Source organism: Chionomys nivalis, chromosome 7, assembly GCF_950005125.1.
Source record: "Chionomys nivalis chromosome 7, mChiNiv1.1, whole genome shotgun sequence".
In the NCBI taxonomy this organism is placed as follows: domain Eukaryota; kingdom Metazoa; phylum Chordata; class Mammalia; order Rodentia; family Cricetidae; genus Chionomys; species Chionomys nivalis.
In genome coordinates this window covers 57,247,904-57,532,787 of record NC_080092.1, presented here as the reverse complement: position 1 = coordinate 57,532,787, position 284,884 = coordinate 57,247,904, and the positions used below count along the sequence as shown (strand labels likewise).

Below are 284,884 nucleotides of genomic sequence, written 5' to 3'. Positions count from 1 at the left end.
CATGGATGTCACCAGTATAGAGAGAGTATCCCCCCATGTCCCCAGGTTTGTCCTGCTGCCGTACTGTGCGATTAAACCCTCAGCACAGGGGGCCGTTCCTCTGTCACCCTGGCGTGTTTACCTCTTGCCTGTTTAACCATCCCAAGAACAACTCCCACAGGCCACCATCAAAACATGAGTTCATCCAGCGTGGTTCCCCCAGAGGACAGCCTGGCCTGCCTGGAACTGTGCGGTCCCCTCTCTAGGGAATGTCTTCATCTCCCAGCCAGGCCTAGGGCCTTCCAGCATCCCCAACCCCCAGCAGATGGGTGGGTACATTAGTTCCTGACAAAAGCAACCTCAGGAATAATGGGTTTGTTCTGGCTCAGTCTGATAGTACAGAGAAGGTCATGGCAGCAGGAGGGTCAGGTTGCTGGAGTCCCGGAAGTGGAGATGCCTGCTGGTGCTCAGCTCGCTTGCTCCCCTTTATTCAGCCAGGGACCCCTGCCCATGGGCTGATGCTGCCCGCGTTCTGGTTGGGTCTTCCCTCTCAGTTAACCTTCTCTGGAAACACACACAGAAAAGGGCCCAGAGGTGTTTCCATGGTGAATTCGAATCCAGTCATTGAAGGTGATGTGAATTTTTTTGTTTTTTGGTTTTTTTTTTTTTTTTTTTTTTTTTTTTGGTTTTTTCGAGACAGGGTTTCTCTGTAGCTTTGGTGCCTGTCCCGGAACTAGCTCTTGTAGACCAGGCTGGCCTCGAACTCCCAGAGATCCGCCTGTCTCTGCCTCCCGAGTGCTGAGATTAAAGGCGTGCGCCACCACCATCTGGCTAGGTGATGTGAATATTGAGGGGGTCTCTGAAGTTTGACTCGGGGGGAATGAAGCCTCCGCTGCCCTGACCCTGCCCTAGTGACTGCTTCTCAGCCAAGGGGAGGGGTTCCGACTTGGGCTTCTGTATCTGGGGTTGCAGTATTAAGACAAAGACAGAGTGGGGCTGAGGGGAAGCTGGAGACAGGAACCTAATAGCAACTTCCACGTCTGGGGCACTAACAGTCCCAGGCCATGAAATCCAAAGCAAGGGACAGGAGGATGACTCCTGCGGTGACCCTGGTGGGAGATGGGAGGCACTTCCCTGCAGTTTCTGCCCAGTGGGTAGAGCAGGCTGGCACTCAGCCTCTCTGACCTCTCCCAGGCTGTTTCACTTCCCAGGATTTCTCCTGCCTTTCGGTCTGGGAAGCGAACATCTAAAGGAGGCCAGCTGCAGGGACAGAAGAGGCCTGCGGCTTGAAAGCTCCTTGAAGTCCAGTGGCCAGAGAGCACTTAGCCAAGCCCTGTTGCAAAGTGACTCTCACTATATATGCAAAACAAAGCTCCTTTTAAAAGCCTGGAGACAAACGCTCAGATATCACATTGATTGTCTCAGCTAATGGATCACAGGGAATAAGTCTTCCTCCCTCAGACATTCCTATTTCTTAAATTAAATTATGAATTATAAAAGTAATGTAGAAATAAAGGCTTGCTGTAAGTTTCTGATGATATGATGTATTTGGACTACAAACCCCCAAAAGGATGTAATAAAAAATAAAAAGCGGGGCATGGTGGCACACACCTTAATCCCAGCAGAGGCAGAGGCAGGTGGATCTCTGAGCTACAAACCTGGTTTACAAAGTGAGTTTCAGGACAGCCAGGGCTACACTGAGAAACTGTGTCTTGAAAAACAAACAAACAAACAAAAACCCAAAGGCTGGTTTCCTCATCTCTCCAGTGCCAAGCCCACCCCACATGACCACAGCCGGTGGCTCTGTGCGTGAAACTTGCATTGGTTTTGTTTGGTTTTCATTATGAGGCGCTGGGATGGAGCCCTGAAACTCACACACGAGAGGCAAGCATCTGGGCTGCACCCCCAGCCCCACCTCTGTACAGAACTGGACAGCTTTCTTAGAGTCAGGGTGAGGGTTGCACCACTAGACAGGGACCTCTGGGACATTGGTTCCCTGCTGGCCACTTTCCCGGAAGTGTCCCAAGGTCTCCTCTTCCCCAGAAACTTCTGACAGTCAACTATGCAAAAGGGGATTCTGGTTACAAATTCCTGAAGAAACCCAGAATTTATACCAGATTGAACTATTTTTAGAAAAAAATCTCCTTACAGAAAAAAAAAATGCAAGGGGCGGGGCAGACCTTTAGGGACCAAGGGCACCCATGCCCTGAGTGGAGCGAAGGCTACTCAGCCCCAACCACTCAACCTCCCAGCCCGACCTTTGCCCCAGCAGGCATACTCAGGGAAAAACAAGGCTTCTAACTGAGACCCTGGTGGCCTGGCACTCTCCAGAGCCATGAGGAAAATAACAGCGATCATTCCCAGGGCATCCCCAACAGTCTGGTCTAGACAGTCTCAGCGCCAGGCTCCTGGCTGCCTGGCATGGGCTTCCAACCCCATCCAAGAGCATCTTCCCCCTTCCTGACTCCTAGGTTGCCCTGGTTACGGGATCAACTGCCCCTGTGGGAAACTGGGCTCTGGATGTCATCACTGGCCCAGAAGAGCATGGAACTCTGGTGTGAGCAGCAGGGCATGCCCTGAAGTGCCTGCAGGGGTTTTTGCCCTTGGTGTTTAAGCTATAGACAGAAAAACAATTGGGGAGAGCAAAGCCAGATGGGGGAAGACCTAGCAGTGTGAGGGAAGGCAGGTCGGGGAGCAGGTATGGCTCACATAGTAGCTCAGCCACTTTAAAGGATGTGATCCCAGCACTTAGCTGAAGCAGGAAGCTGTTAGGGTCAAAGCGAACCTGACCCATATAAGGGAGTCTCAAATATATAAATAAAGGATGTTTACAAAGAGTTTTTAAATAAAATAGAGAAATACTTGGGATAACAAATCCAAAATAGGTTGGGGCGGGGGGAATGCCTCTCAAAGAAAGCTCAGTTTCCCATGAACTGAGGAATGCTGACTATTCTCTCCATCTTGGAGAGTCTCTGGCCCCTCAGCCCACTAAAGCTCAGAGAAGTTTTCACCACTCAGACCACTCCCTCAACTTGGGGAGTTGTTCTGTTGGGTGACAAAGCCCTTTTGTATAGGCCAGGGCTGCTGGGGAGCTCACAGTCCCTTCTCTTCCAGTGATGTAGTCATTCAGCCCACCCCTGTCATGGAGCCACCTGCACCAGGCTGCGTCACTGGACAGGCATGAGCCAAGGCCCTGCCTCCACACTGGCTCAGCTGGACTCTGACCTTTGGCCTGGCTCTGGCTGAACACCTGCATCTTCCACACACCAGGATGGTCTAAGCATCTTCTTCGGGTCACTGATCAGCAGGTGGACCCCCAAAACACGTGTTCCTAGATGCCTCCTAATCCCTGCATACACACAGGTACTGTGAGGATGTGTCCACCTGTCTCTCTCCAAACACTGGAGTGTAAGTTTGGAAGTTCGGCACAGGCTGTCACGCAGGAGACACTCAGCAAGTCTTCTCTCGGTTACCAATCCACATCTTGGGTTAGTACCATGACATATCAGGTCAGAGAACATAAAGCTCTTCAAAGGCCACCCACTCAGCTGCCATAGCCCTTTGCCTTCCCCCTTTCTTCCTTCTTGGACCTGCCTGAGCTGCTGAACCTTTTCTTCTTTCCCTTTGCAGTGGCAGGGATCAAACCCTGAGGCTTGGTGGAAAGTTCTCTACCACCGGACCATACACTTGGGCATGGCCTTCTTGTTAAGTGAACACAGAATAATCCTATCCTGTGTGCACCAGTGTTTGGAGGGCCTGTGCTGTGTGTGCTCAGCCAAACATGTTTCCTAATGGATTCAACTAAATTGTCCCTGAGCAGGAGAGGGCAGAGCAACAGTGTGGGGGCTTTACCAGGCTTTCTTTTGGGCCACCAACCAGCTCCCAAATCATGACGCAGAGACTTACTATTAGTTATGGATGCTCTGCCTTAGCTTAGGCTTGTTTCTTGGCTCTTAGAACTTAACCTGTTTGTCTTCATCTATGCTTTTCTTCGAGGCTTTTACCTTTCTTTCCTTTTGTGCATCTTACTTTCACGTCTTCTCCACGGCTGGGTGCTGGCTGCCCGGCTTCTGGCCCTGGGCGTGTCCCTGACTTTCTCCCTCATTCTCTCCTCCTTCTCTTTTCTCTTGTTCTTCTTGAACCTAGATTTCTCTTCCTATTTATTCTGTCTGCCTGCCAGCCCTGACTATCCTTTCTCCTGTCTAGTTATTGGCTGTTCAGCTTTTTATTAGACCAATCAAGTGCTTTAGGCAGGCAAGGTGAAGCAGATGTAACACATCTTTACAACGTTAACAAAGGCAGCGGAAACAAGTGTCACACACCCTCACATAGTTAAAGTAATATTCCACGGCAAGAACACACGTCACACACCCTCACAGAGTTAAATATTTCACAGCAAGAACACATGTCACACACCCTCACAGAGTTAAAGTAATATCCCACGGCAAGAACACATGTCACACACCCTCACAGAGTTAAAGTAATATTCCACAGCAGGGGCTGAAGATCAACCCAGCACCATCCACAGGTATTAAGGACAATGGGATGTTGACATCTTAGTGACAAAAGTAAGGGCCAAATCATTCCCACCTTAGCCACTCTCAGAGGCACCCACTCTCCTGAAGCACTGAGCTGTCCTGCATGTCCCCCTTCCCATGCCCTTGGTGGCACAGGAACCAGCATTAATTATAAACACCACGGGCAGCAATGTGGGCTACAGGGCAGGGGATGCCCCACTCATCCACATTACAGCATAGTCTCCAATATGGCCCTGAGGCTCAGAGGCTCAGAGAGGTGAGGCTCCCTGTGTCGGGGTTGCTGGCAGCTCCGTCCTGGGTTAGAGCAATTTCCAGCATAGGAGGCCACTCCCATGCCTCCCCCATAGGTGGGAGGAAAAGCCCAAGGTTCTGATAGACCCATTAGGAAAAGGAAAGTAAACCCAAAGCCGTGGGTGGGTGGGAAGAGCCGGGATGCCTCCAGTTGGTGAGCCTCCCGTTTCCTCCTCCTGTGAATTATTCATCCCGGACGCCAGGCAGCACATCAATAATGCAAGAGGCAGCAGCCTGGGCAGGGCCCAGATTCCAGTTGACCCACTCAGCTGCTAAGGCTCTGGGGAAAGAGCTGTGCTCTGCTCCGGTTCTGGGGTGTTACCTGAGGCCTCTAAAACCCAACTGCCCTCGGTGGCCCCGGTAATGGCCCCGGAGTGTCAGGGCCTGCAGACAGGATGGGCGGCCTGTTCAGCGCAGCCAGTCTGTGGAAGACACAGCACGAAGCGCGTGTGCTTGGCTCCTGGGCATGCAGAGCTGGGGGTCAGAGGAGGAGGAAGGGTAAAAGACACCTGGTCGCCGGGCGGTGGTGGCACACGCCTTTAATTCCAGCACTCGGGAGGCAGAGGCAGGTGGATCTCTGTGAGTTCGAGACCAGCCTGGTCTACAAGAGCTCGTAGTTCCAGGACAGGCTCCAAAACCACAGAGAAACCCTGTCTCGAAAAACCAAAAAAAAAAAAAAAAAAAAAAGACACCTGGGTGCAGGCAGCAGGTTCTGGGATGTACGGGCCTTCAGACTGTATCTCGGGACATTGCTATCCCTGAGCCTCGTATGTATGCACCTCTTACCGTGTCGCCCAGCCTCCTGGGGTTGTGGGGATTCGTCGCCTCGTGCCCAGATGCTGCGTTAGTTACCTGTGTTGCTGTGATAAGCCACTGTGACCAAGGCAGCTTAGGGAAGGAAGGGTTTATTAGGACTTACAATTCCAGAGGGCTGAGAGTCCGTCATGGCAGGAATCATGACAGTGGGCAGGCATAGTGACAGAAACTGGAAGCTGAGGACTTACATCTTGAACTGCAGCAAGAAACAGAGGGGACTAGCAGTGGCGGGAGCCTTTGAACTCTCAAAGCCCACTTCCAGGGACACACTTTCTCATCGAGGTCACATCTCCTAAGCCTCCCCAAACACCAAGCACCACCAACTAGGGGATTCAAACACAGAGCCCATGGGAAGGCCCTTTGTCCTCAGCATGTCTGTCATTTGAAGGCTCCTGGGTTGTGAGGACTTTAGATATTTCCCCTTGCTGGTTCCAAAGTTCCTTCCGGTCGTCCACTCTTAAATTTCCTAAATTTGATTGTCTTAAGCAAACCTTACTAGAGGCACAAACCAGGCCGAAGGGTAGTGTGCTCACCATTGTCTGAAACAGCCTACAGAAGACACTACTTGGCCAGTGAATTTCCTGGAACACCAATGGACCAAAAGTTTATTGAAATACATTGCATGTGGCAGTGGCTGAGTTCCAAGAGAGGATCACTTTCCTGAGAGGGGACAGCACAATGAGAGGCGGTGTGGGTGCTTTCATAGCAGCTGAGGGGGAGATTCCCCATTCTCATCTGTGGATGATTGTGCACCCCAGAATGACAGCCCTCTGGCTGTCCTGTTGAGTGGTGAATTTCTCAGTGTGAGCCCTTCTTCTTGTGACTGGCCATTTGTGTAAGATGCCCTGGGTCCTCAGGGGTCAGACTCCAGATGTCTGTGTCAGACACCCCACTCGGGCTCCAGGTGGCCATGGCATGGTCATTACAGTATGGGCTCTTGCCTTATGTTTGCCTTTTGTCTCTGTAGCCCTAATAATGGTGCCCATGTAAGTGTCTGTCCACCCTAGTGAGGCTGGCGACATCGCCCTGGTGGCATTTCTTCTTACTGTGGCCCTTCAGGGATTATGTTAATGCTCTTTAGAAGATGGCTGCCATGCAGCCCTAAGGCAGCGGCTGCGAGCAGTGTGGCGGTCATAGACAGAGCTGTGCAGTGAAGCGCTTTAAAGTGACCAGTCCTCCTGGAAGAGAGTGCAGGCTCCCCTGTTCCCCAGCCAGCAAATGGCTCCCATTAAAGGAAAAGAAGCACACACATACAACAACAACACAGAGAGAAAGGTCTCCAAAGCAGAGGGCACACAGGAAGCCCAGCCTCCTCTTGAAGGCTGGTGTTTTCTTTGGTTTGGTTTCTGAAGTCTTTGAAGGATCTTCCTCCTCTACTCCAGGGCCGATCAGTTTGAAGGAAGTCTGGGTGGTGATTGACCCGCAACCGAAGTGTGAATGTGTCCTAATCAGGCTTTGAACATTTTTGGACCAGTCGCAGGGGCCCTGTTCTGGGAGGTCTTTGTTTTAAGATGCTTTTGTCACAGCTCAGGAGGGTGAGGAAGAAGCTGCCACCCCCCCCCTTAGATGGTGTCTTTTTTTCCTTTTTTTTTTTTTGTTGTTGTTGTTTTTTTGTTTGTTTGTTTGTTTTTCTAGATGGTTTCCCTGTGGAGCCCTGACTGTCCTGGAACTAGCTCTGTAGACCAGGCCAGCCTTGAACTCACAGAGATTCATCTGCCTCTGCCTCTGCCTCTGCCTTGCAAGTACTAGAATTAAAGGTATGCGCCTGGCTGAAGATGTCGATCTTTATGGAGGCTTCTTAAGGCCTAAAGAGGCCCCTGTTACCCACACTCCTTTCATTTCAATTAAGAAAGCAGCAGCAGCAGCAGCAGCCTGAGTGGTGGCACACACCTTCAAGCCTAGCACTCCCATCAAACCCTGTGCCTCTCTGAGTCCTGCTTCACCTCAGGAAGATAAACGAGCCCCCTCAGAAGCATTAGGCGGTTAAGATGATGCTGGTGCCCAGTGTGTAGGAAGTGCTCGCCTCAGCCCTACTTAACTGAGGGTCCACAGTAAGAAGAAATGCCACCAGGGCGATGTCGCCAGCCTCACTAGGGTGGACAGACACTTACATGGGCACCATTATTAGGGCTACAGAGACAAAAGGCAAACATAAGGCAAGAGCCCATACTGTAATGACCAGGCCATGGCCACCTGGAGCCCGAGTGGGGTGTCTGACACAGACATCTGGAGTCTGACCCCTGAGGACCCAGGGCATCTTACACAAATGGGCAATCTTAAGAAGAAGGGCTCACACTGAGAAATTCACCACTCAGCAGGACAGCCAGAGTGTTACCAGGGGAAGCTCCTAAGGAGGCCACTCTCCCGATGACTTCCCCTGACCTCCTGGGACAGGCCTCTAAACTGTTGCTGTCACCTATCCCACAGGTCCCCAAGCCACAACAAACCCACCCCTTCCCGCTAGAGCTTTCCTTAAGATCAAAAGTCACATAATCCAGGAAGCCTGTCCTTTTTATCTTTGTGTTTCCAGGGTCCAGTGCCAGGCCTGCCAGACAGCAGGTCTTTTTTTTTTTTTTTTTTTAGTATGTATACAATGTTCTGCCTGCATGTATGCCTATGAGATCTGAGGGCACCAGATCTCATAGATGGTTGTGAGCCACCATGTGGTTGCTGGGAATTGAACTCAGGACCTCTGAAAGAGCAGCCAGTGCTCTTAATCTCTGAGCCATATCTCCAGCCCCTGCAGGTCTTTAGTACACATTTGTGATGAGAGACGGGGAGGAGGAGCCCCTCAAGAAAGCCACCCCTGCCTTCACCTTCCAGGCAGACCCTGAGACTTCCTCCTGCTCTGTGCAACTCCCACACATGTCCTCACGAGTGTGCGCTGTGTGTCTTCCTCTTCCAGGGCCTGGCTACACTCATTCATGCCGCATATAGAAGTGTGCTTGTTACTCACATGGGGACTAGAGGTGAGATCAGGTGGAAAGAGAGCAAACTGCTAACCATGTGGTGTCCCACTGACCCCCTAAAAGGCAGGTACCAAGGAATGGGGTGTGTCAGGGCACTATAAAGGCAGTGTGTGTGTGTTGCTGGGGAATGAACCTAAGACATCACATGTGCTAGGTAAATGTGCTACCTCTGAACTGTATCCTCAGGCTTTTTATTTTGAGAGGGGACCTCACTAAATTGCCTAGGATGATGGCCTTGAACTCATTCAACAATTAAGGCTGGTCTTGAACTTTCAGTTCACCTTCCTCAACTTCCCAGGCAGCTGGATTACAGGTTCATGCTACCAGATCTGCCTTAGGGACAGTCGTTCATTAACTCTCCCCCACGTGTGTATAGAGTAGGTGGAATAGGTGCTCCTTTTCTCTGCATGAGAAGGAAGCAGGGCCTCCAAGCATGGGCACGGGCACTCCTCCTAAGGCATGGGAGAAAGCTGGACTTAGCCTCCGGTCTCATGGGTCCTGTCCCATGTGTACTCCGACTTCAGCTCTTGGGTAGATCTGAGTTGATTGTGAAGGTCGTGTTCTCATCTTGACGTGGATTATTTCACTGAATGTTCACACTTCAGATCTGATAAGGCTGGGAGAAGTTAGGAGCCTCTCCAGGGGGCCCCAAATAGTAAATAGCCCGCTGAGATTTGAACCCATCACCATCAGGTGACCTGACCCACTTGGTCCTGATCCTCCTGAGCCCTAGGACCCTCTCTCCTCCCCCCCCCCCCCCGCCATTTCTGTGCTCACAGCATTTCCTTCCATAACCATTGGTTGTCTAGCCTGGTGACCCTGCCAGTGCTCCCTCCCCGACCCAAGAAAACAGCCCCTGCCTGTGGCTCACTGCTGCTAGAAATCAGTTCTCCTTCCCCTCAAACCATCCCTGTCTGCCTTCCTTCCATTGGGCTTTTCCTTCTGAACCAGCAAAGTGTGCATTAAGAAGCTGAGGATGGAATTATCTCACCAAAATGTCTTTAAGATCTTCTGTGTCAAGCATGGTGTGACTTTAGATAAAACCTGGAATATTTCTGAGCCTCAGTTTACCCATGTGAGTGCAGGGATAGTGACGCTAGCTACCCCACAGGGTGGCCATGTGGTTTGCCATGCACAACAAAAGTTGGTTTCCTGCCTTCTTTCTCCAGCTCGAGATCTTGGACCATGAGCAGGAAGGACAGAAGGGGTCTTGGGAGATGGCTCAGTTGGTAAAGTGCTTGCCATGCAAGCACACAGACCTGAGTTCTATTCCCAACACTCAACGTAAAAATCCAGATGGGAAACCAGATGGTAGTGGTGCACACCTTTAATCCTGGTACTTGGGAGGCAGAGGCAGATGGATCTCTGAGTTCAAGTTCAGCTAGAGCTTTTACACAAAGAACCCCTATCTCAAAATAAATAGGTAAATGAATATTAAAATCCAGATGTGGTGACACACACTTGCAATCCCTCTTCTGAGAGGTAGAAACAGGGGGGTCCCTGGGGCGGGCTGGCCAGATATCCTAGCCTAATCAGCAAGCCCAGGTCCCAGTGAGAGACCCTTTCTCAAAACACAAGCTAGATGGCTCCCGAGGAACAACCCTGGAGATTGACCTTTGGCCTCCACAAGCATGCACACACATCTGCATGCACACACATCTGCGTGCACACACGAACAAGACAGAAGGCGGGACCAGCCATTGTCCTCCTGGTTTTTTTTTTTGTTTTTTTTTGTTTTTGTTTTTGTTTTTTGTTTTTTTTTTGTTTTTCGAGACAAGGTTTCTCTGTGGTTTTGGAGCCTGTCCTGGAACTAGCTCTTGTAGACCAGGCTGGTCTCGAACTCACAGAGATCCTCCTGCCTCTGCCTCCCGAGTGCTGGGATTAAAGGCGTGCGCCACCACCGCCCGGCTGCCTTCCTGTTTTATCATGTATAAAACCAAGGCCTGGAGAGAATGGTAACTTGCCCACAGGAATGCCACGTGGAGCCCCAGTGACCACAGGATCCCCAGGCCCACAGCCCAACCCAGTGATTGACAGCCTGGGTAGACTGCTTGGCCATTTGGAACCCCAATCTCAGCAGTACACACACAGGGAACACATATGTTCAGCAGTACACACACAGGGAACACACATAGAGAACACATATGTTCAGCTTTATTTCTTTCCATGCCAAGAAATACAGAGTCACTAGTGAGTGTGCTGGGGAGGGGCCGGTTCTTGCTGTTCACCAGGATGCCCAAGAGAGGCCAGGTCAATGCCCTCAGCCACTGTGTTCCTGCAGCTGGCCCCGAACCGAGACAGTGTTGGGACAGCAGCGCCGCTGTCCCTTCCAGCTTCGTGGGAACTGGGTTGTGAGAGAACCCTTTCTCAGTCTTCTTCCATCCCAGTGGCTCTCTCCTCCTGCCCTGTGCTCCCTTCTGCCCAGGGAACACCCAGGAACCTCTAGGCTGTGTTTCTGGAACCACGGGAAGGCTCTCGGGTTTCTCTTGCCTGAATGGAAGAATGCTCCAGCTAAGCCGTTCCCTGATGCAGAGACCCCAATTGTTCCAGGCTAAAGTGTGAATAAGTGTGTGTGTGTGTGAGGATGTGAATGACAGGCCTAGTGTGCACTTGTGACTAGGGGATGGGAAGGAATGGCTGGGTGTGGGCTGGACTCCAGCGACGCTGAGGCTAAAGATAAAGCTGCCTCTGCCTCTTCTCCCCTTGGGACAATTGCTAGACAGTGTCTTTCCTTTCCCAAAGCTCGACTCCTAGTGTGTGTGTGTCAAGGGGACTTTAGGAGACGCCCACTCAGGATCAGGAGCCTGTGACAGGCTGTTTCCATTGACAGTACATCTCCCCTGACCCACTTACTTCCCACAGCAAATGGGGACATTTCTAGTTTGGCTTCAAAAATCCCATAAAGTGTGCATAGCCGGTCCTTGTTTTAGGAACTAAGCCCAAGTTTATTCCCCAAATAGGGACCTGATTTAGGTGCACCAACCCTAGTGAGACGCTCCCAATCCCTCAATCCTCCCAGCAACCACCCTTGTTGGGAGCCCCAGAGCCTCTCCTAGCGGCCAGTGCTCTGTGCTAACCTGCTCTTCCCAGGGTCCTCTCAGAGATTGTAGGGAGCCACACAGGGAACCCTGGGAAGGAGGTATCAAGGTCCTAATTTTGCTCAGAGGAAATGAACTTCCAATCTCCATCCAGTGGCTTTGGACCTGTTCCCCAGTAGCCCTAGCTGCTGGGCAGGGGAATCTGGATCATTTCTCCCCTCCCAGATCTGAGCAGAAGATGATGGTGGGGGTATGGCATTGGTTAGTGGGGGCTCAGAGCAAGCAAGGCCAGCAGGTGAAGCCCCCATGGGCACAGCCTGTGTGGTGTGCCAGGCAGAAAACTGGAGACGCACAGAGGCAAAAGGCAGGCGGCTATTCGTCAGAGGGCTGTCTAGTTCCTTCCCCGTGTTCCACTAGGTCCTAAGACAGAGGCTGTAGCTGGGCCCTTACTCCCTGCCCCAGTCCCCACTCTCTAGACTGAACCTTCAGCTGGCCTTCCTTCTAGACTCCTGGAAGTCTGGATCATGTACTAACAAGCCTTCCTAAGATTCTCTAGCCCCCTCCCTTACAAACTGCAGCAAAGACTCCTGAGAAGCTATGAGTCAGAAAGTCCATTAGGAGTCTCAGAGTTATCTCTAGGGAAGGCCTTTGTTGCTGTGGATGGCCAGGGACACATGGTCAGACACAGAGCATGCCTTAGAGCTGGGCTAACAGCCTCAGTCAGGTCCACCTCAGCTCTTCTGTGTAGGACTCCCAATGCCCTATAGAGAGCCCCTGGGTCACTAGTGTGGGTCCCAAGATGAAATCCCAGACCCCAAAGAGAGAACTCAGGCTCTGTCCCTTCCTCATGGCTGACTGAGATCAGGTCAATTTCTAAGACTTCCGAGTTGGTGCCCCAAGCTATAGCATAGATGGAAAGCAAGAGGCAGACACCATAGTTCTGGAAGATGCTCTCGAACCTGAGTCCTTGGTGGAGAAGCATGGAGGCTGAAGTTCAGTAAGAGCGCCAGGCACGCCATGCTATCCCTATCCAGGCTTCAGTGGAAGGTTTCCATATGGCTCTTGCCTCTTTGCTGGGGGGGGGGGTATTATCCAGGGCCCATGCTGAGTGACAGCTCCACCTTTGGGCTCAGGCTAGGAGCACTGTGGATGCTCAGAACAAAGCGTGTGAAGAGTCTATTTGCTCCCCACCAAGAAAATAGAAAAGGCAGCGGCCCATATTGTGCTCGTGTCCAGACACCCAGGGTGTGCGGTGTTTCTTTCTTGGCTGTGGGGCTGGTTTTCTTCCCATTTTGGCAGTTTATGCTGCATGTAAGTCCCAGGAATTGTGGGGATGAGAAACAAGCCTGAGAACTGAGGTCCAAAGGCGAGTGATGTGTCTATGAGATTCAGCCTCGTTATTCATTGGGTTCCCGGCCAACTTCATTCCAGATTTTCCTTCCCATCTGCCACGGGCTGACAGTGGAGTGGTGTAGAGGTTTCCCTCTAAGTTTGTGCTTTTGGAGTTTGGGAACAGGTGGGGACTTGACAGCCACCATCCTGTCCTCTGTAATGTGTGGGGACGTGTGGGTTCGGAGCTCTCCAGCCGGCTGGCATCTGCCTCTGCTAGAATCAGCTCCGCGGTTACTTCTGAACTGTAAAGAAAAGAAGGGTCACGGTGAAACGGCGCTGGGAACACTGCGTCTTCAGAGCCTTGACTTAAAGTCATGATCCCATGATGCATTGTCTCTTGGTGGGAAATGGTAGCCAGGATGAGGTACAGGGTCAGAGACATCTTTGTTTGGGGGCTCTTATGCAGGAACTCCCACCAATAAGATTTTGTGGCTTTGGTGATTGGTTAGAGAATGGTCATGTGACACTAACTGGACCAATTAAAATCAACCCTGGGACCTTGGGTCTGTAGTTAGAGGCAATTTATTTATTTATTTTATTTATTTTATTTCTTTTTTTTTTTTTTTTTAAAGACAGGGTCTCTCCAAGTAGCCTTGGCTAGTCTGGAGCTTGCATCAGGCCACTCGCCTCTGCCTCCCAAGTCCTGAAATTAAAGGCACAGACTACCACACTGTCTTTAGGCAGTGTCTCACATAACCTAGGACTGCCCCTAACCCTCTGGCCTTAAACTCCTGATCCTCCAGCATCCGCCTCCCAAATGCTATGATTATAGACACCTGCCACAATGCCCCAGACATCACTTTTGTAAAAAAAAAAATCGCTGTGCCGATCAGTGGTGGCTCACACCTTTAATCCCAGTACTCAGGAGGCAAAGGCAGGTGGATCCTTGTGAGTTCAAGGCCAGCCTGGTCTACAAGAGCTAGTTCCAGGACAGGCTCCAAAACTAGAGAAATCTTGTCATGAAGAACAAAGCAAAACAAAAAAATTGCTGCCTAATTACTGGACTGCTTTGCATGTTTGCCTCTTCCAGAACACTGTTAACCCTGGTGGTTGTCACCTGCCATCATAAGGAGAGAGCCTGCCTAGAAATGAGGCCAACACACAGAAAGCTGCACAAGAACACGAGACAGACTCCTGTCGCTTCCCTCCGAGTGTCTAGATGCAGCTTTACACCACACTAGGGAAGCCCATCCTGAAATGTCTTTTCTGAAAGCTACAAACTTCCTGTGCCAAACTGAGTTCAAAACCTGTCCCAGCCACAATGACAAGCAGCAGAACAAGCAGACTGGGACATGGTAAGGGAAATGGAACCCAGTGCCCCAGGCTGCTGGTTCCTGCTACTCACATGCCTGACCCGTCAAACTCCACACTAGTGGAGAAAGCGGAGGGTCAGAGCTTAGGAAACAGGAAGCTTCATTGGCACAGGAAGTGAGTGGAGGGTCTGAACTCTGAGCGCAGTCAAGCTGATGGAAAACCTGCACACTTGCTTCTCCTGAGTAGACAAGACTGCCCATGACCCTACACTGGGCCCCAGGCTTTGAGCACTTCCCACTCTAGGTCAGCACCTCCCACACTGGTACCTGAGTTGGAAATCTTATTAGGATGTAGATTCTGGGCTGGTGGTTAGCTCATGAGTGGCGCCCTGAGCTCCATTCTCAGCACCACCATAGAGAGGAAGAAAGAGTCAAAAGTGCAGGTCTGCCATTCAGGGGGTGCAGGGTGGGGTCTGAGAGTCTAAAACAGCCCCAGGTGATGCCCCTGCAGCAGGACCGTGGAGCACATTTTGAACGGCAGGGTCTTTATGGGAGAGGCTTAGATTGATTTCTGGGACGGAAATGTCCCAGAGTGTCCCATGCTTGGGACAGCTCTGAGATGAATGGCCTCCACACTCCCAAAGCTATGGCTGACAGTGTCCACCTGGGACACGTGCCCTGGGCCACCTTCAGGTACTAACAGCACTGCCTTTTGCCTTCTTCCGAATGTGCCGCTTGTTTCCGGTCTGCCCGGTGCAGCGAGAAGGCCATTCATCAGTCTCCAAAGCCATCACATCCATTGTCCAGAGTAATGCTCACAAAATGATGATCACAGAATGATGCTCCTCCATGGTGGAGCCCTCCTCTCTGAACCTTATACTTGAAAATGCAAGGTTCGGTCAAATGTGACACTGGCCCAGGGCCCAGGCCGTCAAAGTTGAGACTGGAATTCGTGGCCTATGATTCCTAGGCCAGTGCCCATTCTACACTTTTTCCCATTGATCCGTAAGTCCAAGCAAAGGATGAGTCAGAAAACCCACTTCACCTAAATGGTCTTGACTGAAGTGGAAGGATATGGCTACACCCTCACCACTGCCCCGTCCCCGGGCTCTCTGTGCTCCATGCCCCTGTGCCTCACCTGTGAAGTTGACAGTGACAGCCACAATGATGATAACGATGCCCAGGATGATGAAGGTGATGCTGAGCAGCCGTGCCAGGCGCCCCAGCCTCCGTGCCCCATCCATGTCCCCCTGCTGCACGCTACTTCGAGACTGCAGAGAGAGGGCAGAGAAACCTCAGGAAGCTTGTCCCTCAGTCACGGGGAGACGGAAGCCATACAGTGGCCTTGTGAACTTCCAGATACACCCTACCCTTCCCGCCACCCACAGTGTAGGACGCTCCTCCAGGACATAAGACCTGGGCTTCTTGTGCAGACCCCCCCTCCCAGGGGACTGCGGACAAAGAACCAAGCAATACCAGGTGTTTTTTCTCAGGGTAGTGACAGGGTTTCTGGCTTATCTGTTCCTGCGGACCCCTCCTGAGCACAATTTCACAGCCTGATGATTGTCTCTACTCTCAGCATGCCTGATCCCCTTCTTCCATGACCCCTCCTTGCCACAAAAACAAGCAAAGACACTGGCCTCTCTCCTGGTTCCTTTCATGGTGGTGACCTGGCAAAACACAGCCCACCTTTGTGAGCCCACAAGAAAAGACAAGCTGGGTAACTCTGGGGCTCTCTTGGTAGTGAGCGTCAATTCTCTGGGACCCGGTGAATCTGGTGAAATTGGTGAATGTGGGTGGAGTGGGGACCGTAAGGACAGGAGGTCCCTGGATTAGCCCTGGCTGCCTTGGTAGGAGGTATATCCAAACATTCGCAAGAGCGATCCTGGGCCCCTTCTCTAATGGCCCAAGGCTATCGCCAGCCAGGGCTGGCTCCAGGTCTTCAGGGTCCTTACCCTAGAGTCTCTTTGTCTCTTCGTGTCCTTGCCCAAACCTCTAGGCTGCCCAGGCACAGATGGTTAACCAGGTTGTAACTGCTTTCAGGGCCACAGACAAACTGAAGACTTCTTCTCAGTACTTTATACTTGAAAGCACAGGGTTCATCCAGGCAGGACACTGGTCCAGGTCCCTGGCCATCAGAGTTGAGACTGAACGTGTGACCTCTGTCTCTCAGCCCCTTTCTATTTTTCTTTCTATTGATCCAGCAAGTCCAGGCATAAGATGAATTTGTTTGGAGTTTGTAATGCTAAGGCTTAAACCCAGGGCTTTGCCTGTGCTCAGCAAGTACTCTACTACTGAGCTGTGTCTTCAGCCCTTAAAAAAAACAGACACACACATAGACACACACATACACACACACACACACACACGCACAGGTGAACTTGCAAGCACAGAAAGTGTTAAAGAGGAGGCACACATGACATTTGAGAGCTTATAAAAGAGGAGAAGCAAGGACTTCTGGGAGGAAGGGCTTCAATGTTGATGTGAAAGATGGGTGAGAATTGCATAGACGCCTTCTATAAAAGAAGACAAGTGGCCCATAGGGCAGATGTGCACCAAGTCACTGCCTGAGCAAAGTAGAAGGTGCCATAAAAAGGCCAGGGTGCCTAGAGCTGACAGAGTAGGGGTATGAGACTAGAGGGTGGGAAGGGTGTCTTTGTTAGTTACTGGTGTCTTCCAGTAACTTCCAGAAGTCCCCCAAAATGTGTCTTGGTTCAAGAAGCAGCTGGAACTGGTAGAGGAAGGGCAGGGGATGGAATGACTGGAAACTCACATCCGAAAGTCCCCTCCGCTGTCAGTGAGGACTAGAATGGGGGTGGAGAGAGCAGGGGGTGGCAGTGTATGCCCATCATCCTAGCGCTCAGGAGGCTGAGGCAGGAGAATCACCAGTTAAAGCTTAGCCCGAGTGTCACAGTGACATCCTGTCTCAAGAATGATAATAATTTTTAAAAGGCTGGAGAGATGACTCAGTTCATAAAGCACTTGCTTTGCCAGGTCCACAGCAGCCATGCACAGAACCAGGCATGTTGGTATGCCTGAGCACAAGGGTCAGATTTTTTTAGTCTGTATGTGTATGTATCTGTATGGGAGTATGTCACATGTGTGAGTGCCTGTGGAAGCCAAAAGAGGGTATTAGATCCCCTGCAGCTGGAGTTACAGGCAGTTGTGAACTGCTGGGTGTGGGTGTTGTGCCCTCCGGAAGAGCAGTAGGTACTCTTAGCCACCAGGCTGTCCCTCTAGCCTCTGCACAAGGTTTAATATGGAAGCTGGAGTTTAAAACTTAAACATGTGTGTTTGTGTGTGTGTGTGTACACCAACACTTAGAAAATGGGACAATTAAAAAATAAAAAGTGATTCAAACTCCTACTAAAATGTGTCCATTTAGTCAGGCGGTGGTGGTGCATGCCATTAATCCCAGCTCCCCGAAGGCAGAGGCAGGTGAATCTCAGTGAGTCAAGGCCAGCCTGATCTGCAAAGGAAGTTCCAGGACAGCTAGGACTGTTGCACAGAGAAACCCTGTCTCAAAAAAACAGACAAACAAATGTGTTCATTTAGCTTTGTTGAGATAATGAAAAGTTGGTAAAACTTAGTTTAAAATTTAAATTGCTAACTCCAAAAAAGAACAGTAAGGTGGAAAGTAACTAAGGAAGACACCAGAAATTGACCTCTGGACTCCACATGTCCATGCACACACCACACACGCACACACACACACACACACACACACAGAGTTCAGAGGCTAGGGAGATGGCTCAGTGGGTAATAGCACTGGTTCCTTCTCCAGAGGATCCAGGTTTAATTCCCAACACCCACATGGCAGCTCGTAACTTTCTGTAACAGTTCCAGGGGGTCTGACGCTATCTTCTGGCCTCTGAGGGTTATGCATGAATGTTGCACACATATACACACAGGCAAAATACTATACATGTAAAATAATAATTTTTTTTTAAGACTGGATGGTGTCCATCATTTTTTTTTAAGATTTATTAATTTATTATGTTTACAACATTTTGCCTCCATGTATCCCTGCAGGCCAGAAGAGGGCACCAGATCTCAGTACAGATGGTTGTGAGCCACCATATGGTTGCTGGGAATTGAACTCAGGACCTCTGGAAGAGCAGTCAGTGCTCTTAACCACTGAGCCATCTCTCCAGCCCTAAAATAATAATTTTTAAAGTTATTAGTTGCATGCCTGTCAGCCCAGCATTGGGAGAGGAGATGAAGAGGCAGATCCCAAGCTCACGTGCCAGCCAGTGTAGACAGAAGAATGGGCTTCTGGTTCTGTGAGGGATTCTGTCGAAAGGCAGTAAGCGAACAATGGAGGAAGACATCACAAGTTCTCCTCTGGCTTCCACGTGCACATAGACCCGCACACAAATGTCCTGCACACATACACCACACACACACTCTGGCTTCCACATGTACATAGACCCGCACACAAATGTCCTGCACACATACACCACACACACACTCTGGCTTCCACGTGCACATAGACCCGCACACAAATGTCCTGCACACATACACCACACACACACTCTGGCTTCCACGTGTACATAGACCCGCACACAAATGTGCCTGCACACATACACCACACACACACTCTGGCTTCCACGTGTACATAGACCCGCACACAAATGTCCTGCACACATACACCACACACACACTCTGGCTTCCACATGTACATAGACCCGCACACAAATGTCCTGCACACATACATCACACACACCCTCTGGCTTCCACATGTACATAGACCCGCACACAAATGTGCCTGCACACATACACCACACACACACTCTGGCTTCCACATGTACATAGACCCACACACAAATGTGCCTGCACACATACACCACACACACTCTGGCTTCCACGTGCACATACACCTGCACACAAATGTGCCTGCACACATACACCACACACACACTCTGGCTTCCACGTGCACATACACCTGCACACGAATGCTCATGCTCACATACCCCCCCCACACACACACACTCTTGCTTCCACATGCACATACACCTGCACACAGTTGCAAATGCATACATACACCACACATACAGCCTGCCTCCCACATGTAAATACGCCTGCATATGGATATGCATGCACACATACACCACACACAATGGTGGCTGAGATAGTCCCTTCGACATGGATCTCATAGGCTTCACATTATCCATAGAAAAATTCCCAATTCCAGTCAACTTTAAGCCCTTACCACTCTCTTCCACAAGCTCTAGGAGGTCGCTCTATGCTCCCTGAGACACCTTTATTCCTTTCCAGTCTTCTGCTTCCTCTGATCCTGTGTAGCCAAATCCTCCCACCATGCCTCTTCCATGAAGCATGCCAAGATTCTTCCATGTCTGGAGTGTAAGAATAAACCCCTACTCTCTGGTGTTTACCTGTGTCACTCTCTATACTGAGTCTATGTCTCCCTTCAGGGTATTTCATTCTCTGAATCCACTTATGAGGTGGGGATGGAGCCAGGGTGTAGAGCGCTATGTGTACATGATGAGAGATGCTGTCACCAGAGAAAGGCCACATCAGGAAGAGCCGCATAGAGTTTGGTGACACCTACCTATAATCCCAGCACTCTGGGAGGCTGAGTCAGGAAGACTGTGAGCTTGAGGCTAACCTGGGTTACATAGCCAATTTGAGGGTAGCCTGAGCTAAATAATGAGATCCCGTGGAAGAGGAGGGCAAAGAAGAGGAGAGAGAGGAGAAGCAGGAGGCACTTTGACAGCTGTGTAACAGAGGCTGGATTTGGCCCTGGAGGCCAATAAATGGGTTTATTTTGTTGTTGTTTATTTGAGACAGGGTTTCTCTGTTAGCCCTGGCTGTCCTGGAGAGATCCACTTGCCTCTGCCTCCCAAATGCTGGGATTAAAGGTGTGTGCCACCACAGCTGGCCTTGTTCTAATGAAGGATTTTAAAGGGGACAAACCCAGACTTGCATCTGGGGAATATAAGTCTGATCACAGCGTGGCAGCTAGGCTAGGCAGATTGGGGCAGATTCAAAGACCTGAAGTGAGTAATGACCTGGCCCAGAGCCCAGCCTGGAGAAGTGAAAAAGCCAGAGGTCGCATACAGAGTGAGAAGAGACTGTCTGAGATGATGTGGGGGTCTCCAGCTCGACTGATGGAGAAGTGGAATTGAGATGCCTGGGCACCATGAGTTTGTCTAAGTTTGGGACATACTCCTGAATCCATGTCACCTCCAGCCACCTGGATGGCTAGCCCAGACCACGGAATCCATGACATCAATGATTAAGCAATATTAGAAGAGAGAGGGACTGACGTCGTGGGGGGATTTCCAGGAAGTTCAAGGCTAACAATTTCAGGACTGTCTGCCGAGCATGGTGGCACACACCTGTAATCCCAGCAACTCAAGAGTCAAAGCAAGGAAGGTGGAACATTCAAGGCCAGCCTGGACAACTCACAGACTGACCCTGTCTCAAAATAAAATGTTAAACGTGTTCAGTGGTGGATCACTAGCCTAGCATGCACAGGGCAGTAAATTCAGTCCCCAGTACTGCAGAGCAAGAGAGGAGAGGGAGGAACTCTGGCGTGGCCTTGGGGAAGCTCCCAGGGCTCCAAGCTGTAAACCTTATGTGCAGGGAGGGCATAGGAGTGACAACAGGCTTTGCCAGGGGTCAAGTCACAACCTCACAGAGAAACAGCTGTGCGTGCATGGTTCAGGACCATGGAGAGAGACTAGTGTGGCGGCCTGAATGGGAGAGGGGGAAGAGGAAAGGTTCCCACCCACCCCACCCCGCTTTGTCTTTCCCTTAGGCACAGAGACCCAAGTCCCCAAAGCCCAGCTATGCGTGTGCTTTTGGGCCTGGGAGACACCAGCACATATCCCTGGATGGGACTAGGCACATTTGCCCTCTAAGTAGTTGGATGCACAAATGAACAGACCTAAGCATGACAAAACGTGCTGCTCCCACAACACACTACTCAACTGGCTATGGAGCATGCCTACGAGAGCAGCGACGCATGAGTGCTTACCTAGCACGCATGGAGCCCCGGGCTCTGCTCCCAGCACCACATAAACCAGACAGAGTGCTACACACCTCTAATCCCAGAGTTTGTGAGGAGGGGGCAGGGGGGTCAAGAGTTTAGGGTCGAGCTGGCCATGTTGGCTCATGCCTTTCAATCTAAGCACCTGGGACTCCAGGAGGCAGTTATCTGTGAGTTCAAAGGCAGTTTGGTCTAGTAGCAAATTCTAGGTTACCCAAGACTGCATAGTGAACCTCTCTCTGTCTCTGTCTCTCTGTCTCTCTCTCACACACACACACATACACACACACACACACTCAAAGTTATCCTCAGGCTACATGGAGTGTACAAAACCGGACTGGGTTACATGGAGTGGACAAAGACAGGACATGAGATCCTGTCTCCGGCAGGGGAAGCCTGAGGAAGATGTCACCAACCCTAGGCTTCCCACTTCCTACCTTCTTGTCACTGGTGTTGACCTTGAACTCCTATCCTCCTGTCCCAAGAGCTGAGATAAACCAGCAAGTGCCCCGTGCCCAGCTATTTGCTTGTTTTATTAGTGTTGCTCATAGAAGGCCCTTTGCCTGGGGTCTTATTCTGCTGACAGGAAGCCTTGCTACAAGAATGTGGCCCTTTCTCAGTGTGTCCTCTGTTGGAGAGAGCAGGCCCTCAGACCCTGAATTTTCTGTGACCCCTTGCCTGCTGGAGTGAAACAACCTGTCTTCCTGTGCCTGCAGCTGCTTGGGGCACGAGCCCCTCGTGAGTTCCTGATGGCAGGGGAGTGGGTTCTGGTGGGCTTGCAGCTGAAGTATCCCGAGAGCTAGGGCGTGGCCAGAGCCCTATATAAGCTGCCCTGGAATACAGTAAAATGGGCATTCTTGGGCATTCTTGTTTCAAGAATGGCCCGTGTGTGTGTGTGTGTGTGTGTGTGTGTGTGTTTCAATCTCCAGCCCCTTGCCCAACTCGTGAACCGTCCCGCAGTGTATGGGCAGAACGATACAACCCTACTTGTCAAATCTGCGCCCTCAGGGGATCATGGAGATTGCGGAACATACTAGAGCTGGGGCTGGACATCTGTAACCACTGCTCTTCAGACAAAGTCCCTGCCCCCACCTCCCTGGCCGCAGTGGGCCCTGACAGAGCCATTTGTCTTCCTCTGATGGGCTTAATGGATGACTAGGAGGAAGAAGATGGGTGAGACGGGCATGGCCCTTCCCTACACATAGCAGAAGGGTTGGCTTTCCTGGAAGTGTCCTCATATCCAGATATGGGGTGGAACTACGAGAGAACAATAGATTCGGTTTCCAGCTGATGGGCCTCTACCCGCTACGTGACCATGGATCATCCATAGAATCCTTCTGCAGGCAGCAGCTGCTCTGAGAGGCTCCCAGTGCTGAGGCCAAGAGCTTGGACCTGCATCTACAGGGACTTCTAGTATCTTCTCCACCGCCTCCTGGGAATTGTTACCTGCTGCTGCCAGGATGGACATAGTATGGAACTCTGGGTGATTATCTGACCCTTTCATCACTGGGGCATGGAAGTGGCCCAGAATATAGACTGGTTTTGAAGACAGAAGTAGCTGCAGGTGCACCCAAGAAGGCAAGAGGTGTGGTTGGGAGGAACAGGTGCTCTCGTTCAAGACAGCCAGACTGGATTCCAACCCTAGGCTTCCCACTTCCTACCTTCTTGTCTCTGCATTTCAGTGTTGGGTTTTTCCCTTTTTCTTTCTTTCTTTCTTTCTTTCTTTCTTTCTTTCTCTCTTTCTCTCTTTCTCTCTCTCTCTCTCTCTCTCTCTCTCTCTTTCTCTCTTTCTCTCTTTCTTTCTTTCTTTCTTTCTTTGTTTTTCGTCTGTGCCATGAGCATAATATTAGCACCCAGGCCTCACAGGAGCACAGTCAGGGCTGAATGAGATAATACATCTAAACCATTTGGAGCTGTGCCTAACACTTAGTAAGCATCCATGGATTTTAGTAACTTCATCCTTCAATTTCCTCATCCCTGGTCCTGATGCTTCCCTTGGACATTCATCTTCACAACCACATCCTGCCCCTTGCCATCACACCTCTGAAATCTGGACCCCCAGCTTTTCCCTTAGCCTGTTACGCTGGTGGGACCTGCCCTTCTCTAAGTCCCAGCCTGTGATCTGTGTTTCTCATCCAGGGTCATCACCTGCTCCTTGTCCAGCCCAGCTCTTCTGCGTGACACTCCTGCCTACATCTGCTGTGCCACCTGGCCCTGGTCTAGTGGCTCTTCTGCCACTCAGAGCCCAGTGTCCACAAACCCACACCTCATGCTGGAGCAAGTCACACCACTGCGGAAGCCGATGGCAGTCCCCACCCACAGTCTCTAGCCTCAGCAGAGCCACTATCTCTTTGTCCCTGGTCACATCCCATCCCCTGTGCCACGAGGCCCTTTTTGCTCAGCAAATGGAGACACTGCCTTCCACTCCCTGGGAGCTCCCTTTCCTCTCAGTATTTCTCCTTCAAGGCCTTTCCTCTCCAGGGACCCTGCACACTCTTCCCTTCATCTATGCCTCTCCACCCAGACACCCAGAATCTAGGAATGGCCAGCCCAACAGACAAACCGCTCTCCTTGAACCTAACCTCTCCAGGGCCTTGGGCCTCTCCTGGCCTCTTCAGACTCTGCCCTTTATTCCTTTCTTTCCTCTAGCCTTGTTTGCGTCTTCTAGAGTCTCCTTCTCAAACCCCCTTTCCATCTACTCCTCTCAGTAAGTGCTTTTTGTTGTTCTTAATTTGCTTGGTTTGGGTTGGGTTTGATTTTTGAGACAGGGTCTTGTTTTGTAGCTCAGGCTAGTTAATAGAACTCACTCTGTAGCCAAGACTGACCTGGGACTCATGACAGTCCTCTGGCCTTGACCCCCGGTGCCAGAACCACAGGCCTGTGGGCCGCGCACAGCTTTACTCTGTGAATATGGACGGTCCCGGCTAGCTTTGAGGATACGCGCCAACATCCCTGAGTTGGAGGCTGAGCACATGCTACACACACACACACACACACACACACACACACACACACCTTTGTGCTCTTCCTTCTCAGTCCATCCAGAGCTCAAACATTCCCATCCCTTCCTGTACATGGGATCCCCTTCCAGTAACCCATTTCCCACAATGCAGTTTGGAGTTGGTTTTACAATATGAACTGACCACATTGTGCATCAATCTAAAACTCCCCAGGGGGCTCTTCAGAGCCTTAAATTCCAAGAGTGAGTCCCTGCCTTGCAACAGCACCCAGCATGCTCTAGTCCCCTCCTGCAGTGCCAAACAGCAACCACTTACCTTCGCCATCTACTCTGCTCCCTAAGACAGGCGCAGTCACACATGTGAAGGAGGTTTCCTGTACTAAGTTCCTTCAAAACAAGCCATAGCCTATTCAAGACGAATGAGTCAGTAACGAATCAAACAAGTGAAAGATCGATGAAGCCAAATCTTGTGAGCCTGGTGCAGAACTCAAACCTCTACCACTCTTTCTGCTGCTGTTGTTGCTGGGGATCAAACCCAGCACCTGGTGCATGCTGGGCAACTGTTCTATCACTGAACAATAGCCCAGCCCTTTAGAAAACTGGAAGTTTTGAGACAGGGTATTCACAAGTCATTCAAGCTCGCCTTGAACTTACTCTGTGACCCTACAGTCCTCCTTCCTCTACCTCCTTAGTAGTTTGGCTATAGGCCTGCAACATCAGGTCCACTGAATGCCATGCTCAGTTGGACCCTTCAGTCTCTCTTATCCCTTACCCCAGACATTGATGGAAATCTGGTCACACTGATGTTTATGCTGCCCCACAAATGACATATGAAGGCTGTGTGTGAAAGCAGTCAGTCACAAAGGGCCAAAGGGCCACATATTATGAAATTCCATTTGCTGTGTGTGTGTGTGTGTGTGTGTGTGTGTGTGCTGGGGATTGAATTGGGTTACTTCCCCAGCCATCTTGCTTTTTGAGACAAGGTCTCTCCCTGCTTGGAGTTCGCCAAGTAGCTTAGGCTGGCTGCAATTCCCAGGGATCCACCCATTTCCACTTCTCCAGCACTGGGACCACAGATGTGTAATGTCCTGCTTTTTCTTTTATGTGAATTACAGGTTTGAACTCAGGTCCTTACTTTGCAAGGAAAGCACTTTATGCATTGAGCTTGCTCCCCAGCCCAATGCACTACAAACTTTTTGTTTGGTTAGTTGTTTTTGTTTTCAAGACAGGATTTCTCTGTGTAGTCTTGACAATCCTGGAACTCACTTTGTAGACCAGGCTGGCCTCGAACTCAGAGACCCACCTGCTTCTGCCTCACAACTACTGGATTAAAGGTGTGTGACACCACTGCCTAGCTTATACTTTTTTTTAAACTAGAAGAAAGTATTTTGAAAGTTTCTACAGTAAGGAAATGATCAATGACTGAGGAGATATCTATGTTTAACCTAATTTAAATATTACACAGTGTATATATTGGAACAGGACACGGCATTCCATCCGTGTATGTATATGTGTTGTTTTGTTTTATTTTGTTTGTTTGTTGAGACAGGGTTTCACTACATAATCCTGGCTGGCCTTGAACTCACAGTGATCCTCCTGCCTCTGCTTCCTGAGTGCTGACTTTAGAGGTGTGCACCATCACACCTGGCTAGTTTTTGTTTTTCAGTTGAGAGGCAGAGGCAGGCATATCTCTGAGTTCATACAGCAAGTTCCAGGCTGTCCGGGGCTACACATGAGATAGAGGAGGGGGGAGGGGGAGGGAGCCCATTACACCGTGCACTTTAGGTGAGCGAGTTATGAGATATATGAATACATTAATAAAGCTATTTTGGAAACCCCATTAGCAAACAAAGGATGCAGTGACCCTCTCTTGTCACCTTATCACTTGGGAGGGTGAATTAGGAGAGCTGGCATGAGTTTGAGGCTAGCCTGGGCTATACTGCAAGACCATGACTCAAAAATCCAAAAAATAAATAAAGCCCAGAGTGGCTTCTCATCCGCAGAAGAGAGACTCCCTGCGACACTTAGTCCCTGTGACCGCAGAACACACTTACGTTGGGCGGGGCTCTTTTCCTAAGCACTTTGTGAGGATCCATCTCAGCTCTCCCTGCTCTTTAATGCATTATGCTTCTGCCCACCTTGCAGATGGATAAACTGATGGGAAGTTGAGCAACTTGCCCAAGATGACTTAATTCCCTTGTATTTGTGTCTAGCTAGCTGGGCACTTGTTACAGTATGTCATAAGGACCTGTTTAGAAGCTTCTCTGGCTTCTAAAAAGGGAAAGAAGTGCCAGAGATAGGTCCAGTGGTCTCACGGGTCTTCAACCTGGCTTCTTTTGGGTAAGGACAACTCACCCTGCCCCCAATTCTCAGAAGATACTTCTAGAATCTGTCCCTCCTGTCTCCCTTCCTGGGACCTTTCCCTATAACCAAGAAGTTGGCTCTACCCAGAGCCATTAGCTACATCCTGGAGCCTGGCGTGGTCCCCGAGTGCAGCAGGAAGTTTAGTGGGCCCTGCCCAGGACTCTGCCTAACCCTGTCTCTGCTGCCACTGCCCCCATGGCTTGTCAGGTGGCTCTGGATCCTAAGGGAACCTAATGGGGTGGACAGAGACATCTGAAGAAGTACGGTAGGAGTGACCACAGTTCCTAGTGGCTTGGTAACCAATGACTCAGCAATAGTGTCTCTCCAGAGGAGACAGTGTCACCCCACCCAGGTTTCTGGCTCTAACTGGCCTGCTTTCTCCCCCTGCCCCTAACGTCATTATGAAAGTCTCTGTGAGATCTGTAAGTAGCCGCCCTTCCCAGTGACTTGGCTTGAAGACAATCTAAGACAAAATATTCAGAATCTTGCAGAAGTGAAGGCTAGCTCACATGACCCTCCTTGGCAAGGCTGGCCATGCCCTTTTACTTGTGCCCAGACCTCCAGCAAAAGCCCGCTGGTGAAATCTGGGAAATCAGGAGATCCAGAACCTCAAGAACTCCATTATGCTCCAAACCCCAGCTCCCTGACAACCCACACCCTCCCCACGTGCCCCAAGGGAAGTCAGGCCCCAGGGCTCCCAGTGCAGCAAGGCCACTGTGGCTCTTGGAAACAGGCTGGAATAAGGCCCTTGTGGCCCAAGTGACTTGCCTCTCCTGGGGCAGTCAGAGCCCTTGGTCCTCTTCTGCCTGCATTCTCTTTTGATATAGACTTCTCGAACAGCCCTCCCTACGCCAGAAAAAAGAAAGGAAGGAAGGAAGGAAGGAAGGGAGGGAGGGAGGGAGGGAGGGAGGGAGGGAGGGAGGGAGGGAGGGAGGGAGGGAGGGAGGGAAAAGGAACAATCAAGACCCCCCCCAATTTGGCTGGCCCTCTCTTCTGCAGAATTTCATCCAGATGTACCCCTGGGTCTTCTGCCAGAAGGGTCAGAAAGCAGTCTACCAGTGATACCTGGAGGCAGACATGAAGAACGAGCAAACAGAACTGAGCCTAAGGTCCCTCTAGAAGGGAAGTTGGGAGATGAGGGTTTCCCACCAAGGTCCCAACATCCCATTCTTCTCTGCACTTTAAGTCCGTTCCCTGAAGACATGGCTGCCGCGCTGGGGCAAACCCAAACCCATGCCCTGAACAAAAGCACAGGACTTACCATGATAGAAAAGATGAGGGGAATGAGGTTGAGGGGCCAGACTGGGCAGAAGCAAGAGGCAATGGCAAGGATCAGGTAATCTTTGGGGGCTTCTTGATCCTGGGCATAGGAGGTGGTAGCCACAGAGGATGCGCGTCGAGAACTGGCCCGGGAAGGGGAGCCAGGGAGGGAGTGCTGGCGGTGCCCCTCAGAGATGACCTTGAAGGGCAGGCTGTGGCCATTCTGCTCCAGGTCCAGAGCCCCTGACAGGGACTTGGACAGATTCAGGGCTTTGTCATCCTTGTTCTCCACTTTGGTGAGAAGCTTCTCCATCTCAGGCAGCTCCAGGGGTGAGGTGGAGCCTGGGTCTTGAAAAGGAGGCTGCCCGGGGTTGGCCATGTTGGCTTGGGCCTTGGGTTTCTTCAGGTGCAGGTAGGGACTGGGTCAGCGTGCTTCAGGGGGTCCTCAGCACACCATTCCCCAGCTCTGATTTCAAACCTCCAGAAAAAGAGTGGATGTGTATTGTGGGGAGCTGGAGCCCAGCTGGGTACTGGAAGACTCGGATGAGTGTCTCAAGACTAGCAGGGTTCACAACTGGAGTCTGCTGCTGCTGCCGCTGCCGCCGCCGCTGCTGCTGCTGCTCCTGCTGCTGCTGCTGTGAGAAGCTCCCAGGAAGCTCGAGGCTTCAGCTCCGTTCAAGTTTGAGGCCAACTTTGCTGGAGCTGCTGACTGCACAGATGGGCGGGGAAGCAAGAGAAAGTCGGGAGGGCAGAGAGAGGAAGAATGCTCTTCTCGCCTCTCTAGTGAGAGAGGGAGGCTGAGGCTGGGAAGCTGTGTGTGTGTGTGTGTGTGTGTGTGTGTGTGTGTGTGTGTGTGTGTGTGTGTGTGAGACTGACAACCTCCCTCCCTCTGCACCCTCCTTGGAGATGTCTTTCTTTTTCAATTCCCTTCTCCCCAGAGAATCACCCCAGCAGCATCTTGCCTCTGGCCCGGCCCAGCCCGGCAGATCCACAGGGACTTGGACCAGCCTCTGGTTTCCTCTGCAGTCCCACACCTGCTCCTCTGGGCAATGGGCTTAGATAGAAAAAAAGACAGGGATCACCAAAGCAAGTGCCTCCTGCTTGTCCTCCACTAAGCAGGCTTGTACGTCCCATCATCTGTTGGCAAGTGCTGGGCCCTGGGCCCATCCTTTCCCACCTAGGCCTTCACCCGCCCTGGGCCCATCATCTCCCCAGGCCTCCACCCTCAACACTTATCTGGGGAAAGAGACCTGACGGCTGTGTGGTTGGATCCTGGAGGATGGTAGGACCTTAAGCCTAGGTTCCTAAACAGCTCACCAAGGGCCATGAAGGGGCCTGTGGGGTAAATGCCTCTCTGCCTCACGCCTTCCATGGCTTATGGTGCTAAGCTGTAGACAGAGCCCCCCTTGGGATTTCTCTAACAGACGCCAGCTCTGAGCATGCCCTAGGCTCTGCCTGACTTCCCTCTAGTTCTTTCTCCCCTGTTTCTGCTCCTCGATTCTCTTCATCTTGTTTCCTTTCCCTTCCCTGTCTCCTTGTTTTGTTTCACCAGAGTGACCTAAAGCCACCAAGGGTTCACAGAGAAAGTATAGCTTGAATGGGGCACACGAAATCATTTAAAATTCCAGAGTCATGCGTGATGTGGGAAACCAGAGTTGGGAGCACCGTAGAAATCATAAGTTCAAATCTGTTGCTTTCATAATTCAGAAATAGAGGCTCATAGAAGAAACACTCATCTCAATGTCATCTCAGTCAGATGGCTTTCCCTGGCCTATGTCCTGGGGCTGGGGAGGGGCAAAACCTGCCACAAGGTGGGGGCAAAACTAGCCTGCAAGGGGGGGGAGAAGGGAGGAGCAAAACCAATCACAGAGGGAGGGGACAGGGGAGATGACTTTGGTTGGTTTCAAGTTTATTTCAAAAATATTGCTCCTAGCAGAGGTAGAAAGGGAGTTAACTTCACCGAGATCTGGCTGGAGGAAAAGAGGAAGGGAGGGAGGAAGGGATGCCAGATCTGAGGAGGAGTCACGTGTGGGACCCGCCTGAAGGGGGCACCTGGGAGACTGAAAGCACACCTGGGAACTAGTTTAGAAATTCTTTGAGGAATTAAGGTGAATTTTCTTTTTCTTTTCTTTTTTTTTTTTTTTTTTTTTTTTTTTTGGTTTTTCGAGACAGGGTTTCTCTGTGGCTTTGGAGCCTGTCCTGGAACTAGCTCTTGTAGACCAGGCTGGTCTCGAACTCACAGAGATTCACCTGCCTCTGCCTCCCAAGTGCTGGGATTAAAGGCGTGCACCACCACCGCCCGGTGAATTTTCATGTTTGATAAATTAAGCTTTATTAAAGAATTTTTTATTCAAGGGTTAGGCATAGTGGTAAAATGCTTGCCAAGAAACGGTGAGGTAGAACCAGGGATCCCCCAGTTTGTGGATTAGTGAGGTCCTGGTTCAGACAGAGCTCTGACTTAATATAGAAGGGAAAGACACCCACTGCCAACCTCTGGCCTCCGCAACACGTGCACAAACTGATGTGCAGCAGCAGACGTGGCCATCCCCCACACATACACATGCTTTCCACCTCACACACATACATATAAAAAGGGGACTTTTATTCAGTAAGGCAAAGGCATTGTTATTTGCAAAGGCAGCCCTCTAGGGAGACACTGTCTATCTCAGACCTCGGAGTGACTCTCTCTATCTCAAGCCAGGAGGTAGGCGAGGGGAATGAACCGGGTGGGTGACCCTGCCTAGGAGTTTGGGAAACTAAGCTGATTAGTTTCAAATAGAAAAGGCCGTCCAAGGCAAGGAAATGAGGTCCCTGACAGTGATGGGGCTCCTCTCATAAGTACCCAGGTACAAAGGAGGCAGGTTACAATGTGGGAGCTGTTGCTTGGATAAAGGAACCCAGGCCCAGCCTAATCCAAGCAACTTGTGGCTCTGAACACTTGAAATGTGACTAATTTAAATAAAAATGTGCTGGTAAAAAGAATATTTCAAGTAAATAAATATTGGAGGGAATCAGACATAAAGAGACCTTTTTGACTTAATAAAAGATACAAGAAAAAAGGGAATCAAGATGCCCCCAGTGTGGTCTTGGGCAGGAGCAGGACAGGGGCCTGATGGGCTAGGATGGGGGGGGGACCACCAAGTCTGGTTGACCAGTGTCAAATACTGAATCTGCAGTGCCACCTAGTGGTTGACACTGATAGGTGACTGACCAGAGTTGGGGGTTAGCAGAGAAGTACATAGATGTTTTGGTATTCCCAGATGACTCCAACCTGGCCAGTGGCATAGTGTGTAGTAGTCCCAGATAGGGTCCCTTCCTGTTTCTGCCTCCCCAGAGCTGGGGTGACAGGGTGCTGGATGCTGGTTTACATGGGTGCTGGATGCTGAGCCCATATCCCCTGGTATTCACTAACTAAGGCATCTCCCAGGTCTCTAACGCATGGTGTTTTTTTCCTATCTCCCCCACCTATTTCCTTCTTTTCTTAAAAAATATTCTTAAAGCTGGGCAGTGGAGTTGCATGCCTTTAATCCCAGCACTTGGGAGGCAGAGGCAGGTGGAGCTCTGTGAGTTCAAGGCCAGCCTGGTCTACAGAGTGAGTTCCAGGACAGGCTCCAAAGTTATGCAGAGAAACCCTGTCTCGAAAAACCAAACAGAAAACTTCTTATTACATGTGTCTATTTTGTTGGGGGTGGGTGCATGTATTACATGTGTCTATTTTGTTGGGGGTGGGTGCATGTATTACATGTGTCTATTTTGTTGGGGGTGGGTGCATGTATTACATGTGTCTATTTTGTTGGGGGTGGGTGCATGTATTACATGTGTCTATTTTGTTGGGGGTGGGTGCATGTATTACATGTGTGTATTTTGTTGGGGGTGGGTGCATGTATGTACCACGGCAAACATGTGAAAGTCAGAGGACAACTGGCAGGAGTTGCTTCTCTTCTTCCACTACGGAGGCTCCAGAGGTCAAACTTAGGTTGTCAGGTTTGGCAGCACATGACTTTACCAACTGAGCCATCTCCCTAATCCTTAACAATTTTTTTTTGTTTTAAGTTACTCCATATAAGAATGGGGGTTTCGGTATTTTAATATAATGATATTGGGACCTAAAGAGCTTTGAACTCTGACCCACTCCTGTTCACGTGACCCAGCCTGCCTGAAGAGGAGAGTACTGAGCCCTGTCTCAGCTGGACAAGGAGATTGCTGAACCCTCCTGAGCTGTGAGGACGCTAAAAGTACTGAGACATTTGTATTCTCTGCCTTTGACAGGCTTAGTGGCACGGGCTTGTGAGCTCATCACTTCTGAGACTGAGGCAGAAGGATGGAGAGTTCCTGGCCACCCAGGCGATACAAGCAGGTACTCTCAAAAAAAAAAAACAAAACAAACGAAACACACACACAGTGAAAACTGGGCATGGTGTTGCACACTTTTTTAAAAATATTTATTTATTTGTTATGTATACAATATTCTGTCTGTATGTCTGAAGGCCAGAAGAGGGCACCAGACCTCATTACAGATGGTTGTGAGCCACCATGTGGTTGCTGGGAATTGAACTCAGGACCTTTGGAAGAACAGGCAATGCTCTTAACCTCCGAGCCATCTCTCCAGCCCCAGTGGTGCACACTTTTAATCCCAGCACTCAGGATTTAACAGGCTGGAGAAATGGCTCAACTGTTAAGAGCCCTTGTTGCTCTTGCAGGGGAGCTGGGCTCAACTCCCAGCATGCACATGGTGGTCCACAACCATTTGTAACTTTAGTTCTAGTGGATCTTCTGATCTCTTTAGGCACCAAGCATGTACACGGTGCACATACATACATGCAGGCAGAACACACACACAAAATGAATAAATTACACAAAAAATCAGTAAGGGGCTGGAGAGTGTGTGTGGCTCTTGCAGAGGACCCGGATGCAGAGGAGCAGAATTCAGCTCCCAGAACCCATATTAGGTCACTCACAACCACACTCAGCTCCAACTCCAGAGGATCTGGCACCTTGTCTGGATTCTAAGGACGCCTGCGCTCATGTGCTTGCTCCCCCCCCCCCGATTAAAAGTAATATGAATAAAACTTTTAAAAAGTTCAGTCAAACTTTTAAAAATACCAAAACTTCTACTACTACTACTACTACTACTAATAATAATAATAATAATAATAATAATAATAATAATGTAAAACTTATATTAAAAAAAATCCCCTTGAGAGACTCTTTGGGGGATGTTTACCTCAGTCTTGCATAGATAAGGAATTTCTTTGTCCATATCAGTTTTTATAACTTTTGGCCACAGCAGCACTATTGCAATGTGCGGTCCCTTTCTGGAATTTGCTTTTAATATGCATTTTTAAGTCATACCATTATATTCTTCTCTCTCTCTCTTTTTGCTATGTTTGGACAAACCCATCCGATCTTAGTTGATAAGCTTCATCTCTTTAATAAATCTCTAATTTATTGTTCTTTTATAGGAACACTCATCTAGGAGAATGGATATGGTCTTGGGAAGCAATTTTTTTTCAAAACTCATGCTAGAGTTATAGAAACTTTTTGTAGAAAATTTATGTAGACACATAATTGAGACTCTTCTGGCTTAGGCTCTCCCTAAAGCATTGGGGAGGGGAGGCAGCTCCTGTTAGGTTGGTACACACACGCACGCACACATATTCATGAAGTCATACATCTACATAAATACATATATAATACGTATGTGCCAAAAGATTTCATGAAAGGTGAATACATATCAACATACCGGCACTCGAACACAGAGTCCTAATGAAGCAACAAGAGGAACCATGTTGCAGACTCCACAGCTTCTAAACACCTTCCCAGAACACAGTGTCTTAAGACAACCTCGTGAACAGATTGATTAAATAGCCTCCAGTCAGGGCTTACGGCAGAGCTGAGCACTGCCAAGTGCTTTCAACGTGTCTCATTTGCTCTGCACAGCAGCTTGTGGTGTAGCTACTGACTGTGGAGCCATTATACAAAGAGGTTAAGTGGTTTGCTCAAGGCCCCTCAGCTGCTGAGCTAGGAGAAGGCAGGCTGAGTTCATTCAACTCTTGCATGTGATGCATATCCTAATCCCACCCACAGGAGGCGCCATCGATGTCCTTAGGTGAAGAATGTGATGGGGGGGAGAAAAACCTTATTATCTTAGAATTTAGGAAAATAGGATTTGCTATGTATTTATCTTATTTCCATTGTTAAAGTCCCTGAAGGTAAAACAAGGGTAAAGTGTTGTCTGGGTTGCCAGTAACAATTTGCAAATGACTGCTGGAAGCTACCTCAGCCTCCCAGAGGTGGCATCACTGTCCACATCAGAAGTGAAGTGACAGGGAGGCCGATCCCAGGCAGGCCCAGGTTCGTTCCTTTTCCTGCGTCCATCCGCTTAGGGACCTGACTGAAGCTAGAGTCTCACGCTTCGCTCCTATCTAGGCCCAGAGCAGAAGCCTTCACGTGGACTGTTTCACAACTTTGGCTGTGGAAACAGGAGCCTTAAGGCTATGGCTGGAGACAAGATGTCACAGAAAGCAGAGGGCTTCAGTTGTGACCTTGAATTTCATCTCGACTGTGCTGAGAAACCTTCATTCTCCGAGTCCATTCATGCCTGTGGCATCTGTCCAGCCTCCATTCAGAGGTGGCAACACCCCAGCAAAGAGTGCCTGCCGCAATGAGCGCCCCGCGCAGGAGCCCCTCCTATAGACAGCTGGCCAGCTCTCCATAATTCTCAGGGAAAGGTGTTCCTGTGTCTCCCTTGGCTTTGGCCTGAGACCACCACTCTTCCCCAACCCACTCCTCAGAATCCTTCCTGGATTCCAAGTCTATCTCTCTACGGAAGCCGGACGCTCTATTGGCTGTGAGCTCTGCCTATCACTCTGGGTCCCTAATGGACCCCTTGACCTTGCCCTCAACCTCCCCCTCCCTGCGACTTGCGCAGGCTCTCTTCTCGAGGCAGCCTAGACTGAGGCTCACTGCAGACAGCAGTCCGGCAGGGAGACTCACAGGTAAGGTCACAGTGACCTTAGCATCTGACGCCCCATTAACTTCCTCTAGCACAGGGAGGAATTTCTCTAATGCCTCTTTACCGGGGTCCCGATCTCATTGCGCCCAGCCATTCCCGGGTTTTGCTATAAACCAGTGCATGGATGCCTACTGGGGGCTGCAATCCCTACCCACCCTTCCAAAGTAACCCTCAGGTTCCCAGGCTTTCCTATCACACTAGGTAACTGAACTCAGTGGAGCCCTGGTGGTGGACGGACAAGACACTTTCCTTTTTATTTGGTCTTTTTCCCGGCCTCTCAGATCAACAGCAGCCCAGACATGGTAAGAGGGCCACAGCATGTGCCCTCAGATCAGAACAGCTGTCCACCACAAAATTCCACGAGTCCCACTGTCCAAATGCAGCAAGAGCAAAGGAGGCCACTTTCCAGGAAGAAAAGGTTGGTCAAGTCCAAACCTAAGATCTCACTCCTTCAGCACCCCAGGCTAGGGTGTGGGAAGGCTGCCCTGGCCCCCAGAGTTCCTTCCCGCTGTTTAGGCAGCCACTCAAGTCGCACCCCATCCAGTTTTGCTCTGTCCGGGAAGACTTTTTACAGTCTTCTCTTTTGCAGTCGTCATTCTGCCAGCTAACCCGATTTCCCTCTGGGGCGAGTCAGGAGTGCTGGTAGCCCATCCCGGAGCCCCACCGCCACGGAATCGATCCAACAGGGGGAGTCCCGGGACATCGGCGCCAGCTTCCCCCGGAGGCCTGGGCCAAACCGGGCCCTTCAGCCACCACCCTGGGCCGCCCCAAGTGCGCGTGCGGGGAGCACGAAGCGCAGCGCGGTGCAGGCGGCACTAAGGAGTTGGTGGCATCCCTGCGCACGAGACCAGGCGCTGGGGTCGGGGACGCGGACCGAGGAGTACTGAAGCCGGAGTCCCCTGCGCCTGAGCCTTGAGCAGCTTGGCCATGACACTCCAGGTGGTTGCAGGGCCAGCGGGGCGCCGGGTTGGCACGCAGGACCAGGGAGAGCGCAGTGATGCGGTGTATGGCCCTGCGCAGCGTGGCGATCTTGGAGAGCCGCTTGCCACCCAGGTCGTGTTGCAGCGCCCGGCGCAGTGCGTTGAACGCCTCGTTGTAATCCAAGATGCGCTTACGCTCCCGCACGTTGGCCGCCATGCGCCGCGCCTTGGACCGGGCGGGCCGCTCGCGCCTTCTGCCTGTCGCCTCCTCTGCTTCATCCAGGCTGCGATTCAGCGCTCCGAAATTCCTGCCAGCCTTGGGGCAAGAGCGCCCCAAGTCCTCCAGAGAACCCTCACTCCGCTTCAGTTCCCTGAGGCCTAGTCCTGGCGTGCCTCGGAGCATGGCCTATGCCCTGGCCCTGCAGCTTTTGCTTCGGGTCCAAAGGGCTGCTGGTCCACTCTGACTGTTGGCGCTCGCTGGCTGGACACTCTCTGGACAGGCCCTCTCTAGCCGGGCTTTATGACACCACGTGGCTCCCCGCCCTCCCAGTCCATCCATCTCCCTCCTCCTGCTTTATTACCTGCCCCCAGGTAAGATGGTGAGGGAGGAACTGAGAGGAAGGAAGGAAGCGTGGAAGGAAGCGTGCAGATTCTCGTACACAGGACCAGCTGGGTAGCCTGGCCACGCCCGAGGCGGTGCTCTAGTTGTCACAGGGAACATGCTTGTTCTGCTCACAGACCCTCTGGTGCGTCTGGGTTCTGTTTCCGTCTCCTGTCCCCAGATAGAATGCCACATTTGCTTCTGGGCAAGAGCGCAGGCAGGCTTTCGGGAGAATAGCAATGGTGGATTGTGTGAGTTTTAAGAACCCCGAGTAAGGGCACCTGCTGCCAATCTGTGGGCAACCAGAGTTGACACTAAGGTTTAGCATGACCATCCCAGAAGAATCCAGAAAGGAGGAGTAGATCGGATGCAGCAGGTAACCTTGAGCTACCACTGTGAGGCTGGTACGGATTCTGGGTTGGGGTTTGGATTGAGCCCAGCATTTCTCCTACCTCTCTCGTGCTCCCCCGTCTGCAGACAGAGCTGGGCTGAGTCAGAAGCAAAGACTGAGGAAGACTTTTATTTCTGGCTTGTCTTGCAGTACGGTCAGAGAGCAGCCCTTAAAGTCCAGGGCCTTGGAACACCGCTATTCCACGACACAGTATGGTTATGGATGCAGTGGACAATCCCATTGCCATCACCAGGACTGGGATTGTAAACAAGATCAAAAAAGAGAAAGAAGAAGAAGGAAGGAAGGATAATGCTTACTCCTAGAAAACATCCCATGAAATTTTAGGAATGCATTCATGGCTTATCAGGAGCAACATATTAAAATTAATCTCATTCCCAGACACATTCCAAATGTTGTGGCACCAGCCAGAATGGGCACACAGGTCGCATTCATGTTGCCAATAACTTCATTACTTCAAGCTGAGTTTCCCCACAGAGGAAAAGAACAGGGGCCACTGGGAAACAAACTTCATGGATTTACATATCTGTCTTGGTCACTTGACTGAAAATAACCTAAAAACTGTATTTTTCAGGGTCAGTTTCTCCAAAATGTCCAATATATGTGGAATAGAAAGCAGCTAAACCCAGTATGTTGCACACATCTATAATCCCAGCACTTGGTGGGTAGAGGCAAAATGGTCAGGAGCTGGATACCAGCTTCAGTTACATAGAAGTTTGATCCCAGCCTGGGCTATATGAGACCTTGCCTCAAAAACAAAACAAAATAAAAATTTAAAAAGTGGCTAGAAGCTAAGTGTAGTAGTGCATGCCTGTCATCTTGGTGCTCAGAAAGGCTGATCAAGATCACCAGTTTGAGGCCTGTTCATATTGCTTATAGGGCCCTTGATTTAGAAAGAGCTGGGGAGGAGGCCTGGGAGTTTAGTTCAGTGGTAGAGTGTCTATGCATAAAACTCTGCTTCAAAGCCTCGTATTACAAAACAAAAACAAACAAATAATAAAACAGCAAAAAAGGCTACAGCAGATATTCCCAGTGTCTGGGCACTACTTCCCACCATCACCACCATCACACTCAAACAATAGGATGCCGGTGAGGATGGACCTCAGAACAGAAGACAGGCTAGGCCAAAGCCCAGGCATCCAGCTCCGGAGTCCACATTCCATCGGTGCTCTACCGTGTCTTTTCACCTGTTGAAGGCCTGCTAGAGACTGCTGAGTTGTGGCCCTGTTCATCCTGGCTAACTCGGGGACTCAAGTCCTTGCCCAGCCTCTAAGAAAAGCCTGACTCTAGGGTGGAGAGCCTTGGACAGGGTGGTGCACTTCAACAGTTTGGTACTAAAGGAAGCTTGTTGGTGATGGGGCTCTTCCTCCATCTGCTCCAGCCAGTGACTCCTTGCTGGGCAAACCTGTGTCCGTCATCTCATCCGCTCACCTCAGTTCCTTTTGTTTTATGTGGAAGATACCTTCTCTGTGGGAGTTTAGCCAGGGGGCTGATGGGATGGCTCGGTCAGTAAAGTGTCCACTGCATAAACAGAGAGACCTCTTCAGATCCTCAGCACCCATATCAAAGCTGGACATAGCATCTATAATTCCAACGCTGACCAGACAGAGACAGGCGGACCCCAGGAGGTCACTGTCAAGCCAGCCTCACGTACTGATGAGCTCAGGTTCAGTGAGAGATCCCATCTCAAAGCTACGAGATGGAGAACAACTAAGGAAGACACTTGGTTAAACTGGGATTGATGGAGGGGGTGTGAAACTAAAGGAAAGCAAACAGATAGGCATCCCCAGCCACAGAATTATTCTACTCAGAACTAAAGGGCCACTCTCCGCTGGAGCAGGGACTGTTTGATGTGGGTTCCCCCTCTGTATGCCGTGAATACCATTGGTTAATAAAGAAACTGTCTTGGGTCTGTGCAGGGAATAGAGGTAGGCAGGGGAAAACTAAACTGAGTGCTGGGAGAAAGGAGGTGGAGTCAGAGAGAAGCCATGTAGCCCCACAGACAGATGCTGGAACTTTAGCCCATAAGCCACAGCCACACGGCGATACACAGATTAAAAAAAAATGGGTTAAATTAATATGTAAGAACTAGCCAATAAGAAGCTAGAGCTAATGGGCCAAGCAGTGATTTAGTTAATACAGTTTCTGTGTGGTTATTTCGGGGCTGAGCTGCTGAGCAGCCAGGAACCAACGAGCAGCTAACAACAACTGTTCCTTCACACAAAGGGACAGGGAGTTTGGGGGTCTTTACAGGGTAGAAAAGGGTTGGATGAGAGATTTCATCTGCAGGTCAGTTCCCCCGCAGTCTTAAAGCAGTGGACACCCAACAGGCACACGCCTTTAATCTCAGCACTTGAGAGGCAGAAGCAGGTGGATCTCTGTGAGTCTGAGGCCAGCCTGGTCTACATAGAGAATTCCTGGACAGCCAGGGCTACTTAGAGAAACCCTGTCTCAAACAAACGAAAAAGAGCAAACACTACTGAAAGTGGTGTGTGTTTCCTCCTCTTGTCCTAAAAGTCCACAGCTGTCGTCAGTCACATCCACTGGCCCTGTCCAGCTGGGCTGTTAGGTCACTAACCCTCCATACTCGATGTCAACTCCTAATCCCCACTTGTGTGCACAAACATGTGCACACACTCTTGCCTGCACGAATACATATACTACACACAGGCACACAAGAAAAAGAGAGAGACAGACAGGCAGACAAAAAGAGTGTAGACAGGCCAAGTGGGAAGCCAAATAAGAATGTGGAACCCTTTCTCAAAATTATTAGGAATTTGAAGATGGGGGCAGACAGCATTTCACCAAGCCCTGGTGTTCAGAAACGCTGCCTCGTTCCCAGACCCACGAGGGTAGGAAAGAGCTCCAGCATTGGGTAGACGCTCATCTGGATACCCAGCAAGACCTTCACTACAGCCAAAGACTGGCAAGCCCTGCACATTCCCGTCACCGTGGACAGATGGAAGGGACCAATCCAAACAAGCTGTCCTTCCTCCTCCATCTCCAGAGAGCTCCCTGGAAGCAAAGGGGAAGGTTCCAGTGGGTGATAAATAGGTTTAAATTGCTTCTGACGCCCTTCTTCCTCCAGTGACTCAGTATTCTAGAACTCACATTCCGCTACGGACACTATGCAGCTTAGTAATAATTAATTATAAAAATAATAATCTTAATAGTACTGATACCGACTTCTGCAAAGTGTTTACTGTAGCCAAGGCTTTGACTAAGTGCTTTTAAGCATACATTATCTTAGCCTCCCAGCAATCCTATATGGAAGGCCTATTATTATAATACCTATTTTACAGACTGCAAACAGAAACTCAGACAAGGAACTTAGGCCAAGCCAGGGAACTGACCCGGAGTTTAACTCCTTTCTGAACTAGGCCTGCACTCCCAGCTCATGAGCACATGTGGTACCCAGAGTCCCCACTGACCACCTGTAGCTGTTAGAAGCCTGGCATTTATTTGTCTTTTGAAGTAAAAGCTTTCAAAGAACTGGGGCTGGAACTCAGTGACAGAACACTCGCTTATCATGAGCAAGGGCCATGGATCGGTTCCCAGTGAGAATTCCCAGGAATCGCCTCGATGTCATTCCACACCAGCGCCACTTGTGTGGTGGCACATACTGCAAATGTCAGCATAGGAAGGCCAAGGCTGGAGGATTGAGAGCTCAAGGCCAGCCTGGGCTACAGAGTGAGACCCTGTCTCTTTGTCTATCTATCTATCTACTATCTAACAATCTATCTATCTATCTATCTATTTATCTATCTATCTATCAATCTATTTTTTTTTTTTTGAGACGGGGTTTCTCTGTAGCTTTGCAGCCTGTCCTGAAACTAGCTCTTGTACATCAGGCAGGCCTCACAGAGATCTGCCTGCCTCTGTGTCCCAAGTGCTGGGATTAAAGGTATGTGCCACCACCACCGCCCGGCCTATTTTATTATTTTCAAGTATATATGTGTGTACATGATGCAGGTGCCCTCAGAGGCCAAAGACAGCAGATGCTTCTGGAGCTGGAATTACAGGTGCTTGTGAGCTGTTTGTCCTGTTTTGATTTTTAAAAGTTCTTTTCAACCAAGCTCTTGTATTTAGGACTGTCTCCAGAGCAAAGCAGTTTGAATGGTTGGTAAAATACACATCAAAGTATAGGTGCTGGAGAGATGGTTCAGCAGTTATGGCACCTTCTGCTTTTGTAGATGGGAATTCAGCAAATGTAAGTACCCGTGTGTGTGTGTGTGTGTGTGTGTTGTGTGTGTGTAAGATGTGTGTTCCTTCATCACCAGTGACTCCAGTGCCAAAGGATCCCATGCCTTCTTCTGGTCTCTTGAGACAGAATTGTAACTTTTATAACCAGCTGTGGTGAAGCACACCTGTAATCCCAGCACTCGGGAGACAGAGGCAGGAGGTTTGCTAAAACCACTTTGGTCCACAAAGCAGGGGACAGTCAGGGTCAGTCAGGGTCTTAACCACAGCAATTTACCTTGCATAAAAACATTGTTCAGGGGAGGCAGAAGCAGGCAGGTCTCGGTGAGTTTGAGGTCAGTCTGGTCTACAAAGCAAGGTCCAGGACAGGCTCCAAAGCCCAGGGTGACTGCAAACACGAGATACTACCGTCTTTCTCTGTTCACTGAGCATTGTGACTTCAGTGAGCAGAGAAAGTATCTCGTGTTTGCAGCTAGCCTGGGCAATTTAGTGGGACCCTGTCTCAGGAGGGAAAAAAAAAATGAGGAGAAAGAGAAAAGAAAAAGAAGAGACCGCAGCTGTGCGTCACTAACTTTGGGACCGCACTTTCTTGATTTTTGGCTGCTGGGTGAGCACTTTGGGATCCCATCAGGGATCTTCAAAGCGCTTCCGCGGCACCTGCGGCGCTGGCCCTGGAGCCGCCCCTGCCGGCCGCTCCGCAGCTCCTGCTCGCCGGGAGGAGGAGCCCCTGCAGGTGATTTAGGGCGGGGAGGTTCCGCTGGCAGCCGCCAAGGTGCCCATTATCGCCCAGGCTGGCCTGGATTTCAGAAATTCTTCTCCGGCGTCGCTCCCTCGGGGGAGCACAGGATCCCACCTTGGAAGAAAACGGAGGAGCCACGCTTAAGAAGAGCACACTTAGGAGAAAGCCGCTGTGTGTCTACCCTACTAGACCCAAGCCCCCTCGCTTTGCCACTCTGACCATGGCTTAGAATGGGACATCATGCTGTTATTCAATAACAGAAGACAACAAAATCAGTATGAACCCGACGCTTTCTGCATGCCATACTAAGTACACTCTACCACTGACCCACGCTTCTGTCGCACAACTGCCAACGACAGAACTATTTTCAAAGGGTTCGATTCCCAGGACCCACACGGCAATCCAGTTCCAGGGGATCAGAAGCCCGCTTCTGAACTGCGCTGAATCACATAGTACATGCAGGCGAAAACAAAATAATAGTTTTAAAAACTTTAAAAATTATCAACTGGGGTTGTTACAGATGGTTTAGAGAAGAGACCAATATGGCCCCAAATCTACCCTGTTGGGGTCCTGGACAGCAAATAATAATTGAGTAATTTTAGTATTGAGGGCTGGAGAAGCCGCTCAATTCCTGGGTGCTTAACTAGCATGCAGGAGGCCCTGCTATCACAAAAATGAGGTAGGTATGGTTACACACGTTTGTAATCCCAGCACTCAGGAGGTGGAGGCAGGCAAATAAGTTTAAAGTCATCCTAGGCTTCAGAGGTTCAAGGCCAGTATGGGCCACATAAGATTATATATATATATATATATATATATATATATATATATATATATAATGTTTTAAAGTAGAAAAAAAATGTAAAGAGTAGCATACTAACACATTTCCACAATCAAATAATAAAGCTAATTTTAATCAACCTATGGGGTACATTGTTTTATCCCAGCACTCAAGAGGCAGAGGTAGATGGATCTCTGTGAGTTCAAGAGCAGCCTGGTCTACATATTGAGCTCCAGGCCAAGTGACTACCTACTGAGACCCCGCCTCAAACACAAACAAACCACCACCAACAACAAAGACACACACACTAAATCATGTATTAAATAAGTATTGTCAAAACTGTCATAGTGACACATGACTCTTATCCCAGCATCCAGAAGGCTGAGACCAGAGGATCTCACATTTAAGGACAGTCTGGGTTACATATTCACACCATAAAAAGAAAAGAAAGGAAGAAAGAGAGAGAGGGAGGGAGGGAGGGAAAAAGGGAGGAAGCGAGGGAGGGAGCGAGGGAGGGAGGGAGCGAGGGAGGGAGGGAGACGCAAATGGACGAATGATAAATTGCAAATAGAGGAGACGCTGGGAGCTGGAGAGATGGCTGAGCTGTCTGCTTTGCAGCACTCCTTACTTTTCGAGAGCTCCCTGGTTTGATCTCGAGCACCTACATGGCTGTCTGTAACTTCAGTTTCAGGGCATCTGACCCCTTCTTTTGGTCTCTGTGGGTATCGTGTGCAAGTGGTACTCAGATGTACACAGGCAAAACTTTTTAAAAAAAAAATTAAGACAGGGTCTTTCTTTACAGCCCTGGCTGTTCCAGGGAGATCCGATGTCCTCTTCTGGCTTCCAGGGGCAGCAGGCGCACGTGGTGCACAGACACACATCCAGGCAAAACACTCACACTCGTGAAAAATACGAAGAAATAAATCTTTGACAAAATGATTAGTTTTCACATCCCTCTTTCTGGCAAAGCCAACATTCCAGGAGCGCCAACTTCTGCCCCTCCCACCTCCCCAGCATCACCCCTCAGTGGACCACCTCCTTCAGAGCCTCTGCTGGCTGCTCTGGCTCACTGGTCCCCAACCACAGGGTGTGCTGGTCTTTCTCCTCCTTTTGCCTCCACTCTACCTACACTCCACAGCCAGGTGTTGATTTGGGCTGGAATCACTTTCTTTTTTTTTTAGCTCTACAGCCTTGGACAAGACGCTTATCTACTTCAGGCTCCGGTTTCCTTGTCTGTCAAATGGGCAAATGTAACAGTACTGCCTCTGGAGATTTCTTGTTAGAGTTAAATACAGTGGAGTGTGTGAGAGAAGCGCTCAGCCCCCTCCTGGAGGTGCTCAGGGACTGAGCACTTCCTCTGCCTTGATTGTCCCCTCCCTGTCAGGCAGTAAATCATCCACTTGACCAGGAGCAGCCCTGGCCTCCCAGCCCAGCACTCCTCACCCCTCCACTCGCTAATGACAGGGCCATTGGCTCCTCATTAAGAAAATGACAATGAGGCCTCTGTGCTTAGCTGGGGTCCAATTTCAAGACTTGTCCCAGTAAGTGGGGAGTAAAGCAGGAACCAGGTCTGGGGGTGGCAGGAGGAAGGAAGGTTCTGCCCCATGGGAGAAGCAGCTTCTGATCTGATCAGGGCAGATGAAGGTCAGGAGACCTATGGAAAGGACTCTGCTTCCATGGTGAGGAAAAGCAGGGTTCTTTTCTATGGAGGGGAGGGGGGCCTTGAGTGCCAGCCTCAGTACCCCCTCAGGGCTCAGAATTGGATGTCTATGGCAGGGGAGGATCTGAGGGTAAAAAAAAAAAATAACTCAAGTACATTACCTCTGCATGTTCTTTATTTTCCGTGTGAGGGGGAAAGTGAAGTGAAGGGGCACAGAGAAGAAGAAAAATAAGGGGGAGAAGGAGGAGATGAAGAGAAGGAGAAAGAAGGAGAGTAAGGGCAAGAAGCAGGAAGAAGAAGCAGGAAGAAGAAGAAGAAGAAGAAGAAGAAGAAGAAGAAGAAGAAGAAGAAGAAGAAGAAGAAGAAGAAGAAGAAGAAAGAGGAGGAGGAGGAGGTATGATCTCTACAAGGTTTCTAGTTTTCACAGACATAGTTGGAAAATTCCACAGGCAAGGACAATGATAATATGTGTATCAAAATCACAAAACAGCCAGATAGAACCTGACAAAACTATACTCTGGAACAGGTGACAGGACCCAGGAAAGAGCCAGCACTCAAGGGAAAATACCTGAGATCCCAAACCATTAGATAAAGTTACTAAACATCCCTGAATCCTGGATTCACCCATTCTTCTCATCTAATCTCTTTTGTGATAACCAGCTTTGGGGACACCCAGATTTGTTTGCTAGCAAAGATGGGGCCTGCTGCCTTCCTGTTCAGTGCCTGTCTTCCATAGAAAATTTTCTGTGGTCTGTTAGCAGGTAATTTTGTGGGACTGTCTCTATGTAAATTTGACTGTTAGAACAAAGAGAGAATGTTTTTGCTCTAAGGTCTCATGGTGTGAGGGCATGGAGCAAGGTCACACCATTGCCTGTGCAGAAGTTACATTGCTCAGGTGTTTTAGGAATGAACCCCTTTTTGAAAGGAAGAATCACAGCTTCACACGGTTTTTACAGATATGCCAGTGACTTTTCCAAAAGACAAGTGTTCCCACAGCTCTGTAAAATGGGTGCCCCATAAGTTGTACCCTTGCGGGTTTGCTTTTGTGAATCTGTCAGCAGTGCATTTACTGCATAGTCCTGTGGGCTTCAACACCTTTCCTGGGTTCAGAAGGCTGAACGACAGGGGTGGGCTCAGTGATGGAGATCCTCGCCCTCCCTCATCTAGGGTCTGATAAAGTAAGGCGGGGTAGACCAAAATAAGCTCCCAGTGCTTAGATGTCCTTAGATGAGCACAAGGGGAGTGTGACTGTTAGCTTCCTGGCTGCTACTGGAAACCCGGTATCCCGGTATCAACCTTTCACTTCTGGTGGGTCCTTCAGAGGACTCAGGTGGTGCCCCACAACCATGTGTAACTCTAGCTCCTGGCCTTTGACACCCTCTTCTGGCCTCTGAGGACATTACGTGCTCCGCAGATCCACATGCAGGCAAAGCACCCATACACATAAAAATACATTTATACTGAAACCTTTATTGTAAAGAAATTTCAAATAAAAAAAAAACAAGCAAACAAAAAATGCTAACCAGATCCAAAGTCTATGCATTTCAATGGACTTCTTTACAGTTAGACGAGCCACCCGGAAGTCGTGGGAATGCACTCTACAGTTTATACTTTCACTACCAATTATATTTTTATGTACTTAACCACCACACACACACGCAAACGCACACCACACTCCCACATACATACACACTTGCACGCATGCACACACACTTAAAAATCTGTGACGATTAAAAGTAAAAGAATAATTAGCCTTATGTCCTCTTTCATGACTCCAGAGTCCATTACCTGGACTCCAGCCTTCCTCCTTACCACCATTCACACCTTCACACATGCAAAGAAATTTAAGAATCCTTTCATGTGGTTCCGTGACTACGGTATAATTAGAAAATGTTTTTAAGTTGCTTGTTTAGTGTGCATATGCGTGTCAGGAGACTACCTTTCTCTTTATTTTCTTCTTTCCACTGTGTGGGGTTGAACTCGGGCCACCAGACTTGGCAGCAAACACTGTTGAGCCCTCTCCCTCTCCCTAGTCTGTGGGGATTTTTGGTTGTTTGTTTGTTTTATTTTGTTTTTTGTTTGTTTGTTTGTTTTTCTTTTTTTCAAGACAGAGTTTCTCTGTAGCTTTGGAGCCTGTCCTGGAACTCACTCTGTAGACCAGGCTGGCCTCGAATTTACAGAGATCCACCTGTCTCTGCCTCCCGAGTGCCGGATTAAAGACATGTGCCAAGTGGTTTCTTTTTAAATCCACTCCTATGCATCTTTCTTTCTCAAGATGACTTCCCTAGTGTTGAGAGAGAAAACAACGCCACGGTAATTTTATAGTTCCCATGCATACTCCATTGTGCACGAAAGAGAGAGAGAATGACCAGGCAGCTACCCTCCCCATAAAATCTTGACCTATAAAGACTGCGAGCTAATGTGATTTCTTTTAAAAACAAGATTTGCATATTTTTATATTATGTGTGCGGGTGTTTTTGCCTGCATGTGTGTCTGTGTACCGCATGCGTGCAATGCCCACAAGGCCAGAAGGCACGAGTTATAGACCATTGTGAGCCACAATGGATGCTGGGAATTAAGCCCAGGTCCTCACTCTAGAAGATGATCCAGTGCTCTTAACCACTGAGCCACCTCTCCAGTCTCTCGTTGTTTGTTAAGGCGGGGCCTCTGAGTAGGCCCTCTCCTACCTCAGCCTCGGGAGTGGGGAAGTTACAGGCTGCCCACCATGCTGGACTGGGTTTAAACCAGTAGGTATGGCAAGAGTTGAAGAAATGAGCGGTCATCCCCAAGCCTCGCCTGCAGTACTCTGGAGTGTGATGTGCGCAGACTCAGTGGGCTCCCCTCCCGCCTGCCTCCACACATACTCGCTTTCCTCTTGCCCCTTCCCTTTCAGAGTTGCCCAGCCATGCCAACCACAGGCTGGAAATGGCAGGGCTACCCGACACTGAAGTCCAGACCTCATGATGTCCAGAAGAAACATGACCCAGGAAGAGTGATTGGCTGGAAATACCCTCATCAAAGGTGCATGGACCTCAAATAACTTTTTATCAGTTCAAGTCACTGATACTGGGGACTTATCTATCACCACACCTAAAATTACCAGAATAGGGAAATGTTTAAATGTTTCCCCTAAATTTGATCCCAGCTCCTTGTGCAATAGGCAAGGCAGAGTCCCCTTCAACCAGTGAACAGTGCTGAGATTCAAGGAGACCGTGCATTTGCCCAAGGCACACAGCCATAACTGGAGCAGGACAGGGAAGGATGGCAGCAAAGGGGCAGGATAATCTGGCCCAAAACACTCAGAGTTCTGGGACAGGTGGCCAGGAGTTTGAGTCCTGCAGGAGCCACTGCTTACCAGTCAAGTGACCTTGTCATTTAATGGCTTCCTTCTGCGAGAACAAACTTTCAGGGCCGTTAGTGGATGTTCGGGGGTAATACGTGTAAGACTCCTAGCACCTAACAGGCATTCAACAAATATTTGATAAAGGAATTAAAACAGTGTTTAGTACAACTCCCGGAACGTTACCCATTGTTTCTGTTTAGATTTACTTCAAATATAAACATCTACAGCGCTTTACTCTCTGGGTTGTCATCTCTACAGGATCCTGGAATTTGGAAGCCCTCAAGCCCCCACCTCCCCAGGCTCCCCCAGACTTGTAGGCCTGTGCCTTTGCTTGCACCATAAATCAGGCCCCACAGGCCTGTAATTAAGGAACCACGAAGGCGGACTGAGCCCACCCTGTCCCAGGGGCTTCCTGCACCCCACCCCTCCATAGGGGGAGGGACAGGTTGGGAGCTGGGGGGTCCCTCCGCAGGCCCCTAATTTATGGCCATTCTGTGTGAAGGAGATTTACGAGCAAAGACCTGGAGCTGGACCAAGGTGGAAGCACGGGGAGCAAGTGGGCCCGTGAACAGGGTGACTGCTTGCAGAATACCGGCTCCTGGCTCCCGGGGCAGCCCCTTGCCCTTGATGATTCTGTAGGACATCCAACCATGTCCTTACATCTATCACCTTGATTTTCAGATGACAAAATAAACGTGAGATAAAAGCACAGAGGTCTCTGGACAGCCAGTCACAGTCACCCTCCCCCTTAGGCTTCCTCACATCCCTAGTGGCGGGACTTGGCTAGGACAGGGAACAAAAGAGGACATCTTCCAGGTCCCACAGGCTCACTTAGATTTCAGTCCCCAATGCTTGACATATCTGTTTGTTCTGTATTTGGAGACAGGGTTTCTTTTAACCCAGGCTGGCCTTGAACTCATCATAAGCCGAAGCTAATTTTGAAGCTCTGATCCTCCTGCCTCAACTTCCAAATGCTGGGACTCTAGGTATGCACCACAGTGTGCGGTCTTTGTGTACTTCACAGAAGTGGAAACAGCTTCCAGGTGAGCAGGTGTCTGAGTAACTTTGGGTGTGGCTGGAAGAGACCTGGGGTTACTGGTAAGACAGAATACACTGAGGGAGACAATTCATGAGAACTCCTGGAGCAAAGGGCCTTGGGGCCTGGGGTGTCCGCAGCAGGAAGAGGCCAAGAGGCAGTTTAGCAGGTATAACCAACCAGATCTCTCTCTTCTAGGAATATGCTCAACAGCCACACCTAGGGTGGGCTATGAAGTCTGTTCACTGCTGTAACATTAACCCTTGCCAAACTGAATTATACCAGCTTGTGCAAGGGGTTGGGTTTTTGTGCCCAGCAGAGGTTGAGAACCCCTACAGTCATGCTAGGAGGTGTTCAACAGGGGTTCAGACTCCCCCACATATGTTGGGAGGTACTCAACAGGGGTTCAGAACCCCCATAGGTACTCAACAGGGGTTCAGAACCCCCATAGGTGCTCAGCAGGGGTTCAGAACCCCCATAGGTGCTCAGCAGGGGTTCAGAACTTCCCCATAGGTGCTCAGCAGGGGTTCAGAACCCCCCATAGGTGCTTAGCAGGAGTTGAGACCCCCATAGTCATGCTAGGCACTCATGCTAGCAGGAATGGGCATGACCCTTGCTGACTAAGAAAGAAATACTTTCCAACAGATTTTGTAAATGTTTTCTTTTATGTCTGTGGGTGTTTTGCCAATGTGCATGTCTGTGCACCACATGCCTGCCTGGTGTCCCTGGAGTCCGACAAAGAGCACTGGATCCCCTGGAACTGAAGACACCACCTCTGTGCGTTGCCATGTGAGTGCTGGGAACTGCAGTCTGGAAGAGCGCCGAGTGCCCTTAACCACCCAGTTGTTACCACCCAGCCACAACGGTTACCTCTTTGTTCGTTTATTTTAGAAGGTAGCTCACGTGATAGCCCTGGTTGGCCTTGAACCTGTGGAGATCTGTCCTGCCTTTGCTGCAGTGAGCAACACACCTGGCCATCTGTGAGTGGATGTCTGACTTCATCTGAGGCAAGTGATTTACCCTCTCTGGCCCACATTCCTCATTTGAACAATTAGGACAATAAAAGCATGTGTGTGTGTGGGGGGGGATGGCTCAAAAGGTGAATGATTGCTCTCTAAGTGTAAGGACCAGAGTTCAAATCCCTAGCAGCCAAGGGGGTGGGGCGTTTTCATCAGGAAAGAGCGCTTGCTGCCAAGCCCAACCACCAGAGTTCAATTCCTGAGACCCATAAAGTAGAAAAGAGAGCCCACTCCGCCAGATTGTTCCCTGACTTCCACGTGTATACATAGCATGTATATGTGCACTCACACATACACAGTAAATAAATGTAACGAAAATAAATAAGACAATTTGTGTGTGGCTATCCATGCCTATGACCCCACAATCGGCAAGGCAGAGACAAATGGAGTTGGAGTGTCCACTGGCCAGCTAGCTTAGCCAAACGGTGAGCCTCCAGTTCAGTGAGGCCTCTGTCTCAAGATGGTGAGGCTGAGGAGAGCATTAGAGGAAGACACTCTACATTCTGCTCCAGTTTCCACACGTGTGTGTACAGCATGTACAGCTGCACACCCACATAGCATACACACAAAACATGCACACTCACAGAGAGATGTGTCACACACACACAGCCTTCACACCCACAGAGCATACACACAAAACACACACACAGCCTGCACACTCACATAGCATAAACACAAAACATGCACACACAGCCTGCACACTCACAGAGAGATGTGCCACACACACACAGCCTGCACACCCACATAGCATACACACAAAACATGCACACACAGCCTGCACACTCACAGAGAAATGTGCCACACACACACAGCCTGCACACACACAAAGCATGTGCCACAAAGACCACACAAAACACACACAGCCTGCACACTCACAGAGATGTGCCACACGCACCACACAAAACAAAACAAAAAGTCAGGCAGCACCACATCAGTAAAAAAAATAAAACTGAATCTTAAATAAACAAGGAGAGGGAATGGCTCAGTCATTAGCATGCTTGTGCTCTCAGCATGGCGGTGAGTGATGATGGTGCCACTTGACCCCTGATCTTTATGTACACACATACACACACATGAATATATGCACTTCCATCTCCTTAATATTCATATTTGCTTCTTTTTATTTTCTGATTTTTCAAGTCAGGGTTTTTCAGTATAACAGCCCTGGCTGCCCTGGAACTCACCCTGTAGATCAGGCTGGCCTCAAACTCAGAGATCCACCTGCCTCTGCCTCCTGAGTGCTGGGATTAAAGGTGTCTGCCACCAACACCCAGCTGCAAATTTGCTTATTAGTGTTTTAAAGTTTTTTCCTTTATTTTTTATTTTACATATATGGATGTTTTGCTTGTCTCTGACACATAGTTTATTAATTAAGGAAGAGCAGGGGCTGGAGAGATGGCTCAGTGGTTAAGCCCTGACTGCTCTTCCAGAGGACGTGGATTTTATTTCCAGCACCCACATAGTGGCTCACAACTGTCTGCAACTCCAGTTCCAGAGAATCTAATGCCCTCTTCTGACCTCCGTGGGTACTAGACATAAACATGGTGAATGAACACACATGTAGAAAGAACACTCAGACACACAAAATAGTAAATAAGTGTAATTTTTTAAGAAATAAATTTAAAAATAAATTACATACCAAAGAATTATTTTTAAATAATTTCTTTACAAAATTTTAATATGTATATCTTTTACATACTTATATACCCAAAACATACAGATAAAATTTTCCAACGTGAAAAGGGGTCATGAGTGGAAAAAATGAGGGGGCGAGTGTGTCAGGGTCTCACTATGCAACATTGGGTGACCCAGAATTTGCTAAACCAGACTGGCCTCAAACTCACAGAGATCTACCTGCTTCTGCCTCTCTAGGCTGAAGTTAAAAGCATACACCACCACACTCATCTGAGTGCAAAGATTTTAAGCAGCCCTGAATGGATGATGTGCCCAAACATACAGTCTCCAAATGAGCCCAGGAGCATCCTGCATCCCCTCATTGCCTACTCTGCCAAGCCTATGGCCCACCAAGGCAGCCAGCACCCATCCAGACTTGTTCTCCGGTTTGTCTGCTCCTCCACAAATGTTCCAACATACATACTTCCGTAGTAAACTAGTTACAGTCAAATTAGGAATACAACAGAATAGAGTGGCATTTGCCTTTAATGCCAGTTGTCAGGGTGGAGTGGGGGAGGGGGTTGTAAGCAGAAGGCAAATCTCTCTGAGTCCCAGGCCAGCCTATATAGTGAGACTCTGTCTTTAAAAAAGGGGGTTTGGGGGAAGTAGGGGAATCCAGCTTAGTCCCTGCGCCAAGCAGACAGATCCCATGCAGCAACATCCAGAAAGAATAAGAGTCTGTTGGCATGTCACCATTGGTGTGACACTGAAAGCTACTGAACAGAATCTGCAACCCACACACAATGGGTCCTCTCCTTTGTCAGGAATTCCCAGCACGAAAAGAGGCTTAAGAAGCATGCGTCAGGCTGGGCGATGGTGGCGCGCGCCTTTAATCCCAGCACTCGGGAGGCAGAGGCAGGCGGATCTCTGTGAGTTCGAGACCAGCCTGGTCTACAAGAGCTAGTTCCAGGACAGGCTCCAAAACCACAGAGAAACCTTGTCTCGAAAAACCAAAAAAAAAAAAAAAAAAAGCATGCATCAATTCTTTCTTCTGGGAGCTGTCACTTAGGCTGATTCACCGAGTCTCTCGTCCTTTAAGCATGGGTAACTCATAAAGCTCTGGAATTTAGATGGCTCGCTTGCCCTCTCTGCTGGTCAGGATGTGGAACTTTAAAGCAATGAACAGTTTTTGTGCAGACACAGGCTCAGTCTTGAGACTCTCTCTGGGGCGACAGCAACTGTAGCTTATTCTCGCATGCTGCCTAGCTCCTGCTGTTGGCTCCTTCAATTCCTTGCAGCTTTCCCTTCCCAATTTGTTTAAAAGGGATTGGGGGTGATGTAGTTTGGGGTTTTTATTACATACCTTTATTTACTGTGTGTGCATGCATGCACCTTTATTGTGTGTGCATTACTGCACCTTTATTTATTGTGTGTGCATTTCTGCACCTTTATTTATTGTGTGTGCATGCCTGCACCTTTATTTATTGTGTGTGCATGCCTGCACCTTTATTTACTGTGTGTGCATGCCTGCACCTTTATTTACTGTGTGTGCATGCCTGCACCTTTATTTATTGTGTGTGAACGTATACATGTGTGAGAGTCCCACACTGCAGAGAACAATTGGCAGGGACTGGTTCTCTCTATCATGACCTTATCGGGGATCAAACTAAGGTCTTCAGGCTTTCAAGACAAGTGCCTTTACCCACTGATCCATCTTGTTGCTTTTGTGGTACAGTTAATCAAATCCTGGTCCTTGCCCATTTTTAAGATTTTAAAGAAATTATGTGTATGTGAAACGGAGCAGTGGCTACACAAGCTTTTAATCCCAGCACTCAGGAGGTAGAGGCAGGTGGATCTCTGTGAGTTCAAGGCCAGCCTGGTCTACAGAGCGAGTTACAGGACAGTCAAGACTACACAAAAAACCCTATCTTGAAAAAACAAAAACTAAAATGCTGTGGGAGCACATTCCGCTCCTTCAGCCAATAGCCTTTAAGATACCAACCCACTTGCGCGTGGTCTCATACTGTAAAAGAGCGGTGTGTGCCCACTCTCTTGCTTCCGGCTCCCACTTCCGGCTGCTAGACTCTGTTCCTGTTCATGCAGAGGACTGTTGTCTAGGACAGTGATCTGTAAGTTTTCCCCTTAAATAAATAACCCTTTAATTATTCATAATTCTGAACTGGTGTGGGATTGTTTTGTGACTTACGTCATACTAAAATGTTCGTGGGGGGGGGGTGCATGTCAGTGCAGGTTCCCATGGAGGCCAGAAGGGGGCATTAGATCCCAGTAAAAAGTTATCAAGTGGGTGCTGGGAGTTGAACTCCGGTCCATCTGGAAGATAACCGGTGTTCTTAACCACCAAGCCATCACTCCAGCAACTATCTTTTTATTTTAATATGGTGCTAAAGATTGAACCCAGGGCTTTAAACATAATAGGAAAGCATTGTACCACTACAGTTCCAGCCTCAGCAGCATCGTCTTGCATATTAAAAATCAGACTGAGTGAAGTGGTTCATAACTGCAGGCCCAGTACTCCTGTATTCCAGAGGCTGAGGCAGGAGATTCTGAGCCAGTGACAAGAGACTGCCTCTCTTAAGAGCAAAAACAACCACGCAAAGAGAAAACACAGACATTGAGAGCCATGAATGGTGTGTGCACACATGGGAGGCTGAAGCAGGAGAATCACAAGTTCAAAGCCACCTTGGGCCACACACAGAGTTCAAGGCCAGAATAAGCTCTAGAACAAGACCATATCTCAGGGGCAGGGGCCAGGGCTCAGCAGTTTAAAGCACTTGCTGTTCTTGCAGAGGATCTGGATTCAATCCCAGCACCCACAAGGCAGCTCACCACATCTGCAACTCCAGTTCCAGGAGATCTGGTGTCCTCTTCTGGCTCCTTCAGGTACCAGGCACCAACATGGTGCACAGACACACATGCATGCCATACACAGATCAATAGAAATGGGTTAAATTAATATGTAAGAGTTAGACAATAAGAAGCTAGAGCTAATGGGCCAAGCAGTGATTTAAATAATATGGTTTCTGTGTGATTATTACAGGGCTGAACAGCCAGGAACCAACAAGCAACTTCCTACAACACTCCTAGAAAGAAAAGTTAGTATTTAAACTTCTTTCCCCAGGACATAATATGGAACAGGAATGATAATATAAGTAATATTTACTAAGCTCTCACTGTGATCCAATCCTGCGCTAAGTTCTTGGACAGATGCTACTCTTGCCCCACTTTACAGATGGGGAAAGTGAGGCCCAGAGAGGCTCGGAGTGCGCTAGAACATAGCTGAGATAGAGTCAAACCCAGACACTTAGTCTTCTCATATTCCCTTGCCCGGACTCAGAACTTTTAATAACGTTGTCCTATACGCATGACCTTGTCTTGTTCTTTGTAAATCTTTTTCTTGAACAATTTGAAGATGGCAGACATTCACCTCTCCTCCCAACACTTCGTTGGGAGTATCCTAAGAACAAAGGCGTCTTATTATACAACCCTAGTAAGGGCCGTCAAAGTGACAGTGTTCTTGGACACAGTCTATTTGAATAATCATGCCAGTAATGACCTCAATACCTCAACTTGCACCCTTCTGGGGCAGTGCCTGATCTGAGATCAGTGCTGTGTGCGGTCGTCATATGTGTTGCAGTGTGTGGTTGTCATATGTGTTGTGTGTTGTCTCCCTCAATTGGAGACCAACTTTATCATCTTTTTCTTTTTTTTGCCTTTGCCACACCCATCCCCATTCTGCCTCGCCATTCTGACACTGACTCAAGAAAAATAAGGGGCTGGAGAGATGGCTCAGAGGTTAAGAGCACTGGCTGTTCTTCCAGAGGTCCTGAGTTCAATTCCCATTTGGTGCCCTCTTCTGATGTTCAGACAGAACAGTGTATACATAATAAAGAAATATTTTCTATTTATAAATTATACATAATATAATGTGTTCATGCTGGCACACACTTTTAATCCCTGCACACAGAAGGCAGATGAAGGTGGATCATTGTGAGTTCAAAGCCAGCTGAACTATAGAGTGAGTTCCAAACTACATAGTGAGTCCCTGTCTCAAAGAAGAAAGGAGGAGGAATAAAAAGGAGGGGGGGGGTTGGGAAGACGGCTCAGTAGGACAGCACTGAATGCTCTTCCAGAGGACCAGGGTTTCATTCCCAGAACCCACATGCTAGTTCACAACCCTCCATAACTCCAGTTCTTGAGGACCCAGTGCCTTTTTCTGACCTCCAAGTGCACCAGTCATGCCTGCGGTGCACATACATCCACACAGGCAAAACACTCAGATACATAAAATTAAAAATAAATAAACTTTTAAAGCTCTTAAAGGAAATGTTATAGGGCCAGCAAAATGCTCCCAGGTAAGGGTGCTTGCCATCAAGTCCGATTATCTGGAACCCACGTGATGGAAGGAGAGGACTGACTCCTTCATGTTGTCCTCTGACCTCCACATGTGTCCCCTGGCGCATGTGCGGATCCAAAACACCAAGTACCTTACCCACACAGTCACCTCCCCCCCCTTTTTATTTCTCCTCCTTTCTTCTTTGAGAGAGGGACTCACTATGTAGTTTGGAACTCACTCTATAGTTCAGCTGGCTTTGAACTCACGATGATCCATCTTCATCTGCCTTCTGTGTGCAGGGATTAAAAGTGTGTGCCAGCATGAACACATTATATTATGTATAATTTATAAACATATGTACATGTTGGGGGGTACAGGAGTACGTGCCACACTGAAGATATGGAGGTCACAGGAAGACTTCTGGTGCTCAGTGTACAACTTCCACCTTGCAGGCTGGGGGCAGGGTCTGGGCTCTCTGGTCTCTGGGTTTGCTGTTTACTCCAGATCAGCTGATCCAAGAGCTTCCAGATGATTCTCTTGTCTCTCTCCCCTTTCTCCAGAGGGGTTCTGGGATTGCAGATGTGTGCCTCCACAGCCAGCTTTGTAAGTGAGTTCTGGGGATGGAACTCTGGTTGGCAGGTCTGCATAGTTACTGCTTGTACCTGCAGAGCCACCATCCTGGCCCTAGTCCCAGTTTCTTTGGAGGTTAAAGCAGGAGGACCCTTTGAGCCCAAAAGGCTTACAGCTTAATGGAGAAAAATTCTGACTCTACATAATCAGATGTTCCCAGGTCCTCAACATCCTGAAGGATGAAAAGATAAAACACAAAGCAAATGCTGTCAAACAGCCTCCTTCACGTGGGACACAGAACAATGGGAAACTGTCCCTAGGGCCCCAAGAGCTAGAAACATTTGCTTCTGCTCCTGTTTCCTGATGGTAAAAGACTACACTTTTTTCTTATTTTTATTTTGTTTGGTTTTGTTTGAGATAGGGTACCCTGTAGCCCACACTGGCTTCAAACTTACTGTGTAGCTGAAGATAACCTTGCACTTCTGATCCCTCTGCCTCCACCTCCAGAGTGCTGGCTAATTTTTTCTTGTTGTTTTTGTTTTTTGAGACAGACAGGGTTTCACTGTGTAACCTTGGCTGTCCTGGAACTCGCTCTGTAGACCAGGCTAGCCTCAGATTCACAGATCTGCTATGAGTCCTGCCAATTGCTAGTTATTTTCTACTTAAAAAAATGAACGTGTGTGTACGATGTATGTGTGGGGCACGCTCATGCCATGGCATACAAGCGGAGGCCAGAGGACAACTCTGTAAAGTTGATTCTCGCCTTCCACCTTTGTGTGGTTATGGGGATTAAACTCGGGTCACCAGTTCAAGGGACAAGCATTTCTTACCATCCAGCCATTTCACCAGCTCTATTTTTGATTTTCCAAGACAGAGTCTCATGCAGCCAGGCTGGCCTCCATCAGCTGATCCTGCTGCCCCCACCTCCCACGTGCTGGGATTAGGGAGGTATTAGTATTGCTAGACCTCTAAACTTCTTTTTCCTTTTTTAAAAATTAATTTTTATTTATCTGTATGTGCATGTATCTGTGTGGATGTATATGTCACATGTGAGCATACGCTCACGGAGGCCAGAAAGTGATGGGCTTTCAGGCAGGCGTGAGCCTCCTTGTGCACGTGCTGGGAACTGAGCTCTGGTCTTCTAGAAGATAAGCAAATGCTCATTTCTTTGCACGGAAGAGGACCCTGAGGGGGCCAGGCACTCAGATAAGATGGCTCTTAGTCACTAAGTCATCTCCCCAGTTCTAGAAACTTTTTTTCTTTATAAAGGAAGCCTGTCTCAATTACAATGATGAAAATCTAATGCAGGCCTGGATCTCAAGACCACCGTCTTTAGAGCAGCAGAATGAAATCTGGTCTATCTAATTATTCTTCATCAATAAAAAATCGAGAGTCAGATATCAGGGTAAGAACATGAATGATCAGAACAGTGGAGAAACCACCAATGACCTCCTCTCTCTCCAGTTCCTCAATGGAGAAGGGCTGAGATCCTCTCTCTGCCCTGCTTCCTGTCTTCTATCTGTCCTGTCCTCTAAAACCTCTATGGTTAATTTTGGTCAGCTAGTGGCTAGCTCTGCCCTCTGACTCAAAGCAAACTTTACTGTCAGAATGAAATCAAAATATCCCACCACAGCAGAACCCTGACCCAGAGAGTGAAGTCGGACTGTCCGCATCCCCCCCCCAAACTAACAGCTATGTACGGAAGCAGACCCTGAGGGGAGCAGGCGCTCAGAGCTGGTTGGTGCCTGCAGCATGGTTGTTGGGTTTTTTTTTTTTTTTTTTTCGAGACAGGGTTTCTCTGTGGTTTTGGAGCCTGTCCTGGAACTAGCTCTTGTAGACGAGGCTGGTCTCGAACTCACAGAGATCCACCTGCCTCTGCATGGTTGTTTAGGAAAGTAACAGATCCAGAAAAAGGCTGGGAGAAAGCAAAAGGGATAAAAAGGTATACTTTTTGTTTTATGGTTGTTGAGACACAGTATCTCAACTGCTGGGCACCTTGTAAACATTGTAACACTGGGAATGAGGAGGTCGAAGACCTGGCGACTGGCCAGAGCCAGACTCTTGCGCAGGCCAGGACTGCAGCCTCACAGATACAGCCAGGCTCCCTCTAAGATTGCTGTCTGTGGGTCTCCGGGGAAGACTGTCATGTGTTGGGATTTCCCTCTGAAGGGAAATTGCAGGCTCCTGGATATCAAGGACATCAAAAGGCTACTTCCTGAGGACCACACATTCTGTTCTCCATGCCCCCTCCCTGTTGCCTGGCTGCAGGCTTGCGCTGTGAAACACAACCCTTTCCTCAGAGACCTATAGGAAGGGACCCAGACTCCACCACACAGGCCTGATTCCACTTTACAGTCTCTGCTTTCGAGGGCTGGGATTAAAGGCGGGGCTCCCACTGCCAAGCTGGTGTCCTTCTGACACATCTGAATGGAGGTAACCACGCAAGCTGAGATCCTGGAGCTAGGAATACAGTTTTCCTAGTTAGCTCTCACTGTCGTCTTGACACAGCCCAGAGGTTTGTTTGGTTTTTTGTTTGTTTGTTTTTCTTTTTGGTTTTTTGAGACAGGGTTTCTCTGTAGTTTGGGGGCCTGGAACTAACCCTTACAGACCAGGCTGGCCTCGAACTCACAGAGACCCGCCTGCCTCTGCCTCTGGAGTGCTGGAATTAAAGGTGTGCGCCACTACCGCCCGGCAGCCCAGTCATTTAAGAGGAAAACCACAACTGAAGAACTGTCTAGATTCGATTGTGGGAGACTGCTTTGATGATTAATTGATGCAGGAGGGCCCAGCCCATTGTGGGCAGCACCATCCCTAGGCAGGAGGTCCTGGGCTATATAAGAAAGCTAACTAAAGCCGGGCGGTGGTGGCGCACGCCTTTAATCCTAGCACTTGGGAGGCAGAGGCAGGCGGATCTCTGTGAGTTCGAGACCAGCCTGGTCTACAAGAGCTAGTTCCAGGACAGGCTCCAAAACCACAGAGAAACCCTGTCTCGAAAAACCAAAAAAAAAAAAAAAAAAAAAAAAAAAAAAAAAAAAAAGAAAGCTAACTAAGCATGTGCCTGCAAGTGGGCTGCCTAGGAAGCAGCATCCTTCATTGCTCCTGCTGTACTTTCTTGAGTTGTGCGTGCATTTCCGTGTAAGAAGTAATACTTAATGAATTAGCAAACACTCCTCCCTTTAGGTTCCTACCTTGAATTCCTGTCTTGACTTCCCTCAATGAGGGACTTTGTGACCTGGATGTGTAAGATGAAATAAACCCTTTCCTCCCCAGGTTGCTTTTGACCAGAGAGTTTTATTTACCACAGCGACAGAAAGGGAACTGCCTTTTTGAGCCTGCATTCAGACTCACCCTGAAGCTCTGGGCCTTGTATTCTGCTAGGTCTCACCTAGGGCTCACTCTTCGTGCCTCAGCTCTACAGGGAACCTTTGCCCCTCCCTGCTGCCTTCAGAGTTCCCAGTCTCCCTCTTAGGACTCCAGGGAAGGGGCCAGTGTTGGGGGTCTTCCCGCCATATAGAATGAGCTCCTGCCGAGCTCTGGGTGGCACAGGAAGTTCTGGGGCAGCAGGGGAAGTTCTAGAGCAAGGCTATTTTTAACCTGGTGCAGATGGCTTCGTCATTGCTCAGGGAGGAGGTGTGGTAGGTGGGAAGCAGTCTTGCCTTCATGACTTACTATTTTATTAACTACTTAGGATGCTGATGCAGGGGCCGTGGCCTGGGTTCGCGGACAGTTTTCCTTGCCACAACTCCTTACTGCTGCTTCTCCAGCACCCTTCTCCCTGCAGAGGCCAGAGAAGGATGGGGAGAAAACAATATTGACCAAGTGATGATGAATAAGGGTAAGGAAGGGGCAAACATTCTGTCTTGTGCCGTCAGCAGTGGGAGTGGATCCAAAAAAACACTTAGCCCCTTGAATTGCTCACTTATCCTCTCTATAGTGAGTTTTCTCCAAATGGCTTGGAAACCCATTGCAGCTAATCAAAGGCAGCTGGAAGAAGGCCAGGCTGGACCCAGCAGGGGTCTGAATTGAGCCTGCATCCATTATCCTTATCTAGTCCGACGTTTTAGTAGTGGGTTTTTGCTTGATTTCAGAGTGAGATGATTAGGTCGTTATTTGTTAAATTATAGCTTTTAATTAGTAGATCTATTAAAATGAAAAGCCCGAGAGAGGCACACAAGCCTCCAGGTTTTTATTTGGAATTTATGATTATCACTGTTTAGAAAAGATTAGTTGGGGGTGTTAAAGTCTTTTAAGAAAATCCTGTTAACAGAGACGCCAATAAGCGGCATATAGACCCCGCTGCCGCAGCTGCCTGTATCATTATCCATGTCTCATTACTGCAGGAAACGGAGGATGAAAGGGCTGAGGTCGTGCTCGGGGCTAGAGCACTTCTCAGCATGCTGGAGGTCCCGAGTCCCCGAGCTCCATCCCCAGCACTGCAGAGTCTACGAACTATCATAGAGCATTCTTTTTTTGGTGTTGGGGATGGAGTCCAGAGTCTTGCGAATGTCCACAAACACTGCCGACAGATCCTCAAAGCCGTTCAGTACTTTTCCTAAGAATGGGCCCAACTGGTCACCCATTCCTTATTACTCTCGGGTTCTTGGACAGTAGGGAAGTTGGTGGCGTTTGGGAGAGCGACTGATTGGATCTGCCTGCGTAGATTTAGGCCTGGGGGATTTTGGCTTTGGAAATAGCAGAACTTAATCAATCCTACTTGGTTCTGAGCTTCTTTCCTGTCGCTGTCTAACCTAGCTCTGCAGACTCTGCCGGGTGCAGAACAGTCTTGTTCCAGCAGAGGGCGCGCCACCGCCTATTTTAGATGCTTTCGCCTCCAGGACAACACACTCCCACCGTCTGTGAGAGCATGGCTCTCTTTTGGACTGTGTAGTTTTTCCGTCTCTGCTAACAGCAAGGAAGCCGATCACAATCTCTGCGCACGTCTGGCTTCGGGCTATCAGAGGCTGCCAAAGCACACGCTCTGGCTTTCTTCATCTTTTTACATAAAAGCAGAACCTCGCTGCTCATTGCACCAGGGACTGAGACAACAAGGCTCTGGGCATCTAAGCCACTTCTTCCTAGATTTCCAGCTCCAAAAAACCCTCCTTCCAGATACTCTGTGTTCTGCAGGCCCCACTGACAGCAGGTGAAGCGCCTCTCCGCAGCCCGACACGAGCCCTTGTCCACTGTCCCTTCTCCAGCCTACTAGGCTTCACCACCTAGCGCCTGTCAGGGACCACAAACCCCACCAGCACAGCCACTAGGGGCATCTTCTGTCCTCTATCTCCAGCAATCAGCACAGTGTCTGATACAGACACTCCAAAACCACTTAAGGAACAAACGAGTAGTCGTGTAACTCACGTGAATCCAAATTCCAGTTCTTCCCCCCTCCCCCCCGACCCCATACCATGCAGTGGGGAATCAGACGTAAAAGGCACAATTCCTGTCCTCAAAGAGACTGTAACCAGAGGAAGGCGGACATGAATCCTGGCAGCTTGAATTTCCAGCTTCCTCTGGGTTGGCAGCTAATTTCACACCATCACCAAAGAAGGTTGCTGGCTGGCCAGACTAATGACAGCCCTCTGAAATTCGACCACCGTGAACTTGACTCCCAACCTCCGCCGGGGTTCTGTTACTCTGAAGCCCCAGCTTACACTCTGATCCTTCCTAGGAAACCAGACCACCTTGCCAAGGTCGTGTGACTGTGTTATCAGGGTTTGTTTGGGTCTAGCAGCCTCACCAGGAACAATGAGAAAATCACCCACTGATGGTATGTGCTCTGAAGGGGGTGGAGCTTTCACTGTTGGTGGTGTGTGTTGTGGTTTCTTTGGTTTGTTTTGGTTGAGACAGGGTCTCACTCTGTATCCCAGAATGTCCATGAATTCATAGTAATCCTCCTGCCTAAATGTCTCATATGAACCACCACACCCAGCCTGTTGGCTTGATGTTGCAGAATTTGCAGCTAGACCTGGTGTTCGCCTTTCCATGCGTTTGTTTCTATGCTTACTAACTGCTTATAGGAGCAGTCAAGAGAAACCTGCTCCCTGGGAGGGCCAGCAGCAAAGACAGAGCCCACAGACAGGCATTGCTTTCTGATGAGCCAATGCCACACTCTACAGATAAGCTTTGGGATAGGAGCAAGGGCTGTTGTTATGGCCTGAAGCAACTCAGACTCATTTGCAGAGAGCAGAGTAAATGTTTGGGAAATGGTTTTATGCAAAAAATCTGGCTTCTGAAAAAAGGCTGGAGCATGAAATGTGTCAAAGAAAAGATTTCAAAGTGGTTCCCTCTTTACTCAACAATTGGATCTTTTCAATATCACGGTATTGAAATTTTACCCCAAGTAAATGCTTTGCTTTTGTGGTTGGCATTGTTTTTCAACCACACAATTGTTCCAGCTACAGCTGTGTGCACTGGCGTGCATCAAATACTATCTGTTATTTGGATTATATGTCTCCCCTCCGTAGCCCCCAGCAAGGGTCCCAAGGAACACAATTAAACCACTCACTGGATGGTTCACAGAGCAATTCTATCAAACCTTCGAAACGAATATAATTCTAAGGATTGCTTAAAATGTTATAGACTAGAGAGGAAAGAATACATGAGCACAAGACAGATACCAAACTCAACAAAGACTTCCAAAACTATGACGGTGAATTAACTCACTAACGAATAGCAGTGCAAAAAGGTACAAATGAAACATTAATATATATTATAACACAGAGTATTATAATTAATTCATGATAATTATATAGTATTTACCCCAGGAATTCAGGAATGGTTTAGCACAGGAAACTCTACCACCATCACCTGAAACTCTTGGTCACAGCAGACTAAGTTATTTGGTGTTTTGTTTTGCTTTTGCTTGAATTTTTAGCTATCATTATTAATTTTTGCATTGCTGTAATTTGAACTTAGGACCTTGTGTATGCCAGGCAAGTGTCCTACCACTGAGTTATATCACAGCCCACATAGATAATTTATGAAAGTCTTTTTTATGTATGAGAAGTCAGGAATTCACTTTGGTGACTAGAGGACCTGACACCACTTTTCCCAGGAATGTTGGATAAGGTTCTAAGGTATGTCAGACACAGTGTGCACCTGGAATCTCAGCACTCAGAAGGCAGGGGCACGAGGGTTGTGAGTTTGAGGTCCTCCTCAACTATATAGAAAATTCACAGCCCTCTTTGCCCCCATGTCTAATGAACTGAGTGCAGTTCCCAGGACCAACATAGCAGAAGGAGAGGATGGACTGCCGATAATTATCTTCCGGCTGCCGCCACGTGTGAGCCATGGCAGGTGTGGGTGCGCACACACACCATAAATAAATAATAGATGTCATTTTAAAAGTTTAAATGAAGATGCCTGGTAAGAACAAACCCAAGTAACTGGATTAAAACAGAGGTGAGATAAAAAAGTTCTGTTGTTTGCAGGAAAACGGAACCAGAGATAATCGAGTTAGTGAACTAAGTCTGTTTCAGAAAGATAAAGTCTTCTCTCTTGTACTTTCTTGATTTTATATAGATACATCAAATCATGCTATACATGGCATAGAGGCCGAGATGAAGCTGTCTGGGGTAACGGGGACAAAGAGGAGGAAAGAAGAGGGGCACAAAAAGGGAGGATACTGGACATTGGGGGGGTATATTCGATGTATAATAAATACTTGCATAAAATTAAAAAAGAAAAGAGGAGAGAGGCTGGAGAGACGGCTCTGCGGTTAAAGCTCTGCTGCTCTTTCAGAGGACCAGAATTCAGGATTGGCACCCCCACCAGGCAGGTAACAGCTATCTGCAACTCCAGCTCCAGGGGATCTGGCACCCTCTTTTGGCCCCCACAGGCACCCACATACATATGCACATAACAGAAATAAACATACACCCATAAATCAATAAATAATAAATCTTAAAGAACCCCTGGGTATGGTGGCTCGCCCCTTTAATCCCAGCACCTAGGAGGTAGAGGCAGAAGATATTCTGTGAGTTTGAGGCCATCCTGGTCTATGTAGGGAGTTCTAGGCCAGCAGAGACTACATAGGGAGACCGTGGTGGTTTAGATGACAATGGTCCCCATAGGCTCATATATTTGAATGTTTGATTCCTAGTTGGTAAACTGTGTAGGAGGGATTAGGAGGTGTGGCCTTGTTGGAGGAGGTGTGTCCCCAGGGGTGGGCTTTGAGATCTCAGAAGTCCATAGCAAGCCCAGTCTTTATCTCTCTGCCTGTGGATCTCATCTTCTGTGCCAACACCATGCCTGCCTGCTGCCATGCTTCCCCCACCCCCGCCCCACCCCCGTTGTTAAATGCTTTATTCTATGAACTGCCTTGGTCATGGTGTCATGTCACAACAATAGAACAGTAACTAAGAAGGAGACCCTGCCTCAAAAAAGCAAACTAAACGTTTACTTTTAAAATAAACTAAAAAACATTTCAAAGAGGAGGGAGGAAACCAATATATTTTCATAGTAACTTATATGTGATGCACATTTAAAATTATCTAGCAGGGTAAATAAGAGACGGAGCAGGGTCACGGCACCCAGCTACGAGCGGAGTGCAGACAGTGGGGGAGCTTTTACGACAGCATGGAGTGCAGACAGTGGGGGAGCTTTTACAACAGCATGCTTTGTTGGAGGTTTGGGCCATGTGGGTGTCTTATCTTTCCCAGTGTGCTGTGACCTCCCGTGTCACCGTGCAGTATTCTCACCTGCTTTTAAAGCAGATGGACCGTATTTCCGAGCAACCAGGAGATGCTGCCCTGAAACAGGCTCTCTTCCAGCCAAAGGCATTGATTGTTCCTTTCATCGCTGGGCTTCCTGGCCCGGGGTTTCTGAGAGAGAATGGAACTTGTTGGCCTCTCTTAACTGTTGTTGTTGTCTCTTTGACTTAAACGTTTTTTTGACTTGGGGTCTCTCTACAGAACCTTCACTGGCCTAGAACCCACTCTGTAGACCAGCTTGGCCCGAAACTCACAGGGCTCCTCCTGCCTCTGCCTTCTGAGTGTGGGCTGCCTGCCATGCATGGTGACTTCAATTTTAAGTTGCAGTAAGGCACGCATAGAAGGTGAGGATGCCATCCTATTTAGAGAATGCTTGCCTAGCACACATAAAGCCAAGTTTAATCGTTAGCACCAAATAAAACCAGGTTCAATAATGCATATCTGCAATCCTGGCACTTAGGAACAGGAAACAGGAGGATTACGAGTTTGAGGCCAGCCTGGTCTACAGAGTGAGTTCTAGGACAGCCAGGGCTACACAGGGAAACCTGTCTCAGGGTGGTGGGTTGGCGTACAGTTTAGCAACATAAAGTACACTCACAATGATATCCAACTATTCCCGCTCTCTCTAGAAGAGTGGTTCTCAACCAGTGGGTCACGACTCCTTTGGGGGGGTCAAGTGACTCTTTCACAGGGGTCGCATATCAGATATCCTGCATATCAGGTGTTTACACTATGATTCATAAGAGTAGCAAAATTACGGTTATGTCCCAGCACTCGGGAGGCAGAGGCAGGTGGATCTCTGTGAGTTCAAGACCAGCCTGGTCTACAAGAGCTAGTTCCAGGGCAGGCTCCAAAACCACAGAGAAACCCTGTCTCGAAAAAAACCAAAAAAAAAAAAAAAAAATTACGGTTATGAAGTAACAGCAAAATAGTTTTATAGTTGATATTATCCACTACGTGATGTACTAAGTAAGGGTTGCGGCGTTTGGGAGGCTGAGAACCATGCTCTAGAGCTTTCTTAAGGGTTCCATACTGAAACTCCAGACTCTTTAAACAAACCCTCCACTTTCTCCTGCCCACCCCTTGGCCGCTTAGTTCCTGGTAACCACAGTGTCTGAAAAATGTGCCCGTGAAAGTGTGAGTCATGCAATGGCTGTTCTTTGTGTCTGACACTTTCATTGCGTGGCTCATCCACACCATAGCACACCTCAGGAACGTTTCCTTATTCATGGCTGAATACTGTTCCATTGTATAGGCGTATCCTGCCTTTTTTTTATCCATTCATCTGTTGATGGATTACTTGCACAAGTAACTGTTCCGAGTTCCAAATCTTTGGGATATGTGTACTTGAGAGTGCACGTACTCTAATTTTGATTAATTGGCTGAAATAACCCAGATTGATACATCTCTAAGATTAAAGAGGATGTTAAAAAGGGGGTATCATGCCGGGCGGTGGTGGCGCACGCCTTTAATCCCAGCACTTGGGAGGCAGAGGCAGGCAGATCTCTGTGAGTTCGAGACCAGCCTGGTCTACAAGAGCTAGTTCCAGGACAGGCTCCAAAACCACAGAGAAACCCTGTCTCGAAAAACCAAAAAAAAAAAAAAGGGGGGGGTATCAGCCGGGCGCACGCCTTTAATCCCAGCACTCAGGAGGCAGAGACAGGAGGATCTCTGTGAGTTCGAGGCCAGCCTGGTCTACAAGAGCTAGTTCCAGGACAGGCTCCAAAGCCACAGAGGAACCCTGTCTGAAAAAACAAAAAACAAACAAACAAAAAAGAACTTATCAGTTTTTCAAAAGGAACAGAAAATTGAGAAGGTGAAAATGCAGACAGCACAATATAAACAAGTTTCTTCTCAATATAATGTATTCTAGGGGCCTGGAGACATGGCTTGGTGTTTACAGCTGGGTATCTCTCCTTCAGAGAATCCAGGGTTCACTTTCCAGCACCCACAGACTAATCACAACCGCCTGCTAATTCCAGTTCCAGAGGATCTGATGCCCTCTTCTGGCCTCCATGGGCACTGCATGCATGTCGTACATATAGATACAATCATTCACTTAAATAAGTCTTTAAAAAGTTTTGTAAGTAAATAAATCCCTTTTTTAAAAAAATGCATTAAAAGCTAGGCTTGGTGACACACACCTTTAATACCAGAACGTGAGAGGCATGTGAGTTCAAGGCCAACCTGGTCTACATATAGAGACCCTGTCTCAAAAACAAACAAATAAAATAAAGCATTAACAGCTAATGGTCACAGGCTGTACTATTCCACCACTGTTCCTTTGTTCCTACAACCAAACCCGTGTGTTTGTATATCTCATGTCACCGTTCATCCCCGAGGCCCAAGGATTTCAGAAGCCACCTGACACCCACCCCTTCCTGGCTTGAACGGGAAGGACAGATGACCTGCTGTGGCCACCTGCCAGTAAGTAAACAGCAAGCAGAGCCATGTCCCTAATGTCGCAGGTGCTATTGCTTTGGCACTTGTGAACTTGGCCTGTGGGGACACCAATATAGCTGTGTGCTAACAAGAGCTCTGGACAGGGCTGCGAGCTCAGTCATTGGCTGTCACTCCTGACCGCTGAGATGGCTTTGGGGAAGGGCACTGACACTGGTGTTCTGAAAAGTGAGAGACTCCCTCTGCCCACGCCCTTCCCTGGCATTAGTTTCTCCTCACTCTGGGCGTTTAGCCTGCCTGTTCCAAGGCTGCTTGCTCTAAACCTCTGTACAGTGGGTCACTCTTACCCTCCACCTTCAGCTGCACACCAGGCTGTCAAAGACGAGCCTGTTAGGTATATACACAGCTGCTCACCGTCACCATGGGTGCAGCGTCCACATGGCAGGCAGATGGCAGAGCGAGGCTCACCATAACATCAAAAGCTAGCACACGGATGCTGTGTGCATAGACAGTCTCCTCTGCCTAGACCAGGGACAGACAGGAGAGCCATCTTAGTTCAAGCCATATGTTTTTTTTTAAATATATGCTTTACACTACATTTATTTATTTACACGTATATGTGTGGGGCACACACACATCACCACACATGCATGGAGGTCAGAGGACACCTTTCTGGAGTCAGTTCTCTCCTTCCAAGGTGAGTCCCACAGGAATGGAAATCGGGTCCTCAGGCCTTGTGGCAGGCACCTTTACCCACTGGTTCCTAACCTATCCATTTTTAAAAAATATATATTATTTATTTTCATTTTATGTGCATTGGTGTTTGCCTGCTAGTCAGTCTAGCAAAAGTAACCCGTGTTCTTAACCATTTAGCCATTTCTTCGGTCCTGGAACTCATTACATAGAGCATGAAGGCTGGCTTCGAACCTGCAGCAGCCCTCCTTCCTCTGCCCCTTGACGGCTGGGAATTCTAGGTGTATGACACTGTGCCCAGCTCTCCCCACTTACTGGTTTGTTTGTTTTTTTTGTTGTTGTTGTTGTTGTTGTTTTGGTTTTTTGAGACAGGGTTTCTCTGTGGCTTTGGAGCCTGTCCTGGAACTAGCTCTGTAGACCAGGCTGGTCTCGAACTCACAGAGATCCGCCTGCCTCTGCCTCCCAAGTGCTGGGATTAAAGGCGCGCGCCACCATTGCCCGGCTTGTTTGTTTGTTTAGCAGCATCTTATGCAGCTCAAGCTAGCTTCACCTTCTGATCTTCCTGCCTCCACTCTCTGAGAGCTGGGATTACAGACATGTGCTACCGTGCTTAGTTTCTGAGTGCTGAGGACTGAACCCATGCATGACCTTGTGCATGGTAGGCAAGGACTCTATCAAGCTATATACCTTTCTATTTATATGTGTGAAACTCCCTACAACAAAAATTATTTTTAGTTAAAAGTATCCAATATTGGCGAAGATTTAGAGAACTGGTCTCCCTCATAACTTTGTATATGTGAGTGTGTCACTGGGGTTGAACCTTGCCCATGCTAGGGAAGCGCTGTACCACTGAACTATAGCCTCGATCCTCATTTACTTTTTAGTTTGCAACAGGGTCTTGTATCCCTCCTGGCAGGATGCTGGTAAGAAACTTCAGGTCCTCTGTACGAGCAGTACACACTCTTAACTAGCTAGCTCTCTAGCTCCAGGAGACGGGTTATTTTAAAGAGAGAGACTTGCACTATCAGACCATAGAGACAGTGGACTCCAGAGGGTTACATTTCCCCAGGAAGCCCATGCTGGAGGAAGAGAGGCTGAATTCCTTGTGCTCACCAGAGGAAGAACTTGGCTCTCAGAAAGGGATTTTACTCAGTTCTGATGACAAGTCTGTCACCTTGCAGGATGCCTTGAACCCAAAGCAATGATGGGTCAATGGTGGGCAGGACCACCCCTTCACCAGGACATGCCTCTTGTCCTTTCTTTAAGTTTAAATCTTCTGTCAATGCCCTGAATTGACCTGGAGGGTCACTGGGTCCCTTGTTCCTTGTCTCTATGTGGTCACATTGAATAGATCTCCTTTCTTTGCTATTCACTACTACTCTTAATTGGCATTCTGGGGACAGACTGCGGAGCCTGGCCTATTAGAGCTGTCCAGGCTTTGACCCTAAAATCTCTAGTGTACTGACTGGTTTTGTGTGTCAACTTGACACAAGCTGGAGTCATCAGAGAGGAAGGAGCCTCAGTTGAGGAAATGACTCCTTGAAATCCAACTATAAGGCCTTTTCTCAATTAGTGATCAATGGAGGAAGGCCCAGCCCATTGACCAACCCCTGGGCTGGTTGTCTTGGGTTCTATAAGAAAGCAGGTTGAGCTGGGTGGTGGTGCACACCTTTAATCCTAGCACTCAGAGGCAGAGGCAGGTGGATCTCTGAGTTCAAGGCCAGCCTAGTCTATGGAGTGAGTTCCAGGATAGGACCCTTACACAGAGAAATCTTGCCTCAAGCAAAACAAAATAAAACAAAGAAAAGAAAGAGAGAGAGAGAGAGAGAGAGAGAGAGAGAGAGAGAGAGAGAGAGAGAGAGAAAGAGAAAGCAGGTTGAGCAAGCCAAAGGAAGCAAGTCAGTAAGCAATTCCAGGGTCGCTGCATCAGATCCTGCTTGAGCTCCTATCCTGGCTTCCTTCAGTGATGAACAATGCTGAAGTGTAAACCTAATAAACTCCTTCCTCCCCAACTTGCTTTTGGGTCATGGTGTTCCATCACAGCAATGGAAACCCTAACTAAAACATTCAGTAACTAGCTTACTAAGATGCCCTGGCAGATCTTGAACTCTCTGTACCCCAAGTAGAGCTTAAACATGGGTTCTTCCTGCTTCAGGTTCCAGTGTACCTGGACTACCGACCCATCTCTGGCAGATCTTGAACTCTCTGTACCCCAAGTAGAGCTTAAACATGGGTTCTTCCTGCTTCAGGTTCCAGTGTACCTGGACTACCGACCCATCTTCCTCATACACTGTTAATGAGAAGACAGATTGGCCTAGTTTGGGGGGGTGGTGAAATTTAGCAGTGTCTGTCCAAATGTCACAGTACACATTCTTTAACAGAGGAAGTCCTCTCTGGGGCGTGTAACTTACAGTCACACAGTGACAGTCTTGACAATGTTCTTTTTGTCCTGGGGAAACCACCAACTCCAATGTCTATCGATGGGGAGATTTAGTCAATCATCTTTGGTACTAGTAGGGATAGGCAAATAACTGTGGTGCCTGTCAATAATAGGAGATAGTAAATAAAGCAAGGTCCACCTATACGACAGAATTCCCTGTAGCTAAAAGAGGACTACCCCCACCTATGACACAGTGAAAAATAAATATGTTCTACCCTTTGTTGTGATATAGAATCCCTAGAAGTTTAGGAATTCACCGAACATTGTATTTTAATGAGGTGACTCACGGGGCTGGTTGGCTTCTGGGTGAGGTCTGATGGCCAGAAAAACTGAGCAGGTAGAAATTCCATGACTCTCAACCCCCAATCAATCATGAAATTTTCATGAAACTTCCCAAAGAAGTTCAGAGAGTTTCTGAGTTGTTGATCACACGTAGGAAGGAGACACATCCCAGTCCCCAGAAGGGATGGTGTCCTACAGCCCTTTCCTAGGGTCCTCTTCTAGAGTCTGTAGTCTTTAAAATGCCCTGTCATTGAGACTAGCCTGTTTCTGTGAGCCATTCTAGTGAATTATCAAATCAGAGGAGGGCGGCTGTGGGAACTCTTAATACGGCTGGGCAGAGCTGTGGGGGTAATGAGGACACACCATTGGCTGCTGGGCAGAGCTGTGGGGGTAATGAGGACACACCATTGGCTGCTGGGCAGAGCTGTGGGGGTAATGAGGACACACCATTGACCGCTGGTTCCTGAATAGATCAGGGCAAGGATCAAGGCTGGGGGTATCTGGAAGGGAGGGAATGAAGGAAGAGGGAGTGGGGGGGGGGAGTAAGGAGGGGAACAGAGAGACAGGGAGAGCAAAAATCTAGATGAACTAGAATTAATGCGATGTGCTGTTGGAACCGAGGTAAATCCTTCTGTAGAGGGTCATGCCTAACTGGACCCGGAGAAGGAGAGGTTCTAGAGAGAACGTCATGGCGGTGTCTGGGTGTCTTAGTTACTGTTCTATTGCTGTAAAGAGACACCATGACCAAGGCAACTCTTACAAAAGAAGCATTTATTAGGGGCTTGTGTACAGTTTTAGAAGGTTAGTCTGTTATGGTCAAGGAAGAGAGCACAGTGGCAGGAATGGGACTGAGAAGTAGGTGAGAGCTTTACATTTTGATTTGCAGGAAGAAAGAGAGAGAGAGAGAGGAGAGAGAGAGAGAGAGAGAGAGAGAGAGAGAGAGAGAGAGAGAGAGAGAGAGAGAGAGAGAGACTCAGTGTGTCTGGCTTTAGAATCTCAAAGCCCACTCCTAGCAACACGCCTCCTCCAATAAGGTGACACCTGCCCCAACAAGCCACACCTCCTAACCCTCCTAGTCCTTCTCAAAGAGTTGCATTCTGGGTGAGTAGGCATTCAAATGTATGCGCCTCTTGGGTCATTCTCATTCAAACCACCACAATGGGTTTTTCAAAGGGATCTCTTTAGAAATAGATGAGCCTGGTGAAGGAGGACAGGGGACACCGAGGAGCAGCTGGGCCAAGGACAGGGCTGTGCATTATTATGGATATAGCAGTGTGGGGGACACTGGGGATGTCTTAGTGAGGGGAGTAAAGCAGAGCTGGGATGAGGGTTTAGAGTAAGGGAGAGAGACAGAACAGAGCGAAAGGCAATGAGAGTTCCTTACTGATTGGGTCTCCCTGCTATAAGAAATAGGGCTCATTTCTGTTAGCAACTTCTTTATTTTATACAGGATCTCAGTATGCAGTTCTAGCTGGCCTGGATCTCACTATGTAGACCAGGCTGGCCTCAAAATCACAAATCTCCTGGAGTGCTGGGATTAAAGGTATGCCTCAGAAAGACCCTCAAAGATAGGAGCCTAGCAGTATGGTAGTGCATGTCCCTAATCCCAGCCCTTGGGAGGTAGAAGCAGGAGGACCAGGAGCTCAAGGCCAGTCTTTGCTACCTACAAAGTTCAAAGCCTGCCTGGAAGAAAGAAAGAGAGGGGGGAGACAGGAGCTGGGATCATTTACTAACCAATGCCTATTTTATGAGAACTTCCCCATCAAGTTTCTAGCTGGACCTTGTTAGGTTGGGAGCCTAGGCCCCAGTCCCTCGCATCTATCCCAGGCCTGGTCTGAACTTCAAATCCCAGCAGGTCAGGTCCTGACCCCTCCCTGGGGGTGGGGTCAGGACCACTCTCCAGGGTACTTAAGTGATCCCCCAAAAGAAAAACACGTGGTCCCCCTTTCTTCCTCCCGGGGGTCGCTTTTCTGCGGCTTCCCGTTTCCCCCTCGGGGCCACCCGAGAGCGCAGATCTCCCATTAAACCTAGATATTTCTTAATTCGGCTTGTTTTGATTTGGCCTGATTGGGAATTTTTGCGTCGTCAGAGAGCTCGCTTAGGAAATATTCCTAACAGACCTCTCTTGAGAACTTTATGATTTCAGAGAGAGAGAGAGAGAGAAAGAGAGAGAGAAATGGTGCATAGCCAGGGTGTTAGCACGTGCCTTCAATCCCAGCACTGGGTATGGGGAATGTTTTTGTTATATCAAAAGTAACAAGCCGGGCGGTGGTGGCGCACGCCTTTAATCCCAGCACTCGGGAGGCAGAGGCAGGTGGATCTCTGTGAGTTCGAGACCAGCCTGGTCTACAAGAGCTAGTTCCAGGACAGGCTCCAAAACCACAGAGAAACCCTGTCTCGAAAAACCATAAAAAAAAAAAAAAAAAAAAAAAAAAGTAACAGGCTACTTAAACTGCCCCCCAGAGAATGAACACATGGTCTCTGGGTTTTGCATGGTCTCCCCTTTCCTTTCTTCTCCTCTCCACACTATGCTGGGGCCACCCGGGAGCATTGCATTAAACATGGGCATATTTTAATTTGGTTAAATTTGGTCTGATTGGAATTATTTGCGTCGGTGGAGAGGTTCCTCTTAAGAAAAACCTAACAGACAATACCCCCTTTACTTCCCCCTCTTCCGTTCTACTCCCCTCTACTCCCCTCTACTCCCCTCTACTCCCCTCTACTCCCCTCTACTCCCCTCTACTCCCCTCTACTCCCCTCTACTCCACTCTACTCCCCTCTACTCCCCTCTATTCCCCTCTACTCCCCTCTACTCCACTCTATTCCCCTCTACTCCCCTCTACTCCCCTCTATTCCCCTCTACTCCCCTCTATTCCCCTCTACTCCCCTCTACTCCACTCTACTCCCCTCTACTCCACTCTATTCCCCTCTACTCCCCTCTACTCCCCTCTACTCCCCTCTACTCCCCTCTACTCCCCTCTACTCCCCTCTATTCCCCTCTACTCCCCTCTACTCCACTCTACTCCCCTCTACTCCCCTCTATTCCCCTCTACTCCCCTCTACTCCCCTCTATTCCCCTCTACTCCCCTCTACTCCCCTCTACTCCACTCTACTCCACTCTACTCCCCTCTACTCCCCTCTACTCCCCTCTACTCCACTCTACTCCCCTCTACTCCCCTCTACTCCCCTCTACTCCCCTCTACTCCCCTCTATTCCCCTCTACTCCCCTCTACTCCCCTCTACTCCCCTCTACTCCCCTCTACTCCACTCTATTCCCCTCTACTCCCCTCTACTCCCCTCTACTCCCCTCTACTCCACTCTACTCCCCTCTACTCCCCTCTACTCCCCTCTACTCCCCTCTACTCCCCTCTATTCCCCTCTACTCCCCTCTACTCCACTCTATTCCCCTCTACTCCCCTCTTCTCCCCTCTACTCCACTCTACTCCACTCTATTCCCCTCTACTCCCCTCTACTCCTCTCTACTCTCCTCTACTCCCCTCTACTCCCCTCTACTCCTCTCTACTCCACTCTATTCCCCTCTACTCCACTCTACTCCCCTCTACTCTACTCCACTCCCCTCTACTCCCCTCTACTCCTCTCTACTCCACTCTGTTCTCCTCTACTCCCCTCTACTCTCAGAAACTTGATGTCTTGGAGCTATGACCCCCTTCCTCTTCTTTCACTTGCTTTTTACCGATTCTTTCAAAACAAACTAGTCAATCTTGAAAGACTGTGAGGTTTGTCTCCAGCTAATGTTGAAAAGACAAAGTCACCACCCCTGTTAGAATAAAACCCAAGCCGGGCGGTGGTGGCGCACGCCTTTAATCCCAGCACTTGGGAGGCAGAGGCAGGCGGATCTCTGTGAGTTCGAGACCAACCTGGTCCACAAGAGCTAGTTCCAGGACAGGCTCCAAAACCACAGAGAAACCCTGTCTCGAAAAACCAAAAAAAAAAAAAAAAAAAAAAAAAAGAATAAAACCCAAGTGAACCTCCTACCCCAATGTGCTTGCTAGCCCCGCTTGGGTTCTGGCGAATGGTTTTTGCAAAAAGAAATGGTCTTGCCTAGCTGCTTTCATTTTGTTCATGTATTATTTTGAATAATACTGAGATTATTCATTGTTCGTTTCAAACATCAGAAAGCAGAGGCAGGCAGATCTCTCTGAGTTCAAAGCCAGTCTGGTCTACAGAGAGAGTTTCAGACGGACTGGGGCTACATAGTGGGATCTAGTCACAAACAAAACAAAGAATGTTGTAGGTATTTGCATTTGAGGTGAGTTAACCAGCAGTCTGTGGGGGCTGCCCACCACAGCTGAAGCAAAGACCCCCCCCCCCCCGCCAGATAGACCAAGGGGGGGTGACATGGGGCATAAAATCACCTGCTGCGGAGAGAGAGGCACTCCGGTTGAAGACTGAATGGGTGCAGCAAGCAGAGAGCATGCAGGAAATGACGTGGGAAAACAGGCAGGCTTTAGAGCGCACACAGGGGAGAAGCTAACATGCCAGGTTATAAAGTTTAAACCTTATTTGCCTGGCCCTAGCGCCTCCCGGGGGCTCAGCACATCTTCACTGGGAGAAGAAAAGCCAAATGCAAAGCTGCTGGGCTTCAGATCCGGGCAGCCAAGCCATGATCTCGAGCCTCTGTGACCTTCTCTCTCTGAAGGCAGCAGCAGTAACTCTTTCTTTATAAGGTTGTTGTGAGGAATTAGATGAGATCAAAGCTGTGTGCCAACTGGAATTGTGGAGTTAATAAATGTCAGCCACCCTACTCCTATCCTCCCCGTAACCAGAAGCCGGGTAACAAAGCTGCACCACTCACCACCTAGAGACAATGGAGCTGCTCCGGGACCTGTTTGTGGAAGATAAATGCTGCAGCTCCCAGCTATATAGGTCCTAGTGGGAAAAATGAGAGGTTTTGGTAACAACTTCCTTGACTCAAAAGGAAATCATAGCACTGCTTTAATTAAAGGGCAGAGTTGGAAGTGTCCTCTCTGGGAATCTAGGCATTCAGAAATTGATGTTTATGATGACTTGCAGGTTTTCCTCTTCCCTTGTTTGTTTCAGTATACACACCACAAGATCTTTGGATTAGTCTCTGGGGCCATCCCTCTCTACTGAAATCTTTGCAGAGGCCACGATGCCTATAGATTCTGATGGAATGTCCCCGAATTGGTCGCTTGCGGGGATGGGGAATGCCTCAGCCTTCCCAGGAGACAAAGGAGGTTGTGGTGGCCTCTCTGACTTCAGGGTATAGAGCGAAGAAGGTGAGCGAGAACGTAGCAGAGGGAATAACTAGGTGAAGGATTTCAAAGTCATTCCAACCCGGGATTATGAACTTCATGTATTTTAAAAGCTATTCAGCCCTGTAATAGTCTGATATGAAGACAAAGGCTATGGCAATCCATGCCAGTGTCACACCAGATCAGGAAAAAAAATAAAACAGAGAAGGAAGAGGAGACAGTAGTAAAATCAGTGAACACAGACTTTGACAAGAAAGAAAATTCCAGAGTGGTGAGCCTCTGGGGGAAGCACATTTAGCTCAGTTCTGAAGGCTGCAGAAAATGAGTTGAGCAGGAACAGAATGGTGTGTGTGTGTATACATGTGCGTGTGTGTGTGTGTGCTCAAGTGCGCGTATTCTGGCTGATAATTCCTTTATTCACCTTTTCCCGTCATCAATAATTGGCCATCTTTCTCACACTCTGCAAGAGGCAGCAGGGACACAAAGTGGAAAAGAAACAACCTGTGCCCTTGGGTACTTCTTCAGAGGAAACAAAAAGTGTCATTAAATGTAACACTTTTAGGAAGTCAAAGGCAGCCTTGTGCAGGATCCGGTGGGGATACAAGCACGCTGGGGAAGGCTGGAAAAAGCTTCACAGAGTTGGATGGACATCTTCAGCTGCAGGGAGGTATGTGTGTGTGTTGTGTTTCAAGAAGAAAAACCACACATAAAATAGCTTTTAGGGGTGGGATGGAGACTGGAGAGATGGTTCAGTGATAAAGTCCCTCTCTTTTCTGGTTGGACTTTAACTCACAGACATCCACCTGCCTCTGCTGTGCTGAGTACTAGAATTAGAAGTGTGTGCCACCATGCCCAGCCAAAAATAAATATTTTTTTTTATTAAGGAAACTTTGGGAACAGCTAAAGCACAGGAGGAAGGCAGAGACAAAACCTGGCAGGGCCCTCCATGCCAGCCAATGAGTCTGGACTCCACCCTGCTGGTGACAGGGACCCTACCACTGAAGGAGCTGGTTTGTGGCTAGAACATATCTAGCCATCCGGGAGATGGTTCAGTTTATAAAATATTTGCCTCCAAAGCATGAGGAACTTGAGTTCAGACTCCAGTACTCCTTTAAACCCTGGGGGGCTTACTGGCCAGCATGTGGAGCAAAAGAATTGGGGAGCCCCAGGTTCAGTGAGCTGCCTGGTCTCAAAAAGTATGGTGGAGGTGGAAAGTGATAGACACCAGCCTCTACAAGAGTAGGCCCTGAGCAGTATATATAGATATATCCAGGCCTGTGCATGCACACACATGTACACACACACACACACACACACACACACACACACACACTCCAGGCGAAGGATAGATCTCAGAACCTGGAAGCATGAATTGGATTGAAAAGAGGGAGCTGGGTGGCCTGTGTGGTTCACGGTTCAGGTGACAGTTGGAACAGCAGGAGGCTGGAAAGAAGCGCCCCTCCCCCCATGCTTTTGTTTAGCTCCAGGTCCCAAAGAGAGCCCCGAAAGGAAAACTCTCCAGCTCTGGAGTCCCTTTGCTTCTGTGTAGTGTCAATTTCCTCAGCCTTGAAGCGAAGGAACCATGAATCACTGATAAGGTCTCCTCTCTCCAGCAAGCACGAGACAAAATATCAGGGCCTCAACCGCAAGCTGTCAACCTCACCAGAGGGTTGAGTCCCTACGCGGCCACACTTGGGCCTTCCCCCAGCTCCCATTTTCGCTCCCCACCTTCAAAAGTGCTGTCTGAAACCACAAAGAGAAAGTGGAGTGAAGGGCTAGCTACTAGTCCTAGGCCTCCACAACCACGGTTTGCCTCAGGTCACTGAGGAATGTCCTCAGCTTTGCGGTCACAGGACCATCACAATTTCCCCTCCGGAAAATCTCTAGGGAGCAGTGACGAGAATATTTAAAGGGATCCAAATACCAAAGTTTGGATCGAGCTGCTGTATGATCTTGGACAAATTAATCCAAGGCGATGGATAAATCCTGGCTCTGGGCAGCCCAAAGGAACTTGCCACATCGCCTTTCCCGCTTCTTTCTCTCCTCAGTCCCAGGTGACCCTGACCCAAGGCAGGGTCTTGGAGAGCTAGGAGAGCAGGGCAGGGGTGTGTGTGTCGCTTAACTGGGACCCGTGGCGCTTCGCGCGCTCCCTCTCCCCAGCCCCCCCCCCGCCCGGCCGCGCGCTTGGGTGCAGGGAGCGGGGGCGCGGACCAGGCGCTGCGGCTGGAGCTGCGCAACTAGGTTGGTTCTCCAGGAGGGTGTGAGCCGGTCGAGCAGCGGGCAGCTCCCGCACCTCAGAGGTGGGCCGCCCCGCCAGCCCGCTCCGACGTAGCCCTCGCCAGGCTGCCTGCGCGGTTACGAGGCGCGCCCGCAGGCTCTGGCCCTGCGCCACCGAGGCTCCGCCTCCGCCGCGGCTCTCCGCGCGCCCGAGCCCACCGGGCCGAGCCGAGTGCCTGCGGACAGCGGTCTCCGCGCTAGCCGCCCCAGGCCCCCGCCCCCGCGGTCGGGTGGCTGCTTACGTCAGGGAGGCGAAACCCAGAAGAAGAGGAAAGGGGAAAAAAAAGGCACGAGGGCGGAAGGGGAAAAACTTTATTTCTTTTTCTCCTCCAGGCACTGAAGCGAGGGGCCGGGACTCCGCCAGCGCGCGCTTCTGAGAGAGCTCCAGGCGCCACCTCAGCCTGCTGAGGCGCACGGGAGCCGGGCCCCGGAGGCCCGACGGCGCGGCCGGGATGTGGGACCCGCAGGAGTTTGAACGCCACTGGCAGGCCGAGTTCCCCGGGGAGGAGGCTCCAGTCATGAGGCTGGAGTCGGTGCCGGACATGGAGCGTGAGCTCGAGCGTTGCAAACTCAACCTGAAGCGGCTGCAACAGGTGTTGGCGGAGGAGAAGTTCAAAGTCTGGTACCTGCAGGCGGCCCTGAATGGAGAGAAGGTGGATCTACGGGGCGGCCGGCCCGAGGGCGGGGACGCCGGAGGCCGCGGCGGCAGTGGCGGCGTCAGCGGTAGCGGGGGAGCCTCGGTGGAGGAGCAGGAGCCAGCTGGGCCCTTGCACGCGCCGCCACTGCGCGACGAGGAGGGTGCAGCGGGCCGCGACCCAGATCTCCCAGGTCCGGAGGTGGCTACACCGGCCGAGGCAGCTCCCTACGTGTGCCTGGACCTTCCTGCCTGGCCCGGGGCGATGGAGGGAGGGGGCGCCGTGCGCAGTCTAACGGCCGCCATCCACCAGCAGCTGGTGCAGCCTCGCCTGCTTTTCGGACTCCGCGAGGACTGTGTGCCCCCCGGCCGCGATGGCACGGGGTCATCCGCACCTGGAGAGGAGCGCTCCTCCGGGACCCATGCAGGGCGGGGCTCGGAGGAAGGCGAACCGGACGCTTCAGGTGGGGATGATGGAGGCGACGGCAGTGACCATGACTTCGAGATGGTGGATTTGAATGAGAAATTCGTCCTCGGCCACCTACTTGTGGCCCCCTACCGGTTTGGGACCCGCGATGAGGTCGAGAAGCCGGCGCGGCCGTGCAGCCCCCACCGGTGGATGCACTTGATCCCAGGAGGCTGGCGGCACCACCGGCGGAGTCGAGACCTGGAGCATCTGGAGGCGGAGGATGAGCCCCCAAGGCGCGGGGCGCGGGAGCATCTCGCCCAGTGGGGGCGCAAGAGGTTCCTGCGCGTGCCGGACCGAGACTCGCCCAGTCACAGCTCGCCCGAGAGAGGCAGTGACTGCAGCCACAACAGCTCAGACCACGAAGACGGCTTCTCCGCAGGTAGGCGTACCCCCTCTTAGGTACAAGAGCATGGGGAAGTGACTCTGGGGTTCGGGTGAGTTTATGAAAATAAGCATGAGCAGGGACTGATGGGACGGCGCACTTGACCAGACCTTGGTAGGACCCTTCACTTTGGTCTCCAGCCCTCCTCACAAGTCCTCCGGACTCCTTTGCATCACCCTGATGCAGAAACTCCAGAAGTCCCCCAATTCCCCTCGATTCCTTAGTGTGGAAGTCTTACTCTTTCCCTAAATGTTCTGAAGTTATCTTGTGTTTTCTCCAGCTTGCGTCTCATGCTGGAGGCCTAGTTCACTCCAGGAGGTGCCCAGGGCTCCTCTTTGCAGGACTGTTCTCTTTGAGAAGGCTGCTTTGGGTCTGCTGGCTTCCCAGGAGCCCCAGAGGAGGGACAGGCTTGGCATCCCAGCTTCGAGCCTGCCTGGTTCTTAGAGAGCGGCTTTAATCAATGCCTTCACCTTATAAAGAAGGAAACTGAATCTCAGATGTGTTCAAGTAGGTGACCTGAGACCTTTGCTGGTGTCCGCTGTCCTTTGCTTCCTCTCCTGTCTGCCTTCTTTCTTGAGAACAGGGTCTGGTCTTGTCTTTTAATCCTCTTGTGGTCTTCACAGTACTCAATAAATAATGTCTGAACTAATGAGTAGCTGCATTGAATTTGAAAGGCTGCCCAGCTCTTCATAGGTCAGGGAGTAGAAATAGGTAAGGAGAAATAGTTAACGGGGCTGTGGGGTGGTATGCAACCTTTTGCTGCATTTCAGCACTGTTAGGGGCTCCTCAGGCATGCAGAAAGCATGCATTGGTGTCTGGCTTGATTGAGTTGCAGCAAGGAACTTAAGATGCCTTCTTGCTCCGTGAATGGGGTGGTGTTGGGGGGGGGCATACCAATGATTCTGGGATTGTTCCAAAATCTCCATTATTAGGTCTTCTCTGGGTGAGTTTGCATTGAATGAAAAACTGTCCACTCTGCTAAAAGCACACTTGGAAGATCCATCAAGTCATCTGTTTTGATCAATTACACTTATTCATTAGCAGATATTGGCTACTGTTCCCATAGGCAATGCTTCTGCCACTCCTGCTAGCAATCATTTTTATGTTCCCCTTTCATTTAAAGCAAGAGGTGAAGATTTTCCTCTAGTGCCAAGTTTCAGATGCCCTCCTCCGAGGCTAAAGTCTCCTCAGCTGCTGTGTAGTTGGCACCTGTCCTGTCGCTCCCAAGGCCCACATCAGTCATTCTGTCAGGTATGCTCAGTGCTCTGGATTGTCCCCAGGAGTGGTTGTTAAATCCTCAAGCAGTCTGTTCTTCAGCACCTTGATGCAAATTAGGAATCAGCACAGGCTTGGGGCTAACGACACAGGTGGCTCCTCAGGATGGATCAGGGATGAAAACGATTCTCTTTGTTTTGGACCAAAGACTGCAGCCAGAGCACATAGTCTAGCACCAGTAGGCCTAGGTGTGTCAAGTCCAAATTCCTCTAGGCTCTCTTCAAGGCAAACTTGTATGGGAACCCTCCCCCACCCCGCCCCCTGCACACCCTTCTCTCTTCCCCGATGTCTTAGGGGTAGACTGCATGCTTAGCATGCTCAAGGCCCTGGGTTCAGCCCCTAGGACCAAAAGCAAGGAGGGAGGGAGGGAGGGAGGGAGGAAGGGAGGGACGGAGGGAGGGACGGAGGGAGGGAGGGACGGAGGAAGCATTACATGTGGTTAGTACCACTGTTTACAATTTTGTTTCAATGACATAAATATTTGGGTAATTTGTATGCCAGGGGTGATGGTACATACTTGTAATCCCAACACACCAGAAGGCTGAGGCAGGAGGATGAAGAGTTCTTGGCCAGCCTAGACTACAAAGTAAGACCCGATCTAGAAAACGTGTTGGTATCCAGAGGACTTAACTGTAGGTCAGATTTTATTGGATAATGTATCAGGCTTTGCCTTAGCCACAGGGTTCTAAGGAGAGAAACTCGTGAGGTAGCATTTAAAAAAACTAAGGGGCTCCCCTCCATGGAATAGGAATAGTCTTGAGGTTTAGAAAGCTTGAAGGATGTTCCACCAATCACCCAGCTTACAAAAGGAGTACATAGGGTTTGAACCCAGGAAGTCTGGTTCCCAAGTTCATACTTTCAAACGAATGCTAAGCTTCTTGCTACACATGTTAGAATGTACCTCCCAGAATAGTTGTGAAGATTGGATTCAGGAGACTGGGAAGCTATTTAGATGGGTTAATAGCACACTTGATGTATGACCATGAAGTCCACACATGTCTGTGTGTGTTGTTATAGCCTTCATTATCACTGACGTCCCTACAAGACCTGAGATCATTAGGAGCTCCTGTGAACTGGGCCTTGTGAGGTAGCAGGCCACATGTTAGATTTCAGACTTCCCCTCAGTGGCCAGCCAGTCCTGGGCACATATAGCTGGATGTTCTCAAATGGAGGCTGTATCCCCTCTTGTGCTAGCATGCTTCTGCACCAACCCTGCCTAGAGTCAGCGGATCTGTCCCCGGGATTCACAAGTTCCTTCTGGAGCCTGTGGTTTCCTCTGTGTGTCTGCACTCCTTATGGACCCAGATGCTGTCCCTTTAACAAAGCTCAGAGGTGGCCTTTCCATGTGCAGCATCCCTTTGACTGTTAGAAATTATTCATCTGATATTCTGGCTTCAGTTCAAATGCCAAAGTAAATATCATTAATATTGTAAATAGGTGGCATTTCCTTCTTGCATTAATTTTGCTCAGTGGAGAGAGTTTTCTCCACACACCCTTCCCTTGCTTCTGAGATGGGGAATTGAACCCAGGGCCTTGTATGTACTGAATAAGCCCTCTACCACAGCTATAGTCCAGTCTCACTCTATATTTCTCTGTTTTTGTTGGCGCTTGGCCGTCCACACATCCACCCATCCACCCATCCATCTGTCCTACTCAGCAAGCATTTATCAAGGTCATGCTTCATGCAAGCAGTGTTCAGGACTAAAACTGCTTGGGTTGGTGGCCCAGCCTCATTATTTTTACTGTCTTTTTGCTGGGTAGAAACTGATTTTTCGGTAAAGCAGCAGCTTTCTAATGGATGACTACTGTTAAATCCTGAGTTAAGGAACCAGACAGGGCACATGCCTGTAATCCCAACATTTTGGAGGCTAAAGCAGTCATGAGTTTGGGGCTACCATGGTTAGCCTGTTTCGGAAAAAGAAAACAATTCTAAAGAATTAGGAGCTAGAGAGAGAGCTTAGTGGGCAAGGTGCTTGCAGCCAACTGTGGAAGCCTGGAGATCTGCACTTGATCCTGGAACCCGAGTCAAGGTAGAAGGAGAGAATCAACCCCACAGAACTGTCCTCTGTCCTCCCCATGTGTTCCGCCTCCCATTAGTAACAAAGTAAAGTACATTTACAAAGTGTCTAGACCAGAAGAAAAACCCGAGCTGACCTGTGTTCCTGTCTGTCTCAGACAGGTGAGAATCCTGGACCGTAAGAACAAGTTAAGGTCACGCTCAGAATCCTGGGGAGGTCTTAGGAATCAGAGCTGGGCTGTCCTGTTGTGTCAATGGCCCTTGTCTAGGAATCTAATCAGAGGACACTGAAGCTGTAGTCTGTGGGAGGCCAGGTGACAGAGCAGCAGGACATCTGAGCCTCAGCAGATGGCAACGGTTAGTCCCAATTTACAGGCGGCCAGCTCAGGCTCTGAAGGAGCCAGCGAGAGCTGTGGAGCTGGCACTGGGACACCGGTTGGTCCAAGCTGGCACAGAGCATACTGCTTACACTGTCACACCGGGCCAGCTGTTCAGGGCCTGGTTTCTTTCTTTCTTTTTCTTTGATTTTAGAGACAGGGTTTCTCTTTGTAGCTCTGGCTGTTCTGGAATTTGTTCTGTAGACCAGACTGGCCTTGAACTCAGAGATCTGCCCACCTCTGCCTCTCAAGTGCTGGGGTTAAAGATGTGTGCCACAACTGCCCAGTTTAGGGTCTCATTTCTATACATGGAGGCCTGACTGTTGGATTTGCTGGCTTCTGATGGAGACCTTTTATTTTTAATCTTCATGGAAAATGCATTTCCTGCTGGATGCTCATGTTACCTCTCTCATTTGTAATCTGACGGTGTCCTTCCCCTCCTCCCCCCTTGCACTTTCTGGCAATGACTAATAAGATTGTTGCTCTGAGAAGAATTCCTTGCATTCAGGAATGTGACTGAATAACTTAATTCAAATTGAAATTTTAGCAGTAGCTGTAATAAAATAATTCTGTTATAGTCCCTGTCTTGGAGAGATATTAAAAAACCATTTCATGCCAAGTGTGGTGGTGCATGCCTGTAATCCTAGCATTTGTGAGGCTCAGTGGGAGGATTAGGAGCTCCAAGCCAGCCTGTGCTGTGTCATGAACCCTGCCTCCAAAACAAAACTACTTGAGACACATGCATTGGTGGTTTGTCATGGTTGATAGGTGACCAAAGTTGGCACTGAGTCACTGGCTTTTCCAGGCTTGCCTCGTTCCATCACTTACCCTTGTCATTAACAGGTTCTTCAATACAAGCAGGAAATGCCACCAGCCTGGAACCCGTGGTTCCTCTGGTCTCATTTCCTTCCGGTGGAGTGTTTTGTATTTGCCTCTGGATCCTTCTGTCACATATCAGGATTGTTAAGTGTGTGTGTACACGTATGTGTGTACACCATGTACATGCGTGGTGCTCATGGAGCCCGAAGAGGGCATAGAGTTCCCTGGAACTGTAGTTAAGGACTATTCTGAGCCATCACGTGGAAGTTGAGAACCGAATCCAGGTCCTGTGTAAGAGCAGTAAGCGCTCTTAACTGCTGAGCCCTCTCTTCGGACCCCACTTTCCTGTCTTTCCCTTAAACTCTTACCGACAAAACAAACCAACTCCACTTCTCTTGTCTGGACAGCAAATAGGGCTTGAGGGCTGTGATACTTCCCTGGGATGACTTTTCCGACTTTCTCAGAGCTTCAGGTTCTTTGTGTGTGGGATGGGGCGGCAATAGTAGGGGTACACCCCAGACTTGTTATGAAGCTGCAATGAGGTGACGTGAGGAAGTCCCACAGCACAGCACTGGACACAGTGTTGAGCAGCTCTTAGATGGTTACTGTAACTGCAAATCCAGAGATTGTCAGTTGACTGAGCTGGGCTCTTATTTACAGCTTTTCTTTTCTTCTTTTCTCCCTCTGTTTATCCCTTTGTCTCTCTTTCCTTCCCTCCCTGCCTCCCTTCCTCTCTCCCTTTCTTCCTTCCAGGTTGGATATGGAAGCCAGACCTTGGTGCATGCTGGGCAAGCACTCCATCATGAGCTACACCCCCATATTTGCCTCACTTCACATAAAGAAGCTCTCACTTCTCTCTGCTTGTTTGTTTTCCCTTCTCCATTTTTACTCAGTCCACATTTGTGTTGTTCCTTCAGAGGAGATCGACTTTCTTGGTTGTTTGTGGTCTCTGGCCCTTCTCTTTTCCCAAGCTTCCGCAAAGCCATCAGCTGGGCTTCCTGTGGCTCCTGCTCTCCCCTACCTGCTCCAGCTAACATTCTTGCTGATGATGCTTTTTCATGTGTTCTTCCTGGCATTTGAAATGCATGCCCACTATTTCCCAGATCAACCCTTTGAGCCATGCTTCTTCCTTAGAGCCTGTGTTGGTTAAGATAGAGGGTTAGTAGATGTGATAGAATCCTATATTAGTTGGTACTTAAGCAAGATGAGAGTTTTAGTCCTCTCCCATGTGATGCACTCCAGAAGTAAACTGTATAGGGACATTATGGTCACTGCGTAATCATCAGGGATTCAGACTGGTTTTGATCTGTCAGTGTCGTGATCCAGAATGGCGACTGGAGATCCACCCATCACATTATGCTTCAGGCAAGGAATTTTCAAAGCAGGAAAAAGAGTGAGCGGCGGTTGTTGGGTCTGCTATTTGCGGCACTTTCCTAGAAACCTCTCTTGACAGTTTCTGTTTTAAATCCCATCAGCCACCTCTAGCTACCAGGGAGCCCAGGAAATAGAGTACTTTATCTGGGCATGCAGCCCTCTAAATCAAATGGGGTCTCTGTTACGAGGACAAATGGAAGAATAGACAGTGAGCAAGCAGCTAGCAGCCTCTGGCACAAGCCCTTCCAACTACTCCATCCCGTCTGCGCTTCTTAGAGTGAGTCCACACTGCACAATCGTTTTTATTATTACACCATCTATTAATTCATTGACCCAGAGGACAAATGACAACAGAACCCCTTCTCTCTGCAAGGCACGATGCCTGTTATATTCTGAAGCATGGCTCTCAAGCCAAGGGGTTGGCTGATTGCTGGAGGGCAGGGAACGGGGTCTGTTTCTCTCGGCAGTGTCTTTCCCAAGACTGAGCATATGGCAGGCGCTCAAAAAGCCACAAGTGAGAAGCTCAGGGTGAAAACCCAACAAAAACCTCCTTGCCTTAGCTCTGTGGTAGACAAGTCTGGTGGTTTGCGTTCCTTCTAGTTTTGAGTTAGGCCGTGAATCATCTCCAAACATCAGAGCTGTGTGCTACAGTCCAGTTGTCGATTTTGGACACTGAGCTGCGTAGCAAACAAGAATTACGAGCAGAAGTCTCTGTCCCCACCTGCTTCCCTCACTACTGTGTTTTGCGGAGCTGTTTCTGCCTCGTGAATCTCCCTTGTGATCTCTGCGCCATGTAGCTGCAGAGAAAATCTGCAGTGTCTCCGAGAGAGTCTGCTTCGTTTCCCGTCCTGTCTTCCTGCTTGATTCTTGCTATCATCTGCCGGAGACTTAACTGTCTGGAGGAAGGTTGCCTGGAGCTTGAGACAGACACATTTTGTGATTGCTGAACAAAAGATAGCTTTAAAGGCTTATTGGCACCTCGGAGAGAGGAAACTAAAATATATTTAGCACCTACTGTCTTCGCTTTGTGAAGTGCGTTTCCCATTGTCATGGTTAATATTCAGAACAATATGAAGGGCACTCTCCTGTACAGGCCTGAAATCCCAGCTATTCGGAAAACTGAGGTGGGAGGGTCAGAAGCTCAAGGTCAGCCTGAATAATTTAATGAGATCCTGTCTCAAAAGGAAAAGAAAGCTGAGGGTATAAGCTCAGTGGCAGAGTACTTACCCAGCATGCAAATGGGCCTAGGTTCAATTCCCAGGATGGCAAAAAACAGAAAAAGAGAAGGATATACTACTTTTTATTCTACAGATAAGGAAACTGGCTCCAATGGGTTAATTAGCCAGACCAAAATTTCTCAGTGCTGTGATTATTTTTTTATTGAGAATTCATATATTATTAAATTGGCTTCTTTATTGCATTCAGTGATAGATTTTAGAATATTTACAAAGTCATGAAATTACTGCTATTCTCATAATTTCAGGTTTTCCTTTCACCGTAAAGGACTTGGGTACACTTTGAGCATAGTCTCAAACCTCAAATCCTACCATTGTATTTCTTAATTTGGCATGAGCTGTGATTTAAAATAAACTGCTCAGTTGGTAGAGTGCTTAAAACATTCACAAGACTCTAGGTTCAATTCCAGCATCTGATGAAAGTTTAATGGAGTCTCATGATTCAAGGCCAGTGACCCCAGCTCTAAGGAGGTGGACCAGTCTTTCAAGGTTATCCTTGGCTACATAGTATGTTTGAGGCCATTCTGGACTACAAGAGATTCTATCTCAAGAAAAAATATAATTAAAAAAAAAACCCCTGATAAGTGGGAAAGCATCAGGACTTTTTGCTCTTTTCTTGGGTGATATATACACAAAAGGGCTGTTAGGGACCTGGAAAGATGGATCAGCAGTTAAGAGCTTAAGAGTATAAGCCGGGCAGTGGTGGCGCACACCTTTAATCCCAGCACTTGGGAGGCAGAGGCAGGCGGATCTCTGTTAGTTCGAGGCCAGCCTGGTCTACAAGAGCTAGTTCCAGGACAGGAACCAAAAGCTAGGGAGAAACCCTGTCTCGAAAAATCCAAAAAAATAAAAAATAAAAAAGAGTATATACTTTTTTTTTCAGAGGACATGAGTTTGATTCTTAGCACCCATGTTAGGTGGCTACAAACACTTATAACCCCATTTCTGAGGGATCTGAAGCTGTCTTCTGGTCTCTGTGGGTCCCTAAACTCACATGTGCTCATACCCCTCTCCCCAAATACACACAATTAAAATTAAAAATTATTTTTAAAGGGGGAGGCTACTGTTACTGAAGACCCTGCCTGGGCCTCTTTCTATTGGGTGGGACTGCCTTAATTCTTCCAAGTCCCTTCCCTCTCTGTGTTTCAGGTCTGGGGGCAGGTGTAGTGACCCAAACATGAGGCTCTTCCCCTGAATATCATTTATGCCTTGGGTTGTGGTCATCATGCTGACAGGGAACCTTATTCTGACCTTACTTTCTGCCTGGCCACATGGGAGGTGCTCAGTAAATGTTTATGAGTAGCTGGAGGTCCATCATCCCCACTGACACTACCTCAAGGACGCATTGCATTGCCCCTACCCTTTCCTCTCCAACCTCAAATCACATTAAAGACAAACACCTGCTCTATGCTTAGATTTGTACCTTGATTCACAATCTGCAGTGGCTATCCGTACACAGAGTAAGATCTGAGGCTTTTTACCAGGCTCTCTGGGAAACCCCTTTCCTTCCATACATACACACTTTATGCCCCAGCAGCACTGAACTTTGTGTAGCTGCCTAATACTGAACACACCCTTCTCTCTCTACCTTCGTCTTGAATGCACCTTGTCTTCATCCGTCCTTCAAGCCTAAGCTAGGATGCTCCCTGCTCTGTGAAGTCTTCTTTGTCTCCCCTAGGTAGAACTAGGACTTGGCTCTCAGTTAAGAGTGCATTTGAGGGGCTGGAGAGATGGTTTGGCAAGTAAGGGCACCGACTGCTCTTGGAAAGGTCCTAGGTTCAAGTCCCAGCACTTGCATGATGGTTCACAGTTGTCTGTAACTCTACTTCCAAGGAATCCAATGTCCTCTTTTGGCCTTCACAGGTTCCAGGCATGTGTATGGTGCACAGAAGACATACTTGCACTCATACATGCACCCATACACATAGAATAAAATAAATATACATTTGGCTTCAAGTAACTGGAAACTCCCTTCTGCAGTGCTTATTCTGTGCTACCTCTCACTTCCACAGTGGTCATGACAGGCAAAATCGGGCTCCCCAAAGAAGACCCCTGTATATAACAAAGAGACTTTACATATAAAAGTAAGCTAGGGACTTTGGGGGGAGTGTGTGTGTGTGTGTGTGTGTGTATTATTTCGGAGGATCTGGGTAGGTCCAGTATATTCACAAGGATCTTTATGTGTATGGGTGCTTTGCCTGTGTATGTATGTATGTATATATAATATGTATGTATGTGTATATGTGTGTAGATAGATATATCAATAGATAGATAGATAGATAGATAGATAGATAGATAGATAGATAGATTACAGATATGCAGTGCTTGTGGAGGCTGAAAGAGGAAGCTGGATCCCTTGGAGTTCCAGAAGGTTCAGAGCTGTCGTAGGGGTGCTGGGAACTGAAGTCAAGAGATTCCATTGAGCCTTAACTCCTGAGCCATCTCTTCAAACCCGGTCACAAAGATCTTAAACATAACTTGGGAGAAGGGGCTGAAGAGGTCAGGGTGATGTAACTCCTTGCTGCTGATTTTGATTGTGAAGAAAGAGGTGATGAGCCAAGAAATGTGAGTGGCCTCCAGAAGCCACAGAATGCAAGGAAATGACGACTTTTCCATTCTCCAGAAAAGAACTTGTCCCTGCTGGCACCTCAGTGTTAGCCAGTAAATCCTAGGCTAGCCTGGGCTACAGAGTAAGACCCTCCTCAGGTTTCCAAGGTGCAGAACGCTAAGACAGTAAGTTGATGCTGTTGTAAGCCACTGTGTGCTGCAGTTGGTTAACAGCAACCATGGGGTTTGCACAGTGACTTCATGAACTAGGGATTTGTTGTTCTCCCATTCCAAGAACTGTTTGGTGGGTTATAGCATCCCAACAGGGCCTTTTGTTTCAGACCCTACCATTCATTGTCTTACAGTGGGAAGATGTCTGTCCTCTTGCTTGTGACATAGAGTTTGATATATGTATATGCTATATTACCTTGTGTGTACTTGGAATTTAGGGAGGAAAGGGGAATAAAGGACTCTGGGTGGTTGTTCCTGTAGGAATGGAGCCAAATATGGTGACTCATGCCCTTAATCCTAGCAGGCAGGATTGGTCTCAGTTAGTTCTAGACCTGCCTGGGCTACAGAGTAAAACCCCATCTCAAACCCAAGTTTAAAAAAATAGTGATAGGGGCTGGAGAGATGGCTCAGAGGTTAAGAGCATTGCCTGCTCTTCCAAAGGTCCTGAGTTCAATTCCCAGCAACCACATGGTGGCTCACAACCATCTGTAATGAGGTCTGGTGCCCTCTTCTGGCCTGCAGGCATATACACAGACAGACTATTGTATACATAATAAATAAATAAATATTTAAAAAAAAAAAAAAAAAAAAAAATAGTGATAGTGTCATGGAAGTCTTACCTAACAACTCCTGTTGTCCCACTTTTGGGCAAAACTGGGTCACATGGCCATCTTTAGCTGCAAGGGAGGCTGACCAGGAACTTAAGCTCTTCAGCCTCACCATGAAGGATGGGGGGGGGGGGAGCTGTGAATGACTTTAGGAAAACAGCCCAGTGTGGGCTCTGCCAGCCTTCCCTGGACTTTGTACACTGGTATGTTAGGGCAGCTATATAACTGTTTTTAAGTGATTCATCACCCTCCCCACCCTCTCTGCACAAGTCAGTTCTTTTAATTGTGGTATTCCTGCCTCTTAGACAATGCTGACATAATTTTTCTCATCGACCAAGCAGAAAAATGATTGTATTTGTTTTGTTGTGTGTATATATTTTGAAGTAGGATCTTATTATGTAGCCCAGGTTAGATTTGAACTCAAGATCCTCCTGTTTCTGCCTCCCTGGTGCTGGGATGACAGGCATGAGCTGTAGCACCTGACTGATCATGTATTTTCAAGTGAGGATTTATTTTTACTTAATTTATTTTATGTGTATGGGTATTATGTCTGCTTGTATGTCTGGTGAGGACCTGTGGCTTAAGGAGACCTGAAGGTGTTGTGAATTCCCTGGAGTTACAGATGGTTGTGGGGCTGCCATTTGGTCGCTGGGAATTGAACCCTGATCCTCTGTAAGAGAAAGAGTAGCAAGTCCTCTTAACTGCTGGGCCATCTACCCGGACTCTGTTTATTTTTATGTGTTATGGATGGTGTTGTGGTTGAAGGAGCTGTCTCGTATAGGTCTCAGGCATTTCAAAACTTGGTTTCCAGTTGGTGGCTGTTTGGGGAGTATCAGGAGGTACTGGATCCACTGAGACTGGTGTCACAAATGGTTGTGAGCTATCATGTGGGTGCCGGGAATTGAACCCCAGTCTTCTGGAAGAGCAACCAGTGCTCTTAATCACAGTGCCATCTCTCCAGCCCTTCAAGCAAGGATTTTGTGGGTCTGGAGTACCTCCGCAGGCTGTTGATCTCTAAGAACTGAAAGTCCTTTTCGTTCTTCTCATCCCCTTTTCCCTCCTCCTCCTCCTGCAGCCCAGGCTATACCCCAAACAGTACAGCTAGGCTCCAGGGTCACAGCAGTGTGACCCCTGGCTTCCCTCTCCTTATTGCTGTTCATTTTCTTCATCTATATCTTCTCTTCTTCCTTTTTTGTACTGCTTGAAAGCTGTGGTGGATTTTCCTGTTTCCCTTCCTCCCTTCTTCCTTTCCTTCCTTTAATTTATTCTCTCTTTTGATAAGGACTCACTGTGTAGCCTGGGCTGGGATGGAACATGCTGTGTAGTCCAATCTGGTCTTGAACACACAGAAGTCTACTTGCCTCTTGGATGTTATGACTAAAGGTGTACACTAACATGCCTGGTTTATGGTGGATTTTTCTTATTTTACCCTTTTCAGACTTTACTGCTCCCAAGTTTCTAATTTATTTATATAACTTGTTGACTTGATGATCAGAATACATTTACATCTGGAGGTTTCCTTGAACTGATTCTCTTGCCTGCAAGGGCTGTGATTGCAGGCATTTATCACACTCTTGCGTGTGTATAAGAGGTGAGCCTCACAAAAGTGAAAAACCAGTAGAAGTAAATTGTTTTATCTTTACCCTTCAGCTTCTCTACCCCACCCTAATTGATTCTCATTCTTTCTTCTCTTTTGAAACAAGGTTTCACTGAGTTGTCACTTTGTTGCGAAGATATTCTCAAACTCCCGGGCTAAAGACTTCCTCAACTTCCTAAGCACTGTGACTCAAGGCGGGTGCTGCTGGGGCAATCTTGATTTACTGCAGCTTCATTCAGTAATTTACTAGGATAATTACAATAATTCTGATAGCTGTGTGTGCATGTATAATATAATGTAACATTTTATTTATTTTGTTGTTGTTGGGTTAGTTTTTGTGTTTTTTTTTTTTTTTTTTTTTTTTTTTTTTTTTTTTGGTTTTTCGAGACAGGGTTTCTCTGTGGTTTTGGAGCCTGTCCTGGAACTAGCTCTTGTAGACCAGGCTGGTCTCGAACTCACAGAGATCCGCCTGCCTCTGTCTCCCAAGTGCTGGGATTAAAGGCGTGCGCCACCACCGCCCAGCTTGTTGTTTTTTTTTTTTTTTTTTTTTTTTTTTTTTTTTTTTTGAGATAGAGTTTCTCTGTGTAGCCTTGACTGTCCTGGAACTCCTGTAAACAAGGCTGGCCTTGAACTCAGAGATCCACACACCTCTATCTCCCAAGTACTGGAATTAAAGGTGTGCACTACTAACGCCTGGCAATAAATCTTATTTTTTTATGTTTATGGTTGTTTTGCATGCCTATGTCTGTGGGTTATATCCATGTGTAAATGGGAGGTCAGAAGAGGTTGTTGGAACTGGAACTGGAGGTGGTTTTGAGCTGCCATGTGGGTGCTGGGAATTGAATCCTGGTCTCCTGGAAGAAAAGCCAGTGCTCTTCTGAGCCATCTCTCCAGCCCTGATCTAAGTTTTAGTGTTGTTTAAAGGAGTGTGACAAGGGGCTGGAGAGATGGCTCAGTGGTTAAGAGCATTGCCTGCTCTTCCAAAGGTCCTGAGTTCAATTCCCGGCAGCCACATGGTGGCTCACAACCATCTGTAAAGAGGTCTGGTGCCCTCTTCTGGCCTGCAGACATACACACAGACAGAGTATTGTATATGTAATATATAAAGGAAGACAAGCCATTATGTCAAGGTTCATGGCCCCAAATACAAAATCACTAAATCACTAGCAGTGAAAAAGATCCTAGAATTTAAAACCACGCAAATCTGTTTTGTTTGGCTTGGCATGGGTCTGTTGGTATATTGCTTATTTGTGAGAGTGGAAGGCATGAGTGCCCATTGTCCAGCTTGATGAGAAATATGATTTCCTTGGGAATCTCACATATTTGTAAGTGGTGGAACTAGAGACATGCAGTGCAAATGTTGGGGTCCTTGTCTAATAATTAGATTTTTTTTTGATACAGGATCTTATTGTATATCCTTGACTGGCCTTGAATTCACTGATCTCTACCTGCTTCTGCCTCCAAAATGCTGGGATTAAAGGCTTGTATTACCATACCCACTGTAGATTTTTGGAGTCATCCTGGGCAATTTTTTTTTTTTTGAGACAGGGTTTCTCTGTGTATCCTTAGCTATCCTGAAACTTACTCTGTAGACCAAGCTGGCCTTGAACTCATAGAGATCTGCTTGCCTCTATACCTTGCCTCTACCCTGGGATTAAAGGTGTGGACAATCACTGCCTGACCCTTACATTATTATTTCTAATCATAAAGAACAGATTTGTAAACAAAAGTATGAAACTATCAATCTGTAAGTTAGGTACATTATCATTCAAAGTATATTTATACTCATACTTTCTTTTATTACTTTTTGTTTCTCACTTATGATAGCTATTAAACATCAATTACTCTCTTCGGTCTGTAGTTCTTTGAGATGGTGCTAGTGGCCTTGCCTGTTGGAGAGGAGTCAGGTGACTTATCCTTCAAATGACTACCCAGAGCTGTTTTGTTTTGTTAGTGTATGTGTGGTGGTATTGGGGGCGGGGGTGGGGTGGGGGTGGGGTTGTTAGTAGTTCCTCATGTAGCTTAGTTGGCCTCAAACTTGTTATGTAGCCAAGGATGGCCTCAAACTTCTGGTCCTTCTGCTTGTACCTCCTGAGTCCTGGTGTTACCATCATGATCCACCACGCCTGGTTTGCATTACTAAGGATCCTGCCAGGGCTTCATACGTGCTAGGCAAATGCTCTCCCAGCTGAGCTGCATCTTCAGCCCTTGCCACTAACTGTTAATTTCTCCAGACTGTAGGTCTGAAACAATGTGACTGCACTAGATAATTTTCCAACCATTTTATGAAATCCAGTAAGTTAAATGAGCTGGGACTCTGAACCTTGCAAGGTGGAGCCTGGCTTTGGATCAGAGGAACTTGAGTTATGGTGTAGACCTGAAATGTCCCCTACAAGTTCATGTTTTGAACTTTTGTTTCCCAGCTGGTGACACTATTTGTGAATGCTGTGGAACCTTTAATTTGTGGGCCCTGGCTGGGTTGTGGTGGCGAAACCTTTAATCCCAGCATTCAGAAAGTAGAGGCAAGCTGATCTCTGTGAATTCAAAGCTAGAGTGAGTTTCAGGACAACCAAGGCTACACAGAGAAACCCTGTCCTAAAACAAAAACAAAAACAGAGGTGGGTCCTGGCTGAAGGAAGCAGGTCACAAGGGGCTGGCCATTAAAGATTATGATGGGGTTCCTAGTTCCCCGTCACTTACTGCTTCTCAGTTCATTGCTCTGTGAACAGCTGTATAAGCCTGTGTTGTCTTGGACTAAGATGTTTGCAGTGCCTTCCTATGATGGGCTGCAACTCTCTGAGACTGTGAGCCAAAGCAAGTTATTCCTAGTGTAACTAATGGACAGCCTTGCCTCTGTAGCTATTTGGAAATTTGCTCCATGAACTAGATTACTTTTCCTCTCTGTAGAGATATTTTCTTTTCTGAACAATAGGGATGTTTTTACCTCCTTTTGTAAGTGAGGCCTGGGGATGTAACTCAGGTGATAGGGGACTTGCCTAGCAGGTGTGAGGCCATAAATTTGATTCCCAACATCACACACACACACACACACACACAGTTTAAAAAAATAGTGTACAAAAAGCAAGTGGCACAGGGTGTGACTTACAGTTAGAGTTGTGTAAATGCCAAGTCCTTAGTGCAGTAGTCAGGGTCTGGGGCTATATTACTTAGACGCAAGTCCTAGCTCTTTCAGATAATTGTTGCGTGACCTTGATAAGTTTCTGGGCCTTTTTGTGTCTTAGTGTCTGTATCTGTAGACCATGGCAACCATACTAATATAAAATCCATGTCTAATTAAGTTGGGTGAAGATTATACAAATCAGCATGTATTTATCAAGCGCTTTGAAAGTACCTGGTACATAGCAGGCTGGCTAACCTTGTCACTGTCATTACTAGTGTGGCCATGAGCATTGCTGAAATAAACTGCCAGGCTGAAAAATAGTATTATGCTCATCATGTTGCCTGGTCATATTCTTAATTGAAACCCGAGGCTTCTGGAAATCCTGCACTTTGAATAATCTAAGAGCTGGAGCAAGGAAGCATCCAATTACAGATGCCTCAGCTGCAGCCCGTCAGAGAGACCTCCACAAGGTCTAGCTGGGTTGTGATCCTATTATGGAGAAAGCCCTGCTTTGTATGCAGCTGCCTTGTCTTCGCTTGGCTGCATAATTGTGCCTTTTTGTCTTATTTTAAAGCATCTTGAGGAATCTGGAGCCCACTCGCACTGACAGCAGTGAAAGCCACAGCATGTCACAGCGCTAATGAGTCTTGCAGACACTCTTAGGCCCCACTGAGGCAACTAGACCAGAGGAGGTGCACGGGCTAGGCCAGTGTCCACCTCTTCCTTTGAACAGACGTAGCCTCACTAGATTTCAAGATGGGGCTCCCCCAAGGCCCCCTAGGATCTCCCACGTCTGTCTTCTTTATCTTAGAAGGGCATCAAGTTGCTTTCTGAATGTTGGGCTTGTTGGTAATCTTTGTGGGCAGCAATGCTAAAACTAATTATTCATATCAGTGGGCCTGAAAGAGCTATTGTTTGCGGAGGGAACTCCCTCTGGTCTCTAGACCCACAGTCCCCAACAGGGACCTTTGGTCAGGCAGGAGGCTGCTGTCCAGTGCTCCAAGTTCAGAAGTATGATGACCTGCTTTGTTTGACCTGCAGAGGGTTAAAATAAAATGGATTTTTTTTTAATTTGGAGAGTTTTCTGTGAATATATGTACTTCTGTCTTTTCTTGACAGATGGGGAGATTGACAGATAGACTAGATGGAATTTTGCCAGGGATTCTAACCTTTTCCCCCTGACCCCTTTATCTACAAGCACTGAGGGTATGGAGGGCAGTGGGCAGAGCCAAACTCAAGGCGGGGGGGGGGGGGGGGTTTCGCTTCCTGGCTTTGTGTCTGCCTCTGCTTGGTTTAGCTGCATGATCATAACCAAATTACAGAACTCTAGTGGCCTCGCTTTCCTTCCCTAAAAAATGGGGTTTATAATAGTTTGCTTCACAAGTATGGAAATGGGTTAGTGTGTGTTCAGCCTGGCACGTACTAAGTGTGACTTAGATATCTGTATTTACCAGTGTTACACTAGTCGCTCTAGGCATTTGAGGATACATTCCTTGTGTTAAGGGTTTTTTCACGGAAGACAAAAATGTCTTTTTTTCCTAGTGTACCTCTGAGCGGGCTAATACGCATTTTCTCCTTACCTTGACTAGGTCTCAGACCTTGGAATGTAACAATTATGTCCCCGGATTGTTGTAATTATGCTAGGGTAATGCCATCTCAGGTAGCCAGACTTCCTCAGTGTTCTGGTAGCTGAACCTCGTGTGTGTGTGTGTGTGTGTGTGTGTGTGTATTCTGTTGCTGAGATAAAGGCTGTGACCAAAACAAGGTGGGGTGGGAAAATATTACACTTCCATGTCATAGTCCATGATCGAGGGAAATCAGGACAGAAATTCAAGGCAAGAACCTGGAGTGAGGACAAAGTCCTTGGGAGAACGATGGTTATTGGCTTGTTCATGGCATGCTTGTCTTGCTTCCTTATAAGTCCTAGGGCCACCTACGCAGTGATACCACGCACAGTGAGCTGGGCCCTCCCACATCAATCACTACTACCTAGCTTGTCCTTGAACTCACTATAGAGCCAGGGCTTATCCTCTTGTCTTCACTTTCCAAGTCCTGGGATCTCAGGCATGTGCTACCATGCCTAAGTCCAGATGTCAACCTTTATTTGAAGTTGAAGACTCTCACCAACCGATCATTGGGTTTGAGGATGGCACTTCCCAGTTCCTGATGATTGGTAGGCACAGTGGTGTGCCTGACCACTGCCTGTCACTAAGGGCAAGACAGAAGTGTTGCTGCGGCTTACAGTAGCCTCTGAGAAGCACAGAGGACAAACTCAATAATATGTATATCCACTAAAATGGCAATGACTAAGCGTCCTCTTGCTCTGATGGTGACCCTGATCCTAGGTTTGCTGTTTGGGTCCCAGACCTACCGACAGCTTTCTCTGTCCTCTAAATCAACATCTAGGGGAGTCAGCTCCGGCACAGGTTATGGAAAAAATCAGCAGAATCTGCAGTTTCATGTCTCCCTGGTTCACAGACTGGCTTGACTTCTACCCTAGTACATGATGAAATCAAGAAGTTTTAGAAACTGAACTATAGAAACGATGGGCCTTCTTCCTCTCGGGGCTGAAGCTCACTGGAAGAAACCCTGTGCCGTGCTTAGATAGGATGAGCTCATTATTTGTAGCTCCAGTCAAGGAGTTTTATATTTCTTTAGTTGTTTGGCAAACAATTAAAAAAAAAAAATCCCAAGGTGGGCAGTGGTGGCACACACCTTTAATCCAGCACCTGGGAGGCAGAGGCAGGTGGATCTCTGTGAATTAGAGGCCAGCCTGGTCTACAGAGTGAGTTCCAGGATAGCCAGGGCTACACAGAGAAACCCTGTCTCAAAAAAAAAAAAATCTCTTGAGTCAAACCCCTATTCCGATTACCTATCTCTATATCTTGATTCTGCTTTACTGGATTTGCTGAAAGCAGATACTGGCCTCTGGTGGTAAAGGCTGCAGGCTCTGGAGACAGACTACGTACCTTCACAACCATTCTGCCACTTACTAGAGTTTACTTGTTTATCTGTAGGTTTGTTCTGAGACAGGGGCTCACTGTGTAGCTCAGGCTGCCCTCAAACTTGTACTGAGCCTCCTAACTCTGCCCCTCAAAAACTGGGCTTACCACTGTGTGCTACCGTGCCTTGTTTACATTGTGCTGGGGGGCTGAACTCAAGTCTTCCTCTGTTACAGGGAGAGAGGGCCTGTTTTTGGTCCCAGCTGCCCTGCTAGCTTACACCCGAAATAATTACACAGAAATTGTATTAATTAAATCACTGCCTGGCCCATTATCTCTGGCCTCTTATTGGCTAATTTTTACATCTTAATTTAACCTATTCCTGTTAATCTGTGTATTGCCACATGACTGTGCCTTACCGGCAAGATTCTAACCAGCGTCCATCCCAGGTAGGAGATCCATGGTGTTTTTCATCTGCCCTTTTCCCCCAGCCTTTAGTTTCTTTATTCAACCAATGAAAGCAACACATAGACAGAAGAACCTCCTACGCCATTTCCCCTTTTTCTGTTTAAACAAAAAGGAAGGCTTTAGCTTTAACATAGTAAAATTACATATAACAAAACAGCTATTAAGCAAGAATTAAAGTTACAATATTTATATCTACTTTATCTTTTATCATAACTAAGGAAAATTATATCTATAAATTCTTTAACTCCATCAAAGACTCCAGAAAGAGATAATATTACTTAAGTAAACAGGAAGTGCATTATAAGCAACTTCCAAAATTCTAGAAATGACAGAGACATCTCACTTTCTGGACCCAAAGTTTTTCTGTACCGTTAGGGCATCTATCTTTAGCCTACAGGCCCGTCGTATCCAGCAGACATTTCCATGAAGCAGGAAATTTTAAAGACAGTTCAGTCACTTTCTTCTGTATCCTGCAGAATGTCTCATAGACTCTTTCTTGAAACAGGAACCCTGAAGGATCATCTAACCTTCAGGCAAATTTAGCAGTCATCTCTCTGTGGGTACTGCATGTCCAGTGAAACAGTCCAGGCAAGAGCAGTTTCTTGCCCAAATGGCTAGCCAACTCCATAAGGAGCCTCTTCGATGCCCTATTCCTCTTGAAGTAGTTGGTGCTGCCAGGAGCAGATGTGTCTCATTGTCATGAAAAACCCTAAGTTATTAAAACATTTTAAATGTCATATTCTATAGTCTTTGAAAGATATGAATAATGCCTATCTAACTGAAATATGTCTCTATATATCTAGAAAATCTAACTAACATGACTACAAGCTTGACTATTATTGATGATTATCCATTAACAACCTATATTTTCTAATTATACATTACATTTGTAAATGAACTACACAATCACAATACCTTAATCAAGAGCAGAAATAGGGGCTGGAGAGATGGCTCAGAGGTTAAGAGCACTGTCTGCTCTTCCAAAGGTCCTGAGTTCAATTCCCAGCAACCACATGATGGCTCACAACCATCTGTAATGGGGTCTGGTGCCCTCTTCTGGCCTTCGGGCATACACACAGACAGAATATTGTATACATAATAAATAAATAAATATTTAAAAAAAAAAAAAAACAAAGCTCCAGAGAAACCCTGTCTCGAAAAACCAAAAAAAAGAGCAGAAATATACATATAAAAAGATTGACCTTAAATTTATATCAATAAAGCAAAATCCATACCAATGCAAATTATTAATTTCTATATCATATCTCCCTTTAAATGTAAAAGAATATTTATAAACAATATTTGGGAATATGGGTGCAGTTTTTTCTCTCCAAACTGCTTCTTGCTGTTTGGTGGCGCTGTTAATCAGGTCTTTCATGGTGTATCCTGTATGCTAGGTTCATCTCAGTCGGCAGTTGAGCAAAGTAAGTTTTTGAGGTGTTTACGGCAACCTTTCAGGAGGGCGTGGTCTGTCATACCATATTGGTCTAGAAGTAATCCACAGGGTCTCATCTTCTGTGAAAACAAAAGAAGAACCTAGAGTTTACTTGTTTATCTGTAGGTTTGTTCTGAGACAGGGGCTCACTGTGTAGCTCAGGCTGCCCTCAAACTTGTACTGAGCCTCCTAACTCTTAAGAACTGGGCTTACCACTGTGTGCTACCATGCCTGGTTTACATTGTACTGGGGGGCTGAACCCAGGTCTTCCTCGATGGTAGGCGTGTGCTCTGCTGACCGAGCTACATTCCCCATCTTCAGTTGTGAAGCTGAGCTAGAGAACCCTTATCAGTAAACACCTATCAGTCACCTTTGTTTCCCCAGTAGCTACCGGAGCATCATTTGTCACCTGTCTAGCTGGTAAGTGTTTGCTGATTAATCCTGAACAGAGACTGAGGAAATTACTAGACCATTAGTGTTCATCTGCTTTTGAAGTAGTCTAGATAAAGAACTGCCTAGAGGCTAGAGAGATGGCTCAGATGTTAAGAGTGCTTCCTCTGCCATTATGAGGGCCAGACTTCTGACCCAGCACCCATGTAACAAGCCGGGTGTCTGGTGCACACCTGTAACTCCAGCTCTAAGTAAGAGTGGAGACAGGAGGATCACTGGGGCTTTCTGGGCCTAGCCAAGAAAAGTACAAGCCCTCATTTCAGAGAGAGACCCTACCTCAAAACAATTGGCAGAGAATTGACACTCAATGCCATCTTCTGGCCACTGAGTTGTCTGTCTCTGTCTGTCTGTCTCTGTCTCCTGCCCCCATACACACACACATACACACACACACACACACATACACACACACACACACACAAATGAATACATTTTTTAAAAAGTTGACTGCTTGTTAAATCATCCGTAAGAGCATTCTAGGACAAGAGCTTCAGAGGCTGGTGAGGTGGCTCACTGGGTAAAGGCACTTGATGCTAAGCTTACCAACTTGAGTCAACTTGAGTTCAATTCCCAAGACCCTCATGTCCTGAATGATCACCTTTACTGTAATCCTTAGACCTTTCTAATCACTGTTGCTTTGGCAGTATCATCATCATCATCATTTTTTTTTTTTTTTTTTTTTTTTTAGACAGACCCAGGGGGACCAATCTAGGGGCCAGGGTGGATGTGGACTGGAATCATCTCCTGTGAACTTCAGGAGCACGACTTTGACCTCACTGGGGTCATATTTGGATGGCATGGTGGAGGCAGCTGATGTTGGGTGAACCAAGATTTGGGACTACTGAAGAAAACGTGTCTGTGTGTTGTGTGTGTGTGTATGTGTGTGTGTGTGTGTGGTGTGTAAAAACATTTAAGAAGGTATTCATTTTGGGAGCGCGCAGGTGCCACAGCCCATGAATAGAGGTCAGAGGACAACTGGTGGGGTTTGGTTCTCTCCGCCATGTGTGTCCTGGGGACCCAATTCAGGTAAACACCTTTGCTCACTGAGCTGTTGTACTGCCCTCCCTTCCCTTTTAAAAGGAGCCTTGCTTTGTCTTCCTTGCTGGCCCGGATCTTCCACCCTCAGGAAGCCATTTTTCTGCTTTAGCTTTTTGAAAGGCTGGGACTATAGGCGTATGCCGTAGCACCAAACTCTGAAATCTGTATTTTTATCCACCCCAGGAGATTCTAAATAGCCAAAGCCCAGACACTAGGGTTTGGCAGGCTTCCCTAAGGTTTCTGTCAGGTGGTAATGAATGTCTAGTGAGTTTAAATATAGGCCCCTTTCTGCCCTCACAACCCAAAGGTTGACATTGAAAAGGAGCCAAAAAGAAAAGAAAAAAGAAAAAGGCACCAATTTTCTTAAGAACTTAAAGCATTCCAAATAAAACAGGGTGGGAAAGTTCTTTTTGAATTGTGTGTGAGTAGATAAGGCATTGTGAGACAGCTGATAATAATCCACTTGTGTTTGGAGCCTGCAAACAGAGGGAGCCCACAGTGACCTTTAGCTCCAGAGAAAACACAGTGGCCAGCCTCGTGCTCAGCTTCTGTGACTATACCTACTCCCTCCCCCCAGCTGAGCCCCAGGGAAGGGGGATTCCCAGGTAGTGTCAGAGCTTTCTCTCCAGGTGACAAGTGACAGCCCCACAGTTCCAAGGTAACTGAGCTTCTGTGTCTATTTTTCCCCCTTGCCCTGAGAAAAGTGCCTTCATTAATTTTGATGTGGGTGGCATGGAAAATGTGTGTGTATCGTTCAGGAGTGGAGATCTCTGTAGTTATGACTGCTAGCTGTGGTTTCTAAGTTTGTTGAATGTATAAATAGTTGGGTGTACCTGCTGGACTTTGATAAATGGAACCTTTCCTGATGTTTTAAAAATCATTCTGTAGTGCTTATAGCCTCCAATCCAATCAATAACAAGGTCAACAAAAGACTTTTTGTAGAGTTCTCAGTGTTGGTGGAGTAACCAAGCGACCAGGAATCAGAAGGTTAAAAAAGAATGATGTAGACAATAAAACACACCCACTTCAGAGCAGGTCCAGAGAGTAAAGCATTGTATGACTTTATGGCCCATGGGAGGTCAATTCTGCGCTACCATAAACTACTCATATCTAGGAACAGAGACACAGGCACCGTTGACCCAAATATTACTGGTCTCTGGTTGTGCTTGGCAGCACCACAGGGGCTACATTCTGCTTCAAGGACTGGGGGTCCTCCTGTGAGACAAGGTTGATAAATGGCATTCACTACATAAATGCTGTCCACAACCTAAGAGCATGGATGCAGACAACATGATAAGGGCTTGCCATGTCTAACTGGCTTGATTGACTCAAGGATGCTCTTTATACACAGTTGGCAACCACTGCTGTTCAAAAGACAACAAATGGCACACCTTTGTTGGCTGACCAGAAGGCATAGGAGTGGCAGTATCTGGTCCACTATCTTTCACACATCCTTTGGGATTTTGCCATATTTCTTCAGCTTCTGTGTCCACAGAAAACTCAGTAGCCTCCCCCTGAAGCTCCTCTCCCAGTCAGAAAGGAAGCCACATCAATGCTGATGGTCTCCTAGGTTGGCAGAGAACCTGATCTTGCTAGGAGCCAGCCCCTCACTCTCATAGGGAGGTTCTAAGACTGCCTCTCACAGGTCAGCAAGTTTTGGTGGCACATGCTGGTGAGAAACCCAGCACAGCTGCCGCTGTTAGAGAAGATATGGATTCCTCAGTGCGTAGGCTGCTTGGATGCCCTGGTGGCTGCTCCTCACATCCCCTTTGTTCCAGATTACAGATGGAGCTGTCAAGTGACACCTTTCCCAGGAAAACCTCTCAAGGCAGCTTCTAGCATCCACCACATCCTGGGCACCTCAGGGACTCACTTGGTGCTTTGGATGCTTCTTTAAACCCTTAGAACTCAGTGGGTCTGCTCACACCTCTTTCTTAGACAGTAGCAGGGAGGTTAGTCTGATAGCAGTGGCCCCAAAGTGGCTTATCTTTAAGAGGTGCCACCTAAGAAATTATAAAATGACAAGGTTTATTCTTCCAAGATCTCCTCTAGTCCCCCGTGTTCTTGGGGGGGGGACATGAAGATAACACTAATTCCTGGCAAATTACCTCAGTTACTACTCTTCCAAACAATACTGCAATGAGAAACCATGTACTGTACAAAGGAAACAGTAGGTCACACAAAAGAAAAGTATGCAGATGCGGAACAGGAAGGGTGGCTCAGCAGGTAAGAGCTCTTGCTGTTATTCCAAAGGGCTTGGGCTTAGTTCCCAGCATCCCATTCTTACATTCTTTCATTATTTCTTCTTTGTCATAGTCTTTGCTCAGTTTTGGATTTAATATGAATATGCCTCATGCCTTAAGATTGAGTAGCATGATCATAACCATTTGACTTAAGGAAATTTCTTGATCTTTTTATTTCTAGTTTTCTAGAGCCATTTTCCTATCATTTTAAAGCAGAAATAGATGTTGATGTTTCAAAAATGTTTTGCTCAAGCATGTTGGGATGTTCATATGCTTTTTCATCCTTAGTCTATTAATGTAGTACATTGCACAGGTTTTCAAGGTTGACCAAGGCTTAAATTCCTGGGCTGAGGAGCTGGAGAAATGGTTCAGCAGTTAAGAACAGCTGCTGCTCTGCTCTTCCAGAGGGTCAAGTTCAGGTCCAGTACCCACATCAGGTAGCTTAAAACCAGCTCCAGATCTGGCTTCTTCAGGCACCTGCACTCACCTGCGCATATCCGCATGCAGACATGCACCTACACATAATTTAAAATAATAAAAAGGAGCCAGGCGTGGTCTTTAGCCCCAGTATGAGGGTTGGTTTGGTGAGTTAACTGTTTGCTGTACAAGCATCAGGACCTGAATTGGTGTCTTCAATATTGTGTAAAAGCCAGAAATGGCAGGGTGAGCCTGTTACCAAAGCGGGGAGAAGTTAGTATTAAGATCTCAGTTTCGTTGTTGGAGGGGTGGTTGTTTTTTGATAGGGTCATATTTAGCTCAGGCTAGACTTAAACTCTCAGAGATCTTCCCAAGTGTTCGAAGATCCGTTTCAAAACTCAACATCTCAGGACTGGAGAGATGGCTCAATGGCCAGGAGTGCTTGCTGCTCTTCTAGAGGGTCCACTTTTGGCTCCCAGCGTCCACTACAGCCCACTCACAAACGCTGTAACTCCGGCTCCAGAGGATCTGGGATCTGCTGGTATCTTTTCTGGCTTCTGGGAGCACCTGTACATATGTGTACTCTCTTGCATTCTGATTCATTCTCCCTCTCCCTCTCTTCCTCTCTCTTCCTTTCTCTCCCTTTCCCTCACTTAAATGAAGATAATAAAAGAAATGCACTAAGGGAGCAGGAGTGATTAAGAACACTGGCGGTGGTGGTGCATGCCGTTAATCCTAGCACTCTGGAGGCAGAGGCAAGGTGGATCTCTATGAGTTTGAGGCCAGCCTGGTCTACTTTGTGAGTTCCATGACAGCCAGGGCTACAGAGAAACTCTGTCTTGAAACAAACAAACAAACAACAACAACAAAAACCCCCACTGGTTGCTCTTCCAAAGGACCTGAACTCAACTTCCAACACCTACATCGTGCCCCACAACCACCAGTAACCACAGCACTAAGGGATCTGACACCCTCTTCTGGTCTTTATGGGCACCATACACACATGTGGTACATAGATATAGATACAGCACCCATACACTTAAAAGTAATTTAAATTTTATTTTTGTTTTTTTGAAGCAGGGTTTCTTGTGTAGCCCTGGCTGTCCTGAAATTTGGTCTGTAGACCAGGCTGGCCTTGAACTCAGATCCAAATGCCTGTCTCTGCAGTGCTGGGATTAAAGGCATGCACCACCACTGTCTAGCTATTGGGAAAAAAGGGTGTTTTAAATCAACATCTGACTACCATGGCAAAAGTCCTTTACTAAACACTCGAATTATTTTTTCCAGAATAAAAATAAATAAATTACTGAAATACTTGCAATAGAACATGCCAGTTACCCCAGAGAACTTGAAGTTAATGGTGTGTTGTGTGCTGTTTATCCTTCATTTTGTCCTTCTATGGCACACTTTAAAGGATTTGTATCTAATTTGTGCACTGTTTGATTCTTACAACAACCCTAAGGGGCGATAATTATTGCTATTTAGTTTTGTTTTCTGAGATAAGATGTCATTATAGAGTCCTGGCTAACCTGAACTCCCTATGCAGCACAGGCAGGTTCTTAAACTTCCAACCCTTCTGCCTTGGCCTCCAGGATGCTGGGTTAACATGTGTACTACACCCTGGTGAAAGTTTGTATTAAAAACCTGCTTTATAGTAGAGAAAACTGAACCCCGACGTAAGAAACTAATGGCCATCTTCTCATTTTAAAGAGCTGGTGCCTTTTTGAGAAGTAGTACACAGCTCTTGAAAACACACGAAGGAACCTAGGAGAATATTTTGTGTGTGGCTGCCTGTGTTCGATCTGCTTTTTTTTTTTTCTTTGCCTTAGGGTTTCCCAGCAGCTCAGAGCTGCCTGAGTCGGCTAGGCTGGCCAGCTCTCTGCTGGCACCGGGATTACAGACTCACCACCACACCCCAGAGCTTTTTTGTTTTGTTTTGTTGGTTTGTTTTTAACATGGATTATGGGGGTGGAACTGATTCCTTACTCTTGTAAGGCAAGCAGTAACAGCCCAGCTCGCTCCCCAACCCCAGGAGTATAGTTCTTAAATGCTAAGATTGATCTGAGGCAGAGATACTGGGTAGGGCTGAGGCCTTCAACCTTATTCCACTCTTTCCTCTCAGAGACCTGAGCTGGACAGGGCCTTACTTGATTTGATCCAGTCAACCTTGCTTGGACTTAACCTTTCTCTTTGGCTGGACCATTTTAAGCTGTATGCAAAGACATGTTTAACTTCTGCCAGGGAAGGTTGTACAAAATGGTTATTCCAACATGCCTCTAGGGGAAATCCGAGATTCAGATACCAGACCAGTGAGCTGTAAGGGGGCCCCGAGAGGATGTGGGCTGGCCCTGCCCCTGGCAGCTGGGGCTGTGTCTTCTCTTTCTTGCCTCTGCTCAAGAACTTAGCCGCCAACCCTACACTGGAGTCTAGGAAATGAAAACTCTACTTATTTTAAAACCTAAACAAAGTGTCATCTCCCATTTCAGTTGGCACCTCCTGGAATGCCCCTTGCTGCCTGCCTGCTGGTCATTACTGTGGGAGGTGGCACAGGGTACACCCCCGGGTCACATCTCCTTTCCCCTGGGCTTCCTGTCACCTCACAAAACAGAGACCCCCAAGAAGGTTGCTGCAGCTGCCTCTTAGGAAGGGTTCAAGCTATAACAATGTTTGCATCTTGATTACTATCTAAAGCCCAGAAAACAGGTTGCTTCCTCCATCCCCATATAACAACAGGGCTTCTCCTTTGATGCTAGACTAGTCTTGAGTACAAAAGAAGGCAATTCTGCTTGCCCTCAATCATCCACTGTGGGTGCAGGATTTCATGTTTAAAAGCCACAGGGCCTTCACATGACCAGGACCTCCCTATCCTGCCAAGGGACCATTTACTGTCTCTGCTGGGGTTGGAAGCCATAGCCAAGAGTCCCCCTTGACCTGGCGACCTGACATTCACCAGGACAAGTGGAGAAACTAGCTGGGGCAGGGGAGGCAACTGAGGCCTCTTGGTGACTTTGTCTCCAGACCATCAGTTTGTAGTTTCTAAGGTCTGCAACCTTGTGGAGATTTTCTGCACATACTGCAGGTTAGAAATAGTGACTGGAGGCCGGGCGGTGGTGGCACACGCCTTTAATCCCAGCACTTGGGAGGCAGAGGCAGGCGGATCTCTGTGAGTTCGAGGACAGCCTGGTCTACAAGAGCTAGTTCCAGGACAGGAACCAAAAGCTACGGAGAAACCCTGTCTCGAAAAATCCAAAAAACAAAACAAAACAAAAACACAAAACAAAAAAAACCCAAAGAAATAGTGACTGGATTATCTTCCCTTTGCTAACAGGATCATCAAATTCCCCATAACATTTTCTAAGAGATAGCACATGGAAACGTAAAAAGAATGTTTCGTACACTGAAGAGCTCAGGAGAGCTGGGATCCACTGAGAATCAGACCTGCTCATAGACTTGCCCTTAGCAGTGTGAGGCGGAGGCAAGGCACGCTTGTCTTTGAGGACTGTGCGCTGAGAAAATAGGAAGTGGCCAGGGATAGTCATTCAGTTTGCAACTGAGAATGAGTGGCCACACTGAAATCTAACGTGAGTAACAGAAATAGAGATTTTCTTGTCTGTGTGTAGTGCTGGGGATTGAACTGTGTGTAGTGCTGGGGCTTGTCATGGCTGGAGGCACCCTATCACTAGCTACATCCCTGGCAGCCCCCCCGTACCCCATTCCACACTGCCTTTCTTTTAGTTTTTAATTTTTAAATGGTTTTGTTTAAGTAGGCTAATCTGACCTTGAATTTACTATATAGCTTCCCAGGCTGGTCTGCAAACTTAGGTCCTCCATCCTCGGTCTCCAAGCAGTTAGGATTAGATACGTGCCACACACCACAGAGATTTCTGTTGAATCTAAACTGTGGGGCTTTAGAACAGCGGAGTCTGATATCAAAGACATTCTTGTGGGAACCAGGCCGTGGTGAAACGTGCCTTTAATCCCAGCACTTTGGAGGCAGAGGCAGGTGTATCTCCGTGTTCAAGATCAGTCTGGTCTATAAAGTGAGTTCCAGGACAGCTAGAGATACATAGAGGAACCCTGTCTCAAAACTAAACCAAACCAAACAAACAAACAAGCAACAAATAAAAGACATTCCTCTCAGTTGAAACTTGACCTTGCTCTAATGTTCAGGCCTATCCCAAGGTGTGTGTGTGTGTGTGTGTTGGTAGGGAGGGGGAAGCTAGGGACCAAACCCAGGACATCACATATGCTAAGCATTCTAACTTTAAGGTTAAAACAATTTTTTAAGATGTATTTATTTGACTGTGTGTATGTCTGTATACCACATTTGTGCCTGTTGCCCAAGGAGATCAGCAGAGGGTATCAGACCCCCTGTAACTAGAGTTACTGATGGTTGTGAGCCACCAAGTGAGTACTGGGAATTAAATCTGGGTTTCTGCAAGAGCAACAAGTGCTCTTAACCATTGAACCATCTGTTCAGGCTCTCTTTTTGTTTGTTTTTGTTTTTTGAAGACAATGCCTTGCTATGTAGTCCATTCTGGCTTTGAACTTTATTTTTATCAGGTTTTTTTTTTTTAAAGATTCATTTATTTATTATGTATACAGTGTTCTGTCTGTCTGTATGCTTGCTGGCCAGAAGAGGGCACCAGATCTCTCTACAGATAACTGTGAGCCACCATGTGGTTGCTGGGAGTTGAACTCAGGACCTCTGGAAGAGCAATCAGTGCTCTTAACCTCTGAGCCATCTCTCCAGCCCCTGAATTTTATTTTATAAACAATTTTCTTTTGGTTTTTTTTTTTTTTTTTGGTTTTTCGAGACAGGGTTTCTCTGTGGTTTTGGAGCCTCTCCTGGAACTAGCTCTTGTAGACCAGGCTGGTCTCGAACTCACAGAGATCCGCCTGCCTCTGCCTCCCAAGTGCTGGGATTAAAGGCGTGTGCACCACCACCGCCCGGCTCTTTTGGTTTTTTGAGACAGGGTTTCTCTGTGTAACAGTCCTGGCTTTCCTGGAACTCATTCTGTAGACCAGGCTGGCCTCAAACTCACAAAGATCTGCCTGCCTCTGCCTCCCTAGTACTGGGATTAAAGGCGTGCACCACCACCACTCAACTAAAATTTTTTAAAGATTATATGTTTGAATATTTTGCCTGCATGTATGTATGTGTATCCTGTGTGTGCCATAGGTGCTTGGTGAGCAACATTGTGGGTACTGGAAACCGAATCCTGGTCCTTTGCAAGAATAGCAAGTGCTCCTAACACCTGAGACATCTCTACAGACCCATGGCCTTGAACGTTTGACCCTCCTGCCTTAGCTTCCAGTGTTCTAGGATTGCAGGAATGCACTGTGTCTAATTTGTGTGGTACCAGGGGCTGAACCCAGAACTTCATGCATCGGCAAACACTTTAGCAAGCCTATTATGTACCTCTCCTGCCCCAAAGTTTATATATATGTATATATATTATAGAAAATGATCTTCATATCTATTCCTTTTGAAAATATTTAGACACTCTGAGTCTTTGGACTCAGAGTTTTTGATTTGCTCTGAAAGGGCCTTCACTTCAGCACCCTGGAGAAAAATCACTTGTTGAGAAAGTTTGTTTTTTTTTTTTAAATATTTATTTATTTATTATGTATACAGTGCAGCCCAGAAAAGCATACCAAATCTCATTACAGATGGCTGTGAGCCACCATATGGTTGCTGGGAATTGAACTCAGGACCTTTGGAAGAGCAGGCAAAGTTCTTAACCACTGAGCCATCTCTCCAGCCCCGAGAAAGTTTATATTAAATTCAAATCTGTATCTTTTGTTGTCTTTAAAATTTTTCATAGACCCTTGTCAATCTCAAGAAGCCCTTGCCTCTTTCAAACATGACAGCTCTGAAATTAAGGTGAAGGGATTATGTTCCTTTTAGATGGATCTTCTTATTCTAGTTACTCTTGAATATCAAAACAACAAGGAAAATACACTTAGGGGCTAGCAGGCAAGTGGTTCACAAGTTTGGGGCTAGCCTGAGCTATGTAGTGAGATCCTGCTTCACTCAATAACCCCCCCCCCCCGCAATAACGAGGAATGGCACGGTCCTGCACACCTGTGTGTGTGTGTGTGTGAGTGTGTGTGTGTGTGGCATGCGCAGTGTTTACGGAGGTCAGAGGCATTTGAACCCCCTTGGGGCTGGAGTCACAGGCTGTTATAGCTGCCCTATGCGGATGCTGAGAACTGAACTCAGGTCCTCTGCAAGAGCAGTAAGCACTCTCAGTCTCTGAGATACCTTTCCAGCCCCTATGCTGGAGGATGCCTGTGCTTGGTGTCTCTTATCAGTTACCTCATTTGTCCTTTCAACCATCTCAGTTGAGCCCATTACTCATTTTATCTGTTATCATTTTATATGTGTGTGTGCATGCATGTGGGTGCAGATGCTCTAGGAGGCCAGAGGGGCCGTCAGATCCCCTGAAGCTGGAGTTTCAGGTGCTTGTGAGCTGCTCAACACAGATTTTGGGAACTTAACTTGGATCCTGTGATGATTTGAATGAGAATGCCCTCATAGGCTCCTGTATTTGTTTTTTGTTTTTTTTTTTATTTATTATGTATACAATATTCTGTCTGTGTGTATGCCTGAAGGCCAGAAGAGGGCACCAGACCCCATTACAGATGGTTGTGAGCCACCATATGGTTGCTGGGAATTGAACTCAGGTCCTTTGGAAGAGCAGGCAATGCTCTTAACTGCTGAGCCATCTCTCCAGCCCAGGCTCCTGTATTTGAATGCTTAGTCCCCAGTTGGCGGAGCTGTTTGGAAAGGATTAGGAGGTGTGGCCTTATTGAGGAAGTGTGTTATCACTTCTAGTTGGCCCTTTCTCTGCCATGTGTTTGTGGATCATGATATAAGCTCTCAGCTACTGCTCCAGTGCCATGTCTGCCTGCCTGATCTCATGCTCACTGCCATATGGTCACTGACTCAACCTCTGAAACTGTAAGTTCCAATGACCTTTCTTCTATAAATTGCCTTGGTCATGGTGTCTTGTCACAGCAATAAAAAGTCATGAAGACAGTTCCTCTAGAAGAACAGTATGTGCTCTCTTAACCCTTGAGCAATCCTTCCATCTCCCCACCCCAGCACTTTTGAAGGGGGAGTCTTGGTTAGGGTTAATATATTGCTGTGAAATTTTGTTGAAATATTGTTGAAACATCATGACCAAAAGCAACCAGGACAGGAAAGGGTTTATTTGACTTACATATCCTGAATCACAGTCTGTTGAGGTAAGTCAAAACAGGAACTCAAACTGAGTAGGAACCTGGAGGGAGGAGCTGATGCAGAGCCCACGGAGCTGATGCAGAGCCCACGGAGGAGTGCTGTTTACTAGGCTTGCTCCTCATGGCTTACTCAGTCTTTTTTACAGAACATAGGACCACAGCTCAGGGCATCCCCACCTCCAATGGCTAGACCCTCTTATCCATCACTAATTAAGAAAATGCTCTACAGGCCTGCCCATAGCCTGATCTTATGAAGGCATTTTTTTCAACTGAGAATCCTTCCTCTCAGATGACTTTAGCTCACATCAAGTTGATATAAAACCAACCAAGAGGCGCTAGAGAGATGGCTCAGTGGTTAAGAGTACTGGCTGCTCTTCCAGAGGTCCTGAGTTCAACTCCTAGCAACCACATGGTGGCTCACAACCATCTGTAATGAGATCTGGTGCCCTCTTCTGGCGTGCGGGCATACATGAAGGCAGAATGTTGTATACATAATAAATAAATAATAATAATAATAAAACAACCAAGACAGGGGACATCATAGAAAAGACTATCCTCACTTAAAATATATATATATATATATATATATATATTTTTTTTTTTTTTTTTTTTTTTTTTTTTTTGGTTTTTCGAGACAGGGTTTCTCTGTGGTTTTGGAGCCTGTCCTGGAACTAGCTCTTGTAGACCAGGCTGGTCTCGAACTCACAGAGATCCGCCTGCCTCTGCCTCCCAAGTGCTGGGATTAAAGGCCTGCGCCACCACCGTCCGGCTAAAAAAATATTATTGTGTGTAATATGTGTGAGTGTGAATGCATGCTATAGTGTGTGTGTAAGACAAAGAATAACTTTGTGGACTCCTGTGCTTCCATCTTAATATGGGTTCTGGGGATTAAACTCTGGTCATCAAACTTTAGTGGCAAGCACTTTTCTCTGCAGAGCCATCTCTCAAGTCCTGTTATTTTTTTTTTAACTCTTTGGGGCCCCCACCACTCAGCTCCCAAATAAATCACACACAGAGGCTTATTCTTTCTTATACATGCCCAGTTGTAGCTTGGTTTATTTCTAGCCAACTTTTCTTAAATTATCCCATCTACCTTTTGCCTCTGGGCTTTTTTCCTTGTCTTACTGCTGTATAGTCTTACTTTCATTCTTACTCAATGACTGGCTTGCCCCTCAAGTCTTCCTCTCCATGTTCTTCTTGCTTCTTGATCTCCCTACCAGATTTCTCCTTCTGTGTATTCTCTCTGCCTGCCAGCCTGCCTATCCTTTCTCCTGCCTTGCTATTGGCCATTCAGCTCTTTGTTATACCAATCAGGTGTTTTAGGCAGGCAAAGTGACATAGTTTCACAGAATTAAACAAATGCAACATAGAAGAATGCAACACATCTTTGCATCATTAAACAGATGTTCCACAGCATAAACAAATGTAACACATCTTAAAATAATATTCTACAACATTGTTATCTTCATTTGATAACAAGTGAAGTCAAAGTTCAGAGAGTTTAAATTAAGATACAGCAGGTGTTGAGCTGGATGGTGGCACACACCTTTAATCCCAGCGTTCAGGAGGCAGAGGCAGGTGGATCTCTGTGAGTTTGAGTCCAGCCTGGTCTACAAGTGCTAGTTCCAGCATAGGCTCCAAAACTACAGAGAAACTCTCTCTTGAAAAACGAGAGAGAGAGAGAGAGAGAGAGAGAGAGAGAGAGAGAGAGAGAGAGAGAGAGAGAGCGAGCAGGTGTTGACCCACATCTTAGCTACAATGTTGAACTCTCCAGCTGCCTCAGCCTCAGCAGCAGCCCAGATGCTAGCTCAGTGAAGCTGGTATGAACAGCTGTGAGAGGGGCACTACACAAGCTGTTCATACACTGCAGTAGTGCCCAGTGCAATTAGATGTACACACTCCAACCGGGACAGGAGGGCCAGCTGAGCCAGGCCGGGAGAGTGAGAGGAGAGCCGATGCTGTGTTGGCATCCCTGCATTTAAGATTAAAGAAACTACCAGTTCTGACTTTAGTACTAGGCTTGTAAACTCCTGACTTGGGGAGGGGGTGAGGATCATTTTTACAAGATTGCCTAATGTCTGGCACAGGCTGGGTTGTGGCATTCCCGGGCTATTAGTGAAGCTCTATCAGTAGCCACACTAGCAAGATCGTATCCTCCTAGCAAGCGTGTTCTATGCCTCATTATCTGTGTAGGTGAACTGACCTAGACACCTCTTCCACTGCTTTGGGTTTGGGTAGCTGCCTTGGAGGATGTGATTGTGTGGAGGCTTCTGAAGTCAGAAATGCTGAGCAGATTGAGATAGCATATACCTGTTTGGAGTGGTGGCACACAACTTTTGTTAGTGTGTGCCAACATTTGGTAGGCAGAGGCAGATCTATGAGTTCCAGGCCAGCCTGGTCTACAGAGTGAGTTTTGGGCCAACCAGAACATTATAGGGAGACCCGGCCTTAAAAACAAACAAACAAATAAATAAATAAAATAAACTGTATTCCTGCAGTCCCAGAACTAGGGACGCTAAAGCAGGTGGATCATGAGTTTAAGGCCAGCTTGGGCTGCTTGAGACTCTGTTTTTAAAAACTAAAATGAAAACGGATGTTTATGAAGTTTGCAGCCAATTGGAATGATTAACTAACTGGGAGTTCAAGGTTTTTCTCTCCCAGAGTTTCCCCCAATGAACATGCCCAGAATATGTTGGAAATGTGTGGGTGTAAAGTTTCCCACCTCTCATCTCAGACCACTAAGAGCTGACTCAGCCTGAGGGTACTGAGCATGTGCTGTCATTTCCTCATCTACAGAGTGATAAGAATGGAACGCACCTCTGTCTTCTGGCAGGCTGGGACTGAGGCTGGTGTGGGGGACCCAGCCTGCTTTCATAGCAGTGCTTCCTGCACCCCATCTCTCTCTGTTTCCATTGCTAACAAGCTCATGCCACTGAGACAGCCCTTGCTGGGGTAAGCCGTGGCAAGTGGATGACAGAAGGCTTTTTTCCAATTAAATGCTAAGACTTTGAACTTCAAGCCTATAGGAAGAAATAGTTCTAGGCTCTGTCTGTCAGAACAGTTGCTGTCTTCTTATCAAGGGGTACTACAGATCAGACCTTATCCCTGGTGGCCTGGACAGTACTCCTCACCCTCCAAGGGCCACACACATCTCACACTGTGAGCAAATTTGGATGATGTACTAGAGTTTCCACACACAGTCTCATTTTTGCATCTGTGGCCAGACAGGCCCTGAACAACGTGAGGTGATTCCTCATTTATGTAGAAATCACCCGACTTGATGTAACAAGACAGTAGAAGAAAATGAAAGACGATGGTCTGCCCACGATCAAGCTGAGAAACTCCGGGGCTGTCTGCAGAACCACTCTGATTTCAAGAGCGTGTTGTGTACTAAGTGGGGTGGTGCATTTGAGTCATAGTTTGCTCTTATTGTCTAAAAGGATTTTTTTTTTCCCCAGTGGCAGAGCTTTGTGTGTTAGGCAAGCTCTATCCCTGAGCTGCAGCTCCAGCCCCCATCAAGAGGAATTTTTGTTGTGACTCTATGATTTTTATAACAGAGAAAATTAAATTACTGAGTAAACATGCAGTTAAGACAATTATGGACGGGGTGTGGTAAGATGGCTCGATGGACAGAGGCATGTTGGCCTGGTGACGTGAATTTAGTCCTTGGATTCCACAAGGTGGCAGGAGAGAACCAGCTCCTAAGAGTTGTCCTCTGACCTCTACTTGTGCACATCTCCACACACACACACGAACACACACACACATACACACACACACACAAATAATAATAATAATAACAAAATATGGTCTAAGTCAGGGGGTTGAGCTCAGTGGTAGAGCATTTGCTCAGCAAGTACAAACACACAGCACCACAGAAAGGAAAAACCAAACAAAAAATGGTCAATATACCTCATACTCTCTGTGGCCTCCTGGCGACACGTGAAATGCATACAAATGCGCAAATGACAGGATGCTAATTTTGGTGTGGCTTCTGAGCCAGCAGCTTGGGCATTCTTTTTGTTTTGTTTTGTTTTGTTTTGTTTTTTAAACTTTTAATGACATAAACAAAAATATACCTAAAAGCGAAGCTTCTGGAAAAACCATTTGTTCTTCCCTGTCTTGTATCGTTCCTCATATTTGACCTTGGCTTCCCGCCTTGCCTTGCGTTTCAGGGCTGGGTCCCTAAAGACATCCTTGTTGACAACAGTTTTGTCCAGGGGGATGTCCACAGAGTACCTTGTGGGCATCAGGTGGTTGTAATTATAAACCTTCACAAAGGACTTGATCTTGGATCTTTTGGCGACTTTCTTCTTGCCCATGGCAGCTGTCACTTTTCGGGGATAGCGGTCAATTCCAGCCACCAGGGCATGGCTGTAAGGGCGGTCTGAGGTGCCATCATCAATGTTCTTCACGATGACGGCTTTGCGTCCCAAGTAGCATCCAGCCAGGACGAGCACCACTTTCCCGGATTTCATGAACTTGCCCATTTCGACAGCGAGCAGCCGGTTCCCAGCAGAAAGGAAAGGAGCCAGCTTGGGCATTCTTAGGAGCGGGACCTTGGCACATTTTATTTGTCGGTCCTCCCTGACACCTGCAGAGCTGGAAAGAGGTTTTGTTCTCTAAAACAAGATGTCTGTAACCCTGATGATTCCCAAGCAGTGTTGTCACCCTCGCTGGCTTGCTCAGAGGATGAGGGCTGGGTGGGGAGTGGTTGCCTCGTGCTTGGACGCTTGGATACTTTTGCTTCTATCTGAGTTGTATGGAAAGCCACCTTGTTTGTGTCTCGGGGCCATAATATTTTTTGGCAAGAGAAGAACCTCTTCCTTTTTTGGTCCTGAAGTCACACTGGAAATCCTCAGCAGCTCAGCTGTGGGTAGATGTCCCCGTGGTTACTGGTGTTGGGGTTTAGTGGTCTTTGCAGAAGTTAAGGTTCCTGTTAGGCCTGGGAGGAAGTGTGGCTTGTGTACATGCACAGCTCTGTGTGTGGCTCCCGGAGAGTGAGCCTCTCTGTGGTAAGCTTCCTCTTCTCTGCTTCACTGTGGTGGGACACAGAGAGTCTCTCTTACAAAAATAACCCTGAACCCCCTGAAGAACTGACCCAAGCATTGAGGTGCCAGTCAGCCAGATGCAACAACAGCATGTTTCTGTCTCCTCAGCCTGCAGTATTTGATGTCATGGTCTTAGGGCACATTTGCCCCTCCGAGAGGAAGAGAGCGCTTGAAGCCCAGGTCCTCCCGAGTATGCAGAGGAAAGGAAGGGCATTCTGGAGAACTGAAAGCTGAGCCATGATCTCGTCCTGGCTGTGGTGGTCCCCTGGGATGAGCCAATACTTAGAATGATGGCTACGGGAAGGCATTACGAACAGTTTTGAGAATGGGATCCAGAATAGGACTTCTCAGCATCCTTTCTCCCTCTGCTGGTGGCCTGTGGCTACCATCATGTGATAAACATGTGGCTTCCTAGGAGAGAAACTTGCACAATCACACAGAAATAGGAAACTGGGAGATAATTCGGCATGGCACATAAAGAATTAGGTAATGAGTTGTCTAGAAGACTTTGGGTCTTGAGAAAGGAGCCAGGTTTCCTCTGAGTCATGTCTGTGTCCCAGGAGGCCCCTGGAGCCTGAACTATCTGATTAGTCAAGAGGCACAGGCCCAGTGTCATCAGCCCTCTGCCTGTCAGATGAAAATTGGGCACAGGGCTGACCTGCTCTGGCAGAGGCAGTGGGGCAGAGATTGGAGCGCCACTGGGCTGTTGCTTCATCACCCCAGAGCTGATCAAGCAGGGCCCGTGTTCTGATTGCTCTGAATTATCCACCTTAATATGCTCCCTGGGCCCAGAGACGGCTGCTGATTGTGAGAAGTGCCTCCTAAGGCAGCTAACTTCTGAGCACTGCACAGGGCCCCTGCCCAGCTGGCCCTGTAAGGGAGCCGCAATGCCTCATGGCCTCTGTGCTTCCAGTTCCTGTGTGCGGGTTTCTCAGAAGCACAGCTGCACCGCCTTAGGAAAGTGAATCACGTGGTGTTGTCTTCTCCCAGAAAGGCACGCATCCCTGTTCAGATGAACAGAGAATGTTCCAGGAAGTTCAAGCTCTGGGCAGCAGAGCCATGGAAACTTGGGAAGGGGTCTGGGTGGGACAGGCTATAGAAATATTACCTCAGTTTCCTCCCGTGTTCCCCGAAGTGGGGACCAGTGAGATGGCTCAGCCAGTACAAGTGCTTGCTCTTCAAGCCTGACGACCTGCTCAGTCTTCAGAACCTACAGCGGAAGCAGAGAATTGACTCCCAAAGTCATCCTCTGACCTCCGTATGTGTGTGGTGGCACCTGTATACCCACACACACCTCACATACACACAGATATGAGCACATAAAAAATTAAAATGCTCCTCATATGGGCTTAAGGGTGTGCTCAGTGGTAAAGCACTTAAAGGCCCTGAACTCTATCTCCAGTAACAAAAAAGAAGAAAAAGAAGGATCTTATTCTTTATAATCCTTACTTAGGCACCTGCCATGTTCAGACTAACTATGTGAGAGAGATGCCTAGAGGCTAATTAACTCCAGAGTCGTTAAGTGTCCTTACCACCAGAGACTCTCTAGACACAGGCACATGTCTGAAGACCCCAGGGTGTATCAGACCTCCTTTTAAGGAGAAAAAATAGAAGTCCGTCTTTGTTCCTTTCTGGTCCTGCCAGTTCCCTGGACAAATAGCTTAAGAGCTCTGCCGGTGCTGGAGTGTGGAGGCACATCCTGTAAAATCCTAGCACTCAGGAAGCTGAGGCAGGAGGATTGCAAGTTTGAAGCCAGTTTAGGAGGAGTGCCACTGTAGTCATGAACACACAGCAGCAGTGGATACACGCACAAGATTGGGCCTTTCAGCATGGATAGGAGAAGTGCCCATGAGGCCTTGTCGTATCCTGAGGCGCTATTGATTGTTAATGGCTTCTGCAAGGGCTAGGGCGTGTCATTTTCTTAAATGATGTAGCCACTGGGGAACTAGATGGGAAGAAGAATGGCTGCAGAGGAAAAGGAAATGGGATAGCAGAGGGTAATGGAAATGAATAGAATTGCACACATTGTATGTATGGATGGAACTGTCAGAAAATCAAAGAGAAATAAAACCTACAAAAAGCCCTGCTGGTAAATTCACATCAGCATCTTGTACCTGCGCTGCCTAAAGTGCAGCTTCTCACCAGCGATTATCAGCAGGGCATCTGGTGAGGATGCTTGCTGAAGCCTCATGACTGGTAGCCAAACCACAGTGTGAATATCACTCTGCCCTTTGCTGGTCTTGTGACCCAGGGCCTCTTCTTCAATGTGGGGGAAATGATTCTGTCTTCCACAAGAGGTATTATATACTAGAAAGGTGAAAGCAATGTGTTTAACACAGTCACAGTGTCTAGAACATAAATCTTGGTGACACTGGGGACACGTTAACTAAAGGGCTTTTCAGTAATTGAATAGTGGATATTGCCTCTAAGGTCTGGTGTGCATTGAAGGGGAGAGGTCAGGTCTAAGAAGAGCTGCAAATTCTGTTGGGTATTGTCCTCATTACTTCTCTATTGCTGTGACAAAACACCATGACCAAGGCAGTTTATAGAAGAAACAGTTTGTCAGGGACTTAGTTTTGAGGACTAGTACCTGGCCCCTCATGGCATAGGATAGCAGGCAGGCAGACGTGGCTTTGGAGCAACAACTGAAAGCTTGCATTTTGAGGCAATAGCCACCAGGCAGAGAGAGTTAACGGATTGGTGTGGGATTTTGGAACCTCAAAGCCCACCTCCAGTGACATACCTCTTCTAACAAAACCACACCTACCAATCTATTCAGACATGAGCCTATAGGGGCCATTCTCACTCAAACCACCACAGGTCTCTGAGCTCATGTTATGGTAACACCCTTGAGTAGTGTCTTCATCAGGGACCCATTCTAGTTCCCCCATGCCTTTTCTTTTTCTCCTTCTTCCTCCTCTTTCTTCTTATTTCATATATCTCAGGCTGGTCTCCAACTTGTTATGTAGCAAAGGATTACCTTGAATTTCTGATCTTCCTGCCTTTACCGGCCAAGAGCTGGGATTACAGGTGTACACCACCACATTGGGTTTTATGTGGTACTGGGGCTCAAACCCAGGGCTTTCTGCATGCTTAGCCTGCATTTTACCAAGTGGGCTACATCCATAGCCTTACATAATCATTTTCTTTCTTTTTTTAAAAAATTGTTTATTATGCATACAGTGATTTGCCAGGATGTATGCTTACATGCCAGAAGAGGGCACCAGATCTTATTATAGATTGTTGTAAACACCACGTGGTTGCTGGGACCTCTGAGCCATCTCTCCAGCCCCCATTTTCTTTTAAAGATAATGTCTCACTGTGTTGTCTAGACTGGTCTCTAACTGGGCACAAGTGATCCCTGCCTCAGTCTTCCAAGTGCCTGGTTCTCCACCTTCATTTTTGCAATTGTTTACACTTTTCCTTCTTTCCCAGAATGCCTTGCCTCTCCACCCTTTTATCTTTGCCTGTGAAACATTGTCATTCCAGGCCTCAGTTCAAATTCCAGGCCTCTTTAGAAAGTGTGTTGGCTAGTTTATACCAATTTGAAACAAGCTAAAGTTATCTGAAAAGAAGGAACCTTAATTAGAAAATGTCTCCATTAGATCTGGCTGTAAGGCATTTTCTTAATTAGTGATTGATGGGGAGGGCCCATTGTGGGTGGTGCCAACCCCGGGCTGGTGGTCTTGGGTTCTATAAGAAAGCACAGCCACGGGAAGCAAGCCAGTGACCAGCACCCCTCACCCCTCTGCTTCAGCTCCTGCCTCCAGATCCCTGCCCCAACATCATTATGGAAGTGTAAGCCAAATTAACCCTTTCCTTCCCCACTTGCTTTGTGGTTATGGTGTTTCATTGCAGTAATAGAACCCCCGGCTAAGACAGAGGCATATGGTTATCTGCTCAGTTGGAAATGGTGACCACCTGCCCCATAACATACTGCCCAGGCAGAATCCACCAGGCATTGCTTGGGCTCTTATTTCTTGGTCTCGGTCTCTCTCTCTCTCTCTCTCTCTCTCTCTCTCTCTCTCTCTCTCTCTCTCTCTCTCCACTTGCCTTTTTTCTTTTTTTGTTTTTTTTTTTTTTTGAGACAGGGTTTCTCTGTGTATCCATGGCTGTCCTAGAACTCACTCTGTAGACCAGGTTGTCCTTGAACTCACAGAGATTTTGTCTGCTTTTCCCTCCCGAGTGCTGGGATTAAATGTGTGTGCCACCACCATCCAACTCCAGGCATGTCTTAAACCAATAATTACAAATATACTCGTCAAATAAACGGTCTTTAAAAAGTTAAGTGTCTAGATATTTTATGTATATAGGTATTTCTGCATGTATGTCTGTACACCATATGTGTGCAGTCCCCTCAGAAGCCAGAAGAGGACATCAGATCCCCTAAAACTGAAGTTACGGACAGGACAGTTGTGTGGTGTCATGTTGGTGCCTGGAATCGAACCTGGATCCTCTGAAAGAGCGGGCAGTGCTCTTAACCACGGAGCCATCTCTTTAGTACCCAGAAACCCTGTCTGAATAGATAATTTTTCCAGTCTTCAGTTCCATGGTGTGCTTAATTTAATGTTCTTTCCCTTCTGCTGGAGAGAGATGTGTCAGGAGATGTAGGAAAGAGAAGGCTGAGGGACTGGGGCATGGATTCTGGAGGCCTGGGCTGCTGTGGCACCCGAATGTCTAAACGCATATAAACTGCTTACAGCATGACTAGCACATGAACCTTAGTGTTCTTGGTGTGGCATTATCTCACTCTTCTCATTAAACCTCTCCCGGGTGCACTTTATGCACTAAAGCTCCCGAGGCTTCATAGAGCGTTATTTGCCTCACAGCTTTGGAGGTTGCATCCAAATGATATAGGTTCTGAGGACATCCTGGCAGGAGCACACACGCATCTCTGTGTTGTCATCCTCCCTCGCTTCATAAAGTCACTGGGATTCAATCATGAAGCTCTCCCTTAATGGTGTAACTGTTTCCCAAAGTTCTCTCTTTTGAACTTTTTGTCAGAGTTATTGTCTAGAGTGTGAGGCCCTGGGTTCCATTCCCAACACTGCAAACAAACTATAAGACAAAGTCCCCACTTCTAAAGACCATATGCAGATTAAGTTTCTACCCTCTTTTAAAAAGGATTTAGTTAAATATGTAGTTGAGTCTCTGTCTCTCTGGTCTGTCCCGGGGGGGGGGGGAGGTGGAGAGAAGAGAGAGAGAGAGAGAGAGAGAGAGAGAGAGAGAGAGAGAGAGAATAAATGCTGGAGTTATAGGTTGTTTTGAGCCTTCAGATGTGGGTGCTAGGAACCAGACTCAGGTCCCCTCTGCAAGATTAATATACACAGTTAACAGCTGAGCCATCTCTTCAACCCCAAGTTTCTACGATCTTAATATTAACATATGTTCATATACATCTAACCGTCTAGAATATGGACTCTGATAACCTCAGGTGATTTTCTGAGGTAAAGGATCAATACACGAAACCTTGCAACCTCCAACAGACCAGGCGAGTCCTGTTCTCTCTGGGACTCTGGCCTGCTCAGCAGTCGCTAGGGAGCTAGGCACTTAACGTTATAGAAGGTCTCCTTGGCCAAGCTGCCGCCTGCTTCCCCGGTCAGACTTCTTGTAGACCCTTTCAAGTGAGCAAGAGTCCAGAATCTGGTTTCATCAACTTCTCCCATCACTGAGCTGGAAAGCAGGTTCAGTCTGCCTGGTGAGAAGGCCTCTGGAGATGTGAGTGTGAGTCACTCTGGGATGTTGTGTGATGTTTTCCTCTTTACTCCTTAGGCTTTTTGATCTTTTGGAGGGCCAGGGGAAGATCACCCAGCTCCCAGATAAATCACACACGGAGACTTATTCTTACTTATTAATGCCCGGTCTTAGCTTGGCTTGTTTCTTTCCAGCTTTTTTTAACTAATTATCCTGACCACCTTTCTGCCTCAGGGCTTTGTCCTTTACTTCTGTGTATCTTACTTTCATTCTTACTCCGTGGCTGGCTGGGTGACTGGCCCCTGACACCTCTTCCCTTTGTTCTCTTCTCCTCCTCCTCTTCATTTTGCCTTCTATTTATCCTCTCTGCCTGCCAGCCCCACCTATTCTTGCTCCTGCCTCGCTATTGGCCATTCAGCTCTTTATTAGATCATCAGGTGTTTTAGACAGACACAGTAACACAGCTTCCCAGAGTTAAACAAATGCAGCAGAAACAAAAGTCACACACCTTAAAATAACATCCCCCCACACTGGGAGGTGTCCTGGTTCAGCCCGTAGTGCCCTAGGCAAAGCAGTTCAGCATCACTGTCAGCATCTGAATCTTCTCCCACAGATTCCCAGGGTTTCCACCCTACTGAGAACAGAGGATTCAGGCCAAACAGACTGCCTCTGGAAGCTGTCTTCCTCCATGAAAGCATCAGTTCACTTCCCTACTCCATAACCAAATTGCCTTGTAAATTTGGGGCAGATCTAGGAGAAAGACTCCAGCTACGGAGACTGAAATTCCCTTAGTGGGCTGAATCTTTTCTAGGTTTCTATTCTATTTCCATGTTGGAAGCTGATTGGGTGAAAAAGAGTACGACAAAGAATGTTGGCTGCTTAGCAGGGGAGGCTGTGCATTGGGGAGTTTTTAGTTGGGGCTTTGTGTGAGCAGTTAGAAAATAATTAGAGCAGTAATTGTCCTGCTCCAAATCTGATTTTAGGTTCCCCCGGAGTCATTACGTCAATGTGGACACATGTCAACCATCCAGGCCAGTTCATTTCTAGTTGGTGGAACTTGGCTAGCTAAATATCTATATTATTTAATTCTAGGCTCTTTGTTGCCATTCATTTGAACCACTATTTGAATGACATGTTGGAGTTGCCGAGAAGAGAACTCCCTGTTTAGCAAGAGATGGCCATGAATGATCTCTTAAAAAAAATTAAAGCCTTTATTTTATGCATATAGGAATTTTGCCTGTGGATATATCTGGATACCACATGTGTGCCTGGTGTCCCTGGAGGCCTAAAGAGGATGTTTGATCCTTTGGAATTGGAATTACAAATGGTGGTTAACCACCATGTGGGTGCTGAGAATCAAGCCTGGGTCCTCTGGAAGAACAACCAGTACTCTTAACACCTGAGCCATCTCTCCAGGCCCTGAATGATTTTATTTTATAAATCTTTTTTTAAAAAGATTTATTTATTTATTATGTATACAGTGTTCTGTCTGTATGTATGCTTGCTGGCCAGAAGAGGGCACCAGATCTCATTACAGGTGGTGGTGAGCTATCATGTGGTTGCTGGGAATTGAACTCAGGACCTCTAGGAAGAGCAGTCAGTGTTCTTAACCTCTGAGCCATCACTCCAGGCCCTGAATGATTTTTAAGAGCAGCAAGAGAGCAGCCAGGAATCAGACAAGAGAAGCAGGTCTCCTGGCTTGGTTGTTAGGGAAAGCACCTTAGAAGCTGTGATGTTTCAGTTTAACGCCACAAAGTAAATAGGAGATGCTCAGACAGAGTGTAGGAAACAGTATTTTGTTTTCTTTTCTTCTTTTCTTCCTTCCTTTCTTTTTGTTGTTTGTTTTTGTTTGTTTTCTTTTCTTCTTTTCTTCCTTCCTTTCTTTCTTTTTGTTGTTTGCTTTTGTTTTTTTTTGATACAAGGTTTCTCTGTAGCTTTGGAGCCTGTTGGAACTCGCTCCATAGATCTTACTGGCCTCAAACTCACAGAGATCCACCTGTCTCTGCCTCCCGAGTGCTGGGATTAAAAGTGTGTGCCACCACCTCCCAGCTTGATTTGTTTTCTTGACAGAGTCTCATTATGTCAGTCAGGCTGACCTTGTGCTTACCGTGCCTTCCTGTTTCAGCCTCCCAAGTGTAGGAATGTATGTAGGTATGTGCCACTATGTTAGCATAAGGAAAGGACATCTTTAACTTTTTAAAAGATGTATTTTATGTGTATGAGTGTTTTGCCTGCATGTGTGTATGTATACCACTTGTGTGCCTGGTGCCACAGAGATCAAAAGAGGACATCGGATCCCCTGGATGAGATATTGGTGAACCACCATGCAGATGCTGAGAATTGAACCCAGGTTCTCTGCAAGAGCAACAAGTGCTCTTAACCTCGGAGCCAGCTCTACAACCCTGAGGGCAGAACATTTTAACCAGTTATATCAACCCATGCAATAGTTCAAAGGCAGGCAACAGCAGGGTGGAGCAGGGTGGGTGTGCTAGGTGATCCAAAGTGGTCTGCAGGGAGGGCCACAGCGCCTGGTAGGCCATGAAAATAGTAATGGGGGTAGGGTTGTAGCTCAGTGGAAGAACACCTCAGCATGCACAAGACCCAGGGCTTGGTCCCTCATATCACAAAAAGAGAGAGAGAGAAAGAAAATAATGCACTATCTACAGATAGTGCCATCGTGCCATCGGTGTGCCTTAGGAAGAGGAGTGGCGTTAGAGTTGTGTTGTAGCATGCTGCCTGTGGCTTTGAGATGTAGAGACTTTCATCAGAACTTCAGTTCTGTGATGTCAGCCTAATGAGCCTGGGGCTGCTCAAGCCAACAGACCCTTGACACCTTCCGCTGACTATTGCTACCTGTCCCATTCTTTCTCAGTTCCCCTCCACCAGGATCTCTGAGTTATGTGTGTGGTCTCTCCTATCCGCACCAGATTGTGTGTATGCCATGGAGCTGAGAAGCCTAGAACGGGGTGCAGAGAGGAGATTCAGAGTCATGACATTCTGTACTGAGAAGCTGAAAGCGTGCTGTGTGAGAAATGCACAACCCGGGACAGTTCCTGCACACAGAGCACGGCTGGGCTGAGTCAGCCCCTTCCATATTAAGATGTCTGGGTGGTCCCTTAGGGGATTGTGATGGGTGGTCTTGTGGCTTCTCAGTGATCATCTTTGGACTCCTGAGGATCTACCATACCAGCCTGTCTGTTTCTTCCTTCCAGAGGAGTGGTGAACCAGAGGAGGTTGACTGGATGCAGATTTAGGTGCTTGGCTTCCAGGCAGGAATAGCCTTTAACACTGGCACCCTTTGTAGAAGTGGCCTGGGCCATCAACCCCTACATTTATAAAGACCATGTTGAACCAGCAAGATGGCAAACTCAGTGGGTAAAAGAGCGTGCTGGCCAGCCTGACAGCTTTAGTTGGATCTCCAGGATCCGTGGAGTGGAAGGAAAGAATTCAGAACTGGCTCTGGAAGTTTCCTCTGACAGGTTTGTGTTTGGTTAGGGAAGACACCAAAGGCAGCATTATGGGGGAAAGAAAGTGGGTTTTGGAATGTGCCAAGGAGCCATTCTCTTTCTGCTAACCTCAGAGTGTCATCAATACTGTTGACATTAAGGACATAATACTTTTGGCATTGCTGGTTTCTGCCCATTGAATTGCTCCTTCACGTTAAAAACAATACTGTTTGGTACTGCAAAGGCAGCTGCTCCTCTCAGTTAGGAACCACTGTCTTGTGATGAGAGGACAAGGTTATATTAGGCTACATCTCAAGGCCCTATAGCTGGCAACAGGGAAGCAAGGAAATCTCATTTAAGATGTTACCAGAGGAACTGGAAAGATGCCTTATCAGTTAAGGGCACTTACTGCTCTTTCAGAGGACCTGGGCTCAATTCCCAGTACCCACATGTCACAAGGCTTACAGCTGCCTATTAACTCCCAGCTTCAAGAGAATCTGTTCTCTGTGGGCACCCACAGACACTTGCACATAACCCCACACAGATACTTAAGCATACACGTAAGTAAAAATAGAAAGTATTCTTTAAGATGATATTATTGGAAAATTTGTCCTCTGCTTACACCACTCTTGTTCCTCCTGGCCTTCTCAGACTCCTTGCTCACAATGGTAACCTGCAGCCCTAGATAGAATCTGATAGAGAAGCTGAGATTTGAGTCCAAGTCCTTGGAGGCTGCCTATCTAGAACACCTCGTGAGGCTGAGATGCTACTATGTTTGGCCACCAGATGGCACCTGAGAGTCCTTGTTTTCTGCCGCAGGACCAGTGGTAATAGGAGTTCACTGCAGAGAAAACTTGCCTTAAAAGAGGTCCGATGCTTAAAGAGACACCACTACATACCCTCGGGCTGGACCCTTAAATCTATAGAATGAGACTCCACCACCGCAAGCACCACTGTCCAGGGTCAGTAGCTTCTTTGTCTTTGCCTTGCTGGATGTTGTTCCAATCTCCTTGACCACTCTCAGTTCCTGCAACCACTCCTGAGCCTGAGGGGACAGAACCAGCCTGGAGGGTGGTGTCAGAGCTACTGGCAGAACAGCATTGAATGGAGCTGGGATGCATCTGCGGAACTCAGAATAAAAGAGTGGGAACCACAGCTGCCTTCAGGGCAGTGATGAGCACAGGAGGGCAGAGGGCCAGCTTGTGACTGACCTCTGCTGGACTTGACTCTGCTTCTTTGGAGTGAGGAGGTTAGAGCCTTTGAATTTGATCTCTGGGTTTTGGGGATTTTTCGAATCCTGTGACTTCTTCCACTGGCATCTTTCCTAATGCTGATGGGGACTCCGAGGTAAGTACATGAGGGAGGGGGATCTAGACTTCACTGTGGAGTCATCTCACCAACTGTAGGAATCTTCCCGTGTTGACCCCTGGGTAGAGAGGGCTGACCACTGTTGGATGAGGGCCACATTAGCTGGAGCTTGGGAAGGGACCCTCCTCATCTAAGCCTGCTGCTCTGCCATGATGCTCTTTTTGGTGCTTGGGAGTAGGGATACAACCTGGGACATATGACATGAAACTTCTGTAGAGAAACGAGTTGGGTTTAGGGTGGGGAGGAGGCTTGAAGGTAGTTTCTGTTGTCTGTGGATCTCATTGTCTTCTGGGAAAAGCCAGGAGACTGGACAGGGACAGGTAGGAAGAGAGCAAAGGACAGAGTCTTAGGCCAAATCTTCTTTAATTACTTTAAATTTACATTTATTCATTCACTTACTGTGTGTGTGTGTGTGTATGCACGCCCGTTCACATGCAGATGAGTGCTACAGTACAAATGTGGATGTCAGGAGAGCTCAGAGGGCAACTTGGAGGGAGTCTGCTGCCTACCATGTGAGTCCCAAGGATCAAACTCAGGTTCACAGGCTTGGTGGTAAGCACACCCTGGGAATTTTCTTCTTCCCAGACCTCAGAACTGAAGGTGCATTTTGAGAGCAGTAAATGCTGCTTTGCCTCTACCGAGGAAAATGAAATGAAGTAGGGAGTTAAAACAGGCTACTTGCCAGGCATGGCAACACATGCCTTTAATCCCAACACTTCCCTGTGTGTTTGAGACCAACCTGGTCTATCTACATAGTGATTTCTAGGCCAGCTAAGTGACACTTTATCTCAAAAAAAAAAAAAAAAACAAACAACCAGACAGAAAACCCAACCACATACATACTCACCAAACAAACAACAAAAACCTCATCTGGGAAACAGAAAATCAGGCTACTTTGGGATCTTTTGGGAAGCAGAGTTTATAGTATTTCAGGGCTAATAAGAGACCTGGAGGTCATGTACCTGACCTACCTGGGTGCCACCTTCTGCGCCTGTGAAAACTAAGGTTGAAAAAGCTTAGGCATATAAGCTGAGGGCTAGCTAGGGACCTGGCCTAGCAGCCTGTCATTGGATCGCTTTCCAGCTTGTCTGCAGGGTCATCTGGCCTGTTGGAGATGTGGTTTTCTTTGGGAAACAGTTCTCTGTTTGGTTACATGTTGGTGGCTCCTGGGAGTTCTAGAATGACACCATCTTTTTTATGTAGCTCCAGTTTCTTCTTCCCTGGACTTAACTCTTCTGTTTATCCATTTGTTCATTCATAGGCTTGTATAGCACTACACACATGAACTCTTGGGCTCAGACTTGATTCATTTTCGAGTGCCATCTTCTGCGGGCTGGCCAGTGGCTTAGCCTTTCTGTGGCTGTTTCTTTGTGAAATGGAACTAGTCGTAGGACCTCTCTTGCTCACTGCAAGGTTAGACCAGAAGAAGCTTGTAAAGCTCACGGAGCAGCGCCTGGCAGTTAAGAATCAGTGTTAGCTCTCACTAATTTTTATGACTCAATATACATTTAAATATTTTTAGCTTATGTGTATGAGTGTTTTGCCTTCATGTATATCTGTGCATTGCGTGTGTGTGCCTACTGCCTGGAGAGGCCAGAAGGTGTCAGGTCCCCTGGAACTGAAGTTACAGATGGTTGTGAGTCAGGATGTCAGGATGGAGATGCTGGAAATCAAACTTGGGTCCTTTCAGAATGACTGTATCACAAGTGTGCATGCACTGCTACACCTGGCTAAACATGCACTTTTGAGTGCCAATTGGCTGAGCTTTTGGCAAAATCCTGTTTGTGTGTGAAGTCACTTGCTGTAATAGCATTTTTGGAGGGTTTACATACACAGATGCTCCCTGCGTGCCCCAGCAACAGGACATTTTTCATTATTTCTTTTCTTTTTTCTTTCTTTCTCTCTCTCTCTCTCCTTTTTTTTTTTTTTTTTTTTTTTTGCCAGGAGTGATGACCACTGGGTGATCAGACAGAGACCTCTGGGCCCTTCCTGTGGTACACAGCAAAGCTGTGCTGCTAACACAAGAAGGGAAGAAAAGTGGAACTACCTAGTTTTCTCTAGGGTAACATCACCCTGTTTCTCCCCCAAGCCAAGTGGTTGGTAGAGTGAGGTCTGGTTGTTAAGAGAAGCAATGAGTAGCACACCCCGGGAATAAAGGGGTGTGGGAGAGCTGCTGGTCTTCAGAACGAGGTGTATGTCTTTCTACTCAGCCCCTCAACACCAGCACAACACTCAAGGCTGTGTAGCTAACCTTAAATCCTATGATGAGGGAGGAGCAGGTAGGTAACCATGGAGATGGGGGCAGGATAAACTGAGTGCATAGGTTGGGGATATGGATAGGGAATGGTTGCTAGGGGCTTGGGGGGGGGAGGGGGGAGTGGTGTACTGAATGCTGACTCAGCCTTGGGGTGAACCAGGCACTTAGCTGAAAACAGGGAGGTCTGTCCACAAGGATCCCACCCTGCTGCTCTGACAGATCTGGCTGATAGCTGGGGTTAAGAGCACTTCAGGATAGCAGGCTTTGGGCAAACTACAGAGACGATGCTCTTTAACCCCTTAGTTCCCAGACTGTGTGTTGAGTTAGGATTTCCCCAGCCTTTCTCTGCCCTCAGTGCTCCTTGATCTAACTGGAGGTGTTTGTTACAATCTTAAGTCACCCAGGTGGTCTAAAGCCCATCCACTTATCTCTGCAAACAATGTTAGAATCAGGCTGTGTGGTAAGATTCTTCAAGTAACTACCTTTCCCAAGACAATATAGGTCAGAAGTGGTGTTGTGTGAGGAAACTTCCTGAAGAGACCTAACATGTCTACTCACCCCATACAGGGAGCCCATGACAGAGCAAAGTATAGATGGAAGGACCAGCCCTAAGACCAAGCTAACCCCTCAAAGGAAACCAGTTTGCCCGAGAGGAACAAAGGGCAGGGGATAAGAGACAAAAAAAAAAGAGAGGGGGCTGGAGAGATGGCTCAGAGGTTAAGAGCATTGCCTGCTCTTCCAAAGGTCCTGAGTTCAATTCCCGGCAACCACATGGTGGCTCACAACCATCTGTAGTGAGGTCTGGCCTGCAGACATGCACACAGACAGAGTATTGTACACATAATAAATAAACAAAAAAAAAAGAGAGAAGGGGAAGGGATACTTGCCCCAGAGGGACGAAGGACTGCCTCTGGATAGAGAGGAGACAGACGTGGCCTGTGTGCAAATGGTAATTGATAAAGGCAAAAGGGGAAACCCTGTGTTAGGATGAGGTGTTTAATTATGAATTAATTAAATTGGGAATACGAATTAGGGTAGTTTGAAGGGGGTTTTTGATTACTGGATTTTAATACTTTGATAACTGGACCTTGGTAGTTAGCTTTGGGAGCAGAAAGGGAACAAATAAGGGACTAGACCTTGGTGACTAGCTTTAGGACTGCAATCTGATGGTTTTAGCAAGGCAGAGGAAATGGGGGAAGGGCAAAGCCTTCCAGAGCCGTGTTTGCTATGCTTAGGGCCCTTCAGTGGATACCACCAAAATCCAGCTTGGTGGCCCACGGGTTTTATTGGGGTTACTTACAGGAGCAGAAATGACTCCACTAAGGCCCACCCCAGCAGGGGTGACAGTTCACCAAAGCTGGGAAACCTAGAGCCTACTGCACAGTCTGTAGGTGGCTCAAAAGGATGGAGAGTCCTTTCCAAATGACTGGTCTAAACCTCTTTGGGTAGCTGGACTGGTCTTGAGTCTTTGCAGCTCAGTTTCCTTCCTTCTGAGGAGAATTCTCAGCTTTTATTGCTTATTCTATGAGGTGGGCGGTTTGGGGGAGTTGGGGGGAGTGGGGCGGTGTCTAGTGAATCTGGTCAGTTTTTGGAACTTCCTGAAGCTGTTTTAAGTTGTTTACCTCCTAGTTAAGGAGTTTCCTAGCAGGAAGGAATGTTTTAGTCTTGGAGGAAACTGTTACGCAACAGGTGGACAGATGGTTATGGAACAAAATTGAAAGGGTTCTAGCAGATGGTCTCTCACTCATGGATCAGGAAAGATTTCCAGGTACCTTCAATGCCTAGGATTACCAGTCAGCTGACAGAGAGGTGGCATGTATAGGATCCTAGCTGTTGGGTCACTGAACTGTGCCTCAGTTTTCTCATCTGGAAAATTCAGAAAACTGAGATAAGAACTGGGTCTGGTAGCATAAGTCTCTAGTTCCAGCTTTTGAAACCTCAAAATTGGCCCCTAGTGACATACTTCCTCTAACAAGGCCACACCCTCTAATCCTCCCCAAACAGTTCCAAGGATTGAGCACCAAATATTCAAATATATGAGCCTGAGGGTAATATACTCATTCAAACAACCACACTATCTCAAAAGATAAAAGGAGAGAGAGTTGGAAGCCAGGCAGTAGTAGTGCACACCTTTAATCCTAGCACTTGGGAGGCAGAGGCAGGTGGATCTCTGTGAGTTCGAGGCCAGCCTGGTCTACGGAGGGAGTTCTAGGACAGGCTCCAAAGCTATACAGAGAAACCTTGTCTCAAAAAAAAAAAAAAGGCTGGAGATACAGCTTCAGGGTAGAATGCATGAGTAAGGTCCTGAGTTCAGTTCCTAGTGTGCAAAAAGAAAGTGGGGGCCGGGAGGAAGATAAGGGATAAGAAAGGAAGGAAACTGAAGTGACAGTGATATCCACAGAGAGATCATCCTTATGAAACAACCTCTTCCGATCCAAGCCAGAAACAGAAAGTATTCCGTGTTAGATATTAGCACTGTGGTTTGCAAGGTTGTCTCTGTACCCTACACTGTATTGTGGAGGGGACAGTCTTGAGCAAGATTGGACAGAATGTAGAATAAAGCATCTGTGACAGCACTAGGGAAAGCAACTGCAACGTTTTAGTTGTGTGTGTGTGTGGGGGGGCGCTGAAAATAGCTGCTCAAGCCTTCGTAGATAAAAATGTAAAATGTATGCAAATGTATGTGACTCACATAGAAACATATATCCATGGCCTCCTCACAGTCAGCACTGGATATGGAGATGTGGGGCTGTGGCCCCGCAGGAAAATCCCTCTGGTGTAGCAAGAGGGCCCGAGCTGCCTGGATATTGTGGGGAGGGGTCTGTATTGCAGCCTTCAAGGGTTTGTAGCTGATAAGCTATCCCCAGCCAGGCACGTTTTCCCTTTTCCCTGGGTTCTGTGCCATCAGAGTGATGCATAAGAATAAGGAATATGCTTGTCCTTTCTCTGCTCCTCAGAAAGCCTGCTTGCTCCCTCGCCCATCCCGGAACTCTATTTCTGTATAGTATGGCTAGAGATGCATCGCCCCCTCCCTTGCCATACTCCAGGTGTTGGCTTGGTCCTCCCAGCCAGGGACAGTGGGAGGGTAACAGTTGAACAGGGAGGGCCAGCAAGCCACAGAGCCAGAAGCTTGGGTTAGGACTGGAGTCATGAGAGCTGAATGGGTACAGGAGGGCCTTCATGTCCTGCAGGCACCTGTAGAGGCTCCTATACACAAGAGCATCTACCCTTGAGCCTCCCAGAGCTCCAGTGGCTCTGTCCTGTGCTCTTCTTAGGCAGCTGTGGAGGCTGGTGTCCACACAGACAGCTGGGCAGGCTGGATACAGGTTTCCGTATGGAACTACCCTTCAGAACTAGACCTGTGCTTGTTTAGGATGAAGAGGAGTCCTCCTCTGTGCTCTGTAGGTGCCAACAACATTGCCTTCCATAGAGGTCATAGGGGAGCTTAACTCTTTGTAGATCTCTGTATTCCTGGAGTCCAAGAAGGCTTTTGCTAAGCTGTCTGCAGATGGGATGGGGTAGGATAGGAACTGTTCCCTTAGTAGAAACGCTACTACCCTGGCATAGAAAAGACCTAATACAGGTCTTCCTTGGTGGGTTTGCTTGCCTTCTTTCCTGGGAATTCAGGAAACAGGCTTTGACCTCTGCTGTCCTGGACCACCCTAGTCTGAGTCCCTTTTAGTCCAGTTCTGTCTCCAAGGACACTTGGCCCAAGGAGATCTGTGTACCTGATCTATGGGAAAGTTGCCATGGGTCCCGTATCTTAGCCCCACTCCCCACCCCCAAGCCTTCAGTGCTGTTGAGGTCACTGTTAGGAAGGAATTTTGTTTAAGGCTCTGTTCTCTGAGGCATCCGACCCCGATCTTTCTTTAGCCCCATGTGATCATGCACATATGACAGGCCTCCTGCACTGAGGCTCCTGGAGAGACTGGGGGAAGCCCCAGGACCTCAGTGCCCTAGTCTGCTTCTCTGCGCTAAAGGGGCTCCTGTGAGAGAAGGTCCTTCCCCAGATGCTAATATTTGACCCTGACCCCTGCGGTCGACCTTACTTTAACTATCCACCCCTGGTGTGAGGCAGAAACTGAGGAACTCTAAGGTCAAGGATGTTTGAATAGATACGGTGCTTTAAGGTTTGATAGGAAACAATCCCCGGGTGGCCCAGCCTTCCAGAGGGGTACAGGACACCGTTAACCCAGTTCTGTTGCCCATGCCTGTCTAGAGGTGGGGCCTGGCAACTGCACCAACCCTAAAATCGTGCTTAGAGATCCTGGGGTGGCAGGTGATGTCACCCCTGCGGGCCCATAGGTCTCCTTAGTCTTCAGGTTGCCAGAATTTCTGCTGAGCCCAACCGGAGGAGGAGGGGAGCCTCTGGCCCTGCGCCGCCGCCCGGAGACCCCGCGGGAGCTCTGTGCGCCGGCTGGAGGCCGTCGGTGGGGCTGCGGGCTGCTCTCACACCCCACCGGCCCTCTGCGGCTGGGGGTGGGCACGCTGAGCCTCACGCCGATTGGCTGCCGCCTCCGCCCCCCGCCCCAGGCGCAGCGCAGCCCCGGGGAAGTTGCTAGTTGGCGCGCAGGCTGCGGGGCCGCGGCTCCCAGATCCGCAGCGGGTCCGCGGTGGCCGCAGCGGCACACTGGACTCCCGGTGGCGCTCCCCCGCCCTCACTTCGCCAGCTCGGGCTTGCTCCTCCCTGCTACCTGTTTCCCTGGCGCGCCTTCCTCCACCCTGAGCTCTGCAACTTCGGCCTCCTAGTCTGGCCGCCCCTCCCGGCACCCCGCCCGCCGGCACCCTCTCTCCTTTGTTGTGCGATGAGGGTCGGGTTTCCCATCTGACCAAGGAGCCGCTGCCGCGCGGAGTCGCCGGCATGGAGCCGCTTAGCCACCGGGGCCTGCCGCGCCTCTCCTGGATCGACACCCTCTACAGCAGTACGTGTGCGCCTGGGCGAGGGGGCTAGGGTGGGTGGGTGGGAGAGAGACCCTGCGCCCTCCCAGGATCCTTGAAACCCTCGGGGTCCCAGGTGCAGCCAAGCAATGGCGAGGTTTTCCCGGCACGGTCCTCCAGGTGTGCAGCCAGCCAGGAGTAGGAGCGGCAGTGGTGTGGGGTCCTTAATGCAGACTTCAGGTGGTGGTAGGGGGCCTTGAGTGGACCCGTGCCAGGGGGAATTGTGCCACCCCTCCCACCTGTTGTGTAACCCAGCACTCCAGCGCTTTGGGAGTGGGGAGCGCCCTTTTTAGGGCGCTTCCTTGGCCTTCTGTCTTGGCAGCTTTTCTCCCCACATTGAAGCAGAAAGGCCATTTTGGGAAAAAGTCTTTGGCGCTCTAGTTTACTACCTCAGGGACATTCTGAAGCGTATGTATGATTCGTGTAGATGATGGGATCAGGTTGGAAGAGAGGCTGTAGGTACGGATCTCTATGGGTTCATTTGGATGAAAGAGCCACCCCCTAGCTCACCAGTCTTTCTTGCCAGCCTCATCGCCACCCCCGTTCCTCCCCCCCCCCCCCAGAAAAGCAAAAGAAGAAAAGAAAAAAAACCCTCCGGTACTCCACCCCCTCGTTCCCAAATCAGCTGCGATCATGTGATTGCTCTTGCACAGCCTGGGGGATGTGTAGTTGATCACTGGGACTTACTCAGAGGGGAACCATTTCCCTCCAGTCCTTGCCTTAGGTGGCAGAGCCATGCTGTTCCCCTCCCCCCTACTCATTGACATTCTGTGGTGTAGGGAGATGGTCCTTCTGGCCTCCAAGGAAGACAGTGGATTTTGCTTTTTCTTGTGAAAATGCTGGGAACCTTCCCACTCTCAGCATACCTCAGCCCTGAGGCAGGTACAGCTAGGTGGTGACTGACTGTTAGATACCACAGAACAAGGACATTTTGAAGGGTTAATCTGGCTTGAATTTTTATTTTAATAGTCACATTCTAGCGGTGAGAGAAGATGATGTTTTGAGCTTGGAGATCTTGCCTTGGTGTCTCTGTATTATCCAACACCCAGCTCTGCCCTCTGCATCCCATTGGGTCTAGCCTCTGCCTTCTGCTCCCTGTGGGTTCAGCCTCTGCCTTCTGCTCCCTGTGGGTCCAGCCTCTACCCTCTGCTCCCTGTGGGTCCAGCCTCTACCCTCTGCTCCCTTTGGTTCCTGTACTTCTCATAGCTTCTCCCCAGCCTGTAACCCGAGTTTCCTGCCCGTCCTCCCAGGAACTCTCCATATAATGGTTCATTCTGCTTTGGGTTTTCAACATCAAAGAGGCAAATCTGGTTCCCCTGGGTGTCCATCCTGTCCAAACCCAGCCAGTCCATCTGCTCTTTTCCAGTAGAGGCCAGCATCACTGGGTGAAGGTCAGGACTCACAGCTGTGTGGCGTGTGTGTTCACGTGTGTCTGTGCAAATTGGGACACACATCTGTTCAGAGCCCTGATGCAGATCAGCTCCTGACTCAAAGGACGGATTAGTGACCTCTGCTTCGCTGAGCTCTTGCAAATGACAATCATAACAATGCCTCATATTCATCTGCTACTTATGCTCTTGGATATTTCTGGCTCTCTGCAAAACCCATTCCTGGTTTCCTTATTTCCCAAAGCATAGACTCCTATGGAAAGCAGTTTGTGGTTTTCTCTCTATTACTAAGCTAATTCTATAACTTGGTCATCCAAACCCCAGCTCTAGCCCCAGCCTGGAGTTGAGAGGCAAAACTGCTTTGAGAATTCCTGACCAGAGGAATGTCAGAGTAGGGAGTTAGGTCAAGGGCTTCTTTGGGGGTGTTCTATAAACCAATCCTCACTCTGACAACCTGGCACCTGAGCTGTCTAACCTGCCGTAAGATCCTGGGCAGCTGGAGGGTGAGAATGGTGGGCAGGGGCACTGACTTGACTTAGTGCATGGTGTCCCTGCCTCACTTTTGGGGATGGCTTATTTGGAAGTCTGGAGCAGAAGGCTTCCTGGGAAGGTTCTATGCAGTCATATTTGGGCCATCAGCCATCAAGTTTTCTTTTTGACAGGAACCTAAGTTAAACAAATACCCAGGCTGTTATTTGCCTGGCAACATAGTTCTGTGGTTCCTAGGGAAGTTCCTCTGCTTACCAAGCTCACAGGCCCCCCACAAAAGCTAGATTCAGGAAATGTAAATGGGGGCACAAATGGCAGCCACTGTTACTGCTTAGAGATGTGAAATGGTGCAGTGATAGAGGCTTGGTATGGTGAAGTTCATGTACTCATGGCCTTTCCGGGTTGTGCAGTGTGCCAAGTACGTGCTAGGGCCTTTCTACCTCCTATTCCAAACCTCACAGGCCTGGACTCTCACGGTGTGTGTGTGTGTGTGTGTGTGTGTGTGTGTGTGTGTGTGTGAACGTAAATCATTTCCTCCAAGTCACATAGCTAATAAAGGAGAGAGGGGAATTCAGATCATAGATCATACCCTGGCCAATGAGGAAACTCGAGTGCCTCCCAGATACGTCTGAGCTGTCTCAGGGCCCTGTGCTGTCGAGCAGTTGGGGATATCTGTCTCTTTAGTTCTCTCTTCAGATGTTTCCCTGAAGTACTCCAGCTGGGTGAGTGGCTCTGATAACTGATAGGTGCCATGTTCTGTATCTGCACCTGGTTTTGGAGCCCATGCCAGGTTGACTGAGCCCCCCTCTAAAGCTAGAGGGAGCTTTAACCACTAACTCCTTCCTCAGAAACTTCTTGTTATTGGAGCCCTTGACCACTTTTTCCTGGTGGCAGTAGCTGTGCGAGGAGAGTGTCCACTTTATCACAGGTTGTGATGGTGGAGGCAGCAAATCCCCTTTGCTTGTAGCTGGAGTCCTGAATGGCTGGGTCATGGGGATTGTTAGGCACAGTGTTAGATCATGGCTGCCAATGTGATCTGGGACTGATTGGGGCAGGATTCTTGGCCCCTGTAGCCTGAAGTGGCAGCCGAGGGTTGCAGCCACCTCAGGTTCCTGCCTCTTGTCATTTTCTGTATGGATACAATGTTGCCAGCTCCTTCCCTAATGCTTTGTCTTGATTCTTCCCCAGCTGCTGGCATGAGTCTCTCTGTGGGCTTATCTTCTTTCTCATAATCCCTCTGTCTTTTCTTTTTTTTTTAATATTTATTTATTTATTATGTATACAATATTCTGTCTGTGTGTATACCTGCAGGCCAGAAGAGGGCACCAGACCCCATTACAGATGGTTGTGAGCCACCATGTGGTTGCTGGGAATTGAACTCAGGACCTTTGGAAGAGCAGGCAATGCTCTTAACCTCTGAGCCATCTCTCCAGCCCCCTTCCTCTGTCTTTTCATCAGTCACCTTCTCCACCATACCATGGAGATAATCTGAACTAAATTAGGTTCTTTGAGGGACAGCCCTCCAAGCAGATCTGGTCTGAGGCACATATGTGCACCAGGCAGGCTCATCATTTAGCTCCCCTTCAGACAGGAAATCTTTAAATATGTGCTCTAGATTTATGTAGAAAGGGGGCACAGGGCTGCATTCAGGTCTCCTCTTTTGCCCTTTTAGTCTCCTTTATCCCTAGCAATTCAGTACAGATCCCAAACATACCTACCCTCCTGAGCTAAGCAGAAGCCATTCCTTTTCAGACTCCATAGGAGGCAGAACATGACCAGTAGTTACAGGAAACCCGCCTTATGGAATTAATGTCTCTTACTCCAAGAGCATTCAAAGACTAATTAGTCTCTTGGGATATTTTCATGCCTCTTATAGACCCAGCCCGTATGCCAGGGCCTATGAGGCTATAAACTCATTTCTGATCATCTTGAGCTCACCCTAGGATCTCATCCAAGTCCAATATTTGCTGGGTACCTTAGGACCAAGCCACTAGCACTGAGTTTGCTCAGTAGCTCGCTCAACCAGGCTCCATTAGACTGTTCCTGATGTCCCAGTAAACACCTGCAGATGGGTGTTCTCTGCTGAGTAGTAATTTATTCCTCCTCAGCACTAGTCTGTATTGGTCAAGACAGTTGGAGTCTCAGAGGTAGATTAAGTCTAATAATAAAGTCATGTATTCAATGAAAGTTTGGTGGTGTTATTGTGACCGTTGCTGCTGTTTGGAAAAAGGAAGGAGTGGTGTTGGGAATTGGCTAGAAGATACTTCTTGGGGGTGGATGAGATGGTGGGGAGGATTTGAGAAAATCCATTTTGCCTTTGTCATGGGGTCAGGATGGGATGCTTAGGCTGTTCTCTGAGGTGTGATATGTTTCCTGGGATGATTCTGTACCTTCCTTGTACCCACTCCTCTGTGGAGTAATGTCTCTCAGGGGTGTCATGTGGATCAGTTAATGTCCACTAACATCTGTGAGGATGAGGTACGCTACTGAACTGTCGGACTGTCCAGCTTATCACAGGCTCATCATCGAACAGGTTCTGCGAGAGCCTTACATCTGAGGAGATGGTGAGGGAACAGATAGGAACCGAGCGCTGCGCAGACGTTCTGCTCAGCAATACCCACAGAGTTCTAGGGAGTACCTAGCTAGTAGCTCATGCATAAGCCCTCAGTAAGTTTGAGAGGGAGCAAATATTTTACCCCCTGTGGTGTTTTTCGGCTCCTTTAACTCCTGACTCTACCACTGAGCCATCTCTCCAGCCCAAAATCTTGAACTCTTGATACTCCCCCCAACACTTGGGATTATAGGCTTTATGCAGCCCTGGAGGTCTAAACCCGCCTTTCATGCATTCTCTACAAGCATTCTACCAAGTAAGCTGTAGCTTGAGCCGGGCTAGGTTGTTTTTGGTTTTTCGAGACAGGGTTTCTCTGTTGCTTTGGAGCCTGTCCTGGAACTAGCTCTTGTAGACCAGGCTGGCCTTGAACTCACAGAGATCTGCCCGCCTCTGCCTCCCGCGTGCTGGGATTAAAGGCATGCATCACCATTACCCAGTTTCAACCTTGTATTTCTTTTTTTTTTTTTTTTTTTTTTTGGTTTTTCGAGACAGGGTTTCTCTGTGGTTTTGGAGCCTGTCCTGGAACTAGCTCTGTAGACCAGGCTGGTCTCGAACTCACAGAGATCCACCTGCCTCTGCCTCCCAAGTGCTGGGATTAAAGGCGTGCGCCACCACCGCCCGGCAACCTTGTATTTCTTAAGGGAAGATTTAGTCATCTGGAGCTCTGAGGCCTGTGGTTGGTAGCAGGAGTCTTTTTTTTTTTTTTTTTCTTTTTTCCGAGACAGGGTTTCTCCATAGCTTTTTGGTTCCTGTCCTGGAACTAGCTCTTGTAGACCAGGCTGGCCTCGAACTCACAGAGATCAGCCTGTCTCTGCCTCCCGAGTGCTGGGATTAAAGGCGTGTGCCACCACTGCCCGGCGGTAGCAGGAGTCTTATGTTGGTCTTGAAGCTTGGCTAAAATCTTGTTTAGATCCTAGGTATTAGTGGGTAGGAAAAAAGAAACCAGGGCAATGGGCTGACTACACAGTACCCATGGAAGCTGACGACAGATGCTAGGTCCTGCTAGGTGTTTGGAAAGAGCCCTTTGAGGTGGTACCTTAGATGGTCCTAAGACTCTTTGTGGATGGGGCAACCAGTTCTCTGGACCCTAAATTCAGACCTGCTTTAGTTTTCTTCAGTTCTCTACCTCTGTACGTAGCTGATATCTCCTTTTATGCCCCCACCACATGCCAGAACAAGAAGAATCTGGCTTTGTGGTTTGTATAGAGAATGTCAGGGTCACCTGGCCCTCGGAGATGAGGCTAAATGGGGTGAGTTCTATAGTGACCTGGTTGGCCAGGTCCAATCCCGTCTTCCCTGTCTCTGCCTCAGTCACAGGCCTTTATGTGCCTTTAACCACATAACACGGAGATGTCACTTTGCCTCAATTGAGCAAGGCTTGCAGAAGGAGTTGGATACCTACAAGAGCCTAGGATTGTTGAAGAATCTGTGGTTTTACTTAGGGCTCCTGGGGAAGGATGTGGCTGCAATTATCTTCATGGGATTGAAGGGCTGATCCTGTTAGTGTGCTGGGCTAACCCCTTCCTCCTGGGCATTGCCTCCCAGGCAGCAGCAAGAGTTTAATGGATCCAGATTACACAGCATAAAGATGCCGCGTGATTAAGCTCAGTTACCTCCCTAGCTGGGGGACATCGCCACACAGCACCAATTGAGTTCTTCCTTTGTGGTTACCTGGGTTGTTGGTGGCTATCCTGAGTGGTTTTTCTCTTCTTCTTCTTTTTTTTTTTTCAGTGATTCTTTCCCTTGAAGCCACAATTCTAGGAGAAAGGCTCTTTTATGATGAGTTTTGGGGGTAGGTGGGAATGTGTTCTGTGATGGCACCTGAAAACTTGTCCTTGGGTCCCTGGAAAAGAATCCGTGAGTCCTACTGGACTCAGAGAAACTAGGCTTTTCCATTTGAGAAAAATTTGTCTTCCAATTTTTAAAAATTTGGATTATTGCTACTGAATGTATGTGTGCATGGTGACTTGCATGCGGAAGTCAGAAAACAATTTATGGGGTCAGTTCTCTCTTCCACTTTTTTTTTTTTTTTGGTTTTTCGAGACAGTGTTTCTCTGTGGCTTTGGAGCCTGTCCTGGAACTAGCTCTGTAGACCAGGCTGGTTCTCTTCCACATTTTATGTGGATTTTGGGAGTTCAGCTCAGGTTGGTAAGCTTGTTTGACAAGCACCTTTATGCAGTGAGCCTTCTTGTTAGCCTGTTTTCTTCAGAACAACTGAAAGTGTGAGCTGGTGAGATTGCTCTGGGTAAAGTGTGAGCTGGTGAGATTGCTCTGGGTAAAGTGTGAGCTGGTGAGACAGCTCTGGGTAAAGTGTGAGCTGGTGAGACAGCTTTGGGTAAAGTGTGAGCTGCTGAGACAGCTCTGGGTAAAGTGTGAGCTGCTGAGACAGCTCTGGGTAAAGTGTGAGCTGCTGAGACAGCTCTGGGTAAGTGTGAGCTGGTGAGATAGCTCTGGATAAGTGTGAGTTGGTGAGATAGCTCTGGGTAAGTGTTAACTGGTGAGATAGCTCTGGGTAAAGTGCTTGCCTGGGATTCACAACCTCACAAAATTTGAGTGCGGTGCCACCCTGGAGGATTCAAAATTCAAGGTTAGCCTTGGCTGTATAGGGCGCGTGGGCCACATGAAACCTTGTATCTTGGAGTTGGATGTGAGGTGTCATGCCTGTAAATCCAGCAACCGGAGACTGAGGCATGGTTTTGAGGCCAGCCTGGGCTACATAGTGAATTCCAGAATAGACTGGACTACTGAGTGAAACCCAAAGAAAAAGGTGAAGAAAATTTACAATTTAATGAGCCCTTGATGTTTCTGTGTATTATCTAGAAAAACCCCAAACAGGTTAGTTTATCATTTCCTGATAGAGATGAATAAATGGAGGATCTGCCGGGCTGTGGTGGTGCACGCCTTTAATCCCAACACTTGGGAGGCAGACAGGAGGATCTCCATGAGTTCAAGGCCAGCCTGGTCTACCAAGTGAGTTCCAGGCTCCAAAGCTAAAAAGAAAATGGAAGATCTGAGAGAGTCAGTACTGGGGCGAGTATCCCAGCTTGGGCTTGACCAGATCTCAGTGTTCTGATTCCAACGACCAGTCCGCTTCCTACACAGCATCAATACAGCAATGCTCTGCAGTGCATGCTGTGTGCCAGCCCTTGACACAAGCATTCCACACATCACCTCTGCTCTTCTAAGACAACACGTGTGCAGGTGCAGTTCCTCTATTTGATAGGGAGAAAGCTGGACTTAAGTGGAAAGTAGGCACGGGGCTGGACTGTCAGGTTGGCCTGACCCTAAGATTGACCCTTAAAAACCTGCTCCACTTTCTACACTGGTCCCTTTCACAGCGGATCAGTGAGGGCCACAGCAGCTGCTGCTTCACTGGACTGCACAGATCTGGTTCTCTCTGACCACTGTGTCACTGTGAAGGTTTTCTTTCGGGGTGTGTGTCAGGGGTAGTGCTGATGGTTGGACCTAGGGCTTTGTGTGTGGTAGGCAAGTGCTATACCACTGAGCTATATCACCCCAGCCCTTCTTTACTTTTTAATCTGAGGCAGTCTCTTCCTAGGTTAACAAGACTGGCCTTGAACCTTGATCCTCCTGCCTCAGCTTCCCAGATAGCTGAGATTGTAGGCAGCACTTGAATCTTGTTTATCCACCAGCTCCTAGGGGTTCTTTATGTGCCTCACCAATTGGCTGCCTTTTCTGAGGGATGGTCCCCCCAATGGATATTTGGAGTTCCTATCCCTGCATGACCTCATTTTTGGGGTTATTGGCAAGAAATGGTACTTGGTAATGAGAGGGGGAAAGTGGGAGAGGGAGAGAGAGACTGACCATGAATCTGTCTCGGCTTTGGAGGTGGGGATGGGATGTTCTTGAGGCCTTGTTTACAGAGCACTTGGAGCTAGGGGTAAAGAAGTGGGAACTGGAAGAGAGGACTTGGCAGTGCCAGAGTGTGCTGGCCCTGCTCTTGGACCTTTTAAAATTCACCTCCACAGCTCCAGAAGGAGAATAAAGAGCCCTCAGCCATAAATCAGGCCACTGAGCACCAAGGTCCCTTGCCCAGGCCCAGGGCTGATGTCTGAACTTGCCCAGTGCAGCATGTTAATTTTGGGTGGTGTGACGCAGGGGTGGTAGCCTCCAGCCCCCCTCTCTACACCCATAGAGGTCCCCGAGTCCAGGGAGCCCCTTATTGTGGGGGCAGTCCTCAGGGAAAGGCTGAGCCTGGTGACTCAGACCTTTGTATACCCCTCTTTGACTGGGGCCAAAAAGGCCTAAATAAGACTGAAGGTGTCCTTTCACAAAGGGTTTGTGTGTGGTGCGCAGAGGAAAGAAAGCCTGAGCAGGGATCAAACACGGAGGGCGGAAGCGCATCACACACACGCACACGCACGTGGATTGGGGAAAGCTCTCCTGCTCCATTCCTTCTTCCTGTTGGTGTTCAGAATTTCAAGGACAGCTCACATCCTGTGTTGACTCAGCAGTATTTTTTTAGGAACCTCTGCTTGCTAGGGTGTAGGGATATAAGGACCCCTGTATCTCGTCACATGTGTTCCTGTGGGGACACATGTATTCCAACTGCTTTGAGGGCCTCTCTGCCTCCTGACTCCACTTCTCCCACCACTCTGAAGCTGCTTCCTTCTGTGGTCCTGCTCCATTCTAGCCTCTTCGCCCTTCCCCCTTGATTCTAGAATGTAGCCAGCACAGAGCCTCAGCCTTGCCAAGTTCCCTCCTCCTCTAGGTCCCTCGCTCACCCAGAGCTTTCTTCTGCTCTTCCTGCCCTTCCCCTCCGCCCTCTTCACTTTTCTTCAAGGGAACAGTGTCTCTCTGGGAAGACCCCCAACATAAGGCTACCAACTCCAAAAGTGATTTGAGGTCAGGAGAACAGATCGTGGTGATGACATCCCAAGCTTCTAGAATACTCCCTCGTCACTCTGTGCAGTCGGAAACAGTGATTTGGTGGGAGCAGAGCGGGCCCGGGGAATATCCACTGATTGAGAATCTTGAGGCAGAGGCTGTTGTTCATTCTGTATCAGGAGAGAAGAACCGAGGAGTTATGGGGAAGTCCAGGATATAGCATTAAAAGAGCTAGTTCCAGGACAGGCTCCAAAGCCACAGAGAAACCCTGTCTCGAAAAACCAAAAAAATAAAATAAAAAATAAAAAAAAAATAAAAATAAAAAAATAAAAGGAATTTGGTCATGGGTGACCTGACCAAAGAAGTGCACACTACACCCTTGTGATTGTTTTTTTAAGTATTTAAGAATGATTGGTTTAAAAGAAAAAAGTATTTTATTTGTGTGTTATATGTGAGCGTGCACATATTCCATCATGTGGGGGGGGGGTGTCTGTCCTCACCTTCCACCCTGTTTGAGGCAGGGTCTTTCCTTGGTGCCAGTGTGCTACATACCGTAGACTAGCTGGCCGATACTGAAGGATAGTGGACCCAAGAGCTGCTGTTTTTCTGTTTCTTCCCTGCCCATCTCACTGTAGGGATGCTAGTTTGTAATTCTACACAAACATCAGCCACTGTGTTCGACCTTTAAATGGACTCCAGTACTCTGAACCCATGTCATCAGGCTTGCAGGACAAGTACCATTCTTATATTTAATAAAATCTAGGTGCCAGATAAGTGACTTGCCAGCTGTGTGGCAAAAGCCATCACCTAAAACATCTGGTTTGCTCTGTGAACCCGTGCATTCACAAAGAGCAAAAGTGTTGGTCGTGACCTCCAGTGTCTAAAACAAAATAGTGGTGTTGATGTTAAAGGGTTCTTTTAGCTGGGAAGTAACTCAGCAGACTCATCACTGTACGGCTGCTGTGTGTTTTGCCACATTCACAGACTAATATTTTTCTTCTGTTTAATTTATTGTCTAAGATATAACTTAGAAAACAAGTGAGAAATGCAGCATTTGTAATAAAAGGTTAACTTATAAATAAACCTACTGAAAACTAAACAGAATTATTAGTTTTGGTTTCTTGTTGCTGTTCTTGGAAGGTTCTGATTTTGAGCCCTCTTGTTTTTTGTTAAAAGGGAGATGGAGGATAGGGAGACCTTAAAGACATACTGGTTCTATGTGGGGTATTTTCCTCTTACAAATGGGGAAGATTAATTTTCTTAACTTGTGACTAGGTTTAACCATGCATGGTGACTAGCAAGCAGCTGCTAACCAAACACTTCCATCTACCCACAGATGGGAGGCCTGGTGCTTCCTGTAGTGGCAACAGGGAGGGAAAGAGATGGTTTTCCCGAGGACCCTTCTGTTTCTCTAGAGCAGTGCTTCTTTTCCTTCTTAAGACTGTGACCCTTTAATGCAGTTCCTCCTGTTGTGGGGACCTCAACCACAAAATTGAATCATTGTTACTTCGTAACTGTAGTTTTGCTACTGTTGTGAACTGTAATGTAAAATACCTGATAATGTAGGATAATTGATAAGTGATTTTCCCAAATGGATCATGGTGCACAGGTTAAGAACCGCTGCTCTGGATCCTAGGTAAGTGAAAATAATAAGCCTTGGATTGCCGTGGTGGTATACACTTGTAATCCTAGCATGGGAGGGAGATGGCCATGAGTTTAAGGCTAGTTTGGATTATATAGTGGGTACCAATCAGGGATGCATGGTGAGACTCTGTCTTAAGTATCTTCCAACCCCCACCCCCACACCTCAAACAAGACTCGAGCACTTTCCATTCTTGATCTCTTTTAATCCTCACAGTGTGTCAGTCAGCCTGTCTTTACTGTGACAAAATACTTTACAGAAATACCTGTGTGGGTGTGGTGTACACGTGTGTGTGGCCCAGAGGTTGATGGTTGATACTGGGAACTCCAGCTTGTTTTTTCAGAGGGTGCTAGATAAGTGACTTAAATCCATGGGCTGCAAAGTCATTACATAAAGCGTACATTTTGCTTCATGACCAGGCTGGTCTTGAACTCACAGAGATCTGCCTACCTCCTGACTGCTGGTATTAAAATCATGCACCACATGTGTGGTGAGACAGGGTCTCTTAATGAACCTGGCAGTCACAGATTGGGTAGATAGGCTGGCCCCAAGCCCCAGGGATCCTCCTGTTTCTGCTCCCCAGTGCTAGGATTACATGTGCACACCACCACCCTCGACTTTCTATGTGGATGTTGGAGATCTGGACTCAGGTCCTCATGCTTATGCAGCAAATCCTACATAAACACCTTCAAAAAGACTTATTTTTATTTTGCTCATGGTTTCAGAGCTTTAGTCTCTTGGTCACTTGACCTCATGTTTCTGGGCCTGTGGTGAGGCAGAGCACCACAGTAAAAGAATATGGCAGGGGAAGCTGAAATGAGACACACCCTTCAAAGACTTCCCTCTGGTGACCTACCTCCTGCTAAACCATCTCCCAATAATGCCATCAAATTGTGAATCCATCAGTGAATTAATCTACTCTTGAATTTAGAGTCCTCATGATCCAGTCACCTCCAAGAAGTCTGTCAGCTAGCAACCCAGCAAACCTTCATTCAACATGTACGTCTGAGAGACGCTTCATACCCGAACCCTAACACAGTGAGCCTATGGAAGTTTGTTACCCCTCTTTTAAGTATGAAAGGGGGCCTGGCATCGTAATTAGCCACTGCTGGTGACTTTTGCTTTGGGGGCACTCCCTTTAGGGGGCATACAGTCTCCCTCCTTCCTAAGTGTCAACAATTCAGGGATCTCATCTTTATGAAGGCCTCTGTCAACACAAAAAGCTATGTTCTCCCCCCTCCCCGTCCCCCCATGATGGGCCAAGTATGGTGTTAATGGAGCAGAAATGGTGTTAATTTTATAGTGCATCATTGAGAGGGTTAATGAGAGACCATCTGGTCCACTACCCAGCTGCCTAGAGCAGCCCTTTCCCCTGATTCAGGCTGATAAGCATTTTACAGACCCCGAGGCATCTCCCGAGTTAACGTTCCCTGACTTGGAGGTTTGAGGGTGTCTACTGTGGTGTGCAGTAGGAGCTGTGCGCTGTCCCTGGTCCAGAACCTTCAGTGAATGGAAGCAAAGCCGATTTCTTTCGTAGCTCCTGGGAGAAAGGATGGAACACAAGTTTGCATTCAGAGCTGTGTGTGGCCTGAGGACCTTCTGTGGCTCCTGAGCAGCCACCACAGCTTGGGCCTTTCAGCAGGTGCCTGCAAGCATCTTTAACCCTGCCACCAAGGCCTCGGCCTCACTCCTTTCCAGTTGGGTGTGCATTTGTAGATTCAACCAACGGCAGATTGCAGTTATTCAGGGGAAAATGCATATATTGAGCACACACAGACTTTTTTTTCTTGTCACAATTCCCTAAGCTAAAGAAGGAATAATGAAGTTAGCTCAATCCATCTGCCTCTCTTTCTCTCAGAATATTCAGTGGGGCCATTCTGTTCCCGCCATAACTGGTCCAAACTGCCTTTATGCCCCTCCCATGCCTAGAGATCCCGGGTTATCTACACTGATTCCCCACCATCTTGGCACACTCTCCATACTGTGGCCGTGGAGACACTGCACTATCCCACAGCAAACCTGTGCTTCTAGAGAAACTCCTCAGTGTCCTGCCTCACCTCAGTCACCACTACCTCCAGGAAGCCCTCCTGGCTTGACTGTAATACTCCTCCTAGGATGGTAACTCTGCTTGCTCTGAGCCACATCATTTAGTACTTCCTTATCAGCTGTCTTACAGTGCTATGGTGGTTGATGTCAGTTACTGGTTCTTCATCATGGAGAGTGACAAAGGCTGTATTTGTACGATGCTAGACACTGTTCTCTGCACTTTACTGACAATGTCCTGTTTAATTTCACTTGCCCACCAAAGTCCCAATTGTTCCTGGTCTTTTTTAATGGAGGAGGTCTATGTGCCCAGATCTGTCTGGGGGGATTCTTTCTGCAGGTTCCCAGAATCTGGGGCTTTCTGGAGAAACTTAGTCAGTGTTTTGAAAGGTCCTCCACTTTTCCGGACAGAATTTGGACATCAGGACACTTAACTATTTAACTCACTCTTTCCTTCTGTCTTCTTCCCTTTCCTCTACCATCCTAGGATCTGTGGCTGAGCCACAAATTCATGACATGAGACAGATAAACAGGCACAAAGTGGCTTTAATTCAGTGCCTATGCAATGAGTCCCACAGAATATGTTATCAGAATGCTCAGATGGCTGTGGTGTGCACATATGGTCCTCTGTCTGTGGCTTCTACATCCGGGGATTCAAACATTCAACAGAATGGCCATTTTACAATATCTATGTTCTATGTACTGTAATGACCATTTAGAGGATGTAGGGCAGAGGCTGAACCTAGGGTCTTGAGAATACAGAACATGAATTGCTGAGCTACAATCTAGCCCCTCCTTGTGCCTTATTTACTTTGTGTAGTGCTTGGGATGAAACCTGGGGCCTTGAGTAGGCCCTGTATAGTCAAACTGTAACTACCTCGTATGCCATTTTATACAAAGCATTTCATCATCCAGGGGTTTTGAGATCCCTGCCCCCACATCAGTACAGATTCCTGAGCTTCATAAAGGAATAAAGGCCTGGGGCTTCTGGGGATGATGACAGCACAAACTGTGGGAGGGGTGGGGTGGGGCCCTGTTTAGTGAGTCCAGGATCTTTTGTCATGTGGTAGACATCTGATGGTAGTAGCTGTCTGGATCAGTCCTCACCCTGTCACAGATACTTCACTAACAGATTTCCATTGTAGATGTAAATGCATTTTAAAATGACAATTTATCAGAGCTGTTTCCTTATCTGAGTTGTCTTAGAGTAACTAAATCAAAACATTACAGAGAAGGAGCCAGTCCAAATTCATTCCCTGGAACCCCCCTGGAAGAAGGAGAGAACTGGCTCCTGCAGGCTCCCTCTGACCTTAACATGCTGGTTGTGACCCAGGATGCACCACTGCTTGTGAGTGTGCAACATAATAAATGTAGTTAAAAATGTAAAAAGAAAATTCGACCCCCCCCCCCAATTTGGGGTGGCATATTCTTGATCTCCGACAGTCATATTTTGGGAGGGGTGCCCTGAGCTGAGCAGGTGGGAAGTTTGGGAATACTTTATGGTTGTTTGGGGGTGGGGTAAAAAGAAGACGCATGCTGGAGGCTGAGATGTGTTTTTCTAGCACAGGAGCGTCCAAGAGAATTGTGAGCAAAGAGGATGCCAAGAGGAGGGAGAGCGGGGTCCCAGGAGAGCAGAGGGCAACTGGGAAAGATGGCAGAGCCCAGTCCTGACCCTCTTTTTGTCCTGGCTGTAACTTGGTGTTGGCCTTAACCAAAGCTCCGAATCACCGTGTGTCTGTGGACGTGAACGTTCTTACCGTACCTGCACAGTTAGCCTCCTGGCCTGCGTTTGTAAGGAGCTCCCAGTGACGCCTCTGGTGCCCGCCTGTGTGAGAAGGACCTCCATTCCAGTACCCATGCCAGCCTCATTCAGCCAGTGACTGTCCTTTACCTCCCAGCTCCCCGATTCCCATAGGCTAGGATCTCAGGTCCTCGGACTGACCCTATTGCTTCTTGGACTCAGCTGAGAGCAAGTCTAGAGACTGGAGCTGCTCATCTCGGCTGGCACAACCTTTCCTGGTACCCCATCCACAGTAGGGACTTCTCACCGTGTGGTTCAGACCCCCCTGAGCATTTGTGCAAATTCTGTTCTTTTGCCTGTAGGCCTGTCTTTGGACCTTTCTTTTTTTTTTTTTTTTTTTTTTTTTTTTTTATTTTTTCGAGACAGGGTTTCTCTGTGGTTTTGGAGCCTGTCCTGGAACTAGCTCTTGTAGACCAGGCTGGTCTCGAACTCACAGAGATCCGCCTGCCTCTGCCTCCCGAGTGCTGGGATTAAAGGCGTGCGCCACCACCGCCCGGCTCTTTGGACCTTTCTGAGCCAGGCCAAGGTGAGGCTGAGGGTTGCCTTAGCAGTAATTACTGGTGGAATGGGATCTAGGCCTAGAAGTTTCTGGAATCTTTCCCCATCCCTCCTCACAGTCAGCCACAGACCTTGGGCTTTCAGGGAGAGGTGAAATCAGGTGACTCAGTTGTCTTGCTTTGAACATTTGTCGTTTCTCGACACCTTTGAGTAAAAATAGAGAGGAGAATGACTGAAGTGAAATGCTCCTGCAGGGTCCTGGAGATCAGAGGTGGAGAGGTGGGGCCTCCTGGGGAAGGTGTGAAGGTGACCTGAGCCAGAAGGGCCTTCTGAGCCCTCCAGGCTCTAGAGCAGAGCTGTCCTTGCTGGCGTTTTTTTTGTCTCCACTGTGGAATGGTTTCAGGACTTGCTGTAGGAATTCCTCTGGGGCTTCCTGCCGTCAGGTCCTGGCGTCCTGCAGGGATGGTCTCAGAAGGGCTGTGACCACCACCCAGGCTACTCCACTACTGAAGGTTTCCTGATAGTCTGGTTTTGGGGACCAGTAGCACCCTCTCTCCATGTAGTTGACAGGCTGGGGCACAGTTCTTTGCCTGTCCCCTTCTCTGGAAAGGGCAGATGCTGCTGATTCCCTCAGCATGGACCCTGGAGGGACTGTTCCCTCCACTGTTCACTCCACCTATAAAATGGCCAGGGAGGGAAGAAAACAATCTGCTGGGCACTTTATCCTTTATCAAGTCCAGGAAAGGGTTGCTGAACTTTTTAGCAAATAAAAGTAGAAGATGCTTTCAAGTTTGAGGCCTGCGTAGACCATGTAGAGCCTTTAAGCCAGTGTGGGCAATTTATTGAGACACTGGAAGGGGGAAGGGAGTGAAGAGGAAAAAAGGAGGAGGAAGAGAGGAGAGGAGAGGGGCTGGCATATAGTTCCTTGGTAGAGAACTTGCCCAGTATTTGCAAGGCACTGCCTTGGATTCTCAGCATTGCAGGATTTTACGATCTAGTGGACTTGTAGTTTCAGCCATTCTGCAGGCTGAAGCAGGAGGGTCCCATGAGGCCAGGAGTTCTAGACCAACCTTGGCAACATAACAAGACTCCTTTCACCCAGACAACAGTAGCAGTAGCAGCAACCAGACAAAACCCCCAAACCAGAAAACAAGCCAGTTAGAATTTTAGATCAAGAATGTGTTTGCTATTGTTTTGTTTTTGTCAACTTAATACAAAATATTTTGCCACAGCAATAGGAAGCAAGCTAAGCCGGGCGGTGGTGGTGCACGCCTTTAATCCCAACACTTGGGAGGCAGAGTCAGGTGTCTGTGAGTTCGATGCCAGCCTGGCCTACAAAGCAAGTTCCAAGACAGCTAGGACTGTTACACAGAGAAACCCTGTCTTGAAGAGAAAAAAAAAGAGGAAGCAAGCTAAGATAGTAACGAAGAATTTAAATAATATTATACCATGTAAAACATGGGACATGTATATACTCTTAAAACCTATTTGTTTTTTATCCAAAATTCATATTTAGCTGGGTTCTCACTTTCATTTTTCTTTTTATTTTCTTTTAAACTTTATATGCATTGGTGTCAGATTCCCTGAAATTGGAATTACAGACAGGTGTGACTGCCATGTGGGTGCTGAGAATTGAACCTGGGTCCTCTGGAAGAGCAGTCAGTGCTCTTAACCACTGAGCCATCTCTCCAGCCCTCATTTTTCTTTTTAAAGACAGTCCCACTATGTAGCCCTGACTGGCCTGGAACTTGCTATGTAGATCTGGTTGGCCTTGAACTCAGAAACGTGCCTGCCTCTGCCTCCTGCCTCCTGAGTGCTGGGATTAAAGGGTGCACTACTGCGCCGTGGTATATCGTGTTTAATCTGCTATCCCTACCATTGTATGGGATATAACACTTTTCGAGGATCTCTCTTCTATGTTCTACTCTCCTTTATGCTCAGAGACCAAGCTGATTAAAAAAAAAAAGTTCTGGGTGTTGTCATAGAAATATTGAGATTGTTTTTGTAGAGTTGACACAAAAATAATGATGGGATTTCTGGAAAGATGCCAGTGAAATTGCTGAGCAATTTAGCACTTGCTGTGGGCCCCACATGGTTCCTGGGACTTTATAAGTGTGAATGCCTTTATTTACAACAGACCCATGAAAGAGAAAAGTAAGCAATCATGGTTTTTTTTTTTTTTTTTTTTTTTTTTTTCCCCAAGATTGGGTTTCTCTGTGTTATAGCTCTGACTGTCCTGGAACTCACTTTGTAGACCAGGCTGGCCTCAAACTCACAGAGATCCGCTTGCTTCTGCCTCTGGAGTGCTGGGACTAAAGGTGTGCGCCACCATGACCCCAGCTGCAATCCCTGTTCTTGTTCTTTTCTCTTTTTGTGGTGGATGGTACTGGGGCTAGAACCTAGGGCCTGGGGCCTCTAGTGTGCTACCACTGAGCTACACCCCCAGTCCTGTGTTCTTACTCTTAACCAGGATTCTGTATTGCTCTGTCTTGTTTACCCAACTGCAGGAGTTCAAAGACTTAACATTGTTTTCCAAGGTCAAGGATGAGGAAGCCTATGGGGAAGGCTTTGGAGAGCAGGTGATAGACAGCAAGCTCCCAGAAGGAGACATGATTTACTGCCTGGGTTCCCTGTGATCTTTACGTGGTTTAAAAACAGCAACATGGGAGATTACATTTTCCTGCCTATCACCGTGACTGTCGCAGACACACCTGCTGTATGTTAGCCCATCCCAGGTGCAGTAAACTCAGCAGCTCCCTGAGTGTTTACTGAGAGTATCCTTGAAGTGAGGCTCCCCAACAGGCTGACCTCAGGCTTCTCTGAAATCCGTACTCGCAAGTCCTCTTGTTTGTTCCACTTCAGACTTACTAATTGACAAAGACTTGTGCCACTATGTCTTTCTTCCAGAGACTCAGTAATTCTCCAAGATAAATATTTCTCTCTTTAAGAAATGAGTTTTAGGGGTTGAAGAGATGGCTCAGTGGTTAAGAGCACTGGTTGCTCTTGTACAGGACCAAGGTTCAGTTCCCAGCACCCACATCATGGCTCACAGCCATCTACAACTCCAGTTTCAAGGGATCCGATATCCTCTTCTGGCTTCTGTGAACACTGCATGCACATGATATACAGACATACATGCAGGCAAAACACCCAGACACAGAAAATTTTTAAAACTTAAAAAAAATGAGATATAGCTGGGAATGGTGGCACACACCTTCAATTCCAGCACTTGGGAGGCAGAGGCAGGTGGATCTCTGAGTTCGAGGCCAGCCTCATCTACAGAGTGAGTTCCAGGACAGCCAGGGCTACACAGAGAAACCCTGTCTCAAACAAAACAAACAAAATAAAAGTGTGGGGAGAGGGAAAATAAGCTGTATAGACCAGGGCAGAGATGGAGGACGGTACTCAGGTATTAGCTGTATAGACCAGGGCAGAGATGGAGGACGGTACTCAAGTATTAGCTGTATAGACCAGGGCAGAGATGGAGGACGGTACTCAGGTATTAGCTGTATAGACCAGGGCAGAGATGGAGGATGGTACTCAGGTATTAGCTGTATAGACCAGGGCAGAGATGGAGGACAGTACTCAGGTATTAGCTGTATAGACCAGGGCAGAGATGGAGGACGGTACTCAGGTATTAGCTGTATAGACCAGGGCAGAGATGGAGGACAGTACTCAGGTATTAGCTGTATAGACCATGGCAGAGATGGAGGATGGTACTCAGGTATTAGCTGTATAGGAAGGGCAGAGATGAAGGATGATACTCAGGTATTAGCTGTATGGAGAAGGGCAGAGATGGAGGATGGTACTTGGGTATTAGCTGTATAGATCAGGGCAGAGATGGAGGACGGTACTCAGGTATTAGCTGTATAGACCAGGGCAGAGATGGAGGATGGTACTCAGGCATTAGCTGTATAGACAAGTGTAGAAGGAGCTGCGGTCTGCATTCTTGCCACCCAGCTCCCGGCCGCCTGGCTAGCTTATGCCCCGAAATAACAACACGGAAACTGTATTCTTTTAAACACTGCCTGGCCCATTATATCTAGCCTCTTCTTGGCTAACTCACATCTCGACTAACCCATTTCTAATAATCTGTGTAGCACCTATGAAGTGGTGGCTTACCCGAAAGGATTCTAGTGTACATCCATCTTGGGCTGAAGCTTCATTGCATCTGCCCTGGAGAGGAGAGGCATGGCATCTGCCTCACTTCCTCCCAGCATTCTGTTCTGTTTACTCCACCTACCTAATTTTCTGTCCTATCAAGGGCCAAGGCAGTTTCTTTATTAACCAATGAAATCAACTCAAAGCAAAAGACTCCTACATCAGACAAGGGCGGAAATGGAGGATGGTATTAGGGTATTAGCTGTATAGACAAGGGCAGAGATGGAGGATGGTACTCAGGTGTATAGGAAGGGCAGAGATGAAGGATGGTACTCAGGTATTAGCTGTATAGACCAGGGCAGAGATGGAGGATGGTACTCAGGTATTAACTGTATAGGAAGGGTAGAGATGAAGGATGGTACTCGGGTATTAGCTATATAGACCAGGGCAGAGATGGAGGATGATACTTGGGTATTAGCTGTATAGACAAGAGCAGAGGTGGAGGACGGTACTCAGGTATTAGCTGTATAGGAAGGGCAGAGATGAAGGACGGTACTCAGGCATTAGATCCCCCAAAGATGAAGTACGTGTATAGAGTGATTGAAGACTAGGAAAATCTAGAGTCCTAGGGTATCACTGTCAGCCCTGGTCGCCCTGAAGCCCAGATTTCTCTCCCCTCCCACCTCAGGCCTTCCTAACTCAGCCTCTTAGCTCCTTTCTGCTCCCAGTCCCTTCCATCCTCATTTCTCCCTGTCCCTCTCCCTGGTCCACTCACCAGGAGACCAGAGACCAGGTTCTTACCTGGTTATTCCCTGCCTCATCATGGGAGTGAGCAGGAGGCAAGTGGCATGGTTAGATGGAAGTTTGAGAACTTCTACCAAGGACTGTGAGCACTCCAGACATCAAGGCTTTTTAAAAACTGGGTTGAGGACACCCACTGGGTCCTCCAACTACCCTGTGTCACCAGCTAGAACTGTCCAATCCTCTGAGACTCCAGCCTTGTGAGGTTCATTCCACTGATGAGAGAAGGTCATAAAATAGACTTGCTTGGGCTGGGCATAATGGTACACATATTTTTTGTTTGTTTGCTTGTCTGGTTTTTCAAAGACAGGGTTTCACTGTGCTGTGTAGCTCTAGCTGTCCTGAAGCTCACTCTGCAGACCAGGTTGGCCTCAGACTCACAGAGATCCATCTTCCTCTGCCTCCCGAGTGCTGGGATTGAAGGTGTATGCTGCCACCACCCAGCTAGTGGTGCACAGCTTTAATTTCAGCACTCAAGAGAGTAGAGGCAGGGCAACCTCTGTGAGATTGTGAGAAAGAGAGACAAGGAGGGAGGGAGGGAGGGAGGGAGGGAGAGAAAGGAAGAGATGATGAGAGGGGGAGAGAGGGAAGGAGAGAAAAGGGAGAGTGGGAAGAAGAGGAGATGGGGGAGAGAAAAGGAGGGGATAGGGAGAAATGGAAGAGAGAGGGAAAGGGAGGGAGAGACCACCAGTCTAACTTGCTTTATGCTGCTACTTGGACATTAAGTGGGAGAGTAGGGATTTAAATTTAGGCTTTGCAGCTGTGTGATTTCTCTTTCATTTACCTAGAATCCTTTGGAGGCTAGAGGCACCAGAATAGAAATGAGGATGTTTAAGATTAACTGGAGCTGAGCACCTAGTCAGCAGACATCACTAATGCCAAGGATCTCTTGCTGTGGAATAAAACAGTGCAGTTAACACCAGTGCGATCATCGTCTTGGCTGGTTTCCACACAGACCAGGACACACGGAGGTGTGTATTTACGTCCTTTATACCGGCATGGTGATGGGAAGAAGTTCGGCATGCATTTCATCTAGACCCACATCCTGTCCTCTTCCCCTTCCCTCCCTGTGATCCGCCCCAGCTGTGGATCCACTGAATGTTACGGTCCCTTTCTGGAAGCCCTGACCTCACTGCCTCCATGTCCAGCTCTGGAAGCCAGACCCTGCCCTCATGCTGGCCACACCAGGTGAAGTGCTAGACAGGTGAGCTTTGTGGACCTCAGTTCTGTGTCCTTGAGAAAGGGACCACGTGGTTGGGTCTGTAGAAGGCTGGGCACAGCCACCTCCTGCAGTCTTCTCTCAGCAGCAGCACCCCCTGGAGGCTGCAAAGTAAAACAACAGTTCTGTTAAGGAACAGTGGGTTCTGTCTGTCCTTTGCTGTTTCAGTGGGGAAGGGTAACTTACTGGCCGGGCTGTGGGCTCCATAGGCAGCTGTTGTTCCAATCATCTGCTCATCTATCCCAGGAGTCTGGTTGGTGTTCACACCCTGTGTGTTGGTTCTGTAAACTTGATATCAGTTTGGTTCTCTGACATACCTGCAGCTTCTATGATAGTGTCTAAGACACAAGAATTACTTCAAGAGGGAGAAAGGGAGGGTGTGAGGTAGAGAAGGTGGGTGATTCTGCATTCGGTATTTTCCTTAGAGCCAGAGAGGTGTGGATATATGCCCTTTCTTGGTTCTACAAGATCAAGGTTGACATCAGCGGGGCTGGTTCCTTCTGAGAGTTGAGAATCTTTACTGCCTTCCTTTGGCAGTTGCTGAATGTCTTTATAGACAGCCACCAAAATGTGGTGTCTTTGTCTTCTCCACCTATCTCTCTGCGTCTGTTAGGATTTCTTTTGTGTAGAAAGATACAAGGTACATTGGAGTAAGGGCTGCCTGTAGCACGATTAATAAAAACCCAGAGACAGAAATTGGGGTTCAACCTGAAGGTCAGAAAAGCAAAACAGGGGGCCAGAGAGATGGCTCAGTGGTTAAGAGCATTGCCTGCTCTTCCAAAGGTCCTGAGTTCAATTCCCGGCAACCACATGGTGGCTCACAACCATCTGTAATGAGGTCTGGTGCCCTCTTGTGGCTGCAGACACATGGACAGACACAATATTGTATAAATAATAAATAAATATTTAAAAAGAAAAAAGAAAGAAAAGAAAAGCAAAACAGCCAGCCACTGGCTCTTACTTTTACCTCAGTCTGAAATGGTGATCCTGCCTCCAGGAATCTCAGAATGAGACTGTGTCTGAGAGCTGTCTCCTCCTGTCTTATATTCCTCTGGGCTGGGATCAAAGTGTATACCACTGCCAGGCGGTGGTGGCACACGCCTAAAGGAACTCCCAGCACTCGGGAGGCAGAGGCAAGAGGATTTCTGTGAGTTCGAGGCCAGCCTGGTCTATCAGAGCTAGTTCCAGGACTGGCTCCAAAGCAACACAGAGAAACCCTGTCTCAAAAAACAAACAAAATAAAACAAAAAGGCATGCACCACTACTACTTGGGTTCTATGGCAAACAAGTGTGGCTTCTGGGATTGAAGGTTCCCCTGCCTGGTCTGTAAGGCTGACCAGTGCAGGTGTTTTATTCTCTGATCTTAAGGCAAGCTTTATTTATTAAAATACAAATGAAATATCATTACAGCTGCCCGCAGGACTTCATGTCAATTTTGTTGCCAATAAAAAAGTTCTTGTTTTGCTGGGCAGTGGTGGTGCATGCCTTTAATCCCAGCACTCAGAAGGCAGAGGCAGGAATTCGAGGCTAACATGACCTACAGAGCAAGTTCCAGGACAGCCAGGGATACACAGAAAAACTGTCTTGAAAAACAAAACAAATTTTTTTTTTTTAAAAAAAATAAGATTGTTTTTTAGGTTTGTCTTTGTTTTTGCCTATAGTTCTAAATTATTCATTGTAAAAGCTGCTTAGAATTCTGTAGTAGAAATGAACTACAGCTTGTTTAGTGCTAATAATGTTATTCCCACAAATATGTGTATATTTAATGTATTCATATTAATATGAATGGAGCAGGCTTTACAAAACAGCACCTCTCCATAGCAAGTAAGATATTTTGCAGAGTTCAGCAATAGAGCCAATACCATAGAAAAAGAAATTCCTTTACAATCTGTTCCAAGAAGCGACTACCGAATTGATTATGCAGCTCACTAACGAGCCAACCTGCTCAAAGAACTGAAGGCTGATGCACCCGTTGCGTATCGTGTGTCTGCCTCGGTGGCTCTGTGGTTTCCTGCCTGGCAGGTGAGCTGGGCCATGGTCCTGCTGGTCTCACCAGCTGTCTGTCTGCACACCCACTGAGGCGAGACCACATGTCTGCAGGTTTTCATCCTCCATCTGTCACCAGTGGCTTCTCACTGTTCCTACGGAGTCCGTTCTAGTTGTGGCCTTGTCCTTGTAGCTGCTGTAACCTCAGAGAGCACATACACGCATACACACCCCTCTCTCCCCAGACACACTCGCTGTGTGTGCTGTGACAGTACTGACTTAGCTTATAAGGGGGAGGAGCGCATCTGGAGCCAGGCTGCCTGAGGTTCTAACTTGGCTGCTCAGCGGCTGTGTGTCTCCGAGGAGATAACTGATCACTCTGCTCCAGTTCCTTCATCTCCATAATATGGGAAGAGTAATTATGCCCATGGGGCTGTATATGGGTGAAGTGGGCTCAGTTGTGTCTGTCTGAAGTGCTGTCATTTTGAGTCTGCCTTGGCACCAGAACCTGAAATTATTCTTTTTACTAGGTATCTCTGGACACAGTGACTTCCTTGGCAAGAGGTTAAATGTCAAACGCCTGGTGGAGGTGGGGAGAAAAGCAGATTCTGCATTCAGACTGCTGCAGTGGGTTTCCGGGTCTAAGTTCACTGCCTGGCTGTGATGAGCAAGTTGCCTTGACTTCTTGCAAAGTGAGGTGATGGGAAAGCGGGTGAATAGTCCTTGAGAGGGTGGAGTGTGGTAGTTCACACAAAGCTTCAGTGTAGTGTCTGACTCTGCTTCCACAGTTTACCCAGGCAGAGTCAGGGGAGATGGAAGAGAGGACAAAAGGACACTGACCCTGTGTGTAGGGAGGAGCAGCCACCTGGCCAACACGATTTCCTTAGTAAAGATTCAGTTCTCAGAGCCGTTCCCTTGAGTGGAGGCCTGGGCTCTTTCCCACTGGCCTCTGCTCCTCAGAAACAGCCTCTTTTCTTTGCAGGCAAGTGAGAACTGTCTGCATTTAGATCCGCACAGGGTTCAGTGAGGATCCTGTAAGTGGAGTTGAACCAGAGGTCATCTCATCACCCGGCATGCTGTGCCCCACAGTTGGGCACCTTTCCTACCCACCATGCCAGTATTCTGACTGTCCCTGCCCCTCTGTTCCGGTTACAACCATAGATGGAGTGGGAGACATTCTGTCTGCACACGTTGGTGCTCATTTGTCCCCAGCTTCCATTGCCAGCCACAGCTGCCCATCCTTTGCTCTTCCTTAGTTCTCATGACCTCCTTAAACCAGATTCTGCTTAGTTCTTGTTGCTTACAACCTTTAAGACCCCCTCTTTTGGGAGAGTCAGACACAGTAGTAACATGCCTGCAATTCCAGCCTTAGGGAGGTAGGGAGACCAGAGGTTCAGAGTCATTCTTGACTACAGAGCTGGTTCAAGGCCAGCCTGAACTACCTGAGACTCTGTCTCAAAAAATAGGGGGAAAAAAGCCATGAACCATTTCATGGCTCTCTGTTGCTCTGTGGGTGTCTGGCACTGTCTTCTGAGCTTCGTGAGTGTGGTCTACTGTTCTGTCTTCTCCCACCTGGTCATGCACCCTACCCCTGACACTTATACCTCAGTGTCCCCCAAATTCTGCACATCACCTTCCCTTGTTGGTTGTTGTGGGAGGGCCTAGCCCAGTGTGGGCAGTGCAGCCCCTGGGTAGTGGTCCTGGGAGGTATAAGAAAGGAGCCTGCACATGAGAGCCTGGATGTGAGCCAGGGAGCGGTTTTCCTCTGTGGTCCCTGCCTTTGCTTCCTGCCCTGCTTTTTTCCTCAGAGATCCACTGTGATCAGGACACATAAGCCAAATAAATCCTTTCCTCCCCAAGTTGTTTTTGGTAACGATGTTTATCTCGGTAGTAGAAACCAAACTAGGACACATGGGAACTGAGGATTAAAAGAGCCACTGCCCATTTGGAGCACCTAATACATGTATTTGGTTTCTGTCCATCATGAGCGCAGGGGTTGAGTCTGCTTTGCTTCCCGGCTTTGTCTCTATTCTCTAGCGCCTCTCTACCCTGGCACCCTTGGTGCATGTTGGACATCTGCCAGTGGAATCCAGAAAGACCCTTCCTCCTTTGGGAGAAGTAGGTCTTAGATCCTTTGCCCATTTTTCACTTGGGTTGGGTGTCTTTTTTTTTCTTTCTGAATTGTGAGATTTATTTAGATGTTCTAGACTCAAGGCTCTTGGCAGATGAATAGTTTGTAGATATCTTCATTCTGTGAATGACCTTTCCACTTTTTGCTGGCTTTTGTTTTTGTTTTTTGAGGCAGGGTTTTTCTGTGTAGCCTTGGAGCCTGTCCTGGACCTTACTCTGTAGTCTGGGCTGGCCTAAAACTCACAGAGATTCATCTGCCTCTGCCTCCCAAGTGCTGGGATTAAAGGCGTGTACCACCACCACCTGGAGACCTTTTCACTTTCTTGATGATGTCCCTAGATGTACAAAAATTTTAATTTTGATGGTTACAGTTCTCTGTTTTCCTTTGTTGCTTTTTGTCAGTTACTTTTCTATTGCTGTGAAGAGACACCATGAGCAAGGCAACTTACAAAATAAAGCTTTCAGTTGGAGGCTTGCTTACAGTTTCAGAACGTGGCAGCAGGTGGGTAGGCAGGAAGGGAGGCAGGGCTCTGGAGCTGTAGTTGAGAGCACACATACTGAGACAACATTGAGGCAGAGATGGGGGGCGGTGCACACAGGATGAATGGACACTCGAAGTCCACCCCAGTGACACACCTCTTCCAACAAGGCCACACCTCCTAATCCTTCCTACACAGTCCACCAACTAGGAACCAAACATTCAAATACGCTAAACTATGGCAGCCATTCTCATCCAAACCACGCTTCTGCTTTCGTTATCTAAGAATCCTTGGCCAACCCAAAGTTATGAAGAGCTATTGCTAGATTTTCTTCTAAATATTTCATAGCAGCAGCTTTTACATATAGGTCTTTAATTCTTTCTTTATGTGCATGAGTGTTTTACCTGCATGTATGTGCACCATATGCAGAAGAGGGCATCAGGTCCTCTGGAACTGGAGTTACAGATGGTTGTGAATCGCCATGTGGGTGCTGGGTCTCAGAACCTACTCTTTTGGAAGAGAACCAGTGTTCTTCACTACTGAGCCATCTCTCGCTCCTTTTAATTAATCTTTAATAAATGTTTTTGTTGTTTTGTAGAGACAGGTTCTCACTATGTAGTTTAGGGTAGCCTCAAATTCCTGCCACAGCCTCTTACTAAGTGGTAAGATTACAGGTATGAGCCACTATACCTAGTCCAGTTAATAGTGTTGTGGTTTTGTTTTATATTTCAGTGTCTTTCTCTGTAGCCCTCGCTGGCCTGGAACTCACTGTATAGATTGGGCTTGTCTTAAATTTACAGATATCTGTTTGCCTCTACCTCTCCTGAGAGCTGGGGTCAATGGCATGTGCCACCATGTCCAGTCAGGCAAGAACTTCTTGTATGCTATACCAGTGAGTGACATCTCCAGCCCTGAGTTAAATTTAAAATCATCATTATTGTGTGTACACATGTGTGGGCACACATATGCTACAGTTTATGTGTGTGGAGGTCAGAGGACAATTTTGTGGGGTTCTCTCCTTCCACTTTTATGTGGGTCCCAGGGGTTGAACTTGGGTTACCAGGCAAGTTCCTTTATTGGCTGAGCCACCTTGATTGATGGCCCCTGAGTTTTGAAATGAGTTCCACTTCACTCTCTTGCATTTGGTGATCTAGTTGTGCTGGTACCATTTGTTGAAAAAGCTGTTCTTTCCCTGTTGAGTTTTGGTAACTCTTGTCAGAAATCAGTTGATTGGAGGCAGTGCTTGCCTTACGTGCCCAGGGTCCAGGGTTTGATCCCAGTACAAAGAAAGTGACCCCTTTAGGAGGCAAAGGCAGAGGGTGTTAGATTTGAGGCCAGTTAGGCCACAGAGAGAGACTGGAAAACAAAAGAAAATTCCTTGAGCACAGATATACAGGTTTATTTCTGGACTTTTCAGATCTGCCCTGGAGATGTTTGTTGGAAGCCCCACCAGCAGTTTTCCACCTCTCTGTAGTCCTGGACATTCCCACAGGACGCGTTACTGCGCATCCCATGGTGAATGCTTCTCCCAGGAGGCTCCCACAGCTAATCACTTCCCGCATCTGTCCGGGTGATCACTGGGAGGTTGCAGTGGGGCGCCCCAGTGCAGGCCTCTGCCGGGGTGCAGGTCCCAGGGCAGGGCCTGTTTGTGTGAAACCCGGCTACTGATTGGGCCGATTCCCTGAATGCCGCAGGTAGGAGAGCGCCAAGGACAAGGTGGGAAAGAGAGCCGGGTACTGGAACTAGAGGCATTTGCACTGACATTGGCCTGCGAGGGAGGGTGAGCTCCGCATCCATGGGTAGGCACTCGGATGGGATACTAGCCTGCCTTGCCAGCTCTCCTGTAAATATGGGCCTTTGCGGGGGTGGGGGTGGGGGCTGGGAGTTGACCCCTCAGCTTTCTGAGTACTTATTCCATGAGGTTGGGGGTGTTGGGTGGATCTTGGCAGGCAGGCGTGTCTTAGATGTAGAGTGAATAGAACTCTCTGGGAAGCGGGAGCCCCTCAGAGTGGGGCAGAAAGTTTGGCGGCATCAGGGCCACATGTTAGCTTGCAGGAGAGTCCTGAGATTATGGGTACTTTGATGCAACTAATACTGAGAGTCCGGCTGACAGAGAGCTATGAGCTACATCCGTCGAGTTCTAACTTGTTTTGTTTTTTGTTGGTTTGTTTTGCTGTGTTGGAGATGGAACACAGGGCTGTGTGCATGCTTAGCAAATGCTCTGTTACTGAGCCACACCCCCACCCCTGAGCCTGTTGACTCCTGAAGAGTTGGGCTAGCTGTGGGATCAGAGAAGGGGTGGGTTGCAGGATGTTGGCTCAGCAGGTGGGGAAGGAGTCTGATGAGTAGCGAGTACCACGACACAGTCTGTCTTTCCATATCTCCCAAGGCCTCTGAGGTGCATCTTCCACAGGTGGCATCCACAGGCAGTGTTCATTAGGAATATGGGGAGAGAACCCACTGCTCTCTTCATGGTCTTGGTCCCTTAGAGTCAGCCTTGAGTGGAGGGGGGAGCAGGATGTCTGGAGGCTGTGAACCCATCTCCTCCCTCCTCATTTGTTCTCCCCACTCACCCACCCCCAAGTGAGAACAGAACTGTGTGCGTGAGTCGGAGTTGCTCACTGCCTGAGAATTGCATCAGCCCGGTCTGGCAGGCTGGAGCGGGAGCCTGTTGCTATGGTGACTACCGGGCTTCAAACCAGAGGGAAGGATGAGGTAGTGGCAGGGTGTGTTTTTCTCACCTTGTGATGATGCAGTGTGATAGGCACCACCAGTTCTGGTGGGCCTACGTTCCCACCGCTTCATGGAGGTGTCATCTACTTCGACAGGCAGCATGGCACTGTGCCAAAAGCTGGTGGGCATCGGGTGTGTTTAACCAAAGGACACAGGTGTCCCCTTCATGGGTCCTCTGCCTGGTTGTGAGGTTGGGGTGAGGCTGGAATTTGACTAAGTAACCTAGATTCTGAGGAAAGAGAGAGGTCTGGGTGTACCACCGTCGCTCAGAACCCCAAATCCTGGATGATAAACCCACTTGGGCTGCTTTGTGCAGCTGCTGCTTCTTCATCTTCCTCTTCCTCCTCCTTCTTATTCTTCCCCCCCAACTGCATATCATCTGACTGGATATAACAGACTTGGGCAAGCAGTCAGATCCGTCTCTCATCCTTGTCTTCAGTGGGAAAGGAGACAAAGCTCCGTTCTAGCGCACTGAGCACCTGGGAGGTGTTAGCAGCACGGTAGACCCACCCGTCCTTCTGGGTGGCCTGGACTCGCTCTGCTCAGGAAATGCCTCTGTGTGGCAAAACAGCAGAGAGCATAAGAACTTAAGGCCTTGCGACATCACAATCCTGGGTCTCTGTGTCTTGTGGTTTTTGGATTCCAGAGACCTCTGTAAGTCACAAACTCTTAGTGTCCAGTGAAGAAACGCACAGTCCGTCCTTGGGTGGAAGAGTCACAGCGTTGTCTCCGCAGGTCTGTGTGGGGTGTGACACACAGAAGGCTGCTGGTGACAGGTGTCGGGACTGCATGGCACAGCACAGCCTGGAGGCAGACGAAACCCTGTCCAGGCAGGACATTGATAGTACTTGTGCTTATGGTAAAGCCCAAGCTTGGGGCTCTCACAGACCTTCAGGACCCGTTGGGGATAAGGACCAGTTGTCAGGTGAATTCCCAGAAGTGATTAGGAGTGAATAATATGTCTGGGTCTGGAGGAGAACCTGAGCTATTGAGAGCTCAGGAATCGGATCCACTTCACTGAACGTCTGTGGAATAACAGTCATAGCTGACACTCCTAAGTTCACTCAGGATGTACTTACTCATCCCTCCTCACAGAAACCCTTTGCAGATGGATGCTATTATTAACCCATTTTGAAGGCAAAACAGAGGCACAGAGAGGTTACAGTGACTTGCCAAGGTCACACAGCTGATAGACGGAGCCTGGGATTCTAGCCAGGCAGTCTGGTTCCAGAGTTGAGTTCTTACTGAATGTTCACTGACTCTTACCTTCCAGAAAGATGATTGTGAGTCAACTCATGTGGCCTCCTCCCCGCAGGAGAGACAAAGAGGAAGGAGCAAGTGTACAAGTGCACGCCAACCTACTAGTGCTGGGGGAACAGCTGGGGACAGTGCTGTGAGCTGTGTGTTGGTGGCTGTACTTTGTGTTTTTGCAGGAGTGTGGGGGTAGGGAGCCCTCTTCTCCCCTCTTCCCTCCCTGAATGGGTTTGCATGGACCACATGCCTAGACAGCTTGCCTGACTCTGTGGAAGGGTCCAGGGCTAGGACTGAGAGTGAGTGACAGTCACGGAGGGAGCAGGCTGTCAGACTGGGGAGTGCAGCTACTATGTGTGAGGTCCATCCTGTTGTGCCTCTGTTATAGTTGGCAGTGTGTGCGCGCTACCCACACAGCACGCAGCTGGCCTTCTTGGGCTCTTTCCCAAGGCCAAGACAGTGAAGAAACAACAACAACAACAACAATAACAACAGTGGTGATAATAATAGCCGCGACATCACTTGTTACGTGCCAGGCATTGTTCTTAGGGCTTTACTAACTCGTTAAATGGTCACAAAAACTCTGAGATTTGAGTGCTACTGTTATCTCATTTTATATACAGAGAAGTTAAGCAGTTCTCTCAAAGTCACACAGCTAAAGGTGGGGTTTGAATTCAGGGAGCCTGGAAGTCTGTATACCAACTACCATGTCCTCTTGTGGCTCCTGGAGAAACACCTGGCACTGAAGGCTTCCTCTGGCCTTCTGTTCAGAACCTCTCATTCCTTTTTCCCAAGAGGCTGGGATGTGTCATTTACCTGCCCTTCTGCCCCATGTGTGACAAGTGATTTACCTTATTAGCCAGGCCCTGGATTTTGTGGGAACTGTGTCCTTGTCCTCATGTCCAGACATGGAAGGGACATTTCCAGCTCTCTTTGGAGCAGAGGTGGCTGCCCCTATAGCCCTACTGGTCTACCTAGAGCAAGGCAGGTCCACCAACCTGGAGGCCTCGTGTCCCGTGTCTTTTGACCTCTTATATCTGTTTGGTCTGTTCTCTGTAGCTATCCTTGCTGTGGCAGCTAAGCAGAGACATCTGATATTCTCATCATGTCTAGCCTTGTGCTTGGTTCCTGCTGGAGACTGCTAGCCTCTGGAGGTGCAGCTGACATATCTTACTGACAGGTGGGAGGGTGGGGCTCTCCAGACTGAGTGGGGAACCTAGTGATAGCAGAGAGGTGGGGATCAGAGCCAGGACAGGTAATATCACTGGGAAGTCCTCTTCCTTGCCATAAGCAGGTCTGCTCAGCATGCTCCCAGAGACACTGCCGCTGGCATCAACCTGACGTGGAGATAGATTGGGCTCTGGAATGGGAGCTGAGCTGCTGCCTGATGTGAGGGAACACTAGAGTCAGAGCCCACAAATGCCTGGCAGCCCTGCTTAGAACTGAGCCAGACTTGTCTTGTGCCACGATGCTCATCACAAAGCAGAATACATTTGCTAATGTCACCTGCCTTTGCAAGCTACCTTGAAAGGGTTCTCTTTTTTTTTTAATAAAGATTTATTTTTAATTTGTGCCATGAGAATTTTGTCTTCCTTTGAAGTGCAACGTGTGCACGCAGTGCCTGTAAAGGCCAGAAGAGGGCATCACAGATTCCTCTGAAATTGTAGTTAGGGATGGTTGTGAGTCTTGTGAGTCCTGAGTGCGTCCTAGAATCTAACTCAGTGCTCTTAAACACTGAGGCATCCCTTCATTCCCCTACAAGGGTTCTTATCCCTGGTATTGATCCCTCTCTGTCTTCTAAAATACATATTTTAGTCAGGTGTGGTAGTACACACCTTTAGTCTCAGCATTCAGGAGGCGGGAGGATCTCTGTGGGTTCCAGGCCAGCCAGGGTTAATATAGTAAGACCATGTCTTCATATATTTTTTAAAAAGTGTTTTATTTTACTTTTCAGATAGTATGATATAAATGTATATACCCATTAAATTTGCCATTATTTTAAGTGCACAGTTCATTGGGCTTAAATCCTGTCACATGATTGGACACTGCCAGTCACCCCAGGGCTCTTCTCGTTTTGCAGAATGAAATTACTCCATTAATCACCAGCTCCTACTCCTCTCCTAGCACCAGCAACTCCCACTTTACTTTGTGTCTTCACAAGGGGACACTACATTTATTTATTGGTTTGTTTGTTTGTTTATTGAGACCAGCTTATTTAATATAGCATAAAGTCCTCAGAATTCACTGGGATTACAGCCTGGGTCTGGATTGTTTCCATCTTGAGCCAGAAGATACTTCATTGCTTATAGGTGCCACATTTGTTTATCTTTTCACTCCTGAGCGACTTTGTGTTCCTCCCACCTTTTGGCTTTTGTGAATAATGTTTCTGTGAACAGGGGTGTTTCCCTACCTACTTTGGGGCTATTCTTGAATCTTGGCCTCGGCTGGGTCTGTGGGCGTGGAGTAGGGGTAATGGCAGAGGGCGGGTATGGCATAACCTTGCATAGAGGGCCTGACTCTGTGAAATCAGTGGCTACTCAGCTATCATAAGCCTGGCATGGTAGTACCTGTTTGAAATCCCAGTCCCGGGCACAGAGAGTTCAAGTCCAGCCAGGGCTACATAGTTAGTTTCTGGATAGCCGGATCTATATAAATCCCCCATCTCAACAAAACAAAGCCAATTCTTAAGGCTTGGGGGCTCCTGGAACCAGCACCTGCTGGAGGGTATTCCAGATTCCCTTCCCCTCAGCACCCAGAATGAACTGTTGAGTTTCTGGTTCTCTCTGTAGAAGGGTATCTATCTGTAGCTTACCATGAGCTGGCGTAGGCCTTGTTAGGAACGGGGGAAGTGTGGGTGGAGCACCCATGAGCCTGGGATTGGTCAGATGACCACAGAAGAGCTGGATTCCCAGGTTAGGGTTGGTGATTATGTTATAGGACCAAGTAAACTTCCAAAGTCCTGACTTAACACAGAGAAGGCTGCCTCTTGTGTCCATTGCAGGTAGGCAGGGTTCTCTGTGCCATGTGGTTAGTCAGGGACCTGACTGATGGAGACTTGGTTGTCTGGAACCCTGGCCTCCAAGCCCATGACCTCAGGGGATAAGGAAGAGTGGATTATGCGTGGTCACTCACTGCTGTAGTCTGACCTCCACTTAAATTTTGGTGGCCAGAACTGATCGCGTGGCCTTGTCCACCTGCAGAACAGCTGGAAAACAGTGATCCTGAGAGCATCCAGGAGAGGAGAATGGGATATTGCTGAGTGCTGGTCATGTTGGGCATACCGGGGCCATGACAGTTATATGAAGGAAGAAGGCCCTCAAGCCCACTCTGTGACGGGGGTGATCCTGGCAGGTGGGTTTCTGTGTCGCTGGGCTGAGCTTTTTACTGTCATTGCCTCCTGGAATCCTCACAATGAACTTGTTCCATTTCATTATTGAGGAAGCTATAGCTTCAGGCCACAGACTCAGCCAAGGCCACCTGCTTCTGTGCTTGCCACCTGTGCTGGGCCTGATTAGAGGTGACAGGGCCACAGGAAGTGGGTGGATATGCCTGTGTGTGCGCCGCACGTGTGTAAGGACCTGGGCTTTGCTTTGTCTGGGCTCAGACCTCACCTGTCTTTGCCTCCACATCCCCAAAAGGTAATGCCACTGTCAATCTGAGTGAATCTTCTTGTCTCTCTGAAGCAGCAAAATCACTGTCATTCTGGAGCCAGGGGAGGGCATGCAGTGAAATTTGAAGGACCTCTTTTAGTTCTATTCAGTAGAAAAAGAAATTTCTTTAAAGGTTGGGAACTGAGTCCAGGTGCTTGCTATGCTAGGCAATGTCTCACCACTGAGCCAGAGCCTCCGCTTCAATGGTAGAGTTCCCTTTAAGGTCTGGGTGGGGAGCCAGCAGCTGGAACTGGATGCCATAGAGAGGCTTCCTAGACACAGTGGGCACAAGTGTCTTTGTGTGTGAGGGTGTGCAGGAGTAAACAAGTTGAGGATGCCTTTGTTGACTTCTGTAGGGCAGTGTGGACGTGTGGAGCCCTGTGCCTTTGGGGACTCTGTCCTGGTGACTACTGCTCTCGAGCTCTTACTGACTCCTCTCACCCTCAGGTGACTTTTCCATGAACTGCCCCTTACTGCTTCTCAGCACCAGATTGAGAATAATTTAATTTTTCATGAATACCCTAAGGACTTATGAAACCATTTAATGGGCGAGGGGCTCTGAGGGAGTACATTGCAGGCAGGTGATAAAGAGCCTTTGGATTTGAAGATCATCATCACAGTGGTCTCTTGACTCCCCCATTATGCCTCCTGGCTGCTTGCCCCTTTGTGGCTTTGTAGCTGAACATTTTCCACTGGAGACAAGGTCAGAAGAGAAATCAAACCAGTCCATGTTTCCTACTTGTTACTTCTTACTGAGAAAGGTTCAGAAGGGACTGTTAGCTCTAATGGGGTTAGAATTCCTAAAGGTTTGTCAGAGCAACCTTCTACTCCTACCCCTTAAATAATCAAATCGGTTGTCCTGAGGAGAGCTTAGGAAGCTTTTTAGGAGTTGTGACAGACAGCCAGCAGCTTCTGAGCATGTGCAATGTGAATCCTGCCCCCAGTGCCAGAGTAACAGGGTTTACAAACCAAAGCTGTTTTTGCCTTCTAGTCTCCTGCCACCTAGTGGAGAAAACAGAACATGCCAGCCGCAGCGGACAAATGACGCTGTATAGATAGATTTATTGCTGTTATTTTGGTCTGATTGACCAAATGATTTATTGTCTGCGAAATGTCCTCCTTATCGAGTGTCTCTCATTGTTCTCCAGGAAAAAGTAAACATCCCAGGTACAGATGAGGAATTGGAGATGCCAAGAGAGCGAGGAATTTACAGAAAACGTGTAGAGCTGGGACCTGGATCAGGTCTGTCAGATCCCAGTCTTGGTCTGGGTCTCATTGACCAGGCTGCAGTAATGGAGCTGGGGTCAGCTCCTACCCCTGCATCTAGCATGTGATGTCTTATGATGTGTTTGCTGATTGGCAGGATTGTTCACACATGCTGTAAGCTTCCCTTCCAATATGCAAGGAAGGACATATGTTTGGTAGTGTCTGTCCTATCTGCTCAGTACACATGTAACTGCGTCTCCTACAGGGTAATTGGGATATATGTGTGTGTGTGTGTGTGTGTGTGTGTGTGTTGTGATGTTGCATGCCTATAATCCTAGCACTCAGCAGGCAGAAGCAGGGGATCGTAAAATCAAGGCCAGTCTGGACTATATAATGAGACTCCACTTCTACAAAAGAGATCTAGGAACTGGTGGGATGGTTCAATGGGGTAAGAGCACTTGCTACACAAGCATGAGGACCTGAGTTTGATCCCTGGTGCCCATGTGAAAAGCCAGGAGTTGCTGCACACACCTGTAACCCTAGGGTGGCAGCCGTGGGGGTGGGGATTAGAGACAGGAGAATCACAAAGACCTGCTGGCCAGTCTAACTGGAAAATGTGACCTCCAGGCTCAGCGAAAGACCCTGCCTCCAGGGAATAAGGTAGAGGTACACATGCTTGGGTACCTGCCTGTGTGTCTGTGTGCACATGACACAGATGTATTTCAGAGAAGTTGGGAATTTTAGTTTGCCTGAGAAGGGAATTATATCAGAGCATAAAGAAAAATCAGACTTAGTTCGAAGAGCAGGCTTTAAGTTGCAGCTCGGTTGTTTCTTACCTGATGGCCTTGGTTGACGGCTGCCTCAGTTTACGTCCCGGTTATGTACAAAGGGGTAGATAAAGCAGAGTGACAGTACTCTCACAGCCTGCCTGGCTAGCAAGGATCAGATGAGCTCCTGGCTGTAGGCTTGCTGTGTACACTAACACGGTGCAGATTCCAGTCAGCATTTTTGTCCATCCTCAGAGCTTGGAAACTGGTGAAGATATTCCCTCTTCTACCCAGAGCCAGTTGGCATACCTCCTTCCCAAAAAGAGATTCCTTTTTGTCTCTGACTTTGGAGCCTTGGCTTTCTCCAAGTGGCCACGGTCTCTGCCTTCCCTTCCCAGAGGAATCCTGGAGGTGGATGATCAGATCACCATCTCCATGGCAACCAGAGAGGTCCTTCTCCACTCCCACAGAGGGCCTGGAGTCTGTTCCCAGCAGTGGGGGCAGAGACAGAAAGGAGAACTCCAGTGACATTAGCCACACATCTGTCGGTAAGCTGCCACGTGTCTTTGGCCAGGTGACCAGCTGCCCCTGTGCTGATTTAGTGCTTAGATGAAGATGGGTGCCCTTCTGTGCTCCAGTTAGTTGCTGCGTGCTGACTCAAGGGACCTGGGTGAAGGAGCCATGGGCTACCCTCATGCTTGGTCACAGTATACGATCAGGTCAAAGCAAAACTCCTTCTGTCCACTGCCTCCTTCTCTGTCCCCAGGCAAACCCTGAATCCCTTAAGACTTGTGCAAGCCCTGCCTCTTACCCCCAGCCTTCCCCCTGCTTAGGGAGTTGATAGTGTGCTGAGCTGACAGTGCTGCGGAAGGCATCGGAGGGTTGCTTCAAAATCTGAGCTCCAGGCCGGGCCTTTAATCCCAGCACTTGGGAGGCAGAGGTAGGCGGATCTCTGTGAGTTCGAGACCAGCCTGGTCTACAAGAGCTAGTTCCAGGACAGGCTCCAAAGCCACAGAGAAACCCTGTCTCGAGAAACCAAAAAAAAAAAAAAAAAAAAATCTGAGCTCCATTGGGCTTGCGGAATCTTATCTTAACCTGGTGGATTTCTGCTTTTCTAGAATTGCCAAGGGTCTGGCAGTATTAACAGCCCTGGTGTTCCAGCTGCCCACATGGATTCAGCTTGAGTCTCTGGGATGGAAACTAGTTACCAGGAACTTCCAGCACATGTGAAGTTAGGAACTTATGTCTTAAAAACTCAGCATATGAACCACAGTGGTCCTTGATGCCTTCCTCCACACTGAGGCTACTTACGGGAGGGTGATCATTTGCAACTGATGGAAGTTTGCTGTGACCTTCTCAGCTGTCAGTTTCACCAAAGCCCTGGTTTTTGTAGTTTAAGAACCAGGAGATCCTTGAGGGCACGCATCGCTGGGATGCAGTCAGGGTTGTACTGATAATAGCTGTTTATTTAGTGCTTGCCCTGGGTATTGTATATATTTTTCCCATTACAAGTCCATGAAAATTTGATGAGCATTGGGTTTAGAGATGTATACATAGTTTCCCGGCACTTGGGAATGCAGAAGCAGCAGGACCAGGAGTTCAAAGCCCATCTTGGCCAAATAGCAAGTTCATGGCCAGCCTGGGCTGAATGAGACCCAATCTCAAAAGAAAAAAGTAACTAGGAATGTATTTTAAAAATTAAAAAACCCACACAAATTGATTAAAGTGCCCTTGAAAAGAAAACAGAAGGGTGCTGGAGAGATGACTCCATGATTAAGAACACTGTTGCTCTTGCAGAGGACCTGGGTTTGGTTCCCAGCACCCACATAGTGGCTTACAAACGCCTCAAACTCCAGTTTTAAAGGATCTGACATCCTTTCCTGACCTCCACGGGTGCCAGGCATGCACATAGTGCACATACATACATGATGTAAGCAAAATACATGTACATAGAAATTGAATACTCAGGAAGTGGAGACAGAAGGACCAGAGAGGCTTCAGGTCATCCTCAGCTACATAGAAGGAGGTTGTGCAAGACCCTATATTAAAGGAGGGGAGGAAGAGAAAAGTAAAGCAAGGCTCATGAAGTGAGTACAGATATTATTAATCATCTCTTTTACAGATGGGAAAACTGAGGCACTGCATGGTTAAGTAGCAAGTCCAAAGTTTCATGGCTGGTAAGATTGAGAGTAGAAATGGTGTCTGATTCCATAGCCTGTGCCCTTGACCACTGCGTTGTCCCAGCCTCTCCGCCATCATTTATGGGACAGCAGGTCTGAGAGGAGGTGGCTTGTGCCAGGAGAATACCTCATCTTGATGTTAGGCCATGGCCAAGGGCTCCAAGTGTTATCACCTGTTCAGTGCAGGTCCCTTGGGCTCTGTAGGTGCCAGCCCCCCACTCTTCTATGTTCCCTGGCTGTCACCTTCGCCATTTTCTATTTACCACACCAAGTTCTTGAATGTCATTCTGTCAGCCACTCTGTTGTGTGGGCATTGTCCTTATCTCACAGAGAAACACTGAAGCTTAGAGAGGCTGTGACTCAAAGAAACCCAAAGCCAACCAGCTGGTAATCTACATCTGGTGTTTAAATCCAGGCTCCCAGCTTCGTGGAAGCTCAGCTTTGGCATGGGCAAGAAGACACTGGATTGTTTGTGTGCCTTGGGAACTGGCTCTCCATCAGGGTAGAGGGAGCCAAGGACAAGCCAGTAGCAGAGTGGGACAGGAGACTGTGAAACTGGGTTTGCATTTGATGGACTTGGGGGTTCTGTAAAGACTGTTCTATTAGAGCAGATGGTAGGAAGGAACTCTGGTTACCCATGAGGCTACTCCTGCCCCCAGGAGGCGGACAGAAGTCCAAGCGTTTCTCGGGCTCAGAAGCAAGCCCTGTGTTAGTAGGAGAATGCAGACATTCAGAACACAGTGTCCATTTGGAGCAGTATGATGCAGGGGCGGGTGGGCCACTCAGTGCTCAGAGGCTGTGGATTCTGTCATAGCCTCCTTCCTGACCCTGAAACTCTGCCACCTCGAGACGTCCTGAGCTCAGAGTGACCAGCCCAGACTTAACCTCTGACCTCATTTTAGACCTCTGTTCTGCCGTTTAGTTTGGGGACTGGGAAGTGGCTGCTCACTTGACAGGAAGAAGGATCTAGCACCTCTGGCAGCCTCTGCCTAATAAGACTGTTGTCTGTACCCTGCTCCCCTGGAGTGGGCAGCAGCATAGCCTCTGGCTCTGCTTTAGTTCACCTGCTCAGCTCAGACTGTAGAGGGAAGGGCAAGAGCAGAGAGACCCACCCAGAAGGGGTGTCTCTGAGAACATATGCTTCTCAGGCCAGCTGGGAGTAGTGCTAAGAGGTGAACTCTCCTCAGGGAGAGCCGACAGGAATTTCTGCTGGAGTGGATGTGGGTGTGTGAGAACCTGGATGACTGGCAGGAGGATGATACCTGTGGCTGAGTCAGGGAAGCTGTGATACAGCAGCTGCGTAGCACTTTGGTTAGATGTCTTACATTGGGATGTCTGTTAGACATTGAGCTTGAACAGGCAGGCACTCTGCGTAAAGGAGGAGACGTGGGCTGAATATATATCTGAGCGTTGTCAGCATTAGAAGGTGTTTCAGAGTAGGAGACTGGGTGAGGGTGCAACGCATTGGGAAGAAGTCCTAAGTTTCCAAGTTCTCAAGTCCTGGGCTAGGGAGACAGGAGCACTCAGCTCCTGTCCTGAGATAAGTGTTGGGTCAGGAGGACTAAACACCTGGAACAATTTGTGGAAACCAAATGGAAGGAGAAGTGGTCCACCACCCTGAATGCTGCTGGTTTAAGTGAGGACTGAGCTTTGACCATGCTTTGATCTAAGGACCTCCCCTCTGGATGTTAGGTGAAAGTTGTTGCCTGTTTCTTCTTGGGTTCTAACTTTATTCCTCCCCAGGGCATGGGTCAGTGGTGAAGACTGATCCTGGGCTCTGATACAGTTTAGTTTCAGCCTAGTCTCCACCTTGGTTTCTGACCCCAAGACCAGTTGTTGCAGCTGTCATATTTAATGCAGTAAGGGACTAGGATCCTGTCTTTGTAGGTTTACTGTCAGATCCGTATCTGATGTACCATCCCACCGCTGTCCTTGCAGAGGCCAGGGAATAGCCACTGAGCATCATCTAGCTGAGTCTAGCCTACGTCCATCTTGGGTTGGAGCTTCATCTCATCTGCCTCAGAGAGCAGAGCTATGGCGTCTGAGCTCACTTCCTCTTCCTCCCAGCATTCTGTTCTGTTTACTCCACCTACCTATGTTCTAACCTATCAGGCCAAGCAGTTTCTTTATTAATTAACCAATGAAAGCAACGGATATATGACACTCCCACATCAATATAAGCAACATGCGGATCAAGATAAGGAAAGTTCCCATCACCCATGAAATATCCTTTGGGCCTCTCCCAGTCAGCACACTGCCTGCCTCCAGCCCTGGGTTTCATTTGTTCTTAAATTCTGTGCCACAGAGTCCTTTACTGTGTACTTTCCTGTCAGGCTGTTTCTGTTCCTCATGGTGTCTGTCAGGTGGACCTTTGTGGATGAAATGAAGTGGCAGGTTCAGTGCTGCACAGTGTGAACCACAGTGTATAAGGTCGCAGAAGCTCCTGGGGCAGGACAGCTCTCTGGCAGGTTCAGTGCCGCACGCACGGTGTGAACCACAGTATGTAAGCTTTGGTTGCAGGAGCTCCTGGGGCAGGACCACTCTTTTGCTGTTGCTCTGGTAGGACCGATGGTTATAGGCTTGGGCTTTTCTTCATGCTACTTCCTGCCCATTTGCCCCCTATTGGTTCCCAGGTAGAAAATAAATGTATAGCTTTTATTATTACTTAGTTAGCCTTGATGTCACCCCTGTTGGGATATCAGGGCCACTCTGCACCTGGAATTTTACCCTGTACCTGTAAGTTCTTAGGTCCCCAGAAGAGGAAGAGAAGACCCCACACCTTTTTTCAGCGTGAAACTTGAAGCCTCAAGTGTTTATGTCTAGCTATGCCTTTTGGTCCTTGGTTCAGGACAGCCTCAAGCCAAAATTGTACACAGTGATCTCCCCCAGTGGGCACTTGAGGTAGGAGGAATGAAGTCTAGCCACTTGGGTGAACTTACCGCTCACTGGCCAGTTCTCTTCATTGTATGAATTAGTGTTTGAGGGCCTGTCATCTGGCATCTCTCAAGTATACTGGTTTCATTACAGGCTGAAAATAGAGTAGCTCACATTTGTAGGTGATGTCTTCTCTGAGTGGCACAGGATTCTGCCTGCATAGTGACTCCACACGGGAGCGTGTGTCTGAGAGGTAGCTATGTTCTGTAAAACCACGGCTGGGGTCCCTGGGCCAGTGGGCTTTCTCAGCAGAGCCCCCAGTCCTGCCCCACCTCCAGCTTGACTCAGGATGTAGTCTGTGCCCCCTTCTGTCGTGCCATTCCCCTCACTCCCTTGCTCACTCAGTGTTCCAGCCATGGCGGCTATTTATACTCCTCTTAAGGGGCCCTGCTGTCTCATACTTGTGCCGTTGCCAAGCCTCCTCCTTGCCTAGAGCTCTGCTCCCGGCCCCCACCCACCTGACAAGCAACCACACATTGTTCAAGAGTCAATTAATAATATTAACAGTAGCAGCTAAGATTTATTGGGTGCTTGCTATGTGCTAGGTGCTGCGTACATATCATCCAGCTGAATCCCCTTACTGTCCCTCTTTCCAGTCACTCAGCCAGTATTGTTGAGAAGTGGCTACCTGGTGCTAGGCACAGAGAGGTTTGAGAAGCGACAGAGAATGAATGGGATCTGAGTCTGACCTCTCCATCCCTTGCTCTCGGGAAGTGATAATCCCTCAAGTATTTGATCCTCTCCCCCTTCTTCTCTGCTTTACCGTGCCTGGGAATTTCATTGTCTTCCTTTACTGGGAGGTGAGGGTGTCACTTAGAAATGTGTTCATTTTATGTCTAGGGCTTTCATTTCCTGCTTAGCAAGCAATGAGGTGGACCTGCTGATTGTCGTTGGCTCGGTAGCTCACAGCTCACAGTCATCACTTTTCTCCCATGGCAGCAGTATGGCTATCCTGGCTCCTGTCATCATCGCATCTAAGTCCAAGGTGAACAGTCAAACCAAAGGTCTTTCAGATTCTAATGGGCCAGATAGTGATTGCTTCTTCTTGTAGTAGAGGCAAAAACGTAGACATCTTTCTGAGAATAAGGTCCATTTCTGCTTCATATAAACCAAGCAGGGAAGAAGAGATGATGGAAAGCTAGCAGTGTTTGTTAGTGTCCTGGGGGCAGCAGGACCACAAATTAATTCCTTCCAGGTTTCCAGAACCTGAATGCTCAATAATGGGTTTTTTCCTTATAATTTGCTTTTTTTTTTTTTTTTTTTTTTGGTTCTTTAAATGGACAGGGAGGGGCACAAGGTCCTGTTTAGTCCAGGCTGATCTTGAACTCATGATTCTGCTGCCCTAGTCTCCTAATTCTACTGTTATAGATGTGAGTCATTATGCTCAGTTTCTATAATCATGTTATATGTAGTCTCCCCAGCTTTGTGGACACATCAGACATGCTACCATGCTTCTGTTATTCTTTTCACTTAACATGATGACATATGTCACCCACATAATGTTAAGTGGTTGTACATTAGTCTGTCTTGAAGACATATCATAATTTATTTAGCCAGTTCCCTATACTTAATCACTCAGATTGTTTTAAATATAATTTTGCAATCATAAACAGTTTTGTAAGTCTATCCAAAATTTTTTAAAAATTTTAATTGTATGAGTGTGTTTTTTGGTTGTTTTGGGGTTTTTATATTTATGTTGCTTTTTGAGACAGGGCCTCATTATTTGCTCTGGCTGTCCCAGAACCCACTATGGTCTCAAACACAACAGAGATCGCTTGCTTCTGCCTCCCTAGTGCTGGGATTAAAGTTTACGCCACCATACTTGTCCTTGTATGGGTGTTTTGCCTGCATGCCTGGTGCCCACAGAGACCAGAAGAGGATGTCAGATCCCTGGACCTGGACTGGTTGTGAGTTACCATGTGGGTGCGGGGACTCAAGCCTAGGCCCTCTGGAAGAGCAGTCAGCACTCTTAACCACTTAGCCAACTCTCCACAGCCCCATGCAAGTATATTTTATGAGTATTTATAATTAATTATATATTCTTATCTTAGGGCACAGTTTTGAATTATGCTGGGAAGTTGGAGCAGTTAAACACACCTTCAGGATCTCTGCGAGTGTTCCCTTTACAGCTCTGGGCTTTATTAATTAATACTATTCTTTTGTGGTGCTGGCCTTCACCCTCAGGGCTTCACACATCCTAGACAAGAAGCCTATCATTATTTTTAAGTTCTTGTTAATTTGATAGGAAAATTACACCAAGGCGGAAGGGAAAGTAGGTTGCGTTTTCTTTTATTGCAGTGAGGTTAACCTTTAAAAAGAGTATCTCTGGCCATTTGCTGTTCTATTTTAAGTTTTTTTTCTCCTTTCCCTAGCTCATTAGAATATGATGTAATTATCCTTTTCTCATCAGTTTGTAAAAGTGCTTTATCTACTTGGAAACACACGGAAGTTCATAGGAGCTGACTTTGAGGGCTAAAGAGGTCTCCTTGATGGACAAAGAGCCGAGGACAGGGTTTTAGGAGCCATAGCAGCAGGTGCGGTGGTCTAGGGGTGGTACGGGGATGAGGATTCATGGAATGCTTTTCCTGCTATATACATTATCACAATACTGGTGGCTTTAAGCCACAGAAAGTCATCTTCATTGTGCGCATTATAGGCCCCAGATCAGGGCCTGTTGGGAAGCCCTTTCTTCCAGGCTTCAGGGGTCGAATTCCTGCATGATCCTCTCAGCTAGTGCTGGCTGTACGTGTTCCCTCCCTGTCTTCAAGGGTCTGTTCTGTCTCCTAAGGACTTCAGGGGACTTAGTTCCTATAGGGTTCATCCAAGATGATTTTGTTTTGCGATTTTCAACTTGATGACGTCTTCAAGTATCTTTTCTTTCAATTAAGGTTATATTTACAGGTATCAGGGTTTAAGACTAGACTCTCCAGCCATATATTCAGACAGTTATAGGAACTGAAAATGATCTGATACTACAGGGCAGGAGGTGACCATGTAAAGGGGAGGCAGATGTGTACCACGAGGAGTCTTCAGCTGAGGCTGTTTGAGCCATTGGAGTTGGCAGAGAACTGTGAGGTGTGATTGGGTTTTGGCTTGGCTGCCGTGGGGAGAAAATTATTGGCAAGAGTGGGGATTTGAGGAGATTCATGCAGACTGGGAAGGGGAGGAGTCTGGAGAGACGTGAAGGTCTCCCATCATCTGCTGAACTAACCTCAGGTTAAAGTTGGTGACTGGAAGATAGGTGTCCAGGGAGTAATCAGAGATGGATATGCAGTCCAGATCTCTCGGCGGAGAGTTAAAATAATGGGAGAGGACACAGAGGAAAGGGTGGCAGTGATCTGGGGAGCACTGGCCCCTGTCCTGTCATTTTATTATGAGAACTATCAGACGTGGAGAAAGGTTGAGGGCATCACACACTGAACAGCCCATTTACTGCTAGCTAGAGTCCGTACTTACTCATGGCTGCCCCCTTTCACATCGATCCATCTCCTGTCCCATTCCCTCTTATGTTTTATGTATTTCAGAATTGTAGATGACTCCTTCAGCCTGGCGTATCATTAACGAGTGTTCAGTATTTAGTGAACTGCATAAATATTAACTGTACTAAGATTCAGTAAATTCTGGTGATTGCATCTGTCTTTGTACCTCAGATCCCTGCCAAGATAAGGGATGGTTCCATTGGCCCAGAAGTACCTTTGTGCCTACTGTCTTATTAGCTCCTGTCCACACCCCATGCCCACAGGCCACCGGTGTTTTTATAGTTAGTATTTCCAAACATTGGTCAGCTTTGTCTGTACTGAAACATTATACATGCCGAAACATTCAAGCTGTGCACTTGTACTTAGCGTCATTCACTTAGCATAGTATGTTCAGAAATCACTAATACAGTTCCTTTCTGTTCCCTGATGGTAGTCTATTTTAAGAGTCTATACGGAACAGTAGTTTTTAAGAGATGGGTGGTGAAAGACTTCACCAAGGAGATGAAGAACAGTGAAGGTGGTAGGAGAAACTAAATATAGTAGTGGTTCAGATAACGTGGACTTCTCTTTCCCTCCCCACTCCCAAGCCCCCTCACTTCTTGATTCTCATTTTATAAAAAAGAAGTCTCAGGGTAGATCATTCCAGAGTCAAAAGGTGGCTTCATTATCTCATTAGTGACTCAGACTCCTAGTATTCTGTTCTGCCATCTTCAGTTCTGTCTTCATCTTCAAAGTCATCTCATGGTTTAGCATGGCTGCTGCAGTTCCAGCCATGCACACTGGCAACAAAAGGAAGAAAAGTGAGGGCAGGGGGCAGTGTACTTCTTACCATTATTATTATTAAATTATATGTGTGTGGTGTGTTGTATACTTGTTTTGTGTGTGTACATGTGTGCCAAAAGTCCAGTTCAAATGCTTTTGCTTTGACACTCTCCACTTTTAATTTTTTTTTTTTTTTTTTGAGACAGGGTTTCTCTGTAGCTTTGGAGCCTGTCCTGGAACTCCCTTTGTAGATCCACTTTTAATTTTTTAAAATTTGTGTGTGTGTGTGCATGCGTGCATGGGTATGCCAGAAAATGGCATTAGATCCCCTGGAGTTGGTTGTAAGCTGCCTGACATGAATGGTAGACACTGAACTTGGTGTTCCAGAAGAGCAGGTGTATACACACACACACACACACACACACACACACACACATACACACTCTTAATCTCCTGTCTTCATGCACACCATGTACCAGTGCTGAGGTCACAGGCATGTGCCACCATCCCTGTGTACTTGGATGGCAGGCATTTTACCAACTGAGCCATCTCTCCAGCCTCTTTAACCAAAAGCAGCCATCTTCAAAGTCTCTAACGTCCACCTAACACTCCTACCTTTAGACAGGGTCTTTCTATGTATTCCAGGCTGGTCTTGAACTTGTAATGACTCTCCTGCCCTGACCTCCCAAGTGCTAGGGTTCTGGTCTAGGCTATTATGCCCAGCTATTCCTCTTGTTCATTAGTGAGGACTTAATTACATGCTACTAAGAAATGTGGTCCTTTACCAGCCACCGAGCGTAGTGCCACTCTGAATACCGTGGGGTTTCTGCTACCAAGAGGGGAAATGGAGCTGACTGTCAGCAACTGCATTGTCTCACTTTCTTTTTAGACTAGTGGCCAGGCTACAGCCACTTAGTGTTCTCACCTGTGGCCTTCAGAGACCGAAGCTCGTCTGTGCCTGATGGGTTTCTTTTTCAGCCCTCTACTCCCCTAGAGTGTTGATTTCTCCATCCTTTTATGTATCCCTTTTCCTAATAGAAGCGTCCCATGCTCCCAGCATTTTATGAAAGGCACGAACAAGAAAGGAATGACCTAGAAATGCTTGTATAGGACCTTGGGCCAGTACCCGTGTCTGTACCCTGTGCTCCTCTCATTGGTCAACCTATCCCATGAGGAGGGCCAAAGGCAGGGTAACTTCAAACAGGACAGGATAGCCCTTGAAGACTCAGAAGGACCCAGGGTCAGATCCTTACCTTGCTCTTAGGCAGATGTCTGAGGCCCAGTGACCTCTTCTGTGAGTACTGCCTTGAAGTGGTTAGATTGACCAGGATTTGGCCGGGTCTGATTGTGCACACGGAGGAGTGGCTGCCAGAGACCTGGGAGATGCCAGGTATTGCATTAGAAGTGAACCAGGACATATTCTCTTTTGGCCTATATGTGAACTCTGCCCTTAGGTAATACCTTCATTCCCCTGCTGCCCAGTTGGGTCAGGCCAGCTGTTGGCTAGACCAGGTGTACCATAGTCCATTTGCCCACACTCTTAGCTTCAGCATGACCAGGGAGATCCAGAGCTCCTGTAGGAGTAAAGAGGTCTGTGGGTTTTCGTGTACACGCCTGTCCTGAGGAGATACGGCCTATGTCCCCAGACAGCTTAATGGGCATCTGCTAAGCCCAGGGATAGGAAGTCAGCAGAAGCAGGTGCAGAGAGCCCAGGGGAAGCTATCGACTGCCAACAGCCAGACTGGACCGAGTATAGCCGTGGCCTGCCTGGCGCTGCATTGACCTGGTGACACCATTCTCAGGCTGCTGGCTGCCTGTGGGCTGGTGTGTTATGACAGAGGAGGAGGAGCCAGGGCCCCCACAGAGAGCTTGACTCACTGGGGCCTTCCTGGCTTAGACCTCGGGTCTGAGATGGATGGTGCATCCTTCTTATTCACTCAGCTACTCCTGCTTTCCAAGAGCCTGCTGTGTGTCATTTGTGGGTGCTGGGCACTTGGCCACAGCTGAAACACTCAGTTCTTGCCCCTGAGGCTTCCGGGAGGCCAGGTGCTATTGGTAAACTGGGTTCCCAGGGAGAACATCCTGGAGGAAGTGATGTCTGAGCAGATAATGGGACAGGCCCAGCCAGGCTCCTCTGACATACTGGCCACAGTCCCAAAACCCAGGTCTCTGCCAAGGTTTGGGAACCATATGACAAATTCCTGTGTTTTCAACAGGTCCAAGGTGCAGGGCACTGGCTGCCAGCAGTGACTCCAAGGCTCCCTGTTTGCGTTCCTCTGTGAGACATGGTGCCAGCTCCTTCTGGCCCCTCCTCACTTAGGACTCCTTCCCTGAACCAGGGTTCAGGTTGGAGGAGACCTTGCATCTTGCTTACAGCAACCCCACTGTACTCTCAGATATCCCGATAGTGGACTGGGATGTTAGGAACAGCAACACCCAATTCCCCGGCTGGGAATGGTGCAAGGGTCTTAGTGAGGCCATCCTGTAGCTTTTGTGCAAACCCTGGTGGCCTAGCTTACTGCCCCCAGGAGGGCATCTGTGTGGGCGCTGGAGCTTGTGTAGCACTGGGAGGGGTTAATACAGCTTTTCTTTCTGTCCCCTTCCCTCCCTCCTGCTCTGAAGGAAACTGCGTTGGAATTGTAGACTTAAGTACTGGCTTTTGAGGAGACTGCTGCTCACCCAGTCCCTGCCAGGCCTGGGCACAGCCCTCTCTCCCACGCCTGCCTTCCTTGGGCTCTGTCCTGCTTGCAGGGTCTCATTCAAAGGACTGAGGGCCTCCTAGGGCACACTTTCTGGGTCCTTTCTACCCCCAAACCTGCCCTGCTCACCCCCTAGGGATTGAGCTCAATGTGCAATGGTACCCAAGGAGGAGGGGCCGAGGAAGTGACATCGCTTGGCCTGCCCCCACCTCCTTATTCCCTATAAAAAGCAAAATGGTGACTCAGAGAGAAGTTGGAATCGTCCTGCCTCCTTCTCCCACTGTTAATTTTTAGACGTGGAATTAGGCAGGAGGCAAGGGAAACACAGATCCACATACGCAGCTGACATGCTATTAGGCGGGTGGCGACAGCAGCTCCGCTCCTCCCTGACTCCCAGCAGCCTCTGACGGACTCAGCAGAGCCTGTGTCTGCTGGAGCTCCCACCCTCCTCCTCAGGCCTGGCTGTGGAGCCCCTGCCCTGGCCCAGGGTGCATGGTGCAGCAGAGACCATGGCAGCTGGGGGCCGGCGCCGGCGCCCACTGCGCTACCAGTCCCTGGCAGCCTTGGTGGAAGACTCTCAGTGGCCTTTCTTGTTCCTTGTCTCAGACTTCAGCTACGGTGCCGAGGACTACGACGCAGAGGGGCATGAGGAGCAGAAGGGGCCCCCTGAGGGCTCGGAGACCATGCCATACATCGACGAATCACCCACCATGTCGCCCCAGCTCAGCGCTCGCAGCCAGGGTGGTGGGGACAGCATCTCACCCACCCCACCTGAGGGGTTGGCACCTGGGGTAGGTACTCCTGTTTCCTCTTCTGGGGAGGGGAGGGGAGATAAGACAACTTGTGTGAAAAGTGGGCCAGGGTCTGCTTAGGACAGTGTTAGCAGTGGGGCTGGGGGAGGGTGGGCCTGGACCCCTAGTGTCCTGTCATGTATGTCCTCTTCTGCTACCCCTCCCCTGCTCTGCCAGCTGTTGATTCTGCCCTGGGCACCCTCATTCCCCTTTCAGCATCTCTTAGTCTCTCAACAGGATGGGGAGGGGACCCTGGAAGGACCAGACTTTTCTCTTTGTACCTGGCTGAATGCACAGTGGCCTGTGGGGACGAGTGACCCACAAAGCCAGGACTGGTGGGGTAAAACATGGTGCTTCTGTAGTGTTCCCCAGGGCTGAGAGCTTCCAGCCTTGTTCCATTCCACAGGAAAGGATAAGCCTGAGATGCCTATCTTCCCTGCTTCCCGGAGAGGCAGGGGGTCCCTCTCAGAAACCTTTTGAAAGAAAGATTAAGTACACTTTGACAGGGCAGGGAGATAGGAATGTGTGTGTGTGGGGGGGGGATTGTAGTACTTAGAATTAGTGCTGTTCCTGGTGACAGGGACTGACATTGGGCACTCATGAGTGTGCGTATCTGAAATACATGAACCAGCCAGGCAGAGAGATTCCCTGGGGCTCTTTTTCTGGAGTTGGGGGAAAGAATCATAGCCGTTTGTTTTGGTGGTGGGAGCTCGGTTTCATGGGTCCGTGGTCCAGCTTGTCCAGGTATTTGTGGGGTTCTCTTTCTTCTCTGAAGCCCTCAGGGAGCATTAGCCATGCTATGCAATGCATTTCCCTTCTCTAAATGCCTAACCCCTCCACCCCACCTGGAGACTGCCTGGACTCTACCATTTGGAAGAACCCCTGCTCCTTTCTACCCTCTGCAGGCTCTCACCCCCTCTTCACACACTGGGGTGGCTGCTATAGCCTTTGGCAACAAGGGCCTTGGCAACCAGCATCCCACTTGGGGGAAGCCACATTGTTGCCATAGCAACAAAGGCCTAGGCAGAGCTCAGCGGCTGCCAGGTGGTGCAAGTTTGGGAAGGGATGGTGGGGGGCAGGTAAGAGGTGGAGGGGATGGGTGTGGGTGTTGACCAGCCTCAGGCTCCCCACAGCCAACATTCTTGGGTGTTGTTGCCCTAAGGAGGGGTGGTGGATTAGAGACAGCCATTTTGGCCGTGTCGAGGCAGTGTTTGGACCAATGGAGGAGAGGCTGTTCTGCGATTTGGACTCAGGCCAACCAGGAGAAAGAAGAGAGAGAGAACTCTGGCTCCCCATCTCTGCCTTCTGTGGTTGTATGTCAGTGGGGTTTAGATCTCGCCTAGGGACTTAGCCCATAAGTCCCACTGTAAGCAGGTGCACGATGATGCCCTGTGTAACCTCCACGTGGGGCCTGGCCTCCCTCTTGTCTCTGCCGTTGTCTCCCTTCCTCTCCTTCCCTTGACTACCTTGTAGGAGCATTCATCCATGGGTATTCGGATTCCCTGGTGAAAAGTCCTGCCCATGCTCTATGCATAGCAGGACCATATATATCCCTGCCTTGTGTTCTTTGCTCTGGGTAGCAGCTTCACTTTGTTCCCATTGTTCTTGGTGGTCAGAAGGGAATAACTTGAGTGGAAGATTTTGAAATGTTGAATATTTTACAGAGAGAACAGTCATCTGAAGTACTTGGGGCCCTCAGTACCAGTTTGCACTGCATTGGATAGATAGGGAGATCACCGATGCCAGTTGGGAATGGCTGGGACAGTTCTAGCTGCAAGCTGCTCTGCTCCTGCCTGCCTGCCCAGCTATAACCCCTGCCTGCCTGGAGCTAGCTTCCTTTCTGCTTTTTCTGTTGCATTACTGGCCCCACCTAGTGGACCCTGCAAGTATTGCCATTTGCAATAGGGTGCCTGAAAGGTATAAACCCCCTTTCCCAGTACTTAGGGTGGTTTGTTTTTGTTTTTTAAAAGGTGTGTTCATGTGCCCCCCCCTCATGTTCCTGCTACTTGGCTGTGCTCACTTGGCCAGGCAGTCTCCTCCCCTGCCAGACTTCCTGTTAGGAACTTGGAAACAGAAGGGACATTTTGGACCAAATCAGACAATTGTTGTAGATATTTAGATATCTAGCCTTTGGCACAGCCTGGCAGCTGAGCTTTCCACACCCAAACATACAGCAAGCTGTACCTGTGAGGTCATAACCCAAATGGGTGGGGTGGGTATGTGTGTGTGCACGCACGCGCGTGCACATGTGCAATTTGTATATAGAGAGATTTGATAGAAGGAACTGACTTGTGGGTATGGAGGCTAAGAAGTTCTACCCTCTGCAGTATATACTGGGAGTTTCAGGAGAGCCAATGTATAGTTTTAGTTCCAGTTCAAAGGCCCAAGAATCAGGTGATCAAAGGTAAAAGACTCTAGGTGAAAAACCAGTAGACTTAAACTCAAGAACTCCCAGTGTTCAGTCTGAGTCCAAAGGCTAGAAAAGACCAGTGCTAGCAGCCATGCGGGTGGAGCCTCTGCCTTTCTTAGACAGGGTCTCTATGTTTCCAAGGCTGTCCTGAAATTTACTTTGTAGTCCTTAGCTGGCCTGGCACTCATAATGCTGCCTGGGCCTGGGCCCTGGGTTACCCATGCTGGTTGAGTGGGAGCTCCTCTTTCTTGGCCTTTTTGATCTTGGGTTTTCAATTGACTGGATGAGGAAAAGCAGGCTCACCTTGGGGAGAGCATCTGCTTTGCTCAGTCTGTAGATTGAGATGTTCATCTCATTGTGAACCATCCCACAGACGCCGGGATAATGTTTAGACACCCTAAAATTAACACATAGAGTGAACTATCAGTATCTTGGGTCAGTGACCTAGAGTCTAGAAATAATACAAGCTTTGCACAGATGAAATCTGCTTTCTGGCTGTAGGACACTGAACAAGGGTCATAATTCCATGGAGCCTCATGTCCCCAGGTCTGAACAGCATTGGCTCCTCTGAAGGGAAGTGTGAGGAGTGGCTGGGGGTTTGCTCACACGGAGCCTTGTTTGTAGTGACTACATTTGGTTCCAGCACTCAGAAGGTGCAGAAGAACTGTGGCATCTAGGCCAGACTGGGCTATATAGTGAGCCCCTGTCTCAAACCCACAAGACTTTCGTCATTGGTTTTTAGAGGGCTGGGACCAGCAGCATTACAAGGACTCAGTCTGGTAAATACCTGTTGGGAAATGAATCTGCCTTTGCAGGCCACCTCCTTGGACAGGTCTGTCCTCCCAAGTGTGATAGCCTCAGCCAAGACATGATCTCCTCACTCCTCAGTATAGCTTTGCTGTGAAATTTTCATCTTGGTTTGTGCCCCAGAGGTGACAGGTGAACCCAAACAGGCCTTTCCCAAACCTAGGCTGGGCAGGGTATCCTGGCACAGGGTCAGGGGTTATCAGTTGCTGGAGGTTCAATTCAACTGAGAGTCTGTAGTTTCCCTTGGGAGATAGGGTGAGGATACTCCCACTCAGCTGCAACTTCCTGTTTCAGAACCACAATCTTATAGAAAACCTCATTCTTATAGACCTCAATTCCTGTCTTCTCTCTGGATGGTGCAGCAAAAGGGACCCCAAGACAGAAGACATCTGGGTTTTGTCTGTCTTCTGCTACTTTGAAGATGTGTCACCCAAGAGATGTCACTCTCTCTGAGGTCATTTGTCCATCAGTAAATGGAAGATTCGGAGAATTTCCTCCCATGTGAACTGACACAGCTACCCAAGTCTGCCATGAGATGTCACTAAGGGCCGGAATGCCATGTAATTTGTAATATCTGAGCCAGGCAGTGGTGGTGCACACCTTTAGCCCCAGCACTCGGGAGGCAGAGGCAGACAGATCTACAAGAGCTAGTTCCAGGACAGGCTCCAAAGCTACAGAGAAACCCTGTCTCGAAAAAACAACAACAGAAACAAACAAACAAAAAAACCCCACAAAAACCAGTTTAATATCTGTATGGGTGCAGACCTCAGCTGGCACGAGGATCCAAAGGTGAAAGTGGAGGTGAAGTGAAGAAGTGACTGTCATTTTCTTAGTTAGGGTGTCTATTGCTGTGAAGAGACACCATGGCTATGGCAACTCTAATTGGGACTGTCTTACAGTTTCAGAGGTTCAGTCTGTTATTGCCATGCAGCTTGCAGGCAGACATAGTACTGAATAGGGCTGAGAGTTCTCTATGTGGATTGACAGGCAGCAGGAAGAGTGTATGTAGCTTGAGCATCTGAGACCTTAAAGCCTACCCACCCAAGCGATACATTTCCTCCAATAAGGCCACACCTACTCCAACAAGGCCACACCTCCTAATAGTGGCACTCCCTATCGGGGCAGTTCATGATGTCTCTGCGTGGTATGTGCCCTGCTGTCATTTTACCATTGGGGAAACTTAAGCTTACGGAGTTGACATAATTTGCCAGAGACTGGTGTATCCCGTGGGACCAGGACATATTTCAACTTGGGATCTTGTGAAGCTTAATCCTGGGTGGTGCTGCCAGACCCCTCTCCGTCTCTCCTGGGTGAAGCTCTGACAGTCCAGCTGGCCCCCAGTTCTTGGGGCTTGAGTCTGCCATTGTAGATAAGGAGCACCATTCTTGGTCATGCCTTTGTGCACCCCTTAGATCCCCATGTAAACTCCTAGGCTCCTCTGGGTTCCTGATTGGTATTTGGAATTGAATGGTGTAGTTCTGGAACCTGAGGGGGAGGGGTGGGAAGAGTGGGGAGCAGAGCTAGGCAGATCGTTGTCTGCTCTCCCTTCTGTCTCAGGTTGGAGCCGAGAGGGTCATCCCTAAGTGAACAGACATGTGGAGAGATTGCGGCTCCAGGGCCTGCACATTCTTCTGTGTTCTAATCTGGGGGTGGTGGGTGCCCTGGTAGAGACTCAGCAACCCAGTGCATCTTCTCCCCTGCTGCATCTTCTGCCATCTCTGCTGCAGAGAGCACACTAACCATTCGCTCCTGTGCATTGTGCTGTGCTTTGTTGCCACCACTTCCAGCTGCTAGTAGAGCTCTTTTTACATACATGAAAAAAAACCTAGGGCTCAGATGCTTTGTGCCTTGTCCACACTGGGCAGAAGGCAAATACAGTACCTTACTTGGGATACTGTCCACTCTCTAGTGAACTCTTCTTATCCTCTCCAGGCCGTACACCCCCTTTCACACCCCATAGTAGCTTCCTTGGTGTCTTTCCTGATGGGCTGCACCCGACTGGCCCCGGTCACCTTTCCCTTGTCTCTCTTCTCCCACTAGCCTGCTAGGACCACAGTTCGTGAATGTGTTTCTTACCTGCAAACAAGGCTACTCTCAAAGTCATATTTATTTGGTAAAGGTATGCTAATCTACAGGTGCCCAGGGTACTGTGGGTAGGAGGGTGGGCCCAGCCAGAACAGTTCTCTGCCCTAGATATTCTGAAATTGGAAGGAAGGCAGGAGGGAGAAAAGAGGCGACTGATGAAAATAATGATTTCAACAGGTGTTAATTGTCCATGAAACAAGCATAGCTGTTACCACTAGTGTCCTCAAGCTGGGTATGATAGCCCATTTCTCTAGCTGGTACCGAGGAAACTGAAGTAGGAAGATATTTGAGTTTGAGGCCAGCTTGAACCGCTGGGGTCAGAGGCTCTGCCTGGCTCTGTGTTCTCCCAGGGTCCCGAAGAACCCGGCAGACTGCTCTCTACTGTGCTATTTTCTGTTGTTGTTACTGAGTTTCTCCACCAGTGGGTGCTAGCAAGGCCAGCACTGTTTTCTTCCCTTCCCAGAGAGGATGCCATGCCAGTGTGGTAGGTGGTCCACGCAGCCCTCACCCGCTGCCTGCATGGCAGGAAGACGTGGAGGAAGGCTACATACACTTAGCAACCATAGTACTTTATGGGTAGCTCCAGTCTAGGGTGGGCCTTACTGAGGGTGCACTGATGCTGTGGAATGTAGTATAGCAGGGTACCTGTAAGCACAGTCCTCTGCTCCTCCCCAGACAGGAGCCTTTAGTACCCATTTTGCCTCTTTTGAGGCAGTTCTCATGAAACCAGGCTGGCCTTGAGTTTGCAGTCGTCCTGCCTGGGTCTCTTGCATGCTGGGATTGCAAGCTTGAGCTACCGTGTTTGTTTAAGTTTTACCCCGTGCCTTGTGACATTGGCCAGTTCAGCCAGCATCACTCCCCTCTACTGTAAATGGGGGATAAACAATTCCATTTGGAGGGGTTTCTGCAGGAACCAGGTAACAGTGTGACAAGGTAAACTGCCATGCCATGCAGTGGACTGCTCTGGAGATTAGTTGAATTTGAATCCCTGTGGGACGTAAATACCACTTTATCTTGGGCTTCTGCCTCTGGAGTGCGGGATTACAGACCTGTGCCACTGGCAGACCTGGTGTTTGAGTAAAGCAAAACATATTACTCCATTAAAATGAAAACTAAATGTCTTTTTCCCCCCGAAGGGCTTTAGAAAATCGTTTATTTGGGATGTGATGTTTGAAATGGTGGGATGGCATAGTATAGAATACAGTTGTTTCACTTAGCTCCCTGGCGTCCGTAGCTATTCATGTAGCTGTACGCACTGAGAAACTTCTTCACAGTTGTACTAATGCATTAAGTAAGGCTGCTTCTTTTCTTTGTGTATGTTGTAATGAAGGCTGCTTGTTTGTTTTCCTGGCCGCCCAGACTCCCAAAATAATCACACAGAAATTATATTATTTAATCACTGCTTGGCCAATCACTTAAGAGTATTGCTAGTTAGCTCTTATGTCTAGTATTAACCCATTTCCAGTATTTTATATTTTACCATGAGGCTCGTAGCCTACTGGCAAGGTTTCAGCATGTCTGTCTCTGGCTGCGGCCCCATGGCTTCTCCTCAACTCCGCCTTCCTTCTCCCAACTTTCAGTTTAGTTTTCCCCGCCTACCTAAGTTCTGCCCTATCAACAGGCCAAGGCAGTTTCTTTATTCATCAGTGGTATCCACAGCATACAGAGGAATCTCACATCATCTGTACATGCATGTCCTGTGTATGTGTGCACATGTGTGTCGAGGTCAAAGGTTGATGTCTTCCTTGGCTGCTTTCTGTTTTATTTTTTGAGACCCAGCATCTCTTTTTCTATCTTTGTCTCTCTGTTTCCCACAGCCCTACTCCACCAGGTGCTTTCGACTTAGCTAGATTGGCAGGTCAGTGAACTCCAGGAATCTTTCACCTCTGCTCCCCCAGTTCTTGGATGACAGGCATGTGCCACCACATCCAGCTTTTTACATGGGTGCTAGGAATGAAATTCATACTCTCCTGTTTTCAGGACAAGAGCTTTACTCACTAAACTGTTTCCCCAGCTCTGTTTGTTTATTTTCTATATCCGTATATAGCCATGTGGGCAGATGTGTACCTATCAATTTAACAGTGTTTGGCTTAGATTATAAGATCCTGAGAGTCAGAACTTGTCATTCAATTCAGTCTTCAATCAAAGAGATATTGAGTAAGTATGCTCCCTAGTGACAGCTCTGCCTGAAAGCAAGGCACATGCCACAGAATCACAAGGCAGAGATTGACCCTAACACAGAGGGGAGACACGCATTGTGTTCCCTGTTCTCATGAAAAGAAAAATGTGTATAGCCAAGAAAAACTGTAACAGAGACATGGTTACATACACTGACCGTCCTAACAGAGATATGGTTACACACACTGACTGTTCTAACAGAGACATGGTTACACACTCTGACTGTTCTAACAGAGACATGGTTACACACTCTGACTGTTCTAACAGAGACATGGTTACACACTCTGACTGTTCTAACAGAGACATGGTTACACACTCTGACTGTTCTAACAGAGACATGGTTACACACACTGACCGTTCTAACAGAGACGTAGTTACACACACTGACCGTCCTAACAGAGACATGGTTACACACTCTGACCGTTCTAACAGAGACATGGTTACACACACTGTTCTAACAGAGATGTGGTTACATACTCTGACCGTTCTAACAGAGACATGGTTACACACTGACTGTTCTAACAGAGACGTGGTTACACACTCTGACTGTTCTAACAGAGACATGGTTACACACACTGACTGTTCTAACAGAGACATGGTTACACACTCTGACTGTTCTAACAGAGACGTGGTTACACACTCTGACTGTTCTAACAGAGATGTGGTTACACACTCTGACTGTTCTAACAGAGACGTGGTTACACACACTGACTGTTCTAACAGAGACATGGTTACACACTCTGACTGTTCTAACAGAGATGTGGTTACACACTCTGACTGTTCTAACAGAGACATGGTTACACACACTGACCGTCCTAACAGAGACATGGTTACACACTCTGACTGTTCTAACAGAGACATGGTTACACACTCTGACCGTTCTAACAGAGACATGGTTACACACTCTGACCGTTCTAACAGAGACATGGTTACACACACTGACCGTCCTAACAGAGACATGGTTACACACACTGACTGTTCTAACAGAGACGTGGTTACACACACTGACCGTCCTAACAGAGACGTGGTTACACACACTGACTGTTCCACCTTGGTTTTCTGTTGTGCGTTCCTCATCACACCGTAAGCACAAACGCTTTGAGGAGTTACTATACAAAGTACTTTTCAGCTTTATGGATGGTGCATTTTTACTCTCACCTCTGTGGCCTCATCTCTGGCGTCTATTAGTACAAATTAAAGGGAAAAATAATTATTCACTTAAGCCTCCTCAGATAGACACATACATGCATACCCCTCTCCAGCCCTCAGTCAGGACACTGTGGGTGACGATGTTTACTGAGCAGGCTGGAAGCATCTACTCTGGGTCCTCACAGGTTAGTGACCTGCACACAGCAGCCTTAGATCTGCATCATGGCTTCTTTGACTGCTTCTCTGCCACCCAAACCTCAGGGGACTCTGTCGTGAGCACAGGAGGCTGTTTAACCTGGGAACTCAGCTTGTTTATTATATACAGAGGAAACAGATGTAGATGCAGATGTAGATGGTTTAAAACTTTCCTAGAATGTGGGGAGCAAATGAAGTCCTAAGTGAATGTGTATCATTGAAATGAGTAAGGCCAGGTAAAGGACCCCAATGCCTGAGACACATGAGCGTTCTGAAGCCTTCCCCTGGTCTAAGCACACATATTGACACTGTATGCACAAACTCTCAGTGGCAGCTCCTTCGTCCCAAGTGACTTCTGCCCTGACACTAAATGTTACTTTAGAGGACAGAAAGAGAGCAGAGAGCAGTTACTGTGAGATAAGATTTGAGTTGGTGGCATGGGCCTTTAATCCCAGCACTTGAGAGGCAGAGGCAGGTGGATCTCTGTGAGTTCAAGGCCAACCTGATCTACAGAGCTAGTTCTAGGATAGCCAGTACTACACAGAGGGACCCTGTCTCCAAAAACAAAACAAACAACAAACATTTGAGTTCAGCTGTTAACTGTCTAGCAAGCCAGTTATGACAGTACATGCCTGTAATCTTAGCATTTAGGAGGTTGAGGCAGGGGGGTTGCAAGTTCCAAGCTGGGCTGGGCTTCTTATTAAGACCCTGTCTGGGGGTGGTGGTGGGAGTAGATGAGGAGGATAAGAAACAGCTATCTAGGGGCTGGAGAGATGGCTCAGTGATTAAAGAGCACTGGTTGCTCTTCCGGAGGTCCTGAGTTCAATTCCCAGCAACCATATGGTGGCTCACAGCCATCTGTAATGAGGTCTGGTGCCCTCTTCTGGCCTGCAGGCATACACACAGACAGAATATTGTATACATAAAAAAAAAAAGAGCTGTACAATGTCCTCAAAAGAAAGTCTTGTGACCTTGGGTGGGTTCTTAGGGAATGAGTCATGGAAGAGGTAGAGGTAAGGGAGCTGCATAACCACTGAGTGTGGAAAAGGCCTTAGAGGTTTGAGAAACAGAGTGGTCTGGTGTGGGTGAGTTACCGGGTCCCCTGGAAGAGGCTGGAGGTGACTCTGGTGGGTCTTCCCTCCACACACATCTGCTGAAGGAAGAAGGGGAGAAGAGCTGGTGCTCGCTAAACACTTAGCGCAGGCCATTTAGCTGCCCTGTGTGTACCAGGCCTTCTGGCAGCTCTAGAAATGGTGCAGTAGCGATTCCCATTTTATAGATGAGAAAAACAAGGCATGTTTAAATGCTTTGCCCAGTGTTACAGAGCTGGCAAGAGGCAAAAACTAGAATTCAAATCCAGAATCCAATGGAATATATTTTCTCTGTGTGTGTCTTTCTCTCTCTGTCTCTTTCCCTCTCGTGTGTGTGTGTGTGTGTGTGCCCGTGCATGTGCTGCCACCATGTATGTGGTCAGAGGACAACTTTGGATGTTGGTCTTTGTCTTCTGTTCTGTTCTTTTACTGTTTTCTGCTGTGTATGACAAGCTAGCTGGTCTACAAGCTTCTGGAGACTTCATCTCAGCCTCCCATCTCCCTGTAGAAACATGCTGGGATTACAGATAGCTGTATTACTGCTGTGGACTATTAGGTAGGCCCTGGGGATCCATACTCAGATGATCAGGATCATGTTCCAAGCACTAAATTCCCTGAGCCATCTCCTGAATCCTGAGTGCTTTTGTTACATTTTAAAAAGCAACTTATTTGGTGTGTGTATGTGCATGTGCACACACATGCTTTCATGAATTTATGTGAACCACAAGTGTGTAGGAGCCCATAGACGCCAAAAGTGGGTGTTGGATCCCCTAGAACTGGGGTTATAGACAGTTGTGAGCTACCGTGTGGGTGCTGGGAACTGAGTCCAGATCCTCTAGAAGAGCAGTAAGCACTCTTAACCATTGAGCCATCTCTCCAGTCCCTGATTTTGTTAGTTTTACCATATAAACAGCATTGACTTATACCCTGTAGCTTTATGCTATTAAATTCTATGTGAGTTTTGTTTTGAGACAGTATCACACTATAGCCCAGGCTAGCCTTGAACCTATGGCAGTTCTTCTGTCTCTCACTCCCTAGAACTTGACAGCCATGAGCCACCATGCCAGACTCATGTCTGCTATGATGGAAAGAGGGAGGAGCAAGGGTATGGAGGGTGAGAGTCTGGTTCTTGACTCCACCTACCTTGGCACTGCTCCAGGGGCCTGCCAGGCTCCCCAGCCTCATAGTGGGGCTTGAGCTTCTGCCGGAAGAGTTGGGTGAACATCTTCACACCAAGGAAACTGTGTTTGGTAAATCCTGGAGATGGGAATGTGCTTGGCCCTTGTCACCAGTGTGATGGGTTGAATCAGCTGCCCTTGTTTGGTCTGACTTAGTGGCTTCCTGTTGAGCACAGAGTGAGCAGTGTTTGAGAATGAGTGACGTTTTGTCAGATGAGGGGTACACCAGAGAATGGTCATGCGACTCGCCTGGAATCCTTCCCCACCTCCCCTGCAGCTATAATGGTGAAATCCAGAGCCTCCCACCCTGTCAGACTCAATCACTTGATTCTTTGCTGGCCTCTGAAGCTTCACCACCAACTTCCAACTTGGAATATAACTCCACAAGACTTCCCTGATTGTCTCCCAGTCTCCATCAGTGTGGCCTGCCCATTCCTTCATTGTTACTTTACTTTATTGTGTTCTGAGTCTTGAAGGTAAGGACTTAATGTGAAGGAAGCATTCTACTACCAAGCTACGTCCCTTGCCCTTGTTTCTTTGAGACAGAGTCTCCCTATGTAGCCCAGTTTGGTTTCAAACTTGTAACCCTCGTCTTAGCCTCCAAGTGCTAGAATTTCAAGCAAGTATCGCCATGCTCAGCTAGGGTGGGTTCTCGTGTCACCACCTCCAGGGAGTCTCCCATGGTTTCTCATTTATTACATCAGTTGCACCTGCTTGTGCCCTCCCAGCTCATTCTAAATTCCCGCCATAGCACTGTGTGTATGTGTGGGAGGGGGAACAGTTATACAGCCTTGAGAATGCCAAGTACTCGCTCTGTGACTGAGCTACACCCCAGCCCCCACGTTTCTTTTTATAACTTTATTTTCTCTGATTACATACTCAAAATTCTCACTGATCAGAAATACATCATCTAGTATGTAAAAGCTCACATCCTACAGAGAGCTACTGGGTTTATTTATTTCTCATTTTTTCCATATGTAGACTATGTATGAAAATGAGATTATACTATTGGTAGATATCTTGTTATTTTACTTTTGTGGCTGTGTGGTATTTCATTCTATGGCTATACCAAAATCCATTTAACGAGCTTCCCTCTCCCTCTCTCTGCTTTTTTTTTTTTTTTTTTTTTTTAAAGATGGGGTACGGAAGAGGGACAGTCCTTGGGATTGAACCTGGGTCTTGCACAGTTGGGCAAATACTCTGCCACTGAGTTACAGTTCTAGTCCTAATCAAGCCACTGTTTTGTGTTGTTTGAGATTGGTGTGTATGCATGCATGCGTGTGGGGGTGTGCACGTGTGCATGTAGACCACTGTACAGCTCAGACAGGCCTAGGACTCGAACTCTTCCTGCCTTTGCCTGAGGGCCAGACTTACTTGTGAACCATCACAGCAGATTCGGCTCCACTCTCAGACAGTTGGACTTGTGGCAGCCTTTGCTGCCTTCTCGCGTCAGCCAACATTTTATACACACACCTTGGTGCCCTTCCAGTAGGGCTTTTTTCAGGCAATTCCCTAGAGTGGGATTGCTGAGTCAGAGGGTGTGAACATTTAAAATCACAATAGCCATTTCCATGTTACCCTTTCTGGAGTTGTACCACAACAGCATAACTAAAATGTGCCCCTCCCCAGTCCTGCCTTTCCTTTGGCACAGCCTTAGGAGTCAATCACTTGGTCACAAAGGGCACGACTCCCTGTTTGCAACTACATTCTGAATGTGAGCACAATGCCTGGTATACAGTAGGCAGTTAATAAGTGCTGGATAATTGAGTTGGTAAGGGAGTGCAGGTGGAGATTTGAGTGTAAGGAAAGCCCTCTGTGTGTGTGTCTATCTGTCTGTCTGTATGTGTCTGTCTGTATGTGTTTGTCTCTGTGTGTATGAGAGACAGAGATGGAGACAGAGAGACAGAGACAACCCACTGCAGGCTTTAAGATAGGGAGCTAGTAGGTGTCAGAAGTCTTGACTGGTACCTCCTGCTATAGGAAGTCCACGGTCCTTGTCCTTCATGCTCCTGTTTCAGCTGCCCTCTGTGTACTTACCTCCTGCTTATTTTCTCTTCTCTCCCTAACTTCTTCTGAAGCTCCTTAAGAAACCATCCCTAGGGCTGGAGGGTGATGTAGCTTAAACAAGGCTCTGAGTTCCAGCTTTAGCACCAAAAAGGGAAGAAAGGAAGAAACTCTTTAATGTGGGCCTTCCTCCCTTTGCCTGGAAAGACGTCCCTGTTCCGGGTGCTATTCAGAAGCCCACCAGGTTCCCTTCTCAAGCCTGCAGTCTTCAGCTCCCCCATGGCCTTCTCCTTTCTCCCACCCCCTTACAGACTTAATTAGCAGACACTCTCCAGTGAAGTTTTTCCTCGGCATGGATGCCCTTGTTCACTCCATCCTGTTTTTTATACGTCCCTCACCTCAGTTCTTTGAGAGTATACCAGTGGTAGGGGTTTGGTCACACATGCCAGGCCAATGTGCAGGGGTACCAATGCACATGGACCAGTGAGCAGACAGAGAGAGTGAAGAGTCTCAATGCAATGTTTTTAGGGCTGTATAGATGTAAGGTATTGCAAAGCCTAGCTGGGTTGTGGTTTGGAAGAGGGAAAGATGGAAGAACCAAAGAATTTAGTAAAAGGGATGTGTGGGGCCACAGGCACAAGGAACCATAAGATGACAGCCCACTGATGGAAGTGGCGAGTCCAGAAGAGGAAGCTGGGATGGGGAAGAGGAGAGACTTACTGGTCTGGATTTGAGGAGCTGAGAGGTTGCTGCTCTGACTTCTAGGTGAAGAGATCCAGCTGCCTATGCAGGTCTCAGGCATAGAGGTGGCAGAGGGTGACATTGGTAGAATAGTGAGATGGGATCAGTTCTCCCAAGGCTGTCAGCATAGGCCTGTGGGATAGGACCTTGAGCCCTGACATCATATGTACAGAAGGCAGGAGGAAAGATTGGCCTAAACACACTGTGTGGCCCCAGAAGCCCGAGGACTTAGAGAAAATCAGAGGGCAGAGGTCATATTGGCTTTTCTCTAGAGAGAAGAGTCTGGAACCAGGCTGAGCAGTCAAAGTAGGAAGGAAACCTAGGTCTGGGGCCTTCTTGAACATTTGAGAGGGAAAGGGAGGGAACACCCTGGGGATTTGTGAGTCACTTCCCCTCCAGAGGGAGGACTGAGGGCCTGCGAATGGAGCCTCTGTGTCCACTGAAGGGGACGTTTTTATTACTCACTGGAATTTCCAACAAGTTGGAGTGGATGGGGTAGTTTAAGCCTTGGATGTTTGGGGAGCAGCTTCTGTGAGGCTCAGGGGTTTAGGGAAGAAGTGGGTGCTGAGTCTACTATGAGTAGGACTATGGAGAAGCTAAGGTGCTCTAAAATTAGGCTGCTTCAAGGTAGCTCAGGTTCTCTTGGATTGGATATCGTCCTGTGCTGCCCACTGCTCTGACCAGTTAGGGCACTGCATGCTGCGCATGTGGAGCCCCCAGGGTAGAAGGCAGAAGAACCTGTAACTCCGGGCCCTGAGCTGGCACATTTGTGCCCTAGGGAATGCCCAGCCTGGCTGTTCCCAAACCAAATGAGGGATTGTGACTTGAGAGGGCCCTTCAGATATCTGGCTATTTATAACCCAGTCAGAGCAAAACTGACCGAGAGAGAAAGCAGTGGATGATGGGTAGGAGATGCCTTTGCAAGAACACTGGTGGGACAGACCTGGACTGGCTCGGGCCCCAGAGAGCCCATCATACCTTTCTCAGACTGTTTCAGTTTTGGTGGCAGGATGGAGCCTGTATCTGGTGAGGGTACAGAATGACAGGAGCCTCCTCCAGACTTCAGAGTTCCAGAATTTCTTTTTAAAGAGTAGGATAAGAAACTATACTCATTCCCTTTCATTTCCCCTCCCTCCTCAGCCAAGGTGCCCAGTGTAGTTGAGAGAAGTTGGCATGGTGGGTCCCATCTGGGACGGTTTGCCTTCCTTTGGAAATGGCCTCAACAGTTTGACTCCGCTCTGTGGCCATATGGTTGCCACTGATAAGTGAATGTGTTGTGTACGAAAGGCTGATCATAAATGGCACATGAGATCTTGATGGACAGATTCAGAAACCGCACCACCTGGTTGGTGGTACCTGTTACACAGATTTACAAAGATAAAGTAGTGGTAGATTGGTATATGAAGCCGAATTTTATTCCAAGCTGCCAAATCTTCTAAGAGGAGATGGGACAGAGAGACCCTTAGGGAAAACTCCTCCCACATAACCACAGCTAACAACCAATTGCAAGAATAAAGGCAGTGTGGCCATCCTTAAGCCTAGCTCAGAGCAAAGATGTGGTTTAGTGTGCTGTGTGCTTTTTTTTTTTTTTTTTTAATGTAGGTCTGGAGAGATGGCTCAGCTGTTAAAGGCTAGGCTCACAACCAAAAATATAAGAAATGTAGATTACTTGCTTTCATTTTAAAGTCAGGAGATTTTATTTAACCATTCATATTTTCCCTTGTGTGTGGTGACACAGGATGAAGCAGAGCCAGGCAGGTCTCTTGAGTTTCAGGCCAGTCTGACCTATATAGCTGGTTCCAGGATGGCCAGAACTACACTGAGAGATCCTCTCTCAAAAACAACTGTAGGGGGCTGGAGAGATGGCTCAGAGGTAAGAGCATTGCCTGTTCTTTCAAAGGTCCTGAGTTCAATTCCCAGCAACCACATGGTGGCTCACAACCATCTGTAATGAAGTCTGGTGCCCTCTTCTGGCCTGTAGGCACACACACAGACAGAATATTGTATACATAATAAATAAATAAATATTTAAAAAAAAACACAACTGTAGGGAGCTGGAGAGATGGCTCAGTGGTTACAGGCACGTGCTAATCTTGCAGAAGACCTGGGTTCGGTTCCTAGCACCTACATGGTGACTCACATCCATCTGTAACTACTGTTCAGGGGATCTGAACTGAATCTGATGCCTTTTGACCATCTAGCATGAGACACACAATTGGCACCCAGATCTACCCCCTACACCCCATGCACACACACAGTGGGGGGTAAGGAGAGGGAGAGAGGCAGGCAGGTAAAACAATCATCATACATGTATGGTAAAAAGAAAAACAACAAAAAGAACAAACAAGTCTAGCTTGGCTACGTACAGAAATCCTGCCTCAAAACAAAACTAAAACCATAAAGACTACAGGTTTTGCAAACTTGAGCCTGTGTTGCCTTTGGGGAACACTAATTGGCTGGAGCTGCCGTGGTTTCTTCAGCTCCTTTAGGCCCTCTGCAGCTCGGTGCTTGCCCTGCCTGAATTTTGAATGAGTGCTAAAGATGTGCCCACGGTTAGTTGCCTTGGATGTTGAGTTGTGAAAGAGTTGCTGCTGCTGGCCCTAGACTCCTCCCCCACGGGGGGTGTGTCTCTTAGGGTCAGGGTGAGCCTGGGACGTGAGCCTCACCCTCTGCATGAATTTGGAATGTGGAAGACACTGAGGGGAAGCAGTCTGGGAGCAGGGAGGGTGGGTAATGCACCTGTCCTAGATTGTGTATCCTGGCCTTGTAGGGCTGGCCCTTCCCTTGTAAGGCGCAGAAATACTCCAAGAAAGTGGAAGGTGGCGTTGCCAGTAGCACCTGACCTTAATGTGGCTCCCGGGTGGTCCCCGGTGCCCAATGACGTGTGCTTAGGACCCTGTCTGGCACTATGCTCGGGTTGGGCATAAAGCAGGCCAGTGCCTTCCTGTACAAGTACAAAGCCTCGTTTACTCTACCGTGGTGCAATGGCAACTGCGGTTTCTCACCGACAGTGGACCTCCCCTCTGCGAAGGTGCTGGATCCTGAGGCCGGGGTGCGAAGGGGCCTCTGGCTTGTGACATCCCATGGGAACCTAGACTAAGTGGATGAAGGGTGACTTCTGGGGGAAGCCTCTCTGCTGCTCCCCCTTGCCCAAGGGCTCCAGCGAGAAGTTGTAAATAAAGCTTGTCTCTGGGAAGCAGACCTCCCCCTGCGCCCGCCCGGCCTGTCTGTGGCCTCCTCCCTCCCTCCTCCTCCGCTCCAGAAGCCTCCGCCAGCCTCTCGCCCGCCCGGTGACCACAGAAGGAACGAGCAGCTCCACCTCGCAAGTCAAGACGTGCGTTTCCTGTGTTTTTGGAGCAATCGGGCCTCCGGGTCCAGAAAGGGCGGGCTCTGTGTGGCCAGCAGCGCAGCGGCAGGGCGCCTGGACGAGCCCGGCAGCGGGCCTGGGGCGACCAGAGCGGCGACTGAGGAAGGAACGAACCGCAGAGGGTGCTGGCTGTTGCCCCTGCCCTGCATTCGTCCACGAGCCGCTTCCCGGAGGCCCTGCTTCCCCTTTCGCAGGGTGGGGACGCGCGGGAGGCGGGCCCGGCGCGCAGGACGGCTGGAAAGCGGCAGCAGGAAAAGGTTCATAATGGAGCCTTTCATCGCGAGCCGGTGGCCAGGTGCCAGGACCGACTCCGCGGAGACCAACATGCTGGTGTAGGCCTGCCCTGAGCTCTTCCCCGCCCGCCCGTCCCCTGCCTGCCTCCCTCCCTGCTGAGGCGCGCGCGGCTGCTGCTGCTGCCGCCGCCGCCGCTGCCACCGCTGCGTGGACCCTGCTTCCTGTTTGCCCTCTGCAGCTCTGGCTGCCATGGAAGAGGAAGAGGAGGCAATAGGCTTTTTGGACAAGGTTCTGGAGGATGAAGATGTGTTTCTCCTGGAGGAGTGTGAACTGGGAACCCCGACCAGCCCTGGCTCAGGGTCCCCCTTCTTGGTGGCTGTGAAGGTGGGAATGTGACACGCCCTGGATGCTTGTGGGGAGGGGGCAGGGCTGGCTCTTGACTGATGCTGAAACCGTGTTTGGAGAGAAATGGCTGATGTGTGCACAAGCCTCATGGCTGAGTGGAAGAGCCCAACTCAGCATGAGATGGGCTGGCACGTTCCTGCCAGAGGATTGAGGGCTATGCTCTTTGAGCAGCTGTTCTTGAGGGAGAGGTGGAGTGCCTGCTTGCCCTGCACCAGTTGTCCTCAGGGGCAGTGACTGCTGGCTTTCCCCTCAGTCAGCTGTGTTAGGGGATCTTTTTGGCTGTGACATGAGTCACCTGGTGGCCTGTCACTGATGTGAGTCTATTGCCCCCAGAGGAGCTGACTGACTTGAAACTGGTGGGCAATAATTCATTGTTTCCATGGCAACCAGAGGATAAGGGTATTTGTAAAGTGTGGCCATGGGAGCTACCCCTTTTCCAAGGAGGAAACTGGCGACTTGGTGCGTCTTGACTAATGCAAGTGGTCATTTAGGAAGATCAAGAGTCTGAGGTCACTTGGGCTTTCTTGAAGGAAAATAATTGAATCAGCCGGAGAAGGGGCGGGAACAACTGTCAGGTAGGTAAGCGGTTTCCCCAAAGTGGGCAGAGGCAGGACCGGCCCACTTCCTCTAGGGTTGTAACCCTGCAACAGAGCTCCTAGAGAGGTACATCAGGAGGGAAGGGGCTGTGCCAATAGTTTTGCCTTCTTCCTTGTCTGTCTTTTCCCCAGGGGTACAGCTTCCCCTGGGAACCTGGAGAAATACATTGGTTTCTCACCCTCACCTACCTCTAAGAACTTTAGCCACAGCCGGTCGTTTCTCTCTTCTGTGTCTGGAGGGAGGGCCTGTGAGGACTGTAGCAGGGAGTATGCACACTGCAAAGCCAGCTACCTAACCACATGGGCCCCAGAGGGTGTGGTGTTCAATGCATTATCAGGACTAGGTGTCTGAGACTCCCTGAGTCTTCCCTTTCCATAGGATGATCACCGCCTCACCCTGCCCACACTCTGGTGTGGCTCCAAGAAGGAACTAATGGAGACTAAGAATAGACTGCAGACCCAGGTTAGGTAGGTGGCAGATAGGCGGGGTTGGGGTGGAGCAGTGATGCAGACTGGGTGGGAGCTGCAGTGGGATCCTGGCACCTCATCTCTGTTTGGTAACCTGGTACGAGCTTAGAGCACTGGATTAAATCGTGTCCCTCGTTGGACCCACAAAACCTCTGTACTTAGATTTTCCAGTCTTCCCATCAGTCTCTCTATGAGCCAAGAAGCATGCCGGGAGTTCCAGTCATGGGATGACCAGTCAATCAGGTTCCCGATGAACCTCCTGGGCCCTCCCAGCACAGGTCTCAATACCACTCATGCTGCCTCCTAGGCGCATCTTTTCTCTGGGTTGTCACTGCTGACCACTGCGTGGTACTGGGTGGATGACTAGGACCAGTGAGAACTTTTGGAATGACTGAGGTTTGTTGGGACACACAAAAGCTATGCCAGGTTCCTGACCTTGATAGGTGGCACATGGTTGCCGAAGAGGTCCTGGACACACAGCATGCCTGAAACCATCCTTCCTCCCAGGTCCCATAATGCCTGGACAGAGCCCTTCCTTCCCTCCCACTTCTCTTCCCTGGTTCCATGTTTCTGGAGGTAGCTTCAGCCTGGGAGCTTCTTGCTCATCTGTAATGCCTCTCTCACACCTGCTTCCTCCATCAGGCTTGGCCTTAGCCCAGGGCTGCAGAGAAGTGGAAAGCAAGCCCATCATTTTATTCAACACGTGCTGTCAGGTTGTGTTCTAGCCTAAGCCCCCGCCCTGGCACCGTGGAGGAGACAAGGCATGGTCCTTCCTCCCAGAGGCAAGGATCACGTTCACAGGGGATAGATAGGAAAGTGAAGTAAGACAGCACTCAAGCCGTGAGAAGTGTTCTGATAGAGAATACCAGCATCCAACTGTGGTGGTGACTGCCTCTAATACTAGCCTTCAGGAGGTTGAGGCAGGAGAAATACCAGGAGTTCAAGGCCAGCCTAAACTACATAGTGAGTTCCAAATCAGTATGGGTTATGAGTAGTTTCAGAACCAAAAGCTGAATCAAGAAGACTCCCAGATTCAGAGGAGGAGAGAGACCACTTCTGATTGAGTCAGGGCTGGACCGGTACATGTTTGCATGTGTGCAGAGATCAAAGGGCCTTTCTAGGTGATGCTCCAGCGTCCTGGCTGCAGATGGGCTTGGCTCGCTCCTCCGTGGCAGCTGGTAGGAATCCAAGGCAATTTGCTCTTTGCTATTACTTTACTTCAGGAGTACTTACCTTAAACAGTAGTTGTGCTACTGTGCATTTGCCCAAATGCCAGCCCTATAAATCAATCCTGCTTTTGCTGTAATTTCCGAGGTGCTTCCTCTTCCTAAGGGACAGATGCAAACCTGACTGGTAGTTCTCTCCAGAGCCGTAGCTGTAGCTTTCTACATCTCACACACAACCCCGCTTCCTTTCAGGAGTTAACGATCTGTAAACTCATAATGCAGATACTGATAGCAACATCACATCCCATCTGTAAAACGGTGCATACTTTTCCAAAAAGATTTTCACACAGTTCTATTTAAAGGTAGATAGGGCTGACGGGTGGGGCCTGGTAGAAGCTGCTATTTCAAGGAACTCATTTGTCAGGAATAAAAAGCCCTTTTGTATTCCATATTAACTCTTCAGGTATTATTCTGTGCTTAAAGAGAATGGGTTGTCTGAAATGCCTGTATTCTTGTTTGAATGACCATTCAGGTCTTTTCTTAGGCTCCAGCACCTTTGCTGCAAGGAGGTCCATCACCCTATTGGTGTTTCCTGAAGTATGGGCCTCATAGGTGGTGACTTGAGGAACAGTTTTAGGTGACACCTTGATATATATGTTGTAAAGTTAAGTATATGTTTTTAATGTAGATGAGGAAAAATTGGACTCATATATCATTCCTATGATTTGGTATAAGGCTTAGGATAAGATTGCATTTAAGAAAAAATAGTACTCAGCAGGGAATGGTAGATCATGCCTTTTATACCAACACTTGGGAGGCAGAGGCAGGAGGATCTCTGTGAGTTCAAGGCCAGTCTGGCCCACATGGTGAGAACTTGTCTCAAAAAAGAAAGAAAGAGAAGCAAGCAAATCAACACTGCTCCATACCTCTAATCCCAGTGCTTGGAGGCTGAGGCAGAGGAGTACAAATTTGAGGTCATGTAAAAGGACTCTGTCTCAAAAAAAAAAAAATTGATTGTAAAGAATGATATTAAGTAGCTAACATGCCAGTGTGGCAAGGCCGTAATGGTGGGACGTGAGCAACTAAGGTTCTTAAACATGTATGGAATATGTGAATCTGCTCCAAATTTTAGGTAGCAGTAAGGTGGAAGATGAAAATCCACCACCAAGAGAAGGGGCATTTGGGGAGACGAGAGACTCCGTGTACTGTACTCTCTTAGGTGTGACAGGCCAGCTGTGCTGAGTGGCCCTTGGGCTAAATGGTGCTGTCTGTGAAGTCTGAGACCCTTGCTGCTTAGCTTGTGGCTTTACAGCACAGCTAGAAACAGCCCCGCCTGCTCGGCCCTCACTGTTGCCTTGGAAAAGATAAAGGGCATGGAAAGATTGTTTCTTGACTTGGCCTAGAACCAAACCTTAGGAGGCTTTATTTAGCTCCTGAACGCTGCGGCAGCCCAGGCCAGGGCTGGCCACAGCTTATCCATAGATGCTACCGTAGTGACCTGGGGGCCTCGAGATGACAAACGTTCAGCCTAGCAGACTGTAAATTGCTGGGGATAAAGGGGTTCACTAGGGCTGCAGTTTTAAGCCCTGGTTGGAGAGAAAGAGGTGTTACCCCTCCTGTGTTGGGGAAAGGCTAGCTGTGTGTCAGAGCCCAGGGGAAAGCATGCCGAGAGCAACCGTCTCTACATTTGTGTTACCAGTGTCCAGCATGTAGTAGCAAAGGAGGAAATGAATGCTGAGCCCTGGTATTTTAGAGACAAGCAAATCCCCAATAAGGACTAAAGAAACAGTTGTCAATTTACAGCTATTTGTTTGTTTGTTTGTTTGAAGTTTATTGATAACATCGCAAGAGGGCAGAAGCCGGGCAGTAACTCAAGAACCATGTGCATTCAGAATGTCCCAACACAGAAGCATATATGATCTCGATAAATCCGTCCCTTGTCCAAAGATGGAAGTCTCTTCAGTGCTAGCTGTTAGTAAAATTTACAGAGCTTAACTTCACATCACTAAATTCTCAGGTGCCTACACCCCATCCTAGCTTGAATTTTAGGAGTGTAGCCCAGCGAGGGGACTTTTGGGGGTGACTGATTATTACCTTTTAAGAGTGAGTCTTCCAGATCTCGTTTCAAAAAACCAGTCTTAGGGATAGGATTATGAGGTGAGGGTCTTGTTAAGATGGACTGTTAGGAGGCAGAGGGTCTTGCTCCAGGGCTAAAGAAGGCTTCCTTGGAGCAGGGTCCAGATCTCCAGAATCTAAGGAGCACTGAGGAGCTCACCTCTCTACAAGATGTTTGCCAAATGCTCAGGTAAATCCTTGGATGCCAGGGTACAAGTGAGGAATGTAGGGGAGCAGTGGTTTCCAGCACGGAGGGCAAGTGCAGGTCAGGTTTGGGAAGCAGCTGGCGGGGGTGGAAGGGGACAGGGGGAGGCACTGTGCATCTGACTTGAGGGCTGGAGCCCTATTGCAAACTCTAATCGATACTCCAGTGTGTGCTGGAGGCCAGGCTGTTTCCAAGCAGCCATTTGCACCCTCTGTGCCTCAGGGCCCTAATGGTTACACCTACCAGACTGTGAGATGCCAATGAGGAACACTTAGCACAGGTCCCGGTAGTTGTGAAACCGTCAATAAATAACTGCCCTTCCTTAGTGTGGAGTTTGCCCTGGGTTCCTACTGCTGCCGAAACAAATCAGCACAAACTCAGCTAGAAACATCCCTGATTTAGTGTCTTGCTTAGCTTCTGGAAGCTTTCAAAGACTAAATGCATTTCACCTTTCCCCTACATTGCCCGGCTACAGGTCCCATTCTCTAGCCAGAAATTTAGCGCCCCCCCCCCCCACCTCATTGTCACATTGTCTGCTCTCTGACTCCTAAGGGCCCACTTAGGAATCTTTGTATATTTAATCGTATTCACCGAGTCCCTTAGTAACATGGTCATGGGTTTGAGGAAGCCACATGTGGACACCTGTGGAGTCATTGTTCTCTTTACTTTAGGGTGAGATAACAATTTGGAGAGTTGGGGGCCCGGCAGCCTTCAGACATTTGAACCACTCAGGAAATGGTATGAAGAATATCCCTTCAGAAAGCCATCAGGGACACTGGGGTGGGTTTTCTTTGTGGCTTGAGAGGTTTCTGGTGGCTTGATAAACTTTTCTAGCTTACATTAAGGGTGCACATTTGATGCCAGAAGGGAGCTATTTGAGACAAAAGGTATGTAGGTACAAGCTTGGAAAAGGTGTAGGGAGGGAGGAAATCATCCCAGGGTGAAAGATTGAGGAGTTGGTATCGGAGGACGTGGGGTGGGTCCCAGCTCTGCCTCTTTACAGTCTGGGTTATTTCTGTTGTATAATGAGGAAATTTAGAACCCATTTCAGTGTGGGTGCCTGAGGGCCAAAAGGCAAGTATGGAGAGGGGTTAGAGCCTCTTTTGTAAAGGTCAGGTGTGATGTGGGATGGAGGCTTGGGGAAGAAGAGTGTAATGCAGTTGTTGCAAAGGCCTGAGGGAGATTACCCACTAGCCAGGCAGGTACCATCAAGGCTGTGCAGGGTTTAGGTGCTGAGGCTGGGGGAGGAAGTGAGACTTCAGCTGTGCTGTGAAGAAGAGGTGTCACTTAGCCAAGAGAAGAATGCATCAGGCACCATCAACAGGGAAAACCCAGCTTCAGGGACTGAGCACGCCTAGCTTTGGACCTGGAAGAGATTGGGAGTTGGGGAAGACCCCGAGGCCAACGGCGATACGCTGCAGCCCAAGTCGTAGTTTATGTCCTCTTTATTTATCTTTGTTTCTTTCTAGGTCTTTCCTACTAGATTATAAACCAGGCAACAGCAGACACAGGGCTTTGCTTGTTTCCTGTGTAGCCATTGAGGTCGCCATGCGTTCGTTCAGTAACTGGTTTGTTTGTTTGGTTGGTTGGTTTTTGGTTTTTTTTCGAGACAGGGTTTCTCTGTGCTACTTTGGAGCCTGTCCTGGAACTAGCTCTTGTAGACCAGGCTGGTCTCGAACTCATAGAGATCTGCCTGCCTCTGCCTCCCGAGTGCTGGGATTAAAGGCGTTTGTTGAATGGACAGATAAGTGAACCTATCTCTCCTAATTAAATTTTGTGGTATTTATATTAAGTCTTTGAAAAGAAGGTGTTCTTGGGAGATCGACCTTACTGCAGTTGGCTGGAGAGAGAGAGAGAGAATTTAGAGATCAGTTATAAAAACTTAGGTGGGAGGAACCAGTCCTGGAGATAGCCAAGAAGACTTCCAAACATGGCAGAGGGGAGGGAGAGAGACTGGAGAGCGGCCAGGAATAAACCTGAGGGTTCTACATGATGAACATTAGATGTTTTTCACTGAAGGTAAATTTTTAACACTCTCTCTGTACCAACCATTGTGCTGGTTGGTGGCATCTGGCTTAACAAGGTATGATTGACACCACAGGGAACAGGAATTCAAGAGGGAGGGAAATCTAGCACGGGTCTGCGCCTTATGTCCTAAGGAATGGCTGAGGTGAGCATGGGCGGGTCACAGCTGACACCTGTGACGTGCTAAGTCCCTAGGACAGAAGACACCAGCACAGGTGCCCTGAGGCCAGGGTTCTCATACTCATTTCCGTCCCATTCTCTCTAGCTCATTCTCTCAGTTTATAGATCACTTCCTGGGGAGTGGGGGTGGTGGTGTCTGTCCTTTGGTGTTCCATCCATAACTGAACTCAGCCTTCGTCATGAAAGAATGTCTTTATCCACTCTTCCCTCTCCAGAGCGAATGAAAAGCAGGTCCTTGGTGACCCTGGTTACCCCTGGGAAGTTGGCTAGGTAGACAGTGCTGAGAAAGCAAGGCTGCGAGAGAAACAGCACAAGACGGTAGCAGGAATATGCTTTTTCTTTGACATTTCAGTGTTTTCAAAAGTTTCTATAATATAGTATCTGGCACCACATGGAGACTGATGACATCAACCTCAGCCCTTGAGATGTTGAGGCAGGAGTATTGCTGTGGGCTCCAGACCAGCTTGGACTACAGAATGGCCTTCTGTGTGAAAACAGACAGCAATAATAATACTAACCATATGACTTTTTACCACCTTTGCACATGTTGGTTAAAAGAAGAGAAAAAAAGATAGAGAGAGGGTCTGGAGAGATGGTTTGGTGATTGAGAGCACTGGTTGTTCTTCCAGAGGACCCGGGTTCAATTCCCAGCACCCACATGGCAGCTCACAGCTGTCTGTAACTCCAGTTTTGGGGAATCTGACACTTCATACCAATGCACATGAAATAAATTCAAATAAATTATTTTTTAAAAATGCAGAGAGACGGGTGTCTTGAGGTTTGGCACCTCTTTCATGAGCTTTTGGCTTGCTTTCTTGCAGGTGGAGGCAGGGAAGGGCCTGGAGATGAGGAAGCTCGTTCTCTCAGGCTTTCTGGCCAGTGAAGAAATCTACATTAACCAGCTGGAAGCCCTGTTGCTGGTGAGTACCTGAAGGAGGGTGTTGCTTAAACACTGCTCCTGGCATTGGAGAGGAAGGGGACCCATGCAGGACAGACACATCAGTGCTCCACTGTTCACAGCTGGACATCTGAGAACTGGGTCAGTCACTGCCACGTTTCCATGACTGTGAGAAGCAGGGAAAGACACACAGGTGTGGGAGGACAAGCACTCTCGTGGATGGTGATGACTGTGACATTGTATGACGGACTGATACAGTGCTGTGTACTGTGGACACTTTGTTACCTACCCAACGCTGTACTCTGGGTAGTGTCTACCAGTCAATAAAGCTGAGACTTCTTCGTCACCCTGGATCCAAATCCTTCCTCTTCCCCAGGAAAGGAGACCATTAGCACCATCCTGAAGGCTCTCTGTCGGGAAGTGTGAGATGGAAGATGCCTGTTTTTAAAAGTGCTGTAGCTCAGAAGCGTTAGACTCGCCTGAGCTCTCAGTAAAGATGAAGGTGGTGTTGTGTGAATCAGATTGGGTGGTGACTATTAAAACAGCCTTCAGAGATAAAAGCACCACACAGATGCGTTTGCCTTTGAGGGAAGTGCTTATTAGATGCGTCTGGGTATTATGCAGAGTGATTGTGCAGTGTAAATTCTTTTCTCTGGGTGTTGTATAGTCAGATGGCATAAAATACTGTTTAAAAAAATCTGAAGCAGGAGAATCATCATGAGTTTGAAGCCACTGTGGGCTGTAAAATGAGTTCAAGCCAGCCTGAAAACCTTGTCTCAAAAAACAAAGCAAAACAAACAGATAAAACCCCCCAGAGAATCAGAGATAAATGTAGACCGGGAGACGATGGTCCTCTTAAGTAAGATAACGTTTATATACTTGCTGTAATATGAGGTATCATTCAGTGTCTTGACTTTTATGACCCAAGGAATGACTATTGAATTGTAAAGCTATTTTGCAGGGCACTGTACTGAACTTGTTTCGGGGTCTCCTTGGTAAGTCATGACTTCCAAATGGGAGACAATGGCAGATAGGAGTCTGGTTTGAATCTGGAGCCAGGACTGGGACACAGCCTTATCCTGCTGTTCGTGGAGGGATAGTGCTTTGTTTCCACGCTGTATCCCCTTGGTGGGTTGTGAAAGTGTAGAGGTTTGAATCAGTATTTTAAAACAAACGGGAAAAGTGTTCATGTGCATTATCATCAATAAAGGTTAGGTGCTGTCAGGATGTGTGTGTATAGGTGATGTACAGGGGCTCTTAACCTTTTGTTATTGCCCCTCGTCTTCCCCCTACCCCTGGCTCTTTCCCCCTTTATTTCTCATGCAGCCCGCAGCCCAGGCTGGGCTTGAACTCACTTTGTAGCTGAGGCTAGCTTTGAACACCTGATCCTTTGCCTCCACCTCCCAAATGCTAAGGTTACACTTATATGTTGGCCCACTACATTATTTCTTAAATGTTTTGTAGATTTCCCGGGTAGTGGTGGGACACACCTCTATTCCCAGCACTCAGAAGGCAGAGGCAGGCTGATCTCTATGAGTTTGAGGCCGGCCTTTATCTACAGTGCAAGTTCCAGGACTTCTAGGACTAGACATAGAAAAACAAACAAAAACCAAAAACAAAAAATGGTTTTTTAAAAAACATATTTATGATTTGTTTAATTTTTATTTTATGTGCATTGGTGTGAAGTGTCAGATCCCCTGGATCTGGATCTTTGGACAGTTGTGAGCTGTCATGTGGGTGCTGGGAATTGAACCCTGGTCCTCTGGAAGAGCCAGTAGTTTTAACCACCGAGCCATCTCTCCAGCCCCCCAAAAATGTTTTGTGGATTCAAAAACCACTGTTCTGCCAGATGTGAGAATGTATGCTTATAATCCAAGCATTCCATAGGCTAAGGCAGAACAGTCATGAGTCAAATGCCAGCCTGAGCTAGAAAATGTGACCTTGTCTCAGAACAAACAGGCGAGATGTTATCTTTGGAAAGCTATGTATAGACTCTTTGGTCCTTAGGTTTCTTGTCTGAAGATGATACAATCGCCCCTACCTTCTCTTGAGGATCTATCCCAAGACCCACTGTGAATGCCTGCAAAACCCGGGATAGCACTGAATCCTAGGTATGCTCCTATGAATACAAATCTGTAGGCAGATTAGGTACCTTAAGTTATTAACAATAATTAATAAAGTTGAACAGTGGTAACCATATACCATAATAAAAGCCATATAACATGGCTTCTGCCTTGGAAAGTCCAAACACTAGTGTTTTCAGAGCATAGATGACCACAGCTAACTAATGGTAGCAAAACATTGCTACATTGACACCTGTCTCCCTCTCTGGGTTGAGTAGATCAGGTGATCCTACAGAATGCCCTGCTGGGTACTAAAGATAGGAGGCAGACAGACCTGTACCCCAAACTGCATTACTTACTAGCAGAATGCAGATATGAAAGGCACTGAGCCACCTGGCTGTGAGCCCCCACTTCACACTCTACCCGCATGCAGTGGGAAGACTGTGTTTCATTGTTTCTGTCTGCAGTCTGGGTTCACAAATAGCATTCTGCATGGGACTGTAGTGAAGATAATCCGTTGTATTCAGTTCTTAGAAAAGGGCCTGTGTGTTACCTGGCATGGTTACTATTTCCTACAGAGCTAAGCAAAGACAGGTGAAGGCTCCTGTGTTCTCTTTGGTTTTGTTTTGAGACAGGGTCTTGCTATGTAGATCAGGCTGACCCCCAAACTCGGAACTATCTTCCTGCTTCTGCCTCCTGAGTTCTAGATAACAGTGAGTTGAAAATCCATGTCTTGCCAAGTATAATGGTATGTGCCTGAAACCCCAGCACTCCAGAGGCTGTAGGAGTCTTTGGGTTCCCCTCCCCCCACCCCCAGTGGAGGAGGAGGTACTCCTGAGAGGTGTGCCTCCTTGCATTCCAACCTCCTTTATCAGATATTCTCATCTGGGCAAAGATAGATTTGGGAGGAGTCTCCCTGCCACACCTTCTGCACAGCTCCTACCCCAAAGGCACAAGGACTGTGCTGTGTGGTTGCACACCCTTCCACTCCTACCCCATTCACTCAGGCCACTCAAGACGGGGAGAGACCCGTGGGAAGGTTTATTGCTGGAAGGCCCAGGGAATGGGTGGGCTGGGCTCTCCTCAGCCTCTGACTCTCTGGATAAACCTCTCAGTCTCTCCTACCTTCACAGATTTGGAGGCCTTCCCTTTTAGTCACTGGGAAGATCAATGCTGCTTTTCCTGGGTGGTCTAGCTTAGAGGCAAAACTGTTTCTTTGGCTTTCTCTCCCCCTCCTCTTAACCACAGATGCCCTTATCCATCACGGAGTGACTTGGAAGTGCAGTGTGTCTGTTTTCCTCTCAGTACTTCCTGTTGTGCGAAGGACTAGGCCTGTGTACCTAAGACTGTACACAGACTGTTCACGCGGGCAGAAAGAGAGAAAGAGAAAGCCACACCAGGCTCTGTCCCCAGCCCTTGGGTGTTGACTAGGGCCATGGTTAGTAATCTTTTCGAGGCCACTGTTCCTGATGCACGTCTGTTACTCCTGAAGTCCAGGGGCCCAGGTTTGGGGATAGAGGATGGAGCTGTAAAAGAAAGAAGAGAAAACTAGATGGGTTGTAGTTCTACATAGGTCCTGTGCAGGTGTGGACTGTTGCTACAGTCCATCTCACCTTGGAGCCATGGTTGCCACAGCTAGCCCCATTGCCTCCTTCTCTTAGCCTTTCATTTTTGCTGTTTCCATCTGTCATAGTCCTGGGGCATCTCCCCTTGCTTATCTGCATGATAGCTAAACTACACCTCCTCCCTGAGCGCAAGGCTAGGTTAGTAACTAACTGTGCCTGGCAGGGGACAAACCTTCATGGCTAGGAGGTGGAGGAAGTGGGCAGATTTCTTTCTCCTGTTTCGAAAGACCACTTGCTGGAGGACAAAGCAGACATGACTGTGTGAGATCAGAACTGGCCCAGCCCTATCTCTGGGAGAAGCTCCCAGGGTCGGAGTTGAGATCACCCAGGGGTTCTCTCTGAGAACAGCCTTGCCATACAACTGTACCCGGGAGGAGAGTTGAGGTGGCCCGTGTGTGTGCTAGCTCCCTGGCCCTAATGGCAGTGTCGGGTCAAAGCTCAGTGAGAGGGGACTGGCCTGGAGGCCAGCATGTAAGTCTTGAGATAAAAATAGCTGACAGAGGACCAGTCAGCCTTTCCCCCTTCCCTGTGGAGAATGGGGGTGAGAGCAAAAGTCGCTCATCTGGTGAGAAAGTCTCATGCGTCCGGTGCAGGCTGGTCCGTGTGACTGGTCCTGGTTAGAGTACTTTTCTTCCCCTTTTGTAGACAGTGGGAAGTTTAGGAGGAAGCAGAGCTGTTGGGCCTGTCTTGGTGTAGGAGGTAGATGAGTGCGTGCTTCCCCGGCAGCCAGCTTCTGAGAAACCTTGGCCTTCCCAGGACTCTTCTCCTATTCACTTTGCTCCTCCACTCTGGGGGTTGTACCAAGGTGCAGGGATGAGTGTCTTTGGAGTTCTGTGGCATTTGAACCTGTCCATTGGGTCTTAGAGATGGAGAGGGTAGCCTGCTATGTCACATCTGAAGGGGAGTCTCCTGTATCCTTCCACCTGGGCATGGGAGAGCAGTGTGCCTTTCTCCTGGTTCCCCTGCTCCCTTGTCTGTGTGATCATGCAGCTCTCCCCCTGCTCAGCTCTCTCCAGCTTCAGAGGCCCCATTAGATGTCCCTTCTCCTTGAAACCTTAACTTCGCTGCTCCAGTATAGTCTTCTATTTTTGGTTGTGGGCCTAGCCTTTAACGGCTGAGCCATCTCTCCAGCCCTCCAGCATAGTCTTGAAACCAAGATTTATGATCCAAGTTGGGATTATCCTGCCTCACACTGGCTACCATGTTGTTTGATTTGTTTCAATCCATTTTTCAAATACAGTCTAATGTTTTTAAGAAAGGGGATCAGGGATCATCAAAATGATCTCCCACATACTAGGCTTCTGTTGCTCCCTCCACTTAAATCCCTCTGCAGATGCCGGGTCATTGCATGGTCAATGGTGTGGTCAAAGCTGTACTCCCTCTGCTTGACCCCACCCTGTGATCCATCCAGCCCCGCCTCAGCTCCTCTCCTTTCCCACTGCACTAGACTTGACGACCTTCAGCCATCAAGGGAATCTTGATGAGTACAATTCCCTGAGGCCTCCCTGTTTCTGAGAGTCAATGTCCCCTCTTTGGAGAAGCCATCTGACTGCCCTGCCTCAGGGGGTCCTTTCCCTATTTTCTTCATTACATTTACTGGTGTGTATAATTAGATGCTGGATCATCGGCTTGTGTTTCATTTGTCTCCTCTACTAGACTGGAAACCCCGTGAGGACTGGGATTGTATGTGTCCCAGGCATTCCACTGGGTATTAAGGATTGGCCTTATGTCTGCGACTTGGTTCATTTTTCACAGGATGAATAACAGTCTTGCTTATCCTCTATATGCCAAACATGTACTAGATACTTTATTATCTTTAAAGATTTTTAATTATTTTTATGTGTATGCATGCATGTCTGAATGAGTTTATGCACACCACATGCATGCACCAGCTAGAGGCAAGAAGAGGGCAGGAGATCCTCTGGAACTGGAGTTTATAGATGGTTGTGAACCATCATGTGGGTGCTGAGGACTGAACCCAGGTCTTCTGCAAGAGCAGGAAGCAATCTTAACCACTGAGCCATCTCTCCAGGCCCTAGGTACATTATGTAATGTGTGACTTTTGATATTTGATCTACCGTTTCAGTTCTGCAGAAACCTGCCGGTAAAGTGACGATACACCCAGAAATGGGTATCAACTATTTAATGACAGACTCAGGGCTCCAGGCCATACTGCCTGGCCTAACCCAGGTTGACTCCCATAGTGTTTTCTAGTGAGAACTTGGTATGGAAGGTCACTTGGTTCTAGTGTCAAGAGGGTCAGTAGGTCTTCTTGACCCTGGCTTTGTCGTATCTGGACTTTGTAGAATGTGGAGGACAAAGAAAGTCAGAAGTCAGATACTGTCTGGGTGTCTGAGGCATCTTCTTGTGAGCAGATAGGGGAAGCTGGAGTACAGTGGGGCTGGAAGGCTGGCTCCTGTGGCCCCCTGAGGCTGGCTGTCACAGCACAGAAGGAGCCAGGGAGAGCTGTTTTCCCTCAGTGTAGGTGATCTCATCAGGCCAGCTCTTTCAGCAATTGACTCAACCACACTCTCTTGTTAGACAGCTCATGGCCTCCTCCTGTGAGAGTCGACAGCCTAGTAAGCCCAGACTAGACCCCTGTCATCTCCCCACTGCTCCTAGGTCTGCGGGGAAACACAGGCTATTGGAGACCCCTTTCCGTACTGCCATCAGATGGAAGAATATTAGCCTTATCTTCCGTAGGCTGCTTTCTTGGTTATGTGTGCCCTCCCTGCCCATATTTCTACACCCTGTCTCCTAGCCCACTGTAGTATAGTGTGTATTCATTTTTTAACATTCGAGATGGGGGTTTTCCTTTGTTTTACAGGCTGTTATCAAACTCCTATAGTGGTGCAGCCCTTCTGCCGCAGCTTCCTGGGCAGCTGGGACCACAGGCATGCACCCAGAGCCCATTGTCCTGAGGCAGTGGTTAGGGATGGGGCTGAGTTACCATCTACACTGTCCCTTCCACTTGTGGGCCCTGATGATCTTGGTGCAATAAGCAAGGATGACAGTTTGCTTTCATTTTCATATCAGCAGGCATTGAGAAAGAGTCTTGAGACCAAAACCACACATACTCAGTGGGAAAGATCCTGCTCGCTTAGCAGTGTCTGCATGTCTGCCGCGGATGTGGGAAGCAGGAGGGTGGCATGTGTGTCCTTGCTCCTCTCCCTCACCAAGTGAGAACTGAGACACCAGTGAACCTGAGCCAGTTGTTCCGTTTTGTTTTGAGATAGACTCTCACAGCCTCTGCTGCCCAGCCTGGTCTGCAGTCTTCCTGCCTCAGCCTTGCTGCACACAGTGCTATGGTTACAGACCGGCTTGAGCTGGTCTTGAGTCTCTTCATGGTTTTACCTCCTGAGTGCTAGAACTGCCTTTTGTTTCTCAAAAGGAAGCAGCTGAGGAGCTGGACTCCCAGGCAACACTCCTGTCCACTGAAGCATGACAAAGAGGCTCATGACTGGGATGTGAGGCCATTGTGGAAGAGACTAGGGACCTGTTAAATGGACCAGTGAACACAAACGGGCCAAGGGCTAGAGGTTGTGAGCTCATATGGGGGAAGGGACAAGCTGTGGCTGCTGTGGCAGATTGCTGCTGTCAGGTTCCCTTTGCATATGGCTTGTTGGGACCTGTGACAACAGCTCTGAGACAGAAACTGTGTTTCAGGTGCTCTGCCTTTAGCAGCGGCCTTGTCTAGGCAGGACTTGGGCGTCACTGCGTGTCAATCAGTGTCACAATCGCCGGGGACCTGCCAACACTCTGGTTTATTCATCCCCACCTTTGCACTTGGTTCCTCTTCCTCTTCAGCCCATGAAACCCCTGAAGGCCACAGCCACCACCTCCCAGCCCGTGCTCACCATCCAGCAGATTGAGACCATCTTTTACAAGATACAGGATATTTACGAGATCCACAAGGAGTTCTACGACAACCTCTGCCCAAAGGTGCAGCAATGGGACAGCCAAGTCACCATGGGCCACCTTTTCCAGAAGCTGGTGAGTCTCCATAACAGACTGGTGTTCAAATAGGGCCTTGGGAAAGGATTGGTCACTTGCTTTCTTTGCTCTCTTGAGTCCTGGGTTATCGCTGAGCTCTTGGAGGCCAGTCTAGGCCTGTGTTCCTTCAGTCAACTGGGCCCATGAAAGTGTTTCTAGGGATAGAAGTGGAGACAGGTCAAGTGTGTGAGTGTTTGGGGGGAATGCTGCTTCATATGTATGGGGGGTGTCATTTGAGAATTGGAATGGAGCTTCCTCTGCCGGGATGCAGGTCCTCTATCTCTCTGTGGACAAAGAGGCGTTATGACAGGCTTCAGGAGAAGGACCTGAGACCTTGCGGGGGGGGGGGGGGGGGCATTGCATCCCTAGGGCTGCCTTTGCAAAGTGAAGCAGTTGGATGCTACGGTGATGACTGAGGGTTGATCCCAGAACAGAGAGCACCAGCAGCCAGCCAGCTTTCCATGCTGCTGCTCAGAGGGGAAGAGCAAAGCTTAGTGTTGAAGATGTTCATGGAAGTCCTCTGGTCGCCAAGACTTCCATGACACTCTCTCCAAGACCCCCTTATGCCAATGCACTTCCTGACCGCTACATACTTGTGGCTTTGTCTACATAAAAAGGCCTTCCTCAGCTTTCCTTGGTCTGTTCCCAAGTTAGAATGACCTCAGAGAAGCTTTTCCAAGCCCTGTGTTTGTCCTTTATGAACACATAACTAGCTGTCCACCCGAAGCAATAAACTTGGGAACAGTCTGTATTTTCTTCTCATTAGACTCCCAGAACTACCTCAGTGATGGATGAGTGAATGAGTGGATGGATAGATAAGATACGGTGTGACCTTGATTGGGGCTGGGGAGAACCTGAGTGTTGAAGGAGATACCTGTGTCCTAAAGCTATGTCCTAAGTCACAAGTGTTGTGGGGGCAAGTACAACCAGAACCAGGTCCCAGCTGTCTTTGAATCCCAGCCCTGCTGTAGAAGGTCCCCTGACAGCTTACCCTGATGTGGGAGAGTCTTTTGTTTTGTGTTGATTTCATTGGTTAAATAAAGAGACTGCCTTGGCCCTTTAATAGGACAAAAAATTAGGTAGGCGGAGTAGACAGAACAAAATGCTGGGAGAAAGAAGCCGAGTCAGGCAGTCGCCATGATTCTCCCACCTGACACAGACGCAGGTTAAGATCTCCCTGGTAAGCCACCTCGTGGGGCTACACAAAATATCAAAAATGGGTTAGATCAATATGTAAGAGCTAGCCAATAAGAGGTTAAAACTAATGGGCCAAACAGTGTTTAAAAAAATACAGTTTCTGTGTAATTATTTCAGGTAAAGCCATGCAGGCGGCCGGGTGCCGGGGACGCAGCCCCGCCGCTCTTACTACAACATTACCCTGCCTCCTGTTTTCAGCGTCCTCCTCTATAAAGAGAGGTGCTAATAGTCAACTGGATTATTGGCAGGAGTGAGTTAGGAACTGGAAACGCCTGCTGTTTTAGGCAGAGGAACTCAGGAGGTGTCGTTTTCCAGGATGCCATCCTTCTGGTTGTAGAGGACCCTGAACTGCTTCCTTTGGTGCAGGGATGGTAAACACCTACTCATCCTTCCCTGTTCACAGAATATGAGATGACTGGCTTGGGGCAGCCGCTACTCAGCCTTCACAGGTATAGAGAACCACAAGCCCTGATGGGAGGGCAGGTACCGAGAGCGGAGAGGCAGAGTTCTCCAGTTTGATGTTTCTCTTGCTTTTTGGTGCAGGGTCTCTGTAACCCAGGCTGACCTTGAACCAGCAACTCTCTGTCTGCCTCAACCTCCCAAGTGCTGGGATTGCAGGTGTGAGCTACCATGCATAGCTTTACCATTTTTTTTTTCCTGTGTTATTCGGACCCAGAGTCCCCTTGGTCTTAGCTCCACTGGTCCAGTTATGAATTTGCTTCCCAATGTCCCCAAACCCCAGCATCATGAACGGATGTCTGCCATCCTGAGGCTGCTTGCTTGGCAAGGCCTGGGTGGAGCCAGAGCAAGCTAGGCATCTGGAGACAGTTTATTTCAGATGAAGTTTCTGGGTATTTGATTATCCATTACCAAGAGAAGGAAATTAGCATCTCTGCTGTTTGTTTTATGAGATCACTCCAGTGCCAAACTCCTGTTTCCAAGCAACCAGCACTTCCCAGTTAATGACCCCGGCAGGCTGGGCCTCTGGCCTTCCAGTCGAGGGTAACTATGGAGATGAAAGTACCTGGCAGGGCTCATGACCCCTGCACACAGGTGGCTTCTAGGTTACAAGAGGGTAGCAACACGCGTCCCATGCTTTGTCTTTCTCACGGTAATAGAGGAGACCAGGGTGTAGCTCAGCTGCTTGAGTGTTTACCTAGCTTGCAGAGAGCCCTGAGTTCAGTCCCTTTCTCTAAATAAAACTGGGTGTGGTCAGCCACACCTGTAATCCTTGCAAAAGACACCTTAGCTCCACAGTGAGTTTGAGACCAGGCTGGGACATGGGAGACTCTGAAACAAAGAAAAGAAAAACCATGAGAATAGAGGGAGAGGAACCCTTCTCGGAAGATTGTGCTGACTTGAAGTGTCTGTCTGGGACATCTCCTGCGGCGTGGAGCTCCTGGGGAAAAGTGCATTTGAGCCCTCTACCAGAAACTTTCCTTGGGCCGTTCTCCTCCCCAGTGGCCCAGTTCATACTCTCCCCTCTGGCTTCCCTACACCAAGGGCAGCCTCACCAACTTCCTTGAAGGGCCCCCCCTCCCTACATCCTGACCCCCGCCCAGCCTTTGTGTCCTGAAGGAATAGAGCAAACCTGAGTGGGGCACAGGAGCAACATACTTTCCTAGCACCTTAGTTGGAAGCAGAAGCTCCCAAGGAAGCCTGCGGCAGCTGTGTCCTGTCGCTACTTCAGTGGGAAAAAAATCTAAACCAGAAAATCTAGAGGATAATGCAGTCGACAACTGTGCCTGCAGCTCTGAGTAACAGATGTGAGAATCAGCAGAGACATTTTCCCTTTTTTCTCTTATTTTATTTTTACTTGTCCTTTTCTTCCTCTTCCCTCCCTCTTATAAAACATTTAATATTATTATTATTAACTATTATCTGTATGAGTCCATAGTGTGTATGGGCAATTGGGGAAGACTGTATAGAATCTGTTCTCTCCTTCTACCATTACATGGATTCTGGGATCATATTCCAGTCAGCAAGCAATGTGGCAAGTGCCTGTACCCGATGAGTCATCTTACGAGCCCCTCCCCCAGGGAAACTGTCTAATAAAAGTTAAGTTTTAGCCAGGAGGCTGAGACAGGAGAATTACAAGTTCAAGGCTAGACTGGGCAACTTAGTGAAGTCTTACCTCAAAACGGAAAGTAAAAAGAGGAGTCAGGTGTAGGTCCAGTGGTGCACGCCTGTAATTCCAGCTCGGGAGGCAGAAACAGAAAGATCAGGAGTTCAGGGTCATCCTTGGCTACATAGGGAATTTGAGACTAGCCTGAGCTACATAACACCCTGACTCATAAACAATAAACAAAATTTAAAAAAAATACTAAGTGAAGTCTGCTCCTCCTTTCTCTTTTTCTTTTGAAGCAGCTTGCTGGGAATTATATGGAGCTGTGTAGACTGCACTTTGTTTGTTTGTTTTTGGTATTTCATATTCTTATGATACTGCATGTACTTTTCTAAACATTTTATTAATTAATTTATTTTTACGTACCAATCCCAGTTCCCCCTCCCTCCCTGCATGCACTTTTAAAATGTGCAGGTGCGTGTATGTATGCATTTTGCTATTTAGTCACCACTGGGTTTGATACGTGTCGGTATTCGTTCATCTGAACCATGTCTGTCAGAGTTCCTGTGTTTGTGGACATTTGCTCACCTCTCTTACCATGAGGATCCTTGCTCAGGCCTCCTTGGGCACAGTCGTGTCCAGGTTTTTCAAGAGCAGTATTAGCCAATGGAAATAGGTCGTGAGTAGCATATAATTTCTTAATTATTTTATTAATTGAGAGAGAGTATAGATGTGAGGGCAGCCGTGGTGCGTGTGTGGAGGTCAGAGGGCAACTTTCAGGAGTTGATTCTCACCTGTCGTGGCTTTAGAAAGTGAACTCAGTGCAATAAGCTATTTTGCCCACTGAGCTGTCTGCTGGACCCACATATATACATTGAGATGTCCTAGTAGCCACTTTTTAAAAAAGCAGTAGTGGGGTTTGAACCCAGGGCCTCACATATATAGGCAAACCCTAACACTTAGCTATGTTCCCAGTACTAGGAACCATAGTTTTTAAAAGTAAAGACTGGAAATAGTTCCATGGTAAGGTGTTTGTGTCCCATACCCAAAGCTCTGGGTTTGATCTCCAGGAAGATGGAAAACAAATACAAGGTGGGTGTGGCAGTGCCTGCTTGGACTCAGGCTGCCAGGAAGACTGAGGCCAGAGGGTCACTTGAACTTAGGTGTTTGAGGCTAGGTGGACAGTACAGTAAGACCAGAGAGAAAAGGGAGAGGGAGACTCACAGACACACAGCTGGTGAGATGACTCGGGCTGAAACCCAACAACCTGAGTTCAGTCCCTGGATTCCACAATAATAGAAAAATATAACTGACTCCTGACTGTTTATGCATAAAGTGTTTGTGCACCACATAGGTGCCCGCTGAGGCTAGAAGAGGGCTTTAGATCACCTGGAACTGGAGTCAGTCAGTTGTGAGCCACTGTGTGGGTGCTAGGAATTGAACCTGGGTCCTCTGGAAGAGCAGCCAGTTCTCTTAACTGCCAAGCCATCTCTCCAGCCCCTGTAATGTCTTCTGGCCTGAATGCTGTGGCACATGGGCACTTGAACTCAACATACTTCCATCATACACATACAGATAATAAATTTTTTTTAAAGGGTTGGGATGATTGGCTGAGCAGTTAAGGGTGCTTCTTGCTCTTGCAGATGAACCAGAATTGGTTTCCAGTTCCCACAAAGTGTGGCTTACAACTGCCTATAATGTGGTGCACAGACATAGATGCAGGTAAAACACTCACACATACAAAATAAAATAAACTTAAAAAAAAATAATGGGGGGACTATGAGACTAGGCATGGTGACACCTGCCTGTAGTCTCAGGACTCAGAAGGTGGAGGCAAATGGGTAAGAGTTCAAGGTCATTCTCAACTGTGTTGCAAGTCTGAGGCCAGCCTGGAAGCCTGAAACACTGTTTCAAAAAACAAATTTAAAAAGGCATGTTTATGTAGGGGATAATTTATATACTCTCTTTATATACCAGGTCTTTGGAATTCAGTGTGGATTTGTTATTGTTTTGTTTGTTTGTTTTGTTGAGACAGGGTCTCACTGTGTATTCTTGGCTGTCCTGGAAGTGGCTGTGTTGACCATGTTGGCTTTGAGACCCATCTGCCTCTGCTTCCTTAATGCCTCCAATGTGGGGTTCTTACATGTAACATACATCAATTTTGCACTGGCCACATTGTACATGTTCAGTATTTATATGTTTCTCACAGCCACTGTATTAGACAACATAGGTTTGTGTTAATAGTAGATTTGCTAAGTCATAGGCTGAAGCTGTACCTGTGGTCAATTTGATTAGTCACTGACAAATTAGCTGTATTGACATAACTATAGTCTGTGGTCTCAAACCAAAGCTTAATGCTATCAGATTCTAAATTTTGAATCTTCAAATGGACATAGCATGTAATTGTAGCTTTAATTTGCACTCCTACTCTTTGTTCTCTCAAGAGGAAATACTTGTAAATAGCCAAAAGAAATAGTTGAGCAACCATAAATATTTAAGCAATTAAATTAGCAAGCCTCAGTTTTCCTTTCTGAAGAAAGGGTAGTAGGCCCATCCTCGCCTCATAATGGCAATGAGACTTTGCCAGTCAGGACACGTGTGTTAGGATCCAGGTGGCATGTGGATACATAGTAAGGAAGGGGATCTGGCTCCTTGGAGGCTGAGGAAGTGGGACTCAGCATGGAGAAGGGGCCTGAGGGTACTTTGTCTCCCCTGTTCTGGTTTAATTCTAAGGTGTGAAAGAAGTACAAGGGATTAAAAACTTCAAGTCCTGAAAGACCTTGATGGTACTAAAGGAAAAACAAAAAGACTAACAACAACAACAAAAAATAGTAAAAAAAAAAAAAAAAAAAAAAAAAAAGCAAGTGTTATGTAGAATTTCTGGCATGCCAACAAAAGCCCTGCCCTGCCCTCCCCACTCCCAGTACCCCCTTGCTAACCTATTGGCTGAGGCAAGTTTCCATGGAAACTGTCAAGTTCAAACGGATACTCTAGTATATTCATCTCTGCCTTTCCCCTGGTTTCCAGCTAGTCTTGTGGAGCTGAGCTAGAGGTTCTGAGTGCTAAGGGGGCTTCAGGAACTCGGGTGATTCCTCCATTCAGTAATCCTTTCTCCATCCCATTCCCACCCTGTCTCCTCCCTGCAGGCCAGCCAGCTTGGCGTGTACAAAGCATTTGTGGATAACTATAAAGTCGCTCTGGAGACAGCTGAGAAGTGCAGCCAGTCCAACAACCAGTTCCAGAAGATCTCTGAGGTAGGCAGCTCTCCCTATAGCCGCCCCCATCCGCCCTGGGCTCTGGTAACAGTTTGAGAAGCTTCCAAGTCTATGGATTCCTTCCTTGCTTGCCCCAGGGAAGCTCTTCACCACAATAATACTCAACCTGACATTTGCTTTCTTGCAACTGACATTTTTCCTCTTAATACAAGAATATCGATTGGTTTGATTTCTTTTTTTCAGGTTAGAAAGTAGAACAGAGAAGCAATACAAATAAATAAGGGGGGCAATTTTCCCCATGATATTTCCAGGTGACTTCCTGACCCTTGGCTTCTGTTTCTTCTCTTGTGGAAAGAGCTGTTTGAACCTTCCCAGCTCATCTCAAAACTCTCAATGCTGATGAGGGTTAGGTTGGAACGATGATGGGCCTGAAGCAATTAAACGCTGCTGCTATTTAGAAGATCTGAGTTTGGTTCCTAGCACCCAAGTTAGGTGACCATTTGTAATTCCAGCTGCAGATCCGGTGCCTCTGGCTTCCTCAGGCACCCAGATTCGTGTACATACCCACACACAGTTACGTACGTGTACACACAATTAAAAAAAGAAGTCACCAGAGGCACTGTTTAAAGTGCAGGTGTCCAGGCTCCTCCTTTCTCAGAGAGCTCGCTCCTTTTCTCTCTCCTCTCTCCTGCATCTCCTCTGTCTCGTAACTCTCTCTCACTCTGTGCAGCTCAGGCCACAATCTTCCTGCCTCATCCTCTTGAGTTCTGGGATTACAGATGTGTGCCCCAATGGCTCGGATCTTATTATTTGTGTGTGGGAGATTGTTTGGGGGTGGGAGTTAGGGGATGGATCAGATGCAGGAGTTTACATTCTGCCGGGCTCATGACTTACTGTCGGGAATGGAAGTTTGAGGAATTCTGAACTAAGCACGTAGTTTTGAAAGGTACTTACAAGTCCAAGACTCCAGTCTCATGGAATCAGCCAGGGTCAGTTAAGGACAGAAGAAGCCCTTAGACCCCTTTGGCCAGGAGCATGCCTGCTGCAACTCTGCAGCTAAGCCTTCCCCTCCTGTGCCTATGTGTGGTAGAGCTATGAAATCCCCTGCCATTGGTACTTCTTTTGTTATTGTTATTGTTTTGTTTTTGAGACAAGGTCTTGCCACATAGTCTTGGCTGGCCTGGAACTCACTATTTAACCCTGGCTGGCCTCAAAATTGCAGTAGTCCTCTTGGGTGCTCGGATTATAGATATGCATCTCTGCACCCCACTTGGCTTTGGCACTTCTATCTAGAATGTGGCAGGGAGAGGCTGGTCCTCTAGGATCGGCTCAGCTCATTCTTTATCCAGAAAGACCTCTGTAACACTCCTAAGCTACTAGCCTTGGAGGAAGTACCCATTTGAGCTCAGGGCAAGAGAGCCCAGTTTTAGAGGGACCTGGTGTGTTGGGGGTAGAGGTGCTTCTATAGTTTTGGAAGTCCTGCCTTGCAGTACCCTCTCACCAGCTCTGGTGCTAGAAGAGTAAGGGAGACACATAATTCCCTGAAACTGCTGGGATTCCACATTGTACCTAAGTCGGAGTCACTCTAGGAGTTGAGCAGGTGGAGATGAAAATGTGAAGTCGCGTGTGATGACACACACCTTTAATCCCAGCACTCAGAAGGCAGAGTCGAATGGATCTCTGAGTTCAAGACCAGTTTGGTTTATATAGCAACTTCCAGGTCAGGCAGGGCTACATAGATAGTAAGACCCTGTCTTAAGAAGGGGGAAAAGGGGAGAAATGGAAGAAGGGAGTGAGAGCCTAAATAAATAAATCAAAATAAATTTTTAAAGAGGAAAAAATGGCAGTTTGATTACTAGAAAAAGCAGATCTGAACCTGTAGGTTTGGGTGCCTCACCTCTGGGAACACATGTTCTCTTCCGTTTCCAGAGGAGACTTGTGCCCAGTTTCTTCTCCCAAGCCTCTGGGAAGACAGGACAAGGCTGGGGAAGTCCCTCTTGGTGAAGTCATGGGGCTGCAGAAATGATGCCTCCTTTCACCTTCCTGCCTTCTCTGGGAAAGAAGACTCTGGTGTGTGTTCACAGTGGCTGTAATGGGTCCTGGGTATCCAGAGGTCAGCATGGTCTAGAGAGTGTCCGGAGACTGTACAGTCCCTCTTAGCCTGGCTGACTGCTTGTTCTCTGTGCATTCATGCATTTAGTACCCCCTATCCCCAAAGCCTATCGCAGAGGACACAGCCAGGCCCATGGCCCTCTGCCAGGTGGCTGCTCATCTTGACTCACTCACTGAAAATGACGCTGATGCTTCCTGCTGGCGCTGCCACTTAATTACTGCAATTAGGCCCTTCTCCTCTGCAGCAGCAGTGATTTCATACCTCTGGGCTGCACTGGAGGGGGTGTGGACCAAAATCCCTTAAAGCAGGGAATCCAGGCACCCGCTAGAGACAGACTGGGTCTAGAGAAGCTGAGTTAACCACCCCCCCCCCCACGTGCCAGGCTCATCTCCTGGGGATTTTCTCTGTCTAGAAACAGCTGGAGATGGTGCAGGAAATGAGCTCCTACTGTGTGGGCTTTGACCCCCCCCTCCCCAGGCAGAGCAGGCGGCATCACGTGGGCACATGACCTTGGCCTTACCTTGCCCCTTGCTTCCCTAGACTCCGCTCATCTTGCCTAGTGAGGATTACATTGCAGCTCCAGTTGCGGGCTGCGCTGTCCTGTTGGCAAAGCCTGGGATAGCTCTTCGTCTAAAGCAAGTGGAAGAGGTTTAGATCTGATGATCTCTGTTCCCGAAGTCTGTTTCTAGCACCCATTCCTGGGTCACTTGTCATAGGTTCTAGGAGAGGCATTGGGGGAGGGTACAGCTTGGACTGGCCTGTGAACTCCAAGCCCATCTCCACCCTGCTTATTGCTCAGATGTGTGGATCTCTTCTGCCTTGGCTCAGAGGTGTTCATTCCCAGAGGTCAGCCGGCATACCTAATACTCACTGACTGCAGCCCTGGCTTCCCAGGGCTAATGTGTATACATCCCAGAGGAGTGGTTGGCAGTGGGGAGGGTCCCTGAGCGTGATCACACTCATCCTCTAGAGGCAAGGTATCAGGGGGCAGATCTTAGTTCTTCTTGCCACAGAACTTTCTAGCAATCAGTCCAAACTCTGATTCCCAGAGTCTGCCTTTCTGTCTCTTATTACTTATGCCCTGGTCTTCGGAGCCCTTCTTCCCTCCAAGCTGGGGGATAGGCCAGTGATTTTTCTCCTCCCTCTCACAGGAACTCAAAGTGAAAGGACCCAAGGACTCTAAGGACAGCCATACATCAGTCACCATGGAAGGTACTTTGGGGAGTGGACTGGATTACAGTTGTCTGCCTTTGTTTTAGTGAACTATGGACTGTGTGAATGTGGTGGCCTCCCTGCCTCTGTGTGTGTGTGTGTGTGTGTGTGTGTGTGTGTGTGCGTGCGTGCGCGTGCGTGCGTGCATGCGCGCCTGCATGCCTGCCTCTCCTCCCTAGGCAGCAGGCCAGCTACAAACGTGCTCCTCCTTAGGATGCCAGCAGGCATTTGGTCCCTCCTCCCTCCTCCCCTCCCTTCCTCCTGCCTCTCCACACTCCTGCCCTCCCCCTTGTTGGATGAGCACTCGGAAGGAAGCGGCTGCTTGATTCTGGAGGTTGTGCAGCAGCAGCCAGCGAGGTGGCCGAGTGGCGGGACTGCTTTGGAGAGCCAGGAGCCTGGAGCAATGGCTGCAGGTCCCTGCTACAGTGATAGAGACTGCCATGGAAATCCTGCTCATCATTCGCTTCTGCTGTAACTGCACCTATGGTAACCCAGGCACCCTTCGTGGGAAATGGCATGCCTTAAGCCATCTGGGGACTGGCTAGAATGGACTTCAGTTGGTCTGCAGGATTTAGGGGCTGAAGGGAAGGGAGGATGGTCATGTGGTTGAACTCACTTGCATTTGCTTTGTGGTCAGTCTGGAGTTGAAATCCAGAGGCTGCACAGCAGAGGGGCAGAATATCTTTGAAATGGAAGGTCCAGGTACTCCTGAGGCTGTGTGTGAAACTGGTGGTTTAGCATGTGCGTGCATGAGAAGCATTGAGCAACTTCCTAAAGAGGCTCAGGAAGGTGACACACTGTAGCTGAAGGCCTGAGGTGGGGCGAGGGACAGCCTGGACAGCTGCACCTCAAGGCAAGAGGGTGCCAGCCCGGGCTGGAGAGAGAAGTTGGGAGTTTCTTTGTTTCGTGAGCAGAGAGGATTCTGAGCAGCCAGTGCATTGTGTGCTCGGTACACACGCTGCCTCCTCTCTGGACAGCTCTGGGAGAATGGGGGAATAGCTAGCTGGTGTTTTCCGGAGCAGTGTTTCCAGCCCTTAAAGACCCTGAGCCCAGGTCCCAGCATTCAGTGCAGAAGGTCCACGGGAGAGGGGGGTGTGGCCGGCTGCTGCTTTGTGAAGGTCACACGCCCACTTCAGTGGAAGGACCTGGAACATCCTTTGTGTCACTTCTTCAGTTGGGGTGAGGAGGTGTCCTAGGACAGACACATGCTGTTAGCCAGGCTCCTGCTCATAGGATACCAAATCAGGTGCAGGCAGGGAGTTGTCCAGACCTGGCAGGTGACCTAAGCTGCCTCCGGCAGGGTAGGAGGGACACTGTGCTGCCTCCAGGCTCCCTGCTGTGGGCCCATGTGTGCCAAGGAGGCAGGTAGCTGGTTAAGGACCTTCCTCTTCCCTCCCACCAGGCGTTTTATCTGCACCCTTCTCAGTCACTTTGCGTGCCTATCTCCGTGGTAACCTGGGGCTCCCGCTACAAGCTGAACTGAGTGGAGGGGAGGGTGGCAGTTTGCTAAAGGAAAGATGCTCGATCAGGTTTCCAGCTCTTTCCTAAAGGCCTGTATGTCAGGGAGCTAGCTGTTCAGGACCATTGTCCCCGTCGTGTTCCCGGGTTGCTCTGTGTCCTGTGCTGATGCTGGAAGCGCCTTTGTGTGCTGCCCTACCACTGATTCCAACAGACTGGAGCCCAGTGGAGAGTGAGACTGGAGCCCTGTCAGAGGTCAGGGAGGGAATGCTGGTCTGGCTGAGGGCTACTTAAGTGTCTGTGCTGGTTTTCTAACAAGGGAAAAGGGTCAGCTCTCTGCCCCCTCTTCCCTCCTGAGAAGGAGGCTTAGTCTTACTGCAGCAGGCCCCTGAGACCTAGAGTCTAGGGTCTCTTTGGTCCTCATGGTACCATACTCTTTGAAGTCTGCTTCAAAGTGGGAAGTAGGGTGAGGAGCTGCCTCTACAGCCAGCACTCACCTAGGTAGATGGAGTCTTTCCCAGAACTCTTAAGTGTGGAGTTCCGACAGCAACTCTCTCTTTGAAGAAGTCACATGGGTGAACCAAAATTCAAAACCCACAGCATCCTCACGGCTTTGTGATTATAGGCAAGTACCGTGTGCCTGGGTTTCTGCACAGTAAAAATGGGCTAGTGAAAATTGTCTCTTTCTAAAGACAAGGCAGTTCCTTGAAACATGGGAAAAGACCAGCGTGTCCATAGTGGTGATCTGACTTTGGTGTTTATAAAGTTGTGATCAGGGAAGGCTTCCTGGAGGAGGGAGAGAGACAAGCAAGACAACTTATTGGAGGGCACCTATCCCAGGAAGAGTCTGGTAGCAGGATGTAGGAGTAGACAGTGGGCTACCCTGCAGAGCAAAGGAACAAGGAAGGGGCAGGGGCTGGGGGAGCAAGGGCACTGGGGGTACCCTTCCTTGCCTGCTCCCCCTTGACCAATGCCAAGACTGCAGAATTTGGTGCATGGCCCTCTCAGATGGACTCTTGAGGTGACTTCAGGCATATTAATACCCCCATCTGAAACCTGATCCACCATTTCTGCAGACTCCAAGCTTAGTCAGAAACCTTTTCCTCCTGGGACCCAGAGAGGGCTGCAGAGGATGGTGATGCAGTGTCGGCTTTCCTGGGGGATGGTACTCCCACCCCCAAGCCTGTCTGTTGACCTTGTGCCTGCCATCAGGTCTCAGCAGTTCTGGTATCCACTTTCCTGCTGTGGTGCCAAGGCTTGAGCCACAGGTGGGTGGGGTGCCTTAGATATCCCCAGCTTTTCTGTCACTGCTCCAGTACACCCCAAACCCATGGATCTGCCTATTCCATCTCCTATGGGCTGTCTGGGGGTTGCTAGAAATGGCTGGTTAAGGAAGAGCTACAAAAAAGTTACAGCTGTTGTGTTTGCGTAAAACAGTGTTTTCCAGCTGCTAATACATGTCCATGTCAGCAAAATAGCTATTTATCCTTTGGAGGTTTTGGTTTCGTCGCTGGAGTGTAGAGGGGGCATCTGTTTCTTTTATGGGCAGCAAAGCAAGGGCTATGGATAGGGTGCTTAATACACCTTAAGAACACATCCTCACTCAGATCAGCAGGATGTTCCCTGAAGTGTTTGCTTAGCATTTCACAAGGTTTTAGGGCTCTGGGAGACTTTGCTTTGGGGGCTGTCCAAGTGTGATGTGTCTAGGATCTGGCCAGGTTCTATGGGCTGTTCACTCAGGGTTCTAGTTCTTCAACCAGCATTTTGCCTCTTAGAGCGCCTATGACAGAACTCCAAAGGTCCTGGTCCTGGGACTTGAAGACCCAGGTGTAGAGCCAGCACTGAGCTACCAGGTTGGGAAGACCAGTACACAGGACGTGTTGGGCTGCTGGCTGTAGCTTCTACTGTCCCTGCTGAGTCTCGGTGATCATTATTCATTGTCTGGGTCACAAAGCACATGGGACCTGGCTGACCTTGCATTTTTCCAGCTTCTTGGGGACTTCTATAGCAAGACTCAACTGCAATTCCTTCAGCAAGTCTTTGCTCCTCAGTTTGCCACTGTCCGAGGATGGAGCATTTTGGTGGTGATCTGGCTTGCCTTTTGGCCCCTGAGTTGATCCTGTCAATGGGGTTGAGGACATGAAGAGTTTTGTTTTGTTTCTTAGAACTGAGGCCAAATATATGAGAATGAATGCAGCATGCGCTCCCCAGCTGGGTGTAGCAGCCCTTAGACTGGAAGAGCATGAGAATGATTGGCATGAGGGAGGTATCCTTTCTGGAAAAGTGCCAGGTGCTTCCTGCCATTCTGAAGTCCCGAGGGCACCACAGTATGTTGAACTCTTTCAGGGTCTACCTGGGTGTGTCTGTGTGGTTGTGGATGGGGTCCAGGGGCGCTTCAGCTGTGAGAACCTGGCCAGCACAGGACTGGGTGAGGAGAGGAAGGTTGAAGTGGAGAGTGGACAAAGCTTATGTGTCTCCTACTCCTCTTATTTGGCCTGTGCATGGAGTAAAAACAGGTATGGGTTGCCACAGAACTCACTTAGCTTCCGAATGAGTGTTCATTTGGAGAAACAAGACAGATTAAAGGTGATCCAGAGTTTGTACTTCATTGTCCTGTTTCCTTTCTCGGCCTTCCTTCCAGCTCTGCTCTACAAGCCCATTGACCGAGTCACTCGGAGTACCCTGGTCCTACATGTGAGTGTGGAGCCCCAGAGTGGCTAGAGATGGGGTGGGAATTTTATGTGAAAGCACTGGAGTCACCGAGACTCCATTTGGGGAGCAAGGCAGAAGGTCCCTGGGCCCTGATTGTGCCTGCCTAGCCTATGGTAACCATGCCAACGGGGCCAGGTCCTAAATATAGCTTGGCTAGTGAGCTTGATACTTGGCCAAATGCTCCCTAGGAGGCAGACACTTGCTGCTGCTTCATCCCCTGCCTTGTGGTCTCTCGGGTCCTGGGAGCAGCTGTGCAGTGGGCAGATGAGCATTCCCCAGCTGCTTGGTGAGATAAGGCTTGACCCACCTGCTACCCCTAGGGGAAAGTCATGACCACAGCAGAAATCAAAAGGGCATTGCCTTCACTACTGCTGCTCTGACCCTGACTTTTCAGTTCCGATTTCACAGGCATAGCTGGGTTAGAGTGTGGGTCCTAGCGTATCCCCTCAGACTTCTTTTGAATTCTCAGAGTTCTTTGGAGGATTGCATGCTCCCCACTGTCTTCTCATTTAACTTGAACCACTCCTCTCAACTCATCCACACACATCCTTTCCCAGGATCTGTTGAAGCACACACCTGTGGACCATCCAGACTACCCACTGCTTCAGGATGCCCTCCGAATCTCCCAGAATTTCCTGTCTAGCATCAATGAGGACATTGATCCCCGCCGGACTGCAGTCACAACCCCCAAGGGGGAGGTGAGTTTTGGGCTCTCACAATTTCACACCTAGACTGAAGAGTAGACAGTTAGCCAGGTCCCTTGTCCCTGCTGTCCTTGGTGCTGGGCCATCATGTTGAGTGTCCTGTGTGCCCACAGATGAAGGGAATCCTGCAGCCCTTAGCCATATCTATAGCATGTCAGGTCCTATTGAAGAAGTTTCAGGCTGTTGTCTCATTGGTCCCTATAATAACCTGGTAAGATAGAAAAGGAAACTGAGTCTAACAATCTCTGAGGCTGGCACAGAGATCCTCAAACAGAAGGGTCAGAGTAAGATGTTTACTGGGCTATAAAACTCGACACATTGCCCCCACCAGAAGCTGGGCCTCTGGTTACCTCATTCTTGACACACCTTGTTCCCATTGGGATGATGCTCTCAGGGAGCCCCTGAGAGAAGCCAGAGCAAGGCAATGGGCCTAACAACAGAAAACACTGGTCCTGGAGATGGTATAGGCCACCCAGCTGCTGTAACATCCTTGAAAACACCTAGATGTGACCTTTCGGCTACCCCCGGGGTGGTGTGGGAAGCTTCCTGATAGACAAGTAGGAAAGCAGTGTGAAGAATTGGGGAGACTGTGACCCTCGGGCGTCACCGGTCTGGCCTAGATGCAGTGCCTTCTGTCTAATCGAGATAATTAAGGAGCATTTGGGAGGAAAGGCTGACTGGGTTTACGTTCCCGTGTTACATTATGGGCCGCCTATGTCTGCTGGGAAGGGAAGTAATGAGGGACAGGGTCTGGAGCATGACTAGTGGGGCATGGAGCTGTCTGTGCGCAGTTCCCAGACCTGGTTTGCAGCACCTCAGAAAATGGCACTCATTTGTCTTTCTCTGGGGGTATCTGAAAACAATCTCTAGAAGGCATAGAGCACTATCAGTCTCGGGTTGTCTTAATCATATCCTCTCAGCAGGCTCTCCCACAGACAAAATAGAGTATGTAGGTCACACAGTATATAGTGCGCACAGAGAAGGCTGGAATAAATGATGACGGCTCCCGAGAAGCCCGCCAGCTCTGAGGGCGGCAGGGAGGAAACAGTACATGTCCCATGTGCAGCGAAATGCTCCTGACTGGCCTGATCACTGCAGTTCCCCCACCCCCACCCCCTTGGGGAATCCCAGGGTCTGTCATCCATAAGTTGAAGAATCTGCTAAGTAGCACAGACGAATCTGAGTGGGTTGGCTGGGCAAGATGAGCTGAAACTGGATCAAACTCTCCATTGGGAGGGACTGTGAGGCTGGAGGCGTTCATGGCCAAGGATGGAGAAACCAAGTCATTCCAGAGAGTTTTTATCCAGGGGAAGCTGGGAGAGGGTGCGGTTATGGAGTTTACGTTAAATGCGTACTGTGTGCCCCTGCGCTGTGCTGTTCCACGGTGAACGCCGCTTCACAAGGCAGATGCCACCCTCTTAGCTGTACAGACAGTAGATCTGAGATTAGAGGGGAGCACAGCTGAGAAGGGCAGGGTCTGGGCTCTGAGCAGGTGGAGGTGTCCTGTCTCCCTCAGACTCGGCAGCTGGTGAAGGACGGCTTCCTGGTAGAGATGTCTGAGAGCTCCCGGAAGCTGCGGCATGTCTTTCTCTTCACGGATGTCCTACTGTGTGCCAAGCTGAAGAAGACCTCTGCCGGGTAAGAATGTGGGGGGTGGGGCCACGGTCGGGGACAACTGGAGTGCCCCACATGGAATCCTCAGCAGCTTGCGCCGTCTGTCAGGCATGTTAGCCAGCCAGGAGTGGTGGCTCCTTTCTGTAGGAAGGCTAACACAGAAAGATCACAATAAGTTGAAGTCTTCCAGGGCAATTCAGTTTTATTCTGTAGTCTCTTCTAACAAGAAATCCTGTTGTTTTAATTATAAAGGTAATATATTACAGGAGAAAATAACCTAATTGAATATAAGCGTTAAGCTTTCTGTGACTATATTTCTTCCCTGTATTTTTTTTTTAATGGTCTTGTGCTTTTTCTCATAGTTGTGCTAACAGAATGCCCAATTTGGGGATCTACTTTTTAATTTTTTGGTATTTTCAAGACAGTATCTCACTATGTAGCTCTGACTGTCCTGGAACTCAATATGTAGGCCTTGAACTCATAGAGAGCTGCTGCCTCTGCCTCCTGAGTACTTAGGTTACAGGTGTGCGCCACTTCATCTAGCTTGGGCTCTGCCTTTTCTATCCCTTGCTGTAAAAGCATTTTTCTTACTGCTTCTGGATGTCACAACCACTGCTTTACTTTTCTGCGTGATATTAAGTGGCTGCACCATAATTTACTCAAGAATTTGACAAAGTTTTGTTTTGTTTTTGTTTTTCGAGGCAGTTTCTCTGTGTAGCCCTGGCTGTCCTGGAACTCACTCTGTAGACCAGGCTGGCCTCGAACTCAGAGATCTGCCTGCCTCTGCCTCCCGAGTGCTGGGATTAAAGGTGTGCACTACCATTCCTGACTTGACAAAGTTTGTGCTAACTACAATTCTGTGACTATTCATTACATCTGCTACCATTTTTTTGAGGGTTTCGGCCACTCCAGGTGCTGTGACAAATGCCTCAGATACATTGTTTCTAATCAAATATCTTCACAAAGTGGTTACTATTTCCTCTCTCACAGTCAGAAGTCATAGAGAAGGCAAGTAAGTTGCCTAAGGTCATACAGCTAGAAATGGAGAAGATGGAATTTGAACCCTACTCTAACTTGGAAGCTCTTTTTCAACTCCTGTTCAGTCGTGTGGATATACTCTGTGCTCATGACCAGAAAAAGTTGTTCCATATTTATACACATATTTTTCCATCTGCATTTATAACCTATTATGTGCTAAGTATGTTGCCTCACACTATAGAGGAAGATCTGTGTGCTTATTGAAACATAAGGGACTAGAATTGGGAACAAATCTAATTCTCAGAGGAAGTCAAAGCAGGGAGGAGGTTATTATGGTTGAGGACGTGACTCCTAAGTAGACCACAGAGAAGCTGATAGTAAGCAGTGCACTGGGTTTATGCTCCTGTCTTACGTTTATGAGCCCAGTGTCTGTGGGAAGGGAGCGGGGAAGGGACAGTGTCTGCAGCATGACTAACAAGACCTGGAGCTCCCTCCATCTTCAGTTCTTCTCCCACAGAAGATATTAATAATCAACCATACCACCCTTTCCCACTAGGTGTAGATGTAGCTAACTTGTTTGCTTGACCAGTTGACTGACTATAGCCTTGCCTGACCTGGCATGGTCTATGTAGACCAGGCTGGCTTTGAATTTATGGAGATCTGCTTGCCTCTGCCTCTGAGTGCTGGGGTTAAAGTCATGTGCCCACCAAGTTTTTTTTTTTTTAATATTTATTTATTATGTATACAATATTCTGTCTGTGTGTATGCCTGCAAGCCAGAAGAGGGCACCAGACCCCATTACAGATGGTTGTGAGCTACCATGTGGTTGCTGGGAGTTGAACTCAGGACCTTTGGAAGAGCAGGCAGTGCTCTTAACCTCTAAGCCATCTCTCCAGCCCCCACCAAGTCTTTTTGTAACCCTCAACTCAGGGCTCTGTATGATCCCTGTGGATCAGAACTGGCATTCAGAATAGCATCTGTAGCCCATCCCTGCTGTAAAGGACAATGAATGTGAGCTTCAGGACAAATAGACTGAGGAACTGGCAGGATGTGCGGCTTGTGATAGGAAAGCATGAGCCCCACCCGCATGGCTTCTTTCTTCTTGATACACAGTGATTTAGGTATTTAGAGGCATCAGTTCTACTGGATGAAAGACTATCAAGGTGAAGAACAGGCCTCACCCAGACCTGATTCTCAATGCTCGTGTGTGTGTGTGTGTGTGTGTGTGTGTGTGTGTGCGCGCGCGTGCGTCCTCAAGGGCAGGGAGTGTTCCTGCCTCCCATGAGTCTCAGCAGAACCCTTTGTGGGTAGATTTTTGCTCTGGGTGAGCAGTTTGCATTGAAGAGGCTGCTTTGCTTAGCTCATGTCTCCTGCTTGCTTACAGAAAGCATCAGCAGTATGACTGTAAGTGGTACATCCCCCTGGCTGACTTAGTGTTCCCATCCCCTGAGGAGTCAGAGGCCAGTCCCCAGGTCCACCCCTTCCCAGACCACGAGCTAGAGGACATGAAAATGAAGATCTCTGCCCTCAAGAGTGAGATTCAGAAGGAGGTAAGTGCATGACCTGGGTGTTCTGGGGAGGTGGGGGTGGGCGGGCTGCCAGCTCGAGGGTGTGATAAGGGAGGCAGGGTTCAAGAATGGGAGCCCCTGCCTGTGTGTGTCAGTGCTGAGGGGAGGCCAAGAACCGCTGCTTAGAACCGAGTGGATTTAATTATGGAAGGTTTCCGCAGTAACTGTGTTTGTTGAACAATGTAGAAAAGGAGAGAAAGAAGAGGGATGAGAGGCTTTCTTGGGAAAAAACATTCTGAGGAGCAAGGAGGCGCTGTGAGAAGCTGAAACCTCTGAAAGGCGAATAACTAGGGCGAGGGAACCCGGGCACCACAGTTGGCCACCCTCCTCTGCTAGGCTGAAGTGCATGCTAAGAAAGAAAGCGAAGATTCCTGGGCTGGAGAGATGGCTCAGCATTCAAGAGGACCTGGGTTCAATTCCCAGCCCCCTTATGGCAGCTCACAACTGTCTGTAACTCCAGTTCCAGGGGCTCTGATACCTTCACAGACATACATGCAGGCAAAACACTGATGCACATAAAATAAAAAAATAAGTAAATCTTAAAAATAAAAAAAGACCCTGAGATTCTTGCTACACACAGACTAATGTTTAAAAACCTGATAAAGCCTGTGGGTCATATTCACAGACACACTGTAGAAAAGTTGTACAAAATAACTAGAAAGTTAAGGGGATCAAAATAGAAACTGAAAACTAGTTAGAAGTGCATTAAAAAAAATCAAATTATGGGCTGGAGAAAGTTAAGATTCTAGAGGTCCTAAGTTCAATTCCCAGCAACCACATGGTAGCTCACAGCCATCTATAATGAGGTCTGGTGCCCTCTTCTGGCCTGCAGGCATACATGTAGGCAGAACCCTGTATACATAATAAATAAATCTTGTTTTAAAAAAAATTAAATTACTGCAAACCAAAAACAGTGGAATGAGACCAAAGCAATGTTTTAGAGAAAAATGCATAGCCTTACATTTGTGGGGCAAGTGAGGTGTCTCAGTAGGTAAAAGCACTTGCCCAAGCCTGAACGCCAGAGTTCAGTCCCCAGGACCCACATGATGGAAGGGAACGAGTGGACTCCTTCAAGTTTACCCTCTGAGCCATCTTGCTGGCCATACTAATAATTTTTAATCCAGATGGCGGTGGTGCACGCCTTTAATCCCAGAACTTGGGAGGCAGAGGCAGTCAGATCTCTGAATTTGAGACCAGCCTGGTCTACAGAGGCAGTTCTAGATCAGCCAGGACTGTTACACAGAGAAACCCTGTCTCAAAAAAATCAAAAATAAGTAAATAAATAAAATATAATAGCAATTTTTAAAACTCATTTTTCTAGTTGCCAATGTAATAAATGCCTACAGTACTAATAGGTAGAGTAAAATTGATTCTCACTCCCCTTACACTGTTAACAACATGAAGTGTATGGGGGGAGGCGTCACAAGGACAACATGTGTCCTGTTCTGGCAGTTTCTAAGCTCCTCACAGAGTTACACCTGGTACTCCGGACTGTCAGATTCCCTTTAGCAGCTACAGTGTATTCCGTCTCCACTGTCAGACATATATTTGTGCACTTGGATGGTTCCTGGTTCCTTCCCCGTAGGAGGCGGGTCTACAGTGCACATCACTGCCCCGTGTCTGGAGTCTCTGCAAGCGACATGGCTGGGCAGATGCGTGTGTGCATTCGGCAGAGCCACCTCTGAGAAAGTTGACTACTTTCTTCCAACAGGATGTGAGAGCCACTGCCACGGGGCTGGCTGTGGGGTTTGTTAGAGTTTTGCCAGACTATTATGTTAAGGGCTGGGGGGATGGCTCACTTGTTAAAGTGCTTGCCATACAAGCAAGAAAACCAGAGTTCAGATGAATAGAATCCATGTACAGACTGGCTGAGTAGAGTGGCCCTTCTGTAATTCCAGCTCTTGGGATTTCAGTGACCCTGAGATTCTAAGCGGAGGAAACTTCCTTGATGAAATAGAAAGTTGGAAAACTGGAGAAAGCTACTTGTGCAGTGGGGAGCAAAGTTGTTAGCGAGCAGGGCAAGCTTTGGTAGCTTGTGGGACCACAGACCAGGCTTAGAGGCCCTGCAGTCAGGCCAGCGGCTGGGATTGTGTGCTGAAAGGTGTCTGAGGGCTTTCTAATAGAGGCCATTGAGTCACGGGGTAGAGTGTGGGAGGTCTCTTACAGAATCTGTGAGAAGAGCCCTTACTTTGTGGGGCTCTGGCTTTGGAGTGGTCTAGTTGTTTGGCCTGCCAGTGAATGTTGGGACTGGGACCACATTGTGTTAGTTGCATGTAATTGATAAACTCACAGAAGGGTTAGTTAGGAATTAGCTGGCTCTTGGGAGGTGCATACCTAGGCTCTAGATATCAAAACGTCATGAAATATAGCAAATAAACACAGGAGAATGTTGTGCTTAGCGCAGCTGAGTGATACGTGAAGTCTTTGTATGAGGGAGAACACCCTTGTCTTGTCTCCCGCAGAAAGCCAACAAGGGACAGAGCCGAGCCATTGAGCGCCTAAAAAAGAAGATGTTTGAGAATGAGTTCTTGCTGCTGCTCAATTCCCCCACAATCCCGTTCCGGATACACAACCGGAATGGAAAGGTCAGGAGGAGAAGGGTGGAGGGTTACCTGTTTCAGGGCTGCCCACTCTCCGAGGCTTCTGGCACTGACCCATGGGAATCAGGGTCAGACGCTGGGACCCCCATATCCCAAGAAAGCTGCCACAGCTCTAGCCCCTAGACACGCTCTCCGTGCTAACAGGAACCTACTGCCCTCTGCTGGGCACCATTGGCACTGCCGCTGCCGCTCTTGTTACTGGCTTCCTACAAGGACAGCTCTACCCTCGCTGCCTCCTTCAGCCTCTGAGGGGCCTGAGTGAGAAGAGGCTTTGATGGGAAGCATAGAAGTTGGGGGTGCACTTTGTCCAGCTGTCACTGTGCTGAACTCTTGTCTCTCCCTCCAGAGTTATCTGTTTCTTCTGTCCTCTGACTACGAGAGGTCGGAGTGGAGAGAGGCCATCCAGAAGCTACAGAAGAAGGGTAAAGTCCCACCCAGTCCCACACTGTTCTGAAGGCGTCCTTGGCAGCAGAAGGCCTGTGTCTTTCCCATTTTATCATGTCCAGTGTCTCTTCAGCCCTCATAGCTACCTCTTAAGATGCTAGGAGGTAGCATTCTTGGGATGTTACTCTCAGTTTAGGCCTGATTAAGGCACACAGCGAATTCCTAACAGGCTGCGCAGAGCTCTGGGTGGGTGTACTCCCTCCTCTTGCTTCCCACTCATACACATGAGCTCCTTTCCTTACTGCTGCCTCTCACAGCACCCACAGCTGTGCTCATGTGAATACCTGCAGGACTTCCCCTCTGCACAGAGAAGCAGCTCCCACACCAGAAACTCAGCTGATTTCCTGAAGCGTCTTCAAGGAAGAGCAGCAGGTCCTGTGGACCTGTAGTGAAGCTCTGTCCCCTCTTGGCTCCTCCCACAGATCTCCAGGCCTTTGTCCTGAGTTCTGTGGAGCTCCAGGTGCTCACAGGATCCTGCTTCAAGCTTAGGACTGTGCACAACATCCCTGTTACCAGCAATAAAGATGGTAAGACTTGGAACTCCAGGCTGCCCAGCCAGCAAGTCCAGGCCACTGGAGTCTTGCTAGGGTCTTCTACAGGGACCAAGGAGGATAGACGTGGCTGCTAATGGCTGATCTCTGCCCAGTGTGGCTGGTACACAGGGATTTAAAATGGGATGTACTCTCTCAGGGGCTCAGGTGTTCTTGGCTCCATCTAGTCTGAGAGAAAAATCTGCTCCGTGGAGCACTGGGGGATGTTGAGTTCCTGAGGAAGTCTCCCAATCAGCAATAGACTGCAGGATGGGGCGGAGAGGGGGGACACAAGACAGTAGACCAACTGGAGAAGGACATGAGAAATCAGGACAGGTGTTTTTGGAGGTAGATTTGGAAGGCCTTGGGTACCAAGCAAGGGAGTTTGGGGGTGGCGCTGTAATTCTAGGAGGCTACAGGAGGGTTCTAAGCAGGGAGAGCTGTGATGAGACTGGAAACTGGCCCAGAGCACTCTCTGGTGCTTGGAGAGTGTCTGCTTTTCCCAGTGCTGGGGTTTCGGGCTCACCTGGGGACCTTTGTGTCCCAGACAAGGCCCAAGACTTCCTCTGAGCCTTTTCTTTTTCATTAGAACAAAGTGACTCAAATCAGTTCATTTCCATTTTTAAAGATAAGGGCAGAGGCGGGCAGCCTTGGGATAAGCTGTGTTCTGAGGGAGGGAAGGTACTAAATGACTGGCCTAAGAGATTTGTTCTAAACAATTGAACAGAGGGGAGAAGGGCCTCTCTCTTCCTCTGTCACACTGCGGAGGGGGGGGAGGGACAGTGGGCTTTGACCTTGTTTCCCAGATGGCCTCCAGGTGGCGCTGTGGACCAAGGCCCCTTGTTGGCCTTCCTTCTGACACCTCCATCCTCCAGTCTTTGCTCTCTTGCAGATGACGAGTCTCCAGGACTGTATGGCTTCCTTCATGTCATCGTCCACTCTGCCAAGGGGTTTAAACAATCAGCCAGTAAGTGCCCCCTCAGCCCTAGAAAGAAGTTGAGTGGCCCCTGTCTATTTTTCATAGCAAGTCCTTATGGTCCCACTATGTAAAGCTCCCTCCCCTCAGCTGCTCAACTCTGATCTCCCCAAGCTGGGGCCCTGCTAATATGCCTGGAGTTGTAGGACTTTCTCTCGAAGGCTAAAGCTAGGTCTTCTTGTTGACGAAGCCACCTTTGCCCTTTGTCTCCAAGATCTGCTCTCCGTCAGGATTTTCTTCTAGAACTACAGACACCCAGACCAAACCCAGGTCTTGTGACTGCAAGCTCTGACTCTGGGCTCATTTCTTAACCTTCCTGAGCTTCAGCGTACTTCTCCATAAAGGGCAGTCTCAGGCCTGGAGAGATGACTCAGTGATTAAGAGCACTTGTTGCTCCTGCGGGAGACCTGGGTTCAGTTCCCAGCACCCACATGGTGGGTCACCACCATCTGTAACTCCAGTTCCAGGGGATCCGACACTGCCTTCTGGCCTCCACAGGCACCAGGTACAGTGCAGGCAAAACACTCACATAGATAAAATAAATTGAAAACATAATTTTTCTTCTAAATTTTGTTTGAGACCATCTTTATGTAGACCAGGCTGGCCTCAAACTCACAGAGATCCGCCTGCCTCTGCCTCCTGAGTGCTGGGATTAAAGGCGTGCACCACCATACCTATCTTCAATTAAACTTCTCATGCTTCTTCTGTCCGGTCAGTTTATAGTTCCTGTTGCTGGATGAGGAACTGGGTCACAGGAGTGTGAAATGACCTAAGATAGCACACAGGCTCAGAAATTCAGGGCTCCTGCTTCTTCATAACAAATTCGTGCTGTTGACCCATAAACAGCCATCATTCAGTCAGTGTGAGTGGGAAACCTCCCCATGCTTCCAGGGTGAACAGGCCCCCCCTTTGTGTCCCCAGCAGGGTGAAGTGAGTCTTGGTACCTGCCTTGTTGTTGTGTTCCTTATAATCTCCCTCTCCTGCTGTGAGTACTTCAAAGAAAGGGGCACTGAATTTACAGAACACATACAGCACACCCAGAGAAAAGCAGGAGAGTGGCCAGGGTTTTGGAGGCTAATTTCCTGCCCTGGTCTCCTGGCATCTCCCTGTGGTCACTAATACAATTTCTCTTTTGTACATGGGAAGCTGAAGCTCCACGGACTGCCCAGGTTGCGTAGTCCATAGAGACGCTGTAGAATCCATGTATCCTGGATACCAAAGCTCTGGCCCTGCCCTTTAGAACCTGTACCTGTCCCCCTTCCTTCCTGGCTGTTCGGGCCTCACTTGGTATGTCTGTCCTTCCCCTACAGACCTGTACTGTACTCTGGAGGTGGATTCCTTTGGCTACTTTGTCAGCAAAGCCAAAACCAGGGTGTTTCGGGACACGACAGAGCCCAAGTGGGATGAGGTGAGTAGAGGAGGCTCGTGTCCCAGCTGGTCATTGAACATACCTCTCTGCTGGGGGTGGCTGTACCACTGGCTGGACCAGCTGTGTGTCCCTTACTTCCCACTAGTCATCTGCCTAGACCATTGTTTAGGGCAATGGGTCCTGGGGTTTTAGCTAAGGCTCCCATACGCTACTCTGTCCATCACATAGAGGTCTCTAGGTCCTCTAGAAAGTACCAGTGCCCCTCTGTGTCTTGGGATGTTGCCCTCCAGGGTCCTGTTCACCTTAGCCTTGCAAAGCCAAGGCCCATACATGCTGGGAAGCCAGGAAGCTACAAGTCTCTCAGAGTCTCAAGGCCCTTTGTTCCTTCTGTCTGTCACCAGGAGTTTGAAATTGAGCTGGAGGGGTCACAGTCCCTAAGGATCCTGTGCTATGAGAAGTGCTATGACAAGACCAAGGTCAACAAAGACAACAACGAGATTGTGGACAAGATCATGGGCAAGGGGCAGATCCAGGTAAGGAGCCAGGGTGAGACCTGGAGAGCTGTGAGCCGGGGTTGTACAGTGGAGGGGTCCTTCTCGTACATCGAAGTTGAGACACATTCCTCAAAGTTGGCTCCTTGGTGTGTCCCAGCTGCCCATAGATACTGGTCCCTAGGCCACTATACCTGGCCCAGGTAGACCACTGTGTTTCTACAAGATAGATAAGAAGGGGGGTTTGTTCTCACTGTTGCTTTCAGGCTCTTGGTGGCTTTTTGTGCGACACTGTGTGGGCAAGCGTCCCGATGACGTTATAAGCAGGAAAAGAGATGGCTGTTTGTAATGAGCCGTGTTTGCTATGAGCGTGAGACAGGGAGAGTCCCGTGTCCTCCACTGTGGCTCTTCTATCAAATGGCTTCCGTGTCCATCCTATGTTGGGAGGCGCTGTCCCAGGGTGGGGCCTTGGAATATCAATAGAGTCAGATCCTCAGGGTGAGTGCACGTGGTTCAGTTGTGTTTCTTGGTGCTCTGAAGATGGAAATAAGTAAAAGGTTCTTGTGTGTATTTTCATCTCTGGAACATTGTGCCAGTTTTGAAGATGGCTGCTATCTACTTAGGGATAACATTTAGCGTGGAGCCATTCACACTGTGGCCTCATGTTTAAGACACACTGGTTGTAGATTCTGTGGCCATGAAATCAAGGGAGGTAATGTAATGGCAAGGCTGGGCCACAGGCATGGGTGCTCCAGGTCTCTTAACCCTTGACCCCAGCAGGCACACTGAGTTAGTTTTGATCGGGGAACTTCACATTTTTTAAAATGTTTGTTTTTATTTTATGTTTATTTATATTTTGTCCGCATGGTTTGTGTTCACCATGTATGTGCCCGGTGCCCACAGAACCAAAGGAGGGTGTTGGATTCCCTGAAGTTAAGGACGGTTGTGAGCTGCCATGTGGGTACTGGGAACTGAGCTTGGGTCCTCTAAGTGGTCTTAACCACTGAGTTATCTCTCTAGGCCTTTTTTTAGGAAACGATTGTTCTCTGGTACATGTTGAAGCTGAAGTTTTATACCTGGATTTTGATTGGGTGCCACTGGGAACTGTGAGTGTCCCCATCCCCCACCTGTATTGCTCATGCATTTTGTCTCTGAGGAGAGGGGTGGTGCCCTCCAGTAGAGGCCCAGCCATCTGCCTCATGTTCCTAAGCACGGATTTCCTGACGCTGAGGGGTCTGTACCCTGTTCCTTGGTGCTGTCTCCAGGGAGACAGTGCTGCTAGGCAACCATGTGCCAGCCCTTCATTGTTTTAGAAATGGGGATGACAGAAAGCTCTTTAAATTCAATCCCTGTCACATGTCTTCTAAGTAGCAGGAATCCCATCTCTGCTCCCTTGGGCAAGGCCCAAGGAATAGGCAGGGAATGGGTTCCAGGCTGGCCTGGCCAGCCTTAGGAGACAGGCAGCCAAGAGCTATGAGAAGCTGCCATGCTGCCTGGGCCACTGACGGCTATGAAATGAAAGGGTGGCAAGAGTAGCTAGTTCAGGGAGCATCATGACCCACGGCCTCTCTACAATCCAGATATCAGAGCCAGGATTCTCCCCCTGGATGGCATCCTGCTGCTCTGCCCTCACTGTGCTCCTCAGGTCCAGAGGAAACGCCATAAATCATTGACTCTTGCACACAGGAGCAGATGGAGGTAGTGGGGGAAGAGGGCTGCCAGGTTGTGTTTGGCAAAGCAGAGAGCACATTCTGCTAAGGGAAATGTTTCTGTGTTTAAGCTTCGAGGAATGTTAAATGCCTGGGAGTTGATATTAAAAGAAATACAAACGTCCCTGCTGCCAGCTGACCAAGCCAGTGAGTGGGCAGCGACTCAAAGCCCAAAGCCTCTAGAGGCCTTTGAAGTTCTCTAGCTCTCAGCCTCCCAAGCACAGCGCTGGGCTCTGAGCCGTGGAGCCACCTCACCAGTCTCCTGTGCTCTGGGGAGGGCGTGCTGTGGCTTATACCTCAGAGCTGCTCGGGAGAGCCAGGCTGGATGGATAGTCTGCACTGAGCAGTCCCACATAGCCAGGCCCCACCGAGCTGTAGAGCAACCTGTTCCCATAGCTGCGTCATGTCTAAGGAAGGTAGCCCACCTAGCTCCTTTCAGTAGACCCCGGCCGGGGGCAGAACCAGAGGTGGTGTTACTGTGGAGCTAGGGCCTAAGGATGCTCAATGGGAAGGTGGGGAGAACACCCACTCTTGTGCCCCTTTCTCCCTAGGTCCTCTCTACACAGCCCAGCCAGGGGCTGAGCGCTAAGTACTTGCTCTTACAATGAATTGCTCTCTTCTGGCCGTGATGGTAGCAGAGCATGGAGACTGGGTTGGGCGCAGCATTTAGTACAGACACATGGCAGCACTAGTCACTACCAAGTGTTGTCTGATGTGATCCTGCTGCAGCTCTGTCCTACTTCACAGATGAGGACCCTCAGGCCAAGGTGCCTCTGCTGACAGTATGTAGAGAAGGCACATTGTCTGCTTGGTGCTGTGTCTCTGTATCTTAGCCCTTTATCAAGAAGTCTTGCAGCCCAGGTGAAAGGTCTTGGCATGGCTACGGGCCTGGTCAAGGAGCTGGAGTGATAGTCTGCTGTCTGGCATAAGAAGAGCTTCAGACTGCCTTTGTTTTCAGACTGTCACTTCTGGGCTCAGGACATTTCTGCCTAGTACATCTAGAACTTGGCATGGAAAAGAGCCAATCATTATAAATTTGGAGGTGGGAGATCACAGTGCCCCTGCAGTGAGCACCCACACTGTAGGGTGCCCTGTCAGATTGAAGGGCTGGTATGCCTTTATATGCCAGGTCGAGAGCAGTACAAAATGCCAACAGGGCACCGAGGAAGAATCCAGCACTGCGAAAGCCCTTAGTTATGGCCTCGGGTCTTCATAGTGCCCTGTGGGCAGGAAGGGTTGTAAAGATGAGGATATTGAGGCAGTGACCGTAAATAACCTGTCCAAGGTGAATGCAGGAGAGTCATTCTGACTTAGAGTCAGCCTCTGCCACCAGAGCCCACTGCCAGGGTGCTCTTCTGCCCCCACTGCTCTGTGGAAGGAATGGTGTGGAAACTTAACCAGGGGAAAGTCATCGTGGGCTGGAGGTGGGCAGGCTTCAAGGAGGATGTGGGACCAGAGGGATCTGAGAGTACCGAATCTTTTAATTCCAAAAACAGGATGTTTGTATTAAGAAAAATTACAGTCATGGTAAAGAGACTGAACAATGAAGAGCCTTCTCATCTACAGCCCTGGAGCAGACCCTTTATTATGTAATTCTGTGCCTTTTCCCTCCCTTGGATGTGTTCACCTTTAAGTAGGCTTAACCATAGTGTGTGGTTTTTATGTTTTTTGTATTTTCATGGCATAGTATCACAAACCCCTGTCTAGGCCTACTGTCTATAGTCTTTAGATATATCTTTTAAAAGCACATTATCGAAAATACTTTTAGTCAGTTTATATAGAACCACGGTAATTGCCCTCTTAAGGCTTGGTTGCTTTAGCAAGTGGGCAGGTCCTGGGTCAGCAGAAGTGAGGCAGGCAAGTATTTGGGGGAGGGACCCTCATGGCAAGCGCACAGGGCAGGAATGTGCAGGGAGCGGCCCAGGAAATGAAGGCATCCAGCTTGTCCTGAACTGGAGGGGCTGTGAGCCAGGCACGTGGGAGGGGTCGGAGGCCTCCTGTGACCAAAAATGATGAGTGACATGCCTGCCATCACACAGCCTGTCTGAGGGGTTCAGGGACCCCATTGAGAGTTGGCCAAGGTGGTTGGCTACTGGGTAGGAGAGTGCGTAGCAGTGCTCGCTCACAGGTAGAATGGCGACTGTGTGCTTCTCGGCATCTGCCCTTTGCCACTGGAGATTCATTGAAACTCCTTATCAGCTTGGTTCATCTCTCTTCAGGCTTAGGGGTCGTCCCTTTCTTTCCAGACCCACGGGGTCATTCCTAGTGGATTTTCTGCACAGCCTCCCCACTGTCTGTCTCCCTGCTGGCCTCCCCAGCCTAGCCAGGCCAGGGTAACAGCTCCCCTGAAGCATCCCAGGGTTTTCTGCTCTCAGGGGACGTCTCTATGTTTATCCTAGTCTATTTCCAGCTACCCCACTCCAGACTCCAGATGTGATCTCCCCAACTGAGCCCTGCCCTCTGGCTGATTAGCATATTCCCAGGTTCCAGCCTGTCATGGCTGGCGGGTCTGAAGGGAAAAGGCAAGCTAGGGGGATTTCTTTGACATTTACGACCAGGCCACTTAAAAAGGATCAGAGCTCTTATAAATAAATGGAGGAAGTCATGAAAGCCGGTCCCCTACCTTCAGTGCTCAAACTGGCAAATCTGACAGTATCTAAACATTCATAATTTTCTTTTCCCTCATACTGGGGTCCATGTAGCCCAGACTGACCTCAGATTCTCTGTGTAACCAAGGCTGGCTTTGGATTTCTAATCCTCTTGCCTCTATCTCTGCAGAATTATAGGAATGTTCTGCTGGGGAGAGAGAGGTAGGTAGAAAGGAGTGTGCTCACCACAGCACCTCTGCATAGGTCAGAGGACAACCTGGGGGACTCTGGTCATACATTTCCTTGTAGCCGTCACCACCGTGTGGAACTTTTCGCCTTCTCTGACAGCTGCACACCCATGAAGCACTCACTGCCCTTCTCCCCTCCCCCAGCCTCTGACAACCACCATTCTTCTCTCCTCATTTGACCGCTTAGCATAAGGCCTTCAGGGTCCACGCATGCTGTTGCCTGTCCCATTTGCCTTCCCCTCTCCTTCTTTTAAGGGCTGAGTAATACTTCACTGTTGTGACGTACCGCATTTTATAAATGGATCTATCACTTGTCCATCTGTGGACATTTGCATTTGCTCCACGTTAGACTCACACAGATTTAAGTGGAAAAACAACCAAAGCCTCGTCCTTGTAGGTGGGGATTTCATGGTCTCCTCCTGTGAAAAGACAGCAGCGTTTTATGCCTCCAGGAAACGGAAACTAGGAACTTGGTGCGGTTAAGCCACCTCTGACCTTCAGCCCCCTAAGGAGCACTTCTGTCTCCTTCCCTTTCCTTCCTCAGCTCTCCTGTCCATTCTCTCCTTGGCTCCTTGAGTGTGGTGTCCACGACCTGGGCTGTGGGTCAGAGAACTAATTCCTGGTTCCTTGGCCTTGTGAGCCCCCCCATTTCCTCAGCAGTTAAGTAGGAATTATTCCCACTCTTCACTGCCTTCTTGTAAGATGCTGGGAATGGAGTCCCACCTGGAGGAGCAGCTCAAAGCTCTGAGTGCACATCCATGCTTTCACTGCTTCGTTCTTGAATTGTCTGCTGGGCACTCTGTACATGACAAGCACAGATCAGAGGATCCTACGGGAACAGGACTTCCCGACATAGTAAAGAAGCCACGAGAGGATTTGCTCCTCTCAGCCTTCAGCCAACTTTGCAGGAGCCTCGAGGCCAGACAGATCAGAGGCTCTGTGTCTTGCTCCTTCTGTTCATAATTTGGGAGAATGGGATGAGTTCTTCCATGTGTCCCAGCCTCGGCTTCCTTGCCTGTAAACCGGGCTGTGATGAGACCTGACTGAGAGTTCCTGGGTCCCTTGGGACGGGGCCTGAAACATTTACTACTTGGGTGATGATGAGGGCCTTTGCCCTGAGCTGGCAAGCTCAGCTGCTCCCACTCCAGGATTCTGAGTATATCTTGTCAAGAAGTCGCCTCCTGAGGCTGCTACCTGTGAGGGTCCTCTGTGTTTGAGCTGGGGTGGCAGCATCAGGGGCATTCTCTTCAGGTGATAGGGTTAGACCAGCTGTGGTAGAGGATCTGAGGTAGCCCTGTTCTGTGTAGAGCAACTGGGCTCTTCTCTGAGGGCAGCTCTCTGCTGGCTCGGAGAACAGTCTGAGGAGCCCTGGAACAAGGGGCCTTTGTCAGCCATGGGAGAGCTGCTCTGGTCTCAATTACTCTGCAGAGGGAGAGCTTGAAGGGAGCATGGGTCAGGAGCCCACTGGAGCAGCAGGCAAGGGTTCCCCTACTGACGCCTACCCTCTGGCCCCCGAAGGATCTGTTGTCCCCATCTGACTCTCTAATAGCCATGTGGGCCATCTCTTGCCCTGGTAGCCTGGTTCTGGGACGCTGCCCAGGTGACCTATCGTCTTTCCCTGAGTAGATTACGTGGCTGTTAATGAAACTCCTTGACACTTTGTTCTATTTGTCCGCCAGGCTGTGTTTATAAACACGGTGACCACAGCCTGTTCCCTGGGAGAGGGCATGTTTTGATTGGAAGTCAGGGGGCCAGGGAGGGGAAGCCTTGGCCAGTAGCCCTCTTTCCCTCTTGTCCCTTCGCTCTATCTGGTACACACATCACAGCCTCCTGTAGCTCCCTGCCCTAGAACATAGGTATAGCTTTTCTGAAAGATAGACTCCCTCCCTGCCTCCTGCCTGTGCCAGATATGAGTGTCCAGGCAGCTTCCAAGCTCTCTTCCTCCCTGTCTCAAGTTCACGTTTTGTGGCCCTGCTGCTAGCTGCTCTCCGTGCTGCCCCAGGTGGGGTCCTTCCTTTGCCACAGTCACTACCCCTCGATCGTCCTGGAGGCACATGGGAACAGGCTTGGTTTTGTTCCTTGCCTCGTACACCACCCCCTGGAAGGATCTAGGTGACCATTGTCCTGCCAGGAACTCATCTGCTCCAGATGTTGTAGATTCCTTTCCCGTGGCCCAGTGGCCCTACTGTCACTGTTCAAGGCTGGTCTGGCTGGTGTGCATGGAGAATGGATAGAGGTACATTTGTTGTGGGGGCATGGGCAGACCTGTGAGAGTGTGAGCCTCAGCTGAACTGCTTCCGTTGCCCGGGTGACCTGAAGACAGGAGAGACAGGATGCACTTGACAGAAAAGCTCCCCTCCCCCCTGTTCCTCTCTATCTGGGAATTCCTTCTTGGCAGGTAGGCTTGATGCCACTCCTCTAGCCCCATCTCTGAGGGTAGGAGGCACACTAGGAAATGAGTCCAGAAAGGATCTCACTACCTCCTTCCTTCAGGCCCTCGGAACACCCTTGCAAACCATGGGAAGGGTGCTGTCCCCTCAGCTCTGGTTTGGGGGCCCCCAGGCTCAGAAGCAGAAGGCGGGTTCGATGCCAACAACTGGGCATAGATACCTCTCAGAGTGTGTCTCCTCAGACCTGGATGAACACCGGGAGGCTTCCCTTCAGGTGGGGGCTGCTGCTTTGCCCTCCTAGAAATCAAAATAACTGATCTAGTTCCTACTTTAATTTGTTCCAAAGCTTTAAGGAAAGGACTCAGCAGAAAAACTCCAAAGAACTCCCTGAGTTATGGCTGAAACTGCCTGTGTGTGCCAGTACAGGGTACCCATAGAGTGGATTCTGCTGCTTTCTCCAAGATGCTCTGATGTTCATGGCTCTGAGGGTGTATGTGCTTGCTATTCGGTGAGTCCTCACCCTGTGAGATTAGGTATTTGGATTTGTCCACGTACGCCACATGCAGCCTGCTCACACCCTTGAAGGTAATTACTGAACGACAGTAACTTCCAGGCAGACCGCAGAGTGACTGGAGAATTCAAGATGGCCTAGAAAACACCGATCTGAATGAATGGATAAGTGTTAGCTCATCGGAATCCCTACAGAGGTAGGAGGCACCTACAGTTTTCCCAAAGTAGAGCTAAGAATTGAGTTCTGAAGCAAACACTCTACTTGAGAATAAGAACTCCTAACCTGGGCAGGACGCTGTTGTCTCGACCTTTAATTCCAACACTCAGGAGGTAGATACAAGTAGATCTTTGTGAATTTAAGGCCAACCTGGCTTATGTAGTAAGTTCCAGGCCATCCAGAGCTACAAAGTGAGGCCCTGTCATCAAAAAGAAGGGTTAGAAAGGTTCTTAATATCTGTAACTCCCCATTTCCCCTACCCTGAGGGGGCGCGAGAGCCAGTGGCAGCTGTCAGAGGGAAACTATTGACTCTGCTTAAGAGAACTTAGCTCCGAACCATAGATACCGGGAGGAAAATCTAGGGCCATGTGGTGCAGCCTCTAGAGCTTGGGAACTTGCAACAGGAATGTGCATGGCCCTGAGATGGTGAGGGCTAGAGAACAGAGTAGGTGGGTTCCCTGTCCAGTCACAGCCAGATTTACTGCTCTTGGCATTTTTTTTTTAATCTGATTTTGAGATGGGGAGATTGGGGCATAAATTTTCATATGAGGTACTGGAAAGAAATGGCTTAGCAGTTAGGAGCTTTTACTACCTTTGCTGAGTACCTGGGTTCAGTTCCCAACACCCGTGTGGTAACAGCTGTCTGTAACTCCAGTTTCAGGATACTGTCTACTGTAGTGTGACCTGAGAGGTCCCATGTGTCCAAAGCACACCTCTAAGGTCCCCTGCTCACTGGCTTTGCCAGGAGGTCTGGTGATACCTTCCAGTGACAAGGAACAGACAAATGACGCAGGGGGTCTCATCTGTGTGTGCCTCTGGCTGTGTCCTGGGTCCTATCCTGAAGTCAGGGTGGAGGAGATGGGCATGTAGGGGTGGTGTTCTTCCCACCGTGCCCTTCAGTGGGTTTAGTTCTAAATGATCAAAATGTTCCCAAAGGATCAAGTGAATTTTCCACCCTTTCCACGGTCAAATGTGCCATGAGAAACACAAGGGATTGCCAGGGACATGCTGTCCATCCAGTCTTTCCACATGAGATAAACTCTTAGGCTATTTCCGCCTTTCTTATGCACCTACAGCCACTGTGAACTCTGGGAACAGCAACCTGGGGTGGTCAGGCTGCGTAAAGAGAGGCTTCATAGGAATCAGTACTTTGGACCATCCATGAACCAGTACAGGCTTCTGAGGACACAGCAGGAGATCAGATCACCGAGTGGGCTTGGTAGTTTTTGCATCCTAGCTAGAGTGTATTTTTCAAACTTGAGCTGATCCTGAAACCTGCTTCAAGCCCTTACCCTGGTCATCTGTCTATAGCTACTGATACCTGCTTAGGAACAAAGACTTGGGGTTCCAGAGCTTACATTGCTATAACCATATATGGATGTTCATCAGGCAGGGGAAAGGCACTTGAGAAGCTCTGGAGCCTGGGAGGGCAGCAGACTCCCGAAAGAGCCCTGATTGCTTCTACTGAGCCGGAGCATGGGGTACTCACTGGGGAGGCCAGGGTGCCATTAGGCTGAGTTCTGCTTTGAGCTGTAAGAAGGGCCTCTGCCCAGCATGTAGTGAGTATCTATTCAGTGGCGGATGAATAAATGAGTGAAAAGTAGCTTCTTGGCTTAGCTCTGCTAATTGACTGTTTGCTGACTTTGAGCTAGGGGCTCCCATTGCTGGGCCTAGCGAAGGTCTGAACATTGCAGGTACTAAGGACTTATTGAGTGGGTTATAACCTTAGAAACGGGTCTTGATTTCTCTTCCTGGGCAGACTGCTAACTATCATATATGTGTTTTAGCTAGGGTAGTGTCTTAGGGTTACTATTTCTGTGATGAAACACCACGACTAAAAACAATTTGAGGAGAAAAGGGTTTTTTTGGCTTACACTTCCAAATCACTGTTCATAATATTTTTATGGTTTTTTTGTTTTGTTTTGTTTTTTTGAGATAGGGTTTATTTGTGTAATAGCCCTAGCTGTCCTGGAACTCACTCTGTAGACCGGGCTGGCCTTGAACTCACCAGAGATCTACCTGCCTCTGCTTCCCAAATGCTGGGATTAAAGTCATGTGCCACTATCACCTGGCTTATTTTTTTTCTTCTAAGATTTATTTATAATGTATACAGTGTTCTGCTTGCACACCAGAAGAGGGCACCAGATCTCATTACAGATGATTATTAGCCACCATTTGGTTACTGGGAATTGAACATAGAACTTCTGGAAGAGCAGTCCTTGCTCTTAACCTCTAAGCCATCTCTCCAACTGCCTTTTTTATGTTTTTTTTTTGTTGTTGTTGTTGTTTTGTTTGTTTTTTTTCTTTTTTTAAAGACTGGGTTTCTCTATGCAACAGCCGTGGCTGTTCTGGAATTCGCTTTGTAGACCATGCTAACCTAGAACTCACAGAGCTCCATCTGCCTTTGCCTCCCAAGTGTTGGGATTAAAGGCCTGTCCCACCACCACCTAGCCTCACTGTTCATCTTTGAAGAAAGTCAGTACAGGAACTCAAGCAGGACAGAAACCTGGAAGAAGGAGCTGATACAAAGGTGATGGAGGAATGTAGCCAGAGTTTTTCTGTCCCGCCTATTAGCTCCATCCTACCAGCTGGCTCCTAAATAACCACACAGAGACTTAATATTAATTATAAATGCTTGACTGATGACTTAGGCTTGTTACTAACTGGCTCTTACATCTTAAATTAACCCCTCTTTCTTATCTACGCTCTACCATGTGCTGGTACCATTTTTCTGTACAACACGTTTATCTCCTACTTCCTCTGCATCTGGCTGGCGACCTCCCCTTCTTTTTTTCTCTGTCCGTAAGTCCCACCTAACCACCTAACCTCTTCCTGTCCAGCCACTGACCATTAGCTCTTCATTAATGCAATCAGAAGGCACCTTGGCAAAGACACATCTTCACAGTGTACAAAAAGATTATAACATTTTGTCTAATTCAAAAAGGTTTTAACTTTTAGAAAGTAAAACTACATATAACAAAAACAGTAATCAATAATTACAGCTATAATATCCAGTCCATTTGTATTTGGAAAAAATTAGAGAAAAAATTATCTACTTTACCTTTGTGAGTCTAGGTTTTTATACCTAATTTACCTTTTATCATAACTAAGGTAAACCTTAATCATTTAATATATAACTTCATCAAAGGACCCCAGAAGGGTGTAATGTTACTTAACAACAGGAACATCTGGCTGCCATGACCAATAATAATTTGCAACCAATTCCCCTAAACAAAGACAAACATCCATAATCTATCTTTTGGGAATATAGGCGTAATTTTCTCTAAACTGCTTCCTGTTGTCTTGGGGTGCTAGCATCTGAGAAAATTTAGGATAATGGTTAAATCTTTGCTGGAGTAGTGTGTGACCCTGGACCATCTCGGCTTGCAACCTTGAAGCTATCCTAGATGCAGAACTCTGCATCAGAGGTGTTCTGAGATGTTAGATCACCTATGCTATTTGTTTTTATTGGTGTCTTGTTCCCTTACTCTGAAAACACATAAACTTTTAAAGGTAACATACATATCTGCATTCATTCAAGTATAGACTATGTTTTGTAACAAGTCAGCCACGGATGATTTTTGTTGTATGTTTGAGCAGGTAAATTACGTTACATGTTTCGTGGGTGGGTTTTTTGTTGTTGTTGTTGTTGTTTTTGTTTTGGGATTTTTTTGTTTTTTTTTTTTTTTTTGAGACAGGGTTTTTCTGTAGGCTTGGCTATCCTGGAACTCACTCTGTAGACCAGGCAGGCCTCAAACTTACAGTGATTGCCTGCCCCTGTCTCCTGAATGCTGGGATTAAGGCATGCCACTGCCCAGCAGGATATTTTTTTATGTTTACTTCTTTGAGGGTCTTCCCCTATCAAACCTGATCATCTTCAACTTTGAACAAATCTACAGCCTTTTATTTTCTCTGGGAACAAAAGCACAACCTCTTTCCCAAAGCAATGTATCTTTTGACTTCCATTTTGAAGTCAAGATATTTTTAAAATATATAGGTTGGTTTAATTCAGCAGTTTTCATAATTTAGTGTCCTTTAGCAGCTATGTCTCAGTCATCAGCAGTCAGAAAATTTAAAGACAGCACAGTATCATACAGGATCCAGACTCCTTGTGTATTTTCTATCTCTATGTGACTTTTTAAAGACTTCTCTCTTTAAAGATTTTATTATTTTTAAACTATTTTTCTATGACTATCTATATCCTTTCTCTTTTCTCTCCCAAGCCTATGTACATTTTAACGCACTGTAACCCGTTCAGAGTTTTTAGATCTGTCTTTTACTGCATATCTGTAATCTTTTCTGTTTGCATGAGCAAAACTTAAACCCGCCGTGCAGTTTAGCTCATGGTGTGCTGGCGGGGCTCCCACTGATGGTTCAAGTCCATAGACAGCGGCTGGGAGATACCTCTCTGTACTGAGGCCTACATGAGGCACTATGGGTCTGAGATACTGTGTTTGGATCCATTTTTGTGTTTGGAACCTTTTCTTAAGCTTTTTTAGGCTTTATGTGGATATTCATAGGTTCTCATTGGGCACCGTTTGTAAGTGGGGTGTTTTCTGTCTCACCAGTCAGTTGTCCCACCAGTAGGCTACCAAATAACAACACTGAGACTTAATATTAACTATAAATGCTTGGTTGATAGCGTAGACTTGTTACTAACGAGCTCTTACATTTTAAATTAACCCATGTTTCTTATCTACGCTCTACCATGTGATGGTACCTTTTTTTGGTATGACATTTTTTTCTCCTGCTTTCTCAGTGTCTGGCTGATGATCCTGCTTCCCCCCCATGCTCTCTTTCCCTGTCCGTAAGTCCCACCTAACCTCTTCTTGCCCAGCTGTTGGCCATTAGCTCTTTATTAATCCAATAAGAAGGCACCGTGGCTAAGACACATCTTCACACTGTACAAAAGATTATTCTGTAGCAGAGGGGTGCTGCTTACTGGCTTGCTTCCCATGGCTTGCTCAGCCTGTTTTCTTATAGCATCCAGGACACCCATTGTCATCACCCACAATGAGTGGGTGAAGGACCCTCCTCCCCCATCAATCATTAATTGAGAAAATGCCCAACAGGTTTGCCACAGCCAGATTTTTTGTTGTTTTTATTGTTTGTTTGTTTGTTTGGTTGGTTGGTTGGTTGGTTGGTCTTGGTTTTTCAAGACAGGCTTTCTCTGTATAGCCCTGGCTGTCCTGGAACTCACTCCATAGACCAGGTTGGCCTCGAACTCAGAGATCTGCCTGCCTCTGCCTCCTGAATGCTAGGATTTAAAGGCATGCATCGCTGTCACCAGGCATTCAGCCAGATCTTATAGAGGCATTTTCTTAATTGAGGTTCCCTTCTCTCAGATGACTTTAGCTTAGGTCAAGTTGACATAAAGCTATCCAGCACAGGTGGGTACCTGTCAAGAGCACACAGGAATGTAGGACCTTCCTGCAGAGCCATCATGAGGGGCCAGGGCCCTCTCCTATTCTCTGCTGTTTTCTCCTGTGATGTGCCGTCTCGCCCCCAGCTGGCATGGCCTTTCCATAGGACCTGGTCTCTGTACTTCAGTCCTCCTCTGTTCCCTGAAACCTCAGCCTGCCTTGCCCTCCATTAGTCTGCCTTCCAGCTCCTTCCAGCTTCGTTCCTTTAGGCCCATGCCACAGTTGTCTTCTCAGACCTAGATGCTCCCTCCCTACTCTCCTCCCCCAGGCTCCTGTGTTCTACCAGGATCCTCAAGAGTGGCCTGTTTTGGGGAGCTTCTCCTATCACTTAGGAGTCCCCAGTAGGGAGAGCTGGCATTTTGAGGAATCGGGGTTCCAGTCTGGGCTGGGAGGAGATAAAAGTTGTTCTGAGAAAACAGAAGTCACTCTAGAGAGGCAGCCTCTACATTCTGAGGTTCTGAGTAAGAACCTTCCTGTTGTGTTCATAGGCTAAAGGACTTGTGTGAATGCTGTCCCCCCCCCCCCCCATAGCTGTTAGCAAGGTAGTACTGTGGAGACCCCGTTCCTCTGTGGAGACCCTGTCCCTCTGTGGGAAACTCGGTTCCTCTTTGGAGACCCTGTCCCTCTGTGGAGACCCTGTCCCTCTGTGGAGACCCCGTCCCTCTGTGGAAGACCCCGTCCCTCTGTGGAAGACCCTCTTCCTTTTTGGAGACCCTCTTCCTCTGTGGAAACCCTGTTCCTCTGTGGAGACCCTGTCCCTCTGTGGAAGACCCTGTCCCTCTGTGGAGACCCCGTTCCTCTGTGGAGACCCTGTCCCTCTGTGGGAAACTCCGTCCCTCTGTGGGAAACTCCGTCCCTCTGTGGAGACCCCGTCCCTCTGTGGGAAACTCCGTTCCTCTGTGGGAAACTCGGTTCCTCTTTGGAGACCCTGTCCCTCTGTAGAGACCCCGTCCCTCTGTGGAGACCCCGTCCCTCTGTGGGAGACCCTATTCCTCTGTGGAGACCCTGTTCCTCTGTGGGAGACCCAGCCCGCACTGTGTTTGGGGATCGGGCATTATCCCTTTTGACCTCTTTTCCCTCTGCAAAGTCACTCTGATCATTTACCCCAATTTTGCTTCAGTCACATCTGTACTGGTTGCAGGCATCCCTCTCTCTACATATAGCCTAGGGTCCTACTCACCTTGCCCTGGGGACAACTACTCTTTGCTCTGACCAAGAGCCAAGGGAAGGGATGAGGGAAAATGTGACAGTCCACGAGGGATGTTTTTAATTCTGAAGGCAGTGACATCTGTTCATTCATGAGTCTTTACCACCCAAGCTCTGTTTATCCAGACACAGGGGCCCTCCATGTCCTCAGAGGCGGTTCTGCCAGGTGTGGCTGAATGGACAGCGAAGACACAGCAGGTGGGGGACGTCATTACTTCCTGGGTGGCCAGGCTGGTATGAGCTTTGCCTATGTAACAGAGATGAGGACTGACTGTGATTGGCTACGGAGACCACTGTTTGTACTGCTGCTTTTGAGGAACACGCTGGGACGTTCATCCTGCACACCCCTTCCTCTACCCTGTTTTCAAGAAGGCCTGAGTGAGGCTTGGAGAAGAGAAGGCAAATTTGTGCTGTCCCCAGAGGAAGGCCCAGTCCTTAGGGAGGAAAGAAAATCTGCGTATCTCCAGGGAAGAGGCTCCCAACTCAGCTACCCATCTGCTAAGGCACCTTTGTCACCATGGAGACCAGTTGGCCATTGCTTATCCAATCAGAGCTTGCTTTACCCAGACAAGTGTTGAGCCTGGGGTTCTTAAGACAGACAAGTGTAGGACTTTGGGAACAGGATTTTTCCGGCCCCTTTTCTCCCACACACCTGTGGGGAGGAGCAGTACAGGATTCCCTGAGACTGAACTCTGTGGCATTTGACCCAGCTAGAGGTAAGAGAACCTTAGGAAGTCAGCGTCAGCCGTTCTGGGATTAACCAGCCAGCACCAAATACCAGCTGTGTGTGTGTAGCAGGTGAATGAGGTGAGCAGTTCAGAAGGTACCTTCCTGGCTAGTTATGCAACCAGCCATTGCACCTCTGTGAAGAGGATGCTGAGCACAGCAGGGACCTGTGGGAGGGATGGAGCGACTTTACCCATGCACATAGTTCCTCCTTTCCACAGAGCATCCCTCATTCTCTCCTGCCAAGAGTGATCTTTCTCTCAACTTTGTTGGTACTTCATCTTCACTGTCCTGGTCGTATAACCCTGGGCAGAATGAAGGCAGAGAGAGGACACCTCAGTCCTCATGTGCTACATAGTAGGTGCAGGAAAGTGCTTCTGCCTCCTGCTGAGAGTTGAGCCCCATCTCCTCCCTGCTGCCCTCAGGCTGCAGTTTTGTCCTGGCTGGCTTTTGCTTCATCTGATTTCTTAGCCCTTACTCCAGAATCAGGCATTAGCCAGGCCTTCCTCATGGAACCCAGGTCAAAATGAAGAGTGTCACGTGCACTTCCCAAAGTGTCATTCCTTCGAAGTGAGGAGAGCAGAGGTGCTGCACTAACCCCAGTCTACTCTCGTGGCTCCGTTTCCTCAAATGTCAAGCAGGAATGCTTGTTCTTTATGAGGTTGGGGGAAAGTTCTTAGCCCTTACAGGTCAGTGTGGTGCTATCCACTCAAAGAAGAACAGTCTTTTTCTGACCAGTTCTTGGCTGGCTCTGCAGTTAAACTGCCCCTTTCCCAAAAAGGTGCCGAGGGCAGAAATAGAAAACTCCAAGGACTGTCATTGTTGAGAACCAGCAGGGTATTCAGAGGGCCGGTCTGATTCCTAAACATCAATCCGTCACTTTTCACCATATCCTGAGAACTATCCATACTTCAGCCAGGCAGTGATTGTGACCCACAGGGGGCTTTGGGGGCCCCTGCTGCCCTTCCTGGCTGCAGCTATATCTGTAACTCAGGCCAGAATGCTGCTTCTCTGAGCCCCAGTTCTCACAAGTGCAGTGTTGAAACCACTGTGCGTGGTACCTGGCTCATGGTTGGCACTGTGTGGCTCCAGGTTTCCTTCCTACATGCCCAGCTTTGCAGTGGTGGGATGGCCAGGATACCTGGGTTGCATATACTCTAGCCATCTAGGGTTCTGGCGTTTCTCTTATCTTACTCTTAAAGTTGCATGGTTAGCTTGAGATAGGAGTCACCTCTCGTTCTTCAGTTAGAACAAGAGCTTGCTGGACCTGGGCACCGTGATGCTTTTAACCCCAGCACTGGGGGGACGGGGGCAGGAAGAGTTCTGAGTTTGAGGCCAGCCCTGTCTACATAGCCAGTGCTACATTAAGAGATTCTGTCTCAGGAAAACAAAACAAACAAGGAAAAAAATCAAACCAAGCACTTACGAGTCTGTCTACCAAGATACTACAGTTGCTTCTGTGCTGTTGGGCATCCTCTGCCCCCTGGAGCAGAAGTCTTTGCTGGTGAGGTGCACAGGGCTGCAGCTAAGAGCAGCCGTGGAGGAGCACCTCCATGTCAGCCCATGATCAGGGCCACATGTGCTCTCTCACAGGCACCCTAATACCTGCTGGGACTGCTGAAACCCCAAAGACTGTTTCCTTATTCTGTACATTTGCCATAGGAGACTTGAGAGAAAACAGGTGTCCGGCTCTGCCACCGAGCTGGCATCGAGGAACTTGCCTTGGGGCGGGAACTGAGTGAGTGGAGAAGTGGAACTCCAAAGCAGTCCTTTGCAAGGGAGGCAGGCAGCTCTTCGTGGCCATGTGCAGCTTCACCCACAACTCTGGCCACTGGAAGTCTCTACTGACTTGGCTCCAAGTCCGGATACCTACCCAAGCCCCAGGAGCAGCCTGGTGGTGAAGGAGTTAATGACGAGAAACTGGCTTGTGCTTAGCTGCTTGTCAAACTTTTATTTAGTAGAGGCTGGAAGGAGAGATAGTGGGTGAGGAGGAGCCCCAGCTTGCCAAGAGTTAAACCCCAGGCCTGCATGGTTTTTGGAAAGGGCAGCTCCAAATTCTACTTGGAGTCACTTTCTTACGTGGGGCGGGAGTGTATGCGCACTGTCTGCAGCTGACTGTGGTGCACACCCGCACTCCGCGTCCTGGGAGCTGCGGCTTACCTGAGAGGGCAGCAGGCTGCCTGAGGGGAGGCACTGAGCCCTGGTGGTAAGCTCAGCTCAGACTCCCTGCTTCCTGGAGGCAGTCTCTAGGGAGGGGGAAGGAGGAGGAGGACGCAAAGGGAGGGGAGGAGAAACCCGAGCCCCACACCCGCTGCTGCTTCGGGACTGCCCCACTAACAGTCCCTGCTAAGCACTTGTGTGCAGAAGGCAGCTCTCTCCAGAGCTGTGCGCCTCTCCGCATTTCTGCCTGGAGCTGGACCGGCAGGCTGGTCACCAGCATGACGGACATCCTGCCTCAGCCCGATTGCAGCCTGAAGGCAGTGTGTGAATCCCTGGAGCATTCCTGCCTGGATCAGCTGGAGGAGCCAGGGAGCAAGCGTGTACCCAATACAGGCGCCCGGCTCTGGGGCCGAGTGCGCAGTAAGCTGCTCCGACACAAGGTGCTAGCCGGGGCTGGCGGGGTGGTGGAGGGGTAGACTGGTTGCAGGGCTGCGGGAAGGCTGGGGCTGCTGGGGACTCTGTCTACCTCTGTACTGCTGCTCCTGCTGAATCCCAGAAGTCCCAAGATAGGCTGGAATATGGGTATGAGTATGCTTTAAGTGGCTTGAACTTACAGATAAATGCTAGTGGCAACCCCCACCCTGGCTGCCTTCTCTGTATCTGTCTAATGCTCAGCAGAAGGAGGTTTGTGTCCCTAAGTAGACTCTGTCTGGCTTCCTCCTGAATATAAGCTGGCAGGAATAGGAATAGACAGGCAGCCTCACTGGGTCTTATTGTTCTCCCAGGAGCCCAGCACAAGCATGATTACCCCCAACCATCTCTTACGGATATCAGCTCTCTATTCCTTTGCTGATGGGCACCTCAGCATGGCCTGCCATGTGAACTTTCTTTGTGAAAGCCACCCGGGAGGAAGGACTGGCGGCGGATGGGGAGTAATGTGCTGAGTCTGGGGGCTCTAGACTGCTTCTTCAGGGACCACCCAGACAACTGTTGGCCTAGTGCCAACTGGTTATCCAGCAACTCACACAGCATGCCAGGGGGTTCCTGATCGAGCTATGCCAGGGCAAGCTGCCTGCATGGTCTTGTCTACAGCCCCAGACCTGAGTTGGGATTAAAGTCTGAGATGGAAGTTGGCTATCCTGCAGCTGGGCGGGCTGCCTTGGGGCTGGCTGTAGGCCCGGCCTCAGGCGGTCAAGGAGAAGCCAGACCCAGTGCCCAGCACACAGTAAGCGTTTGATAACTCCACAGACGAGATCAACCGCCTACGTTGTTACAGGGTGCCGGTTCTGGTTGGCCAGAGCCTTGGTAATCCTTCAGTTTGGTTGAGGGACATGGAGTCTGTGATGGGACTTGCAAGTCTCCTTGTGGCTCAGAGGAAGATCCTCAGCCGAGATCTGTGCCAGCCAGCACCTGACAAGAAGGATGGTCTTGGGCCCATTGGCTCCTGCTTGGTTTGATCTCCGTCCAGTGAGGCATATTTGACCCTGTAGAGGTGACATCAGTCCTGGAAAGTGCTGGGCAGGGCAGCAACTTGAGCTGTCCTGCTTTGGCCCCTATGTCACCTTCAGTCTCCCTGGGGACCAAGCAAGCAGAGCCCTACTGGCCCTGGCAGCTCCCAGAGCCCCTCTGTGCTGAGGCAGCTGTCTGTTGCCGGCAGCTTGGAGCCATCCCCACCCTGTCCTCCTCTCCTAGCGCTTGCTGAGGCCAGCAGACACCATTCCCATACCTCAAGGCTGGCCAGAAACTGCTTTAGCAGGTTCCTGACCTAAAACTAAGCCAGTCAGATCCTTGTACCGTCTACCTGCCTCCCTGGGTACCTGGCAGGTAGGGTTAAAATTCTAAACCTTGAAAGCCACGCTTTCACTTCTCCTTTCATTTGTGGCTGGCAGATCAGAAGCCACTTTAGGGACTCGTTGGCTGGCTCGACTCTCGGTGGTATCTGACAGTTGTTTCTCTTGTGATCTCTGGCTGAGGGTGGCGGGCCAGCTAGGTGCTGGGCTGCCGAGCTTGTTGGTGTCAGTGTGACTGCAGATTGGCCATGGTGCAGGGCTGTGCCATGTAGCTGGTGATTCAGTTCCCTAGCACCAATGAAGGGTGTCGGTGTCATTGATACTGCAGGTGAAAGAGGGACATCCGCCCTCCTGAGCCTACCTCGTTGTGCATAGGCCAGTAGGTTGGGGGTGACACCTGTTCTTCCCTTCCTTCTGGAGCCGAGTTAGCCTACTTATTTCAGAGTGGCTCACTGCCAGGCTAAAGGTGCTGAGATAGATTATGCAGGACTTCAGGTGGGGCGGGGGAAAGGTTCTGCCCAGCCTGGCATGAGCGACCACATTATTAATTCATTAACCATACCTTAAGAATTTGATGTCATGGATGCCAAGATACCTGTGGGCTTCTGCTCCCCTCTAACCAAAACTATTAAAAGCCAGAGGGGAGAGAAGGGTGACTCTTCTGGGACCCGACACTGGGGCCGGAAAATCTGTTCGGATAGAAAGGTCCTGATATTACAATGGAGCGTGAAACCTCTGTTTGCTGGAGGGATGGAGGCAGAGGTACAGGGACTCGCCTAGGGTAGTGTTGGAGTAGGTTCCTCTTGTCCTGTCCGCAAGGAGAGTTCTGGGGCTGAAGCTTCATTCTAGGCCCTTGCTTGGCAGTTGGTTTGTTGTGCAAGCATTTAGCAGAGGACACACGTGGCATTTGGCTTTGTGGGTTCTGCCAGGACGTGCAGTATTTAACTTGCATTTCAGTTTGCATTTTTCTTTTCTTTCCTTCCATCTTTCCTTCCTTCCTTTTACTTCCTCTCTCCAATCATATTCAAGTAGAGCAAGCTCAGAGTTTTTGCCCTTCCTCCTATTCTGCCTGGGTCTAGATTCTTAAGTTGAACCTAAGAGGCGAAGGGACTGAAGGAGGAATTCCATTCCTAATCCTGGAACAGCCAAAGGTTTTAATAGGGTCTCTTGTGGGAATCATAGAGGCTAAGTAAGAGGCCCAAAGCAAGCCAGGCCAGAGACATTTGTCTGGTGAGGAAATGAAGACTCTTAATATTTCACTCACCCATGACAAAGATGCTTCTCATTCAGACCAGATACTGGCCAGAAGTGGAGATCCAGGTTGAAGTGAAGATAGAGCAGAGGCGACTTAAGGAAAGCCTCTGGGTCCTTTGTCTCTGTTTCAAAGAGTGGCCACGTGGGCCTGAGAAGTCCAGAAGAGCTTCTCTTGGCAAGAGTGGGGCTGGTGTTGCTAAGTATACCTGTTCTGTGATAGCCATTAATCCACGCTGCTTACATAAAAGGTCAGAGTGGCCCACACCTGAGAAAAGACAAGATACAGGGCCTTGAGGTCACTTGTCTGGACGACCTTAGCGCTGAAGAGGATTCCATTGTTAGGACAGGGCAGCTCCTTAGTCCCCTGGAGCTGTCATTTAGCTGGACAGATCTTTCCGGCATAGGTGTGCATACAATATGCACATCCCAAGACGTTCACTTAGCCATTCCTAGCTGTTGCTTACATTGAGGGTTCAAGAGTACAGGATATAAGATACACACATTGGGTTTATTCATTCATTGTGGCTCTGAAGGTGAAGAGAGACCTTAACACTGCGTGTGGTGGCCCAAGCCTGTAATCCTAGCCTGCAAAGCTGAGAGAGGAAGACTAGCACATGTTTGAGTCTAGCTTGTGCTGCATAGTAAGACCCTTTCTGAGAAGAGGGAAGAGAGATATTAAAAGCTTCTGCAGTGGAAACCCCCTGGCTCTGGCTGCTGATGCTCTACCCTACTGCCATCCTCCCTAACTTCTTATCAAAGAGAAGAAACTTGCATGTGTGCCTTTGCCATTCACGGACCCAGGCGCTTCCCTGTAGTATTCCTTCAACCATGGGCAAAAAAACAAGAGTACTTCCCCCAGGACTAGAAACCCTGCAGCACTCTGTGGGTGCAGGGTCAGACCAGCAGGTGGGACCCTGGGACCCTGTGCTTACACCTCCTTGAGTGAGCAGCTCTGGAACCACATGAATAGTCTTTCAACCCCAGTTCCCCCACCTTTCCACTGAGCTGTCTCTCCAAAGTCCCTGACTCTGCATATCTGCTGCACTGTAGCCCCATGCAGATGTAGAGCCACCTGTACACAGTGTGCATTGCACAGGATTCATGCACCCTGCAATGGAAGCCCTTGCTTAGGATGAACTTGTCAAATTTTTTGGCACCTGGGATGTCTTAGCTCTTGGTACTGTATGAAGTAAGTGCCAGGCCTCCCTGGTGCTCTCCAACATGTCTGATCCTATACACGGGGTGACCAGTTGGTCCTCCTGGGCTTGGTGCCCTGCTTTTAGATGGTCTTGGACCAGGGATTGCTGAGCCTGCCAGCCAGAGTGGTTCCTCAAAGGCCAGAGTTGCTGGCTTCCAGGGCTACAGTAGTTCAGAGATAGTGAGGTCCCAGGCCCAGAAGGACAGCGCTATGGAGAGAATTAAGAAGGATCTCTGAAACCTCTGCACGTGCTGTCTGGGGGTGTTGCCACATGTTGGCAAAGGGCACTCATATACAGGGACTTAGCCTTCTGCTGAGCTGACAAGGGACTGTTTGTCTTCCCTTCCTCTGTCACAGCATGCTGGGTACAGGAAAGAACACTGGCATTCTGTCAACACCCTGGTGGCCTAGAGGAACACACACACACCCTGCTCCTGGGACCGGCTCAATGCCCAGGAGAAAGCCCGTATCAGTTTTGGGTTTCCAGAGCCATAGACCAGGTGTGTTGTCCTTGGTCTCACGGGAGCCATAGGAGCTATTCCTGGGCTTCTGCAGAAAGGGAAAGGTGCCTGAGGAAATGTCCCCTAGCCCAGCCTCGCTTGAAACATGCGCTGGGTTGGTAGGAGCCAAGGGGCTTCATTTTTTTTCAGTCCTGGAAAAATAGCTTAACTTGCTGCGAGACCTTGGATAAACCTCTTCCTTCTGGTGTGGGTGCAGAGAAGGAGCTGAATGGTTGATCTCTGTGAATCCAGCTCATATGATGGTCTTGGCTAGGACTTCATTCCTAAGCTTTAAACCTTCACACGCAGCAAAGTCTGGCTGGGAGAGGTCACATGGGTGCATGTGGGCCATGGCCAGCCATTCACTGAACATGGGAGAAGAGAGGCAAATGGGAGTGTTTGGCTCCTGTCTTGAAGGAAGCCTGGTAGAAAGCTATAGCTGTCTCTACCCTACATCCTGGGGCACGGATGTTAATGGAGTACTTCCTGTGTACAGGGCCCAGGGATATAGAGGGCCAGGCAGGGAGGCCTGATCTAAAGAAGTCAGTCAATGAGGAGGGTCATTTCAGGCTGGATGGTTTGTGAAAAGAAAATAGGGTAATGGATTAGAATGGAAGAATTGGGAGGTTTAGCCTGGAGAATTTAACTGATGGACTTTGGTGGGTTTAGCTATGAAAGATCTAGGGACAGTGCAGACTAAGTAACCTAGACTAAGTAACCTACAAGACTAACGCCCTAGAGCAGGTGTGTTCAGAAGCAGGCAAAGGTTATGCAGAGTGGAGGGAACACAGTTGAAGGCATAGGGACTTGTCAGCAGCCAAGAAGGAAGCTGCTAGAGCCTTTCAGCACAACTTGGTAATGTTGATGTGTTTTGAGCATGACCGGGGTACCGGCATCAGTCTTTAGCTCTTGATCTTCTCCGAGGTAAGTGCTAGTATTATCTATGCCATCTTATATATGAGGGAACGGAGGCTTAGAGAATGACCTAGATGATGTCACTTGGTGCTTAACAGAGGAGCTGGCTCTTAAATCCAAGCAGCTGGGCTCTATATATAGAATCTCACCTATACCACCAGCCTTATGTGGCCTCCAAGGAGGAAGCCCAGAACTTCCTCAGGCCCTGGGGCTGCTTCTCAGATGTCCAGTTATCAGGGTGGCCATGCAGCCAGTTGATAACCTAGATGGGAACTTGTGGAGGTGCAGGGTTCCCGCCCATCTAGCTGCCTTGTGGGTAGGATGTGCTGCTTGGCCCAACATGCTCTATCTCAGCGGTCACAGGGATGCTGTTGATGATGTATATGACCATGAGACTCGGAGCAGATGTGAGGCCTGGAGAGGAGTCTGTTCAGAGCTGCACAGTGGAATTGCCAGTGTCCCCATTTTCACTAGAAGTAGGCTCTATACCTAGAAAAAAAAAAAAAAAAGTTCCTAGTCAGGGTGGGGAGGTAAAGTCAGTTTTAGAAAAGGACTTTATAATTCTTATGAAACCGCTGCAAATCAAGGCCTTTGAGCCGTGGTGGTCTTCCAGACCTTTGGCATTTCAACAGCAGCCAGCATGGACTTTGGAAAGCCTGTTGCCTCAGGCAGCTGAGAGTCGCCTCTGCTACTTTGGCCCTAAACACCTCCAGACAGGGCTGCTGCCCCTGCTCTTTCTGCCCTGCTGACCCCAGCATGGCCCTGGCAAGGGTGGGGTAAAATACTTTCTTTCTTTTCACTTGAAGCTTGGCCCTGAGTAGGGGAGGCCTTGGCAGAGCCCCAGGACTAGGGGAGAGGTGAAGGTCCAGAAGTGGTCCGGTTTTGTGTTTTGTTTGCTTCTCCTCAAAGTTCAGCCATGCCCAACCAGAAGCTAAGAGTGTGGTCTACACAGGATAGGCTGAGCGCACTGAGTGGAGTGCTGGAAAAGGCAGGTTGCTATGGGACTAAGAAGCTAACCTGGTTTCAATAAAAGCCTCCTTCAGAGCTGCTAAACCCCTTCCATATGTGGGCCCTGGGAACTTCAAAGTTCTTGAGAGGGGGAGGGGAAGCAAGTAGAAGTGAAGGAGCCTCATCCGGGTATCTTAGGATGGGAGTCAGCTTAGCACCTGTGGCTGGCTTGGAGCAGATGGGCAGACTGGCCACAGAGCACCTTCAGAGCAGCCTGGCCAGCCACGCTGTGCCTGTTCCAGAGGGAGAGGGCTAGAAAGGCAGAACTGGCTGGGCTTCACAGTGAGGCTGCCAGGCCGCTGGGAAGATGAAGCGACAATTTCCTGAGCCTGACCCTGCTCTTTTCTGACCCAATTGCTGAGCTGGAAGGCAGGATAGAGGCATGTTCCTCTGCCCTTCCCTGAGCTCAGCAGCCACGTTGACAGAATCTTAAGTGCCCTGCTGCAGGAAGGCGAGGCTGTCTCTTGGCAGATTCCTCTCCCCACTGCCTGCCCGGCTGTGCCTCTCACGCCTGTGGTATGTCCCAGTGACAGGCTGGCTTAGTTTCCCAAGGGATCCAGCCCTAAGCCTGTGACTGTACTGCAGGCAAGGAAAAGTCATCCCAAGGCCACCAATGTGGCCCTTGGTATCAGAGCCATACCCACAGCAAACATGGTACCTCCATGGCCTGGTCCCCCAGAGACACCCAGACTACCTTTTGTTAGTACCTAGCTGCAGCTGATTTTACTGAGGTTCTTGATGTCGTATAGAGCTCGCACGCCTCTTAGCAGAGCGGCTTTAGCACACTGGATCTACTGCCCTTGTTAGAGAGCATTTCGTTTTTATAAATCTCTAAGACTTGGAGGGGGGTCTATTCCCTTCCAGAAAAGGACAAGGGTGGGTCTCAGTCTCAGGAGGCCACAAGGCAGAGTAAAGTAGGAATAGCAGGAACAACGTTCCTGGGGGTAGGAAGTCAGAGGCTTGTGCAGGACTCCTCACAGCCTCTGGTCTCAAGTGCTGGGGGCTCTTAAGAAAGGGGTTCCACTTTCGGAGGTGGAGGCCTGGAGCCTTGCTGAACATTGTCATCAGGGGTGTGCATCATCCACCAAGCCCCTGGGTGCCTCCCAGGGCTCTGCTTCCTGGGGGCTGCTCGTACCTCTGATGCTCTCCATGGAAGCTAGACTTTTTCTTGGTCCCCAGCTGCTCCTAGACAGGCCTCTTACCGAAGACTAAGCAGCCCACGTGGCGGCATGTGAGCAGGTGAAGCAACCACACTCATCACTCCCTGGTGGGCTAGCTGTGTGGTAGAGGACATGTGGCATAGTGGAACGTGGTCCAGCCGTCGGGAGGATTTGGGCCTGAAGATAGCTTTGTCAACTGATAGAGACTAGGAAAAGAGACACCAGTGGTGAGAGAAACACAGAATTGCTTTGTGCCTCCTAAGCCAGGCACCAGGAAGTAGCCAAGAAGTAATGTGGTTACCTGCCTGGACTGGTGAAAACTGGGCCTGAGGAGAAAGGGCTTTCACATCTGAGGATGTTCCCCAAACTCATAGTGTGTGTCCTCTGTCCTTGGAGCCTCTGAGCCTCACCCTTCTAAGACCATGTTGGTGCTTCCTATGCTAAATACATGGTCCCTTTGGTCTAAAAAGAGTGACAGCGAGCGGGGATTCTAGCAGAGCCCCTGCATTTTGTGGCTCCTGGGCTAGAGCACTCTTGGACAGTAGTCTAAAGGCCTCCACTTCTCTCAGGGACAGGGCAGGATGTGTGGCCCCAGTGGAGACTGATGCTAAATGCACAGACAGCTGGACTGTTGTGTGTGTGTGACCACTGCTTAACAATGTCCTCTAAGGAATTTGGGGACCTGTTTCTCTTTTGCCTAGCTCTACCCTGGAGGAGCCTCACTGCAGGTTTGTTACCTGTGGATCTCCCCCACCTATCCCCTTATAAGCCCCATCTGCCTTTCTCCTTCAGATGGTCTGATATCTTCCACTCAGCGCCTGTGCCTGGGACCCATGGATGGCACCTGTCTTCTGGGACTAATGGTTGTCCCTTCTGACTGACATCCCTGGGGCTGGCTCCTGCACCCTGAGCACTAATCTAATCAGGAAATAGCAGAGTCCACAGTTCCCAGGGGTTATAAATAGTCACAGCAGCTCAGGCAGCATCATTTCTCTGGAAAATGTGCCATGTCCCTTTCGGCTCCCCACCCTCCCTTCTCTGTATTTAAATGACATCCTGAAATAGACTTGGTTTCTTGTGGCTGCAGGCCTCCTGGGAAACTGAGCATCATTGTCAGGGTACCGAGAAGCCGAGCAGGTCTTTCTAAGGGGATACTAGGGGCACACCTGTGGCAGGAACCAAGAACATGGTAGTAGTGGGAACTCAAAGAAAACAAGACCAGCGCCTTACCCACAGCTGTCCTGAAAGGTTGGAGCACATGAACCCACAACAAGCTAGTGCTAGACTGTAGCATCAGCAGGTACTTTACCTGTTTCAGCTCCCAGGCGCTGGGGGTGGCACCTTTAATCCCAGCACTAGGGAGGCAGAGGCAGGTGGATCTCTGTGAGTTCAAGGCCAGCCTGGTCTACAGAGCAAGTTCCAGGACAGCCAGGGCTACACAGAGAAACCCTGTCTCGGAAAACAAAACAAAAAAGGCTTCCAGGAAAGCAGACGCATGTAGGGAAGAGAGGAAATGGGAAGTTTGTTCTAGAAGCAGCTAGACACCAGGCTCTACACCAAGAGGGCTGTTGTTGCTTCTGAGAGAATCAGTGGCCCCACCACTTCAAAGTGCAGGGGCCAGGTTAGGCACGGTGCATGGTATCCTACAGATGGAGCAAAGAGAGAAAGTTGGGGAGACTTGCCTGTACCCAGCGCACATTCCCTAGGTCTTGGATACTGGGTAGGTTCCTTGTACTGTTTGAGTCTCTATGTCTTCAGAATGGGAACAACTATGAAGGCTTAAACCACACTAGTGGGTTATGATGATTAACTGAGATGTGTGTATAAAAGATTTGTCAAAGTGTCAGACATAACACAGAATGCTCACACTCTGTCAGGCAGCCCTGTGTGGTAGGCATGGCTACCACTGTGAGGAAGTCAAGGCTAGTGGAGTCTTAGTGATCCACCCAAATTCATGAGGTAGAATGGGAGCCCCAGGTCAGCCATGACCTCTAATCCCTGTTATTTCTAAACTCAGGGTAAGTCCAAATGCCACTCCAGGGGTTGGGAGCCATTGGCTCTGTCAAGAGGCCGTGCCAGGCCTTAGGGTACTAAGACAGGAAAGGGATATCCAATGAATCTGGCTAGGTGTCAGAACCATCAAACAGCCTGAGACTTCCACCAGTGCTTAGACTTAGTTTCAAAAGGATTGGTCGTTAAGTAGACAAGAATGTACGCATCTGAAATCTCAGCACTCAAGAGGCTGAGGCAGGAGGATTGAGAATTCCAGAGCAGCCAGGGTCACACAGCAAGACCCTGTCTCAGAAATCTCCAAAGAAAGGGATGCATCTGTCTCAGTCAGCTGGGAAAGAACAATTGAGATCCCTCTACCCTGTGTGGCCACTTCTGGGAGATAGAATCAGCTCAGACAGAGGCCCTGATTCTACCACCCAGCAGTCCAGATGCAGTAAAGGAACTGGGAAAAAGCAGGCCATGCTGCAGGTCGGGGATTTAGAAGCAAAAGTTGGGCAAGAACAGAAGTTCAGAAAAGAAAGACCAAAGTTGGGGCTTCTTTCTGTTGGGACTCCTTCTGAATGAGAGGGCCTAGGCAGTAATCAGGCTGGCAGCTGTCTTTGTTGGAGACTGTCCCACTGTGGGCAGGGGCTCTGCCCAAGGAAGATCTCCACATGCTGCGTTCTAGTCTCAGTCCCATTCCTCTGTGCACACACTGACTGTTGGGCACAGGGCTCGAGCCTCTGCAGCCTAAATGCAGGCCCAGAGCCAGCCAGGTATAGCCCAGACGCCATCAGAGGTCACTGACGCTGGAGGACCTGGGCTGACCTGCATATGTCATTTCTTTTTTCTGTGGGTACAGTGTCCTGTTTAGGCACATGTACCCCTGAAAGTGTAGAGACTTGCCCAGGAAAAAGGTGGGCAGGGGGAGTTGCATCAGCTCTGATCCCTTGAAGGAAAGGAGCCTTGTCACCTCAAAAGATGAGCTCATTCTTGTGTTTAAGTGGATGATGGCGGGTGTTGAATCACTATGGTAATTAGATTCCACTGCATACACTTAAAGAATGATGTCATCATTTTTTAAGATGTCAATATTTACATTATCCTGGAAATGATATTCTTTACAGCTACTTAAACTTGACATAGTATTGTTGAGTTTAAAACATGCAGGGGTTAGGGGTGGCTGGGATATATAACGCATGGGCACAGTGTGGTTTTAGTGTTCCATTCTTCTGGTAGGTGCCAGGAAATCGGGAAGCCCTGTTATCCTCTCATTTCCATGCTCATCTAAGTCTGCCGTATGTGTTGTGCTCTCTTAGTGTGCAGTTGTTGTGTCTGTGACTTGAGGTGACAAAGCCCATCCGACTGTAGTGGTAGTCAGGAGCCAGCACAGTGAATCAGGGGTCCTTCCCTAGGGAAGACTGCGGGAGGGGACTGCGGGCTCAGGCTACTTCAACAGGTTGATTTCAAGAACAGCATCTAGCCTTCTGCCTTTCCCACCCTTTACCTGTCTTGTGAAGCAACTTCTGACCAATGGGGAAGCTGGGCTCTGACCTGTCCTCCTTCCTTCCCTCCCCCGCAGCTGGATCCACAGACTGTGGAAACCAAGAACTGGCATACGGATGTGATTGAAATGAATGGGGTAAGGACATCTGAGCCATGGTGGGCACCCTCCTGCCACCTTCCCCTGGGTGCTAGGCTGCTTGTACCTCCCTCAGTCCAGTGTCCTCTCTTTGGCCACACCCTTCCCTATCCCAATTGCAGGTGTGCATGGAGCCCTGCCAGCTTAAGGGTAGCCCTGTTTACAGTCCTGGGGAAAGAGACCCTATGTTTGGTGACACTCATGCCCTGGGGGATTTGTACCTACTCCACCCCCTGACCAGATCAAAGTGGAATTCTCCATGAAATTTACCAGCCGTGACATGAGCCTGAAGAGGACCCCATCCAAAAAGCAGACTGGTGTCTTCGGAGTGAAGATCAGCGTGGTGACCAAGTAGGTGCTGCCTTGGAGACTGAATAGCTTGGGTACCTGGGTGCCAGCCACATCCCACCTTCTAGCCCCTGCCCGTGCCAGCAGCCTAGTCAGTCACCACAGGCAAGCAGTGTGGAGGCCAGAAATGGCTCCCAGGATGTTTTAGAAATAAGGAGTCCAACATGGAAACAGTGGACTATTCCAAGGGAGGCCAGAGTGTTTCCTGCGCTAAACAAGAAGTGACCATGGGCCCACATGTGGGCTTGGCAGCAGTAAGCTGGAGAAAGAGGGTGGCCGGCTGGGAAAGGGCCACGCCCATTAGGTCACTCTGCCCCTCTGGGCACTTTGTTCCCAGTTCTTGACCTACCCTGTTCATATGAATTAGCTGCTTAGCCTCCCCGTGAACATTTTTGTTTGCTGTTTTTCCTTTCCCCTGGAGGATATTTTTATTGCATTGCTAGGGTGCGGACCCAGGGTCTCACACTTGCTACTGCAGTGCTCTGCCACTGAACTGCTCCTGCCCACAAGCGTCTGAACCCAGTGGGGTGGTCTTTCACCAGTCTTTGAGACTTCTTCCCCATGCTCATTGCCGTACCTCAGCAAGCAGGCTCTAGGGAATAGGAAAACCTCTTCTCCAGGCCTTGCCTTGACTCCTAACCCCAAGGGGCTAATGCTGCTGTGGGAACTCGAGGGCACAGCCAGTGTGAGAAGCTCCCTCCATCCATCCCCTGTGCACCCGTGTCCTACAGGCGGGAGCGCTCCAAGGTGCCCTACATCGTACGACAATGTGTGGAAGAGGTGGAGAAGAGGGGCATCGAGGAGGTTGGCATCTACAGGATATCAGGGGTGGCCACGGACATCCAGGCACTGAAGGCCGTCTTTGATGCCAGTGAGTAGGGAGGGTCCGGTGGGCATGGGTGGAGAGCAGGGAAGTCTTGGCCTATAGTTTGTTGTAGCCTGAAAGAAGCTGTTTCCTCTGACAAGTTACATGTTCTACGTCTTGTCACCTAGCCTCCCTCCACTCAGTTTCTTTCCCACTGCTACAAATAAGGACAGCATTCAGAGAGGTCAGGTCCCTTACTCCGGGTTACCATCTCGTAAGGTTTTGAACCTCAACTTAAACTGAGACCTTTTTGACTCCAGAGTATATACTGCTGGCTCAGGCTCCCCCCTGCTGTCTCTGGGCCCTATTACCCTGTGGCAGGTCTTCTCAGCACAGCCCTTCTGTGGTGCGGTCTGGCCCTCGGTTTCCTCTTCTCCATCCTACTGGCTCAGGCTGAGGCAATGGTAGCATATCCAGTGCTCAGGGTGCCTGAACAAGCCAGCAGCAATGAGTCCAGCTAGACAAGTTATGTCCCTCCTCTCTTCCGGGAAAGCCTGTCCCCTGCTGTCCTTTCTTACAGATAACAAGTGAGCTGACAAAACAGAGCTGGTGGGCACCATGTATGGCCTGCCTTTCTAAGGGGAAGCCAAAGGCTGAAGTGCAGTGGGTAGAGATTTGAGGGACGGATTTGAGGGCTGCCACTGAGGAGAAGCTGTCTCGGGTCAGCATAGCCTCAGACTTTGCCCCCTCCCTTACAGATAACAAGGACATCCTACTGATGCTGAGTGACATGGACATCAACGCCATTGCTGGTACCCTCAAGCTCTACTTTCGGGAACTGCCTGAGCCCCTCCTCACAGACCGACTTTACCCAGCCTTCATGGAGGGCATCGGTGAGGTTTCCGGCATCCTGGGAGGGTTGACTGGCCTGAGTCTAGGCTGCTGAAATGACAGGCAGGAGGAGACGCCCCGGGAACTACTGTCAGTGGTGTGTCCACTGCACTTTCTGTCACTGAGGCTGAAGGACCCGAGAGTGCGGTGGGCTCTTGCTATCTGCCTGTGTGTCCCCTTTGTGGCTCCTCTTTATGTATTGATCTGTTTCCTAGAAACACAGGCATTTAGGGAAGAAGGCCCTGAGCTGGTAGCTACCAGGACCAGAGAAGTGGGTTTAAACTGTAATATAGTGGGGACAGCTGCTCTGGTCCCCACAGAATGGCTCTCCTGATAGCTCAGGTACTAGCCAGTGGACCTCTGTGCCCACCTACATGGACCACTTCCAGGCCTGGCACAGTGCTCCCATCTTCTCCTGAGGCAGACAAGGCTTTAGACCCCATGGAGAACGTGAAACCTAGGGGAGGCTGTTGAGTCTAGGTGCCAGCATCAGAAGTGTTTGACAGGAAATATCCCCACCCCTAGTAAGAATGTGCAACTCCTGGGTTGAACTAGCACCAAGTATGGCTTGTGTGGCATTGGGATAATGGCTAGTTCAAGAGGGAAGGAGGAGGCTGCTCCCCCAGCCTGCTTTCTAGCCACGTTACCCATGGTGGGACATCCCAGGGGAACCTGCTGCTGACAGCCCCTCCAGCCAAGCCCTGCCCTAGCCCTTTCTCCTCCTGCAGCCCTGTCAGACCCTGCTGCCAAGGAGAACTGCATGATGCACCTACTTCGCTCCCTCCCCGACCCCAACCTCATCACCTTCCTTTTCCTGCTGGAACACTTGAAAAGGTAAGGAGGAAAGGTGGGGCTCAGCCAGAGCTGTCACCTGTCCTGCCAGACCCATCTTCTCAACTCTACCTCCTGGGTACTGACCTGTGCTAGGCCACCCATAGAAGCCTGAGTGATTGTTTTCAACCTCCTAATTGTAGCCTAAAGTAATTGGCCATGACACAGTGACACATGCCTGTTGTCCGGATACTGAAGCAGGGGGATTGCTTGAACAATCAAGAATAGCTTGAAAAACATAAGGGGACTCTTAGAGTGGTGGGTGAAGCACAGACCTCAGGTTGGTTTTAATCTGTGAGCTCCAGATGCAGCCATATGGTCGGTGTAGTTTTTGTTTGTTTGCATTTACTTATTATGTTCATGTGTGTACATATGTATATGTGCCATGGCTTGCATGTGGAGGGCAGAGGACAACTTGTAGAAGTTGGTTCTCTCCTTGCTGAACTCAGCCCATCAGAACTGACAGTAAGGACCTCTAACCACTGAGCCATCTCACCAGCCCAGGGTAGCATTTTTTTTTTTAATATTTATTTATTTATTTATTTATTATACAATATTCTGTCTATGTGTATGCCTGAAGGCCAGAAGAGGGCGCCAGACCTCTTTACAGATGGTTGTGAGCCACCATGTGGTTGCTGGGAATTGAACTCAGGACCTTTGGAAGAGCAGGCAATGCTCTTAACCACTGAGCCATCTCTCCAGCCCCCCAGGGTAGCATTTTTTAAGTGAAACAGAAAGGGCAATAACAGGGTGGCTATCCTCATCACTCACTTTTCAGCCCAGAACTAACACAGACACCGACTTGGTGTTCCTAGATCCACCTGCTACATTAGACCTGGTCCTCTGAGCTCATCCCCTTACCCAGGTGCTGGCCGTAGTTCAGTCAGGCCAGCCTCTGGAGGGCCAGTGGGGACTTAGACACAGCTGAGGCTGCTGCCTTGTTTTTCCCATCATGAGACAATGTCCCTCCCTCTGGTTTGGCAAGGAGCAGAGTCCCGACCAGTTCCCAGATAGTTTGGTGAACATTGTGGGAGGACACACTAAGGGGGAATAGGAAGGGAAAATTCATTAGGTTTTCCACCCTGGGAACTGGGCCCACATCTGGGTTCGTGTGTGTGTCTGTGTGTGTGTGCTAACCAGCTGCACAGCTCCCTGCTGGCGTTGAAGTGTTTGCCTGTTTCCAAAGCCGTCAGCAGGCACATTTGTGACTCTTCCCGTAGAGGCTGGGAGTTGCATTGAGAGTAGGATGAGAGGCCCTGACCAGCGTGTGTGTCAAAGCCTCAGAAACATCTCCTAGTGTGGAGTCAGGGGAGGCCCAGGATTTGTGTTTGATGATACTGAGCCTGCCTGGACAGTAGCCACAGATGGCAGCTCCCACTGTCACTCGGGACATGTCAGTGGAGTACCTGGTCTGTTGGTTAAGAGAAGCGGGGAAACTCTGGAAAGAGCCAGAGCAAACCTGTGCGCATACCCTTCAGAGGCAACGGGGAATTCAGGCCTCAGACTTGCCTCTGGTTACAGCTGCTCCTGCTACAACACAGCCCTGTATAACTGCAGGCCCAGCTAGCCACTACCTCTGGGCAGCACATCCTCCCTGCCCTGCCCTGCACTGTTGACTGTACTCCTGGGGAGACAGCTCAGAGTTCAGAAGCCAGCTCTAGCACCTATTAGCTGTGTGACTCTGAATAAATCACTTAGCTTCTCTGTACTTGGTTTCCTCACCCCTACAGCGGAGAGGATAAAATGCCTGAGGGAGCTTCTTCAGGTGCCTTGAGCTTCCCAGAACCCCAGGTCTCCTGGGGCTGCTGAAGAGGGACTTCTCTGTTCTCCTTCCTTTTCCCAGGGTTGCTGAGAAGGAACCCATAAACAAGATGTCACTTCACAACCTGGCCACTGTGTTTGGCCCCACGTTACTGAGACCCTCAGAAGTGGAGAGCAAAGCACATCTCACATCAGCTGCAGACATCTGGTCCCATGATGTCATGGCCCAGGTACGTACTACAAGCATGGTGCGGGCCTCCAGGCAGTTCAGAGGCCCCACTTCCCTCCTAGGCAATTGGATTGGTGGGATATAGGGTGCCCAAGCACAGGGCTGCAGAGCTCCCACTCTGCTTTGTCAGAGTTGAGGAATGCCTGTCCAGGTGCTAGCTGCATTCCTGCGAGGGCCTCAGTCTCGGGTACAGAAGATTCGGGACTGGGGGTTGACCTCATGTATGAAAGATCCAGTGTTGCTTTGAGGGTCAGACTTTCCTGGGCTACCTTCAACACCAGGATAGGCTGTCCAACCAAAGCTGATGTCAGGCCCCCTTTTGACTTAGGCATGGAAGTGGCTCCCTGACCCTTGGCCCTGCAGCACCCTCTAGTGCTGTAAATGAGCTTCCTAAAAAGGGGAAGAAGCCAGAATGAGCCTGGGATGGATGTGACCTCGGCAACAACAGACTTGGTTGCAGCTCGCGAGTCATTTCTTCTCAGCATAGCAGGTGAAAGGGGTCTGGAACATGAGGACACCAACCTCAGTCTCCTTGTTTCTCCACAGGTCCAGGTCCTACTTTACTACCTGCAGCACCCCCCCATCTCCTTTGCAGAACTGAAGCGGAACACACTGTACTTCTCTACAGATGTGTAGCCTGAGATGGGCAGCTGTGGGGGTGGCCAGAGCCAGCCCTCCAGCCAGGGCCCAACATAGACTTGAAAGACTGCAACAGAAACTCCCCAGCCTAGCACTCCAGAGTCCAAGGGAAGCCACCTTCCGAGAACTGGAACCTGTGCAGCTTTTGTGCCACCTTGTACAAAGCCAGCTGACCAGCCCCCAGCCTCCTCACCACACCCCAGCTCCTACCCTCTGTACCTTTGCGTGTGTCTGATGCTCCGTGCTGTCCAAGATTGTTTTATGTATATTTGTGATGCAGAAAAGGTAGTGGCCAAGCTGGTGTGGGCACAGACAGCCTGCTTTGTTCTTTCATTTCTCCCAACACTTTTTTTCTGCCTGAGTCCAGTTTGGGGACTTTTATTTTGCACTGTGTAACTGCTGCCAGCTTCTCCTCTCCTGACCCTGCTCCCAGATTGCAGCCTCCCTGCAGTGTCTCTGCCCTCTCCATCTTCCCAGCCTGCTGCATGCATGTGCAGCATGGGGATTTGCTCCATCACTGCAAAGTTCTGCAGAGGTCCTGGGCAGTGGTGGCCTGTCTGATGTGCTGTGTGCCGCCCTTGGCCTCATTGCTCTCCACCTATGGAAGCACACCTGCTTCCTTTGCTGTCTGTGCAAATGTTGAACAAGGAGACAGACACACACTAATTCTCAGCTTAGCACAGAGCTGGAGAGCTGATTTCTGGAATGTTCTATTTGAGAATTGCCCTTTTTGGGGTTTGTCTGTTCTATCTCCTGCCTACCATGAGGCATCTTCAACTGTTTCTTCGACTGCTGGATTTTCTGTTTCCTTTCCCCTGGTGTTGTTTTGAGTGTAATGACTCACACGTGTCCTGCTATCGAGAGAGGTCAGGAATGCACCTGAGGATGTGGTGGGCACCCAGGCTGTGAATCAAGACGGATGGAGCAGACAGCAGTGGCAAGTCAAGGGAAGCCAGTCTTCACTGTAAAAACCTGCAGAGGCTATCCTAGTGGATGGAGCATGACCTCCTGAAGGGCAACATCTGTGGCTGAGTCAGGTGTCCAGATGACAGCAGGCTTTGTCCTGGAACCTGGAACCTCATATACCTCGTGGTACTTTTGCCTTAGATTTTACACCCTCAAGAGCCAAGCACTGCCACGGGGCAGCCATCTTGTCATGTGTGCTCCAGAGCCTAGGAATAGAAGGCACAACCCAGCTGGAACAGCCCTGCCCTGGCACTGGCCCAGCTTCTAAATAGAACTCTGTGGGTAATCCCAAGTATTCTAGAAGTTGGGGGGCAGGCTGCCTCCCTTGTGTGTTCTGCTGGGGCTCCAGAGCATGGGGTCAGCAGGTGTCATTCCCAGCTTGGCAACCTATTGCTTGGTACTAGAAAGACTTATTCCCAAAACACCATTTCCAGTCCGTGGCAATTAGCAGGGAAAGGTGCTCCTGTCACAGGGCCTTGAGCTAGACGCAGCTTCCTGGATCTTCTGTGTGGCAGAGTTGATTCTTGGCCCTCAGGATTGGGGAGACCAGCTCTCATTGTGTGTGCTCAGGGCTAAGTCTAAACATGGGTTTGCTGGCCCCCAAGCTGTTGTTTGCTAGGTGAAAGGCAGGGCTTTCAGGTCTTGTTCATACCTGTTGCCTTTGACAGAACGGTACAGTTTGTGCATACAGGAGAAAGGAATGCCAACTTCCCAACTGCCTATTAGCAGTTTAAGAAGGAGCCTTGCTGTCTCAAACAGGTGAAAGAAAATGTCTCTGAGTGTAGAGGTCACATCATCTAGCCACGGTCTTGGCACTCAGGTGCTGGTGTGTGGCATTCTTGCTTCCAAAGAATTGACAGTAACAAATTATCAAAGCCCATCAAAACAGTGCCTCCTGTCTCTTTGAAACAAGGAATGTTGGCTTCTGGGCATTAGCTACTGCAGCCCCCAGGTTGCTTAGACAATGTAACAGCAGGAAGGCTGGAGGAGGAGCTGCGAAATATTAAAGGTTGCTATTATTTATAAATTCCACCCCAAGTGGGGCAAGTCAGGTGCCAGACCTGAACTGAGGTGCACCAAGGAAATATCTGGTGTTTCTTCTGAGACGGGGGCCATGCAGCCCCATCACTACCAGCAGGGCACCAGGAGACAGGGTCCAGGAATCCCAGGCATGCCTGTGCTTGCTTGGGCAGTGAACGAGGGCTGCCAGTTTTTGCTGATAAGGTAGGATGGGACCCCTAATAAGTTGGTATGGATATATTTTTTTTGTCTCTGTTCCATTTAAACTTAATGTAGATTATTATAAATTGATGTAAACCATGTGAGAGGGAAATGTTAATAAAAAAAATAACTGCAAAGCCCCAACATTTGCACAAAACTCAGCCCTGTGGTGTGGATGTTTGTGTTCTTAGTAGTCTAGGGAAGATCACCAATCTAAATATTTAAAACCTTCCAGCTGCACCCACATGCTTCCAGGAACCTGTTTATCTGTCTATCCTTGAACCTCTGACTTTTGGGGTTTGTGGCAGTTGTGGGGAAAGTCTCTTCTCACTCTCTACACATTCCCTTGCTGCTGTAATTCCCTTCATGGAACACTCTCTATGGACCTGGTCATCAGTGTGCCTGGGAAAAATGGCAGAAGTGGCCCATTGGTTTCCCACTAACTTAGCTGTATTTTCCCTCAAAATTGGCATGTTATGGCAACCTTTGGTTGAATTTGCTTGTCAGAGACTTGCATCCCCCACCAAGAGCCCACTCTCTCCTTCAGGAGAGCCAGTAGGGCTTGTGTGGGACTTCCACCAGCCGAAGCCATTGGACACTGTTTATTCTGGAGATGAGGAACAGATGTGTCTGCAAATTGCTGTTTAGTTTATGAGCTCACACTGACCCCCCAGCCATCTAAAACAGGAAGCTATTCATCTCCCCTTGATTGAATAGTCCACGTGGACAAGGCCTGGCTTGTTCAGCTGATGTCTACTGACAGCCCTGAGGCTCCTCTTTGCCAAGACAGTTGTGATGGCAACATTTCTTGTATTGAGGCTCATGTGGAAGACCAGTTGGTCAAAGACCTCAGGTACCTGAGCACTTTGACAGGTGCCAGCTAGAAACCATCTTTGCTTCAAGGTGTTCCTAGATGAAGAATTTACAGATGGTGTAGGAAACACTCCTGTGCTTCAGCCAGTCTCAGTGAGGAAGCCTCATGCTTACGAAAACAAGGCAGGCATCGTACAGAATTCACTGGGGGCTATAGGTGGGGAGAGGGTCACTAATAGAGTACTCGCCTAGCATGTTTGAAGCCTTGGGTTAAAATTTTTCGTTTTTTGAGACAGTAGCTCTGGCTGTCCTGGAATTCTCTCTGTAGATCCAGGCTGGCCTCAAAATCAAAGAGATTTTCACCTGCCTCTGTCTCCCAAGTACTGGGATTAAAGGCGTGGACTACCCAAGCCTTGGGTTTTTTCCTCAGCAGATGAGGAATGAAAAGGATTCAGCAGAGAAGAACATGAGCCCTGTGCACTAGCTCACACCCATTCCAAGGGAACAGCACAAAGGCAATGCTCTGGATTTGATGTCATCACTCACATACAGGACTCTCTGAATTCCGCTTAAGGGTGAGTAGAGATGAGGACGCAAGCAAAGAAAACGTGGAAGGTTCTTAGTATACAGCAGGGAAAAGACTGACTGCTGGCTGAAGGCAGTCATTACAGGTCTTTCCGGGGCCTTATACACAGCTGACGGAGGGCGGAACTGAGTCCATTGATTCCATCCTCAGGCACACACTATGGTAACTTAGTACAGTGGCAGAGAACAAGGACGGTGTGCGCAGGCCTTCAACATTTGACTTGGGCCGGTAGTTACTGAATGACTGAGCTGGCACAGCAAACACTCACGCATCTTTAACCTGGGCTGGGGTCTGAAGCCACTGGTTCAGCAAGCTGCATGCATGACCACCAGCCCAATGGGGTTCTCTACAGAGGCAGAAGAGTTACCAGCATCTTGCAGTGCACCTGAGAACATGGCTAGACTGCTTATGGGGAGAGACCTAGCTGACAGTGGCTGGTGACAAAGGTGCAGTTTCCACAAGCCCTGTTTTCCAATCTCTCCACATCTGTGGGAGATACAAAAGCTAAAAAGAATAAACTCTTTGTAACAGTACATATGCTCTTTAAAAAAGAAAACAAAGAAATGGGAATTTTGCCTCCATGTATGAGCAGTGGTGCCTGGTGCCCTCAGAGGGCCTTGGACCCCTGGGATTAGAGTTACAGACTGTTGTGAGCCACAGTGTGAACTAAACCTGAGACCGCTGGAAGAGCAGCGAGTGCTCTTAACCACTGAGCCATCTCTCCAGCCCCCATATACTTATTTTTTAACAAGGACAGCAAAGACACTAACTGAAATGCTATACTTGCCTGGATGGCGTAAGTTTACTTTGCCCTGCCCTGGTACTCAAGACGAATGCTTACACAGTCTCAAGGAAGAAGAGCTCCCTAGCTATGGGCAAACATACTGCCGCCTCCCTGTTCACAACGAGCTGAGTGAGGTCAGGACTGAGCTCAATTCTTAACAGTCAACACGCTGCCTCCTGATCTTTTCACTGCAAGGAGGCATACCATCTACGCTGAAAAACCTGGTTGGAATCCAGAAGTAGAAACTATGGCTGCTCCAGTGGCTGGAAGCAGAGAACAGCGAGGTGGTTCTCTCACACCGCCAACTGCAGAGGAAACAACTGGCTTCACCCCTGGAGCAATGCCAAGCGTGTAGAAACTGCTCCAAAGAAGAGCCCTGAAGGTGGCTGGCATCCTCCTTCCTTTCAGGCCATTTCTTTCACCGCAGGTAATAATCGATTGCAGCAGAGAAAGCAGCAAAACCTCCACAACCTATGGCCCCGGCCTTCACACCAGCTGCAAAGCAAACACGAGCAGTGTTACCATAGTAACAGGTGCTATACTGGACTTCCAAAAATTTTGCACCACAGATGCAAAGAAACCAATTTAAGCATGTTCAATCATTCAAACTCAGTGTCTCGTTAAGATTTCAATGAAGCAGCATATTCCATCCAAATCACTGTGCTTCATTTAACTATACATTTGCTTGGTTCTCATTCCAGTTACTGTTTCCAGTTGTGTAGAACTAGCCCCTCACAGTCAAGAAAACTGGTTGAGGGAAGTGGCCCTTGAAATAAAATGAAAGCATAGGGCCTTATACCCTGATCTGTTTATGGGATAAATTCCTGGGAAGGTGATCAAAACCCTGACAACAGTATTCAATTAAGAAAAATGTTCAGGGCCGGGCGGTGGTGGCGCACGCCTTTAATCCCAGCACTCGGGAGGCAGAGACAGGCGGATCTCTGTGAGTTCGAGACCAGCCTGGTCTACAAGAGCTAGTTCCAGGACAGGCTCCAAAACCACAGAGAAACCCTGTCTCAAAAAACCAAAAAAAAAAAAAAAAAAAAAAAAAGTTCAGACACTTGAAATGGCAGGAAATGAATTCTCAGCACAGCCTGCAGGTGCGGACAAATGGAGTGCTCGGGCTGTGACTTAGCTAGGCTTCTGCACCATCCTGCATGAGAACATCATCATCTCACACACTCAATATGGAAGATCTAGCTCTATGGTTAATCATGGGTAATTTTCCCATGCTTTTGAGAACAGCAGGGGACACTTTCAGTCATCCCATCCTAAAAAGCTATAAGCATCTTGCCACAATGCACATGATCTCATTCCACATACCAGCAAAGATTTATCGGGGGCTGGAGAGATGCTCAGCAGTTAAAAGAGCATTTGTTCCTCCTGTAGAGGACCCAGGTCTAGTTCCCACCAGCCACATGTAATTCCAGCCCAGGGAACCTGATACCCTCTTCTGGCACCAGGCACACATGTGGTACACAGACATATTCATGCAGGCAAAACACCCATACAAATAAAAATAAATATTTTTTAAAAAGGAAGATTTGATCTGGTCCAAAATCTCTGGAGTGCCAAGGATTAGACAGCCTAATGTAGATGGATATATATTAAAGTTCCTAGAACCAAGTGAACATGGAAGCAGCCAGGATTTATTTGTCAGAGGGAAGAATATCAAGCATCCTTAGAACACTCATGCTGAGAAATGTCAACATCAGCACGTTGCCCCGGACCACAAAAGAAAACCACTCGAGAGCTGTTTACCAACCTCTGAAACCAATGGCTCCGCCGGTGATGCAGCCGCTGATGACGCTGTTCTTCCAGTCTGACTTTCCCCGGTACTGTGGGTGGAGAGATGCTGTTTAGAGCCAGGGAAACAAGCCAGGCCAGACGGCTGAGGAAGGGCTTCCTGCTGCCTAGTTTACTCCTACCCAAAGGAAACCCTTAGTTTTCAAAAGGGCAGCTCCTAAGAGTTACATGTGCTTATACATGTTTCCTGCAGGTGGTACCAGAGGGTTGAAGTCAAGGCTAGCATTTGGGAGATAATCGAAACTTATGTTCAGCCGGGCGATGTGGTGGCGCACGCCTTTAATCCCAGCACTCGGGAGGCAGAGGCAGGTGGATCTCTGTGAGTTCGAGACCAGCCTGGTCTACAGAGCTAGTTCCAGGACAGGCTCCAAAGCCACAGAGAAACCCTGTCTCGAAAAACCAAAAAAAAAAAAAAAAAAAAACTTATGTTCTCCAGTATAATTTTTTAAATCTTACTTCTTTATTTACTTTTTGTGTGTGTAAGCACGTGTGAAGGCCAGAGACCTCCTTCCACAATGTGGATCCCAGGGATTGAACTCAAGAGAATCAGGTTTGGTGGCAAGTGCTTTAACCCTTTGAGCCATCTCACTGGCTCTCTCCAGTATAAAACATGAACTACAATTACCTGGGTGGAGATGTGGCTCAGTGGTAGAGCTCTTGCCTATTGTGCATAAAACCCCAAGTTCAATCTCTAGCACCAAATAAATAGGGAAAAAGATCACTTTTTGCCTATAGAAGATTTAAAAAAAAAAAAAGCAAACCCCCCTATTATAAATACGTAAAGAGTTCAATTAGAGACTAATCTAGACCAAACTTTGACATTTTAAAATGCTTGTTTTGAGGCAAAGTCTTCCTATATAGCCCAGGCTGGCCCAGATCTCATGCTCCTCTGCTTCAGCTCCTCTACGAAGTGACAAACACAGACCACATCTAAGGTTTGACATTTCTAATCTGCAATCCAGGAAGAATACGAGGAACATTGCTCCAGTGTGACGGGCTGCGAATGGCGGCGCGCGCCTTTAATCCCAGCACTAGGGAAGCAGAGTCAGGCAGCTCTCTGTGAGTCTGAGGCAGCTTGGTCTACGGAGCCATTCTAGGGCAGCCACTGCTACAGAGAGATTGTAACTTGAAGACAGAAAAGATGTGTGAGGGCAGCAGAGGGATTTCTTAGGAAGGAAGAGGCACTTACAGATTCTACCAGACACTCAGTACACGAGAACATGGCGCCCACGATGGCAAAATTTTTGGCATATGACATTCCTCTTTGTCCCATGTCTTTCAGAACTTCTTTTGCGGTTGGTGTCCGGTAAGGGTCCTTAGGGTCAAAGCCTACATTAGTATCAATGCCGGCTGTAAAGACCCCAAATGCACCTCCCAAGACAAATCCTAGGAACAAGCAGAGACAAGAGTTCTGCACACTCCGGACTACCATTTTGGGAAACTTGAAGACGGCCTTTTTAGTCTCAGCCCTGCTTCCTCCACAGTCACACTTGGAGCCCCCCCCAACTATTCTAGGTTTTCTTCTTCATTTTCCAGTCTTTCAGCTTTAACCCTGTTTCTCTGTAGAGCAGCCACCCTCGAGCTCAGCTGCCGACTTTGCATACCATTCCCTTACCCATGCCAACATTCATAAACGTCACTTATGGCATCACCACACACTCTGGAAAACTCTTTGTCACAGTAAGTTGGGAAGTAGGTGTTACTGTTCTCTTTGTCTAGCTTTTTTGTTAGTTTCAGACAGGGTCTCACTATGTAGTCCTGACTGACCTGGAACTCTGTAGAACAGGCTAGCTCAAACTCAAGAGATTCACCTGCCTCTGTCTCCCAGGTGCTTAGATTAAAAGTGTGTGTCACTACCACCCAGCTGTCCTCTCTAAACTAAAGTTCAGAGAAGTAACTGTTTCAAAGCTGCATGACTATCATCTATCTATTAATTTGAGACATAGTCTATATAGCTGTCCTGAAGCTTGCTATGTAGACCAGGCTGACCTCAAATTCATCTAGTGCTGGGATTAGAGGCCTGAGCCACCTCCCCCACCATACCTGGCTTTTACAAGGAGGCTGGGTATTGAACTGAGATCTTCATGCATGCATGGCAAGCCCTTTACCATCTGCACTTTCTGCCTCGCCATTTCTGCATGGATGTCTTACAAGATCAATATAAGTTCAGTGAAACTAGACACCACCTCCCCTCCCAAAATGTCTTGCTTTCCAATCCCTCTAGCTCCAAACCTCTCTCTTCTGTCTACTACACTTAAGATTTGCTTTTTGCTTGTTTGGTTGGTTTTTTGTTTTGTTTTTATTTTTGAGATAGTGTCTTGCATCATGTAATCCTGGCTGTCCTGGAATTCACTATATATTCTAGGTTGGCCTGGAACTCAGATCTGATTGCCCCCTTTATCCCCACGTTTAAAGACTTGAACTCCTGCTTTTCGGATTTCTTAAATGCTTTTCATTCCCAAGAAATGTAAACTCATCTACATTTACAGTTAACTCTTTTCCCTGCACACTGGAAGAGTGCTGTAAGTTCTCAAATCCTCCAAGTTAATTAGTGGTTTTTTGTTTGTTTTTCTAATGTCCCATTCCACCCCATGCCGACTGTCTAATTACACTGGCCTTTACCTTTTCATTTGTTGTTGGTTTTTGGTTTGGTTTTTGAGACAGGGTCTAATGTAGAACTGGCTGTCCTGGAACACTCTTTGTAGACCAGGCTAGCCTCGAACTCACAGAAATCCATCTGCCTCCGCCTCCCGAGTGCTGGGATTAACCTCAAACTTCTGGCTTGAGGACCTTTGCATTTGCAATGCCCTATGTGTCTGCAGCACTCTTCTGCCCGGGGTCCAGAAATTCTCTACCGGGGCTCCTGTCACTGTCACCCATATTCCCACTGCCCAGCACATGACAGTTGCTTAAGTCACAACTGTTTGAACAGACAAATGAATGAACAAAAGCAGGTCCTTAACAATCTGCAGGCCCTGACTGTAGTTCTGATTCTCCGTTCCGACTCCCAACAGTGAATGTTAACCCCAGGATCAAGAGAGGCATCTTCGGGTTCATTGAGGCATTCGGGGGGCAATCAAGGTCGAGACCCACACGTCATTCGCCTCCCAGGCACAGGGTCTTAGCAAGGAACCCCAAGGCCCTCCAAGTCCTCAGCCTCCCAGGGGTCCCACGAGCCTCGCCTCACCTCCCACGCAGGCTAGAACAGCCTTGAAGGCGCAACTTTCCATCGCCCTCTCGATCATCTTCTGCTCCTCGCTCTTGGAGGGACTCGGGATCCCGCCCAGACTGCCAGGCTCCAGGAGCCGGGGCTGACGCTTGTCACCCACCAGGTACTGCAGAAGAAGGCTGTACTGCAGCGGAGCTTCGGCGGAACAAGCCGCCTCAGGAGCTGAAGCCCCAGCCTTGGGGGCAGCCGCCGCCATGACGGTAGGAGCTCTAAAACCTTTCGCGTCCTACTTCCCCCAGCAGATTCCACACGCTTGCCTAGATGTCCAGCCATCGTGACGGAGCGGCAGATTCGCCACATTGAGGAAGCGATGTGCACCAGCGTCAAGGAAGTTTCCCCAAAGCCTCTTGTAAATACTGACTCGAGTCTGTAAGGCATTTCTAAAAGACTGACAACAAGATTCAGGGTCTCTAGAACACCCCGTCAACTAGGTGACTCCAGTGCAGTGCGTGCCGGGATTTGTAGTTCTAACTTCAAAGATCTAAATATATTTCCCAGAAAGCTGTGCGTGCGCTCGCCCGGCCGCTTCCTCCAGAAGCTCTAGTTGATAGCGGACGAAGAAAGGCCGGGC

General features: G+C 48.6%; 5 protein-coding genes across 11 annotated transcripts; 1 reads left to right on the top strand and 4 right to left on the bottom strand.

The window, feature by feature from the left end:
- Nucleotides 1–12,712: 12,712 nt before the first annotated feature.
- Trarg1 (trafficking regulator of GLUT4 (SLC2A4) 1) lies at nucleotides 12,713–28,710 on the bottom strand. Of its 2 annotated transcripts, XM_057775015.1 has the most exons (4): nucleotides 27,876–28,710; nucleotides 27,383–27,460; nucleotides 15,415–15,547; nucleotides 12,713–13,265 (listed from the first exon to the last, which is right to left on the bottom strand). In XM_057775015.1, the coding sequence occupies exons 1-4, from the start codon at nucleotides 28,251–28,253 to the stop codon at nucleotides 13,255–13,257; spliced, it is 600 nt and encodes a 199-aa protein (XP_057630998.1). In that variant the 5' UTR covers nucleotides 28,254–28,710; the 3' UTR covers nucleotides 12,713–13,254. The 2 variants fall into 2 exon arrangements, with proteins under 2 accessions (XP_057630998.1, XP_057630999.1); XM_057775016.1 differs by lacking the exon at nucleotides 27,383–27,460 and having other exon boundaries at nucleotides 27,876–28,709.
- Nucleotides 28,711–35,172: 6,462 nt separating this feature from the next.
- Bhlha9 (basic helix-loop-helix family member a9) lies at nucleotides 35,173–36,614 on the bottom strand. The gene has a single exon (XM_057776330.1). It carries the CDS (start codon nucleotides 36,210–36,212, stop codon nucleotides 35,520–35,522), a length of 693 nt encoding a protein of 230 aa, XP_057632313.1. The 5' UTR covers nucleotides 36,213–36,614; the 3' UTR covers nucleotides 35,173–35,519.
- Nucleotides 36,615–78,542: 41,928 nt separating this feature from the next.
- On the top strand, nucleotides 78,543–277,256 carry Abr (ABR activator of RhoGEF and GTPase). 6 transcript variants are annotated; one of them, XM_057775296.1, is made up of 23 exons: nucleotides 78,543–79,657; nucleotides 182,160–182,344; nucleotides 207,765–207,863; nucleotides 215,337–215,522; nucleotides 221,931–222,038; nucleotides 225,264–225,324; nucleotides 229,424–229,476; nucleotides 230,052–230,192; nucleotides 231,715–231,836; nucleotides 234,175–234,340; nucleotides 236,821–236,943; nucleotides 237,305–237,380; nucleotides 237,825–237,929; nucleotides 238,825–238,899; nucleotides 240,219–240,316; nucleotides 240,679–240,810; nucleotides 269,345–269,404; nucleotides 269,646–269,755; nucleotides 270,484–270,623; nucleotides 271,316–271,450; nucleotides 272,177–272,282; nucleotides 274,123–274,270; nucleotides 274,816–277,256. In XM_057775296.1, exons 1-23 carry the CDS (start codon nucleotides 78,628–78,630, stop codon nucleotides 274,903–274,905), a joined length of 3,549 nt encoding a protein of 1,182 aa, XP_057631279.1. In that variant the 5' UTR covers nucleotides 78,543–78,627; the 3' UTR covers nucleotides 274,906–277,256. The 6 variants fall into 6 exon arrangements, with proteins under 6 accessions (XP_057631279.1, XP_057631283.1, XP_057631280.1 ...); XM_057775300.1 differs by lacking the exon at nucleotides 78,543–79,657 and adding an exon at nucleotides 126,503–126,640; XM_057775297.1 differs by lacking the exon at nucleotides 78,543–79,657 and adding an exon at nucleotides 133,473–133,840.
- LOC130877748 (60S ribosomal protein L27-like) lies at nucleotides 115,182–115,592 on the bottom strand. The gene has a single exon (XM_057775304.1). The coding sequence runs from the start codon at nucleotides 115,590–115,592 to the stop codon at nucleotides 115,182–115,184; it is 411 nt and encodes a 136-aa protein (XP_057631287.1).
- A 2,008-nt stretch (nucleotides 277,257–279,264) lies between the features above and the next one.
- On the bottom strand, nucleotides 279,265–284,531 carry Timm22 (translocase of inner mitochondrial membrane 22). The gene is made up of 4 exons (XM_057775303.1): nucleotides 284,272–284,531; nucleotides 282,274–282,470; nucleotides 281,044–281,116; nucleotides 279,265–279,773 (listed from the first exon to the last, which is right to left on the bottom strand). The coding sequence occupies exons 1-4, from the start codon at nucleotides 284,507–284,509 to the stop codon at nucleotides 279,697–279,699; spliced, it is 585 nt and encodes a 194-aa protein (XP_057631286.1). The 5' UTR covers nucleotides 284,510–284,531; the 3' UTR covers nucleotides 279,265–279,696.
- Between the last annotated feature and the right edge of the window lie 353 nt (nucleotides 284,532–284,884).

Excerpts from the sequence above, each read along its gene's own strand:
- Trarg1 (XM_057775015.1), bottom strand. The coding sequence starts at position 28,253 with ATGGCCAACCCCGGGCAGCCTCCTTTTCAAGACCCAGGCTCCACCTCA. Across the intron at positions 27,461-27,875 it reads CCCTCATCTTTTCTATCATG|GGAGGGCTGTTCGAGAAGTC; the intron begins GTAAGTCCTGTG and ends TTTCTGGCGTAG. Across the intron at positions 15,548-27,382 it reads CTCTGACTGCCCCAGGAGAG|TCTCGAAGTAGCGTGCAGCA; the intron begins GCAAGTCACTTG and ends CTCTCTCTGCAG.
- Bhlha9 (XM_057776330.1), bottom strand. The coding sequence starts at position 36,212 with ATGCTCCGAGGCACGCCAGGACTAGGCCTCAGGGAACTGAAGCGGAGT.
- Abr (XM_057775296.1), top strand. The coding sequence starts at position 78,628 with ATGTGGGACCCGCAGGAGTTTGAACGCCACTGGCAGGCCGAGTTCCCC. Across the intron at positions 79,658-182,159 it reads CGAAGACGGCTTCTCCGCAG|ACTTCAGCTACGGTGCCGAG; the intron begins GTAGGCGTACCC and ends TCCTTGTCTCAG. Across the intron at positions 238,900-240,218 it reads GGGGTTTAAACAATCAGCCA|ACCTGTACTGTACTCTGGAG; the intron begins GTAAGTGCCCCC and ends CTTCCCCTACAG.
- LOC130877748 (XM_057775304.1), bottom strand. The coding sequence starts at position 115,592 with ATGGGCAAGTTCATGAAATCCGGGAAAGTGGTGCTCGTCCTGGCTGGA.
- Timm22 (XM_057775303.1), bottom strand. The coding sequence starts at position 284,509 with ATGGCGGCGGCTGCCCCCAAGGCTGGGGCTTCAGCTCCTGAGGCGGCT. Across the intron at positions 281,117-282,273 it reads CTGAGTGTCTGGTAGAATCT|TACCGGGGAAAGTCAGACTG; the intron begins GTAAGTGCCTCT and ends CTCCACCCACAG. Across the intron at positions 279,774-281,043 it reads CGGAGCCATTGGTTTCAGAG|CTGGTGTGAAGGCCGGGGCC; the intron begins GTTGGTAAACAG and ends TTTGCTTTGCAG.